The sequence below is a fragment of the Canis lupus genome, chromosome 20 (assembly GCF_048164855.1).
Source record: "Canis lupus baileyi chromosome 20, mCanLup2.hap1, whole genome shotgun sequence".
NCBI classification, from domain to species: Eukaryota; Metazoa; Chordata; class Mammalia; order Carnivora; family Canidae; genus Canis; species Canis lupus.
In genome coordinates this window covers 53,508,118-53,796,475 of record NC_132857.1, presented here as the reverse complement: position 1 = coordinate 53,796,475, position 288,358 = coordinate 53,508,118, and the positions used below count along the sequence as shown (strand labels likewise).

General features: G+C 35.2%; 1 long non-coding RNA gene and 1 pseudogene across 3 annotated transcripts; both read left to right on the top strand.

The window, feature by feature from the left end:
* The first annotated feature begins 108,949 nt into the window (after positions 1-108,949).
* Positions 108,950-228,843, top strand: LOC140612132 (uncharacterized). Of its 3 annotated transcripts, none has more exons than XR_012013444.1 (5): positions 108,950-109,187; positions 110,241-110,331; positions 221,707-221,798; positions 222,366-222,509; positions 228,620-228,843. It is a non-coding gene; the product is annotated as an uncharacterized lncRNA (long non-coding RNA). The 3 variants fall into 3 exon arrangements; XR_012013445.1 differs by lacking the exons at positions 108,950-109,187; positions 110,241-110,331 and adding exons at positions 148,816-148,927; positions 153,566-153,621; XR_012013443.1 differs by lacking the exons at positions 108,950-109,187; positions 110,241-110,331 and adding an exon at positions 115,912-116,033.
* Positions 198,175-198,273, top strand: LOC140612153 (U6 spliceosomal RNA; annotated as a pseudogene).
* Positions 228,844-288,358: the final 59,515 nt, after the last annotated feature.

The following is a 288,358-nucleotide window of genomic DNA, read 5'->3' as shown; positions in this document are numbered from 1 at the left end:
ATATAAGTTATAGAAATTGCTAATACCCCCACTTCAATTTGAGCTCTACTGGAAAGTTGATGCTTAGAAAACACAAAAGGGAAACAGTTACTATAGCAATTATTTTCAATACCTATGATATTACATGGTTATATTTTTTGAAACCAAAATTATTTGTGGATAACTTTCTAATTTTTGTAGCAAAAGCTAGATATGATCCTAAATTAGGTTGCATATGATTTACAAGTATATCCTCATTCATCTGTGTTCTCTGGTCTTTTATTGATATTCAGTAAAACATAGGATTTTGAAACTTAACACTAAAGAACAGTTCAGCCCTAAAATGAAAGGTACTTTAACATGAACTACTTTCACCTCATGAAATATTTGTTTCATGCATATTACTGCATGGCTTCTGTCCTTGAGTCTCCAATATGAATTTTAACAAAATTTAAACATTTCTTTTGCATATCATGGAATCTGAGGAGTAGAATAAGATTATGGCATGAGCAGAGACTTCTAAAGTAGGCCTTCCCTTACCAACTCAGCCCAGCCTGCTGATTGACGTTCTCTTTGGCGTCTGCCTGTCTGTCTGTCTGCCTGTCGCCGAAATACAACGTGTCAGCTTGACGTTCTCTTAAACAGACCTCAAGGCAGTATCTGGTCAGAATCCTTATTTGTAAGTAATTCATCTAATAAATAAATGTTTATTCTTACCTTTCAACTATAATGGAAGTCTGCTATCAAGTTTTACAAAGTTTGACCAGAATGCTTAAAGTGTCCAGTAGAATTTGTTTAAAGGTGTTGCCAAAGGTGCATCAAGGTGTACATGGCTCTCTCTTTTTTTTTTTTTTTTTTTGTGGGCACATACAACAGACAGTATCATGAACAGGAAAAATATGTCTACTTCTTTCTGGAGGTATGAAGGCGACTGTCCAGTATCCATGGAGTTCATAAACAAGCTCAGGAAAAACAACAACACAGAGATTTTGAGATTCCTTAAGGGATGAAGCAATATGCTTCTGTCCAAGAAGAATCAACTGCTGTTAGGATTTGTTCTGGACTCAGGTCTTCTCCAAGCAGATCTGGAATGGGAGCAATATGAATGGAGGCAATTCAGTTCAGATGGGAAAACAATGAAGCACTTTAGAGAATCTGTCTCTCAGTTGCCCTGATATATACGTGGTACATCATCTTTAGGTTTTACAAGGTTCTGTCTAGGAAGCACGTCATAAATACGCTTGGAAGGATTGGTACATGCTGTCCCACATACTCAGAAATGGAATCCAGACTCTAATTCCATTGACCATCATGGCATTCCAGTAAAATTTTATAGCTCATTTTGATGTACCTACATAGACTTAAGTGACAAGTATTTGTCTCAATTTTATGATATGCACTGAATATCAAGTTAAAAAGGACATCAACCTTGTAAATGCCTTTTGTAGCTTACTGAGAGGCCTATTTCTTTTCTTTTCTTTTTTTAAAGTTTTTATTTATTTGAGAGAGAGAGAGAAATAATGGCAGGGAGGACAAGCAGGGAGGAAGGAAGAAGCAGGCTCCCGCTGAGCAGGGAGCCCAACTCAGGGCTCGGACCCAGGACCCTGGAATCATGACCAGAACTGAAGGCAGATGCTTACCTGACTGAGCCGCCCAGGTGCTTGAGAGACCTACTTTCTTATGTAATCACAGAGAAGGAAACCTTTTATAATTTCACTAATTATAACTAATCTATCCTTTTCAGAAAATGCCTTTGTCAGATATACCTTAATATACCTGGTCCTTTCCCCGCTAATTCCTAGAACAGGTAACAGATTATAATTGGATTCTTCTTGAAAAAGAATCGGATTATATTATAATATATAAAATATATAATGTATATATTAGTTATATACATAATTTTTACATATTAGTCATTTCTTATAAAGCACAAATCCATTGTAATATTTACTGATATTTTGACAATCTTATTTGTGAAAAGAAACAATCCCAAACTCATAGGGACTTAAAACTGGAAAGATTATTTCTTGATCAGAGCAGTGGGGAAAAAATTCCCCTTTGTGTTGTCGTCACTAAAGGATAAAGGTGATGGAGCAGCCACTATTTGAACACTGTCTTTTACTCTAGTGGGAGGAGGACAGGCTACAATGAAACATGTAACACATTGTTTCTGCTAACATTTTATTGGCCAAAGTGAATCATATAGCCGTGCCTAATTGTAGTGAGGGAGGAAAGTGTAATCCAATAAGAACCACAGTTTTGGTAAAATCCCTTAATGGCTATCTCAAGGACAACTTGTCAGGATCACTCAAAATAAGCATAGCTCTGACTTAGCAATTCCATCTCTAGGAATTTATACTATGACACAAGCATGTCCGCATCTAGGCTATTTGTAATAGCAAAAAGTAAAATCCTTAGGAAAGGTTTCTGGTTAAATAAATTCATGTTAAACTCATTCAATGGGATACCTCATAGCCTTTGAAAAATTAGCAGGATGTATTTGAATTAACATGGAAATATATTTTAAGAGAATAGTGTTAATAAAGTGTATGTATGTGTGGTGGTGGTGGTGGTGTTTATGTGGGTGTCTGTGTGTGCGAGCTCATGCATGCAAAATCACTTAGAACAGTTCTTGACAAAAATAATAATAGTAGCTAACACTTATATGAAATTTATTAAATATAAGATAATCTTCTATATGTTATATATCTCTTAAGTCATTTGATAAAATAATCGTTTGAAGTGATATTATGCACAATTTTCAAATGAGGAAACTTACAGAGTATCTGCTTGAACAATTTCTAGAATGATATTTGATTTTTTTTGTTTTTTTAAAGATTTTATTTATTTATTCATGAAAGACATAGAGAAAGGCAGAGACAGGCAGAGGGAGATGCAGGCTCTTCGCAGGCAGCCCGATGTGGGACTCGATCCCCTAGGGTAGATGCTCAACCGCTGAACTACCCAAAGTCCCTAGAAGGATATTTGAGAAATTGTAATGAGTATCTTTGGGGAGTGGTTCTAAGAGAGATAATGTTTGTTTTTTAAATTCATTGTATTACTTTATATTGCTCTTAGAATTTTTTATCATGATACACATGTTACTTTCTTTTTCTTAATTTTTTTTTTTGATTTTTATTTTTTCACATGTTACTTTCACGGTAAAACTCTAGTAATCTGAATAGATGGCATGACGATGAACCAAAAGGAGCTGACTCATTCCTGCTAGAAACTATGCATACCTCTGCACCCCGAAGAAATGATTTCCATGTAGGGAAAGTACTTAAGACTGAAACTCTCAATTCCAGTTCTTCCCTTTGTCATAGTTAAGCAAAGACTGAGCTAGCTGGTCTTTCTTGATACCATGTTATGTATTTGCATGTGATGATCTGTGATAGGTTTAATTATTGTCCCGTGTATTTTCTACTCTTTCTGGATTCTGCATTCCTATACTGATGCCATCAGGCTTGGTTAAGTGACTGGCTTTGGAAGTGGTGTGTGCGGCCTTGAAGCAGAGTTCTGAAAGAGGGAAGGTGTCCTCTTGGTCTTTTCTCTCTGCAGTGGGAAGGGCAAAATCCAGACAGGGGCTGCTTTTGGATCTTGGGGTGAAGAGAGCATGAAAAACAGCTGTAGAACATATAACACGAGTGAAACATTAGAAATAAACTTTGTTGGGGGCGCCTGGATGGCTCAATGGGTTAAGCATCTAACTCTTGATTTTGGCTTAGGCCATGATCTCAGGGTTGTGAGACCAAGCCCTGCGTGTTGGGCTTCATGTTCTGGAAGAGTCTGTTTAAGATTCTCTCTCTTTCTCTCTCTCTCTCTCTCCCTCCCTCCTCCTACCCTCCCCCACCACTACTCCTGCTCTTTCTCTTTCTCTCTAAAAAGAAAGAAAGAAGAAATAAACTTTGTTGTGTTAAGCCATTGAGACTGAATCATTTGCTACCATGACGTAAACCAGTAAAAGTTAATACATGAGCCTCAGAAAAATTATTAAGAAAGCGAAATTGGAGAAAATACACTTTCTAACAATCCCCTGGGGTGGGAATTCTGGGACGTGTTAGCCTTTTGCGCTTTCCGTTATTTTTGTATAACAGTATTAGGTTTTGGAACTGCTTTATGTGAAGTTCTCTATGGCTTGTTCTCTTGGAAGAAGGAAAATGTGTATTGTTCCATTGCTTTCATCTTGGCAGGCTAGGAGTGGAAGACTTTTTACACAATTTACATTTGATCTTTATTTGTGAAAGACTCCCTTGTTCTACATGTCCTGTCAGTGGAAGGAGTACCAATATTACAGAGAGTATAAATAGTTAAGTTGTATTTCCTTTCCAACAACTCATTTCTCTAAAGTTTCTCACTTAATTGCAAAATGCTGGCCTCATTTTAATTTTCAGGTTTTTTATTATCTACACTAAAACGTGATAAAATTATAAAACTTTTCCTCTAGGTATTCTGGGTATTTCATTTGACATGAAATGCCCAAGTCTGTAATTTGGTCTTGATGCTTAAGAGTGTCTTGCGTAATTGCCAAGTAATATAAAAAATATATATATATTCTGAAGAGTTTTAAAGATACGGTCCTACTTATATTCATGTAAAGAATAAAAAAGTTTGATTTTTTTTTATAATGAAGCTAAATCGATTGTTTCTATCTTACCAAAATAAAGAGAAAATAGCATATTTTTATCTCCGTTCCAAGGCTCCAAATGTCATCAGTTTTTTAGCTAAGGAGGAGTACACTGATTCTTTCTGTGCGTTCATTTCTGTAAGTTACACTGCCCAGTTGGAGCCTGTTAGAAACCTCCCTAGGATACATGGTATTTGCAGGTTTGCCTTGGATAACCAAGGCAAACACAAGCAGCATTTCAGGACTGTTGTCCAAGATGAATGAGGCAACTCTGCCCCAGTATTAAACAATATCAAAAATATCTAGAGAAAAGACCATTCTTTGCAATCAGCAGTTAAGCTCTCCGTCTTCTCCTGCACTACAGGTGAAAGGGCTGGCCCTCTCTGTTCCATATTATGCACAGGATCGAAGCCCTTGTGTGGCATTCATTTATCCTAATCCTTTTATTGTGATTTCCAAATGTGGTCTCCGAAGGAGGACTGATGGAGAATACCTGTGACTTACGCTGTGCTCTGCAAGGTCTAGAGAGCATTCTCATCAACCTGCATTGGAGGAACTTAGGAGACTCAAGGATAACCCCACCTCCCCTCTTCTGTTCTCCAAAGCCACAAGGATAGACCAAATAACTTTTCAGACAAGCTAGAGAAACATAAGTGGCTTCCCAAAGATGATAGGGAATTATAAAGCTAGTAAGAATGGTCTTTTTTTTTTTAATGATTTATGCCCATAACCTCAATTTTATTTTAAACTGTATATATTTTAGTTCCTACTAAAAATATTCCGTAGAGGGAAAATAAGTCCTCTGGTAGTTAACGTACAAAATGAATTATTCTATCAGCATTTGAGAAGTGTTTTTCAAGAATATGGATATAAGCGAACAGAAGAGTTCCCAACATGAAAATATATGCTGATTTAACATGTTTTTTAATCCCAATGACTAGGATATTATTTGTCTTAAGGAATGGGACATTCGATTATGAATCAGGTTTGTTATTGGTAAATATGATTCTGAATGTGGTACTCCTGCATGGCTTTTTTCGTATAAGCAGATTTTTATCTTAAGAATCGATACTCTTTTTAAATCATAGAGCGCATCTGCATGAGGATTGGTCAATTACTAATAATCGTGATTGCATTTACTGGCAACATGTTTAATGCTAGACGGATTGAGGGATGGCATTCAAATCTGAGTCTTAAGGGGAAATCTGAGAAGGAATATAGTCGCTGGGAAAGAGAGCAGGAGGAATCTTTTATTCTGGGATGAATTTTCCTGTATAAAGGCAGAAAGAAGAGATGGTAATATAAGGAGTACTAATAAAATATTCAATTGGATTGTGATATTTTATTGAGTATTTTGAAGCACGTTGCCAGCAGGCTGTCTGCTGGGCCCCTGATAATATCCGACCCTGGTATTCATGCCCTTGTGTAATTAATCACCTTTTTTCGGATGTATGAGGGCCCAGTGACTTGCTTCTAACCAGCAGAATGGGGCCCAGGTAATGGGATCTCACTCCTGTGATTAACCTATAAGACACTTTCCATCTGAAAGCTCTGGCCTATCATCAATAGCTTGATAATTTATGGAGAGATTCTTCCCCTCGCTGGGTTCATAAAGCAACTTTCCCCTGTCAGGAGGTCCACGTGGCAAGGAAATGAGGCTTCTGGAACAGAGAAAGTGAGTTTTGCTAGGAGCTGAGGCATTTGGCCCAAGAGCGCTTGAGGAACTGAAACTCTGCCAACCTCTTGTAAGTGATTTTAGAAATGAATACTCCTCTAATTGAGCCTTCAGATGAACGCCCAGCCCTGCCTGTGGCTGATTGTACCTTTGGAGAGACTGAGAAGCAGAGGACCCAGTGAAGTTGTGCCCCAATTCCTGACCCATAGAAACTGTAAGACCAGTGTGTTGTTTTTTTCTGCCAAGTTTGTGGTGTTGGATTATATAACAAGAGATAGCCAATGCATATTTCTTAATCATATTTTTTGTTAATTTTGCGATTAACTTCTTTTTTTTAAATAATTTTTTTTTATTGGTGTTCAATTTGCCAACATACAGAATAACACCCAGTGCTCATCCCGTCAAGTGCCCCCCTCAGTGCCCGTCACCCATTCACCCCCACCCCCCGCCCTCCTCCCCTTCCACCACCCCTAGTTCGTTTCCCAGAGTCAGGAGTCTTTATGTTCTGTCTCCCTTTCTTCTTGAGTATGACGTGTCTTGACATTAAAATCCTTGTTGCATAATGCATGTTTAGGCCAAGCTCAGTGCAGAAGAAAAGGAATTGATACAGAGCAGTTCTTGACATTTAGTGTGTATCAGAATCACCTGGGGGGGGCTTGTTAAAACAGCTGCCCCACCACCACCACCCCGCCCCGTCCAGGTTTTTGGTTCAGCCAGTCTGGTTCCTCACAATTCACATTTCCAAGAATTTTCTAGGTATCATAGTTTCCTATTGCTGCTATGACAAATGACCACAAACTTGGTGGCTTAAGACAACACAGATATATTACCTTTCAGTTCTGGAGGGCAGTAATCAGAAATAGGTCTGTGTGGATTTACATCAAAATGTCCCTTTTCTGGGGACAACTGTAGGAGAGAATGCATTTTCTTTTTTCTATCTTCTAGAAGCTGCCTACGTTTCTTGGCTGGTGGCCCCTTACCTTCATCTTCAAAGCCATCAGCGTAGTACCTTCAAATCTTTCAGACTGACCACTGAGTCTCCTGCCTCTCCCTCTTTCACTGATAGAGACTCTTGTGATTCCATTGGGCCCAACTGGATAATCCAGGCTGACCTTCTCATCTCAAGATCTTTAACTTAATTGTGTCTGCAGATTCTTGTTTTCCTTGTAATGTAGCATTTACATGTGTAAGAGATTAAGAAACGGGCATTTCTGTGGGTGCATTATTCAGCCCATACATAGGTGATGTGGGTAGCTGGCCCGGGGCTACACTGGGAGGATAGAAGGTTGTAAGAACTGAGCTCTTCCTCCTCTGGATTCCCTCTGCCTCCATCATGCCCCCTCTTAGCCTTGCTCTTACACAGCTTTTGTTTTCTCTGTGGACTAGAAACTTTTTGCCTCAGTATTCATCCCTGGCTCACAGAAGCTTGCAGGAGTCTCACTTGAGTGCAGGGAGAGGTTTGCTGTATTGAAGACTGTTGAAATCCATATTAATCGGGTAGTTCTTTCTGATTATTAGTTTTTATCTATGTTTTTAGTGTTTATGTTTTACCACAACAAAAATCTTTACTTTGGTGATCCTGTTTTCTGATTTTTTTCTAAGGCAAATTCCAAATAGATTTTAAAGCTGTCTTTCCAGGATTAAATAAGAGAGTTTCAAAGATAACACAATACTAATTAGAAATGATAATAAGCGAGAGATATTGCCTAAAAACACTTTTTTTTTTACATTTTCATTTTTTTTTCATAAAATAGCTTTTCTTCTAATATGTAACTGTGTACATGAGTATGTGGGTATTGATTCTGGCACTTAAAAATGCATTCACTCTGAATAATTAAGGTACTTTCTTATTAATAATTCCCTCTAAGAGAAGCATAATTGTTGTCAATCAATTAAATGACTAAGATTGAAGATTTTTTTAAAAATAAATCTGCCCTCATCTGTCACCTTATATAATGTGACATAATTTTAGAATTAGATATGTGTGTCTTTGTGTCACAAAACTCTCTTAAACGACAGGGATATGTCTTCAGATTTAATGTCTGTATATTTTCGCTCCTAGCATGTTCAAGGGCTATGATGGTTTAACCCCTTTGAGGGACTGTATCTTTCTCAATTAACTCACACTGTCATTCAAAATGCCAAGGAATTTACCAGATTTGATTAGGGAGTATTAGGGACATTAGGGTCAAAAATAAAGAAGAATCTAGAATCTTTAATACATGGCACCATCGATTACTCTTTTAGGATCAGGATGGTTATATGCAGGTGGTAGTTAAAGAACCATATTTTGTTGACTGGGCCCCTAGGTAAAATTCTGCTATTCTGGATTTCTGAATATTTGGGATTCCTATGGATAAAACACTTTATTCCTCTCTTTATCCATGTAATGCTCCTATACAAATGCAACAGCAGATGTCAGGGACCTTGGTGGTCTTGCTTGCACCCCTTTACAACCACTGATAGCAGTTGCTCTCTGGAGCATAATAATAATAATGTTTTAATCCCAAACTGCAGCCCAAATGACATCAGGAATTAGAGTTTTCAGAAAATTGATGTGTTGATTCTTCATTAATGGGCATAAAAAATGGAAAGTATACCACCTTTCTGTTTTCCAAATGAAAGATAAATTCGATTTTGAAGGGCCTGCCTCGCTCGATGTTTTTATGTGCCCACAGACCAGCTAAAACTGGACAATACTTAAGTACGGAGGGGAAATAAAAGCAAATGGGCGCCTGTGGCTATTTACTTCCTCCCATACAGATAAAGTTCAAAGGTAAGGAGAATCCCAGGCTTTTGTCAACAAAACTATCATAAAATATGGTTGGAGGTTTTTAAGTTTGCCCTAAGTTAGTATTAAATGGAAAATAATTTTTGGTGACTTTTTTTTAACTGAAGTTTGTATAATAAACCTTCAAGCCCAATCATTAATAATACAATATTTATCAGAGGAGAGGGGATGTGATGCATATGAAATGTTCCTTCGGATTTTTTGAACCAAATATTTTTGCTTGATTTGGCTGTTGCTTATGTGAATTCACTAACTCTCTTGTTATTTTCCAAGTACTATATGTGATTTTAGATTTTTTTCAATATTTTATATATTTCATTCATATTGAAGATTCTTAGCTTGCGAAGTTGGAGATGTCATGAGAAACAGTTGACATTTTCAATTGGTAAAGCTAATGTTTTCAGTAAATTCATGTAGAAAAAGTCACTTTTTAATGAAACACAAGAATTAGAGATGTATTTATACATTGAAACACTAGTGAAAGAGACCAGCTAATGTACATTTATTATCTTCTCTATATAACATTAAAAGTAGATATTTTCTGAGAATTTTTTAGATTTAAAGACATTTGCTCCTCCTAAATTATTTTAGTCCATCTCCAGGGAGTTCTGTTGCTGACTTATCAGATGTGAGACAATTTACACACTATAAAAATAAGTGAAAGTAATGTGATGTGCCAGATTTCTAGTGGAGTATGAGTAATCATCCTGTTGGCATGGCAAGGAGATTCATAGAAAAACACTCTTTTGTCATTATTGCTGAAAATTAATTGTAATTGAAAATCTTTATTTATAAAAGAAGAAATATAGTAGATTTGATTCCTAACAGAAAACAAATGAAAGCTTCTTTTGCCTCTTGGCGTACTTCTAATTGAGAGATGTGTTTTCTGCCTCTACCACTCATCATTTAATAAATATTTATTAATCACTTGCTATGCTAAGATACTATGGTAGGTAATGAGAGGAACATAAGGAGTAAAAGATGCTCAAGAATATGCAGATTATAACTGATCATTGACCGAAGAGTGATGCACGTACCATGAGTGCTGAGGAGGTTGGGGGAAAAAGAGATGATTTTCAACTAGGGTGTAAAGGGAAAGCTTAAATATTCTAGCAAAGGAGCCACAAATTGAATGTAATATATAATAGGGCAAGCACAGGCAAATGACAAGAAACTGGCACAGCCGATGTTTCTCCTACTCTTGATATGGGCATTTAGCCACATTAGGAGGCTAAAAAATTATATTGCCAATTATATTGGCCATTTTCTTGCAAAACGTTGAAATTATCAAAAGGCCCACTTATAATATGATTTTATAATTAATATCACTAATAATAAATCTTGCCCTAAGTATATGTATGCCTTTTAATATGAAGACATGATAAGTAAAACATTTAAACATGTTTATTTTCATCTTTATCTCAACTTTGAAAAATACACAGTTTTGTGTGTTATAATATTTATGTATAATAAGGTTAAAGTGGTGAGCACAAGTTCTTTGAAATGAGTAAATATGCATAACTGGGTGCATGTGCTCAAAAATATTTTTCTGGTGGATGGCATGATCAAAGAAATTTGGTTCTTTTTCTAAAGCAGAGGATATCCTTCCCCATATTAGTCAACTTTCTCTTATCATTCAGCTTGCCCAGAAAGCTTTAGCTTCTTGATTCCTTTCTGGATCAGAAGTGATCAGTGATCATTGTCTGTCACCATTTTATGTGAAATCTGAGGCATCCTTTAAACTATGACCCCTGAAACCCTTCTCCTTGAAATGTTCATGCCTTACTGGCAAATCCATCTGTGTTTTATGTTTTATTATTTATTCTTGCTTTTCTATAATCTTGCAAAGATTTGTCCACAGACCTACCAATTCAGTCTCTAAAAGGTTAGGGATGAGAATCCCCAAGTCTCTGTAGCTCTGGGGGGCAGTTATAGTTAATCATAAGAATTCACAAACACGTGTATATTCTAATACAGATGGAGCTCTGCAGCGGTTTGTTTCCTGCTTCCTCTTGTACAGAAATGTGACTTTTGAATAGAAGGGAGAATTATAAGGGGCGGGGACCGTCATGTGACCAGTTTGATGGAAACGACTGTGCTACCATCTCTTAAATGTCATATTTCATTTAACAAATTGAATGATGTGAGCTAAACAATGGATACCCCCTTGGTAGTATGCAGGGGTGAATTTTAAAGCCCCATTTGCTGCGTATGTTTAGAAGGACATCTGAATGGCAGGATTTCCAGAAGATGGAAACCTTGTTAGAAATGCAAAACCTTGGGACACCTGGTGGCTCAGTGGCTGAGCGTCTGTCTTTGGCTCAGGTCACTGGGGTCCCGGGATCGAGTCCCACGTTGGGCTCCCTGCAGGGAGCCTGCTTCTCCCTCTGCCTGTGTCTCTGCCTCTCTCTGTGTGTCTCATGAATAAATAAATAAAATCTTTAAAAAAAAAAAGAAAGAAATGCAAAATATCAGGCCCCAGACCAAACCTCCTGAATCAGAACCTCAAGAAGTAGGGCCCACAAATCTACATTTAATAAGCTCTCAGATAATTCTTAAGCACACTAAAGTTTGAGAAGCACTTCTAGGAAAAAAGTACAGTGATTTAGATTGCCACTTCAGAATAGACATGAAATCTTTCAAAATTAGGAAACTATGTCAGAAGGTTCTTATGAGCTGCCATGACCCACTGATGCATTTTAAAAGCAGGAAATGAGTTTGCCACATAATATTTCATAGCAGGGAAAATTAAATTTTTATTTCTCAGATTTGTGGAGAATAAATCCAAATAAAATTGTATTTTATGGAATTGTATTTGATGAGCAAATAAACTACAAAAATGGATAAAGATAACCCAGGAAGGAAAGCAGATTAATCCAGGTACTAATTTCCATAATTATGGTGAAATGGGATGGACAGTAACACTTTAAAGCCACTCATGCTTCCCTTCTCCCCTCGGAGAAGAAAGCCACGTCTCTTACGATAAAGGTGAATCTAGATGTGATCTGTAGGAGAGACAAGAGGGCCTGAGTCAAGGGGCAGGAAAAAAAAAATTGAGTCAATAGGAATTAAATGTTTAAAAAAATATTTTTCAGTATTTTCTCTGAAATACAAGCGCAAGCTTGTTAACATGTGAGTCAGTTTTAGCTTGCTAATTGCTGCTTGCCATTCCTATGTTCGTGTAACAGTTCAGTGCCTGGATGATGCGCTATTAAAATAAATAAATAAATAAATAAAATAAACAGCAGTGCTTAACAGCTTACTCACACTGATCCTATTTACTATGTGTCAATTTGTCACCCTTGGTTGAACAAGGAAAATATGCCATATAGAAACTGATGGCCTCTTTGCCCGAATTACACATGTTTGTGTATAACCATTTATAATTTCAGCAGGGAGTGGCAGGATTTATGCCACTTATTATCCATTGTGTCTAATTTGGATCCTAGCAATTTGACGCGTGTTTATGGTTTCATTTAAATGGATGTTGCCCGACGCAGGAACTAAGGCCAGCTACCCTCCCACAGTACAGCTGCCTTGGTGGGCCACGTAGAACGGCTGAGGATCCAGGCATACCTGGTTCTGCTGTGCTTTGCTTTGTTGCACTTCACAGAGACCGTATGTTTTAGAAATTGAAGTCTTGTGGGAACTGGGTGTCGGGCAAGTCTGTGTTGTTATATTTGTTATGGTCATTTGTGGTCAGTGATTTTGACTCCCTGAAAGCTCAGATGAGGGGATCCCTGGGTGGCTCAGCGGTTGAGAGTCTGCCTTTGGCCCAGGGTTTGATCCTGGAGACCCGGGATCGAGTCCCAGGTTGGGCTCCCTGCAGGGAGCCTGCTTCTCCCTCTGCCTGTGTCTCTGCTTCTCTCTGTGTGTCTTTCCTGAATAAATAAATAAAATCTTTAAAGAAAAAAAAAAAGCTCAAATGATAATTAACATTGTTTAGCAGTAAAATATTTTTAAATTAAATTTATTTTTAAACTAATTTAAAATTTTAAAATTTAAAATTTTAAACAATGTACATTTTTTTTAGACATAATGCTATTAAACACTTAATAGTTTGCAATAAAGTATAAACATAGCTTTTATATGCACTGAGAAACCAAAAAACAAATATTAGAGTTGCTTTATTGTGATATTTGTTCGATTGTAGTGTTCTGGAACAGAACCTGCAGTATCTCAGGTATTCCTTTTTTTTTTTTTTTTTAAGATTTTATTTATTTATTCATGGGAGAGACAGGAAGAACAGAGAAAGAGGCAGAGGGAGAAGGAGGCTCCATGCAGGGAGCCCAATGCAGGCCTGGATCCCAGGACCCCGGGATCACGCCCTGAGCTAAAAGCAGACACTCAACCACTGAGCCACCCAGGCACCCCTTGGATATTCCTATATTAGGTGGAGATATGGAAACTTGGCCTACCCATAACTATACCTTTAACTTCTTGCATAACCTCTCTGGGGCTTATTTTTTCTAATATTTAAAACAAGGGAGTTGAATTCAATAATTGTAACACTTTTCGATTGGTTTGGGGAGGGGCTGGCCAGGAAGGATCTGATCTGAAATTAAGTTTGAGGGAAATTCATAATCCAAAATATACCTATCAAATGAAAATTATTCAGGAATATAATGTTAAGTTATGCCTATAAAGTTTTTTTTTTTTTTTTAAAGATTCCATTCACTTATTCATGAGAGACAAAGAGAAAGAGAGGCAGAGACACAGGCAGAAGGAGAAGCAGGCTCCATGCAGGGAGCCTGACGTGGGACTCGATCCTATTTATATAGTTATATCAATATTTAAATTAAGAAAAAGGAAAGATGTCCACACCCAAGAGTGCACAAGTCATTTCTAAGGGTCACTTTTACTGCGTCCTTACTATGTGCGTAAAAAAACAGAAAATTTTCCCTAGAATCTCTAGTGGAAAAGTTTTTTCTTTCCCCCAGTAAATCTATTGTTTTAAATCATGGATATAGAGATTTATTCCCTAGTTTGAGTCTGAGCAGCAATCTTTTCAGATGAAATTCAATATGTTTATGTTTTTGCTCTTGGGACACACCTGTTCGCGGGGAACTTGAAGATGACTGTAGTCTCTCTTACCGTTTTTTTTTTTTTTTCTCCAGAATAGGTGAGGTTTATTTTGTTTTCACCTTTCAGCTTTAGAAGCAGCATTAATAGGTTTGCCATGAATTTAAGGTCCTGGGAGTCAGGAGAGCGCAGGTGGAAATCCATTTATTGTAACTCCTTGCAGGAGAGTGATGGACATGATACTTGTTATCTTTGAAGCTCAGTTTCCTTATCTGGAATATACAGAGACTACGACTACTTACGTTAAAAGGCTAGTGTAGCATTGCGTTACATATTCTGCATAAAATTCTTTCCATAGTGTCAAGAATGTATTGAATACTAGATTATGGGAGCTAATTTTATTATAGCTAAAGTAGAGATAGAACTTAGACTGAGGAGTTTAGGTTTTTTTACAGATTGAGGAGTCGAAGTTATCGTACACTAAGGAAATGGCACTGAGAAGTCCAGGTCCAAGAGAGAGCGTGGCGTATGACAGAAAAGTAGATGCAAGAGTAAGAGCAGATTGCTCAGAAATAAGTGTGTAGAAATAACCTGGGCCAGCTCTGAAGGGCTCTCTATACCAGAATAAGAGATTTGTACTTTATCCGACGGGTAATAAAGAGTGATTGATATGTTTTAGGCAGTTGAATGACTGACTTGTTTACCTTTGGAAGGTTTATCCATTGTCTCTGATCCCCTGGATTTGTTCCTGTTACTGCCACCACTCGTCTAGTCTTGTACCCCTTTAATTTTACCTCACATACTGGCTCCACACTTACATTGCTTATATCCTTGATTTTGCTTTCCTCCTTTTGACCCTCGCTTGTCCCCAAGAACTCAGATTTTGCTCATTTCTTGGCTTTTCCTTACCCAAGTGATCAGACTTTGCCGTAGAACTCTGGTCTTTGAGTTGCCAAGCCCGTGCCATCTGCCTGCCTGCACCCTGTATGGGCACCACTCACAGATGGAAGTGGAAAAAAGCAGCAGTCCTCCTGTCTCCCTGAATTTCCTTTGGCTTTTGCCACTTAAGATCAGCTCTTTCCCCTTTGGACAGTCTTTCCTCTTGATACAATATTATGCTTTCATTTTAATCTTCTTTGTAAACTAATCTAAATCTTGCCCTTTGATGTCAGATAGATTCTAATTTAATTTTTTTTTTTTTTAGATTCTAATTTTAGTGTCAGTAATAACTCTTATGAATCGTGTTAATTTGGGCAATTTGCACAATCGCTATGAATCTCCGTTTCCTCACCTATAAAATGGGGTTGTTATGATTGTTGGGTTGCTACGGTTGTTGAATTTATGGCAAGTGATGAGTTGGTAGCAAACCTGCAGGTATTTAGCCATGGCACAGCCAGCTTTTTCTTGATAGTGGTATGTTGACCCTTGAGCATCCACAGCCCCTCCCCAGCTTATCATATAAAAGGTCCTGTGGCCTCATTTCTGAGTTGCTGAACTTCTCACTCTGCGTTGATTATATTCTCTACCAAATTCTAACCATTCACTTGGGAGAAGAAGGCGTCATTAAGGACAGGGCCCCTCACTTCATTGTTTTCTTGGGTATTTCCTTTGCACTAAATGTTTGCTAGTTTGATGGTAGATGCGCCTTAAGCTAAATCTGAATCATCATTTTTCCTGCCTTTTGAACATAGACTAGCCCTTTGTTGACTAGCTCAGTCAAATGTAATAAAATGTCTTTGATAAGGTGGATTTTTCTATTCCATTTGATGTGTATAAGAAATACTGCATGTCTTCTTCTTAACTAAAACCAAATGTGATATGACTCTGTGCTGTCATCATGCTAAGTGTACAGATAGTTCAATCATTGCAATGATTGGTCCTCACCTCCTCTGAAACAATTCCCAGGATTTGAGGTGGAATATAACACTATGATAAAGCCTCCTGATTTCCCTATCCATATACACTGGTCACTACTAATATTTCCATTTTCTGGACTTGCAGTGTCCCTGACATTAAATGATTTTGCTCTTGTATCGAGTGCATTTAAGGGAATATTTGACAGGGCCTAGGAGCACAGGCCTGCCTTAACAACACGCACGACTTATTCATGTTTCACTGAAGTCCTACCTCTCTTCAGGCATATGAAGAGATTGAGTTGCAGAGTCTTAATTCTTGTCTTCCTCTGCTCCCAGTAAGACTCCTCTTTTTCCTCTGACCCTGAGTCAGGGCATCCACCTCTTTTCCATTTCCTTTGGATATGATTTAGAGTGATCTTCTTTCTTTAGGCTTGAAAAGCAAAATCCTGGAAAAGAATATTGTTTTCAGATACCTCCGCTTTGATACTTTCCATATTCCTCCTCTGGGCAAAGATAGGAGGAAGCTTTGGTCACTACTTCACTAGAAAGGAGAACAGAAAAATGTATATATTAATTTAGAACAAAACTCAAATATCTCAATGAATTTCCTGCCATGTGCTTTGCAGGATTTGGAATATATTATAAGCTCACAAAGTTTCCTTCCTTCCTGTTTCCCTTTTTTCTTTTCCCCAAAACTTATGTATTGATTAGTTTAAAGAAAAAAAAAAAGGCCTAATTTTGCTAATGCTAATACTGACTAATTTGAAGTAATAAGGCTATGCTGAGATTGTTTCCCCCTGTCTCCATTATCACCATTCCCACTTGACTTTTAGACCTTTCTATGCGCAATGTCCCAGCGTAATGAGAAGGCGGAAGGCCCCTCTTTAGTATTTGCTAATAGCTTTTAATCCATCCCCCCTTCTCTTCCCCTTGTCAGGGCATCCAGGTTCCCACCTCCGGGCAGGCTGGTAAGAAAGCCGGGGTGCCTTGTCTCCTTACCCTGCTCTCTCAAACCATTTTGGACCTGCTTAGCACGTTTGTCTTGCGCTTGCCAGAGCCCTTAATTATGTAAGCACGAGGCCTTTGTATACATTCTTGGTGTGTGTGTGTGTGTCCACACACATGTGATGTCATCAGTTTTGACTTCAGAACCAAATTTTGGGTGAAGGTTTTATCTACCTCTGCAGGTAACCATAACACTTAGAAGATCCAACTTAAAAAAAAAAAAAGGGAGAGATAGAATGCATTTATTGAATTTAAGTTACAAAACATTCTTGAAAGCTAAAGCCCCCAATAGTTATGAATCTAAAATAAGTTTTATTTGCATGTCCGGTGCCACTTGATTGTAAGCTTCCAGTATCTTAGCAGCTTTTAGAATTTATATTTTGACCTCTAGACTATGAAAGAGCACTAGACAGTATAAACATGGGTTTTCTACCCCAACTTGAATTCCAGTCAGTAAAGGGAGTGAAGAGTTTTGCCTGGTCCTGGAGGTCGTATCCCAGGTGGTTTTGATAGACCTATTCATTGATCTAAAGGGGGGCTTATGCCACACTTTCCCAGGTGAAGCCCAAGGAGACTGCAAACCTCTTAGAGAAGCCTCATCTAGCATGACCCTGGAAAAACATGGTGCCTCACTCTGCACCACTGGTGTATGTAGTATGGAGAAACAGCTGACCACAGAAGATAGGTGAGAAGTGAGTAGGTAGAAAGTTGAAGGGCCAGAGAGATCTGGGAGGAGGCCAAGGAAGATGTAGAGTGGAGCAAACCTCACAATAGAGACCATACCTGAGGCCTTCTAAGGGGATGGTAGTGCATAGTTTTCAAAGACCAGGTACATTCCTATATCCAACTGTATAATCATATTCCCACTTGAGTGTCCAATAGACATGCTGAATTTAACAAGTGCTAATTCCTGATCTTTCTCTTATATTAATTTACTTTTGCTGCCATAATGCTCCATAATGGCATTAAGCCCTAAATTTTAGTAGTTTACAATAATATTTATTTTTCACCCATAGATCTTCAGGTCAGCTTCAGTAGCTCTGCTCCAGGTTGTGAGTCAAGTTTAGGTTTGCTCTGCATGTTTTCTCAGTGTAAAATCTAAGCTGAAGAGGGGCTCCTGGGGAACTTGACTCTTGGTTTCAGCTCAGGTTGTGATTTCAGGGTCCTGAGATGGCGCCCCATGTTGGGCTCTGCACTCAGTAAGGAGTCTTCTTTGTCCCTCTGCTCCAGCCTCCACTCTTGTGCTGGCTCTCTCTCTCTCTCGCTCTCTGTGTGTGTGTGTGTCTCTAAAATAAATAAAATGAATAAAATCCTTTAAAAACAAAACAGGTTGAAGACACAGCTCCTAATTTGAGCTTGCTATCCTCATGGGGGAGGGCAAAAGTACAAACAAGATAGAAGGAATTTGCAAAGCTTCCATGTGGAACTAACACATGGTGACTTTTGTCCATGTTCCATTGGAGAGAGGAAGAATCATAAGCTCTTAAAAAATTAATCATAAAAAAATTAAATGTTTATGTAGAAAATCTGGCACCTACAGAAAAATCTCACAGATAGTCCACTGATGATACTTTGATATATATATTTATTGTAATTGATATTATGCTACTTATGTAATTTTGCTTTTTTAAAACTTTATTGTAAAATACTATTAAAAATATATAAATTAAATACTGAATGGTATATATGAACTATAGTTTTCTTATACATACCTACTAAGGGACATTAAAACTACTTCCAATTATTTAATTATATTTTGCTGCAATAAGCATCTTTATATATCAAACTATAAATCATAAATCTGCAGTACAATTAAATTTAAAGAACCAATTTAAACAACCAAGGCATTTGAAAGCAATTTCATTAGGTTGAACCACATGATTCTTACTAATATTTGATAATATTTTATCTTAAATATAGATTTCATACCCATATAACAAATAAATCTTTCAGTAGATCTAAGATAAATGAAATCTACTTCACAATCTCCTTGTGTCTTAATCTATCCTCTGTAATTAAATCTCTTTCCTTAAGCATAAATATTGTAAGTTGAAATCAATTTATTTCTATTTTGCTTTTCTGTTTTGCTTAATTGCTTGTATTCAACCACAATTTTTTATTAATCAGGTTTTATTATATAAAACATGGCATCACCTACATCATTTTGCCAAGAGTTGACAGGTGTCACATTAAGGAAAATTGGCACTTAACATATTGACGAAATTAGGCAACTTTTGAACATTTATATGCGGGATCAATTTTTTAAAGATCCCATGACCAAAATAAATAAGGAATGCTAATGAATCTTTTAACTGTGTTTAATATCAATGTCCTAAGTTTACTAAGCTGGTTCTCCTTAGTTATCATTGTAGCATACAAAATATATACATAAAGAGATACATCATTTTATTAATGTAATCATTATTGTCGTATTTTTATTTTATTCATTTAATATATTATTCATGTGGTAGAAATATCAGAAGCATGCAGTCTATAATTTATTCATTATCCAAATGAGCTTTAACTTAAACTGAGAGGAAAATAATTTTACTTACATATTTACTTAAGAAATAGCTACATAATTATATCAATTATTAGAATATTCCTCTTGACAAAAGTAACTATATAGTGATTATTAAGGTATTATTATTTATTTATATACCATGCTTTACTTATTCCTAGAAAACAGTTTTAAAGGAAGCATATTTGCCCAACCCATATTTTACCTTGTGGATTATTACTGAGCTTGCCGATAACTGATAAATGTAGCTTACTCTTAAACTAAGAAGGATTCTAAGGTAGGAAAAAAAAACTCAAAGCCTACATTACAAATATCTATATGCAATAAAAATACCATAAATTCAAAGATACTGCCTATATTCACCTCTTTCGTGTCAACATTTGACCAGCGTGGGGGAGCATCTTTAACAAAATATAAGTATATAAGAAGGTTTTGAATCATTTTATAGGAAGACACATAATTTAAAATGATAGGCTGTCTTATTAGTACCATTACCAATATTTGTGTAGTACTTTATAGCTTTTGAGATAGCTCATCATCTGACTTTTCATATGATCCCAGAAATGCTGTGAAGCTTCCTATACATTGGTTTTAGAATAAAGGGACCTCAGCTAACCCTGTGTCCAGCAGACAGATTTCACACCTGAGTAAACTGAGTTTCAGCATACTGATACTATTTGTGCTTGTGATTGTGGGAGGATTCAACTTACTGGTAAATCTTCTCAACTGCTTTCCGTAGTTTACCTTAGTAGTGGAATCATGTTATAGAAAAGTGGAAATACTGGTAGGGTTGTAAGATAAAATACAGGACACAAATTAAATTTGAATTTCAGATAAACAATGATTCTTTTTGGAGAAATATGTCCCATATAAGATTTACTTATACTAAAAAATATTATTTGCTTATTTGAAATTCAAAATGAACTGGGTGCCTTGCATTTTTATTTGCTAAATATGGTGACCATAAGAACTGTTCTTCTTGATAAAATGTTGGAAAATAATCTATACTTGAAACAGTGAAACTGTCTGTTCTTAAAGTTCAGACAGAGGTCTGTTGAAATCTAGTAGCATCCAACCCATTGGATGGACCAACATTTAATAATAATAAAGTACATTTGTAGAAGGAATAACTTGTTAATTTTGAAGTAGCACACGTGCTGTATAAAGAAATAGTAAACACAAGTTGACACATTCAAACTGAGCAGTCAGAAATGGGATAAAAAATAAAGCACAAGAGTGCCTATTGGTAGTTCTGATGAAATTGTGATGGAAACATACAATTTATTCTGTGCTCACTATATCCCAGTCACAAAACCTCTTCGAGAAAAGCATTAGGATTCTAATTTCAGAGATGAGAAAGCAGAGGTGTCTAGAAATGAAATAGCTTGACATCTATTCCACTAAGTGGTAGATTTGAGTTTACAAACTGAATTTGTTTGGATCCCAAGGCATATGGTCTTTCTACTCCATTATACTGTTTGAGAAATGAATGTGAAAAGGTTGCCTTGTCCACATTTCTACACTCCTAACTCCACACGCCCATTCTCTCATGTCATCTTAGCTAACAGAATACTGGTTGTATTCAGTTGGCTGTCCCTCAAGAAGGGCCCTTATCCTAAACTCTAGGCTGTATGCTCAGATAGTTTAAACCAATTGTAGTCATTTTTCCTTTCCCATAATTGGTAGAGGGAAGTGGTTTGAACATTAGAGTGTGTTTCAGAATGACCTGGAAGGCTTGCTTATGCACAGATAGTTGGGCTATACCCCCAGAGTTTCTGATTCATATGTCTTAGGCGAGGCTGGAGAACTTAACTTTCTAACAAGTTCCTAGTGATGCTGACGATGCTGAGAAGAACTACACTTTGAGAATCATGGTTTTAGGCATACTCTGCAACCTGTTGTGGCCAATGAGACGAGGGAAGGCCTCTGGGAAATGTTTTCTGATTCTTAAAAGATGATGCATGTCTTTATTATTTGAAATAATTTGTACCATGTTCTTCTGTTACTTGCAACCGAAGTTCTCCTCAGTGGGACAGAAGAATTAAAAGTTATTATCTCCATTGTTTGTAAATTCGAGTTGCCCATGGTATGAAGTTACAGATTGGCAGACTAATCGATCCTGTTGTACTAGCCCTTATGTTTATGAACTTTTAACTTCTGTATACTTTGTTAAGTACCTTGTCATTGCACTGAAAGACTGTCATGAAAGTGCCTGTTAAGAGTATTAGTAGAAACAGTCATAATCAATGGAATTTATGACTTTTTTTCACGACAAACATTGTACTTTTCTTTACGGAGTGCAGTACATTGGAGACACGCACAGAGATGTGTATTTCTAGACCTCGTTTGTCTTGAGTGCTGTTAAAGGGTTTTGGCACTAGATGGCATACATACGACGTTTAGCAGCTAAGTGTATTGTCAACCATGGGTCTTCAGGCGTTCTTTGCAGGCATCTGAGAACATAAGCATTTAGTATAGTTGTCTTGAGATAATTTTAATGAAAATACTTATTATTACATGAGTTACATAACACACTCTTAAAATACATTAAATGTGGTAACGGTATTTGAGGCAGGAATCAACACAAACCTAAACACACAGGGCAACGCTAGTCATTTAACTGAATAAATACTTGGCTTCAGAAGTTAATGTCTCTGTCCTTCTGTTAGTTTCTCTGTAAGAAGTACAGATGACAAGTGCTGCTCTCTTTGACACCACTAACAGCAGAGTCAAGGTTTGCTTTGCTGTTCCCTAGAGAGCCACAATGTTTTTTCAATAACTAGTGTTTCATTTTACAAGATTCTATTTTCCTCTGCTTCCATGATACAATGGAACTTTTTTGTCTTTTATCATTCAACCTCCAAAACAAACTCTATTCAAACTAAACTCAGTGGAGAAGTACATGGCATCCTTATAGGCTACTTGTCCCATCATTATTTTCTACCCAACTGAATTTACCTCTGTTACCTTGGTAACTGAACTATAGCTCTCCACCAACAAATTTCACCTCCCCTGTATTCCTTAAGAAGTTTGCATTTTGTAGCTTCTCCATCAGATTCTCAAACCGGATTTTCATAAACTCAGGGCCTTGTCAGTGGAACTTAAGTTATGCAACCCCCACCTTCCACTTTAAAAAGAAAATGGTAAAAAAAAAAAAAAAAAAAAAAGAAAATGGTAAATCTCTTTTGAGTTATTTAATTTAAACAACTTTTTATTAAATGAATGCTATGTTATTAAAGTGGCCTTCCATTCTTTCTTTTATGCTTTTATGTTATTAAAGTGACCTTTCATTCTTCCTTTTATAAATATTTAATGATTACTATGTCCCAAGTACTATTTAAATAATTTTCAAAGAACAAACTCATTTAATCATCATAACAGGCCTGTGAAATAATACTATTATCCCCAGTTTATAAGTGAGGAAAATGAAGAACAGACACATTAAGTAACTTGTCAGAGTTCACACAGATAGCGATAGAGACAAGATTTGAACCCAAGCAGATTAATTTTAAATATCTGAGAGCTTCTCAATCTTAGAGAAATATCAACTAGAGGTCCCCAAATTGTGTTCTGAAGAAAACAATTTACTGATATATCTAGATAAAGTCTTTTGACCAGTGTTAACCACAAAAGTCAGTGTTGTTAGATCATCTGAATCTATTCTGCTCTTGGAAAAGTGTTGAGTCTTATATTTTTTAAACAGGAAAACAATTTATTCTCAGCCTATCACAAAACTTTAAGTAACTTCCCAAATGTCACTAAGATATACCAAAACACTTATATAATGTCTGCCAAGAATTTCTCAGAATATATAAAGTATGAAAAACACCAATTACCTAATTATGTGTCATTTAAAAAACTCATAAGTGGGCCTGTGTGCAGTATGCAACAATACTGTATAATATTGAATATGAATTGTTTTTCTTCTACATGAAATGAATAAAGATATAAAGTACATATGTTAAAGCTTATGTAATGAATGCAACTAATTTTTAGCAAAGTAAATAAGCAGTAATGCAATTGGGATTAGTTACTTCCTGGGTGAAGAATTGCCTGAGTGACATTTGGTACAAGGAAAAGAGACATCCTTATCCTAAGGTGATGCTACATCCAAACCCGGTGTATTTAGACGCATAAGCAAAGGACGTGAACCTGTCAGGAGAATGGCTAAGATGTGACCATTGTAAGCATTCTCTCCCCTGGTCTCTGTGGGACTTCAATGTTTCTCTGGTGCATCCATGCACATTCACTGTAATGCCTTTTCAATTATGATAAGAAATTTTCAGGATTATTTCTTTTTAATTCATCAGAATGAATATTTGCATGATGGAATTTCAGATCGTTTTAGATGCTTCTATTAACTTCACCCTGTTGGAATGTGGTTTATAAGTAACTCCTTTGACTTGAACACTAAGTGGCATAAAATTTTTGATAAATAGAGGTGCCTGGGTGGCTCAAGTCAGTTAAGCATCTGCCTTCAGCTCAGGTTACCATCCCAGGGTCCTGGAATCAAGCCCCGCATCAGGCTCCCTGTTCAGCGGGGAGTCTGCTTCTTCCTCTCCCTCTGCTGCTCCCCCTGCTTGTGCTTCTTCTCCCTCTGTGTGCATCAAATAAATAAAATCTTTAAAAAAATTTAATAAATAGAGCAAGCTGTGGGTACATGGATTTTTTTTATGTGATTCGTATACATTTTAGAATGAAGGATGCCAACTTCTTTCTTGTATTCAAGAGACAAATACGTTTGATCAAAGTTCATTTGTAAATTTGGAGATAATGCATCCTGCCAATCACTGAATTGATGTTAAGTCAAGTGGAAAAATAGGCATTCTGGGGTGGTTTGAGCTAATTGCATCAAAAGTGCAGTTTATTTTTATTTATTATTACTGGTGATGAGTAATACCTCTTAGAGAGTTTGGCTCAGTTTGGATTTGTAGATAGTTTCTCTAAATGTAATGGAAGTACAAAATAACAGAATGACCTTCACTTAAAGGAGCACTGCCCTGGTCTACCTTGGGGTTAAGGAGGGATGGATTTTGCTGTTTCTCCCAGGCTGCCTCGGTTGAACTCCCTTTCGACTATCTACAGTTTTCCCCAGGAGACAGTGAAATCATTTGGCAGGAATGGGCTCTGGCTTTCTTAATATGAACTTAGGCTCTTCAATATTATTCTTAAAATGTAGACATTATGGTGGTTTTGGAGACTAACAAGTTTAATTTACATTTGGTAATTCTCAGAAGTAGGTAGTTTATCTAGATTTTACAAATGATGAAACTGGGAGTCAAAAAGTTGTAAATCCATACGACCCAATAAGCCATATGAATCAGATGGATTCCATACGGGGACTCCAAAATAGGTAATAGCCTTAGAGGGTTGCAAGTTGTTTTTCAAATCCTGCAGGTAAGTTGGGGAAACTTCTAGGATTCTTTATGTAAGAAAATCCAGTGGGTTCCTCTAGATCAATCAAATGTCTTAGAGAAGGAAGAATTATAGCCTTAGAGGACATGCCCTCATCCACTCTTACTACATAGGTGCAACCATATTAAAGTAAATAGGGAATAAAACTAAATAATAAAACTAAAGCCTTTAAATAGCAATGAGGTGGCAAAGGAGGAAAACACGGAAGAGAGTTTACATAATACATGAAGGGTGACAATGGATTTTTGTGAAATGATAGGATGACCTTGCTTTTAAAATTCTCAGGTCTTTAATGAACATCAGTTTTGCTATGCTGCCTCCTTGACTCTCTCCTAATACTCCAGCAACACGTTATACCTACACCATGGCAGGCTGTTCTGTTAAAAGGCTTGGATTTCATGTGATTTTAAATCTTACCTGGGAGAGATCCAATGCCATCCCTCTTATTTCCCTTAGGAAGACTACCGCTCAGACCAAAGACATGACCTGGTCTAGACCATGCTTACATGTAGTTTCAGGGCAGGACCAGACTATCAGCTTTTAAAGACTCAATCCAGTCTTCCCACCCCGTGAGGAGGGGCTTTCACTGAAGATTCACCATGCCACTGTTCTTCAAAGAGCTTGTGGAAACCTTTCACAAAGCTTGCTTATCAAACTGCCTTTCCAAAACTGAACCTCGAACCTTAATCCAATAAAATCTTGCTACTGTGTGAGATGCTACATATATGACTGCCTTATCTGGGAACTATTTCAGGTGTTTTCTTTCTTTTTTTTTTTTGTCTTTTAAAAGATCGTTGTACATTTAATGATACATTTAAGATAATTCTTATCTTGTAGGCTGCCTTAGAACTCTTTCAGGGCACCTCTTTGAGTTTGATAGGCTTTTAGTACTTATTAAAATTTCTTCTATCTTCATGTTTAATATAAAGAGCAAGCTTATATTTGACCCAAAGAAGGCATGATTTCATCAGATTTGTGTGAGGATAGTCTTATGCCTGAAATAAATGTACATGCACACTTGGCTCCTTGAAGGCAGCTCCCTTTGTAGAGCCTGAGTTGACTTATGGGTACAGCTTATGAGAGCTGTGTGCCTTGTGAGGGCTGCTGCTCAGTTTGTTGATGGCATTTTATTGTATTGATAAGAAAACACAATTTAGCGGTTTCAAGTGCCCTGTGGTACTTTCCACATTGGTATAAACTCTTTATTTTTCTTCTGATTTCACTTGTCATCATCCATCATTTTTTACTTTTGAGGCAGGCACAGCACTTCCATGGTTTGATCTCATGCCCATGCTTTTTAGTTTAGACATATTACCCTAGGCTAGGAATGTTTCATCTTTTTAATGATCATCCTTATCTTCATTAGAGTGAAACCACATATTCCTAAATGCCCTGTTGTTTTTTACTGGAACAGCAGTGTATTCTAATGAAGAGGCTACTGGAGTCACTGAAAAGGGATCCTGTCTACTGGTGCCATTGATTAAAATAAGCTGATTTCATCTAATTTGTTATTGGTGATGGTAGAAATTTAATTTGCCAGCCTTCTTAGTTAGAGTGGCCCTGGAGACTTCCATACTTTTTCTTAGAATTTATCTTTAGGAGTATTTCGCCTATAAAAACATCAGAGAGTGTTTTGATTAAAAAGAGAAAAAAGCCTGTGGGGTTTATAATACATCCATTGGATAGGACCGTAACTATTAATTTAGAGCTCTTATCTGTGCCTGAAATAGTAGTTTTAAAGAATCTGATGACTTGGACTTGATTCTTTCCCTCCCTCTTTCATCAGTTTTTCCTTTCTTTAATTTTTTTTCTTTTCTTACTCATCTCCTTTTTTATTTTTACTTCCTCTCCACTTCCTCTCAGCAATGTAGTTTGAGCCTCAGCAGGTGTCAGTGAAGTTTCTTTGAAATATATATTATCTTCTGTAAATCATGATGAGCTTATATTATACACGAAAAAAAAGGTTTTTAAGAGGCAGTTTGGTGAATATTTCTAAAACAACCATTAGAGGCACCTGGGATGCCCTTTGCCTAAGGAGCTCTGGCAGGGATTTTCTGCAGACCCTTTCACTAATCTTTCCAGATGTTGGATAACTCTGAGTGTTATTCATTTGCTAAGTACCTATTGAGCACAGATTATGCCTTTTGCCTAACAGAAGTCCTCATGGGCTAATTTTAAACATAATTTTTTGTGTTTAGTTTTCAATGAAGATGGAGTACGAGATATCAATGACCCAACAATCATATTTCAAATACTTCTGAGACTTAACAAAATTTCATCAAACTTTATTCTAAATAACCTTGAATTTCTTTTATACTAGCATCAGAAGTTGGTCTCTTTTTTTATCCATTTTGTTTTCTTTTTGGCCTGTTTCTGGCTCTTCCCCTAAATTCTTTTTGCTTGATGAGATTCTGGACTTTTACACTAAAAATTGGGATAGATTGGCTGAATCAGCAATTATCTTATTTGAGAGAGAAGTTACACTTTAAGGAGGCAAGGATAACTATTTTATGATTTATGATTTTATTCAATCATACGAGTGTCTGAAAAAGGAAAGGGATTTGTTAGGAATAGCCGGATTGGGTTATGATTTATTAAGAGGTGTCAGTGTGATTTTTGGCATTTGGCTTGTTGTTCTCTCCTAAAAGATGAAATAACATCTTTCCCCAGGATCATGATTCCTTAATGCCAGTAAACACCTGTACTCAGGAGCTAATAATCAATGAACAGCCAGTGACTTCAATAGTAAAACAGTTAGCTTTTGCCTTCTCCCAAGGGGTAACTATTAAGTTTTAACCATGTTTCAGGAATAATACAGTAATTCAACAATTCTGTATACGCCATTAGTCAGTGCTTGTCATAAGTGTGCTCTCAATGTCCTTCACCTATTTTGACTATGCTCCGCATCTCCCCTCTGATATATTTTATTTTAAATGAGTACTTTGAGTTAAACTTTTTTTTTTCTCAATAAGGACATTTTTTTTACTTGAAGCCTACTTCAGAATTCCATCCAAGAAAAATAGAATACAAATTTTCTCCAAGTACACACAGAAGAATTCCCTGGTTAAATCAGAGACGAAGGAAAGAGATGGATATCTCCTCTGTAAGCTACTCTGAAAGAAAGACGTTGGCAAAATAGCATGTTGGATTCCTGAATATTTATGACTTCATCAAAACTTACTGAATTATGACATGACTATTTGCCTAAGAACATTAACCACTTTGATTTGTATGGTTTTTTCCCTAAGAGTAGAGGAAAAGCAGAAGAAATACTATAAACTTAGTAGAAATAAAAATTGTACATCTAGTCTGAGGCAAGTTATTTTGTTTTGTAGCCTAAAACTATAGAATTATTATGATTTATACCATTTATATTCAATTCCATTTATATACCATTCAATTCAACTTATATTCAACTTATACCATTTATATATACTTATTTAATTACATGAGAATATAAAATTAAGGGATATATTCATAATGTGATATAAATCTAAGAACCTCATCACAAGATGTGAATATTAAAGAAAAATTTAGGGATACCTGGGTGGCTCAGTGGTTGAGCCTTTGGCTCAGGCTATGATACTGGGGTCCTGGGATCAAGTCCTGTATCACGCTCCCTGCAGGGAGCCTGCTTCTCATCTGCCTATATCGCTGCCTCTCTCTCTCTCTCTGTGTCTCTCATGAATAAATAAATAAAATCTTTAAGAAAAATAAAAGTAAAAATTTAAAAATTAATAAAGCCAAGGGATTGCTTATAATTCCAACCTCCAATTTCCACGAAACCTAAAATTTCATGTATTTAAAAGAAAGATATTCCAAAAAGTATATTTTCTGGTCAGAACTCTGAAATAGATATTAGAAGTAGCATGTGTTATAACTCTGATATTAGAGGTAGCATGTGTTAAAAGTGGAAGTGATCAATGGGAAAGTCTGAGAGTGAATTGAAGAGAGGTGGGAAAACTATGCCAGTTTCCTCTCAATTACACCTGTGGTGATTCCCATGAATCTAGCTCACTTAAAGAGAATGAGCTTCTGTGGAAATTGCCAATGATGCATTGGAGCTAGAGAAACAGAAGGGATATTGCTGCAAGAAATTATTCTTACCCTTCAGAACTGGGAGCTCTTTACCCACTAAAACTATTGAATTCCAATTTCTTTCTAAGGTCTGCACCATGAGGATTTTGATTTGGATTAAAGAAGTCTAGGCCAGCTGTCAGTATACTAGTCAACCTAGACCAGTGGTTCTCAGTTCTTTATTCATATTTGAATCATTTGGAAAGAATTTAAAAATATGGATGCCTGGACCCTGCTCACAGATATTCTGATTTAATTAGTCTGGAGTGAGGCCCAAACATTAGTATTTTTAAAAGCTTTCCAAGTAACAGAAAGAGTACTGGTTGTTGTCATGGCAGAGAAACAGACTGAATCTCCTGCCAATAACAATTATTAAAGCCGGACAAAACATAAAAGGCAAGTATTTGAAGGCACTCAAGAACAACTAACGTAAGAAGGCATACTAGAAAGGATATGATCCTTGAAAGAAGCAAAAAAATATTAGGTACATTTAATATATACCAAGCTTTTTCCCTGAAGAAATCCCTCAGATCCTCATGATGCATGAAGAATTGGTTAGAGTACTGAGAATGGTATTGCTTCAGTCCTGGGGAAAATTAACCCAAACCTCATGCTATTCTAGGTCTACCTAAGTAAGCAGAAAAGTAGGATGCAATTTCATTAAGTTATTTCAAGGTAGTAATTTTAAATACCAGAAGCTAAAATGTAAAATAATGCTACAGATTGAGTGTTTGTGTCCCCTGAAAATTCACTGCTGAAACCTAAATCCCCAATGTGATGCTATTAGGAGGTGATTGCTTAGAATGATTGTTACTAGCAGTCTTCTAGCAGAGACCCCAGAGAGGTCCCTCATCCCTTCTACCATGTGAGAACACAGTCAGAAGATGGTCATTTATGAACTAGGAAGTAGGTCCTCACCAGACATCAAATCTCTCAGTATCTTGATCTTAGACTTCCCTGCTTTCAGAACTGTGAGAAATAAAGGTTTGTTGTTTAAACTACTACATCTATGGCATTTTTATTATGGTAGCCTGAACAGACTAAGACATATTTTCTAGCATTCAGTGAAAATTATCAGCATGGAAATAAAGAGAAAATATAATCCATCGTCGAAAACCTCCTTAAGTCAGCTGAGGCTGACTCAGAATTGACACAGATGATCACATTAGCAAATGAGGGCATTAAAAGAGTTCCATGTTTAAGAAGCTAGAGTTAAGGAGTGCCTAGGTGGTTCAGGTGGTTAAGCATCTGCCTTTGGCTCAGGTCATGATCTCAGGACCCTGGGATGGAGTCCCGCATCAGGCTCCAAACAGAGAGCCTGCTTTTCCATCTGCCCCCTCCCTCTTTCATGCTCTTTCTCACTCTCTGGCTTGCTCACTCTCTCTTGAATAAACAAATAAAAACCTTTTTAAAAAAAGAGCTAGATGAGAGACTGAATACATAGGGACATAAATAATATTTTTTAAAAGACCAAAGACTTCTACCGATGAAAACGGCAATATCTTTAGATAAGAAGTTTAATGAATAAGATTAATAGCAGATTATACATTGCAGAAGAAAAGATTAGTGAATATGGAGACATAGTAAGAAAAACTATATGTAATGAAATGCACAGAGAAGAAGACTGAAATAAAGGATTAGAGAACTTTGGGAAAACTTTAATTGGTTAACTATACTTGCAATCAAAGTTCCCAATCATAAGAATAATAAAGAATAAGTAAATTTGAGGATATAAGCTAGAATTTTTTTTTTCAGGTTTGACTGAGTACATAAATCCATACTGTTAGTTTTCTTGGATTACCACAAGCTTGATGGCTTAAAACAGAAGTCCTGAATCAAGGTGCTGGCAAGATCATGATCTCTCTGAAGTTTCTAAGGGAGGATCTTCTGAGTCCTTTCTAGCCTTTGGTGATTCCCAGTTCTTGTCTTATAGCTGCATAACTCTAGTCTCTATTATCTGCTTAACACAGGCCTCAGTGGACCCTTATCTCTCTGCTCTCTGTGCCTTTCTCTTATAAGGACACTTGTTGTTGGATTTAGCACCCACCAAAATAATTGAAAGTTATCTCATTTTGAGAACCTTAACTTAATTGCATCTTCAAATACCTTACAAGGTCACATACACAGGTCCTGGATGGTGGTTACAAGTTTTGGGGAGCCACCGTTCAACACACTATACCTGCAGTTCCAAAAAGCTCCACAAATCCCCAACACAAAGAAAACTGTACCAAGACATGTCCAAATCAGACTGTTTAAAAAACAGTGATAAAGGGAAAATATTATAAGCAGGGGAAGAGCCTGTATGATATGCACAGAAACAAAGATTGTTTCTGGCAGAAGTCTTGTCAGAAACATACAAGTTAGAAAATACTGGAGCAACATTTCTAAGTATGGAGAGAAAAAAAAACAAACAAAAACATCTGTCTACTTATAAGTACTTACCCAATGAAACTATTTTCAAAAAGAAGATGAAAAAAAGAATTTCATAGACATAAAAAACGAAGAGAATTCATCATCAGTAGACCTGAACTACAGGAAATGGTGAAGGAGGTCCTCAAGACAAGGGAAACAGTGCCTCTGGAAACTTGCATGTCCACACAGGAAGGAGGACTGGAGTTGGAAACTACATGGAGATAGATATATAAGATATGTTATAACATATATTTTTATGTAGACTTTTTATTTTTACAGAATTTTACAGAATTTATTTTACAGAAATGTTACAAAGGTAATGCAGGTATTTCCCCTAGCCTCTCGCTAATACTAACCAGTATTGGTATAATACTGTTAACTCTTTATTCCTATTTTCACTAGTTTCCCCAATGTTCGTTTTCCGTTCCAGTATCCCAGTCAGGAGCTGAATACTTAGTTGTCATGGCTCCTTAGGTGCCCCTAAACTGTGACAGTCTCTCTGAATTCCTTGTTTTTGAGGACCAGAGCACTTTTGAGAAGTATTAGATATTTTTGTATAATTCCATTTTAATTTTTTTCTGATTTTTTTTTCATGATTTAGCCTGGGCTTCTGACTTTTGGGGAGAAAGACTATAGAGGCAAGTCCCGTTTTCTTCATGTTATCAAAGACACATGGTATCAACATGATTTATTGTTGATATTAGGCTTGATTACCTGGCCAAGGTAGTGTTTGTCAGGCCTCTCCACTGCAAAGCTTCATATCCCCGCTTTCCACACTCTACTCTTTGGAAGCAGATCACTAAATGCAGCCTATAGTCAAGACAGGATGAGGGGTTACTTAAGCTCCCCTTCTGGAAGGAGAGATATCTGCATTAATCATTTAGAATTCTTCTCCAACATTATGTATTTTTAATGGAAAAAGTGTTACAGAACATTGTGTAGTGTGAGTCATTTCAGTGTGAACTCCACAAAAGCAGGGCACTCTCTCTGCCATTAAATCTCCAATTTCTAGAACAGTGTCTAATGCATAAAGTATCTATTCATTTTTTTAAGGGGAGTCTTAATTTTTTTTAATTTTTTTATTATTTATTTATGATAGGCACATAGAGAGAGGCAGAGACACAGGCAGAGGGAGAAGCAGGCTCTATTCAGTAACTATATGCTGAATATATCTTGTTGGAAAACAAAATGCAGAATAATTCTACATCCTCCTTAGATTCCTTGGTATAATAAATATATTAAAATATATATTATAATATATAAAGCTGGAATGCATTTCCTACAATTTCTAAATAAGATTCTTAAGCAAGATGTCCCAGCATATAAGCTAAAAACTGACATCATGAATGTAAATGTAGAAAAGTGCCTTAGGAAAATAAGCTTGTGCTTTTCTTTTCTCAACTCAAGTGACAGAGGTTTCACTGAGAATCTTATTTCTCACCTTTTGGAAAAGGCCTCTCCATTGAAGCATGTTTGGCATTTTTTGCTCAGGAGAAGGTAAACAACTCACTATCATTTCAAAATTCTGGGCGCTCTCTGTACTGTCTAGGAAAAAAAAAATAAAGAGATCTAAACCTGTTGTGTTCAAGGATTAAAAAAATTAGAAGTTGCCTAAACATGCAAGCTGTTGAGGAAAAAAGTTGTAATTAAGCCTTTTTGTTATTTAAATGTATGAGTTTGTTATCTGCAACCATGCTTCACAGTCCAAGAAAAATATAAGGAAGATATCTTTGGTACAGAAGATAATTAAGTAATAATAATAGAAGGTTGTTGGAAGTGAGAGAAAGAGTGGCTTTGACTGTTTGGAAAACTGAGATTTGAGCTCTTCCTTCAAGGACATGTTTGGGATACAAACATGCCTGGGAGGTTTGGGGGAATGGGTCTCGGAATGGGCCGAATGCCAGAGATCAGAGAAGTGGCCCAACCAGAGAACTTAACTGAAGAATCTGGCTCTGATGGGGATTTGGCACAGGGAACACAGTTGGTGAGAATAGGCGCCCCCCCTCCCCCCCCCCCCCGCCCCCGAACTTCTGGTCATAGCAGGGTCTTGAGATTTTACTTCTTAAGAAACAAGACTACAGCAGAGCTTGCCAGCCACTCATCCATTATGTGGGAATCATACCTCTGCAATCCTTCGGCCACTGTGTCTGTTGGCCGAGAGCCGTATCTCAGTATGTTCTTGGAAATACTTGAGATTAGCCTGTGTGGTGATGCAATGAGTTAGCATTTGAAGTATCCTAGTTAAGCACCTACGTTCTAGAAGTAGCTAAAGCCACAGCTGCAAATACTGAGTCTGCACTTGAGATATACATAGTTAACAAGAGTAATACCAGAAATAACTTTTCAGCTGTGAAGTGAATGCTGGTTAACATCTGCAGTTAGCTAGATCTAATCTACCAGCACCTGGGTCTTTGTAACTAGGTTAATCTTCTGTGAAGATTCCTTGGTGCCAAAACTCTGTTCCGTCCTGTTTTACCGCTTAATAGAGGATTCTGTTTCCTAATCTAATTTGAAGGCAATATTATTCTTCAGTATTGATTTTACATCTGCCCTTGAGCAGTTATTTCATAGGAGAAACTTTGATAGGGCACTGGAAGTAGAGATCCCATTGAGTTTATGTACAGATTATGCATGTTTTGTGCCTATAGAGTAAAATGTCTCCATGTGTGGAAAATTGGACGTGAACTTGATTTCACTGTAACACTCTACCTGCTGGTGAGGTTGTGGGGAAGAACCTCTCTCTCACTTACTTACAGCCCCTGGGACCTGCCTTCTCTCTTCGTAGAGAATCGAACTCTGAGCAAAGCTAAATTGGCACAGGTCAAGTCACTAATGGTGGATGTGAGCGCCAGATTCTGGAAAGAAACTGTGACATGTTGGTTTATCCTGAGAAGGTCAGGAAATAAGAAAGTGAACTCTATATCTGAATTTCAAAAAATCTATAAAAAAATAGTCCAAAGTGTGGTTATTCATGGCAGGTGAGGGGATGGATAAACAGGTAAGGTCTTTCACTTTAGATACTCACATGTATTTGTGTAGCAAATATATACCTTTCTTAGAACATGTGTGTCAGTGTGTGTGTTTGTGGGTGTGTTAATATGCATGCAAATCTATGAATAAATTCGGAGCATATTAATTTTAGTTTAGAGTGTGATTTTTCTTTTAGTTGAAATTAGAGTGGGTAACTGATTTACTTACTTGGAAAGATTTTGTCTGCAGGTGTGAATTGTTAAAAAAGAAAAAAAAAGTCAGCTTTCCTTTGTCAAATATATGCCAGTGAATTCTTTTTCACGTTTAAATCTATATCAAGCGTTTCTTTTACAGAAGAGGTGTTACAAAGCCATGCATTGCATTGTACAATATCTGTCTGCTTTTTTGACACTGAATACATAGGCAATATTTTAATTTTTCCCTCTTATTAGACCTGAATAAAGACATTCTGCATTAACGATTTAGAAGTTCCCTGTGCTTATGGGAAAAGTAAAACTAAAATTCTGTTGTTTAATCCAAGAAGTATATTCCGAGTGTTTGCTATATGGGTACATATTGTGTGTTGGAAACAACTTAATTTTTGGCAATAGAAGGTTAACAAATGACTCTTCCCTGTGATAACATCTGAGGATGGAACAAAAACTTATTTTTTTTCCCCAAAATGAAAAGAAACCTTTAGTTTCTTCTTGACTCTTGCTTTTGATCTTCTCATTCGGTACCTTTCTTCTGCATGCAGTGCCTCACAGCTTTCTCTTCTAGTGCTTCAGGTTATTTTGTATTCGTGTTGTATTCATAACCAGAGCATTGCAATACAGTGGTGCCACTTTTCTAACTATGTGACCTTGGTTGGGCAAGTTACCTTGCTTGAGACCCAGTTATCTCAGTGGCAAAGAGATAATATGTACCTCTTATGTTTACTGGAAATGATTTAATGAAGACGTAAGGTAAGCTATGCATATAAAGCTCTTAGTATAGAGTATCCTCTCAGTGAGTGAGTGGTGCTTTCCCTATGAAGATATATACACAGACATACATATTCTTTACCATCACCATCATCATTGTAACCACCATCATCATCATCATCACCATCATTATACTTCTTATTCTATATGGAGAAGCTTCATTTTTGTTTATTTTTTTAAAGATTTTATTTCTTTTGAGAGCATGAGCAGGAAGGAGCAAAGGGAGTGGGAGAAACAAATCTGAAGCAGACTCCATATGGAGTGCAGAGCCCAACATGGGGCTCAATTCCATGACCACCATGCGATCGTGACCTGAGCCAAAATCAAAAGAGTCAGAAACAAAACCGACTGCAGCATCCAGATGCCCCATGAAGCTTTGTTTTTTGACGCTATTTTTGTTATATCTATATCTATGTCTATATATTGCACTGAAATAATATTCAAATGAAAGGATTTTTTTATTTGCCTACACCTGCTTTAGTTTTAAAATTGGGCTGCCCCATATACAGAATAAAAAACTCTTCCAAATCAATAAGGACAAACATTCCAGTAGAAAAGCAATTACAATTCACACAAGCATGTCACAAGACACGTTACCCAAATGGCCAGTAAACATGAAAAGGGCTCAAACTAATTAGTAATTAGGGAAGTACAAAATGAAACCATAATGAGATTTCAGTGCACACCAATCGTAAGGACCAAAATAAAAATTACTGACAATTCCTAGGATTGTCAAGAATGTAGGGAGACTGAAACACTTAAACATGGGCTTTGGGTGAGCGTATTGGTGAAGCCACACTGGAAAGCTTTGAGGCATTTTGGCTCAACCTGACCATTTACCTATTTTAGAATTCCTAATTACATACCCAACAGATGTGTATGCATACACGCACTACAAGGCTTATACAGGAGTGCTTATAGCAGCACTGTTTGCAATATTTAAAACCCAGAAACTACCCAAATGTTTATCAACAGACACAATGGATAAATAATTTTTGGTGTACTCATGAAATTGAATGCTATACAGCAATGAAAACAAATTACTGCCATAAAAGCAACATCATGGATTCATCTCGAAATCGTCATCACGTTAATATAATAAGCCAGATACAAAAGAATGCATACAATGTAAATCTATTATATAAATTCAAAACCCAACAAAAAGTAACCTATGGAGATAGGAATCAGAATCTTGGTGAAGAGGACTAGGAAGTAGGCGGGAGCGTAATGGATACTCATGGGAATGTTGGTAGTCTACTTTTTGTTTTGAGTGGGAGTTACAGGAGTATGTTCAAGTTTAGAAAATCAGTAGAGCTGTATATTTTTGTATTTAATTTTACATGATTTTGTATCTACTGAAATACTTTTCTGTATTATACTTCGATTTAAAAATTTAGAAGTGATGAAGTATATGGAGCTGCCTCATAGACAGTGATGTAATTTACTGAATTTTAGGAAGGAATCAGTCTGTGGGTATTTTGTTTGTTTATGCACGTAGGACAAGGAGTCTGAGCACATGGAGGATTGGGGATATTAGTTAGCATTAACTTGGTAAAAAGTGGAAGAAATGGTAGCTATTATTACATGCGATATTTTTCAGGTTTCTAAAATTGAATTTGCATAACCTTTCTGGTGTAAACAGATCTGTTGGATGGAGCATTGCCTTTTGCTTGTTGGTATAATTTGAGGTTTTGCATAAAAAGCTTAGAGCTAGCTTCGGGATTTTAGATGATCAGAAGAGATAAACTCTTTCATGATCCTGATTTCTGTGTGTTGGCTTTTGATCTGTGAGGAGGCAGGCCCCAAAGCCTGTCTCGAGTGTTGTTTGACTAAAGAGGTCTCTTGGAGGTAGACTCCCGACCGAGGGCCTCTGATCTGTGACACTCAGGCTCTCCTCACCTCTAGCTTTGTCTGGATCGAACATTCTTATATAAAGGAGGCTTTTAGAAGGAAGCTAGTTTCTGCCAGTTGAAATATGTGATTAATAATTATAATTCCTAACATTGATTCAGCTGTTACCATATGTCAGGCCTTAAGATTATCCGGCTTCCTTTCATTGTTTCATGCATTATGTTCTTTCTCTGGTTCAAATCACTAGCGGTTATGTTGAGTGTGTCTCCAAAACATAGCCTCACAGCCAGTTATCTCATTACGGCTGCTGCCACCTTGGGGGAGGCATCCTGGTCTTTTCCCTGACCCACTCTGCACCAACTGCTGCTGACTTGTCCTGCTTCTTATCAATCCCATGTACAGAGTTCAGGTTCTTGACGCTCACAGCGCCTGGAGGTCCTCCTGTGAACTGCATGCTTGCTTGCTTGCTTGCTTGCTTGCTTGCTTGCTTCCTTCCTTCCTTCCTTCCTTCTCTTTCTAGATTTATTTACTTATTTATTTGAGAAAGAATGAGAGCACAAGAGCCTGCAAGCACCAGTAGGGGCAAAAGGAGAAAGAGAACCCTTGAGCAGACTCCCCGCGAACAAGGAGCCAGCCAGACATGGGGCTCCACCCAGGACCCTGGGACCCTGTCCTGAGCTGAAGGTAGATGCTTAACTGACTGAGCCACCCAGTTGCCCTTAGCAGGGCTTTAACTCTGACTCATTGCTCAGGTTTTGGGTACCCTCTATTTCTGACATTTTCAGGTTCCCTTTCATTATCTTAGCATGTGTGTATGTTTAAATCATATTTTGCTCCCCATTTAAAAATTTAAAGCAGGAAGAGGAATTCCTCCATCTTCTCAGTGGGACATCTTGACTGGAAGTTTCTAAATGTATTATGCTGGCAAGGGCACAAGACTAAATAACAATTTGATTATAATAATTACTGATATCATTCTAGATCACACTGCATTTTCTCATACATTTCTCATCTCTCTCAGATATTCTCATTTAATATTCATTACATTCCATCTTTTAGGAGGATATGATTCATTTTTTTACCTGTAGACAAAAAAAAATATTTTTTAGGAACTTTTACAAAATGAATCTGAACAGTTTAGCTTAAGATTAAGTTATTTTTTTAAACAGTGATTTTATTTATGTTAACACATTCTTTATAAGAAAACCACAGCAATATAGGAAGTAAAAAGGATGTCACCCTAAACCTCAGCTCTTAGAAGTAAATACTATCAATTTTAGATGGACATTTTTTTAGGCTTCAAACAAACTCCTAGGCTTTCACCTACAACTTCACACATGGATAAAAAGAAATGGATAGTCAAAAGTTTGAGATTTTGACATTTTACTCTGCATGTTCTTTTAACAAAATAGTATTAAAATTAACATTATGAAAATAATTAGATATGAAAATGTAAGAATTAATGAATTTAATACTAACACCTAAATTTTCCTCTGTGTTAAAAAGATTATAAATACAGAAATTAGTTTTTAAGGTCAATACAATTTACCTTAAATATGGTGTAATTTAACTCCCATTATTTTGTTTAGATGAGACATTTTCAACATTTATATTTTCATTTCATTTATTTATTTTTTCTTATTTTTAACTTAAGATTTATAATATTAATATACTAAAACATTCCTATATAATACTGATATTCTAAAGCTCTACTGTTTCCGTAATACCTTCTCCAATTTAAATTTTATTTTAATTCAACTCTAGGTTGTTTGGTATCATGTGAAAGAGTTTTTTATTTAAAGTATTCAGTGATTTATTAAGTAAGATAAAGAGTTTTGCATATATTACAGTGTCTGCTGGTTTATATATATTTTTAAGATTTTATTTATTTATTTGAGAGAGAGAGTGAATAAGAGGGAGAGGGAGAGAGAATCTGAAGCTGAGTCCACACTGAGCACAGCCCAACATGGGACTCAACCCACAACCATGAGATCATGACTTGACCAAAACCAAGAATCGATGCTTAACCAACTGAGCCACCCAGGTACCCCTGCTGGTTTATATTTAAAGAATAATTTAACTGGTGTGTTAATCAATATAGGCTACCTTTTGCTGCCATAGAAAAGTGTTTTCTATTTGTTTCATCTCTTCTTCATTCTTTTTTTTCTGCATGTATTGAATATCTTTCATGACTCCATATTACCTCCACTGTTGGTTTTTTAGCTAATTTTTGTTTGTGTTATTCTAGTAGTTATTTTAGGATTTATGGTACACATATTTAAATTATCACAGGCTGGGCACCTGAGTGGCTAGTGGTTGAGCCTCTGCCTTTGGCTCAGGTCTTGATTCCAGGGTGCTGGGATCAAGTCCCACATCAGGCTCCCTACATGGAGCCTGCTTCTCCCTCTGCCTCTGCACCCCCCCCCTCTCAAATAAATAATAAATAATTAAATCTTAAAAAAATTATCACAGGCTGCTTTGGATACTGTTAGGGAACTCCAAATATAATATAGAAATTTACAGCAGAATATTTATATTTCTCCCCTTTAGCTTTTATGCTATTTTTTTACACATTTTACTCTTACATGTTATAATTCCCACAATAAATACATTTCTATTGTTTGTATGAATTTTCTGTGGCTGCTATAACAAATGATTGCATAATTAATGGTTTTAAACAATACAGATTTGCTATTTTTTTGAGGTACAGAGTCCAAAATTGGTTGCCTTAAACTAAAACCCAGGTATCAGCAGGACTGTGTTTCTTCTGAAGGCTGTAGGAAGATTCTGTTTCCTTGCTTTTACCAGATTCTAGAGGTTGGTACCTTTTTCCTATCAGGGTGCCCTTGCAAAGCCAGCAACAGCTGGTCAAGGCTTTCTCGGACTGCATCATGCTGACATCCACCCTATACTGCCTTCCTCTTTCACTTAGAAGGACCGTTGCAATCCCCTTGGTCTCACCTGGATAATCCAAGTTAATCTCCCCATCTCAAGGTCAGCTGATTATCAACTTTAATTCCATCTGCAACCTTAATGCTTTCTAGTATAACCTAACATATTCATGGTTTCTGAGGATTGGAACGTACACTTTTTGGGTGGGGAGAGCACGTTATTTTGCCTAGGAAGTTATTTATTTATTTTTTAGATCGTCAATTGCCATTTAGAGATATTTAAATAGTAAGAAACATATATTTTGTCATTATTTACCCAATTTCTAGTTTTCATTCCTCCTCATTCCTTTGTTTAGATGCAGATTTGCCTCTGGTATTATTTCCCTTTCGCCTGATTAGTTTCCTTTACTTTTTCTAGTGCAGATATTCTGGTGATGAATTATTTCAGCTTTTGCGCTTCTTAGAATGCCTTTATTTCACTTTTGATTTTGAAAGATACCTTTTTGAATAGGTAATTCTAGGCTGACATTTACTTCTGTACTTTAAAGATCTTTCTCCACTATCCTCTGGATTGGATTATTTCTGGTGAGAAGTCACCTGTCATTCTCACCTCCGTTCCTTTGTACATATATATGTGTCCTTTTTTGCCTGACTGTTGTAAGGTTGTTTTTTATCTTTGGTTTTATGATATGACTTGGTGTCATTTTCTTTTTTTTTTTTTTTTTTTTGCTTGAGTTTTGTTGAGCTTTTTAGCTCACCAAATTTGACACGTATTTGAAAACTTAAAAAAAAAAAAAGTTTCATGTCTCTCTTATCTCCTTAAGGGTCTCCTATCACAATGTAGATTGAATCACTTGATGTTATCCCACAGAACCTCTTTTTATTTTTTTAGTCCTTTATCATTCTGTATTTTGTATACATTATATACATATATATATATATATATATATATATTCCTTACGGTTCTTTATTTTATATTATTATATAAAATATATATATATAAATATATATATATAATATATATATATTATTATTTGACTGAATCACCTATATGCTGTCTCTTGTTGACCACATTAAAAAATGTAGCTTCTTTAACTATATTTTATGTACCTTCTAAGCTTTTTAAATTTCAATTTTACTACCATTTTGAAAGCAATTTGACAATAATACTGGTACAATATTAAAAGCTAACCATCCATATTTTTCTATAAATACAGATCAACTTTTCAGTATCTTTATTTGTCTCCTAATGTGAGTTTTACTTAATTTGTTGCTCCCACATATATTTTAGTTTTCAAAAATTTTTTCTAGTAACTATCAGATTGTTCTCCATAGTTCAGAATCTGTTTCTTGGTTCATCTCTCTTTTTTTTCCCTTTTCTCATTTGTTTTGTTTCTTAAATTCCACATATGAGTGAGATCATATGGTATTTATCTTTCTCTGACTTATTTCACTTAGTTTATACTTTCCAGTTCCAACTATGTTGTGGAGGAAGGCAAGATTTCACTCTTTTTTATGGTTAAGTAATATTCCATTGTGAGCATATATATGTGTGTGTGTGTGTGTATGTGTGTGTATGTGTATGTATATGTGTGTGTGTGTATATGTATATACACATACACATATGCATATTACATCTTGTTTATCCATTCATCAGTTGATGGACACTTGGCTGCTTCTGCAGTTTGGCTATTATAAATAATGCTGCTATAAATGTAGGGGTGCATGCATCCCTTAGAACTGGTGTTTTTGTATTTTAGGGTAAATATCCACCTGTGAAGTTACTGGATAATAGGTAGGGTAGCTCTATTTTTAGCTTTTTGAGGAGCCTCCATACTGTTTTCCAGAGTGGTTACACTAGTTTACATTCCTACCAACTGTGTAAGAATGTTCCTTTTTTTCTACATCCTCATCAACATTTGTTGTTTCTTGTATTGATTTGGTATCCCGCAACTTTACTGAATTTATTTATCAATTCTAATAGTTTTTTAGTGGAGTCTTTCAGGTTCTCTCTATATAGTATCATGTCATCTAAATACTGAGGGTTTTACTTATTCCTTACCAATTTGGATGCCTTTTATTTCTTTTTGCTGTCTGTTTGCTGTGGCTAGGACTTCCAGTACTGTGTTAAATAAAAGTGGTGAGAATGGACACCTTTGTCTTATTTTTGACATTAGGGGAAAAGCTCTCAGTTTTTCACCATAGAGTATGATGTTTGCTATGGGTTTTTCATACAACGCCTTTATTATGTTGAAATATGTTCTCTCTGGACTGACTTTGCAGAGTTTCTTTTTTTATTATAAATGGATGTTGTACTTTGTCAAATGATCATATGGTTTTATTTTTTTTCTCTTATTGATGTGTTGTATTACATGTATTACAAAACATTGATTGTTTTGTAAATATTGTTCCACCCTTGCATCCTGGGAAGAAATCCCATTTGACTATGGTATGTGATTTTTTTTTAAATGTATTGTTGCATTCAGTTTAATATTTTGCTGAGGATTTTTGCATCTCTATTCATGAGAGATATTATACTATAGTCCCCCAATTTTTAAAATCTTTTTTTGTGTGTATGTTATGTGTGTATATGTGTATGTATATGCGTGTTTATTCATTCATGGATGGACAGTTGATGGACACTTAGCTAGTTTTGTTTTCTGGATAATAGCAGCCTCATAGAATACATTTGGAAATTTTCCTTCCTCTTCTATTTTTGGAACAGTTTGAGAAGAATAGGTATTAACTCCTCTTTAAAGTTTTGATAGAATCCACCTATGAAGCCATCTGGTCTTGGATTTTTGTTTGTTGGGAATTTTTTGATTACTCATTCAGTTTCATTGCTGGTAATTGGTCTGTTCAAATTTTCTGTATCTTCCTGATTTAGTTTCAGTTGAGCATATGTTTCTAGAAATTTACCCATTTTTTCTAAGTTGTCCAATTTGTTGGCATATAGGTTTCCATAAATTCTGTTATAATTGTTTGTATTTCTGTGGTGTTGGTTGTTATTTCAGTTTTCATTAGTGATTTTGTTTATTTGAATCCTGTGTCTTTTTCTCTTTTTTATTTTTGATGAGTCTGGCTAGAGGTTTATTAATTTTATGGATCTTTTTGAAGAATCAGGTTCTGGTTTCATTGATCTGTTCTATTGTATTTTTTAGATTCTATATCTTTTATTTCTGCTCTCGTCAATATTATTTCTTAACTATATGTTAGTATATATTTTTTAACTTTACTAATCTTCTATAACATCTAATTGGCTCTCAGTCCTATCTGCTGCATTTTTATATCTCAGGAATCATAGAGTTTTACATCTTAGAAATAATAGGCAGCTGGTGGATTTTGAGGTGTGTGTCTTTCTGTGTGATTAGTGCACTTTCATGTATCTGAGTTCCTATTTTCACTGAGTTTCTCATGGATGAAATTGCATATAAGTAATCATAAAATTTGTGCTAATGATCAAATTATTCCCTAATACACCAGTTGTACCATAACAAGCTGTTTTTAAAACAAGCATGACAGCAGAACTGACTATATAGAATTCTTTTGTGGGTACTTTGGAAGCACATATATGGCATTATACATGTGGGGAAGAAAGAAGATTCAATCTCCCTACCCCAAATGATTGCCTATATTAATAGCTCTCTCTTTAGGATTCCAGAACTTCATGAAAAAAATTTAAAAAAATCAGTTTTCACTTCTAAAAGTTTGAGATGAGGGGCACATGGGTGGCTCAGTGGTTAAGTGTCTGTCTTCAGCTCAGGTTGTGACCCTGGAGGCTGGGATCGAGTCCTCCATCAGGCTCCCAGTGGGGAGCCTGCTTCTCCCTCTGCCTGTGCCTCTGCCTCTCTGTGTCTCCATGAATGAATAAATAAAATCTTAAATAAATAAATAAATAAATAAATAAATAAATAAATAAATAAATGTTTGATATGGGTCTTTTCTTACCTTCCATGTCTATATGTAATGTGAACAGTCTGTCCTAACTTCTTAAACTTAGCAAATATGGTTATAATGACCACTGTAATGTCTTTGGGTACTAATTCTGTCGTGTGTATTATCATTTCATTATTTTGATTAATTGAATTTTCCTGTGTTATGGATTATAGATAACTGATTCTTTGGCCATCTAATAATTTTATTAGATTTTAGGTGCTATCAGTTTAACATTGAGTTTAATTTTTGCACTCCTATTAATATTTTTGAACTTTGTGCTGGAAAACAGTTAAATTACTCGGAATCAGATTGAATCTTCAGGAATTACTTTGAAGCTTTGCTAAGTGGTAGCAGAATATTGTATATGGCTAACTTTTTTCATTCTACTAAGTCAAAAATCTGAGTATTTTACCAATGCCTGGTGAGTAATGAGGTTCTCTCTTTAGGCTGGTGAGCAGCTGAAGTCTTGATTGAGGCTGTAGAATCAGCTTCCAAGTGATTGTTAGCAGGGGGCTTCAGTTTCTTTCTGGCTGTTGGCCAGAGACCTCAGTTCCTCACTGCATGGACATCTGCACAGTACTGATAGAGTGATGTCACTTCATGGCAGATAGCTTTCTTTAAATGATAGTCTGAAAGGGAGTAATATTGAAGACCTGAAGCCCAGCTCTGATCCATACCTGGAAGTCATGCTGCATCATTTTGGCCAGACTCTATTAATTAAAAATAAGTCATTATATATAGCTTATATTCAAGGGACAGGGAACTAGGCTCCAACAAAGGGAGGAAAATAAAATAGTGTATATAATTTAGAACCACCATAGCTTTTTGATCTTCAATTATTTACATTCTTTCCACATGCAAAATGCACTTACCTTCCATAAGAACCCACAGGTTTTGTCTCCGAAGTCCAGGATGGTGGCACCTAAACTAGATCGAGATGAATCCCCCTTAGATATAATAGCTTAAGTAATTTACCAAGGATAGCTTCTTTTGCTCTGAAGATCTGTAAAATAACAAGAAGAATAAAGTGTCCCCAATACACACAACAGTTAATGAGACGGGAATAAGATAACTGCTTCAAGGAGAGGGAATTAAGCTCAACAAAAGGAAGAAACCAGAGAATTTATGGACACATTTTAAAACTACCACACCTGTGAAAATAATTAATTTTTTATTTTTCTTTTTTTTTTTAAAGATTTTATTTATTTAATCATCAGAGAGACAGAGATTGAGAGAGAGAGAGGCAGAGACACAGGCAGAGGGGGAAGCAGGCTCCTGCAGGGAGCCTGACGGTGGGACTCGATCCCGGGTCTCTAGGATCAGGCCCTGGGCTGAAGGTGGTGCTAAATCGCTGAACTCCCTGGGCTGCCCTAATTTTTTATTTTTCTAGTCATTTTTTATTTGCTGCTTATTTACCTCGAATCCATAAAGATAAAAATGACAAACCTTTGGAAAGTCCCGCGTCTAATGAAATGTGTTCATTAGTAGGAGATTTAATTTTGGGATTTTTCTTTAGGCTTAAAAATTTACCTCTCCAGGTTCCTTTCTTATTCCTTTTTTTTCCTGTCAAAATTGGATTTAATAAGAATATCAAGATTTTGTCAATTTACTTCCTTTTCTGACTACTATTACTGTAAATAGCGTTGAACATAGTTGACCCTCCTTAAATACACTAGCACCTCTGTTTTTCCCTTTTGGCTACTTCAGTTCAAAGAATATGTTGTGACGTTGCACTTCCTTTTTTAGACAGTTTTGTCAGTGAATTTTGTCTGAATCTAACTTGATTTTTCTATTTTGCTATGTATTAGGCAGCAGACTCTGTGATATGATTTGACTTATCTTTGCTAAGTAAGGATCTCATGGATCTTACTGAAAGGACATGGGCCTAGATCAGGACCTACACTTTATTTTATGACCCTGTTTTGGTGTTCTCTCTCTTCTACTGACAGCATATTCCCTGGAAGATGGAATCCTTTTATTCGAGAATGTATTGATAAAATGGAAAGAAAAATACGGTTTAAAAAGCTGTAAAGTTCAGTTAAGAAAAAGGTGTTTTAACTTTATCTGGATGCTTCACTTATTTCTATTTCTATTTCAGTATATAGTATTTCAAGCCTTTTGCCCAATTTGATGTTTATTTTAGTTAATGTTGAATGACAGTGAATTGCAGTTGCCACATATACCATTCACTTCAAAATACTTCTAATTTAATGCTTGCTTAGGAAACATCAGTTATGTTTGAGCAGAAGTCAAAGACACACCTGAATTTTTCTCATATTTTCATCACTCAAAGTCATTAAGGAGAATGCTGCCTTTAGATTCTATTTTTAAAGTATATGGATGATATTCAAGCCCCTTTTTGTTCTGAATTACAACATATTTTAATTTCTTTGTTTCTAATGGCCAGATAATATTTATCGTATTCTTATTTATATTCATGATATAGAGTAGATGAAAATTAGGGCCATAATTTTGATTGCAATTAATAGCTAGCAATATTGGTATTAACTTTATATTTTTCTTTATAATTTTCATAGTTGTCTTTTAAGATTCAGTCGCTTGGGGCGCCTGGGTGGCTTGGTCAGCTAAGCATCTGCCTTTGGCTCAGGTCATGATCCCAGGTTCCTGGGATGGAGCCCCATGTTGGGATCCCTGCTTGGCAGGGTGTCTGCTTCTCCCTCTCCCTCTGCTCCCCGCCCTCTGCTTGTGTTCTGTCCCTCTCTCTCTCTCAAATAAATAAAATCTTTGAAAAAAATTAAAAATATTCAGTCTTTTATATGACCATCACAAAACAGAATTTTTCTTTTTTATAGGAAGACTTACTAAGGTTTAGAGAGGTTTTAATGCACTCAGTGCCAAACAACCTGTTCAAAGTCGTGTGTTAGGTCAGGAACTGAGATGTTGTGTCTTCTAAATCAGCTTCTCTTTCCCAGAATTTACTGCATACTTGCACATCAACCCATCTCAATATTTTTCATAATTATCCATGTTAATATTTATATATTTTCTAAGAGGCCAAGATGAACTTATATTTTTTCTTAATTATGCTGAACTTTGATTCTGAGAACCAGTGACATCAATGAAAACAAGATTTGTATCTCTTGCTAGTTACATATTTTAAAAACCTTTTTGATCAGAACTTGGCATCTCCCATGACTGATATCAGATAGGAATATGATAGAAGAAAGAAGAGGAGATATCTTTCATCCAGTGACATGTGAGTGCCTTGATGGAATAGTAACAATTACCTGATTTCAGTCAGTTGCTCCCAAACAATTGGAAAAACTTATATTTTTAGATATCACTTTTACTTACATTGTTGTCTGAAATGTAGAGAGGATAGGCATGAAAACTGAACATGAATACCAGATTTTTAAAAGAATATTTATTTATTCATGAGAGAGAGGCAGAGACACAGACAGAGGGAGAAGCAAGCTCCCTGCGGGGAGCCCAATGCGGGACTCGATCCCAGGACACCAGGATCACAACCCAATTCGAAAGCAGATGCTCAACCACTGAGACACCCAGGTGCTCCGAATACTGGACTGAAACATATAAAACTCCTCCAAATTGTACTATATTATATATAATATATTATATGTGTATATTATATATTATATATATTTTTGCATCAGGCTACCACCTGGTAATACCATGGAATCATTCTTATGGTTAACAAAGAAATGATTTTATATATATAATGTTAGATGAGAAGATGATACTTTATATACATTTGGTTTGAAAACAAATAATGTTTAAAGGATTTATTTTATTTTATTTTATTTTTTTAAAGGATTTATTTTAAACCAATCTGAAGTTGAAGCTTTGGAAGAGAGGTCAGATAGAGGAAATGTTTCTTTGAATTAGATCATATAATGGGAGTATTTGATACCTCTGCTTGTCTCAAGATGGATAAAAAGATTGAATTCATAATGGGTTTCAGGTATTGAATATTAGGCCAAATTGTGATTCCCAAGGGACATGACAGTAACAGGTTATGACTGGAGGCAGTGGGAGGGGGCTTAAACAGCAAACTGCAGTCTCAAGAATTTGATCAAGACAGAAGCAAATTTTGCAGAAGCAGAAGTTCCTTGAAAATTCAAATAAAGATATCTAATTCAGAGTTTAAAACTGTTCCATAAAAAAAACTCTAAGCCTAGATGTGAGAAAAATAAATAAAATAAAATAAATAAAATAAAATAAAAGCTGTCTTTATTTGAAGATCATAAAATTGTATAAATTTTAAGTTTATTGTCAATATATAAGTCAATTGTCTTTCTAGGAATAAACAAATGAAAATTGAAATATATAAAGCAATGCCATTTATACTAATACAAAAATAAGAAGTTGGGGCACCTGGGTGGCTCAGTTGGTTGAGTGTCTGACTTTTGGTTACTTCTCAGGTCATGATCAGGGTCCTGAGATTGAATCTGGGCTCCTGGCTGCAGGCTGTGTGCTTACTGGGGAGTCTGCTGGAGATTCCATCTCTCCCTATCCCTGTGACCCTTTCCCCAACTCTCACCAGCTTGAGTGCTCTCTCTCTCTCTCTCTCAGATAAATAATCTTTAAAAATAAATCAAATATAAAATATTCAGGAATGCATTTTACAAATATTCGGAAAACCTATAAACTAAACCCTACAATATTTTTCATTTTTGGAATTCACAAATTGATTTAAATGTGTATAAAGGCACAAAGGGATTAGCATAGCCTAAAAAGAGTGGTCTCTTCACCAAATGTGCCAGGATAATTGAATAGCTATATTCAGGAAAAAAAAAAAAAAAAAACTTCTATCTGTAACTCATAACATATGCAAAAACTAACTCAAAATGGACTGTGGACTTTAATGTTAAACCTAAAACTGCACAACTTCTAGTAAAAGAAAATAGGAGAAAAAACTTTTGTGAACTTGAGTTAGGCAAAGTTACATTAGAGATGACACAAAAAGCAAACCTGTAACAGAACAAAGTGATAAATTGTGCATTATCAGATGACTTTGCTAATATAATAAAGAGGCAAGTCACAGACTGTGAGAGAATATTTAAAAAACACACACATTTAAAAATCACTTGTATTTATAATATATAGAGAGTTTTCAACTCAATAAGAAAACAAAAAACTCAATAAAAATGGGGAAAATCCTAAAGGACCAACAAAGTAAACTTTGAAGAAAGAATTATTAGTAGAGAAAGAGGAAAATTTCCTAATGACTGAAGCATCATTCTAATGCAATGATATTACAACCATAAAATCAAAAATAGGTATACATTCAATAACATATTTTTAAGTTATTTTAGCCAAACTAATAGAATTAAAAGAAAAAAAAATACAAGGTTATAACCATAATAGGAAGCATTGACTCAGCTTTTTCAGAAGTTGATATAAACACAGACTAAAAGCCTAGTCAGAATAAGGAATATCTGAAAAACACAATAAGGAAAAGATATTATATGCAATTGACAAGAATATAATATTATATCAGCAATAGAAGAATTTATAATCTCTACAAATGTCCATAGGTTATTTAGCAAAATTGGTCATAACCTGTGCCAAAAGGAGAGTCTCAACATTTTTCAAAGATACGTATTATCTAATGAATATGCTCTGATCTGATGGACTTAAGCTAGAAGTCAATACGAAGTGGATAAATGGAGAAAATCCAGGTGCCTAGAGTATGTTTTAAAATACTCCATTGATCAAAAGTCAAAACAGAACTAGAAAAAATTAAAATTTAATTGTAATATGTGGGTTGGATTAAAAGCAGTACTAAATGGAAATACATAGCATTAATTGCCTCTGCGAGGAAAGAAGAAAGGGTGAATAATCAATGATCTAAGTGTCTATCTTAGGAACCAAAAGGACAGAAAGAAAGAACAATAACAGAAAGCACAGCCAACCTAAGGAAACTAGAATAAAAGAAATAAAGATAAAAGTACAGTTCAATGAAATGGAAAATAAAGATTTAAAAGTTTAACTTAAGCAAGAATGATTCAAGAAAAAGAGAAATCACAAATTACCAGTATCAGAAATAGCAAAGAGACATAGCTGTAGTCCTGTCAAATCAAAAAGATAGTAGGAGAGAATTATGAAAAAAAACCATAATTTGGAAGGAATGGATAAATTCCTTAGAGAGGGACTTACAAACTGACAAAATATTAAATACCTGAACAGTTGATTACCTGTTAAAGAAGTTGAGTCCCTTCTTTAATTCAATTTCACAAAGAAAATGTCAAATACTGAAGGCTTCACCAGTGTATTATTTCAGATACTTTTCTTACATTCTTTATTTGAAAATCAGGAACATTTTCTGATCCTTTATAAGGTCAGCATGAGCTGATTCGAAAATCTGTCAAAGAAATTACCAAATAAAATTGAAAATTTCAAAATAATATTTCTCATAAAGATATAAAAATTCTTAGTAATGTAATGTCAAGTTATTACATTACAGGTAGGATTTTTATCTCAGGCAAAGATAATTAAATTTTCAGTAGTCAAATGGTATTGAGTATGCATTAGGGGAAAGAAATGACTGCTTCAGTAGAAACAGAAAAACTACTTGACAGAAGTCAGCACCTCTTCATGATAAAATTTAGCAATTAGGAATGAAACGTAACTTCATTAATGCGATAAATTATAGCTATAAAAAACCTACAGCAGGCTTCGAACTCAGTGGTTAAAACTGAAAACTATTCCTTGGTGATTGAGAATGAGAAGAGAAAAGACAGGAGGATGATGAAGTTATAATTAATAGATGACATGACTGCATGTGTGGAAAAATGCAAAATAACTTATAAATGAATACCTTTAAAATGTGTGATTAGCAATTTTGCTGGATACAAGTCCATATACAAAGTTTAGTTATTTTCTTATCTGCTATCAATGAATAATTAAATTTTTAAAAATGTGATGCTATATATACAAAACATAAAATATGTATAAATCTAATGGACATAAAAGCACAAAATAATTTTGAGAGAAATTAGAACTTCAATAAATAAAAGAATATGCCATTTTATTGTTATGTACTTTTCATGGATAGGAAGACTCGGTACTATAGAGATGTCAATTCCTACAGATTTGCTACGGTATTCCTACAATATGCTAAAAAGAATTTTGGGAAGATTGTGTGAAAAATAAGCTGACTGTAAAATTTATTATGGAAATAAAAATTGCAAAAAATACTCAAGACAATATTGAAGAAGAAGACAAAATTGGTGAACTTTGTCAGACATTAAAACTTTTTATAAAGGTACATGAAATCACATAGTAGAGTACTGGCCAAGTAGACAATTAGCATTGGAATGGGAAATAAAGTTCTAGAGATAAATCTACATATATAAGATTACAATTGATGACAATTACTTTATTATACAACACTGGGGAAGAGATGATGTTTTCAATAAATAATCCTAGGCCAATTGTATGACCATATGGGAAAAAGTAAATATCCCTACATCGTATCATGTGCAGAAATAGATTCCAAATGAATTCCAGAATGGTGAAAAGGTAAAGTGATGAAACTCATTCTTTCACTAGACATTGTGTCTGTTTAAAATACAGCAAGATCTTACTTTTTGAAGCAGTCACTTTTCCTGTTTCTTTCATTCCTCTGCCTAGTACCTTAAATTAATTAATTAGCTTTTACAATATGCTAGGTACTCTGCTCAGAGCTTTACATGGATCAACTTAATTATCCCATTGATACAGATCAATAGTGATTCCTATTATACAGATGTGGAAACTGAGACAAAAATAGGTCAATTAAAATTAGCTGATTCATTCACTTATTTCAATTTGCTTGTTAAATGTTTCAAGATTGAATTTTAACCAAGGAATCAGGAATGCTGAATCCCAAGCATGAACTGCCTCCTTTTTCTGAGTGAGACCAAGTTTAGATCATATAATCTTTCTAAGCCTCAGTTTTTTTCACCTAAAAATAAATAAATAAATAAATAAATAAAATAAAGATAAAAAATGAAAAATAGAAAAAAGGATAATAATAGAACTGGTATTATCTCTAGCAGTTGTGAAGATCAAATGAGACAAACTATTTAAAAGAACTTTAGGAACTCTAAATTAAGATATATTTGCAATAGAAGATTTGCCCAAGGGAAAAAGGCAACACAATGAGGGAGGCACAAGGCCTAGGAGTAAAGAGATCAACATTTGAGTCTCATCCCCACCCCTTTCTAGTGATATGATCTTGGTAAACTACCTGAGGTCGCCAGCCCATTTCCTCATATGTATTGGGGAGACTAGCAGGCTGTCAGTATATGCCCACCATTGTTGTGTGGCAGATAGTCTTCTAAAGTGCTTTATATATATTATCTCATTTAATTCTCAGGTTAGCCCTGTGGAGTTAGGTATATGATTCTCATTTTCAGATGACATTCTTGAAGCAAGAGAGCTGGAGTAGCTTATCAAAGTTATACTGCTAATTAGTGGCAGAACCAGGATTTTTTTTTTTTAAGATTTATTTATTTATTTGAGAGAGGGGAGAGACAGAGAACGAGAACATGAGCATGGAGAGGGGCAGTGAGAGGGGGAGAGAGAGAGAACCTCAAGCAGACTCCATGCTGAGCACAGAGCCTGAGGCAGGGATCGATCTCAGAACCCATGAGATCACAACCTGAGCTGAAGTGAAGAGTCAAGAAGTTTGATCAACTGAGCCGCCTGGGGGGCCCCGAGAACCAGGATTTGACCAAGAGGGTTACACTACTGTTGGGTTCACAGGTATTGTGAAAATTAAGATGACATATGGGGAAAAATAAGTGCAGTATACAACACTGTTAACACTCCACAAACGGTAACCATTGCTATTTTTTTTTTTTTTTTTTTTTTTTTTTTATTTATGATAGTCACAGAGAGAGAGAGAGAGGCAGAGACACAGGCAGAGGGAGAAGCAGGCTCCATGCACCGGGAGCCCGACGTGGGATTCGATCCCGGGTCTCCAGGATCGTGCCCTGGGCCAAAGGCAGGCGCCAAACCGCTGCGCCACCCAGGGATCCCAATCATTGCTATTTTAATAAGCTAAGAATTTATGCCTCAGAGATGGATAGAGAGGAGAATAAATCCATTACTCCAGAGGAGTAATGCAGCACAGAATCTAGAACTAGGAAAATAAATAGAGCTGCTTAAGTGTTTGGCAAGGAAATGCAGATACTTTGGATGATGGGAGGAGAGCATAGAGATGTGAGAAACTGAATAAATAGCAGCAAGGATGATGTAACTGGCAATAGGAACTAACTGCCCTAGTGACAATGAAGGCATAGTGGGTGTCTAGTGGGTTGAGTAAATATTCATCTTTAAGGTTGTTAAGGGTTGGTAACTTGTTGCCATGGTGACTTTAAACTCTCTTAGAGTATGTCCTGGTAAAGGTCCTTAAATTAGCTTATCTTTGCAGTGCTGTGTGCCGCATAAAAGTTGTGTGACTCCAGAAAGTGCTTATAAATAAAAATCTGTACACCATCAACCAACACAATCCTAAAATCCTCACGTGTAGCTTCATAGATTGATTCTTTTGAATGAAACAGAGCAATCTGTCACTTGACTTTCTATGACATTCAAGATATTGAAGTTTATAAGAAAAGATTGATTTAGACACACGTTTAATGGAATTAAAATGTGTGATTAATGACATCTGTTTAAGCATGATAGCTGAAGTGAAATTAATTAATGCCTTATATAAATTACACATTATACTGTTTTTTGCCTAAAAAAGGCATGGTAATTTTGTTAATTTTTTCTTAATTTTTAAGAATCTTAAAACTTAGTACATCCTGGATCACATAACTGCATGCCTTTATTTTTATCTTACTATTCCCTCCTGAATTTCAGCATAGTTTGAATATTATGATTCCACTTTTCAGCACTGTGAATTATCTAAAAAGCCAGATAATATCCAACTTCACTGATACAATAAAGAGAAGCCTAATACAAGCTTCAGTTATTTTGCCTGTAAGGAGTCATACTGTGCAATGAACTGAAGTAAATGTTTTTTACTAGGTACACGTTCATTGTGATAGATTAAATAAAAAAAGGGGGGGGGGAGAGAGAGAGTTTCCTGGTAAATGCTGCTACATCATATATACAAAACATACACGCAGATACGCATGTACCCCACAGAGCATTCACAATCGTAAACAAGCTTCATTTCAAATCCATGTGAAGACGACACCAAAAAAAAAAAAAAAAAGATAAAATCTGAATCAACAGGAAATTTCAGCCTCATTTTATGACTGCAGCGCTCACTTTCCAATTCCTGTGTATACACACAGTTCTGAGTGAAGTACATTAGGATTCAGATATATTGAGAGCACCTGGAAGGTTATAGAATTAGGTCTGTCTTGAATTCAGACTGAGTAGCTTGAGTGTTAATATCCGTGGTCTTTTATATATTGAGGATTTCAATTTGGTTTTATCCCTGTGGCAACCAGCAAGGAATGTCAACAAATCCTTTGCTGTCTGTGCTGTTTACTGCGCACACTACTGTGTTTAGAGAGCCGGGGGCTATCTAGGGGAGTTTATGTCTGTAATCTGGCATGACCATTCAAAAAGGATATCTGAATTGTAGGCATGTACTTTCAATAAGATTAAAATATATCAAGTCCTTTCCTATCTCACAGTACTAGGCTTACATGTAGTGCAAACAGGGAGGCCTTTTTTTTTTTTTTTTTTTTTTTAACTGTAGCCACTATGGAATTTTCCCAGTAGTAGCCAATTTAATTGAACAAACTGCTTTTGTGTAAAATTAGTTAGAGATTAAAAAGTGTGGGCCAAGTGGTTGATTAATAGCATGCTGTGAATATTACCTTAAGCAGGAATTCCTCATCTTTATGCTACATTCTCCAATACAGTGTATTATTTATGAGTCACATAGAACAAAGCTATTGCCTTTGAGTTTTCTAATAACCAAGTCAGGTAGTTTGAATTAAACATATCCTGAGAATTGTGGTCCATGGTGGAGAGTGAAGTGAATTGAAGGAAAGATTGTTTATTTGCTTCTATTAGCTTCCAGATGGAGGGTCGAATAAATAAAAAGTAAGAGCGTGACATGGAATATCTGAAAATCTCACAGCAGAAAGATCTTGAAATTTATGAAGACCTTTAGTTCTTTTTCCCAAATACTGGACTCACCCTCCTGTTGTATCATGAAATGAAAGTATCACAAGTGGATGAAAAGATAGTGTTCTGAATTTCTTTAAAGACAGTCTTTGAGCATCTTTCAGTAACTTTAGGGTTTGCATACTCATCAGGATATTCTCTCAACTAGAAAACTCTTACTGTATGCTGTGATTGAGGGCCATTTCCTTTTTAATAAAGCCAGGCATCATTATTTTGCTCCTCAGCTCTGAGGAAAAAAAACAAAAATACGCTGGATTCATATTTGACCTCCTTTGCAAAAATGTGAATTATTTGTGAGGGAGGAAGACATCTCTGCCCAAATATCCACTAACTTCTCACTGTCAATGGATAAATTGAAATCCTTAGTTTGGCATTTGCCAGCTTCTGTTAGTTCATCTTTATTTGTTTTTCCGGTCTTTTCTCCCATTATTCCCCTGTGCACCTCATAATGCCAATCAAATTTGCCTCCTTTTAAGGATCATGTTGAGGAGTAATATGATAATGGCCTGAACAAATAACACCTCCCTGCATTCATACTCCTTCACGATATGACCTGCCTTTCCTTGTTCCAGAGGTGGGGGCTGTTTCTTCACCTCTGAAATCAGGGCTGGGTTTGTGAGTTTCCTTAATGAATAGTATGCAGCAGAAATGATCTTGTGTGACTACTGAAGCCTCTGTCTACAGAGGCCTTGCACTTTCTACCCTTGCCCTCTTGGAACCCTGGGAAGTCTCTTGTACCCCAGAAAACAAACAGGACCAACTTCTTGGTCCTTCTCGGTCAACCAGTCTTCTATTTGAAAACAGCCCCATCTGGGAACTTAGGTGAAAGCAGCAGAGGAATTCCCTAGTCAACTCACACAATCATGAGAATGAATAAACCATTGTTTTAAGCTGCTACATTTTGGGATGGTTTGCTATATAATAATAAATAAGAATATAAAATGATGAATAATTGATTCATGATCAACATTATCTTGACTTCCTTGCACGCTATATCCCTTCATATTTACATCCTCCTTACAACAATTGTGGCACTTGCATTTCACCTAATGCTGTCTTCTATTCAATTTTAAGAAACCTCTTCTGTATTCCAAGCAAAGTGTGGGTTCTTTTATTATATATTGGCATATTTTAAAGAGAGAGAGGGCCACATATCTTAAACGGTGGAGCGTCTTTGAAGAATGTTAGTCATTGTCCAGATTAAATAAACCCGTGAATTTATTTTTGCATTTCTTTATGCAGCTTATTCTTAAAAGTTTACATGCTGGAATACAGGGAAAGAGAAGTACATGAGAATATGTGTTAGTTTTATTTAAGGTACATTTTTCAGTTATATGCATGTGAGAGGCAAATGCCAGTTCTACAAGGTATACTAAAAAATAACTTCTGGATTCAAGAAATTTATAATTTAGAACAGGATTTGGTAAACAATGGGAGATTTCCTGGCTGCCTGTTTTTTGTAAATAAAGTTTTTCTGACATGTGTGGGTGCCCCCATGCATGTATTGTCTGTGCTTCTTTGCACCAACAGTGGAATTGAGTAGTTGGCTACGCTGTATGGTCTGGAAAGCCTAATAAGTTTATTATCCGTCCCTTTAAGAAAATCTTTACTGACCCATGCCATAGAATAAGTCATGTAACCAAATTCAGAGAAGAAATATGAAATGTGAATGCTGGCAGACAAAAAAAGAAATATTTTATAGACACAAAGGAAAATATGATTACTTTTGGTTGGAATATTGAGGAAAAGCTACGTAAGAAAACAACGTAAATAATCAAATGGCGTAATATTTTAAAGAGTGCTGGATTTGAAGATGAGAAGTCTGAGAGGAAAGATAGAAGACATCTTAGAGGGAAGAAGAGAACAAAGAGTGTAGTTGACAGAGAGAGGGTTTGGATGTCAAAATGACTTTGAAAACCAAGATAAAAGAGGGCTGTAAAGCAGGATGCTCCACAGTAGAGACTGATGCAGAAAAGTATTGTCTTAGTTTCCTGAGACTGTTGTAACAAAGTACCAATGACTGGGTGGCTTGAAGCAACAGAAATTATTATTATTAATTTTTTTTTCACAGATTCAGAGGCTAGAAACCCAAAACCAAGTCTTTGGCAGGGCCATATTATCTTTGCTATAGGAAGAATTGTTCCTTTTCCCTTCTAGCTTGTGATGTTTGCCAGCAGTACTTGCATTCTTTGACTTATAGATTTATCACTCCAGTCACATGCCATCTTCTCCTTGTGTATTTTCATATCCTCTTCTTTCTGTTCATGTCTTTCTGCCCAAATATCTCCTTTTTATAAAGATACCAGTCATAGTAGATTAAGGGTCATTTTAACTAGATTATCTCTGTAAAGACTTTATTTCCGAATAGAGTCAAATTTTGAGGTTCTAGAAGTTAGAACTTTCAAGCATGTGTTTGTAGGAGAAGACACAGTTTAACCTAATGTAAGTATAGACCAGAAAACTGGGATGAGCCAGGAGATGCAGAGATTAAATTGTTATTGATAAGCCTTGAGGAACTAATTTACGTTAGGTTGGTGAGTTTAGCAACCACATTGCTTGGGTATATGGTATACTCGATGGGAAACTAGGAGCTGTTAACATAGAAGAATTTGTGAAGATTTCAGAATGATGAATAGAATAGAAGGATAAAGAATAGAGTAGCTTGAGGAAATTGTAGAGCTGGCATTTATTTTAGGAGAGTCAGTATACTAACAAAGAAAAAACTGAGAAGCGCAAGAGAATAAGACAACTAATGGAGCAAGTCTTAGATTTAAGTAAGAATTAATAAGAAAACAACCAAACTGGTGGTGAAGGGAAAAGTCTTGGTCAGAAGGAAGGATATAGTTTCCCTCAAAGATTAGAAGAAAGAAAGGTTCCAAAACGTTGCAGTGATACTTCACGTTGGACTCAGAATTTCTTGGGGGAGTAGGATATGATATATGTTTACAGTGAAGCAATCAGGTGTATATAGGATTTAAGGCTAGTGAAAAAGTCTGGATTAGCTGTCCTTATAAATTTGCTGGGGTACTAACGACAGATGAAATAAGTATACACCATTCAGCAAAGAGCACCAAGTTGAGAGTAGGGAGGTTGGATTCGTACTGAATGTCATTAGAGTAATTATGTGATTTTTCCACTAATACTCAGCTGCCCCAGATATAGAAAACAGAATATACACTGTAGAGGTTGTTGAGACCTGGGGATTGGCAAGTGTTTGAAATGATAGCAATTCTTCAGTAGAAGTGAAGGATATTACACAATAATATTTTTGACATCAATGCCAGAGTTTTTTTAAAGGCAACGGAAATCATAAACGATGGGATGAGCTTGGAGACAGGAAAACAGGCAACATCTAGAATTTGTAATGAGACAATGAATTTGTAATGTGCAAGCTCAGATTTAGGAGCAATGACTGGATGAAGAGAAGAATGTTTCAGAATTTGGGGTCTTTGAGAAATGTCACATACTGCTGAGGAGAAATATGTGGCTAGGCTGGGAGGTTTTTGTAGTGAAGACATTTTTACAAAAAATAAAAAGAAAAAAGAAAAAAGAAAAGAAAAGCCAACCTTGATCTAAATGGAGAACATAACATCAGAATAGATTGAATGAACAAACACACACCTAGGAGCCTAACCCATTTTATAGTTTCGTTAATGTAAGAATTTGAATAAAGTGATGAAATCATTTTTTTTTTCAGTAAGAGATCATTTTTTATATGACTGGCAGAACTAATGGGAGAAGATTTTAAATCAGTGGAAATGTACATGCATATTAATGCAGGACTAATTTTTCCGCTTTGCGAAACCGGGTGGAGGAATTATTACAGAATGTTTAATTGTTAATGAGAAATTGTGGGGGTAGCTTGTTACAGTGCTGGGCAAACTGTAATGAACAAATGCTTCAGATTAGTGGACTTTGATATTATAGAGGGAATTAAGTTGAAGTCATCTTTTATGTCACTTTTCATATCATAAACTGTGAAGAACTGTCTAGAGAGGTTATATTATCCTTGGCCTTGCATGCATTAGTTCATAATCTTCTCTACATGGTAAGTTGCATCAGACTGAACTCAAAGCAACTGCAATATAGGAAATTCTCCCATTTTCCTCCTCCCCACATATCTTCACAAGATCTATCAAACCTCCCCCGCCTGCGCGTATATCGTGTCTCAACCAGATCCCATGACCTTCCTATCTCTTTTGACGAGAAAAATAATTTCATGTGCAGTTATTAAAATGTTGTTTAGTTTAAATTAAAATTTCAATTTCACATCCAATTAAAAAGTTTGTTCCTTCATCTGTTTAGGCATGATCTGTGTCTACTTTAAAAAAAATAAAAAAACAAAAAAACAAAACAAAACAAAACAAACAAACAAAAAAAAACCACCAGTGAGCCAGATGGTAGGGAAGGGTGGTCTATCCTTGCATCATTTTTATCTACCTCCTCTTCCTGTCCCACCTCCCTCTTCTGTCTTTCTAGGATTGGGGCAGGAGGTGTGGAGGAAAGATTAGAGAAAGAGGTACAAATGGTGTGTACCTCACTGCTGCTGTCTGTGGTTTTCCCTTGGGTGGTGTTTTCGGTCTTTAGTCATGATCATGACGGATATTTGACAACTGGAATAACTGTGCATGATTTGAGGAGACTCCTCCTGAGGTCCTCTGCACCCCTGATGGTGCACTGCCGTGCTTTCTTCTCCTGACTGTGTTTTCCCCTTGACAGAGTTTATCAAAGTGATTCCCTGCTACCTTCGGCAAGTGTGCAAGTGTATACAAGGCCCCCTGGAAACTCGCACATCTGTGTCTCACCAAACTGTGCAAGACAGTTTGCCTAACTCTGACTCCTTTCGCATCCTGCCAAGTGCAGGCAGTCCTAGTCAGCTTTCTGCTTCTAGGTTTTTCAGTATGAATAGCAGGCTCCCTTCTCTGTGTTGTTTGCTCCTGAAGTGGAGTTTTTCTCCTGGGCTGTGTCATCTTACCTCATCTGAATGACAAGAGCATGGTGGTCATCTTGCTGAAGCATGAGGGATCTTTCCTTTCTTAGAAGCACCCTAACCCTGTAAGTAGTTCTCTTGCAAGAGCTGTCACTTATTTGGCTTCAATGAAGACAGAAGAGTGTGCATCCTCTTCTCTCACAGAGAAGACGAGTTAAGACATCCTGTCTGCCCAGGAATTCCCTTCAAACTTTTTATTTTTATATGTCATGTATCACCTTATAATGACTTTTAATGAAATGATAGCAATTCTTTTAGGGGTCATGATACCCTGACTGGCTCTGATCCGTTTTGGTCAGCGTTGCATGGGTGGTTTTATTACCACTCTTCAGAACGTAGGGGCACATCGTATCTATTGCTCTGAGCTTTGGAGATTTAGCTGAAAATCTGAGACTTCAGAGGCAGTTCCAAATTTCTTTGCACGTTAATTCTAAATGCTTTTTACGTTAAGCCTAGGACTGAGCTTACATATGGAGAACTTCTAGTAACTAACACAATAAGAAGTAGGACATCTAAGCTTCCCATCACTTTCTCTGAGGATTCTTCATGAGGATGAGAGCAACTCACATCTGCATAAAGAAATAGTAATGGACTAGAGGTGAAGATTTCTGTTGGTTAATACTAACTACTTTTAATTCAAGGTCGTATGCTGTCTCACTGATATGTAATAAATATTCTTCTTTCTTTTTTTCTTTCTTTCTTTCTTTCTTTCTTTCTTTCTTTCTTTCTTTCTTTCTTTCTTTCTTTCTTTCTTTCTTTATTATTGCAGGATTTATAACCTTTCCATATTATGGGACTTTAAGAATAAAAAAAAATGTTTAAATAGTTGGCACTCAGTTCTATTTAACAAATACTTAAATAACACTATGTGTCAGGCACTGTTCTAAGTGCTTCGTAACTAATAATTGATTCGGTTTTCATAAAAACTATGTGAGGTAGGTACTCTGATCATTCCCATTTTAGCACAGATTAAACCCTGAAGCACAGAGATCTCATATTTGCCCAAAGTTACACCATACTAGCTAGTAAAGCTGGGATTTGGCCAGGGGAAGTCTGACTTCAAAACATATGATCTTGGGCAGCCCGGGTGGCTCAGCTGTTTAGTGCTGCCTTCAGCCTAGGGTGTGATCCTGGAGACCCAGGATCGAGTCCCACGTCGGGCTCCCTGCATGGGGCCTGCTTCTCCCTCTGCCTGTGTCTTTCCCTCTCTCTCTCTCTCTCTGTTTCTTTCATGAATAAATAAATACAATCTTTAAAAAAAATGTATGTTCTTACCAGTATGCAATGCAAACATTTTCCTTCTAAGGGATTTAAATAAGATTGAAGTAAGAGACATACAAAAAAAATTAACTAAAAATTGGATAATCCAAAGTCATGAAGTGAATGAAGGGGAAAATTATTATACTGAAGAGTTAAGCACTAAATTTAGCTCTGAGGTTTCTATAACAGGCAAGTCGTAAAGGAAAATTAGATGGTTTATAGTCTTATCAAAGGGAACTTAGAATTTCTTTGGATGAAGAAACTATTTCTAGTATTCAATAACAGATGTTTATATCATGAGGGTATTTTCATAAAGATGCATCCTATAAAATTTCCACAGATTATATAGAAAATCTATTTCTATTATAATAGATTAACTTATAATAAATAAGTTGAAGATAGTAATGAAAACATTAAAAATTTATGAAGGAATTCTAAAGGGAACTGTTTATTAACATACCTGTCAAATCTCTATTCCTCCTGCTTTTAATGATAGACCATAGGTAAGGGAATTATTTTCATAAATTCTGCTCACCTAATTTTTATTTAAGATTTACTTATTCAGGGATCCCTGGGTGGCGCAGCGGTTTGGCGCCTGCCTTTGGCCCAGGGCGCGATCCTGGAGACCCGGGATCGAATCCCACATCAGGCTCCCGGTGCATGGAGCCTGCTTCTCCCTCTGCCTGTGTCTCTGCCTCTCTCTCTCTCTCTCTGTGACTATCATAAATAAATAAAAACTTAAAAAAAAAAAATTTAAAAAAGATTTACTTATTCATTTTAGAGATAAAGAGCTGAAGAGGGGCAGGGAAAGGGAGAGAGAATCTCAAGCAGACTCCATGCTTAGCATAGATTCATGAACCCAAGATCACAACCCCAACTGAAACTAAGAGTCCGACATGCCTCCAACTTTGCCACCCAGGTGCCCCTGGTCACCAGATTTTCTAAAAGAAACTTAAAAATAATTTACCCTTTTATATCTCAAATTGGCATCTTATTGTTTTTTATCAAGTTTAAATACTTAGGATTAATGAAATTTCTGATATATTGTAATTATTAATATTTAAAATAAAAATGACATATTCTTTAAATGTATCCATAGAATTTAATTAGTCTAGTAATTTAGTATCTTCTAAAAATCAGTTTTAAGGTGTATGAGCAAGTTCTTAACCAGTATGTAGGAAAAACTTACTCTTCCTACTACATGTTTCTTTTACTCTTACATGATTATTACATTCGCAACACTTCTGACATAATAACACTTCCCACACTGGCAATTCTCTGTGGTAGCAGCTGGATGCCCTATAATTCAATTCAATTCTGACACTAGTTGGAGTTAGTGCAGACTCCCAGGCTAAGGGCTTAGTCCCACAAGACTGCCCCCTACTTCAGATGCCAGTTGCAAGTAGTAGGTCCCGGGTCACCTTGGTTATTCAACCTTGCCTACAGATTGGAGGTTCCCATGACATCAATTAGATTCAGTTATTTGCTAGAATAGCTCACAGAACTCAACGAAATACTTACATTTAATATTTTGCTAAATAATAGAAGATGATAAAGGATATACATGACCTGCCAGATGAAGAGATACATAGGTAAGGTCCTAAAGGTCCCAGACATAGGACCTTCTGGCCCATTGGAGTTGGGATGTACCATTCTCCTGCCATATTTAGTCCATTTTTAGAGATCCTGCAAAATATTTCTGTGAAATTAATGTAGATCCCATAATACATGGTGGGAATGAAAAAAAAATTAGAATTTCATCTAAGTAGACATGAATATAGATTTTCAGAATTCAATAAGGCATTCTATAAAAATTCATGAAAAAGTTGTCCTGTAAACCTAAATAGGTGTTTGAGAAAATATACAACACTATCTTGCTTCCAGTATGTAATCAATTTACTCCAAGATGTAATGTTGATCTGTTGGCAAGGTAGAATTTATATTAATATGTCCTCCTTGAAATCATGGTGAAAATATGTTACTGAGACAATCAGCACTAGTCAGTGAGAATCTCCTCCTCAATTTCTTTCTCATTCCTGAAAATGGTAAAATTATAGGGAAGGTATACTTCATAGCAAATTTTTCAGCATGATTTTTTAAAACTTTATACTTTCTAATTTTTAGATACATTAGTAAATAGATAAAGCATAGAGCCCTGCATGAGGGTGTCACTTCAATGAAATCAATTTCCACTAACATCACTGTTTCTTACTGACACGGTCTTTGTTTTGTTCTCATGTGTTGCTCCCTCAAAGCAATGGATTCCCTAAGGATAGTCAGTGGGTAGAACAGATGAAGTCACAAAACAATAATCATCATTTCTACCATCCCAATCCAAAATATATCTTAATTCAGAACTTCCAAATTACATTGGCAAGATTGATCGACATTGCTCTATGTCCCTATAATCTTTTTGTATTGCATTCCATTTAATGCCATATTTTATCCCTGATAAAAGTATATAAAAACTATGGGTTTATGGTGCCTAATTAAAAGAGCCTTTTCAGATATCAGTTTTTGAATTGCCTCTCTTTTTTCAGTGCCTCACAGATTTTTATATTCCAAGGCAGCGTGCACTGCTAAAGTGGTTAGGGTGTGTTACTCTCTTTGGGTGTAGTATGAGAAGTGTGGGTGTTAAAGGTGAAATGAAAGAGGAAAACTTGCACAATGTTCCTATTGCAGCTATTTTCTCAATCAACATTATTTTTTATGAAGGAGTGTATATTTTCACGGAAGATCTAGAAGTTGTATGAGCCTGTGTGCCACTCGGAAAGGTTTTCTGTACCCTCAAGGTATATTCAAATCCCTAGTTACATTTTAGACTACAGTTCAGATGTGCAGTTTTTCAGTTTGATGTTTGAAAGCTCTAAATACTGAGCCTGAATTCCTCTGGTTTAACTATAAGGATTTTGTGTCATTGGTTAGCTACCAGTCTCTTAACCACTATCTTGATTTTAATACCATATATTAGTTTTGCCTGCCTTAAAAAATTTTATACGCATAATTCAGCATGCATTTTTGTGTGGATGACTTATTTTCTTCCAGATTATTCTTAGGAAGCTCATTCATTTTTATGTCACTGTGGTTAAAGGTTTATTTTTGTATTGCTTCCCATTCTGTGAATATACCATGATCTGTGTGTCTGATTTACAGGTGATGGAAATCTCAAGGTGTTTTCCATTTGGAGTTTTTGTAAATGATGTTACTATAAACTTTCAGAAGTTTCTTGGTCCCTTGATGGCAATTATCATTACCGGCCAGTGTAGAGAACTTTGATTCCTCTTCTTCAGGGTCCTAGTGGTAGGCTTGTTGAGGAATTCTTCTTGAGATTCTAACCATTTTTATGGAGATGAATACTCATGAAGAATGCTAAGTAGAGGCCCCAGGACTAGAAAACATGAAGCTACTCTAAGAAATTACTACTAAAGAGCACGCTCACCAGGTAAAGCCGTTTCTCCACAAAAGTCACACTTCAAAAATATGGGAAAAAATTGCAGCCATTTATTTACTTATTTTAGCTACTAGAATCTAGATATTTATTGCAAATGCAAATCATTAGGAAAAGTTCCTAGAAATAGACTTGTTGGACAAAATAGATACATTTTGAGGTTTCTGATTAAGGACCAGTAACATTTTACACACCATCACAATGTGTCAGAATGCCTATCTCCCTTACTAATGCCACATAGAGATTATTGCCAATTCTGGCTGAAAATGGGATCTCTATATTGTTTTTATTTTCATTGTTTTGATTGCAGGTGGTGTTGAAACAGTAGATCTAATCATGAGACAGAGCTTGGAGTGAGAAGAGAAGGAAAGGGAAGAGATAATTAAGCTTTTATTTAAGGTTTTCATTCTGATTTCTGTTATTAAAATGTGTAAATATAATTTTGGATAAAGTTCCCCCCTTTGTCATCTACCTCTCTGTTCTGGAATCCTTTTACTTATTTAATTATCTATTTTTCAACATTTCAGATTTCTAGGTGGAGCCGGAGGCAAGAGGCATGGGGTGGAGTCTAAGAGGCTGGGAACCATTAGGATTAGATGAGACCAGACGATTCCTTTTCTTCTACACTTCTTCTACCAAAATTTAGATTATGAAGTAGCACACATATACTGTGATAATACTATTCTACCTTTTTGAAAAAGCAGAAACATCTAAACTTTAAGATTTCAAAATAAATTTTGCCTTAGCAGTAATAAAGCACAAGGACACCAGTGTTACACAATGAAAGTTAATGGCAAACCAGTTTCCTTCATGTATTAGAGCACCTTGTCTATAGTATGTATTTTTAAAAGGTTGAAAGAATGAATGAACAAGAAAGTGAATGAAAAATGTTTACTTGCAAGATATGAATGCTAGCAGAAAAAAAAATCAAGCTGGGAAATGTAAAATGGTTTTTAAATCTCTTTATGTCTTGCACCAGGGTGACTGAGTTGGTTAAACATCTGCCTTCAGCAGTTGGGTTGGGTTCCTTGTTCAGTGGGGAGCCTGCTGCTCTTTCTCACTGCTGCTCCTTCTGCTTGTGTTCTCTCTCTCTCTCTCTCTCTCTCTCTGTCAAATAAAACTTTAAAAATTAAAATAAAAAATAAATTTTATGTCTACTGTTTACTAAAAATGTTAGAGGTTTGAGTTATCAAAAAATCAATGAGCAAAATATTGCTCATTGAAAGAAATAATGATTTTTATGTCGTCCATTGTTATGTATCAGTTTATGGGCCAGTATAGTTTGTCAAAAGCAAGCTAAGTGGGAGATTGCTGTGGAATATGCTACTAGGGGTTTTTGGTAAATAAACATCCTATGGGGAGAGAAAAATAATTCCAAACATTATCAAAGAAAAATCCACTTTGATGGATATGCATTATTACTTCAGAGATTTTTTTCACTGTTGTTACAGCTAAACTGATAATTAGCCCTCATTTGTAATATTAAATATATAGATGAAATATTAGAAACACAATTAAAATAGCAATACTGTAGTATGCATTACAAAGTCTTTTCATAAAAACACCAAGCATTTGTTCCCAGGTAGGATTAAGACGTATGGAAATGGAGAGGAAATTCCAGAAGGACAGTTGGGGGCAAAGAATAAGGATCCATTCCTGTTAGCTTAGGTGATTGGAAATATTATAAGATGGATACAGAATTTAAAAAAATGAAAGTAAACTATCTTAGCAGATGCCATAAAATATTAGCACGTAATTCTTTTTAGTTTATAATCGTCCTTTTTGAGAAATGAAATGTTTAGATGCAAAGCATCTCAGGGAACTACCTTAGTAGAGACCATTCTTTGCTCCTATAATGTGTCTCCTTTATGATGGCTTCAGTTATATTCAGTTTCAACTTCTTGCCCTTGCAAACTGATTACTTTCTCACTTCCTTTCTTTTCTTTTGTCATAATATATCTTTATTTAAGACTTCTGCTTACTTATGGCTTGTGTAGGTTTTTATTGTTTCAGAGATCCTGCTTACAGGCTTCTCTTTCTGTAGATATCCAGATTTGCTCATCATATTTCCTGATTTCCACTTTGTGTGGCTTATGGTCCAAATTCAGAGAGAGATCATCTAATTAAGTGAAAGATTCACAAAATACAAGGCATTTTTTGGTGTGACTTTTATGTTAGATAAACCCAGAAGCCATTTCAGGAAAATTGCCACTAGTGTTTGTTATTAACTGCTCTGGAGTTTATTTTCAGAAAACAAATTTCAGGAAACAAATTTCTATAATGGGGTCCTATCACTAGCCAAATTGCCTTGGCAGAGTTCTTAGATCACCTGTGTAAACGACATGCTTAGAAGAAGGTTGGACATAAGAGGAGTACGTTGAAATTTTTCAGGACGTTGTGAAACTGGCAGAGGGCTTCCATGGTATGCCTTCCAACCTTGTGAAAGGTGATAGTAAATAAGAATCTTAAAGATTCAACAAAAATTTTTAAAAAGCTGAAACTACAAAACTCTTATCATTTTATGATGAAATCATTTAATACATCACAGTGCTGTCTACTGTCATTTATTTTTGCCAAGGAAATGTGCTTATAATGAATAACACATCCAGCACCTGGGTGGCTCAGTCAATTAAATGTCTGACGTTGGCTCAGGTCATGATCCCAGGGATGAAGTCCCACATTAGACTCCCTGCTCAGCAGGGAGCCTGCTTCTTTCTCCCTCTCTCTCTGCTTGCCACTCCTCCTGCTTATGCTCCTTCTCTTTCTTTTTCATAAATAAATAAATAATAAATAAATAAACAAACTCTTTATAATGAATAACACTTCAGTTAACCTAAGAGAGTATTAAAAATGTAAAAATGTTGGTATTCTAATAGTTTATACATGGTCAGTCTTTCTGATTAAAATGCAGTGCTATAATAAATGTTGACTCTACCCTCAATTTCCGTAGTAAAATCATACTCAAACCATATTGAAATAATAAATCAAGCAAAAGAGTGCAGAGATCAGAAAGGACCACCTTGTATAAAAGTTGAAGTGACTTATTCAGAGAATTCCTTTACTCTTTACGGGTAGAGACCCATGGAGAAGTCAACTTTCAGTTTAGGAGGTAAAGGGATGGTGACTTACACATTTGACAGTAGTAGTTACTTTTAAAATTAAACAAAATGGGGTTTATCTTCAAAGTAAAGCTTTAGTTACCAAAGCCATATCATTATTCTGTTTATTGAACCTGAGAGTTTCCTTTCACAGTAAACAAGAAGATGTAATAGTTTCAGAGAGGGAGAAATGGGAGCTTTTCTGGGAGCCTTATTGACTGTTCTTATGAACTTGTGAAATGTTTTCCTATTTTAGGTTAAGTATTAAGTAGAGTGACATGTGGCTGCACCATTTTTACACCCCCTTGTTAAGTGACATACACTTCCATACACTATTTGAAATAATAAGTGAGCAATTTGAATTGAGTGTAGGTGTTAGTAACATTTGCAGAATTTTCCACATTGTGCTCTTGGCTCCTGCCATTAGACTTTTAACTACTGAGAAATAAAGCTATAGACATTTCTAGTGATAACTCTGGCTAGTTTCCTTCATAATGCAAGTATGGAGCCAAATTTACCCACATGAAACACACATACAACTTGGTTTGGAGGAGAATTTCAGAATGGCAGTACCAAACCTAGGATAGTGCACTAGACATCATTTGTCCCTTGTTTTCATTTTATATAGGCTCAGAGAGGTCATTTTACACAAAAGCAAAAAAATTGCAAATAAAAATGGATATTTTACTAAAGAGAGGATATAGGCATATCTCACTTTATTGTACTTTGCAGATACTGAGACTTTTTTGTTTTGTTTTGTTTTTGTTTCTTTAACGAACTGAAGGTTTGTGGCAATCCTGTGTGGAGTAAATCTTTTGGCACCATTTTTCCAGAAGCATTTGCTCACTTTGTGTGTCTGTGTCACATTTTGATAATTCTCGTAATATTTGAGATTTTTTCGTTACATTTGTTAATATTGATCTATTATCAGTGATCTTTGATGTTACTGCTGTAGTTGTTTTGGAGAACCACCAACCGGGCCTATACAAAATGGCAAGCATAAACAATAAACGTATGTGCCCTGACTGCACTAACCAGCAATTCCTCGGTTTCTCTCCTTCTTCTCAGACCTCCATATTCCCTGAGGCACAACAATGTTGAAATTAGGCAAATTAATATCCCTACAATGGCCCTTGTTAAGTGTTCAAGTGAAAGGAAGAGTCACACATCCCTCACTTTAAATCAAAAGCTAAAATTTATTAAGCTTAGCGAGGAAGGTATATCAAAACCAAGATAGGCTGAAAGCTAGGTCTCTTGCACCAAAGAGTTAATCAAATTGTGACTGCAGAGGAAAAGTTTTTGAAGGAAATTAAAAGTGCTACTCTAGTGAACACACAAACGATGAGGAAGTAAACCAGCCTTATTGCTGATAGGCAGAAAGTTTCAGTGGGTAGATCAAACCAGCTATGACATTCCCTTAAGCCTAATAAGCCTGATCCAGAGCAAGGCCCTAACTCTCTTCAATTCTTTGAAGGATGAGAGAGGTGAGAAAACCGCAGAAGAAAAGTGTGAAGCTAGCCGAGGTTGGTTCATGAGTTTTAAGGAAAGAAGTCATGTCCATAACATTGAAGTGCAAGGTGAAGCAGCAGGTGCCAATTTAGAAGCTGCAGCAAGGAATCCAGAAGATTTAGCTAAGATAAGCAGTGAAGGGTGGCTACAATAAACAGATTTTCAATGTAGATGAAAACAACTTTGTATTTGGAAGAAATTGCCATCTAGGACTTTTATAGCTAAGGAGGAGAAGTCAGTGCCTGGCTTCAGAGTTTCAGAGGACAGACTGACTCGTTAATGGCTGATGCAACTAACTGGCGCCTCTACGTTGAAGCCAGTGCTCGTTGACCATTCTGAAAATAGGTCTCTTAAGAATTCTGCTCACTCTGCTCTGCTTGTGCTTTAGAGATAGAATAACAAAGACTGAATGACACAACGGCACATCTGTTTACAACAGGGTTTGCTGACTATTGCAAGCCCACTCTTCAGATCTCCTGCTCAGAAGAAACAATTTCTTTCAAAATATTGCTGCAAACTGACAATGCACCTGGTCACCCAAGAGCTCGGACGGACATGTACAAGAGGTTAATATTTTCACGCTTCCTAACATAACATGGTTCCAGCTCATGGATCGAGGAGTAATTTCGACTTAAAGTTTTGCTTTTTAAGAAAAAAACATTTTCATGAGGCATCGCAGCCAATAGATAGTGATTTCTCTGATGGATCTGGCCATAGTAAATTAGATACCTTCTGGAAAGAGTCACCATTCTACGTGCCATTAAGACTATTTGTGATTCGTGGGAAAATTTTGGTCAAATATCAGCAGGAGTGCAGGAGTTTGGAAGAGGTTGATTCCAAACCTAATGGATGACTTTGAAGGACCCAAGACCAGTGGGGAAATAGTGGACCAGTGGATATAGTGGAAACAGAAAGGTCTGGAATCAGAAGTGAGTCTGAAGATTTGACTAAATTGCTGCAATCTCATGAAAAAAACCTAAATATAAGTTGCTTCTTATGTTTGAGCAAAGAAAGTGGTTTTTTGAGTTGGAATCTACTCCTAGTGAAGATGCTGTGAAGATTGTTGAAATGACAACAAAGGATTTAGAATATTATATGATAAAGCAGCAGTAGAGTTTGAGAGGATTCACTCCCAATTTTCAAAGGTTCTGTTGTGGGTGAAATGCTATCAGACAGCATCAATGCTACAGAGAAATCATTTGTGAAAGGAAGAGTCAATCAATACAGCAAATTTTATTGTCTTATTTTAAGAAATTTCCACAGCCACCCCAGGCTTCAACAACCACCATTCTGATCAGTCAGCAGCCCATCAACATTGAGGCAACAATTTCTACTAGCAGGAGAGCCTGGGTGGCTCAGTAAGGGTAAGCGTATAACTCTTGATTTCAGCTCAGGTTAGGATCTCGGGGTTGTGGAATCAAGCCCCACATGCGGCTGTGGGCTCAAGGTGGAGTCTGCTTGAAGATTCTCCCTCTGTCCTTCCTCCTACTTGTGTGAGCATAGGCTTTCTCTCTCTCTCTCTCTCTCCCAAATAAATAAATCTTAAAAAAAAAAAAAGGAATTTCCACTAGCAGAACTATAACTTGCTGAAAGCTCAGATCATAGATAGCATTTTTTAGCAATAAAGTATTATTAAATTAAGGTACGTACATTGTTTTATGAAACATAATGCACTTAATAACACTTAACATAACACTTAATAGACTATAGTATAATGTAAACATAACTTTTATATGTACCGGGAAACCAAAAAATTCATTTGACTAGCTTTATTATGATATTTTCTTTATCGTAGGGGGCTGAAACCAAACCTGCAATATCCCTGACGTATGCCTGTATATGTATGGAACCATTTTAAATAGTTTACTCTGTTTTCTCCCATATTTATAAGTAAAAAGATTTTTTCATATTTTATTTAAGTTCCTTTATTTTGTAATGAGCACAGAAGTTTAGAGACTTAATTTACACTTAATTTTTGAAGGAAACTCAGCACATGTTACAACCCTAATTAACATTTTTTACTTTAACTTATCAGATACTGTAGGGGTATACACAAGTTTCTACAGTGTTCCTGTTATACGATTTAAAACATTCCCACTGTGGAATGTCATCAGTGTCTGTTGTTGGGACACATTTGAATAACATTCTGCTCATTATAAGGAAATCCCATCAATTTAATTAAATAAGAAACAAGTGAAATATACAGCCTCTTAGCTCACATGTAGTCTCTCTGCTGCATCATTTCGCTCTTGTTGACAGGCTCCTTGATGCTTTCACATGGGATTCTTTCACAACATCTTAGGCTCTTAGAGGTCAGGGACTACATTTTATTTTCTTCAACATTCCCAGTGTATGGCACAATATTGTGAACATAGTCATTTTAATAAGTAAATGATTATTTGCTAAGTAATTATGTTATACTTGAGAGCACTCATACATGAGGTCGGTCGGTTATTAAACAAGTAGTAATTAAGCAAGTGAGAAGTCATACATGCCTTTCATTTAGTTTTCACTTTTTCTCTTTCCATTTGATTTTTTTGCTGATAATGGTTCCCTAAGAATACCTAGAACAAATCCTCAGATATCTGTGCCTTGTATATTGTAAGAAGGTGCCTACTATTCAGTTGTTCTTCTGTGAGTAAACTGTCTGAAATTGAATTCTTGAAGTGATTTTGGAGATGAAAGGGTTGCAAGCATTGAACTCTCATGGCTGCTAATACTCTAAACTTCCATAGATCTTAGAGAAATTTATCAGAATTGAAGGATTTTATGAATTTTTACATTTTATCAAGTATTTTAATAGTTATTATGAAGTACAAATCAGAAAATGGTAAATAATGAAGTGGGAATTTTTGAAATGAAAGGATAAATCTATCGAGAATCCGAGATTAGCTAATCCTGTTTTAGGTGGAGTAAGAAAACCTGGAATTGGGCACATGATCAGGATGGGCACATATGCATAAATTGTCCCTGGTTGAGTACTATAAAAACGTCTTAGGCAATTTATCACAAACAGGTAACTTATAGATATGTCTTATTTGACATGTGTAATATTTTGTAAACATTTGAATATGTTGTAAACACTTAAAAGTCAAAAATTTTTACTTAAAAATTTGAATTTGTGGTTCTCTTGGACCGTCAGATCTGGCAATTCTGGTTTAACATCTTAGCCACAGCTACAGTTGACTAAATCAGCAGGCTGCTTTTGATGAAGTAGTTACTGTTATTTACAGAATGGTTATATGGTTTTTAGGTCCCCTACAGTTGTCACTAGTTTCTTTCACCTATTTACATGATCTGCCCAGCACCTTTGCTTTTTGTTTTGTAGGTAGTATCTCAAGCCCACAGATCTACGTTCTTGAATTACTAGAATTAACTCAATGGGCTCATTGAACTACATTCAAAGCTGGAATGAGATAGTATAGATCTGTATTGTTCAATATAGTGGCCACTTCACATATACAATTATTTAAATTTAAATTCACTAAAATTAAACAAAAAAAAATAGGGGGAATAGGGGAAGGGGATTAAAAGATACAAACTTCCAGAATATAGTTAACAATATGTAACAACTTTTCATGGGGCCAAATGGTAACTAGACTTAAGGTGGTGATCACTTTGTAATGTGTGTGTGTGTGTGTGTGTGTGTGTGTGTGTGTATATATATATATACATATTTTACATATATACATACATAATTTACATATATATTTTATATATGCATATATATATATATATAAATCACTGTGTTGTGCCCTGAAACTAATACAATAGTGTATGCCATCTACACTTCAATAAAAAAATTTAAAGATTCAATTGTACTAGCTGTATTTCTGCTGCATTTCAAGCTGTCCTTTCATATAGATTGAGAAAATTTTTATCATTGCAGAAAGTTTTATTAGACAATACTGATATAGAAAGTAAACTCTTTACAAGTGACAGTGACAAAAGCTAAATCAAGGGTAGTAAGCTGCAAATTGAAAATGCTGAAAAAAAAAAGAAAAGAAAATGCTGCAGCTCAAATAAGTAAGCATCCAGCACCCACTGAATTAAGGTATAGAAAGTGGGAAGTGTTTAAAAAGATAATCCAAATCTCCTTAAATCTATTTAAGCACACTGGCCCAAATGGATTGCATTCTAAGGAAATGGAAGTATTTGTACATGGAATGGGAAAACTTACTACTGACACTGAGGTTATGAACAGTTGGATTTCTAGAAGAAGAAAAAAAAAAAAACCTGGAAAAAAATCCTGGAAACTATATACAAGGGCACTTATTAATCTTTGGGTGGGCATAATTACATAATGGACCCCCAAACTGATGGCTTAGGAATACGTAAGAAAACAATTGCATAATGAGCCAGCTTATGAGAAGAACAAGTAATGGCAAAATACCTATTAACTTGGCCCACTGCATTGAAATAATTTTAATGAAAAACTTCAAGACATTTTATTGTCTTCCCTAATAGTGATTTGCCTAGCTAATCTTCAAGGTCTCTTCAAGTTCAAAAATATTATGCTTTTATTACTGAAAGAAGAATGTCTTTGAATACAAGATTTGGAATAATAGATAGATTTATAGCTGAGTCAATAACTTTACTTAAAATATAATCACTAAATAGATGGTAATTCAGGAGGGATCTCTTGTGGCATTCCATAAAATTAGAAGATTATACGTTGAGATGTGTCATGTTTTATATTTTTGTCAATGATTTGAATGAATGAATTCATACAAGGCAAGATTATTAAATTATCAGTGACACAAAGATGGGAGGAAAAGTTAATATATGCAATGTCAGAATTAAAATTTGAACAGATTTGATGTCTCAAAACTAACAAGAGTTAGATGAATTTTTTTTTAAGGTGATGCTTAATGGAGAATTTTTTTAAGGGCATAGACTGGTATTTCTTAAGAAGTTATGAATTTTAGACTCAAAATTCAGACTAACTTGACAGCCTGAAATCTGGGTTGAATTAAACAAGGTGGTTGGTGGTGATACCCTAGTATTCAACCTAAAATAAAACCAGCTATCATGATACACCTGCTCCTTGAAATACCTTCTTTGCTTGATTTCAGAAAAGCAAGCTCCTTATAGTTCTACAACTCCTCCTCCTCTGTTGTCTACACTGATTCATCTTCATCTCCTCTCTCTTTCTTTAAATTTTATCTATTTGACCGACAGAGAGTAGGAGCAGGGGAAGAGGGAGAAGCAGACTCCCCACTGAGCATGGAGTCCTATGTAGTGCTCGATCCTATAACCCCCGAGATCATGACCTGAGCCCAAGGTAGTTACTGAGCCATCCAGGTGCCCCATTTTCCTCTATTTCTTAGAGAGCATTCATGCTTGTACCATTGAATCTGTGTGGTCACTCTTCCAGTTTTAAATCTCTGAACTGTGTATTCACATATCCAGCAGCCTATTTGCATAGGCATCTCCTCTTGAATTTCCGGTAGAAATTATCTCATACTTCCATGCATATTCCCAGTAGAAATATCTCATACTTCTGTGGGCCCAGTTCCTCATTTTGTCTTCTAGACTTGCACCACCTTCAGTGTTCTCCATCCCAATTAACTTTATTCTCTAGTTCAGGACAAAAATTTGGAGTCATTCTTGACTCTTCACTTTTTCTTACCTCTAAATGTAGTCAGTCAGAAAATTTTGCCTAAATAATTCTAGATTGCCTAGGTTTTCAACATCTCCACTGGTCTAGTTTACCATCAGCTCTCACCTGGATATTTCAGTAGCCTCCTAACTCTCTTTCTGTTCTCACCCTTGCTATATCCTTTGTACTTTGAACTTTGTAGTCAGGTTAATCCAGTTAAATATTACCCTGTCACTATGAGACCCATTGTCTTCCAATCAGGACCCTTCTCACTCAAAATACATCCCTAAAGTCTCTACAATGGTCTGTAAGTCTTTCCTCTCCCATTTCATTTCTGGCCTAATGTAATTCTCTGCTACCACATTGACCTCTCTCTATTCTCTAACACAGCAGGTCCACACTTACCTCAGGGCATTGCACTCTGCCTGTAATACTTTTTCTCCAAAGTAGTTTTTGTTGCTCATTCCCTCATATCTTTCACATTTTTAGTCAGGTATTATTTTCTCATGAGACTATCCTATTTAAGCTGTCTGTGTAAATATTTTCAGTTTCTCCTAATGTCAGACTTTCTTCCATACTTAATTTTTCTCCAGAACATATATTACCTTCTAAACCACAGTATAACTGGGACACCTGGGTGGCTCAGTAAGTTACGTGTCTGCCTTTGGCTCAGGTCTTAATCTCATGGTCCTTGGGATGGAGTCTCACGTTGGGTTCCCTGCTCAGAGAGGAGTCTGTTTCTTGCCTCTCCCTCTGCCCCTCCCCACAGCTCCAGTGCTCGCTCTTTGTCTCAAATAAATAAATAAATAAATAAATAATAAAATCTTTAAAAAAAAACAACAGTATAACTTACACATTTTTGCTATCTGTCTTTGCCCGCTAAAATATAAATTCCTAATGCCAAGAAATTCTTTCTATTTTATTCACCATTTTATCCCTTACTCCTAAATTACTGTTAACTTACAGTAGGTGCACAGAAATTATTTCTGAATGAATGCATTTATTTATGTGGGAGCAAAAGAAAGAATGACTCAATAAAGCTACTGTGGAAAAGGTAAAGGATTTACCTAAGTTCGATGTTCATCATTGCTGAGGCATCTAAGAAAGACATCTTGGTTTATAGGAATGAAGTCTAGATTAAGAGGCATCAAAGCCCTCTGTGGTGCCCCAGCACAAACTATTATTTTGCCTTTATGCCTTTGAAGACGACACTTGAAAAGCATCAGTTTTAATGGAGAGTGTTAGAAACTTAAAAAAAATGATTTAGAAGTTGTTCGATGAAAAAATACATTTATTATGAGTAGATTCAGAAAGTACTAGTAGTAATGGGTGAAAATTACTGATCTAGTATCAGTGTTTAAGACAGTATCATCAATATTCTTTATAATTGCCATTTAAAATGGTGTGATCTGTAATTGTCAGTAGGAAGCTTCCTTTTTGAGGGAGTACTCAAGCAGAGGCCAGATCGTTAACTGTCTAGAAAATTATAGAATGAGATGTGTAATGGGTAGAAAGAGAGGCTTGTAGATCCCATCTGAGTCCTAATATTCTATAATTTTTACTACTAAGCAGAGATTGATGCACAGATATAGCTGTGTGAGTAGTTATGTATGTATGTATATAGATTAGGTTTATGTAGAATTTATGTACATAATTGGCATATATATACACATATATATACACACATACATATATTACAGAAATATGCCAGTTTTATTTTTACAGACATTAATTTGATCCTAGAAATTACATTATTGCATGTAAAACTCATCAACCTTTGCCTAAGCTTGGAGTTCAGACCCTACAACCTGTTTCCTTCTAGTGTTTTCTCCTTTCTGGGACATCAAATTCCATGTACAAAGTCAAGGCCGTTAGACGATAAGCATAACTTTGGGCCTTTAAAAGATCAAGAGCTGACCATATGGATAAACATTTTTACCATTTACTGCTTCAACCAAGTTTTAAATTTTATCCAATATAAATTATTTTCCCACAGAACACACAATTATAACTATGGTTCTCTATTACAAAACCCATTTCCTTATAAGTTATTTCTTAAGGTTTTTCATATTCAGGCAGTTTTCTGGAAGTGACAAGCATGAATTAAACCTAACCGGTATGAAGTTTATATGTCGACACATGAGGTTATCTTTTATTTACCGAAGTAGGTCAAAAGGAACGAGAAGGAAAAAATAAATCAATGATCTGGCAAGATGAGTGAAAGTTCATATTGTCTATTGTTTCAGAGAGCAGGTGTTGTATTTATTATTGCTGTGAAACTTGAGAGATGGTTGGGTGAGAATTTTCAGTTGTATTCCAGATAAAATTCCCTTGTGAATGAACTGCTTCCAAAAGTTGATAACACAGTTGTCAAAGAAGCATCTAGCCTATTAGATTTAAATATTCATATATATGTCACTGTTTACAATAGTAATTATTTTTAAGTGACTCCATACCAGGGTTTCTGAAACTTTAGTTACAGAAAGAAAAAAATATAAATACAGATCCCTGGGCCTTACATCCAGATAGTCTGAGTCTTCAGGATAACATAGAGACATGCTTATTTAATGAACCCTTGGCCTCCCTCTACCGCATGGTATAGATGGTCTATGGACCACGCTTTACCTAACACTCTAAACCTTTATGTACACCCGTATTTTTAAATCAAAGGTGTCCTTTTGTATGCCTGGTTTATACTACATAGATATGTAATAGAGTAAAAGTCCATTTGTGTTTAGGTCTAGACTTTTTAGTGTTTTTTTCCTCATTACACATATTTATTCTAGCAAATTCTTTCATCATGTCTTCCAAAATGTATGTGGAAGGACACACAACAAAATAATTTTCTTTCCTAGCTGAGGCCTCTCACTTTGCAGACACATATTTGGGGAGAGAGCACCCTCATGTGGTTATATGATGCTAATGTTCCAAAATTTTATTTTATGTCTTAGGCAATGAGAAGAAATTGCCGGTAACAGCACCACCAACCCATTGGATTGTTTTGTTTCCAGAGTTTTTAGAGGACCCTTTTTTTTTTCCTGGTTTGTGTGTTGGGGGGGGTGTTAGCTTGCAAAAATGGTCCCATTCCCACTTGCACTTTCAGGTTCCCATAACTGTGACATCCTTTATTGCTTCAAGAAGCCTGTCTCAGTACTAATGTTAAGTCATAATGAAATAAAATTAAGTTTCTGGGGACATGGGACTCATCAACACACAATTACAGCATTCTGGTTTTGGTGTTTGTTTTTAAGCAGGTTCCACACCCAGCATGGAGCCCAACTCAGGGCTTGAACTCAGCACCGTGAGATCAAGATCTGAGCTGATATCAAGAGATGGATGCTTATCCAAATGAGCCACCCAGACACCCAGTGTTCTGTTATTTTTTAGGGGTTTTTCTGGACCATGGGAATAATTTAACTTTGTTTCAAAATCCTAAATGAAATATCAAAAATATTCTAAGGTTTAGGGAAATTTTTGAATTGGACATTAAGTGTTTCACAAACAACAACAAAAAATAACTTTTTTATACAAACAAAACTGCCCCTGAACTTGATTACAAAATCTTTTGGATGACAAACCTTTTTGTAGAGGACCTATATCCCACTTACTTTTACTGTTGTGTTTGGGGAGTGTTAGACACTGTAAAAAAAATAAACAAAAACAAACAAACAAACAAAAAACCCCAGTAACTCCAGCCAAAAGAATGACATTAACAACAGGAAACAAAAAAGATAATTAAAATTTTCTATTTTTATTGTTTTATGGTATAAATTTGCTTTGTATTAATATTTGTCAAATATAAGCAAGAAGCACATACTTAATATGAATAATACATTAAGCATGTAAAAAAGAAATCTATGAAATTACTGAACGATTTTAAGATTGCTGATAGGTTGGCCATTGCAACCTAGAAGAATTATATTAATTTGAACTTATACTAATAAAGAATAAAATAATAGTAGTAGTAATAGTAGTGGCAGTAGTAATAATAGTAGTAGTAACAATAGTAATATTGAAGAATAGCGTGCAGCCTATGGCAGTAGGTTACAGAGAAAATATAAAAAGAGTATGGAAATAGTGTGATAGAAATAGAGAAAGAATAATTTAGATAATTTACTATAGGAAACTGAAATCAATTTGAAATTACAAAGTACGGAGTCATAATCACATCTAAAGAATATAAGCAATTAAATGAGATATAAGATGCAAGGAAATAATTTAGGAGAAAAATAATTACTTGGCAGAGCCCTAAAGCTTATTAGAATAATAAAGAGCAGAAATACTTCAGTAATCGTGATCAGTGCTGTAAATGACCAACGATGAAAATCATAAGAAAGCCTAAGAAAACTATACTAGTGAAAGTAATCCTAAAGGAGATGTACTAAGTATTTGAATTATTAGAGAAAGGATTTATTAAGGATTTGAATCCGCAGGAAAGATGATTGGCATCACCAATCATGAGAATAAAAATTGATAACGGCTCAGAAAAAGAAAGAAAATCCACAAAGTCAATAGGGGGAGAGATGGTACACCGAGAATTCTTTATCTCTGTAGCATATAAATGACATATCAAAGCAAGGGAAAGGCAATTTCTTTTTTTTTTTTTTTTAATTTTATTTATTCATGAGAGAGACACAGAGAGAGAGGAGAGGTAGAGACTCAGGCAGAGGGGAGAAGCAGGCCCCATGCGGGGAGCCCGATGTGGGACTGGATCCCAGGACCCAGGATCACACCCTGGGCTGAAGGCAGTGCTAAACCGCTGAGCCACCCAGGGATCCCATGGGAAAGGCATTGTCATACAAGACTCAGGAATTGTACAATCCAGGTATTCTTCCGGAAAAATTTCCTTGAAGACATAGATAAAGAAGAGGAGAATGGAAATAAGAAGGTACAGGTAAAGACTTTGTTAGGGGGCATTTTTTTTTTTTTTTTTTGAGAACATTTGCCCTTTAATTTGCATTTAAAATCAGTTTCTTTAAATATTTTAGTTATATGTTCTGAATAGTGAAGACAGAGTGGATGGTGCAGGCACTCAGCATCAGCTCCCAACCCCCCTCCCCCAGGCCTTGCTTCTCTGCTCAAGATCCAAAGGGGCTCCTGGTGTCAAGTGGCCACTGCCTCAGGCCCGGATGCAGCTGGATGCGAAGTGAAGAAGCCCAGCAGCTTTCGTGACAAGTATTTAAACTTGCTCCAGACAATTCCAATGATTGTACCCAGACCAAGGGGCAGCATCACCTCAGAGGTGTGTTAACATCTTGGGGCTGGTTTCCACCACCATCCGCCCTCCCCAAGACCCGCGGTTCTGCAGATGAAGCGCTTAGACCCCACTCCCCAAGGGCCCTGATGCAGAGAAGCAGAGCTTCAGTCCCAGTGCTTCCACCCAGGGCCTTTAAAAGCTCACATCAACCCAGGCCAGTCCACAGAAGCCTCCTCACCCCAACCTCACCAGGCTCTGGCCCTTGGCACCACACCCTGTCCCACTGCCATGCGCTACAATGGTTCCAGCAGCCCAGAAAGGCCATACAACACAATATTACTTGAAAATTGTGTAAAAAACCCACAAAAGATAGGCAGTATCCTACAAAATTTTAAAAAACAGTATGGGGGCAAAATGAAACATGATTTAAATCAATATAAGTAAAATCAAATATACCTATTAAAATATAATAATTATGAGCTTAGAAGTAAAAGGAAAAATACTTTCAGTGTGAGTTAAAGCATTAACTTTATGCTGTCCTAAGATATATATTCAAAATCATGCTTTGTTTATAATAATGTATGCAAATTGACACTTTGTCAATTATTTTAACTACAAGACATGTTATGACCACTGGCACGACTCAAAGTAGGTACTACTGTTTCTATTTTTAATGTATAAGAAGACTGACACTTAGAAAATATTATAGATTTGAGCAAATTCAGTATTTAAATGAATGCTGTAACCCTGACCTTCTGACTACCAAATTTGGTGTTTTTCCTGGTACATTATAACACAGAATTTTCATTTTATCAGTTTCTAACATACACCATTATATCTAGAGAATAAATTACTTTTTAAAATCATTTTACAATTACATGAATGTTGATCGTAGACCATCAGGAAAATACAGACAAAATGGAACTAGAATGAAGGAGACAAGCCCATGTGTTTAATCAAGTCAATGTCGTATGCCTGGGTTTTAGGATTTCTTTATTCTGCTGACTTTGCCAGGAGCTCGCTGTTCTTTACTTGCTTGCTTATTCATAAAATGAGTCAATATTATTAATTATACTTATCACTGTAGGATACTTGAGAGAAGAATGACGTAATACTTTTTTTGTTTTGTTGTTTAAGGTTTTTATTTGAATTCTAGTTAACATGTGCTGTAACACTGGTTTCAGGAGTAGAATGCGGTGATGCATCACTTACAGATGACAGTACTCATCACAAGTGACCTCCTTAATACCCATCACCCATTTAGCTCATCCCCCACCCACCTCCCCTTCAGCAACCCTCAGTTTGTTCCCTACAGTTAAGAGTCTCTTATCTTTTGCTTTCCTTTCCTTTGTTTCTCATCTTCTTCTATTTTCACTTTTTTTTCCTTAAATTCCACATACGAGTGAAATCATATGGCATTTGTCTTTCTCTGACTGACTTGTTTTGCTTAACATAACACACTCCAGCTCCACCCATGGCAAGATCTCATTATTTTTGATGGCTGAGTAATATTTCATTATATACTACGTCTTCTTTATCCATTCACCAGTCAGTGGACATTAAGCTACTGTTGATAATGCTGCTCTTCCCATAATTTGGCTACTGTTGATAATGCTGCTATAAACACCAGGGTGCACGTGTCCCTTTGAATCCGTATTGTAATCTAGGCATTAGCATCTACCGGGCTTCAAACCTTTCTTATAAGAATGAAAACCAAAAAAATAAAAAATAATAAAAAAAGAATGAAAACCAACATATTCTAAACATTGCTGTGATCAGTGTAGCCCAAGTTGTGTGTGGGTCCCAAGCAGGGATCTGTATCTCTTTGATTCAGTTCCTCATTGCCAACGCTCCACTTCATACTTGCTCCTTTTGCTACTGGATATACTGTTGTTGAATTAATTAATTGATCAGCTACTTAGCTGTTCAGTAAAAAGAGGCTTAAACTTTCTAAGTGGAAAGCATCTTTGCTTAGGATGTTTGAAAGAGGATTTGTTGAAGCAAACTAAAGCTACTCTTTAAAATTAATTATGTTAATATTATAAGAATATAACTTAGAAACATGCTTTAAAAATTGAAAACAGATGCAGTATGGATCTGTAGTTGTTGGCTACCCAACCTTTCTCAAAAAAAGAGACAGTCTGGCTCGCTCTTCAGTTTCCCGTCGCTCCCACAGGCAAAGGTTAATATTCTCTCCCACCGAGCACCATGGCTTATATTAGAGTGGTTATATCTGCTGAATTTATTTACAAATTTCAGAGTTTGGAGCCACTGTGGGTGCAACTACTCAAAGAGAAACATTAAAATTACCAGCTTAATCAATTGCCATTCGGTGGCTCTTGATTTCTGCTTTCGTATGTGACTTATATGAACCACGAGGAAGTGGATGACAGGCATACTGTCGGCGTTTGCAAAATATGTTTTCCAGCAGCCTGTGGGGCAATTTGATTAAAACACACACACACAAACACACACACACACACACACACACACACACACACACACACACACACGTTTGGTTGTTATCCAATTTCTTTTTCCTTAGTTCTCAGTACTAGATCCAAGTGTCAGTCTGTCTATACTGTATGCATGGGAAGTGTGGGAGACTAATGGTTTTTATAAGCTATGGCAATTTTAGAATATATGATATTTAGTCTGGATCTCGTTCTTCCTTTATACTACCAGTAACTGGAGAGAGGAGGCCTTTCATTTAGTTCGTCTGCTTTCTACCCCTGACTCACTTGCTTTCTTTTTTTTTTTTTTTTTAATTTTTTATTTACGATAGTCACACAGAGAGAGAGAGAGAGGGGCAGAGACACAGGCAGAGGGAGAAGCAGGCTCCATGCACCGGGAGCCCGACGTGGGATTCGATCCCAGGTCTCCAGGATCGCGCCCTGAGCCAAAGGCAGGCGCTAAACCGCTGCGCCACCCAGGGATCCCTCACTTGCTTTCTGACTCTGAGCAAATAATCATCTCTTTTGGTCTATAGTTTCATCATCTTTAAGAGAATTAAACAAATGGCCTCAAACGTCTGTTTCATCTCTGTAATACAAGTCTTAGAGAACTATTGGGTTGAAACATATGAAGATGACACTTTCTAGGCCAAATTGTTGGATGTTGGAGTTTCATATAATTAGTCTTCGTAATTGGATATCTTGGAGGACTGAAGATATTTTCAGGAGGTGGCCTTGCTATTAGTTACCTTGGAGGACATGTCATTCTCTTCGTTCTTTAGTAGTCTGAGATTCTGAGCTCTATTAGAGCACAGTCTCCATTTTTTAGTATTTTATGCCCTTGTGCCTAGAACAGTGTCTGGCAAATACTAGACACAGAGTAAATGTTTGCTGATTGAACTGTATTATGACTTAAAATCATTAAATTCTACAGAATTATAATGATTAATAATGATGATAATCAGACATGTTGAAATACCAGAGTAGGTAATATCAAAGGTGAAATTTCTGACAGCTCTGTTAATGGGAAGGTGACAAGTTAATCTTAGCTAAAATAATCAAAGGTGTGGCACAGCAGACAAAGATGTAAAAGCTGTGTCAGTACAGGGCTTAACATGGTTTTATGAATATTACTTTTAAAATATATTCATTCTTGTAATCATAAATATATGTCTAAAAACATTTTAAAAAGTTTAAAGAAAAATAATTTATAATTACCGCCCCCCACAGAGAAAAAATAATAAAATTGGAGCCATGTGTAATACCTTCTTATAACATTATCATTTGCCGTGTTGTCAAATATTCCTTGAAAACATTTTTTATGTTTTTTTATTTTTTTTAGGTTGTATGTGATTTTACTTAAGGTGTACAATGTGATGATTTAATATATGCACACACTGTGAAATGATTACCACAATCAGGTTAATTATACATCCATCTCCTCATTTACCTCTATGCGTATGTGCGCAAATGTGTATGTGAGTGTGTGTATGATGAACACTTAATATCTACCCTTGTAGCAAATTTCAAATATGGGGTAATTTATGGTAATTATTAGCTATCATTACTGATGTTGTACATTAGATCTCCAGAACCTTATAAATGAACGTTTGTACCCTTTGACCAGCATTTCCCCGTCTTTCCCTGGCTCCCAGCCCCCCAGCCCTTGGCAATCAATCACTGTCTACTCTCTGGTTCTATGAGTTTAACTTTTTTAAGATGCCATAGGTAGGTGAGATTATATAGTGCTTGTCTTGCTTGTTTTTCTGTGTCTGTATTTTCACAATATCCATGTTGTGAAAAGCAACAGATGTTCCTTCTTTTTTTATAACTGAATAATATTACGTTGTATGTACATTTATAGCATGTGTGTATATAATATATATATCATATACACACTTTCTCTTCACATTTCCTTTATTCATTTGTTGATGGACACGTAGGTTGTTGTCATATCTTACCTATCGTGAATAATGCTACAATGAGCATGGGAGAGCAAATATCTATTCAAGATACTGATTTCATTTTCTTTGAATATAAATCCAGAATTGCTGGATTGTATGATAGTTCTATTTTTAGTTTATCAAGGAATCTTCATATACTTTCCATAATGGCTATATCAATTTACATTCCTGTGAGCAGTGCACAATCACTTTCTTTTTACCACATCTTCACCAACACTTGCTACTCTTGGCTTTTTGGTAACAGTTGCTCTAATAGATAAGAGGCAATATGTCACGGTGTTTTATTTTTTTAACGATTTTAAAAAATTTATTCACGAGAGCCACAGAGAAAGAGGTAGAGACACAAGCAGAGGGAGAAGCAGGCTCCATGCAGGGAGCCCGATGTGGGACTCGATCCCGGGACCCTGGGGTCATGCCCTGATCTGAAGGCAGATGCTCAACCACTGAACCACCCAGGCGTCCCTCTTACTATGGTTTTAATTTGTGTTTTTCTGATAACTAGTGATGTTAAGCCCCTTTTTATCTTTTTGTTGACTGTTTATATGCCTTCTTTGAAAAAATGTCAGGTCCTATGCCCGTTTTAAATTGGATTGATTTTTTTTTTTTTTTTTTTTTTTGCTGTTAAGTTGTAGAAGTTTTTTTTTTTTTTAAGTATATTTAGGGTAATTAAAATTTAAATATATTTATTAGTTCTATGTTTTACATTTTTTCCCATTGCATAGTTTGACTTTTCATTTTGTCGCCTGTTTCCTTTATTGTGCAGAAGCTTTGCAGTTTGATGCAATCCCACTTGTTGATTTTTACCTTTGTTACCTTTGCATTTGGGTACCATATCCAGAAAATCTTTGACAAGACCACTGTCAGAGAGCTTTTCCTCTAAGATTTCTTCTAGGAGTTTTATGATTTCAGGTCTTGCATATAAGTCTTTAATCTATTTCAAGTTAACTTGAATGTCATTGAAATTTTGATAAGGATTGCAGTGAATCCGTAGATTGTTTTAGATAGTATGATCATTTTTACAATATTAAATCTTTGACTCCATGATCATGGAATATCTTTCAATTTATTCATGTCTACTTCAGTTTCTTTCATCAATGTCTTGTAATTTCCAGGGTGCAGGTCTTTCACTTCCTTGGTATTCAGTTTAGTCCTAAATATTTTATTCGTTCTGTTGCTATTGTAAATGGGATAGTTTTCTTAAGTTCTTTTTCAGATAGTTCCTTGTTGGTATATAGAAATGCAACTGATTTTTGTCTACTGATTTTATATCCTGCAACTTTACTGAATTCATTTATTCTACATTGTTGTATGTGCGTGGGGGAGGAGTCTTTGGGGTTTTCTATAAATAAGATCATGTTATTTGCAAAGAGAGACAATAAAACGTTTTTTCTTTATGATTTGGACGCCATTTATTTCTTTTTATTTGCCCATTGCTCTGACTAGGACTTCCAGTATAATGTTGAATAAGACTAATGAGACTGGGAACCCTTGTTTTGTTTCTGATCTTAAAGTAAAAAAAATCAGCTTTTCACTATTGAGTATGATGTTAGCTGTGGACTTGTCATATGTGGCCTTTATTTTTTATTTAAAATCTATTTATTTATCTTTTTTTTATAAAGGTATTTGCTATTTGAGAGAGAGAGAAAACACAAGTGGGGTAAGGGGCAGAGGGAGAAGCAGACTCCCTTCTGTAAAGGGATCCTGATTTTAGGCTCCATCCCAGGACCCTGGGATCATGACCTGAGCCAAAGGCAGATGCTCAACTGACTGAGGCACCCAGGCGCCCCTTTTTCTTTATCTTTAATTGAAGTATATTTGAAATGTATTTTTTAAATATTATTTATTTATTTACTTATTTGAGAGAGAGAGAGAGAGATCACAAGTGGGGTGGGAAGGGACAGAGGCAGAGGGAGAAGAAGACCCCCTGCTGAGCAGGGAGCCCAATATGGGGCTCCATCCAAGGACCCCGGGATCATGACCTGAATCAAAGGCAGATAGATGCTTAACCAACTGAGCCACGCAAGTGTCCTGAAATACAATATAACGTTATATTAGTTTCAGGTGCACAACATAGTTATTCAATATTTATGTACATTATGAGATGCACACTACATTAAGTCTAGTTACCATCTGTCACCATACAGAGTTATTACAATATTATTAACTGTATCTGTGTGCTTTTTTACATCTCCAAGACTTCCTTTGTAAGTGGAAGTCTGTACCTCCTAATCCTTTTCACCTATTTTACCCATTCTCCCAATCCCCACACTCTAGAAACTATCATTTTGTTCTTTGTCTTTATGAGTCTGTCTTTGTTTTGTTTGTTCATTTGTTTTGTTTTTAGATTACATATATAAGTAAAATCATAATGGTATTTGCCTTTCCATTCTGACTTATTTCAGCATTATACCTTCCAGGTCCCATCCATGTTATTGTCAATGACAAGGTTTCATTCCTTTATTTTTATGGCTGAGTAATATTCTATTATACCCCCCCCCACACACACACACACCCCACACACTCTTTTCCACACTAATTCATTGATGTACACTTAAGTTGGTTCCATGTATTGGCTATTGTAAAATATCTTGTGATAAGCATAGGGGTGCATATATCTTTTCAAGTTAGTGTTTTTGTTTTCTTCAGATATCTAGAAGTAGAATTAGTGTATGCCAACAGACACATAAAAAAGATGTTCAAATAATCATTATGGAAATGCAAATCAATATCACAATAAGATGTCACCTCACACTTGTCAGAATGGCTGGCACCACATATGGCCCTTATCATGTGGACGTATGTTCTTTCTATGCCTACTTTGTTGAGAATTTTTGTATGAAAGGTCATTGAATTTTGTCAAATGTTTTTCTATGTCTGAAACAATATTCTTAATCTTTATTATGTTACCATTTTCACAAATAAATGAAAGTAATAAGATTACTACAACTAATCCATGTTTTCATCATCCAGATTCAGCATTTATCAAGATTTTACAGTATTTACTTCATCTGTCTTTCTTTTTTATCCTTTGTTGTCATATTTTAAAACTAATCCCAGAATTAAGCCATTTTTCTGTATATGTTCAAGGGTGTTCCTGTTTGAAATAGGGGCATTTTATACAGACATAATAACAACAAAAAGAATAAGTAAAGCTTTAGGATCATCCAATAGTATAGAATTGAATTACTCTACCTATCTCAAAAATGTCTTTTGACAGTTTCCTTGAGTTACGATCCAACTAGTAACCACATATTATTTTTGGTTCTTTGGTCTCTTAAAATATCCATTAATCGGTAAAATCAGTCTTTCTTTTCTATCCTGATATTGATTGCTCCAGAAGAGTTAGTTCTTCTGTGGAATATTTTACATTTTGGATTTATCTGTTTAAATCCTTGGTATCATTCAACTTTTTTTTTTTTTTTTTGGTCTTTATATACTCTATAAATGGAAGTTAATGTCAGAGGTTTAAGCTTTGGGTTTAATTATTTAAGACTGGTTTTCTTACTAAAATTCTTTATCAGCTTTTCATCCAATAGTTTCTCTGTTTATAATCATTAACTGAAATAATTATTTTACTAGAATTGCAAAATATGGATTTTATAATTCTATAATTTCTCCCTCATTAATTAGCTAGAATTCTATGATTAAAACCTCCCATCTTCAACTAGAAGTTATCAGGTATTTTGAAACAAAGTTTGTAAAAGATAAGTTGAGTTAAATAGTTAATGATTTTATTTATTTACTTTTTTTTTTTTTTTTGCCATTTTTCCAAGTCAAGACTTCTGTTATCCTATAGTATTATAAGTTAGTTTGAAAATGCTACTGATAATAATTATAATTAGAGGATAAACTTTACAGTTTTCTTCCATAGCTCCATTTTTACTTAGGACCTATATTCATCTAAGCATGTATAGTCAAAGTGCTATGCTATAAAATCACTTGAACAATTTTTTTCTGGTATGATTACATTTATTTTCATTAAAAAATATTAGGTATTTTTTCTTTTTGTATAATTTTATTTTTGAAAATGTAAATACTTATATTTCCTATGTTTAAACTATGCAGAAGTTATATTCAGGGATGCCTGGGTGGCTCAGTGGTTGAGCGTCTGCCTTTGGCTCACATCATGATCCTGGGATCCTGGGATTGAGCCCCGCATCGGGCTCCCTGCATGGAGCCTGCTTCTCCCTTTGCCTATGTCTCTAACTCTCTCTGTATCTCTCATGAATAAATAAATAAAATATTTTTAAAAATAAATAAAAAATTATGCAGCAAGTTATATTTAGAGAAGTCTCACTTCTATCCTGGTCTCCTATAATTTGTTCCCGTTCCCTTTATAAAATAACCATTATAATTAGTTTTGGTTTATGTTTCTAGTATATTCTAGTGTGTGTGTGTGTGTGTGTGTGTACATATATATACACAAACACATACATGCATACATTTTTTCTTACAAAGAAATAAACATTCTATTCATTTTATTTTGCAGTTCATTTTTTTTTACACTTATTTATATGTCCTGATAATCTCTCTCTTTTCCAGTGTATAGCAATGGTTCTTAACCAGGGGCGGGGGGGATATTTCCCCTCTCTAGGGGTATTTGGTAATGTCTGAGAAATTTTGGGTTATCACAACCTGGATGAGAGAATTGTTACTGGTATCTGGTGGGTACAGGCCACAGATGATGCTGAACATCCTGTAATGCACAGGAAAGCCACTACAACAGAGAATTATCTGGTACAAAATGTGAGTAGTGAAAGATGGAAAAAAAAATAAAGTTTATAGTAACTTGCTTTGATGTCCTTGTCTGTTAATTTACATCTATGTCACCATGAAGTCTTTTTTAATTAAGTAATGTTTCCCTTGGTTATGGATCATGATTTCCTGCTCATTTATATTCTAGTACTTTAAAACTTGTGTTCTTTTTTTTTTTTTTTTAAGATTTTATTTACTTATTCATGAGACACACAGAGAAAGAGGCAGAGACACAGGCAGAGGGAGAAGCAGGCTCCATGCGGGGAGCCCCATGTGGGACTCAATCCCAGGACCCCAGGATAATGACCCAAGCTGAAGGCAGACAATCAACCAGTGAGCCACAGGTGCCCCAAAAGTTGTGTTCTTGACAGTGTGGCTATTTTGTTACTTTGAATCTGGAATATATTCTCTTCCTTTAATAGGCACTGAATATTTTTTTGGAAATTATGTAAATTGCTTCCTCACTTTGATCCTGTCATGATAGGTTTTAAGATTGTGTTAGAATTTGTCAGTATAATTTTGTCTTTAGTTCTGTAACACAGCCCTTGACATAGATTTTTATCTTTACTTCTGGTTTATGTACTTTTTGGATCTTAACTAAATTTTCTTGGTTTGACTTCTCCATTCTACCTGCCCCAGAACAGCAATATCTTCCAAAATTGCCCATGTTCTCATATCTCTCTTCAACTTTATATTTTCCAGTTAGGATGATCAAATTCATCCTGGTTTGTCCAGGACTGTCCCAGTTTTATAACTAAAAGCTCCATGTTTGGAGAACTTCCCCAGTCCTAGGAAAACTGTGTTCTCAGGGACTGCTCCCTGTTAGAATTCATAGAGATTGTACTATATACCTGCCCTGTCCAGCCCTCAGTCAAGGACATCTGGGGGCATTCCCCTGCAGGTTTCTGGGACCCTTCCTCCATGCAGCTCCCTCTCCTCTGTTATTCTACAATAAAAATTCTAGAAACGTCAGCAACCCAAATTCAGTAAATTATAGCTACAAATTTTCTAAAACCAGGAAAAGCCTGCAAATGAGAGTTACCACTAGGCTCAAATAGGGAAAAAAAAAAAAAGAAAAAAAAGAAAAATAAATCTTTCCCTAGATACATGGTAGATTGTTGAAAATCAGAGGGCTATTTGATTCTTTCTCTTGGAGTTTTCATTTCTCTATTTATATTGTCTACCTGTTTTTTGCACATTTTTCACTATTCCCTTAGAATCCTTATCATATTAGCCATGATTATTTTAAATTCTGGGCAACAAATTTCCAAAATCTCTCCATATCTCAGTCTTCTTCTGTTACTTGTCCTGTGTCTTCAGACTTTATCTTTTATCAGACTTTTATCTTTTATTTTTATGTTGCCTTTTAACATGCATTATATTTTTATTGAAAGCTGGACATGATGTAGTAGGTTAGTAGGGGTAGCAGTAAATAGACCTTTAGTTTTATGCATATCTGGGTAGGAAGATGGCTAGAGGTATATGGAGTTGGGTATTTTCCTTCCATTGGTTGGTTAGGCTTTGGTAAAGTACTTAACCTTGAAAGCAGGCAGAAAACAGAATGTTCTGGAAATACCTTAAAAATGGTTAATTCTCCCCCCTCCAACATTCTCCCTTCTGGAATTATGAAAAGTTTTCTCACATCTTGTCAATGAAAACAGGGAGATGTTCCTGGAAGTAAATCTCAAAAAATGTTCCTCCTCACAAAACAACAGCAAATCATCTTTCCTCTTAGGTGTTTGTACTCAATCTGTAGCAATTGGTCAGTTACAACTTCTGTTTTTCTGTCAGTTTCTGGCTCTAGCAACTGCTGTTTATGTTAAGCTATGGTTCTTTGCCTTCACTTGTCTCTCCAGTTTTCAGGGCTTGAGTTTACCCTATGACCTCAGCTGTCTGATGGATCTAAAAAAATGTTATTGATTTGCGCTTTGCTTAGCTTTCAGTTACAGGGATGAGAGTGACAACTTCTAAGCTGTTTACATGTCAGAGACTGGACCTAACTTTCATGATTTTTCAGGCTTGATTTTAGGTTGTATTAGAATAGCTTTTTTTTTTTTTTTCTTTTTTGATGGAGGAGTGTAGAAAGGCAAGTCATTTATCTTTGATGTGAAAATGGGAAATCAGGATGGAGGGAGAACAAGAGGGGAACCAGCCTGGTGTTTAGATTTTAGTCAAGTGAGAATGAGAACAGGGGCTGGCCTCACAATGGGAATCTGGGTCCCAGAAGCAGTTTATTAAAGCACCATATTCTACTAAGTCTTATTCCAAGCTAAGCAGACCTAAATTTATACTGGAAAGTACTACTGTCTGGAATATTTGAAGAGCACAAGAGTGAGTTGACGTGTAACAAGTCAACCACAGGGCAAGCAGTGTGGGCAAGGCTAACCTAGGAGCAGAGCTCAGGTCTCAGGAGGCTTCTCAATTTCCTTCCTGGACTTGACACATTGATATACAAATACTTGACGCGTTTACCTGGAAATGCACAATATTGGGTAATTATTTTAAGAGGCAGTGGGACCGATAAATATCTCTACTATTAGAATGTGCCATGATTCAAAATACTCAGTGTTTTCTTTTTGGAATTTTTTCTTTCAACTTTCCATTTTTGGACATTTATGTTAACAAGTTTTCACTTTCCTAGTTTGGACTTCTCAAAATTTAAAATTATTACAAGGATGTTCATCTTAACAATTAGTAGCTATCATTTATTGAAGGCGTGCTCTGTCAAAGATACCATTCCAAACAGTATTGTAATTCATTTATACAAACTCAGTTATATCTGTATCATGGACTGAATTTTGTGTCCCTCGAATCCAGATATTCACATCCCAACCCCCAGTACTGCAGAATGTGACTCTATTCACAGACAGGTGTTTTAAAGAGGTGAGTCAGCTAAAATGAGATCTTTAGGGTGCACCCTCCAATGACTCATGTCTTCACTGAATAGGGAATTTCAGCACAGACATGTATAGAGGGAAAATGATATGAAGATGAGGAGAAGATGGCCATCTGGAAGTCAAGGAGACAGGCGTGGAAATGATCCTTCCCTTATGATTCTCACAGGGAACTAACTGCCAAAATTTTAAACTCAGGCTTCTATCATCCTGAACTGTGAAAATAAATTTTTGATGTTTAAGCCACCCAGAGTGTGGTACTTTGTTATAGTAGCCCTAGGAAAGTAATAACACTTGCTGAGTGAAAACTAAAAGAAAAAGAGTAAAGAAAAGATAAATTTGTGTGTAATTGGAATACACTAAAATTATATTTTATATATCACTACTAGAGTTTTATACACAAAATTATGTCTGTTGTGACTTGTGAGCATTTTTGTATTTTAAAAAATTACTATATAGTTTGTCCCTAGAATCTGACTTAGGGCTATAGCTACCAATTAAAATACAGTTGTACTTTATTTCATGTCGTCCTTATAACAAACCCATGAGGTGTATAGTTCTATTCCCATTTTATAAATGAGGAAACAAATCTAGAGCACTTGACTTATTGCCCTTGGTAACAGAGTGGAAAACTGCCGAAGTTGATATTTCAACCTGAATTTTTCCTAATCCCAAGCTACATCTCTTAACTGCTACACATTACTGAGTTATGGCTCCTTTCTTATTTCTTTCACAACCACCCCACCACTGTTTTCTTTATAATCTAGAATCTAAAGTTCTATTTCTTTGTACTTTATAAAAGAAAATCATTTTTTCTAGACATTTTAAAAGACTTCTATTTCAATTTTATCACATTTTATCTTTCTTTGCTATCTGTGCTGCTAATCACAAATGCTTTCCTGAAATCTGTCATCTTTTAAATATTCCCCTTTCTCTTGCATATTCCTTAATGGTACCTTTGCTTTTCCTTCACTGCTATTTGTTCTTAAAAGTCTCAAACATTAACTTTGGAGAAAACTCAAAGCTGAGTCCTCTGTCTCTTCTGTTCTTCCTCTAAACTTATTCCCAAAGAAAGCTCTTCTAACTTCCTTACTCCTGCTATCCCTCTTTTACCCTCAAATATTAAACACCTTGTGGAACCCTCTACTTATCTCTATTCTCAATTTCTATTGGCTGAGAAGCAAAGTATCTTGGAATTCTCTTCTCTATGTCATTTTCAAGATAACACAACATTTCTCTAGGTATTTTTGTTTTTATTATCACCATTGTTATATTTTGCCACATTCTTTATATAACTAGTTACTTATACAATGTGGGCAGAGCAGTTAATGTGTATTAAACTCACTTGTGGGCCCTGAAAATGCAGTGTTGCATAAGTGACAGACAAGCACCCTCTGTGATTATCACTAGCAAATTTTATCCTCCAGAGGAGGATAAAAGAGAAAAGATACCCCCAACCCTGAGCATACGAAGTCCTACCCTGGCAAAGTCTTATTAAATGGATTTCAGCTTCTCCACTTGCCGCCTCAGATGGGTGACCTTTTTTAGAGCTCTATATTCATAGTTTACTCAGATGTCATTCTTATAGACTCGTGCACTTTATCTTTCTGGCTCAGCATCCTAATCAGTCATCTAATCTTATTTGTTCATGTCTTTTCAATTTTATTTTCCTTTTGCTTCCTGCCATGATCTTCTAGCCTTTGTTCTCTCTGGTTCGTCTTACCCAATTCTGAGAGACTATTCTAAGAAAGTGCTTCTATAAACATTTCCGGTTCCTTATCAAGACAGACTTCTCAATTTGTCTGTCTTGTCCACCCGATCTTATCTTTACTTTGGAACTCATTTTTCCTGAGTCCTTAATTCTGAACTACTTTGAGAATGATCTTCACTCCTTACTGGAGACTGTCTCCGTTTAACCCCAGTACATCTTTTTATGCTTCTCTTCCATCTAGATGCTCTGCCCAGCGTTTTCCTGGAATGCTTCCACCTGCCTTGCCCTCCAGTATTGTCAATTCAATGTACATTTCCTTCAAATGTAGAACTCTTTCTTTACAAATAAACATTTGTTTATTTGTATTTGTATTTATTATTGTTTATCTTTACAAATAAACGCTCTTTGCTCTGCAAATCTTTTCCCACTTATTTAAAGTACAGTCCTTATAAGGAATGTTATTTGTCTAGAATTACTTCCAGTGTATAGGTCTTATTTTCTAGATTCAGAGCATTGGAAGATGTAGATTATATTTTGTTCTTTGTTGTGACCTCACTACTTCAGAGCTCAGCAATTTGTAGGAGCCATAGCATGTACTAAATGACTCTGTTCTGTTTACCTTTCTCAAGTCATGCATAACACATCATAGTCTCCTCATCCAAAAATAAAGAAGTCTTAAAATCTCAAAACTTTAAGCCACCAAAATACTTAGTGCAAATCATGGCTATTAGATCTTAGTGGCTGCCCAATTCTCTTAATTGTTGTCTTGAGGGAGGGTCTTAAACCTCCATAAACAGTCAAGTGTAAATGCCTTTAATCCTCAAATAAAAGTAAAAGTTGGCTGTTAGAGGGAGAAGGTAAAAAGGTGATGGAATACCGGACCTGACTGAGAACATTATGTATGCCCTCTTTATTTCTGGCCTCATTCATGCATTTTTGTTCTGGGGCTGTCTTTCAAACCCTCCTCCATGCCCATCAAAACCACCTTCCTCCACCTGTGTTCATAGGTATAAGTGCATATCCTCAAACAGGTATGGGTGGAAAAGACCAATGAAACACTTGTGATATTGCAAGTAATGCTCACTTTTGACTAGGGAGAGTAGGAGTAGATCATCTTGAAAAGATTTTCATCTTTTTCCTATCACTATTCTACTTTGGCCTCCTAATATACATATTGGTAGGTAGAAAAATGAGGGAAGATACAGGACCACATAAACATTACACGTTCCAGTCTTCAGTTTTCTGGAACTTTGTTCCATTTTACTATTCTCAGGATGCAGATGTATACATAGGCTCTTCTCACTATAAGCAGCAAGATTCTAAGTCTATAGAATAAAGCACAGTATAGTCTGTGATTCACAGAGACTTGTAGAAATGATTCAATACCAAACCTACTTAAATTTTTATATTAGAGATTTACAAAGCTTAACAAGTAATGACAAAGTTCTTTCTAGCTAAAAACTGCCATATAGACAAATGACAAGAAGGTGGAGGTGATGATGATAATTATTAAATAATCAAGCTGTTTTTAATTTTTATTTTTTTAAAGATTTCATTTATTCATGAGAGACACAGAGAGAGAGAGGCAGAGACACAGGCAGAGGGAGAAGCAGGCTCCATGCAGGGAGCCCAACGTGGGACTTGATCCCAAGTCTCCAGGATCACGCCCTGGGCTGAAGGTGGCGCTAAACCACTGAGCCACCTGGGCTGCCCAATCAAGCTGTTTTTAAATTTAATCTAATGCTCTGAGTGCCATCTTAGAGGTAATATTATCACAACTCTTTCTGTGTAGTCTTAAACTAGCCCATTGAAAATGTAAAGTTGAATAATTTGGAAATTAGTAATAACGTTAGTGTCCTAGGGCTGCCATAACAAATTTCCATAATCAGGATGAGTTTAAAATGCTGACTCAGCTTTGGAATTAGAGTAAAATGAAATAGTAGTTTAAAGAACAATGTGACATGGGAGGAATAGACAAATAAAATAGAGCATTTTGAATTTCTTTACTTTTATTCAAATTCAGGTAATAGGAAAATAACACATTCAGATTTTTACACTTTTCTGCTTAGTGTGCATTAGTGATATGCTTGCTTATTGGTGGATAAAGAAATACTGCTTTCTTCAACTTAAAAAATAAGCACACTTTGAAATATTTAAAAAGTAAACATAATGTAGAGTCTATGTTTACATGTCATTCTTATTAACTCTGAAAGTTTTCATTTATATAGCATCTTGTTTGAAAGCCAATGTAATAATAGTTAAAATGAAACAAAGGTATTAATATAAGTATTTGTAATATATAGTGTAAATTATTTCATGTTTATCAATCTGATGTTCTCAGCAACTATGAACTTCTTGAAGAAAGGGGACTTGTAATTTATATACTTGGAAATTTTTCTATGACAAAACACAATGTTGAGAATAAAATACATGCTCAAGAAAAGTAATAGTTTGTCTTTAGTTATTTTTAATTACTGTTAAAATCTTGTTTAACTTATTTTTTTGCAAAGAAAACTAAACATTTTACTTAAATATTTACTGATACTCAACATATAATATGAGCAATAAGTTGATAACCTACTGTGGTCTCAGTCCCATATTATTTTTTCTCTTCAGCAGATGAAAGTAGAACTGAACACAAATAATTATGTTAATTTTTGCTATTTAACAATTTAACAGTGTTTCTAGGTTGGTTTTATTTGGGCTTTTAGGTTTTGAAATACATAAAATGTCTTCATCTAACCCTTTCTGAGAGGATAGTCTATCAATATTTAATTTGACCAGCCAGAAAAGCATTAACATAACATAAAACAATTTATGAGATTGGCTTAGTCTTGGATTTCCTTATTAAATGTGGTTAACATTTATCAACAAGAGCATTATGTGAACGTATTTGTTATCTTAATAATTCTAATTAACTTTTGGTAATTGCTGAGAATCTGCAATTGATGAACTATTTCTATTTTTTATTGTTATAGTTCTCAACAACCAGCAGAGAAATTAATAAAACAAGCCTGTGAAGAATGAAACAATGTAGGCCAACTAAGTTTTCCTTCTCATTAGAGAATATAAAAATCACTAACAAATATTCTATATATGAATATTTGAAAAGAAGTCAGATTACTGATAAAGTTATAAGAAAATGTGAGAAATCTTTAAAAGATTACATATACACATACATATATATATACATGTTAGTGAGTGTGATTTTTTTAGTATTTATATTTATTATTATTATTAATTACTGAGGGATATGACTCCCCTGATTAATAGGTTTCCTCTCTTTGGTGCTTAATTTACTTTTCTCAAGTCACATAAAATACATACATTATAGTTTCCTCATCTTAAAATAGTCCTAAAATCACAAAAAAATAAGGCACCAACAAGCTTAGCGAAAAAATGACTGTTGGGTCTTGCCGTAGTCTTGCTGTAATGGACATGAATGGAAAAGATGCATACACTGAACTGAGCTACATAAATGATTCAGATTAATTCCGACTTCGGTCAGTCTCACAAAACAGTATGCTCTTGCTCATTCACTGATTGTTCATGCTACAAAGCCATGATTACAATTAGTTTCTAGTAATAGCTGAACTGACAGGTTTGGAAAACAGATATTTTCCGGAGATGACATTTGTGGTCTCTTTACCACATTTAATGATATGGAATATAATAGTAAAGAAAAGAAAAGCAGCAAGAGGTTATCTATGTGATTCAACTAAAAGAAAAAAATACTTGATTGCTGTATGATTTGCCCTAGAAACATGAGTTATAGTAAATTATTAATTTAAAATAAAAACCTTACTATTTTACATGTTATGATTTTGTAGATATCAGATAATTATTCAGTTTGCTAACAACACACAACAACAAAATATATGTATGTATGTGTGTATGTGTGTGTGTGTTTATATACACACATATCTATATAAAAGCTACTGACCCTCCTTATTCTTCAATGTAGGGAAGTAGGTTAAGTTGACCAACTTTATAATTAGCTATTGTTTCAAATATCAATTCTGTCATTATTTAGTCAGCTTGATCAACATTTCTGAGACTTGATTATATCTGAAGTTTGTTTTTAATGAATTTCACCTCATAAGGTGTTTGTCACAATTAAATGGGATATACTATGGAAAGAAGCTGGGACAGGAAGTGCCTAATAAATAACGGTAGTGAGAGTTGGCTGTGGTTATTTTACTCCTATTAGGAATTGGTTGGCTTGTCATTATTTATCTTATATTTTCAAGGTTCACAGCTACTAAGATAGGTTTCTTAATGTGCAGAGGAGAGAAAATCCTGGACCTACGAAAAATAGGGAGATGGACTGTAAACTCCTGTATAAATCTGAGACATTGAAAAGAAATGATAAAATGAAAAATACCTTGGTCTCTAGGCAGAGAAAGTATTAAACTCTATCCTGAAAATGTGAAATTATACATATAATTCATGTGTGTCATTGGCCTGTATAATATATAGGTTTCAATTATTGAATGTTTACTGTATCCTTTTGATCCATGAATCAGTCACAATAAGGTAATATAAAAAATAGTCTCATGCTGGTGCTCTCTTTGGTCATTTGACATAATTAATAGAATATGAAATATGGAGATATAACCCTGCAAACACTTCTAGAGTTCCAAAAGAGAAACCACCTATATAAGTCAGATTTTTCTACCAAGATAAACAATAGATTTTCCATACTAATACATCTAACAGATTATAGAATTGGTATGTTCAGTGTGATTAAAATATAAGAAAAGTCTATAAATCATGAGAAAATAATGTAAAAAAAGAACAGACTTATTTGAAAAAGTATCTAGAATCAAGAGATGAAAATAAACAGGAAGATGTGATACGATACATTCCTTAAATATGGGATGTATTACAGTGACTTCTATCCAGAGTACAGAATGGAAAAGGAGAAAAAAAGAACCTTAACAGCAGAGAAACTTGACAAACACTATCTCAGTCAGTTGATAAATATTAACATCATCAGTGGTAACTCATGTTCATGCCATGTATTTTTGATATATGATGAGAATGTCACCCCGTGTATCATTGGGTCTTGCTTGTTATTCTGACATTTTCTGTCTTTTAAGTACAGTGTTTTGTAAATTAACATTTGCTGCAACATTAGATATTGTTCTATTTAGTCATTTAATCATTTCTATTTATTCTCTCAGTTTTATTTCTTTATTTTTCTGTTCCTCCTTTTCTGCCTTCTCCTTGGAATATTTAATTTAAAAAAAAATATTTTAGTCCATCTGTTGGCTTTTTAGTTATACTAATTTGCATATGTTTTAATGTTGCTTTGAGTTGTTTCAAAGACTGAAGGGTATATGATTTTTTTACCTACCTTGCAAGCTAAAAAATTAGCTTGTTGGAATTTCATGGATACTGGCAGAAAACATGAAACTCCTGAGTTAGAGATAAGGAACTCTTGGTTACTCATAGTAGCAGCAGCCAATGTATCAGTTAATATCTTTCATGGTTTCCAAGACTCATCATAAGGGAATATTATGAGAACCAGGTGATATCTGCATACATAGTGATTTGCATAACAGATGATGAGCTCTAAACTCAAGGAACCTGATTATTTTATAATAGGCTATAAATCTGACTGCCCTTTGCTTTGGAGGCAAAGTTATTTTGTTTAGACTACAGTTATAATGCCTTGCTAATGCTCCAGAAGGAAATACTATATATTTCAGGCTTACTTGCTCTACAAATATCCTTGCAAATATAGTCTGGAATAAAGGTAGATGGCATCTCACCTTGCAACATGTGCAGAAATGTGAGAGATTCAGAAATAATTGCTTCCCAATGATGTATGTTTTTCAATGTCTATGCATGAGGGCATTTTCCCTTGAATACACAGCACCATTGGCTACTCTGATTAATTTGACAGAGGCTGGGACAGAATTTACACAATTTGTCTCATGAGGCATTTAATTACATTTGCTATGAAACAGCAGGATGAGTCCCATTGCAATATTAACCTTGACCATGTCCACAAACAGCTGGATACATTTCTTACACCATCTGAGTCTATACTGGAAAGCTAGATGGCTTCCTTCTTAAGTTTCTGTATTGGCTTTCCCACTTAGCTGGAGGTATTAATTGACCTCGGCTAATAAAGTATAGATCTAGGGCCATTCTGGCACCCATTACAACCATGACCAGTAAGGTGAGACAGATTTGAAAGAATTTTAAGACCAAGGTATTGTCCTTGATCATTAAAGCTAAAGTCAGGGAGAAATTCTATCTCACTTTTCCTAGTTCAATTACTCTCATTATAGGGATAACTGCACTCAGACTGTACATACATGAGCAGTCATTCATCCCTCTAGAAAGCTCTCCCAGAAGGGCAGTCTTATTTTGGAGATATCTCTGCAATCCTTTGAGGGCTACATTATACACGTTTTTTTTTTTTTTTTTTTTTTTTTTTTTTTTAAAGTGAGAGAACATGAGTGGGGAGTAGAAGGTGGGAGGGTGGGAGCAGAGGGGGAGAGAGAGAGAGAGAATCTTAAGCAGGCTCAACATCCAGCCTGGAGCCCAACTCAGGGTTCATTCTCACAACCCTGAGATCATGACCTGAGCTGAAATCAAGAGTCAGATGCTTAACTGACTGAGTCTTTACAGGAGTATTTTTGTAAACACTTGAAAATATTTTATGAGCACCCCCCTAAGATACACAGTGACTATGTTTTCAGGAGGGAGGCAGTTTAATGCTTGGTTTCCACAACAGTATAATGTGAAAACTGTACATTAGGGGTACAAGCTCACAATATGGCATCCCATCCAGTTGGTAGGCAGGCCTTAAGGGTTCCAAGTTAATTTCCAGTGGTTGAGATGACTTGGTGATTGTTGTTGTTTGGAGAGAGTGGTAATATAATGTGTGCTGTTTGTCCACACAGCCAGATGACATTCACTTGTCCCATGGAATAACTGAGTGGTGGCTATGGAAATGCAGTGGGGAATACGTTCATGTTCTTTTCTTTCCTTTTCCTTTTCTTTCTTTTCTTTTCTTTTCTTTTCTTTTCTTTTCTTTTCTTTTCTTTTCTTTTCTTTTCTTTTTTCTCTTTTCTTTTCTTTTCTTTTTTTCTTTTTTCTTTTCTTTTCTTTTCTTTTTTCTTTTCTTTTTTTCTTTTCTCTTTCTTTCTTCTTTTCTTTTATATGTATGTGTTTTCCTGTGGAATATGTGGAAGCTGGAACCAACAGAAACTGCTGTTTCTCATAGACTACTAGGGGAATGACAATCATATCATGGTCAGAAACATCCAACGTGGATGGCAGACCTAGTGGCTACAGTTTGGTACACTTTGGGAGAGCTTTCTCCACCATGTGGAAATCTCCATAAGTCATTCTTTAAAGCAAAGATTATCCGTGTCTCTTTGTCCTTTTATACCTATTGTGTCCAGAAGGAATTTCCTCTGTATGTGCCAGGGTTATAGTTCTTACACGGCCACACAATCTGGGTGTTCCATACTAGTAGCTATAAATCTACCTTTTGTCCAGTCATCTCCTGCTAACCTTCAACCTTTAATCCAGAAATGTAAGTTAGGCATGGCTATTTAAGAAGAATGTCTATGAATTAAGAGTCCTATTGAACCAGCAGCTTTGCTTCCTATAACAGAGTAGAAGATAAAGCTTCCTCCAAAAAGATAGTTGCTATTTTTCTTATAAAGCCAAGATATTGTTGGGGCCAGGCTGGCTTCGCTCTTGAATACACCATTTCCCTTTGACATATAAGACTAATTAGACTCTTCTTACCTTGTTAGTTTTTCAGTCCCAGTTGGCCATCACCAAAAGGGGATATCAGGCTGGGGAACCATAGTGTTTTCACATGTCACACAGTTCCCACAGGAGCCCAGTAGGAAGCTAAGAGCTGAGCATATCAGGAAGACAGCAAGTCCAGCATCAAAATGTTGCCTCTGGGTGGAGGTTACCTCACCTCGCTAGGGTTTCCAATTGGTAAAGTCACCAGTGATGGAGGTTTAAGGCTCAAAAAAGGTAATTAGGATTGTGGGGCCCCACAGGTACTATTAGCATGAATACACATGTGGCTCTTCCCAGTAAAATGATTCCATCCATTATTATGAGTATGTACATATAAAATATCAATAGTGTTTTCGTATTTAGCAGCTGAAGCCACAACTCTAAATACATTGAATCCGCCCAGAAGGTTTCATCCATAAGGTTACATGAACTTCCTTTACCTGTTGTGAATTCTACCCAAATCCCATTACCTAATTCTGGGTATTCACAATGTGTGAGATTGGTAAGATGTTACCTTGGGAACCTGAATCCAATGGAGTTTGAGTCATTTCTCCCCCCCCGCCCCGCCCCCACCATCTCCCCAGGATACTATGACATATGGATAGCCTTTGGTCTTCTTTGAGGAAGGGAGATCTCAGTACCACTACTAAAGTTTTCCCCTCAAAGCTATCAAAGTCATACTAGAAGTGTTGGTATCAGAGGGTGTGGAGAGAGAACATAGCTCCATACCAGTAAATAAGGACCTTTTAGTTTCAGTATTAAGTACTCAGACAGCTGCTCACAGCTAAAATTGTGCCAATTTCTAATGGTTTCTATTCACCCAAATCCCTATATCCTCACTGCTGACAGCACTTATTTCTGCTCTGGGGGTTTCTTGACTCAGAAGCACGTTTGGAACTAGAATGAGGGAGTGTTGTACTTACTTTGGGCAAAAATGTTAAGGAGGTGCCAAAAGTCTAAGTAGTCAAATTAAGTAATATTTTAAAGCAATGGAAAGTTGGAAAATTAATGCAAAACTCCCTGGTGAACAAAATATCAAAACTTACAGACACTATATGATCCTGTACATGCATGATTCAGCTCTCTTGCCCCATTCTCACCAACATCTAGGATACTAGAAGATACTAGAAAATATGAGACTCCTGACTTAGAAACCAAAGCCTTGTTTACTCAAGTAGCATGAGCTTTATGTTTGTATCTGTTAACCTTGATCTCTGCTCCATGAAGGTGATGTGAAGAGGTCTGGGTAGGTGCTGAATATGTAGGAGAGGGTCTTAGGCACAGCTAAGGAAACTTCAGGTTAGAAAATCTGAATCTTTTATAGTGGGCAGGAAGCTCATCTGACTTTTGTGCCAGAGGAGACAGGACTTCTTTTGTTGTGGTGAGTAGGAAACAAATCTGCCACTTATTTCAGAGGGAGATACTATCTGTATCTTTAGAGGCTGCTGTGTACTGTACAAGCATCCTTGGCAAGATAGTCTAAGATAGAGATTCCACTTACAGGACATGTAGAAGTATAAGTGATCTGTGGAGAGTTGTCTCCTAAAATATCCAATAAAATACTAAATATAGAATGGCTAGCTTTTGAATCTGTAGGTGAAAAAAGTAGACATAAAGAAATTGATTCTATTTAGTGCAATGGAACACAAGAAGGAAGAGGAATGACACTCGAGAAAAAACATTGCTAATAGGAAGCACAAACCATAGAAAGAATTTAAATATATAATTAACCCCAAAGAGTATGGCCAGATTAAGTTTGTGAAAGTGAGATATTCTTAAATTGTTTAAATAAATCCAATATATTCTTTTTGAAAGACAAAAACCTTTTTTTTTTGTTCTTTCCTTATGGTTTCTGATGCCTATTTTTATTTAATAAACACATAACTATTTCAACACTATTACACAAACACAACACTATTTTACTGGCACAGTTCAGGGTGCTTTACAAATATGAATTAATTTAGTTCTTATAACAATCAAAACAGGTTATGCTACTACTATTACATGTTTGTCAGTCAAAGAAAATGAGATAGAAAGAGGTTAAATGAATTTCCAAGGCCACTTGATAATAGATGATGAAGACAAGGTTGGAACTCTGGCATTTTGGCTCTGGGATCTATTCTCCTCATACTCTGCAGCCTCGTCAGTTCTTTTAAACATACTGTCCCCATCCCCACCACTGCCATGGCTACCCCCAGTTTCTCTAAAGCCATTTTATTATCTCAAAGACTTTAACTATTATTAATGTTACCAGAAAGACTGAAAATTGAAGAGTTGGGAGATTTATACCTGAGAACGTTAATCACAAAGGATCTCGAGTAGCTATGTGCATACCAGATAAAATAGACTTGAGTACATATCAAAGCAAAATAAAACAATCTCTCAGGAGTAGGATAAATCAAATTAAAAATTTATCGATAGAATATAAATTTTCTGGAACTACATGCAGAGTAATAATAATCCTCAACATATATAAAGCAAAACCAATAATTTGGTTAAAATTATTTGGTGAAATAGGCAAGTTATTTGGCTAAATAGAGTATTATGGAAGGTGTTAACAAACTTAGGTTTAGAGATTGATGAATACGGGATCTTGATGTTGATGTTATCTTCCTCCATGATGCGGCACCTGGTTAAGCACTAAACTTCCCAACATAGAGAAAAAAGAAACTATATAACTTGGTGAAATACATAAGCAAGCTGTTTTCCTGTGTTCAGGAAGGAGCTAACAGGCACTCAAGCCTGCCTTCCCTGAAACAGAAAAATTGGCAAGGTAAACCTCATGATCCCTCAGTTCTCTGCAGGAAGTGAGGGTTAAGAGGAGCATCTCCCAAACTCTCAGAGAGCTATGATCCTAGTCCAGTAATGGCACTCCTGCTGAGTGAAGGAGTCAGAAATCCAGGTTCAGGGAGAAGAGAGATTGGGGTAGAAAAAAATATTTGAAAATAAATATTGCCCATAACCTTCCCAGATATGATGAAAAATAGCTACGCATGTATCTAGGCAGCACAGTGAATCTAAAGCAGTAAATTAAATATATCAATAAGCAATCAAATCAAACTTAGGAACATAATAGTCAAACTGCTAAAGACCAAAGTTAGAGATAACATCTCTTAAGTACCCAAGGGATAAAAGATGCATTGACCACATGGAAACAGGAATAAGTGAGAATCACCACAGACTGCTCAGACAGAATTGTGGCCCATAAGATATCTTAAATAAAGAAAAACAGTGTTAAAAAAAATTCTGTATCTGGTGATAATATTCCTAACCTGAGAATAAAATAATATTTTATTTTCAGATAAATGGAAATTGGCAAAACTCATTCTCAGGAATGTGTAAAGGAAATGATACAAGGTAGAGTTCAGTAAAGAAGGGCACCAAAAATGTTACAGAGTATGTATATAAAATAGAAGTACAACATTAAAATAATGCCAAATGCACAATATCGTGCACATCATGATCTCATAAAACGTAGTTAATAAAGAAATTAATAACAAAAAGTAATCCCCTTAATCCCACAATATAGAAATGAAATAAAACATTTCCAAATTATTTGTGGCTCAGCAAAGAAATTATAATTATAGTTAGAATGTGCTTCAAACTGAACAGTAAACATAGTGTATTTCAAAAACTTGAGATCTAAAGTTATAGAAATTTAAATCCAAAAAAAAAAAAAAAAAGAAATTTAAATCCTTAAATTCATATATTGAATAAAAGCATAGATTAAGAAAATAGCAGTTCAACCCAAAGGTGATCTATGAAATCAAAATAATGCTAATCAAAATTCCAGGTGTTTGCTATATCCTATTAATTAATGTTAATTAAAGAGCTATAGTACTTAAGGTAGGGGTAGTGTCACAGAAAGAGAAAACATTATTTTATGGATAAGCAATCCTACTTAAAATACTTAGGAAGCATGACATGACAGAGGCAGCCATATGAAATTAACTTTTGAGTAAATAACACATTCAAAATTGGCTGAGTATGTGAAAAATAATACAAATTTGACCCTACCTATCAGAGAGGCAATTCAAGAACCAGCACTTGGGAGGGAAATGAGAAGAAAATAATTGAGGGTGAGGGATGAAGCTTCAGTGCTTTAAATGTATCTTTATATTTTTGTTTTTGATTTTAAAAAAAAGTGAAGGCTCTGAGGCAAATAAAGCAACCATTAATATGAGTCAGATATTCATGATAGAAACATGGTAATATATATATTATATATGGTAATATATATATATGTAAACATGGTAATTTGTATATTATTTATAATATATATTATACATATTTGTATTTTTTGGTATTTAAAATTATAGATTAAAAAGTAAATGTAATAGTATGTATTGGAAAGTTTTAGTTGCACACCACAGCTTTAAAAGAGAAATTTATTGGGATGCCTGGGTGGCTCAGTTGGTTAAGCATCCAACTCCTGGTTTCAGGTCAGGTTATGATTTCAGGGTCCTGGGATCAGCCCTTGGTCAGGTTTCTTGCTCAATTTATTATCTGCCTGTCTCTCTCCCTCTGACACTCCTCTTCTCCTATGCCCTCTCTCCCTCTCAAATTAAAAAAATAATAATAATAAATAAAATCTTTAAAAAAATATTTCTAAAATTTTCATACATTTCAAGCATATAGACAAACTGAACTGTGTGGAAAGAGGATAGCAGGGTCAAGGATAGACTAAAAATGGAAGAAGAATGGGAGTTTTTAGCTGGTAGAAATGAAGATAGTAAGATAGCTTTCCTTAGATATTTGAAAAGCTCATTTGTAAGAAAGTTTAGATTCATTCAGCATAGCCATGTATAATAAATTTCAGGATAATACATCAACGCATCACTTTAATATTTTTTGAGTATACCTTAGGTCTAGATCCTAGTCTTGGCACCACTAATAAAACCTCAAACAAGGAAGATGAGTTTCCTATTCTTGTGGAACTCACGTTCGCGTGGCATGAGGAGGAAGATAAAAAAACAAGTACATGAACAAATGAGCAAAAATATTACTTAGTGACAAGTGCTTATTATGAGAAATAAAAAAAGTACTGAGACATTCAGTGAATGGAGCTCCTCTTGACTGGCCGACAAGAGGAGGTAAGTGAAACCTACCTTCATGATATGGTCAGGAGCAGGAGTTTCCCTCCCCCTGATAGGCTGGGGAAAATCTGCAAATTGTAAAGAAGCTTAATTTTTTGAGTAAGGAAAAGAGATCAGTGTGGCTGGGGAATATTTGGATATATTCTAATTTACGTATTCACTGTTTTCCTATGGGAACCCAGAACTCTTGATTTAAACTTTTAATAGATGATTATGACTGCTCTGTGTTGAAATGTGGGGAATAATGGTGACAAAAATGGGGAGGGTTGGGAAGGATGGACACTAAACCTTCACTTTCAACCTCGTGAAAGAATGGACATTATTAAATCTTACCTTTAACTGGGTGAAACAAAATGGAGGATTTTATTCACCAGAATTCCAGTATCATAACTACTAATAAAGACATGAGTAAGAAGAGGGAGGTGGTTGAGACTCAGGGCTGCCCATAGCAGGAAAACCCACATGTTAAGGATCTAGGTCTTTGAAAGGGGATTGTCACTAAGTGGTGTGCACCTTTGGTCAAGAAGGGAACAAGAAAACAATGTGCATATGAACGGAGGGAATAGTGAGGAAGAGAGGAAGAAATGTTTGTCATCTCAGGAGTGTGAGGCATAGGAGAAAAGTTCAATGTTTCACAGAGTTGTATTGCGAGATAGTTTGTATAAATTATCGCATCACCACTCAAGAAAACCTATAGTCAACTGTTGCATTGTTTTTACAAAATACTTGCCAAATTTGCATTTCGAAGTTTAAATATTTCAGTATACTGAGACAAAATTTGAGGGGATTCAGCTATCTCTGGATCAAGTGAGAAATAACTGTATATATCTGAAGTTCTCTCAAAACAAGGAAGGAGTTTGGTGGAGCTTATGATCAATACACTTAATTGGTTTGGTTTGGGCGAGATAGGTGACTATAACTAACTTTAAGGATCCTTCTGGTGAAAAATCTTGTTTTCTTTGGTATGTAATATTTCTTTGCCATTTCTCATGTCAAAGATGAATAAAAGAAACAGGATTGTAATTGATAAGCATATAAAGTATCAACAGAGAGTTGGAGACATTGACAGAAGCCTTCTAAATATTGAAGTGACATTAAAAACCTGAAAAAAAAAAACAGGAATTCTGAGAGTCTATGCAATAAATAAATTTATTAAATACGTTCCTTCCTAAAGGCTCTGTGTCCAAATATCATTACAGTAGGGGTTAGGTCTTCAAAATCATCAGCTTTGGAGGGAAGCAACCATTCAGTCCATAACAGTGTCACAACCAAATCCAACTGTAATGGGTACAAATCCTTTGCCATTCTCCATCAGAAGGACACAAAAACAAATATTTTCAGAATCTTGTTCTACTTTCCATTTACTGCCCTATCCTTCTCTTCTACTTGTTTTTCAAATGTCTTGCAACTTGAAAAGAAACACGGTCCTTACTCAGGCACCTTTCCTTTGCTCCTGGACCAGTCTGGCTTGATCTCCATCAGAGCTACCACCTAAACGATATCATCTGTACATAAATGCATACATAGAAAACCACCATCTGATTTCTTTCTTTGACTCACTTTTTTAGGTGTATCACGGGCATCTTTCCTTGAGTCATTTTCATTTCTTTAAAACCACTTTGCTAAAGGGGTGCCTGGGTGGTTCAGTTGGTTAAGAGCCTGCCTTTGGCTCAGGTCATGATCCTGGAGTCCTGGGATCTAGCGCTACATTGGACTCCCTGCTGAGTGGAGAGCTTACTTCTCCCTCTCCCTCTCCATCTGCTTGTGCCGTCTCTCTCCCAAATAAATAAATAAATAAATTCTTTAAAAAAAAAACAAAAAAACACTTTGCTGAAGTATAATTGAACATGCAAAAAGCTGCACATATTTAATGTATACAATTTAGTAGAGTTTAGTAGAGTTAAGTATAAACTCATGAAACATGGTGAGGATGGGATTAGTGCTAAGAAGCGAAAGAAAGACTAGAGCTTGCTCTCACTTTCTACTACATGAAGATAAAGCAAGAAGGCAAAAAAAAAAAGCTACATATTTAATGTATACAACTCGGTTGAGTTTGGGGTTAAGTATAAACCAGTGAAACTTGATGAGGATGGGGTTAGTGAGGATGGGGTTAAAAGCAGCGGAAGAGAGACTAGAGCTTGCTCCCTCTTTTTACCACAAAAAGATAAAGCAGGAAGGCTGCTGTCTACAAGAAGATGGCCCTCACCAGGAATTAAAGCTTCCGGCACCTTGATCTTCGCTTCTCAGCCTCCAAAACTGTGAGGAAAAAAACTTCTATTGTTTAAGCGAGAAGGTAAATAAATGAATTAGTTGAAAGTTGTGTGAGGAGTGATAGGAATTATGAAAATTAAACATTATTGTGACAAATATTTATCAGTGCCTAAAATGTGCTAGGCCATGCACATAAACAAAATAGACTTGAATATGTGATTCTTTGAAAAATACTTAACTGTCTTACTACAGAAGTTCGGAGTCACTGTTATACCGTGATGTTGACTTTTTTAAGAATAGGTGCCTATCTACCTAGGTGTATCATGTCCTCTTCTTGTCCTCACCCTCTTATAATCTGTAAGCATAACTTGTCTGAAATGTAGATGGAAGGGTAGGTAAAGTCAGGCAGCAGAGAAATGCTAAACAGCTCTCAGAGACCTGAGACTGCTTATTACGTACACACCGAGTACATCCAGATTTGTAGACTACGCACCCAGAAAAATGTACAAAATGATCCCATGTAATGTGGAAAGGAAGTATTAGGACTTCTGCCTACGTGTATTATATGCAAAAGAAATAAAGCTTTACCAATATCCAATTTACTAATTGACAAGCCTATAGGGATGAAAATATACATATATTAGAGTGCACGCACAGATATATTTTTGAAGGAGGTTAACCTTTAGACCGTTAGGAGTCCATTGCTGTAAACAACTGTAGTCATCAAGTGAAGGGGGAAATCACCCTTTTGTTTCCATTTTTAGTTTGATTTATTAGAGAAGAATCTGTTGGAGCCAAACAGAGTAGATTATTTTTTATAGTTCAAATAAGGATGATAATACCTCATATGCTGTCGTGGGGAGAATTCAGATGTGGATAGTAAATCAAACTTAGCACAAATATTGTCACAAAGGTGACACATTCTCCAAATTATTCCCATCTCTAGTATCTGTGAAGAAGGATATGTGTTAATGGCATTTTGAGTGACTTCTATTTAGTAAGCTACTCCCTTTTATTCCACTTAGAGATCAAATTTCTGATGGTTTGAAGAGTATGTTGATTTAGGCTTGGGAGTTAGGTTGAAGAATGTGAGGACCTCCATTGTTATTTGATGTTTTTTTTTTTTTTTTCTCAGCAACCTGGTTTTAAATACTCCCTTCCCTCCACTTGCAGAGAGTGAAGAGCTAATCTGAAAAGCAGAAGCTGAGTTCCTTGTTTACATGGAGGTGATGTGAAGGGACTTCATTTTCTGAAGTACTATATTGATAATATCCACATAGCAGGTCCAAAATATATGCTATACTGTATCTGTTGCTATTGTCTACATGTTCTAACATTTCTGGAAAATATAATTATTGTTTTTGTTTGTTGGCATTTTTTTCTTAATCATCTGTTTGTATACATTCGGTGGTGCATAGAATGCCTTCTTTAAGGAATGGATTTTGGAAGTAGACAGGTGTTCTTCCTAGATGCTTTAGATTTTACTTCTCTCTAAATAGATTGCATGATAAACATTGAGTAGTAGATAAAAATGCAAAATAAATTTGTTTGTTCTTAGGATCTAAATCTAATTGTTTTAACAATGTACCCATGCCAATAGATTGCAATACAAGAAGATTATAAACTGATGGTTAGATGTTAATAACAGTAACACAAAACATTAAGGCAAGTGACATTTACATAAGTATCTGGATCTTAATACATGTAATTTACATATGAAAATTTAATCATCATAGAGATAAACAGCTGCAAAGTTTAATTAAACTCTCCACACAAAATCAGCCTGCAAGAAGTAGTTTGTCACTGCTAATTCATCACAATTCTCTTAAGTATTCTTTAAAATAAAAATGCAAAATAAATGACTCTTATTGATAATTTAACTTCTGGTTACTTTGTATTTTAATTGTATCATCAAAGCCTGTTGAGAATACATAAAGATTGTAGGTTTATTTTCACTCTGTTTAGAAGGCAAAGCATAAATATATAGAGAACAAATGTATTTGTTTACAAACTTGTAAGGGTCACCAGCACAATAGCACTAGAGTCTAATTTAAGAAATTTGAATGCCAAAATAAGTTGTGGGTAATGAAGGGATATAAAAGTCTTTCTCAATGGAGCTTTAAAAACAATGAATTATACACAGAAATTAATGCCAACATTAGTCAAAAAAAGAGTAACTAACGATTGCTAATGTAGATAGATAAAACTGAAAAATCTTAATTGAGTTTTAAGACCACAGAAACAGTACACCAAAAAAGAGCATGTTTAATACATAAGTACTATAGGAAGTCACCTTTGGGAAATAGGACATAAACCAATGGCAGGTTTTTTTTTTTTTTTTCCATGTATCTTATTTTTTTAAGCAAATGCACTTATTCATTCATTTACTTAGAAAAAATAAGTATCCACTGCATGCCAAGCATAATGGTATAGACCAGCCTGAAACAGTGACCGCAGTTAGCTTTTGTTATGACATTCATATTGGTTGCAACCTTTTCTTTGTAGACAGACTCAAAATGTAGCAATAGGAGACAATGGATATATTCATGGTAAAGCAAAGGACATCTACTATTCAGGACTATGCTTCAAGCCTTTTATTTTTGCACCTAAATTCAGGTGGCTGGATAAGATTATAAATAGAATGCATGACATTCATTTAAGTGAAGATGAAATTAAATCGGACTTTGAAAAGGGGACATTGTCCATGAGTTGGTCCCTATGATATGCTTTTAATGTTGGGTTCTATCTCAACGTGTTTCTCCAAATAATTAAGTGTGTAACAATTACCTAGACGGAATAATAGATATAATTTCCAAGTATACCAATGATATAGTATTAATTACATTATTAACATCAATAATTTCAGTTTCTGTTAAACTGGTTTTTAATGTGTAAATTAATAGCATATCAGGTATTTTATAGTGTTATATGTTTAAATAAATTAAGCCAGGTCTTCCCAGATTGTAAGAATAAACCATGCCACGGAGTAAGCTGGAGGTCATAACATCTGAACAACCCATAAGAGAACTATTGTACACACTATATTTTCCTTCTTCTTTTTTTTTAAGATTTTATTTATTCATTCATGAGAGACACACAGAGAGAGGCAGAGGGAGAAGCAAGCTCCATGCAGGGAGCCCGATGTGGGACTCAATCCTGAAGCCCTGGGGTCACGCCCTGAGCCAAAGGCAGAGGCTCAATGGCTGAGCCTCCCAGGCATCCCTTTCTTCATGTTTTATATAAGGGGATTCATCTGAGGCTGGGGTAGCTCTCAGTTTCTTTTGTACAAAATGAATAGCTTGGCTTAAAAACCTAAAATTTTATGCACTGAATCTCCAAAATTCCTTGACTTTATCTGAAATGTTTAAATGTTCCAACTAATGTGGGAAAAATAATAGACTAAGACAAATATATACTGTTCTGTCCATTTAAATCATTTGAGCAAATAAGTGTATTTGATTATGAAGCCTTGAAAATAATGCTTGATTTAACACTTTATAGTTGTGTGTGTATGTATAGTGTGAGAGAAAAATCCATATTTAATTATCTACTCTCTATCTCGCTACCCATATATCTAAATAGAATCCCTCTTATTAGAACCTGAAAGTGGTTAGTTAGCTAAAAATCAGGAGGCATAAAAAATAATACCTCATACCTTAAACATTTAATTTATTTCAAAATGGGCACAACCCCTCAGCAGTCTTTTGATTTAGGGCCTAAGTCCTTTCTTGAAGATTGAGACTGCTGATTGGGACTTGAAATTAACTTTCTTGCATGAAAAAGTGCAATGTTAAATATTCAATGGTTTACAGTTTATTTCTCCTTAAGGGGGACACAAATTTAAATATAGTATAATATGAATGAAACAGTCTCTTGATTTTTTCCCCCAAACTTTTATACTTGTCTCTCTTATACTTATTAGATATTTTTACACACATAGTCTATCAGTTTTTTCATATTAAGTTTTCCATGGCAAAAACAGGCACATCTTATAGAGGCTGGTTTGTATTTGCCCATGTTTCAAATGGTGGGAACAGAGTGTGCATGAGCTTCACTGGTAATATATCAGTTCACTGGAAATTGTTATAACTTCTTTTGTTGTATTTTACTTGACCTTCAAAGCCATCCTATAGGGGTTAAGTGATTCATATAAGATTATGTTATTGTTTTGGTTTCCATAAAAATATCAGGAATATTAAATGATTCACATAAGGTTACAAAATGTAGGAGACAAACTCTGAAAGTAAATTGCAAGAACAAACTTACTGCTATTATTTTGTTATGAGGTATTTCCAAAATAAAATTAATAGCTTGGAAATCTGTTGAAGTGAAAATGAGTATAGAATGACTTTTTCACTGATCTAGAATTATTGCTTAGTTTTATCTGCTCAAAATGTGGAATCTAGTTTAAACAGTTAGACCATCAGTAATTTTGTGATACTTTAGCAGTCTAGTCTTTCCTGGCTTATTATAAAAGCGTTACCAAAAATTAAAGGTATTGATTATTCTATTAATATTAATGCATTAGTGGGTTGTGGTTATACCAGAATTCTCTCGCAACTAAAGATACAACTTAGGTGTAAAATCTTTCATGCTGTATTTTAAGAGTTGTATTTTGTTTTGTTTTAACTTTGAAATCAGGTGCTGATGTACTCATATAGGTATTGGTGGTTAGTTTATAGAATTTTTCTCCCTTATTTGCTCAAATTTTTTTTTAGATTTTACTCTTTCTCCTCACTTTGATACATTGATATTTTATCCTGAAGAATACATGATCCATTTCAGATTCTTACTTCCTGGTTTCTATCACTTAACTGTTCTGAAGATTAAGATCAAATTTTTAGGGAATGGTTTTTAAATGAGATGGATTGGATTAAATGCAGAGGTGCTTATTTTATGTTCTCATAGTATCAATTACCTTTAATGAGAGACAATAAGAGTCTCAAATGAGGAAGAATGCTTATATTACGAGGTTGTGTTGTTGTTTTTTTTTTTTTTTTTTTTGAGATCTAAAATAATATGTAGAGACCAGGAGTTGTACATTATATGTGTTTAAAACTTGAGGTATTATTTCATATTTATTTATGTATTTGGCTAGGACTGTTGAGTCAGTAATGGGTCTAAATGATTATTTTGCCAAGAGAAGCTCATTGTAAAGATAAATTTTATATATGGCATAAAATTAATAAAATTTAGATTGTAAATTCTTTCCTTTCTTAGTAAATTTTCACCTTCTGTTTCTCTTGGATTTGGTTGAACGCATTTAAACATTCTCTGTATGCATTTGAGATTGGGGTTTCTGGGGGAGTGGACAAAACATTGGATATTATATTAGAAATTTTAGCAATTGAAGTAATAGAAATACTCCTATCTTCGTTTTTCCCAGTGGGATAAATACAATTAATGGAGAAAAATTCTTTATATGAAAAGAAATATAGTTTAGCTTACCTTTTCTTTTCTGGATTAGTGAGCCAAACATTACAGCTGCCCATGTTGTCAGAATGCCATAGGAGAATTTAGAAGAGGAGTAGCCAATAATGTAGTCAGCTTCTGACGTTTAAATACATGTTTCTGCTGTTCCATCAAAATTAATGATTAACTTCAGCATTAGAAGCATGTATTTCAATAGGAGAGGGAAATTTTCCCACCATCACTTCAGAGGAGAAGTAACCCTCTGGCGTTATAAATATATATTTCAGAGTAAGAAAGAAGATTGATCCCACAGGATATCTCTCTTCTCCATCCATTGATGATGTCAGTGAGTGTCTGATTAGCTGCTGACATTTGAAATTATGGTGGGTCAGCAGGTTAATGAAAGCCTTCTTTATATAGCTGTGTCCCCATTGCCTCTGTGCCTTCCTAGGCTTTTGGCTTGTTTGCTGACCTCAAAATGCAAGGCAAAAATAAAAGTACACATCAAAAGAAGTATAGTTGGAGCACTCATCTATTGATGATTTCTAATGCTTCTATTTAACAAGAAAGAGAAAGGTTAATGAATAGCAGCGACTTAACTTATTTGGGAATGGTTGAGTACAAAGGGTCTAGTTAATAACCTCAGTGACCTTATTGAGGATAAACTCTGTGTAGATGAAAACATTTCAGTAGAATTGTCTGTACCACAATTTTTCTGCCTTTAAGTGACAGAGTTACATAAATTTCCCATTTTATAATATTGAGTCATCTTCTATTGAGGCAAGGAGAAAGTATAAAACTGAATTAGGTTTCCTGACTCATCAATCATAGTGTCTTAGAGCCAGAGAGGGCCCTTGAGACCTAGTGTGGTGTTTTTTAAAGCTGTGTTCTGTGGCACTTTCAGGTTCCTCAGAGTGACCTTGCAAGCTGCCATAGGGGGAAAACAAGTACATGGGGCCCTCGTTCCTATTCATATTTATGATGCCACCTAACATGTCATGTAATAAAAGACTCTGCTGACAAAGTTTGAAAACCACTGAGCTGCAACTAACACTCTCAATTTGCACTTAAGGAAATTGAGGTATAGGTGATAAAGTGAAGTTGCCAAAATCCTGTAGCTATTCTACATCACAATAAATGTGGGAAAAAAAAATGTACCTCTTGAAGGATAGTACTTTTCAGTATTTTTGTTTTTCAGAGAAGAGTACAAAAGCAAAAATAATGTCTTGGGACCAATCTTGTTTCAAAATGCTCTGAATCCCAATGGAGGTCAGATGAGGAATGCCAGGCTGATCTTCCCAAACCATTTCCCTGCTCATTTTGTCTGGATAGGGTGAGAGCTGGTTTCCAGTGCCATCTGTGTAAGATGTTTAATTTCCTTTACATGTCAATTTAGGGGATGGACATTGACTCTGGAACTTTAGAAGTTTCTAGTATCTCCAGAGAAGATCATCTGTTTCTGGATTTCTGCATGTCATCAGTAACAGACATTAGGACCACACTTCTGCATCTGTTGGTGAGACAAGTGCAAGTCTGATTAAACTCCAGTGTTGGGTGCTCAAAATGCTGGGGGGGTGCGCAGCCTAAAATGTAAAAAGAAACCGTTAAATATCTGTATATATTTACTTTAATCTAAAAATAGGAAAGAAATTCAGCATTTCTGGATAGCCTGACATGATGCTGAGTTGGTAGGTCAGAGTCTATCTTTAGAGCTGGAGAGTGACTAGCAGGAAGAAATCTTGATGGCGGCCTCTCTCTCTCTCTTCCTCCCACCACCCTGCTGCCACCTCATGTAGTCCCATCTTACCGCAACCAGTTGCAGTATCATGTGCCAGTCGTGATGGGTTTGAGGTTTTGCTTTTGATAAAATCTTTATAAAACTATGTGGAGAGATTGAGAGTGACCATGGAAATCTTTATTGCACACAGAAGTTCTTTGCTATTTTGTAACCAAGTGTGTAAAAGTATTTTCAAAGCTAAATTTGAGGTTTTCCACAGAAAAACTTTTCCAAATTTGCAACAATTTTCTGAGTTGATAATGTTTTTTAGTACTATGGTGTATAAAAGATATTTTTGGAACATGCACACACACTCACATCCAGTCTCTTACACTTTACTGTTCCTTCAAGTTACAGTACATGACTGAGAAAGTGACAACTTCCAAAACAAACAGACAGACAGACAAAAACTTTGATAATATGAAGAAGAATTAGAAGTCTAGAAGGTGCTGGGAAAATGTTCTGTCACTTAAAAAGCTTTTACATATGTCTTCGTCTGTATATAAAGATTAGAAATAATTTCTTTTTCATAGCATTATTATGAGGAATAAATGAAGCTATAATAGAAAAGGTTAAGAGACTGCTTGATATTGGGATGTTTTCAATTACTATTAGTTATGATGATGATCATTATTAAATACTTGGAAACTTACACCATTTAAAAACTTGCCAAATGAAGAATTTTAATGAATACCAATTTAGTTTTTATAACATAAAAATTATAATTATATAACATATATTATACTTTCCAATTAGTTTTTAAAGAAAAAAAATGACATCAAGGAGGAGAGAGGGAATTTACTAGATAAATTTAAACAAATAGTCTTTGTATAATTGGTAAGTGACTGAAAAATGGGTATAATTAATCAGAAAGTGCAAATACTAATGCATTTCTTTTATGTCTGTCTACATATTCTTGAAAGATATGCTTGTAAGCTATGAGATCCGTTAAAACCAATGATTGAAATAAATTGAATCAAGGATTGCTTGTAGTTAAAGTGTTAAAGAATATCTTTACAATATAATGAATTCAGTTACATTACTTTCACTAAAATAGGGTTAACAATATTTTTTCTGAGGACATACAGTTCTTGTATAGTGTCAGTAGAAAATTAAAGTAGAAGTCATAAAATAGTGTTTACTTTGTCATCTAATCCTTTTAAAATGTCTAGATTTGTATATATTTTATATTGTACAATATATAATTAGAATAATAATTTACAAATAAGTCATTATTATTTGATGAGAGAATGTCTGTTCCAAACCGTTTGAAGAGTATGAGATGTAAATTATTTAAGATGTGATGAAAAGAGAACTGGGTTCTGAGAGAAAAGATGAAGCTGGTTCTAAGAAATGAGGCAGTGAAAAAACATGTGGCTTTAGTCAGAATTTGTGAAAGGTTGGTAAATATCCTAAGTGAACACAGTCATCTTTCGTGCTAGGCTTGGTTGGGTTCTGAAGTAGAGATATCCTGGGTAGAGCTAAGCTCACTGTACAGCAAGGATGGAGTGGAGAAGCACTCTGATCCACATGGGACTTCTGCTAATTAAGAAGAACTTCTGGATATTTATCCAAAGAAACAAAAACATTGATTCAAAAAGATGTAAGCACCCTATGTTCATTGCAGCATTATTTATAATAGCCAACACGTGGAAACAAGTTAAGTGTCCATCAATGGATGGATGAAGAAATTGTGTGTGTGTGTGTGTATAATTAATATATAGCCATAACCAAGAATGATATCTCACTGTTTATGACAACATGGCTGGACTTTGAGGACTTTATGCTAGATGAAATAAATCAGAGAAAAATAAGTACCATATAATCTCTGTAATATGTGGAATCTGATTCTATATCTCTATGTCTATAGAGATAGATATAATCATATGCAAAGAACAACTTGGTGTTTGCCAGAAGCAGACAGTGGGGATGGGATGAATGGATGAAGTGTTTTCCTTTCTGTTTTTCAGTTTAAATTAATTGAATAAAAAAATATAAATAATGAGGGGATCCCTGGGTGGCGCAGCGGTTTGGCGCCTGCCTTTGGCCCGGGGCACGATCCTGGAGACCCGGGATCGAATCCCACGTCGGGCTCCCAGTGCATGGAGCCTGCTTCTCCCTCTGCCTGTGTCTCTGCCTCTCTCTCTCTCTCTGTGACTATCATAAATAAATAAAAATTAAAAAAAAATTAAAAAAAATATATATAAATAATGAAGTAATGAGTGAACAACATAAAGAGAGAACTCTCATATAATACTGATGGGAATAAATGGATAAATATTCCTTTAGAAAAGTTGGGCATTATGTTATTCAATGAAATTCATGATATTTAAAAAAAGAAGAGGAGGAGTAGGAAGAGGAGGGTGGAGGGAAGGGGAGGGGGAGGAAGAACAAGAAGAAGAACTAAGTAGGTTCCCCATAGAGTTCTCAAAGCCAGAACTTCCTGGATGGACTCTATTGACAAGGTACCTTCATGTCTTCTCAAGTCTATTCTATGAAGGTTGATGAATATTTTCAGTTCCAGGTTAGTGGTCATTTTCTCTTGACATCAGTACCTTTGTTCATGTTATATGGTCCTAAACTTGTGTAATTTCTCTAGAACATATTTTTCTCATGGCTCTGTTTTATCTCAGTCCTCACAGTCTAGAATTCCATATTTTGTAAGGACTCCATTTGATGAGTGAACAACTACACAGATGCCTGAAAGCTCTTTGATAGGAGTAAAAACAAACAAATAAAATGAAAGAAGTAGAAGATAAAGCAGCAAATCCACTAGAAATAAAATATATAAAATATTTCAGAGACAAAATGAGGTAATAAAAATATACTAGAATAGGAATCTGGAGTCAACCATCTATTTAATTGCATGACACTTCAGAAAGCCATCATCCTCTTTATTTCTCAGTTTTTTTAGGTTGTGAAATAAGAGGTTTGATGAGATAACCTGTCCATCTCTTTCCATTTCTAAAGTTCTTTGAATAAAGAAAGACAAAAACGTGGAGAGGAAGGCATGGCATGGAGAGCTTTCTGCCCAATTATTCAAAATTGTTATGTTGTTTGAGAATAATTATTAACAATAATAATAAATCATAATAATAAATAACAATAATACTCAGCCTAATCTCTCTTTCAATGCAGTGTCAAAGGTGGAGGAAAAGGAGATTGATGAGAGAATAAATGGAGGCTCAGTGTTACAACCACTACTTCAAGTCATTGAACTGTTCTGTAGGCTCTTCCTCTGATGGCCAGTTTTCACCAGTTTTATTGTCAGCGAGGTAGGAATATGTAGCTAGCTCCACACAGGGAGAAAAGAAGTCAGGATTCTTAATATAAAGAATGTGCATTCCATTAATTTTAAAAGACCTGTGAGAATAATGATCAGTTCTATACAGTTACTTCCTTTAAAACTAATCCAGCACCTTATTCAAGTAGCATTAATTCTTGGGAAGATGTCTGATGACACTAGGGCACAGTATCGTATAAAATAAGGGCCATTCTCAACTTTCTTTTCACTCAAAATATGTAGAACTTTCAACAGTTATGTATTGAACTTTGAGATGGTTTTCCTTCGTATCTTCTTGGGAATACTTGTTTTTGCGTTCATAAATTTATCTGTTTTATGAAACAATGGTATTGAAGATATTTAAGATTTTGTATCTCACATAGAATCTTTGAAGCACGAGCAAACTTCTTATTTTACTGCAGTTACAGGCAGACCATTTCTACAGGTCAGCTTCCTAGATTTGTTTTCCTTCTTCCTCCCTTTAAGGTACATCTCTAAAGGGAGTTTTTTTCTGGAAAAACAAAGGTGGCAGATTTATTCAAAGGGAATTAGTATACTTTTTTTTTCCCTACAAAAGGAAAAAAATTAATAAAGAAGACCTGCAAAAAATAAAATTAAATGTTGATTGATAGCTGAACATGGTAGCAAACTGAACCTAAACCATTTATCAAACCATGCAAATGAGAAATAGGGTTCCATGAGGGCTACTGCTGAGCCCTCTGCCCAGCACAATATGCCAGATAATTAATTGTGACAGATGATTTTGAAATGAGGGACAGCCAGATAAAATACATGTATCATTTTTCTTCCATATTTGGGGCTTGTATAAAAGGCCTTTGCCACTAGCAGTTAAATTGGTACAGTATTTCTATTTTCTTAGGAAATATAGGAACTATATTTCACTTTATAATCCACCTCCAGATGTTACGTGGAGAGTTTGTTAAGAATGATTTTCATACCCTTTAACAACTTGATAGGGAAAACCAATACAATCAATCAGCAGTATTTGCCATGAACATTTTTGGATAAGTGATGACATTCATTCTACATCCCTCTGTGAGACAATTTATTAATCAGAACCATTTATAACATTTGATTTTTAAAAATGCATACAAAATGTCTGTTTATAATTTCATATGCAAGTATGTCTGTGTTTTTGTGGTCGTAATGGTGGATTTTGTTTTGGTTTTGGTTGAAGAAGGTAGTTCAATGCAGGGCTGGGATGGGGATGTAAGAAACTAGGTGTTGATGATACATGAAACATACAGTATTATTGTGGCAGATTCTCTCTAAGTTCTCACACCCAGATTTTATTGTTGTTCTTTACGAATTATATTTCCATATGTGAAATGATTTTTTGGAATAATGATGCCTGAGGAATTCCCCTAGATTTAGTCATTTATCAGATTCATATCTGCAGTAGAATGAGAGAAACCAAATAGTGCCATGGTAGAGTTTCTGACTATGGAAACATTTAACCTAATGGGTAAAAATTTATCTCCTATGAACCTAATTTTCTATCTATCAAATAGAATTTGTTGACAATTCATGTACTGTTGGACATTTTGTGGACTTGGTATTCTACTGCTTAAAATATTGGAAAAGGAGGAAACAGAACATGACTATTTGAGAACTGAACAAATTAATACAAGTAAGGCATATAGATTAATCTGTCATAAAAGGTTTGGACAAAGTATGTTTTTAGTATTTTTGTATATATAGTTGGTATTTTTCCCCAGGGAAAAAGGATCTCATTCCTGAGGTTGGTGATTGAGGGAATGAGACAAAGGCCATTAAATGATTATGGAGTATCATGGGAACTTGAAGGAAGTCAGTGGTGAACATAGAGGTGTATGATGATGATGATTGAGGATCAATTAGAAAAAGTGTCATAAAAATTTGGTTGCCAATACTTTATCCTGCTTATGGTGTTCCCCATGACTTTTGAAAGGTAAAAAAAATAAAAATCTGTGTAGACTGTAAATAGAGAGTAAAGAAAGGCTGATTATATTGATCTTTCCCCCCAAGCCTCTATAGAGTATCAAGCACTCAAAAACTCTGATGCAGTAACATTGGGGCATGGAGTGCAAGCTTAAGTGTATCTTGCATTTTTAGTTTGATTTAACTTTATAATATGCAAATTTTTTGAGGCAGGAAGTATAATATACAGTTTCTTGACATTTACAGTAGATGAATTCCCTGTGGTCTTGTAGGAATAGTACACGGGGCTCTTTTAGGCTTCCAGTTTGCCAGAACTGTTATTTTAGTTATGATGATGTGGGCATTTGCTCCTTAATGGTTAAGACTCTCTTCTCACCAGATGTGGTCTTTTGGAAAAGAGTTCAAGCTGCCTGGCAGGTCAGTAAAAGGGAAGTGAGCATTGTCACTGCAAGTGCTCTGCCTATTTTGTGAATAAATGGATGACTTTACTTTCCAAGGTTGTCAGTCTTTCACAAGAGCCTCCATTTAAATCATAATAATGATGCTACTTAAACTCCAGTTCATCTGCCAGTATTTGATTAGCAAGCTGGCTGAATGCAGTGATAGAGAGGACGGCAGAGCTTCATTTCGTCTAGGGTATCATTATAGCTTAAACCGGCTCTCACATTACCATTATTGTTATTATTAATTGTTACTTGGTGGGGAGGGGGCTGATAAGATTCCTACCATTATTCTCAATGGGGAAGATGACATGGCCCCTTTCCTGGGTCACCACGATCAAAATTAAATAGACATAGATATTATCTCACCTCGGAAAGGGATGAGAAAGCTTCAATTCTATGATTTCTTGTATAAAGTTATAATTTATATAAATTACCTTTGGAAAATTAAGCTCAAATTATTGAGTGGCATTTTTGCATTTATAAGCTTGTGTATTTGAATTTATATATATTTTTGCATATGTATTATATATATATACATATATATACACATATATATATATATATTTGCGTACAGATACATCTAATCCTTATACCTATGCTGTTATACTTTTAACAGGGAGGAGTTCCAAATCAAAAACCTATGCAACATGCAATACTGAATGAATAGAGACATCATTTGCAAATTTTCTTGTCGTACGTGTGATACCTTCATTCAGTGTTCATATTGCATAAGATTTCAGTTTTTTTGTTTTTAGCTGTTGTAGATGGAACAGAGTGAAAATGAAGGCTTTTAGGAATCACTAATTTATCTTTTCATCTTTCACTCTGAGTAGCTATGTGAACATTTTATGGGCTTGTAGAATCAGAAGTTAGTGATCCTCTTTACTAATTCTATAAAAAACAAGGTTCACAGAAAGTTGAAAGGACCTTGAGCTACATATTCTCTGACATGAATATATGTTTTTAATTAATAGACTATTTTCAAACAGTTTTAGGCTTAAAGAAAAACTGAGCAGAAAATAGAGTTGCCATATATTCCCCACCCTGCCCTCACACCATTTTCTACTATAGCTAGCATCTTACATTATATGGTACATTTGTTATAGTTGATGGGCCAGTGTTGATACATTATAAATTAAAGTCCACAGGTATATTAGGGTTCACCTTTTGTGCCCCACATTGATTGTATGGATTTTGACAGATGTATTGTAACATGTATCCACCAATATTGTGTAATACAGGGTAATGTCATTACTCTAAAAATCCTGAGTTCCATCTCTTCATCTCTCCCTCTCCCCAAACATCTGTGAACCCTGATCTTTTTTTGCCATCTGCATAGTCTTACCTTTATTAGGATGTTATATAGTTGGAACTACACAGTATATAGCCTTTTCAGTTTGACATCTTTCACTTAGTATTATACATTTAGGAATACTTCATGTAAGTTAATACCCAAAACTATATGAAAAAACATATAATTCAACACCAAAAAGCCCAAATAATCCAATTTAAAAATATGGGCCGAAGAGCTAAATAAACATTTTTCCAGAGAAGACATACAGATAGGAAATAGACACATGAAAAGATGTTCAACATCACAAATCATCAGGATAATGGAAATTAAAACCACAATGAGATACCATGTTACATCTGTCAGAATAGCTAAAATTAAAAAAAAAAAAAAAACAAGTAATCGCAAGTGTTGGAAGTTGTAAAGGACCCCTCATGCACTGTTGATGGAAATGGAAACTGGTGCAGCCACTGTGGAAAACAGTTATGGTGGTTCCCCCAAAATTAAAAATAGAGCTACCATATCCTGTATTCTACTGCTGGGTATTTACCCAAAGAAAATAAAAAGACGTATGCACCCCTATGTTTCATACAGCATTGCTTAAAATAACCAATATATGGAAGCAACCCAGTGTCCACTAAAGATGAAGGGATACAGAATATACAAAAGGGAACATTATTCAGCCTTAAAAAGAATGAAATGTTGCCGGTTGCCTCAACATGGTTGGACCTAGAGTGTATAATGCTGGGTGAAATAAGTCAGCCAAAGAAAGACAGATACCATATGACTCCACTCATATCTGGAATTTAAGAAACAAAACAAATGAACATAGAAAAAATAGACACATGAATACAGAGAACAAACTGGTAGTTGCCATAGGGAAGATGGAGAGGATGTAGAAAATGGAGGGGATTAAAAGTGCTCTTATCTTGATGAGCATTACGAAATGTATAGAATTTTTGAATAATTATATGATACACCTGCAACTAATATAAATCTGTAAGTTAATTTACGCCTGAATAAAAAAGAATTTTCCACGTCTTTTTGTGGCTTGATAGTGAATTTCATTTTTTATTACTAGTTAATATTTCACTTACAGATCTACTACAGCTTTTTTTTTAATCTATGCATCTTTTGAAGGACATCTTTTTTTTTCTCCCCAAGTTGTGGCAGTTATGAATAAAGCTGTAGTAAACATGTGTGTGCAGGCTTTATGTGGATATGAGTTTTCAACTCATTTGGGTAAACACTAAGCAATTTGGATGCTGGATTATATGGTAAGAGTATGTTTATTTTTGTAAGAAACTGCCAAACTGTCTTCCAAAGTGGCTGTACCATTTGTGTTTGTAACAATAGCAAATGAAAGTTCCTGTTGTTCTACAACCTCACTAGCCTTTGATATTGTCATTTTTTAAAAATTTTAGACATTGTTAGTGGGTGTATATATATATATATATAGAGTATATATATATATATATATAGTGATAGATGGATAGGTATAGTTAGATAGATACCCCATTGTTATTTTTAAGTGGTAATTCCTTAATTACATATGATGTTAAACATCATTTATGTGCTTTTTTACACCTGTGTATTTTCTTTGTTAAGGTGTCTGTTTAGAGCCATTACTCACTGTTTTATTGGGTTGTTTTCTTCTTGTTCAGTTTTAACAATTCTTTGTATATTTTGGGTAAAAGTACTCTACCAGATAAGCATTTTGCAAAGGTTTTTATCCCGGTCTGGACTTATCTTTTCATTCTCTTAACAGTGTCTTTTACAAAATAGGAAATTTTAATTTCAGTGAATCTAACTTCTTAATTTTTTATTTTGTGGTATGTACTTTTAATGTTGTAACCAAGGTATCGCAACCAAATCCAAAATCACCTGGATTTTCTATCATTTCTCTTATAGGAGTTTTATCATTTTGTTTTTTTACATTTAGGCCTATGATTATTTTTTGAGATCCTTTTTGTGTATGGTTGCATTTTGACATGCAAAAATTCATGCATGTTCCAATTCCTCATTTACAAAAAAAGTATAGAATTATCATGGGGAAGCCTTCTTAGTCAATTGAGAGAGTGTGCGTAATGCTGCAAAGAGTAGAACAGGATTCTAGTTCCATGACTTATTCATTCTGTTAACTGGAAGCCTGTACCTCCCACTCCCCTTCACCCATCTTGCACATCCCCTCAACTGCCTCCGCTCTGGCAACCACCATTTGTTCTCTGTATTTATAGGTCTGTATCTATATTTTTGTTTGTGTTCATTTGTTTGTTTGTTTGTTTGTTTTTAGATTACACATATGAGTGAAATCCTGTGATATTTACCTTTCTCAGTCTGACTTCTTTCACTTAGCATACTACCCTCCAGGTCCATACGTGTTGTTGCAAATAGCAAGATCTCATCCTTTAAAAAACAAACAAACAACAACAACAACAACAACAACAACAAAACAAAAAAATAGGCTCTGTGCTCAGCATGGATCCCAATGTGGGGCTTGAACTCATGATCTGAGATCAAGACCTGAGCTGAGATCAAGTCAGATGCTCAATTGACTCAGATAGCCAGGTGCCCTGATCTCTCCTTTTTTAACGTTGTGTAATGATGTTCCAGTGTGTGCGTAGGTATCCCACATTTTCCTTATCCCTTTGTTTATCGAATGGAATTATATGTTGGGGGATCTGTTCTAATCTGTTTGGATACTCATGAGACTGCAGTTAGCTGTGAGTCACAACATTGTTTCCACGCATATATATGTAAGTTATATTTCCCCAGTTTTATTAAGATATAATTGATATACACAACTGTGTATGTTTAAGATGTAAATAATAATTATTTAACTCTCAGTTATTGTGAAATGATTGCCACAGTATGTTTAGTTTGTATCCACCGTCTCATATACATACAATAAAAAGAAAAAGCAAAATAAAAATTAAAAGATTCTAGCTCCAAGGGGGCCACCTAAGAGCCAAGTGACTTCCCTAGCTTCAGTTCTATCATATATAAAATAAGAAAAATAACATGTGTCCTGTTTCCCCATGGGTATTTTTGTAAGGATCAAATTATGTGAACTTTGTTGGAAGCACCTTGTAAATGTTAAAGAGCAAGCAGCAAAATCAAAAGGCTCATTAAGAGGATTCCTAAATTTCCTTTGCTCAGCTAAACACAGAAATATTAAAACTGAACTCAGAACATAGATAGCAAGATAACCAAAACAAGACGTAATATCCTAATGAAGTCCAACACACAACTGAAATACATTGATAACTAAACTTAAGATCACAAAGGCTTCAAGTCAATGGCTATTATTGAGGATAAGGATAAATTAGTATGAAGCAATTATGACTTTATCTTGAGGCCACGGTCATATCTGATTGCTGTTGAATGACAAGATTATACAGATATAACTGGAATGGAAACAGATGTAGTTGTTGAAACTTATAAAATCAATGGACTTTCATGTAATAGAGCAGATAGACAATCTCTGAAATGAACAGACATTTTTAATGTTCTTTTTGAATTTGGAAAAGTTTTCGCTGGCTCTTTTATATAATAAAGTATCTATGAAGGTCTTAGTGTTGATTATGTTGTACTGAGAAACATTAACAAAATAAAAGGAAATTTAGATTCTGTGTAGTCATTGAAAAAGGGAATTTTCAGTATTAGAAAGTTAAACTGAGGTTATTTAAAAACTCACATGGAGGGGCACCTGGGTAGCTCAGCAGTTGAGCATCTGCCTTAGGCTCAGGGCGTGATCCCAGGATCCGGGATCGAGTCCCAGGTTGGGCTCCCTGCATGAAGCCTGCTTCTCCCTCTGCCTGTATCTCTGCCTCTCTCTCTCTCTTTCTCTGTATCTCACACAAATAAATAAGTAAAATCTTAAAAAAAAACCTCACATACAGATGAAAATCACCAAAACTCATATAAACTATGAAATAAGGTAGAAAAGTCATTGTGACTATCTAAAGACAATCCTTGGCTTTAGAGTAGGTGAATCTTCAGGCTTGACTAGGTATAAATGATTCCATGGTGGGAATAAAGCCCAAATTTCCCCCTTCCCCTTCTCTTTTTCTCCTCTTCCTCTTTATTTTTTCTCCTCTTCCTAATCCAATGGTAACTCATTCTCTCTTTTCTATCTCTTTGTCTCTCTGTCTCTCGCCCACCCCACCCCTCCACCACATACACACACCAACAAAAGGAACCTCGGATTGAATAATTTTATCAGCGAGTTAAAACAAGATCTGGAACACATGACTATAAAATGCATAAATATAACCACATGAGCCAACAGTCGATCTTTTTTGGCATGTATCAATAATTCATTTCTGTTTATTGCTGGGTAGTATTCAGCGGTATGGATATACCACAGTTTGTTTAAAAGTGACCCATTGAGGGACATTAGGGTTATTTCCACTTTTTGACTATTGCAAATAAAACTTTGTGAACATTTGTGTACAGGTTTTTGTAAACCTAAATTTTCATTTCTCTGGGATAAATGTCCAGGGTTAAGATTTATGAATTGTATAGTAAGCATTTGCCTTTTTGATAATAGCCATTTTAACAGGTGTGAGGTAGTATCTCATTGGGCCTTGATTTTCATTTCCCTATGATGAATGATGTTGATCACCTTTTCATATACTTACTGAATGTTTCTGTGTCTTTTTTGGGAAAATATTTACTCAGGTCTTTTGCCCATTTTTACATAGGATTATTATCAATATTATTGCTATTGAATTGTATTGGTTTTTTATATATTTTTGTTGTTAATCTCATATCAGATATGTGGTTTGCGAATACTTTTTCCCATTCCTTAGGTTGCTTTTTAATTTTGTTGACTGTTACCTATACCGTGCAGAAGCATTTTAGCTTGATATAGTCCCACTTGTTTATTTTTGCTCTTGTTGCTTCAGCTTTTGGTGTCTCATCCAAAAACTCATTGATAAGACCAATGCCAACGAGATTTTTCCCTGTTTTCTTCTGGGAGTTTCATGGCTTCAGGTCTTATGTTAAAGTAAAGCCCTTAATCTATTTCAAGATCATTTTTGTGAGTGATATACAATAAGAGTCCAATTTCATTATTTTGCATGTGGATATCCAGTTTTTCCAACACCATTTATTGGAAAGAGACTTTCTTTTCCCCACTGAATGTTCTTTGTGCCCTTTGTCAAAGATTAGCGGACCATAAAGGTGAGGTTTTATTTTGGGGCTTTATATTCAATTTCATTGCTCTCTGTGTCTGTTTTTTTATGCTAGTATCATGTTATTCTGATTACTGTAGCTTTGTAATATAGTTTGAAATCCAGAAATGAAATGCCTCAGGCTTTGTTCTTTATTAAGGTTGGGATCTATATGACTTCTAGGATTATTTTCTTTATTTCTGTGAAAATTTCAATTAGAATTTTGATAAGGATTGCATTCAATTTGTAGATGACTTTGGATACTATAGACATTTTAACAATATCAACTCTTCAGATCCATGGAGATGGAATGTCTTTATTTGTGTCTTCTTGAATTTTTCTTTTTCATTAGTTTCTTACAGCTTTCAGTATATGGATCTTTCACTTCTTTGGTTAAATTTAATCATACATATTTTTTTGTTTTTGATGCTGTTGTAAATGTGATTGATTTCTTTGTTTCATTTCCAGAAAATTCATCATTGTATGGAAATGCAACTGATTTCTGCATATTGATTTTGTATCCTGAAACTTTACTGAATTTTTTAGTTCTAATAGTTGTTTGGTGTATTCTTTGGGACTTTCTATATGCAGGATCATATCATTAGTGAGTAAACAGATAATTTTCCTTCCTTTTCAATTTAGTTGCCTTTTAGATCTTTTTCCTACTTAATTTCTTTGACTGGGATTTTCAGTACTGCATTGAATAGGAATGGGAAAAGTGGGGTCTTATTCCTGATCTAATAAGAAAAACTTCCAATCTTATACTATTGAGTATGATGCTAAGGGCTTATCATGATTGTGCTTTATTATGCTGAGGTATGTTCCTTCTATAATGACTGTGGATTTTTTGTCATTAAAGGATGTTAAATTTTGTCAAATGCCTTTTCTGCATCTGTTGAGATGATCATATGAATTTTTATCTTTTATTCTGTTAATGTGGTATATCACTTTATTGATTTGCATATGTTGAAACTTCTATGCATCCCAGGGATAGATCCCATGGGATCCTTTTAATATGCCATCGATTTTGGTTTGCTGGTATTTTGTTGAGAGTTTTTCTTATTTGACTTTGGTATCAGCATAATGCTGGCCTCATTAAATGGGTTTGGGAGTGTTATGTCTCTTAATTTCTTGGAAGAGTTTGAGAAATACTAACTTTAGTTCTTAAAAGTTCTGTAGAATTCACCCGTGAAGCCATCTGGTGTTGGGTTATTTGTTGGGAAGTTTTTTGAGTACTGATTCACTCTTCTAATTTGTTTTTTTTGTGTATTCACATCTTTTATTTCTTCATGATTCAGTCTTGGTAGGTTGTGTGTTTGTAGGAATTTTTCCATTTATCTTGGGTTGTCGAATTGTTGGCAAGTAAGTGTTTATATAGATTCTAATGATTCTTGTGTTTCTGTGGTATCAGTTATAATGTATTTTCTTTCATTCTAATTTCACTTTTTTTTTTTTTTTTTAGTCTTTCCCCCCCTTTTCTTTCTGGGTAAATTTAACTGAAAATTCCTCAGTTTCATTTATCTTTTCAAGAAGCCAATTGTTAACTTCTATGGATCTTTTCTAATATTTTTCTATCCTCTAGTTTATTTATTTTGACTCTGATATTTGTAATCTCTTTAATTCTGCTAACTTTGGGCTTTATTTTTCTTTTCATAATTCCTTGAAGTGTGAAGTTAGGGTGTTTGAGATATATGTATGGATGTATATTTAAAGTAAGCATTTATCACCATAAACTTCCCTCTTAAAATTGCTTTTGCTGCATACTAGAAGTTTTATACATTGTGTTTCCATTTTCATTTGTTTCAAGATTAAAAAAAAAAAAACAGAACCAAGGTTCTTCTATTTTTTTTAAAGATTTTATTTGTTTATTCATGAGGGACAGAGAGAGAGAGAGGCAGAGACACAAGCAAAGGGAGAAGCAGGCTCCACGCAGGGAGCCCGATGTGGGACTCGATCCTGGGTCTCCAGGTTCTCGCCCTGGGCGGAAGGTGGCCCCAAACCGCCAAGCCACCTTGGCTGCCCTGTTTCAAGATGTTTTTTGATTTCTTCTTTGACCCATTGGTTTTTTAGGAATGTGTTATTAATTTCTACATATCTGTGTATTTTGCAGTTTTCCTCTTATTGATTTCTAGTTTCATACCATTGTGGTCAGCAAAGATAGTTGGTTCTATTCCATTCCTTTAAATTTCTTGAGGCTTGTTTTGTGACCTAAGGTATGATCTATCCTAGAGAATGTTCCATGTGCATTTGATAAGAATGTATATTCTGTTGTTTTTGGATGAAATAATCTGTTTGCATCTGTTAGGTCCATTTGATCTAAAGTATAGTTCAAGTTCAATGTTTCCTTATTGATTTTCTGTCTGGACAATCTGTTCATTGTTGAATGTGGGATAATGAAGTTCTCTACTGTTATTGTATTGTTGTCTATACACCAGTGGTGGTCTTTTCCCTTTATACATGTTAGAATTTGTTTAATATGTTTCCGTGCTCCTATATTAGGTGCATATATATTATGATTATTATATCCTCTTGAATAAATTGACCCCTTTAACATTACATAATGACATTTTTGTCTCTGTTATAGTTTTTGATTTAGTCTATTCCATCTAAGTATGCCTACCCCTTTCTGTTTGCCTGGGATATCTTTTCTCACCCCTCCACTTTGAGCCAATGTGTATCCTAAAAGTGAGTCTTTCATAGGCAGCAGATAGTTAAGTCTTGTTTTTAATCCATTCAGCCACTATGCAACTTTTGATGGGAGAATTTAATTCATTCATGTTTAAAGTAATTACTAATCAGTAAGTACTTACTAATACCATGTTATTGCTTCCGGGCTGTTTTGTAGTTCTTTTGTTTCTTTCTTTCTCTCCTGCTATCTTTCTTTGTGAATCGGTGATATTTTGTAGTATAGTGGTATACTTTGATTTCCTTCTCTTCATTGTGTGCATATCTACTATATATTTTGCTTTGTGGTTCTCTGAGGCTTACATGAAACAGCATATAGATATAAAATTCTGTCTTATAACAATTTCAATTACATACAAATACTCTACCCTTTTATTTCTATGCCATTTTATAATTTTGATTTCACAGTTTACCTCTTTTATATTGTATATTCATTAACAAATTATGGTGCTATAGCTATTTTTATACTTTTGTCCTTTAATTTTATACTGTAGTTTGGTGGGTTAACACACACCATATTACAATATGGAAATATTCTGAATTTTACTATGTATTTACCTTTCTCTTTATTGATTTTATAGGTTATTTTTTGCCACAAATAAAGGAGCAACTATCCTGTCCACAATCTTTGGAGTAATGCACTGAACATAGTGAATCATCTCAGTCTTGCTTTGGATTAATCTAATCTTTTTCAACTATATTATAGTTTTGGTTTATAAGTACCTGAGGTGACAAATTTCCAAAGTGTTCTAAACAGTTTTTTATATAATGTTGCTGATGGTAATTCACTTTAACATTGACATTTATTGGGCAATTACAACACAAAAGTGTGAAGAAGTGCAAATTGCATCCATCACACTAAAAAGAATGTACATGACAAAATATGAGTGCACTACCTAGGCTGTCCAAGAACTGCAAAGCTCTCATCCTACTGGTGTGGAGGTAGGGTGTTAGTGTCATAGTATGTAAAATGGTTGGTAAATTTGGAGGCCATAGCTGAGCCATACCTGCATGTTCCCCTAAACGGAAGCTGTCATAAGCCTGCCACTTCATTTTTGCTCTGCCTATATTCACAAGCACCACCAACCTGTATTAGCACTGGCTCAGTGCCCGCAGCAATCCACAGAGGAGAGGCAGTTCAGGGTAGAGGCTAATGAAAGAGCCACAATTGGTCTTTTGCTCTAATATAATTTAAGCAAAGTCAAGATGGGTTTCTGAAGAAGAGTTGTTTTTATTCTGTAAAGGTCCTATGCACAATCATGTTTTAACAAGATTCCCAATTTGCATTATGAAAAGCTGGCAGACTTTTCTTCATAAGGCTATTTACTACATTTGCCCTTTTGGTAACATTACTATGTGTTTGTATTGAAGCCTATTATTAAACGAATAAATAGCAGGAAATGCAGTATTAGATTAAAGAAAATGTTGGGCTTTCAAATGGCAAACAAATGTGTTAAAAATTCTCATTCTTTAAATGTGGATCCACAGGCCTCTGAAAAATGATTAAAAATGGCAGAGAAAACCTGTGAAGCTTAGATAGACATTTTCATTATAGGGCTACATTGTTCTCATAACCAATCTGTGGAAACACGGCACAAGGGTTATGCTTGTTTTTTGTTTTTGTTCTTTTTTGGTCAGGTGCAAAATTACTTACAACATTTTAATGTATTTCTTTCTGCAAAAGAAGCTGCTGTTGGGATTCAGCTTGGCACTCAAGAACTTCTAGAGACAATTCCCAATGCCTCAGTTGCCCTTTTATCTCCCTATCAGTGTAAGGTTTTCAGTTCTTTTTCCTTTCTTAATGTACCACATCTCTTTTGATAATCCACAGAAATCCTCAAACTGTAAACTTTCCTATAAAAATAACACTGTACTACTGTGTGGTTTAACAATTAAGAAAAAGAAGGATGCTAAAGACTTTCCTCCAAGTCTTGTTGGCTATTTGCCATTCCCTGAATGGTGGCTGATACAAAATCAGGGCCCAATTTTATGCCGATTTTGTGCCCCAGTTAGCAGTGCTAATTGGGGCACACAAGTAAATTGCACTCTGCCCTGTGGAAATTTTCAGTTAGTCTACTAAATCAGAAAATCATTGAGAGCACTAATCCATTACTCAGTCTCTATTTAATTAGGTGCAAAATCTATGGTCCCTCCAGGAAGGACAAAGTTCAGAAATAGGATCTCAGTGGTCAGTTGTTTGGAATTTGATCTATTTTTTATCTTTTGTTATAATCTGAGTTAAAAAAAAAAAGTATGTCTGCTTTTGAGGAGTAGAGCATAGGAGGTTTTAGTGAGAATTAACAGTCCAAGTATTATTCAAGTAGACAGGAGTAAAGGTCATTTGGTTTTCCTCACACTTGAAAGACATGGATTTTCTGAGGGAGAAAAAAACAAGATTTTTAGACATACAGAGCATAAATACACTGATAAGTTTAACAGCAAATGCTCCACATTTTATAAGGTCAAATTAGAGTTTGGGTTCAACCTCATTGTCTGAACTACCACATTTAATGAGAGAGCAGAGATTTTTTTCTGTTTCCTTTACTGATGCATCTGAAGTGCTCAATAAACATTTTTGAATGAATAAATGGAGATACGCCTACTGCCTAAGCAAAAAATAACTGAAAAATGTTATATTTACCTGATATGATGAGCTAAAAAATAGTGTTTCTGAAGAGTCAAGTATAATGTCCATAGTACTTAACTCTGGTAGAATGTATCATTCTAGGTGTGATCATGACCTTTAAAATATTTTTACTTTTCTAGAATACAATACGGAGATTTGAAAATTTTTTCTTCAGTTCTCCTGAAAACTTTTATTTTAGGTACAATATAAATTAAAATTAGTTCAAAGGCAAATATTGTTCTCCAATTAAAATTATAGCTTAAAATCAATATGCTTAAAAACTTTTTTCTCCCTTGTTAGAATATATAGATTTTTAAAATTTTAATGTGTAAATTATTTTTAGTTCTAGAATAGTTATAATCTTAAGGAAACTAATTTTGGCAAGAATCATTGCTAGAACAAAGCAACACTTCCTTTCAAAGATTATAGGTTTTTAAAAAATTAAACTGACCCATTTACTTAAATTGTTTGATGAAACATATTGATATAACATAATTGAGTTTTAGAGAAATTTAAATTCTGAGCATGAAGATCCAATTACAGTATTGCTGAAATGAATGTTGATTTATGTATTGATAGAAGGACCTCCCCACTAGTCCTGTATTGACCCTCTTCCAACCTCCTTCTACTTCCTAATCTGTTTCTTTGCTAGATCTTCTTCCTTTTCTTCTTTACCTAAATCCTTCTATTCTTTTTCCTTAAAGAAGTCACACACTGTAATCCTTCATCTCTCTCCTACATTCCAGTTCTGAAATTCCAGATGCTGATAAAATATTTCCAAATAGATGTCCAAGCTAACCTTCAAAATTAGGAAACATTATTATATCTCTATTCCTTTTCTCTTCCAAATTTGCTTTTACTTTTACCATTCCAGTTTCTTCTGTTCATTGTAATTTCCTCTCTGTCATTCACCCTTGGCTTAAGCCCTTTTGTTTCTTCTCTTCACTTCTCACTCTCTTGAAGAGTTGCCAGTCCTATTAATTTCTTATTTTTGCATCCATAGATCTCCTATTTATCCATTTATTTCCAAAGATTTACCTATTTTCAGTAGTGAACTGTTTAGGCCAGGTTTATGGTAGTTAGTCTATTCTAATAGGTTTTCTACTTCTGATGTCTTACCTTTTGCAATAATTTCATGCCAAGTTAATTTTCCACAAATTTTCCTAAAATATATTTAAGACCATGCCACATTGTTATCGAGGGACTGCCCATTACCTATAGATATATATTTTTAATTTTTCCTGGTTCCTTATATTTCGCGTTCTGGCTATATCTACATTTCTTGCTGTATGACATATATTTTGTCTATAAACAAATAAGGAAAGTCTTAATACAAGCTAATGGACATTCCCCAAAACAATGAGCTTTGTGACCTTCATATCTTTTTTTGTTTCCTCAATTTCTGTCTTAGTCCTCTTGGGCTTCTATAACACAATACCATAGACTGGGTGAATGATAAACAATTGTTTCTATCAGTTATGAAGGCTGGGAAGTCCAAGATCAAGGTGCTAGCAGATTCAGTGTCTGAGCTCCTAGCTCACGGATGACTGTTTTTCTGCTGTATTTTTATATGGTGGAAGGGGTCATTTTTATAAGGCTACTAATCTCACTCCTGAGGACTCCGTCTCATGACCTAACCACCTTCCTAATCACCTCCAAACACCATCACATTGGAGATTAGTTTTCAACATACAAATTTTGGAAGGATCTAGATATTCAGTCTATAGCACCTGGTTATCGCCTCTGCCTATGAAAATCTTTTCTTCCTTTTTTTTTTTTTAATTTTTTTTTATTTATTTATGATAGGCACACAGTGAGAGAGAGAGAGGCAGAGACACAGGCAGAGGGAGAAGCAGGCTCCATGCACCGGGAGCCCGATGTGGGATTTGATCCCGGGTCTCCAGGATCGCGCCCTGGGCCAAAGGCAGGCGCCAAACTGCTGCGCCACCCAGGGATCCCTTTTTTTTTTTTTTTTTTTTTTTAAATTTTTATTTATTTACTTATGATAGTCACAGAGAGAGAGAGAGAGGCAGAGACACAGGCAGAGGGAGTAGCAGGCTCCATGCACCGGGAGCCTGATATGGGATTTGATCCCGGGTCTCCAGGATCGCGCCCTGGGCCAAAGGCAGGCGCCAAACCGCTGCGCCACCCAGGGATCCCGAAAATCTTTTCTTCCTTGAGAATATATGGAAACATTACCTTTACTGAGCCCTTATATAATTGGATATTTTAAGGGATTTTAGTGATGAATGGTATGAAGAGAGAAACTCTTCTACTTTTCAAGCCCTCCATTATTTACCCAGCTCTTTGTAGAAGACAATAAGAAAAACAGTGTTAAGAAATAGACATTATTCAGAAGGACTTAAAAATCGCTAAGTTTTAACTCAACAATATATCTTAAGTTATAATCAGATATTGCACTATCATTTCATCCCTCTGATGGTCAAGTTATTTTTCTTTGAACAGTTTCAAAAGTTTAGGCAGAACTGGCTGACCACTGTACTCACTGTGCCTTCCAGAGGATATGACTTGTGTCTCTTCTCATATCCAAGATGATATTAGTGACTTCTTATCGCCTTTTCTTCTTCACTTGGGGCCCAGTATAGAAGCTTTCTTATAGTCAGTATCCCAGAAATGACCTAATGGCAAAACTTTCATAAATTGTACAAGGCTTGGACTATAGAACATCTTATCTTGTGCTTTTGTCTTAGCTTTCATTATATTAGATCAATCACTTCATCATATTCAGCCTAGATCTTTTTGTTTGATGCTTTTTTGGTGACAGTATGGCAAGTCTAGAAGTTTCACAGGTGAAGTCCAAATGTTTACAATTTGACACATAGAAAATGGCTAAGAAAGCCCTTTGGTGGTTTAAGCAAGACTGTTCAATGGTTTTCTGGCACATTAGCTCTATAAAAGAGAGCTACTCCCCCATGATTCTGTAATATCTATGTGAGATTTATCTTATATGGCCTTATTTTATAGATATCTGTGTACATTTTTTCCCAAGACTGTATTTTAAGTTGTTGGAGACTAGAGATCAAATATGATACATCAGAACATTTAGAACAATTATTAACATTCTGAAAAAATAATAGAAATCCTCCCATGAAATCTATATGAGCTTCTAGAGGAAAGCCTGTTGTACACCTGTTAATAAGAGAATGTATACCGGCATATATTACTGACTCTTTCATGAGTGTTTTTCAAAAGTTGTAAAATTGTGTGTTGGAGGCTGGTAGGAATAATTACTCTGGAAAGGAGCTGTAGTCATGCTTTCTTTGTATCTCCAATATGAATGAACACAGTGCTAAATAAATGAGCTGTTGATATATTGATATCACTAAATTCTGAGATTTAAAATTCTCTAGCATCATCTATATTTCCTCTGGTCTTTGCTATCTCAATTTTATTTGCTATTATAGACACGAGGTAGCCTTCAGTGAACTAACTGCACCTGGTATTCACACTGTTGAATGTGGACTGGTGCGGAAATCTTTAACAAACAGAAAACAGCACAGGTATGTCAATTTTAGGCTTAGTGGTAGAAAGTACTGGAAATTTTGATTTTTATATTCTCAGAAGCCAGCTATCAGATAAGAAGTTCTATTGCTCTGACACTACTATGCTGTGAGGAAGCATTAGCTAGGGTTTTAGAGAGGCCATGTGGAAAGAACCAAGAGATCCAGCTGACAAACAAAGTGAGGGCCACATTCTATAGACTCAGCTGAGCTCCCAGCCAGTGTCAACTTACCAGCTGTGTAACTAAACCCGATTGAAGGTGGATCTTTTAGCTGTAGGCCAGCTGATGCTATCAGAAGATAACTAAACTGGTTTCTTTGAGCCCTGCCCAAATAACAGAATTCTGAGCAAGTATTTACTGTTACTTTAAGTCAGCATTAGACAAGTAACAGGTTTCTTTTAAAAAATGCAAAATTGAGACTGAAATAGGCCACTCACATAATGGTTAAAAGTGCAGTCTCTGTGGTTACATCACCAAAATTGAAATCCTGACCCTGGCAGTTACAAGCTTGATGCCTTCGGCAAGTTCTTTTATCTTTCCTCAATTTTTTTTTTTCATTTATACATGAGGAAAATAATCTACATAATAGAATTATTTTAGGTGTTGAAAGTATTTATTTATTAGACTCTTACAGAGGTGCCTAGCATATGCTGAACATCCAGTACATGTTAACTATTGTTATTTATGTAATTATTTGTTGAGTATACATCTTTTACAGTAGGTCGTATCATAAGGAAAGGAAATACTTCTGCACGTGTGTGAGTGTGTTTATCTGACTTATGTCCAGTGCCTACAACACAGAAAGAATTCAGTAGATATTAGTTGAATGGATGGATATGGTGTAGGTGGAGCACTGTATGGTATCTCAGATTCCATGGTGATAAAAAAGGAGATGGGACACCAGGGTGACTCAATGGTTGAACATCTGCCTTCAGTCCCAGGATCAAGTCCCGCATTGGGCTCCCTGCATGGGGCCTGCTTCTCCCTCTGCCTGTGTCTCTGCCTCTCTCTCTCTCTCTCTCTCTATCTCACATGAATAAATAAATAAAATCTTAAAAAAAAGTGATGAATGCAATGGTGATGAAAACCTTTGCCTAGGTTTTAAATTTTGGTGTCAGATGCTTATACTCATCAAGTTCACCTCAGTGGAAGCATGACAGAGAGGTTGCTGATGCAGTTAGATCCTTAAGCACAGGTGAATGGGACAATACATAGAGGAGAAAGAGGAACTTTTCAAGAGATAACATCAAATTTAGGCACAAGAAGATGAGTGGATTTTATGGAAAGAGTATATAGTCTTATCTGTTCAGCATGAAATGTTCTTAAGGCAGCATTACCTTAGAATGTGGTGCTTAAATTCTAAGTGTAAATTTGATTCTAAAGAGAATAGTTAATTCTAAATATTTTCCAAGTAGCAGAAAGTACAAGTAATGCTGGAAAAGTAGATTGTTAGGGTTGGAACATGATTTTATACTTTTTATAATTTTATATAATTTTATAAGCTGACTTTGAAATGGTGGCCTAGATGGACAAATACATGTGTACTTAAGGCAATGAGAAAAACAAGGCTGGGATATTGGTGAGGAGAGAAGACCAGTAATTATGTCCATGTGTGTCACTTGTATAGCAGTGATAGTTTAAGTCCCAGTAGCAGGAAAATCAAGGGCCACAGAAACTGATTTATCTACATGAAAAGGATAGAGGATGAAACAGAGGAAGAGAAAAAAAGAGGAGATTAAGGAAAGCATATTTTCATAGAAACCAAGAAAGAAATGAATTTTTTAAATTTGGCAATTTTCAAAGTATCAAACACTTTTTTAACAGGAAGAGTGGCATCTTTTAAAAAAATGTGGGATTTAGTATTCTGGAGTTCAATGGTAATATGAAATAAAATGATTTTGTTATAATGGAGTATAGATACTTAAGTAAATTATGGTAGAAATTGAAATAGGTTTTTAAAGTCTGCATTAGACTAGTTCAATTTTTTTATGAGTTGAAAATGAAGAAACTATTTGTGGTAATCCAGATTTGAATATATCAGTTGTTATACTTGCCAAGGATTGTATGTAATGGAAGAGTAGGGTTGAATACCTATACACTATGTTCCCTCAGTTTCCATTTTATTTTAATGCCAGATAGCTTGGAAACAAAGAAAGTAAGGTGACTGCATTCCGCCCTTTGCCACGGTGAATTTTAAATCACCCAGTTGTTATTTATAATATGCCCTTTAAATTATTAACTGTTACATCATGTTCATCATTATTAAACAGCTGTGATAAAATCTTACTCTTTTGAAACAAGATGAAGGAGTTTTATGTTTTTAACATCCCACCATACTATTTTCATTAGAGTTGTTGTTTTCTGTTGTATTGCTGAATAGTCTATGGTAAGAATTATTTGTTTAAGGGAAACAGCATCATTTTAGACCTTTGCAGGTGACCTTGGTGTTTTTTCATTTTCAAAACAGTCTTAAAATACAGAAAGGTATTTTGTTTGTGGTCACTTAGTTTCTTCATTTATAAGAAGAAACAACAAATTAAGACTTTTTTCTTTTAATTGGAACACATAATCAGATGTTTCCTTCAAGGTGGATCTGTAGGTAAATTAAATGTACACTCATAAGAAAATCCTGGGAAGTTTCAAAGGTGAAGGTTCAATGGCCTAGTTTACGTTCTGCTTCTTTTGTCTCTTTAGTTTTTACTTGCTGTCACAAAAGAAGCCCACTAGATGGTGTTAAAACCACAAGCTACCTACTTTGATTTTATTAAAAAAAAAAAAAAAAAGTCTTCAAAGGAGAGTGCTTGCAAGGTTTCAGAGGTTGTACTTTCTCCATTTTTTTTTTTTTTTTTATGAAATGGAGAAGAGGCCAGAAAAAAGCAAAATAAATATTTAAAAAAATAGGTATTTTCCATGCAACTTAATTGTGTTATGAAGTAGACTACTGTTTGCCCCTGAATTATTTTCCAATGAGCTTCTTTCAAAATTAAGCTGTTTTGTCAGGATAAATATCAAGTAAAATGATTATGAATCATCGTGGCAAGTTTTAATACAAATCAGAAAGTAAATTAATCCAACTCTGTCTGACTCATCATGCCTTTTTTTTCTTGAGATACAAATGAAGAGTAAACAATGTTTTGGCAATTTTTAGGTTAATCATGTAGAACTGATTACTCAAGAAGAATGCTATTAACATTTAGTCAATTTATACCCTACAATATGACAAATTAAAATTAATGTTGCTGTTTTTAAGATACCGAATGGGTTATGATTTTAAGAAAAATGAGAACTGTTGTAGACAACTGATAATTTTGTCTCTGAGCCTAGTGAATCTAGGCTTTTTAAAAACCCACTGAAATCTCCCAAAGAAAACAGTACAAAGATTTAGGTAAAAACAACTCTGATTTAGGTAGAGTGTGTCCATAAGCAGGTCTTCTCTAAGAACTGTAATGAGGAATAATAATCAATTCTGAATAATTCCCTATGGAATAGCTATGGTTAAATCTTGCCAATAGCTTAATAACAAGAGAAAGATTTTCTTTTTAGATTGAGTGTATTCTCCTGATGAAGCTCTATTTGATAATTTTTTTCAATGTTTATAATCAGTTCCCTTTAGTATTCATTTAATTAGCTCATTTCAATATACTTCCTTGATGGCATGTGTATGTAAATATATATTTTAAATCATCTCCTTTATATCCAAAGTAATTGATATAATGAAAATATGTAACTATTAACTTTTGAATCAGATCTAAAACAATACATACTACACATTATAACATAAATTACTTTATAGGAAAGATGATTTTTTAAAAATTGCACATCAGACATGTCCATAACTGTCTACTTGGTATCTTTGTACACGTATGTATATCAAGTGCTCGGAAGCTCCCTCTGAGCTCCTTCTCTTTAAAATACATTTAATAATAATAATGGTCATCATCGAAGAGTCACAGGGTATAGCCAATGACCTTTTCTACATTGTCAGTAATATGACACGTCCTGGCTAGACAGCATTTAAAAATCTGCTTCCCTTTCATATTGGCATATGCATTTCCCATGATGTCTACTGGAGTATTATCTACATGTTGCCACATTCGGTGGTAAATTTATCTGCCTCTGATGGCATGACAGGTAATTTCATTGACTTGGGTAATTTTAAAGGCTTTTACCTATGGTTTACTCTTGAACTTAGCAGGAGGAAAACTGGGAACCCTGCTTATTTTAAGGGATGGTTAAAACTCTTTGAGCAAAGACTTTGTTGACATACAGACCTACCAATTCTGGACGTGTCTGCTCTGAAAGCTGCCTCATCCTGCCCAAGCTCTATTACTCCTAAACAGTGTAGCAACATCTCGGCCAAATCCTAGGGATTAGGCCTTTTTGGTTTCCTTAGACACTGCAGTCTGCTTTCTGTTCTGACTCAATGAGACACTAGTAGTGAGATTGTCATTGTCCAGTTTTTCAAATGCCATCCTACACCTGACCTTTCTCAGCAGCTTTGTTAAAATATAATTTAAAAAACATGCAATCTGGGCAGCCCGGGTGGCTCAGCAGTTTAGCGCTCCCTTCACCCCAGGGCGTGATCCTGGAGACCTGGGATGGAGTCCCACGTCAGGCTCCCTGCATGGAGTCTGCTTCTCCCTCTGCCTCTGTCTCTGCCTCTCTCTCTTTCTCTGTGTCTCAAATAAATAAATAAATAAATAAATAAATTAATTAATTAATTAAAAAAAAACATACAATCTGCCTTTTAAAGTATACTATTTGTTTTTAGTATATTGTTTTGCACAACAAAAGCTGTGCAACCATTGCTTCAATTTTAGGACACTTTCATCATTCCCCAAAGAAATCTTATACATATCAGCAGTCACTCTCTATTTCTCTCCAACCCCCCACCCCATAGACTTGGGCAACCTCTAATGTACTTTTTATCTCTAAAGATATGCCTCTTTTGAATATTTTACATGAATGAGGTCATACACTTTATGGTCCATTGCAACTCCCTTCTTTCACTTAGCATAATGTTTTCAAGTTCATCCATGTTGCAACTTGTATCAGTACTTCATTTTTTTATCGTTAAATACTATTCCATTGTATGGACATACCACTTCTTATTAATTTGTTCATCAGTTAATTGATATTTAGGTTGTTTATTTTTTTGGCTATTATGGTTAATGCTTCTACAGATATTTTTGTACAAGTTTTTGTGTGGAGTACACATTTTTATGTTTTTATTTTTCAGTGATATAGTAGGAGTGGAATTGCTGGATCATATGATAGATAACTCCATTTTTAACATTTTCAGGAACTGCAAAATAAGTTTTATAAGCAGCTGCAACATTTTACATTCCCATCAACAATGTAAGAGGGTTCCAATTTTTCCATATTCTTGCCAATACCTGTTGTTATGTTGTCTGTCTTACTAGCTATAGTCATCCTAATACATGTGAAGTGGTATTTTACTGTGGTTTTGATTTATATTTCGCTCATGGCTTATAATATTTAACATCTTTTTAATGTATTTGTTGACACTTGTATATCTTCTTTGGGTAAATGTCTAGTCAAATTGCTTGGTTTTCAATTGAGTTGCCTTTTTTATTCTTAGGTTTTAAGAGTTCTTTTTATATTCTTGATACAATTCCACTATAAAATATATGATTTACAAACATTTTCTCCCATTCTCTGGGTTATTTTTTTCACTTTTTGATGGTATCCTTTTGGACAAAAGTTTTTAATTTTGATGAAGTTTAATTTACCTGTTTTTTTCTTTGGTTGGTTATGCTTCTATTGTCATATCTAAGAAGACTGCCTAATCCTAAGTCACAAAGGTTTGTTCCTGTGTTTTCTTCTAAGAGTTAAATAATTTTAGCTTTTACATTTACATCTAAGATCTGTTTTGAGTAAAGTGTTTTGTGTTTACTTCGGAACCAATTTTATTCTAACTTCTTTCCATAGGAGATTTAGTTGGCCGGTGGAGATACAAATCTTAAAACTGGCAGTGTCTTAATATCTGCATTCTTTTCTTCTCCTTTTAGATAGAGTATAGTTGCCTAACATTACATATATTTTTAAATCTATGAATTGAAGAAGCCAGCAGAAATCTATCTAATATTAATTAGAAAGATTAGGGTTATGTAGTAAAATTAATAAAATATAATTTTATTGTTTTTCTTCTTCAGGGACACTGTTTAAGTGGCATGGTTGAATTTAGCTCAAGACTTCTAGGGCTAAAGAGAAGCTGCTATAGATCATAAGATGCTAAGTTTCCACGGAAAAGTAATAAAACCACCTGATAGAAACACATAAAGGCAGATAACACCATGTTATAGGAAAGACTGTGCTTAAAGATTTGTTTCTCCTATATCTCCTCGTAAACTCTCAATTCTTATAGTAGAGGGTATGGAATGAGAAATAATTTTCAAATGTAATGAAAGACATGTCCTAGCTACTGCTTTGAGCTAGATTTGCAATGCAGCACTGCCAGCTTCTCTGATATCAGCAAGCATCATTAAATCAATACTGATTTTCAAGATTATGAAAACGAAAACTAAAACTAAAACAGTCTCTAACATTTCTAAAATATACCAGAACCCCAGATGGGCTCTAGGAGCTAGGCAGAAATACTGGCCGTGATCACATATAGCTTTTTCATTCCCGGCTGCCACAACTTACTTGCCAATTATTTATTACGAAAGGACTCAGATTCACTATGAAAATCAAGCATTGCCTTTTCTCAAAAATCAATCTAAAACATTTAGTGTTTTTTTTTTCTAAGAAATACATGGTAATGCCTTTAACACACATTATATTAATATTTTAAGTTACTGAGTAAAAAAAGCCATAGCTTATTATACATTTATGTGGAAGGGTGAGAAAAATAAACATGACGGTATCATTTAATATGAGTAAGTTCACAGGCTTTATTAGAGAAATATAATTTAAGGGTTAGCTAAAGAGATGCAAGCAGTCTTTTGTTGACTTTTAATACAAAAAAAACGACAAAGTGGGATTTTGACATTGCTGGATACACAGTGGAATATCCTCCAGGAGAGGAACCCAGCTCTTCAATGTTCTTCTGGTATAAGAGTGGGAACAGCCTTGGAAATAGGATATAAAAAGATACCACTTAGGCAGCAGATACTTTTTATGAGAATTCCAGCTGTACAGGAAATTGTCTGAGGATGCTGGTGGCTAGCACCTGGTGATACTGGGATAAATTTGACTCAGGCTTTTGGGGAAAGCAGGTTTTTGCACCAATCAGGCAACTAGAATTATTGGGGTCTTTTACTGGAGAATAGTTTTTTTGTGCCCCAATATAAAAATCAATGCCAATAAAAATAGTTTATCAGTAACTGCTTGCTGAATAAAAATAAAATACATGATGTTCAAATATGTAAAATAAGACAGGATACCATATTTCATTCTATTTCCCAAAATAAGGGACTAGAACTCTTGTTGTTTTCACACTTCCTATAGAGTAGGTAATTTGATATTAAACTGAATAATAATCTATTATTTTGGTATTATTAACCCTATTCTGAGGTTCAGTTAGAGGTTAATAGATTGTCCAATGTTATCTGGATTAATTAGAAAATCTATAATTTGAACCCGAATATATTTGAATCTGAAGCCCATATTGTCTCTCATTTTTTTTGTCAAGTGATAATGTTATAAAATTTAATGTAGCCATACTCAGGTGTACCTCTTTTCATACATGAAAACTTTTTTTTTTTTTTTGAGCAGTGCAATTCTTAATTTCTGTTGTACCAGTTGTGTGTTGTCACTTGAACATAGCTTTTCTCATACTCTCTTACCAAACTCAGGATGGTGGGATTCATAGATTGGCAAATAGAGCTGAAAAATGAGGAGGGATTTTTAGATTTTCTGTTCCATTCTGTCTAAAGAAAATTTGTAATCTGAATGAGGATCGAAGTGAGGCATGGGGTACAAAATACAGTGGAAAACATTTCTTAACTTTTGAGAAGTGGTTTCAGGAAACCCCTTAAACCAGAGTACTGAGAGAGGTTCACGTGAAAGGGATTCACAGACACAGAAGGAAGAGACTCGTCTCAGTTAATGTGTATTGATCTGCGAACTGTGAATAATGAAACGGATTTACAGTATAGTGGATTTTAGACTTTGTTTAGCCAAGAAATTCTTGATTCAAGCCAAGTATTACTTAGGTACAAAATAAAACAATAAAATATAACAGTTCTGTTTTTGTATCCTGTTATTATTTGGTTGGGAAGGACATGCAATGTCCCATTTTCATATATTTTTTTCTTCCTTGGACATCTTAAAATCAGTGATGTAGTATATTCCCACTTAATGTTTAATATTTGTAATTGCTTTGAATTACATTGTAAGACCCTTGAAGCCTAAGGCCATGTTTTGACCTTCTCTATGGCTTTACTCAGAGCCCTAGAAACAGCACTGTCTATACAATAACTACTCATCGTGTTGACCAAAAACTATTGATTGACTATCTGCTGAGGAAAGAAAAATAGACAAATACCTGCATACCTTATTTCTGGATCTAACTTTGATCTCTGCCCTTATTATATATGGTTGGCTTATTTATTATTCTGTCTATAGCATCTTCTTCTTTGGTACCTGAAATCCAGCACACTCAGAATAAATATGCTGAATGAAAGGACCTTTCAAGCTTCCAACTACAGATTGGGTCCTATTGAGTTTTGAATTGATTTTTATCGCATTTGGTGAAGTTTGGCAACATCTGTACTTGACACTGAGCCTGGTAACTAGTAAGGTCTCTGTGAAGCCAGACTTCGTAGGTTGAAATTCTGACTTTGCCTCCTTGTAGAAATTTGCCTGGGGATTTTCACCTCTCTGTTCCTCAAACTTTTTCTCTATGTACCAGAGATGGTATCAATAACTGTTTCATTATGTTGTTTTGAAGATGAAATGTGCTAGAAAGACAGGAAGAAACTTTAGTACAGAGTTTAGCTAATAATGAAGTATTTTTATTAATTTAGCAAAGACATTTTATTAATATCTAAAGAGGCTGGAAATTCCTCCTGGCAGATAATATGTAAATTAATCTTTTGAAAGCAAAGGTGTTTAGATCGCTTCTGAGAAAAAAAAAAAAGTACACTTGAGATGCAGAATTGTCCAAGAAACAGGAAAAGACATGTCGGTCATAGGTAAGTAAGTCAATTAAGACTAGAGAATATTTCAGCATCAAGGAAGGACTTATAGAAGAATACACGCTTTTTTATTCATTTTCCCCATATACCCAGATGATGCAATGTGCTACATAAATACATGTGACCACTTAAACCTGGGCCTGATCTTCTGCAATGGTGAAAAAAGTGAAGTTTGAACCATTGTGTTTATCCATGTATCAATCATAATAGCTTTATTGAGCACTTACCACATAGCAGGTACCTAAGTGCCTTCAGTTTTTAACTTACCTAATCATCACAACACCCCTATGAAGGAGGCATAGTTAATGTCCTACTCTACAAATAAGGAAACTGAGACAAAGACAGGAGCACAGGGTCATGCAGTCAGTAAATGGCTCAGGGTCAGACCTGAAGAGGTCTGGCTCCAGGTATTCTCTGAACAAAATATGTCCTGCAGAGTAAATTTTATGTTCTTTGACCCATCAGACTAGGCTAATCTCTACCCTAACATTTCTTACTTGGTCAAACATCTTCTCAGTTTCAAACTCTCTGAGGTTTCTTGAAGCTTTGCCATTGACTGACTTGCTTATTTGTCTGGGTTACTGATAGGCTATTTGACCTGGACCTATGGAGCAGGTATATTTCTTAATTCTCTTTACATATCTGGACCTCTTGAGGATAGATGCTTTTCATTTTCAAGTTATCCATCACCATTTTACGTAATTATAGACTACCTAAATACTCTTTGTCTATTAATACCTTTTCCAGCCATCCATCCGTTGTAGAATAGCTGCCACCCTTTCCCAGACTCCGTATAATATTTACAGGCTCAGTAGTCAAACCAAAGTGTTAGGACTCCTGGTCAGTATCTGTAGGAGTTATTTATGTATATTTTAGACTAATGCCTTTTATCCTCTAGTAGCTAAATGACAAGCAGAGACTCAAGAAAAAATATATTACATTTCTTATAAGGAAAGCCATGTTACAATATACAGGCAAAAATATGTTTTTTAATATTTATGATTGATTGATTGATTGATTGATTGATTTATTTATTTATTTATTTCAAAGAGAGTGAAAGAGAGCATGAGTGGGAGAGGGAGAAGCTGGCTTCCCCACTGAGCAGGGAGCCTGACACAGGGCTCAATCCCAGAATCCTGGGATCATGACCTGAGCTGAAGGCGGACAGTTAACCAAATGAACCACCCAGTCTCCCTCAAAATATATTTTAAAGTAATATTTTTGACTGCTATATCAGTAGTAAAGTTGCACGTTTGAAGAGTTTTCACAAAATTTTCAAATTTATTTCTGGCAACAAGACCAGTTAGTTAGTGTAATTATTGTTATCAGTAATTAGGAATAATGGGAGAGGGTCTATGAAGAACCTGGGAATAAAGGAAATATTCTTTTTTTCTTCAAGTATTTTGAAAATCAGCACTTATTAAATAAGGGAAGAGAGGAGCAGAGTCACTCATAAGATACAACTCAAACTTGACAGAGTATGTCCCTGTACTTAAAGAAATAGTGTCAAAATGGATATAGATCAGCCATGAAGATAAAAATAATTATTCATAGAGGACAATATTGGAAATAAGTATTATTCTAAGCTGTGTCCAGGAGAGAGCCTTAAAAAATAGACTTGGATATTGCAATTTTATTGGCAAGCTCAAGCCTTGTTATTATGACATTAAAACATAAGGCTATGTGAGTCTGATATTATTAACACTTCAGTTTAGCTACTCCTTTTTGTGCTGCATCCACATCACCAAACGAGCTAATTATGATTTGGCTTCCTCTGTAGATCTGCCTATAGGAGAAAAGGGACTGATGGTCAAGCTTCAAGTATCCTGGGGGATGGAGTTGTTATTATATTGTTGAATACTTTGGGTGGCAAGGAACAGAAGCCTACTTGTGCTAGCTTCAACAACAAAAATCAAATAAATGCAAATACATGAATCGGTAATGAACATGCTACAGGAAATAGAGTATGTCTTGGAGTTTGTGGCAATGCATGCAGACAGGTCTCAGAAGTGGACTAAAATGAGAAACTGGAAGGCACAGAGAACCCGTAAAACCTCTCTCCAGCTTTCATTTGTCTTCGCCATATGGATGCTTCCTTTTTCATTTTCTATAAACAATTACTTCTGTTTCTGTAGACTACATGGGAATTGCAACATTACTACTTTGTATTTCCCTAGCATGCGTGTTTTTACGTGTAGGCATACGGATAGAAACTTCGATTTCCTTTCTTCTGTATTATTGAGGTGTAATTGACTTATGCTTATTACTCATAGGTCTTTGGGCCCAAGGCCTTCTTTTTTTGTATGTTTTAGATGAAATTTCCACAGAACTTACCAAAACCTCTTTTTTTTTTTTTTTGGCTTGAATAGACCAATCCAGCTTTAGCCTCGAAATTCTAAGTGCTCTACCCAGGCAGGGATCCTAAGAAATGTGTATGCTCCAGGTCTTGCCACTTTATCTGCCTTCATCCTGCTTGACCTTCCCATTGTGGCCTTTTGAGGTATGTATCTGTGAGTCTGTGAAATACTTTCCTGTTTTAGTTTTCTTTCAGTCATTTGTTGAACCCACAGCTCACCATTAGATCTTGGGACTCTTCTTGAATGTTAATTTCACAAAGTCACAACATGTATGAATTTTAGAATCAGCCCATCAATTTCTACAAAGAAAGCCTTCTTGAATGTTGGAATTATATTGAAACTATTCATCAGTTTGGGGAGGGAACTTGGCATACTAAAAACTCTGAGGCTTCTAACTATTGAGTAAGATCTCTCTCTCTCTGTTTTTCTGGGTCTTCTAAAAACTTTCTTTTACAGTTTTCTAAAAACTGTAGTTTTTAGTGTATATAACTTACACACTTACAGCCACATTTATCCCTGCATATGCTATACTTTTGGATCTACTGTAAATGGTTATTTTCTACTCCAATTTTCAATTATTTGTTGCTAGTACATAAAAATTCAGTTGTTTTTGCATGTTGACCGTATATCCTTTCATTCTTACTAAAGTCATTTAGTAGTTTTGAAGTATATCCTCCCACATTTTCATCATAAAGAATAATGTTATTTATCAATAAAGACAATTTCAATTGTCTTTTCCAACTGGGTGCCTCTTACTCTTCTTACTTGCATTATTAGATTGGCTAGAAATTCCACTTAAGTTTTGAAAAGAAATGCTGAGAGTGGACATTCTTTTCTTCTTCCTGATTGCATTCAGTCTTCCAATATTAAGTATGATATTAGCTATAAGGTTTTGGGATTCTTTGTTTTTTTGGTTTAATTGTCACTCCTTATCAGGATTAGGACATTCAGGTATATTCTTACTTTCTTCAGAAGTTGTATCAAGAACAAATACTGGATTTTTGTCAAACGCTTGTTCTAATGAGATGATCACATGTTTTTGTTAGTGTTCATAGTGTTTTTAGTTTGGCATTACATTGAATGATAATTTGTTTTCTAATGTTAAACTAGCCTTGGATTCCAGAGATATACTCCCACTTGAATGTTATATATTATCCTTTTTATATATTATTAGGTCTGAATTCAAGTATTTTAAAAGACATTTGTACATATCTGGTTATGAGGCATATTAGTCTGTGGTTTTCTTTCTTGTAAAATCCCTTTGGTTTCCATTCCAGGATAGTGCCTCTGGAATGATTTGGGAAGAATTGAATTTTTGTATGCTATTGTAATGGAATTGTTTTCTTAATTTCCTTTTCAGCTTGTTTATTGCTAGTGATTTTTGCATTTGATCTTGTGCCCTGGATCCATTTACTAGTGCTAATAGCTAATATAGAATCATATCGTCTGTAAAGAGATAGCTTTACTTTTTCTGTTCCAATTTGAATGCCTTCTATTACTTTTAATTGCATAATTTTTGTTGCTGGAATTTCCAGTACAAAGTTCAATAATAGAGCATGGGAAACATCTTTTTGTTATTCCTCATCTTAGGGGGAAAGCTTTTAGTTTTTCACTACTAAATATATTGTTTGCTGTGGGTTTTTATAGATGTAATCTATCATTTTGAAAATTGTCCTTCTATTCCTAGTATTCTAAGTGTTTTTCATCATTAAAGAGTTTGTTTTTGTCAAATGTTTTTACTGCTTTAATTGAAATGATCTTATTTTTTTTCTTCATTCTAATTTGGTATATTACCGTGATTGATTTTCTTATGTTCAACCACACTTGCATTTGGGGATAAATTCCACTTTTTCATGGTCTATACCCTTTCAATGTGCTGTTGGATCCAGTTTGTTATATTTTGTTGAGGATTTTTTTCCATCTCTATTCATAAAGGATGTTGGTCTCTATGTAGTTTTCTTTTCATGTGACTTTGGTAACAAGATAATGCTAGTCTCATAGAATAAATTAGAAAACCTTCCCTTTTCTCATATTTTTTGGCACAGTTTGAGAAGAATTGGTCTTAAGTCCTCTTTTCATGTTTGGTAAAATTCACAATTGTAGCCATCTGGTTCTGGGCTTTGCTTTGTTAGAGGCCTTTTTTTTTTTTTTTTTTAACACTAATTCAGTCTGTCTCATTGTTATAGGTCTGTTCAGATTTCCTATTTCTTTAGCCCAGTTTGGTGGTTGGTATATTTCTAGGAATTTTTCTATTTCATACTGTTTATCTCATTTGTTGACATAAAATTATTACATTACAATCTTTTTAACTCCTGTAAGGTCAGTAGTAGTGTACCCCCTTTCATTTCTAATTTTAGTTACTTGCACTTTTTCTAGTTTTTGTTAACCATCCAGTTGAAGGTTTGTTAATCTTGTTGATCTTTTAAAAGAATAAACGTTTGATTTCATTTTTCTTTCTACTGTTTTCCTATCATCTTTTTTTGTTTATATCTGTTCTAATCTTTATTCTATCCTTCCCTTTGTTAGTTCTGTATTTAGTTTGCTCCTCTTTCTCTAGATAATTTAGGTGTAAAATTTTGCTATTGATTTAGGTACAAAATTTTGCTATTTATTTGAGATCTTGTTTTTATATATTGTCATTCATCCTTACAAGTTTTCCTCTAAGCACTATTTTCTTTGCATTCCATGTATTTTGGCATGCTGTATTTTTATTGGTCTTTTTTTTTTTTCTTAATTTTTATTTATGATAGTCACACACACACACAGAGAGAGAGAGAGAGAGAGAGAGGCAGAGACACAGGCAGAGGGAGAAGCAGGCTCCATGCACTGGGAGCCCGACGTGGGATTCGATCCTAGGTCTCCAGGATCGTGCCCTGGACCAAAGGCAGGCGCCAAACCACTGCGCCACCCAGGGATCCCTTTATTGGTCTTAAAGTAATTTCTAATCTCCCTTGAAATTTCTCTGTTTTGTTGGTTGTTCACAAATGTGTTGTTGAATTTCCATATATTTGTTAATAGTCCAATTTACTGTCTGTTATTGATTTATAGTTTCATTTCATTATGATTGGAGGCCATTTATGATTTCAATCTTTTTATATTAATACTTGTTTTGTGGCAAAGCATATGGTTTGTCCTGAAGAATGTCACTTGTGTGCTTGAGAAAAATGTATATTCTGTACATATATTACTGTTGCCTCTGTTTTTGCTTTATGCAGTAAGTTTTTTGAGCATTTTTAAAAATAACTTTATATATTTACTTTCACTTATGGTAGTTCTTGAACTTTCCATTTTTTATGTGTAAATCCAAATTTCTGCCTTATAACATACTTGTTCCTGAGTAACTGCTTTTAACATTTCTTGTAATGCAAGAGTTCTGGCATTGAATACACTTTTTAATTCCTTTTTTACCTGAGAAGATTTTTATACCTCTTTCATTTTTTAAAGCTTATTTATTTGTAGAGAGAGAGAGAGAGAGAGAGAGCACATACTTGGGTAGGGGCAGGGCAGAGGAAGATGAGAAAGGAGAGAATCCCCAGCAGACCCTGTACCTAGCATAGATACAAGGCTCAGTCTCAGTTCCCTGAAATTATGACCTGAGGAGAAACCAAAAGGCAGACCCTTAAGAGACTGAGCCACCCAGGTGCCACTCTCATTTTTTGTAAGGATAATTTTTCTGGGTATAAATTTTTGGTTTATTTATTTATTTATTTATTTATTTATTTATTTTTAGCACTTTGAAGATGTTACTCCATTGTCTTTTGGCTTGTGTGGTTTTGGCAATGAGTAATAAATCAGTTTGTTTCTTGTAATAATAACAAATAGTAACAAAAATAATGTAGTGCTTACTACATTTAGGCACAATTGTAGTACCTTTCAAATATTTACTTTTTTATTTACATGTTTAAAAATTTGTTTAAGAAAGTGAATTTAACTGCTTTGTAAATTTCCTAAAGGAGTAAACATAAATCTATACATATTTGCCTGTATATAAATATACGTTAAGAAAAAAAGTGATAAATGACTAGTGTCAGAAATAGCAAAGAGATCTACCCTAAAGACTAAATATTGTTTATTTAATTTAGAAAATGAGAGGTTGTTAATATTCTTAGTAAAACTATTTTTTGTAAAATATTTATAGGGCTAAAATCAGATTATATTGGGTTGCACATATAAAGGCTATTGAAAGGGAGATAGGGCAATTAAGTTATTAGTCTTTTGAAAAATTTGCATGGGAAAATGGAAAAGTGTGAAAAAGGACAATGGGAGTAATTATAAAATTTATTATGATAAAATTATAAGCATAGAACACTAAGTTTAAACATTTACTATGTGCTTACTATGCTGAGGGCTTTATATACATCATTATGTATACATTAATTATTTTAGTTAATTCACATCAGTCTGATAATAGTATTTTGAGGGAGATTAAATTATCTCAGTTGTACAAATAAGGAAACTGAGGCATAAAAAGATTGTGTTACCTATCTGTATCCTGAGAGTTTTGTTTAAAAAGAAAAACCGGAGTCTCTCCCTGGCTTTCTCCCTCCCCTCTATCTCTGTCTCTCTCTTTTCCTTCTCCCTGCAATAGGACTTAATGCTTGTCTTGGTTGAAATACTTCAGGTGTGACATATTTTGTTTATATTTTTAACATATAGAAATCAAATGCGAATTAAAGTTTATCTTGTTTTAAGTGCCACATGAAATATTAATAGTGAAGCCAATTTGGAGAATGGTTTGGCAGTATCTACTGAAATTTAAATCTCATTTCCTTTCATTGTAGAGGGATTTTTCCAAAATATAGCTGTCCCAATGTGATGATGATGTCTTCCATCAAAAGTAAGGTTATGTTTACTTTCTTTGAAACTAGACAGATCTGTGTGAATATCACAACCTTTACAATGTAATGAAAATGATGATGCATGGCTTTTGAAACTCTCTTGTGATAAACAATACAGATTTCTTCTGATCTTTTCCCTGTCTTGAGAAGCTTGCTCTGTAAACCCTGCTACCACACTGTGAAGAAGTCCAAGTCACACTGAGAAGACTTGAGTAGGTATTCCAATGACAATCAGCCTCAACCATCAGATATATTCTAGTTCTTGATTTTAGAACTTGGAGCTGAGGCCTTAGACATAATAGTGCAGACACAAGTCATCCCCCTTGTACTCTGTTTAAATATTTGACCCAGAGAAACCATGAGAAATAATAAATAATTACTGTGTATATTGTGTATAGCCACAGGCTTTTGAAATAATTTGTTACCCAACAATAGATAACTGAGTTGTGTTGGTTCCAATAATGGATATTTGGTTTCTACTCAGAAACTTTTATACAACAAGGTATATGAAAAATATTTGTTGGGTCATACATAATTGGTAAGGGCAAGAAACTTGAAAAATCTAGAAATAAATGTCTAAAAATTAGAGACTGGCTACATAATCCTAGAAAATATAAACTATGGGGCAGCCCCGGTGGCACAGGGGTTTAGCACCGCTTGCATCCCGGGGTATGATACTAGAGACCTGGGATCAAGTCCCACGTCGGGCTTCCTGCATGGAGCCTGCTTCTCCCTCTGCCTCTCTCTCTTTCTCTCTCTCTCTCTCTCTCTCTCTGAAAAAAAAAAAAAAAATCATTAAAAAATAAAATATTTAAAAGAAAAAAAAAGAAAATATAAACTGAAACACAATTCCATAGTTAAAAATATCAAATTTACTCATGAGGAAAGTTTTTTTTTTTACTAGATACAGTTGGATAAGATCAGCAAAGTACAAAAGGTATTAACATTTTATCTAAAACAGATACATTCCCCCCAAAATAATATTACATATTTTCTACTGAAATATAAAAGTCAGTGAACACAGGTGTGATAAAATGCACCTAATCTAATGCCTTAATGAGGGTAAGGATAGTGTAAATTCAACCTAACATGAGTTAAACAGAAAGAGGAAGAAGTTATCTGGGGTTCTGTTCTCTGCAAGTTATTAAACTATGAGTCTCTTTGATATTATTTTATATATATCTCATAATAATCTTGTGAAGTATATATTATTGCCATGTTTTTTTAAGAGAAGATAAATGAGGGCAGCCCAGATGGCTCAGCGGTTTAGCACCACCGTCAGCCCAGGGTGTGATCCCGGAGACCCAGGATCGAGTCCTGCATCAGGCTCCCTGCATGGAGCCTGCTTCTCCCTCTGCCTGTGTCTCTGCCTCTCTCTCTCTGTCTCTCATTAATAAATAAATAAAATCTTAAAAAAAAAAAGAGAAGATAAATGAGTGTAAGGGTATTTAATACATGGTATAGAAGCTAACTGTGCTTAGTCTACTCCATAATTGATTCTAGAGAGCCTAATTTTTGACTGCTTAGTACATGTGGGCCTCTTTCAACATACATATGGCTTTTGAAATTATCTTTAATCAAATAGTTTCTTAAACCCACTAAGCCTTATTTTCCTCATGTACAGTGGTAAGGGGTTAACCAGATGAATTACATGATTTTTTTAACTCGGAAATTCTGAAAGTACATTGTAGTTTGAATCAAACCAAATGGATATAAGTTAGTGGTCTCTCAGGTCATGTTTTTTGCTTCCTTTATTTCAGTAGACATTTGTATTACACCAATCATTGAACACATTCAAATCAAGGACATTCAGAGTTCTTTGGTGTTCTCCTTGAGGATTATGGAGAATAAAGCAGAAAGTTTCCATGCCTGTTCCAAAAACAGGCGCCAAATGCTATTTGTATGAAGCTTGTTATTCATTGAGACTAATTTCACAGGTGTATGCAACAGATCATCTAGCTGAATGCAAGCAGACTTTAGTGGGAAAGACTTGATTCAAATCAAATTACCATGTGTGAAGGAACTGGACTTTCCTCTGTGATTGCCTTATAAAATCCTTTCCCAGTCACGTGACTATGTTTCAGTTCTGTAAGAAATGGCCTTATCATGTGTGGCATCCACATTTTGGCTCAAGTTAGTTCTATTTTGGTGTCTTTTTCATTGCAAAGCCGATGTTTCTGCAAGAGCCAGTGGTCAAGTTGACTGGTTCAATTATGTTCTCATGTGTGTATAGATATTATGTGTGTTGCATGCATACAGACAGATATGAAGCAAGAGAATATGTCGGGCAATGGGCAGAGGAACAAGCAGCAAGTAATAACATTATTTCTTAGAACAGGAACCAGGTAATATTGGCCTAAGGCATTAAGAATTTGTTATATTCAGATTCTTGGTAATGTGTGGGTTCACCTTAATTCCTAACTCCACTTCTCTTAAATTGATTTTAATCACCGTGAACGTTCAGGTACTTTAGTTTATCATCTTATGTCAATGCTATTCATCTTGTGTGTATAGTGCTGTGCTTTGTCACTTGGCCATTATACTACCCATTACTTTCCTTGAATATATTCTTTTCTAAAATAATGAGTCAGTGTCAAGAAATCTTGTGGCAAGATCTTGATATATTTTTAACTGGAGGACTCCTTTAAAAAATGAGTCAATGATGAAGGATTGTCTTGTAGTGAAGGGAAAAAGAAGTAGAAAGGTAATGAATCTGGACTTTGACATGTCATATATCTTATGCAGGGACACCCAAGAATTGTTGGAGAATGTTGGAAATATTCCAGGATTTGTCATGGCAGGATGGTAGCCAGGTTGATGATGATGCATTGTCATTTTACTTTTGGAAAATCCTATGAGGCTCGCTATGGAGTCTGGCAATAGCAATTACAATTACTGTACTTCATTTTATTCACTTGGGCAAAATAATGTCATTCCACTTAAAACATACAAAATTACAAACTAATAATAAAGCTCTCTTAATGGCCCTTAGAGCGAGGAGTTAACCTTGATGATAAAGTGATGTAAGGCTTAATAAACCTTGTTTCTGGCCAACTCTCAGGGAGAATGAATTCTGTGTGGAATCAATAATAACTGACTGCTGCCTGGCACTAGTTGAATGTGAGGATGGAGCACAGCGCTCACCACAACTAAGGCATTTGCCCAGGCTTTCTCCACCTGCCCTCACAGTGCTTCCCTTTTGCTTTTCTTATCATCAGATGACTCTCTTCTGTGATGTGATACTCAAGTGCTTTGGCGTGCATTTGACTGTGGCTCCCCAACAAGGAATAGTCTTACTAATGGAATCAAATTAAGCACAATTAGATGTTTCAGGCATTTATGTGCTGAATAACAATAAACCTTGGATAAATATTTTAAACAGCCAATAGCAAACTTTGTAGTGAACCAGGTAAATACACTGGAGTGGAATTCAAAGATCTTTTATAAAACAAAGTTGTTGAACGACTCCACTTAGAGTTGTCCCTTAAAAAATTCACAAAGCCCGGATGTTAGTAGAATGCTATATAGACCAGGAAATTCATATTGCAGAATTTTGAAGAAAGGGTATCAGGACAAAGTTCCTGTGTAAGAAGACACTTGCCCGACTAAATTCACTACTTTCTCAGTCTTGTGGTCTCAAGAAAGAAAACTTTTGTAAGAGCCCTGGGATACACTAGAACTGAGGTCTTGGAATTAAGTAAAAGCCTTGAGAGTATCATTCACAAAATATGAAGCTGTATTCATATGCAATAAAATGTATAGGTATCTACCAGTTTATTCTCTGTACCATTCAGAAAGTAGCTCTTTAGAAAGTTATTTAAGTGAGTATAAATTAACACAGGGGTAATTAGCTGCATGTTACAAATGAATAATTGCTGGAACGCATGGATAGCACAGTGGTTAAGCGTCTGCCTTCACCCCGGGGCATGATCCTTGAGACCTGGGATTGAGTCCCACATCGGACTCCCTGCATGGAGCCTGCTTCTCCCTCTGCCTGTGTCTCTGCTTCTCTCTCTCTCTCTCTCTCTCTCTCTGTATGTCTCTCGTGAATAACTAAATAAAACCTTTAAAAAAATGAATAATTGCCTCCTACTGTAGTATTTGAGGCAGATGACATTCTTAAAGTAGTTTAACAGGGATGCATTCCCAGGGCCAGTGCTGGCTAGCATCTCCCCTTTGCAAGCTGATGCATGGACACTATCATTGCTTGTCTGGTTTGACCAGTTTGATACATATTTCATTTTCATATTAGTTTTTATATAAATAGTAACAGAAGTACATTTCTTATATAAATAATGGCCCTGGTTAGAATGCAATGAAACCTAAAAGCCAGTTTGTATGCTGAGAATTTAAAGGTATTTCTAGGACTTGCAGGCATAGATTGAGGGTCTCTGGAGAGGGGCTTTATGCTTAGAGTTCCAGGCTGAATTCCAGGGATATGAATAAACCCCAAGGTAGTTTTGTGGATTGTGGGAATAGAAGGGCCATGTTATCCATTTCCTATATAGAACATTGGGACAGTAGGGAAGGGAATTTTTTCCATTACCTGTTAGATGCAGAAGAATACAACATTTTCAGGATGTCATAAAGAGTATGAGTAAGCTGGCGAGGGCCCTAGAAGATATTGGAATGGACCATGTAATTAGACGCCACTTGAAACTGTGTCCCTGACAGCAACCAGTGTGGAAAGGCTGGGAAGCTGAGAGAAGTTTATAACTCAGCGAGGCTATCATGGACAGAAACCAACCTCTTACTGAGTTTTACTCTCAAGGTCATGGTCAATTTCAGCCTGCATAGCTAAGTCATCCAGCCCATGAAAAAGGAAGGGGAAAGGGAGACATCTTAATTGGCTGAGTTTAAAATTGAAATGGCTGAAAAATATACTAGCATGATCAGGCTTATCTAATGTTAACTAGATTGATTTTTTTTTGCCACTAGTCAGAAGAGAGTCTCAAAGTAAAGATGAAGTTAATTTAAAAAAAAAAAAAATCAAGCTAAATTTTGCCAATCAGAATTTGCGGTTTGAAAATACACATCTGCTTTTTGTTTGCATGTATGTATAAATGGTTGTGGGGTTTATACTGGGATTTAAGGCATTTAGAACATTATAAAAAAGATGGGTTGTTGAGGTTTTTTGAGAGATAGAGAATTTGTGTAGCTATAATTCAAATTTATAAAACAACTGTTCACAAATATTTCAATATTATTGGTTTAATGACAACAGATACTCTGTCTTGATACAATTTTATGATGAGATTTGTAATCTAGAATTAATGTTATTGACTTTGCTGTTAGGTTTCTTTAAAAATTCTGTTTATTAAGTGTGTAATGTTTTAATGATAGCATGTGGAGAAGAGGAATTGGGACATTCCTGACCAAATTTTGAGCTATAGTGGCCTCAAGATAGCTTTAACTTCTTTATTTCTCTTATACAGCAATTTATACTAATTACAACAATTCATTTTAGCTAACACATGTGGAAACATAAAAATGTGGAACCATACATAATGAAATTGAAAGTGATCATAAAATTTTAAAATAAATTTTAATATGAGTGGTTCCATGCAGCTGCATATTTAGACTTTTCTTTTTCCTATTTAGTTCCCCAAATATTTCATTAGTGTTTGTTATTTCATGATCAGTATAAATGCCATAGCCCAAACAATTTTGAGCAATAAGTAAAACAGGAGAAATTCATTATCATATAAACTTCTTAGAAATAATATTGAGTTTCAAATCATTGGAAAGAGTAATAACCAAATTAGATGCTATCAAACTTTACTAATACAGTCTATATGTTTCTCCATTCTATTACTTGAATACTTGAGCAATTAGATGCCACCAGCAATGTTAGATTTGATTAGGGGTTTTGGCTTACTGCTTAATAAGCTTAGCTATGAATATCAGCTTACTATCTTTTAGATCTAGAATAAAAATCAGAGTATTACAAATGAGTTGGATTCCCTTTTTTTCCAAAAAAAAATGTCAGCAGTCACAGGACAGTTAAAGTAGTAATAGTAGCGGAAATTAACAAATTTGCATATAGAAGAGGTGGGGGTGGGATGAATGGAGCAAATAGAGTAGAAAATACATGACTGAAGGTATAGGAATCTGAAAAAAAAATGTTTGTATAGCGTATTTCCTATCATTCATTATGCCTAGCATATCTACTGTGAAGAGGAAAAAGCTTTAGATGGCTGGAGACTAAGTATACAAGACCATATTATGGAGAACCTTCCATTTCCATGCATTGACTCAGGACGTTAACTGGTCATTTCTAAAGGACATTTCACAGAGCCATGGCATTACCTTAATCATTGTGACTGCCATTTTCTTAAGGAAGAAAGATAAAGAAAGGAAATTCGGTTCGATTATGAGGCTTGAAGGGGATATTAATCATTAATAATAGCCAATGAGGAAAATGGGAAAGTGTAACCAATAATCAGGACAAGTATTTTAGGGTGGCACTGATGTTTAAGATCATGTGTTAGAACTTTGTTATGTTGCCCATAGACAGTTTTATTCCACTGTGCTAAGCAGCCATGGTAGGGAAACAGAAATATGAAAAAGGAAAAGTGATTAGAGGTGTTATGATATAGAATTATAGGATAAAGTTAAGAACAGAAGATATCTTGTTATAGTCAAATAAACAAACAAACAAAAAACAACTCCTCATATCTCAATATGTTAGACCAATAGTGATGGATTTCTTGCTCTCATGACTAATGCAGTTTGAGTGATGTTACAGGTTGAATTGTGTCCCCCAAAAGGTATGTTGAAGATCTGACCCCTAGGACCTAAGAATGTAGCCTTATTTTGAAATAAGTTCTTCACAGATGTAGTCAAATTAAGATGAAGACACTAGAGTGGGCCCTAATGTAGTTTAACCAGTCTCCTTATAAAATGGTGAAATGTGGGCTCGAATCCAGACACATGCAGAGAAGCAAAGATAATATGAAGAGACACAGAGAGAATAAGCTATTTCCAAGCCAACCCTGGAGCTACCAGAAGCTAGGAGAAAGATGTGGAACAGATCCTTCCATAGAGCCTTCAGAGAGAGCACAGACCTATTGACACCTTGATTACAGAATTCTGGCCTCCAGAACCGTCAGACAATATATTTCTACTGTTAAAGTCGCTTAGTTTAAAGTACTTTGTAATGGCAGCCGTAGGACACTAATATAGGTGGATTTCCACTTTTTTTTTTGTAATTTTACCATCAGAAAGATGCCTCCAAACTAGCCTTAACAGAGAGAAGCATGGACGTTGCACACTGTTTCTTATCTGCTTTGGTGAGAAGTGGCATAAATAACTTTCATTCATAGTCCAATGCCTAGAAATAGATGGATGGTCTCAAATTTAGTTTACAAACAGCCTCTTCTTTGCAACTGCTGTTGAAGTAGATGTATCTGGCCCATGTTTTTAAGAGAGAGTGAGTGAGAGCAGGGTGGGGAGGGGCAAAGGGAGAGGGAGAGAATCTTAAGCAGACTTTTCCTTTGGCACAGAGCCCAATGTGGGGCTCAGTCTCACGACCCTGAGATCATAACCTGAGCTCAAACCAGGAGTTGGACACTTCACTGCCTGAGTCACCCAGGCACCCCAATGTATCTGGCCTTACTCTTATTTCAGTGTCTGCCTCTTAATAGTGGGAAAATTGTTCCTATCTTAATCATTAATTTTTAGATAAGAGTAATTCTGCTGTTAAATAAGAGGAATCTTATCTAGTTGATATGAAGCACCTGACATAGAGATTATTTTCAATAAGCCATTGTTATTAAGAATTAAAGGATTTTTGTAGAATGAGTTCTGCCGGAGGATACAAGGACTGAGACTGTTAGCATCCTAGTGATACTACTTTCTAAAAGTTTGAAGATATTTTGAATTATTTTAGGTATTACTTATTATCAAAACTATGGTGGACTTGGATAAGAATTCAGCAGTTTGAGGAACACCACCCTATTCAGTCTATCCCTTTATTCTCACTCATTTTACTATTAATACATGAATTGGTGTATATTATATATGATAACTTGTTAAGAATTAGACTTTTCACTTTACATTTTTATCACTCACTAAGGAAAACTAGAAAAAAATTAAGTATATAGGAGACCATGTAGGCAAATAACCAATATTTTGTCCTGGATAAAAGTCATTTTATTTGACATCCTTTTTATATTTGTCTTCTTAAATTAAAGCAAAATTAAATATAAATGCTGATCAGGAATATTTTGTTATATTGGAAATAAAAGATAAAGAAATTCTGAGATTCTATATATTTATCCTTAAAGGAAATTTTAGAAATTTATGTTTCTAGTTAACTTTGTATTTGAAACAAAACCATTATATAATTTTATATGGTAACAAAAAGCAGAAAATGTTTCACAGTCTCTGTCCATTTACCTTACAAACATAAAATTCATGTATTTAAATAATTTGACGTAAATGGATGGTGCCAGCAAGTAGCTACGATGAGCAACATTTGGTCTTTTTTATTTTTATCTTATTCTTGATGATTCCTGTCTTTTTTTTTTAATTTTATTTTATTTCAATTTGCCAACATATAGTATAACACCCAGGGCTCACCTCACTATGTGCGCTCATAAAGAAGATGTATATATACACAATGGAATATTACTCAGCCATCAGAAAAGATGAACACGCACCATTTGCTTCGACATGGATGGAACTGGAGGGTATTATGCTGAAGGAAATAAGTCAGTTGGAGAAAGACAATGATCATATGGTTTCACTCATATGTGGAGTATAGGAAATAGTGAAAGAGTCTATAAGGGAAAGGAGGGAAACTGAGTGGGGAAGAATTAGAGAGGAAGACAAATCGATGATTCCTGTCTTAATAAAACTTCCACATAATAAGTTGAGTAGTGTGGCTTATACTGATGAACTCAGATAGATAGTGGCATTATTAGTAAGGAAAGCACAGGAAAAAAGGATTCCATTTGCAAAGTATTTTAATCTTGCAAAGGATTCTAAGACTAAGGGAAAACAGTGCAAATGCAAAAGAGAGCTGAGAAGACAGAAAATCATATGAAAATGTGCATGATTTTGCTGTCAAAAAGTACAGTCAAAACAATAACGTGAATAATTACAATTATCTGTTAGGACTACAGAAGTGTGATTTTTGTTGATGTCATTAAATCAAGGGATAATTCCAACTTCTGTACAGAAAGTTCATAGGAAATACATTTTTGCCACCCAGAAAGTATGAAAATTATAGAGAATAATAATGGCAATGACAATGATTAAAGTCAAAGACCTATTAAAGAATAAAGCAAATGAATATTTGATATTACAGAGTGATGAATATAACTTCAGAAAGTCATTGATTCTGTGCCAACACTATACATTTATCATGGGGTGGCAAAAGAAGAACAGGGTCAGGTATGACAAACTATGGCCGAAGTCCTCTGTAGATTGTTCTTTAATACATGCTGACTATCGTGGAGTTTTCCCTGTCATGAGAGTCCTCGGGAATCTCCTACTAATGCAATAAACAGTCTGTTTTTGCAGATTTGATGGTTTGGGGGTCTCTACCCCCTGTGATAACATTCTGTCTTGCTGCTCACTCCTCCTCTCCGTATCAGACACACACCTGGAGTACAAGACAAGCGAATTCATTATTCATGAGGTTGCAGTTTGACTATTTCCTACACGCCTGGGATTTTGCCCCAAAAGTAGATTAATAGCAAGCCACTATACACACTACTTCTTAAAACCCTTATCATGATACTCCAACACAGGCAAGCATTTCAGACTGAGCAGATGTATCAGAGAAAGGTAAAGCAGGTCAGTATGACCAGGTGAAGACTGGAATATTGTACCGTTAAGTGATCTGGGAAAGCAGCACGTAGTAGTGATCAGAATCCTGAAATGTCATGCTAGTTTTGTTTTGTTTGTGAAAACTAGAAATTTGACAAGCCTAATTAGAGAATGGTAATTATTTTCTTTTTCTTTTTCATGTATTTTCAACTCTATGACAGAAAGAAAACATTATTTTCTAATTGGCCTGTCAAAGATTTAAAGCATTATTTAATACTCAACGTTGGACCGACTGCCCACTTCCTTTCACATCACTGTCTTCTCCCTGGCGTTTCCAGTTTCTCTTAACGTGTACAAACATTGGTGAAAGAGTAACATTAATAGCTATTATTTAGGGACGCCTGGGTGGCTCAGTGGTTGAGCATCTGCGTTGGACTCAGGGCATGATCTTTGGTCTGGGGATCGAGTCCCACATAAGGCTCCCTGCATGGGGCCTACTTCTCCCTCTGCCCATGTCTCTGCCTGTCTGTGTTTCTCTCATGAATAAATAAGTAAAATATTAAAAAAAAAGCTGTTATTTAATTGAGTAATATTGTATGCTAGACATTGACCTAAGTCCTCTATGTCTGTTAAATTATTGGTCTTCTCAACAACCTTATGGGGGTAGGCACTGTTCCTAACTGAGGCAGAGAAACTGAGGCAGAGAAAGGGTAGGTGACTTTCCCTGGACGACATGCATTTAGAGCACTTTATGCCGTGATGCGGACTTAGACAGCGTGGCTTCAGAGTTGTCCTCTCGACGTCTGCCTTCTACTGGTCTGCAGTAGAATTCCCTCCTGCTGTGTCTGTCTTGGGCTCCTTCACAGCTAACAAGTAACACAGAGAGAAGAAACCTTACTGAGTCGGTACCTCCCCCATTTTACATTCATCAGAATCACCTAGAGACTTGTTAAAACATCTTCCCGAGCCCCCCTCCTCTGTGCTGGGGCCTTCAGGGTTGCATTCTAACAAGTGTCCAGGCGGTGCTGGTGCTGCTGGGCTATAGGCTACCCTTGGAGTTTCGCTACGTTAGATGACATTTCATTAAGCCGTAAGCTCTTCCCTATTTACATCCCAGCTGTGTATCTTTGAGACCCTCAGAACGTGGCTCTTTTTCTAACCTGTTCCTAAGCTAATAAGGACATAAAAGCTGCACCCCATATTGGAATCAGAAGTTTGTTCACTTCGACGCAGCATTGATACTTATAGTTTTCTTAGCCGTGGAGAAGTTGTTCCTGTGAATAGATGGCAGCAAGAGAGATTTAGGTTAGTGTTTAGCAGGAATTCTCAAAGATATTTTCTCATCTCATAAGAACAAAATATTAGAGGGATTAAATTATTTCAGTTTTGATCCAAGGTGTTGACCCTTCTAATTAGTTATGAACATTTTTTTAGGTCAAGAAGAAACTTTATCTTGAATCAATTGTGGCTGAAATCATCTCTTTTCTTTCTGATCTGTGTATTTCATCACATAAAAACTTCCAGCCATTAGCTAGTAACAGAAGCCTAAATGAGAAGATAGCAGAATAGCGCTTTCAGAGGAATTAAACCTGTGTTAACATTGTCATTTTTCCTCTGTAGCATTTTTGCTCATGGCATTGACTTTGCTAAAATATTTCCTGAAGGAATAAAGTTAGTAATGCATCCAAGAAAAGTCTTTTTTTTTTTTCTTTCTTTCTGTCTCACTCCACTCAGGACTAAATAATTTTCCCCCCTTTGGAAAAAGACATTTTCATATGTCACGTTTCAGTTCCAGCTCAATAAACAACCATTTATTTACAATTTTAAAACAATCTTCAGCCTAGTCAGGTAAGAATTATTTCAAAAGAATAAAAACATTTTCATTTCCCATCACTGCCAAAAAAGAAAAGAACATGAGTTATGAGTCTTGCTATGTTGTCTTAAGTTGATTACTATGGAATGATTAAAAAACTAGCTGTGCTGTCAGTGCAGAGGAGTACATTATAAGTGTAATAACAGCTTAGGGATACAATCCATCAATGCCGCACTTGGAAGAAGAAAAAAAGTTGATCTATTTCTTTGGTCATCATTTTCAGCATATTAGATGACAAATAATTGTACATTCATCAATAACAATAGATTAAAGTTGAAATGATTTATTGCTATTACACTGCTGTTATGATGGAGCACCGGGTCAGTCAAGCATCAGCGGGGTCTGTATTTAATTTTCATGGGTCTCTTAGCAGAAATAATAGACAGAGAGTAAACCACCTGAAACAAGGTAGATCAAAGTTGTTGACAAGTGATTTGTAGGTTGGTTCTTCATGAGTGGTGGAAGAGAGGCGGTAGGACCTCCTCGGCGGGCTTGTTGAACCACTAAATCAAGCGAACCTTACGGAGCTCAGGCTAATGTTCAGCCAGGCAGCACATGGGAATATGAAGGCTACACAAGTATAAACTTCATTCAATGTTACCCAACGGTGATGGAATGCAGTACGTGTTACTGGGACGAAGCCAGGCAATTTAAATAATCTGCAAATCTCAGGTAGGCTAATGAGAATCTGCCTCTTAGGAAGTAGTCTAATTGTCTTTACATCCACTGACTGTCAAGAAGTTGGTGTGATCATGGAGAATTACATAACATGTTCACCTTAACGTATTTATTATGTTTTCTTAAGCAAGGTGAGAGTTGCTTCTATTCAGTGTATTCAGACATTTAAATTCCAATTCAACAAGAATTTACGAAGCAGCACATTGGCTAGGTTTAATCAAAGTGTCTGTATCAGAATCACCTGGGATTCTTGCAGAAACAAGTTACTGGACTCTATCCAGCCACACCTAAGGAGAATTTCTGGGATAAAGGCTAAAAATGCGCATTTATATAAAGTTTCCTGGGTGATTCTGTTGGAATCTAAACGTTTAGAATGAATGTGTTAGGGGGGCACCTGGGTGGCTCAGTCGATTAAGTGCCTGCCTTCATCTCAGGTCATGATCCCAGGGTCCTGGGATCGAGCCCCTTGTGGGGCTCTCTGCTCAGCGGGGAGTCTGCTTCTCCCTCTGCCCCTCCCTCTCCCCAGCTCGTCCTCTCTCTCTCTCTCTCTCTCTCTCTCCTCTTAAATAAATAAAATATTAAAAAAAGAATGAATGTATTAGGACCACATATTGTGAACAAGCAATAATTAACTATATTGTCTCAGTGGGTTTCAGGAAAGCCTACCCATTGTGGGGTTTGGGCATACCCAGAGACAAGTAAATATAGCTCATAAGAATTCAACTATGCATGGATCTTCATTATCCTTACCTTAGGTTTTTAAATGCTTTTTTTTTTTTTTTTTTTTTTTACATTTTAAAGGCCTTATTTGGATTTGTCATGTGAAACATTGTGACAAAATCCCTTATTTGCTAGTTTATGAAATAATTTTGTGCATCACGTCATCCAATATGCATCTTTATTGATTTATTTTATGTTTACTAATCTGTGTTTTTTAATTTATTGTCCATTTTCTGCTTTTGCATAATCTTCAGTACAATTCTTAGTGGCTATAATAGGTTTAGCAAAAGCTGTTACACAGCATAATTAATTAAAATAAAATGTTTGATGATGTTGAATTTTGAACTGTCTGTGCTTAAGTAGTTTCTCCTATTATTTAAAAAAATAGACATCAGTTTGGGAATTCAAGAATAAGTGATTTTTTTCCTATCCAAAAGTGATAGAAAAATTGTCATTCTGAGAACTTACATTCTGAGATGTGTATTCAGTAGAGATTTGTTAATAAAAGTTAGGAGGAAGACATATTTATAAGGTACCTTTCATCTAATTCATAAGTAAAAGATCTTGGATTGTGCCAAACCAAACGAAAAGTGTCAAAATAATCTTTTATAATTAATCATAGAGAAATGACCAGTTCAGAATGGAAGGAAATAAACTAATAAATCAATGCTTAGTTTATTGCTGCTGAAGTAGACATCAGGATACAGTGTTACCAACACCCACTACTAGATTGGCAGAGAATTTCCATTTTATGGGCAACAGTGGTGATTGGCGATATCTACCCAGAGCCCCATGTTTAGAAGTTGCCCCAAGCATAGACCAGAGAGTAGTAGCTTATTTGCCAAATGAAGTAAAAAGGGAAGGGGAGAAAGTTAATAGTGGTTAAGTTAATGTGAAGTTATTGCTGAGCAGTTGGGGCTCACTCCCGCTGGAGACCCCTTAAAACATCGTGTAGAATATGACCCAGGGGCAATGAGTCTCGATATTAACACCAACTTTCATTACACGATGAGTGAGGGTTGCTCCTGACGTGCCCCTGGGACTTTAAACACTTGGCTCTTCTGGCCCACCCCGTACTCTGGCCAGACAAGCTCCATAGAGAGAAATAGGTACTTGAGGTCAGAAAGCCTTAGGTAAGTACTGGGCCTGCCAGAGAAGTGCAAACTGACCTCTGAGGTGGGCCAGGGAGATTTGGGCTGGGCACTGAGAGTATCTGCTTAAAAAACATTCTCAGGTTAAATCTGGACTGAACAGATGAGAATATATTCACAGATGTCCTAGATGTCTCTGCTGGCATTTGCCATCCTTTAACTTATTATAACCCCCTCCCCCATGATTGCATTTCATGGAAACTGAAGCTGATCATATTTTTCTGTGGTATATATATGTTCCCTCTGTATGGATGATTGACATGGAAATAACTGTAGGAGTGCCACATACATACCCATAGTGTCCATAGTTAGCAGTAGCCTTAGGGACATAGAAATGACTTTCATATTAGAAGAATTAAGACCAACAACGTTCCTATTGTTTATGATGCTGTTTGGGTGGTGAAGGCTGAGTTCTCAGATTTAATTTGGTAAACATAGTTTTGTGTGGGGTGGTTGTCACCATACTGCAAATATTTGAAAGCATGTCATTACATTTCCTAATTTAAGGCTTTAAAAAAAAAGACATATTTAGTAGTCGTAGCTGTGAAGGCAACAATGTCTAACATGAAATCTGTCTACTGATGTTTGTAATTTGTAAAGGTATCCCTGTACAGAGCAGTGTGCTAACAATCACTGATAGTATTAATTATTCCTTTCAGTTTAAGAAGAAAATGAGAAGTGCTTAATAATCAATTTCAAGTTTATTAGGAGCTAGCTTCCATTGGATGTGAGAGGCAGTTTGCAGTAAGAATGCCGGAGGAGCACATCCAGTGGCCTGGAGCCCCGCTGAAATTAAAATCATTAGGAAACAATTAACATATGTGGATTTAGCAAACCAGATGACTAGCTAAATTCAGCTTTGAAAAATCCCACACCTGTCAATAGTTATCATCAGCAAAGTAGTATGTGTAGTTAAAAAAAAAGAAAAAAGAAAAAAGCTTTAATTTTCTGTCCAGTCAAATCTAAGTGTATCACACTCAATTTTCCTTCCTTAGTAATCTAAATAATTTCCCACCTTGCTCATGATGAATGTCTTGCCAGTTCCTACTCAGTTCCTCCACTTTACACGACCTAATTAAAGAAAACATTCCATGATTGCCTATTTTTTCTCATGCATGACAACCTATTATTTTTTCTACCACCTGATTAGGGCTTTATTACCCTTGGATTTAGATTGATTTGCTGAGCACTTTAATAAAACACTACTTAGTTTGATTTAAAGGGCTACAGGTTTCCTTCATTCATACAATTATTCTTATAACCATCTCACATTCTAAGTACACTACAGTCCCCCCCCAAAAAAGCAGCTTTAGATTGCCACTGAACAAGGTTATAAAATAAGGATCACAGGTGACATTCCTGTTGAATATGGGCAATGCGGTTTCCATTGTGGGCAGTCATGAGGGGACATTTTGCAATATAATTTGTCAAGAGTGATAAATCTATTTCATCATATCTGTCAGGAATAGCTCCTGTGTATTAAAGCCACTATAAAGTTTGCTCAAGATAAACCAAAACTTTCATATGATTAAATAATAATACGTTTATGATGACAAATTACATTTACTGTGTTATCTACAATGTGAGCCAAAATTAGATAGTTAGAGTTCAAATGGATGATGATGCATTTTGATTTCATATCTAGTGAATTTTTATTAAATGAATGTGCAACATTTATAAAACTGTCTTTTATTTTGGACCTTTTAGTAGAGAGTTGTATCCTACTTGTAAAAAATAAATAAAGGGACACACATACCCACATTGAATAACCTACTAATTGAATACATTGCTAATAGAGAAAGTATTTAAATATGAACTGGAGTATATACACTGAGCTTTTTGGAAGCTAAGCAGTTACAGATGGAAAGCAATTCCAGTCCTAGGAGCAAGTCATAATTCCTGCTCCATAGTGGTGGAAGAAAGGTGTTGTTCAGCAGTAGGCGAGAAAAGATAGCCTAGTGAAACCCCACTGGAGTCCAGGGACTTAAGAAATATTGACAGAAGGTTCAGTTGCACATAATCTAATAAGAGATTCAATCATTTATTTATTTACTAAGTACATGCTCCGTGAAAGATTCAGAACATAATGTTTTCCACAATTTTAAAGAATCCCAAGGGGCTTGCAATCTCATTGGAGTAACTAGGTTTATTTGTCAAAGGGAGTTTAAGGAGGGCAGGCTTGGAATATGCCCTATAGGTGTTAAGGAGCTGTATAAATCCCAACTATCTTACTTTAGGATTTTCTCCTGAGGGGACTGAAAGAATGCAGATGGAAAGTGGTTTTTGGCCAAATGGGAATTTCTGTGACTTCTAATACCACAGGCGTATACACGTGTACACGCACTTATTTTATGCATGGGATAGAATTAAAAGTTTTCCAAACTTAGTAGCATTCATGAATCATATCAAGCTATTTTTGTACCTATTCCAGGTCGGGTGAATTGGGATTTTTTTCCCCAAGGATTTCTGTGCAGCAGCCAACCTCAACCAGTCAGCCTGTGGGAGTCGCCGGGTAGTCACTTCCTAATATGGTCAGTGAGATAATTCAGTATAAAAATCACCTGTCTGAAAAGCCAGGATCAAGGCCTATGAGTGTTGTGAAGAGTTCTGATTTCTGTAGAGTGTGAGGTGAAGATAAATCTAGATAGGTATTTTAGGGTATGTCTAACAGAAGGATTGCAAATATGGTGAGTGTAGAGTGATCGCAAAATACATTGTCCGAATTGGGACACTATTGAAAGTAATAGCGGAAGCTGGTAGTAGTTATACTGTTGTAACAGTCCCAGGCTAACAAGATGCGTGTCTGCCGTGGGTGTGTACCTCCACGCTTCCCACTGCCCTCCCCTCCTAATTCCTCTTCAAACTCCACGAGACATGGAACAGAACATCAGTATTACTGGTGCTCGTATTATCATCTCTATCATCCAGGTCCTTTGTAGTTACCATGTTTTCCTCTTTATGTTAATCTCTCTTATTATTGAAACTCCGCTGCCGTGTCAGTTCATTTTTTCCATCTCTACTCTTTGTCATCTATCTCAGTAGCAACCATGTGTGAGCCACAGTCAACTAACTGCCTGGCAACTCTCAGTTCCTGAATTTACTTGTCTGTAAAGATCTCTCAAATGCACTGGTTGTTTCAAATACACTCAGCTGCTCATTGCCAGGTAGCCACATTCTAAACATTGGCATCCCCAATAACTGCAGTTCTCTCAAAATCTTGGGGTCAAGCATTTTATTTTCTGACCACCGAATTTCATCTCTTGACTTCCTTACTCTAATACTTTGCAGCAACTTAAGAACTCCTAATCATTCACCCACATCAGTATTTCATTTTCAACATATGTCCTCTTCCATAGTTATTGCCTCACCTGCACTGAAAATGCCCTAAAAATTTTACTCCACTCTTTCTCCTCTGTACTCCTTGACTAACCCAAATTTAAGCTTAGTTATCTATATTTCCACATCTACAGCAGAATAACTGAAATTTTTGAGGGGGGAAAAATCACTCTACAAAGAAATTGCTTTCTTCTCTCTCATAGCAACCACAAACGCAGCCACAAACCAATCACAGTGTCATAGTGCACACCCGAAGTTGACCAATGGCTTATTTTATTAAACCTTAAATGGGCACTCTGTACTTAATCCTCTTATATTTCAGAGATAAGATCACTTTCTTCTTAAAAAGACTACACTCCTCTTTCTTGCCATTTTTCCCCACTTTTGCCTTTACCTAATTACACCTGATTGAGAATATAGAAGTAATCAGGAACAAATTATCTCATCATCTCACTAGAAGCCTATCTCCGTAATCTCTATGTTCTTAGTACTACTCTGGATTACATGCCTTCTCTGCTTTCAGTAGCCCCCTCTTCCTTCCTTCATCAATTTCTCTCCCTTTCCCCCTCTTTCTTTCTCTCTCTTCCCCTCGCTTCCTTTCCCTCCCTCTCTCCTTCCTTCCCCAGCCCCCACCTCCTACCCCCTTGTACCTCACCAGTCAAGATCATTTAAAAAATTTTTTAAAGATATATTTATTTACTTGAGAGACAGAAAGAGAGAGAGCACGCAGTAGAGGGAGGAGCAGAGGGAGAGGGGAAGCAGTCTCCCCCCCACTGAGCATGGAACCCAGGACCCTGAGATCATGACCTCATGGAACCCAGAACCAAGAGTTGGACGCTCAATCAGCTGAGCCACCCGGACACCCCCAGGATCATTTTTTGAGTATATAAAAAATGTACTCTAGCATCATCTATCCTAAAAAAAAATAATAATAATAATAATTCTTGAACCTTGCATCCTTCCAAAGCTACTACCTCCTTTCTCCATTTCTTTCACAGTAAAACCTGTTGAAATAATTGTTCACCCTCCACCTTAATTTCCTTGCTTCCCATTCACTATCCAGCTCTCTTCAATCTTGTTTTACACCCATAATTACATGGAAATTATTTCTAACAAATTCATCAGCAGCCTTCATGTGATGGAACCATTCATTAACAACTTTATTTCCTATACTTATTTGACCTCTTATAAGCATTCCATACAGTTGGATCCATGACTTCTCATTATAGTGATCTGCCACCCATTGTGGCTATACCCTTGTAAGTCCCATATGCTGGTTGTCATTCTCTACCAATCTCTGATTTTAGAATTTCCTTGTCTCTCTTCTCTATCTATATTATCAGCCTTAGGAACCTAATCCATTTCTGTGGTCTTAAATGACATCTCTATACTATTTAAATACACATTTCTCTATCTTAAAACTATTTTTCAAACTCCAGATTTTTATTTTCAACTGCCTATTTAATATTGTTTTGACTTTTATCCTACATTCAGAACAAAAATTTTGATCCTGGCTCTTCAACCAAAACTGGTCCCTTTTCTCATCTTGTCTAAGTAAGTAACACTGTCATCCAACCAGGATTCATCAGATTGTCAGATGAAAACCATGGGTTCCAGACATACAGCTTCTCATTACCATTGTATAATTGCTATTAGATCCTCTTGATCATCAGATTACTGACCCCAGGTAGTATAATAGCCTTTTTGTTTGCTTCCTTGTCAATCATATGAAAAGCCCCGTGTACAGTTACAGCTTCCAGTTCGGATGAAATCTTTTGACATTGCTCAACAGAAATGTTCATCAACTGAAACTGGACCCACTAATCCTATAGAGTTTAAGGTGGTCATAACAGTATAAAGTCCACAAATGTGTCCTTGTGCATGGTGATGAAAGGAGCCGTTCCTATTACCAAGTCTTTGCTCCTACATGTTCTAGCTATCATTTATTGGCTCCTGGTTAAGTGCATAGACCTCCTCATAGTGGACCACTACTCGGTCTTGCAAGGCATTGTTCTTGAGATGACACTTAAGCTGAGCCTTCAACATAAAATCCCATTATTATATCAGAGCAGCTACGTACATGGTCAGAGCAGAGAATTTCACAATTATTATCTCATTTTATGCTTTTGTAGTAGTGAGAGTTCATAGCCTATAAAAACACTATATATGAAATTATGACAATGGGTCGAGCCCTTAGATGGTGCCTCAAGAGGCATTTGAGCAGGGAAACTGAACTTTAAGCACATCATTCTGTATTCTGTTACTCTCATTTCTGTCAGGCAGCTGCTTCCGAATGAGGGAATATATACTCAAGGAACCAAGAAAATCACTACAGGTTGGGTCTGAGTACCCACTGAACTCAGTAAGAGATGGACTCAGTCCAGCACTCATGTGGCTCCTGCTCAAAGGAGGACCTTGACAGTATTGCAGATCCTCCTGTACTACACCAACTCCGATCCTGTATCTTAACAGTCCTTGAAAAGTCTGGGTATTCCCTTTTCTGTAATGAATGGTTACCCTGGTAAATAAACCCACATTCCTTTGGGGAAACATTAAAGTGCTGAATCTACTCTATCCTGCATTTGCATTGCCGAATCTTCTCAAGGGGAATCCTATCTTTCCTTTAATTAGTGGGCTTAGGATATGAAAACTGGATTAGGTCTGGAAACTGGATGAAGATCCTGATTTTCCTTTGACCATCTCTTCTATTATAATAAGTTTATCCTTATGATTACTCAGAGAGAACACATTCTAGTTGGCTATTCATCTTTATTGCCCTTCACACCACCACAATATGTTGTCATTGTCATGGGTCTCCATAGGTCAAAATATTCTGTTTGCTTCTACTTATTAAGATGACTATGTGAGGACTTGCTATTCCTTAAGCCAGTTTCATCTACCTCTCCCTCTTTTCTTACATACTTCGACTGGTCTCTGCCCCTCTGAAGTTCTATATTCAAATTCCATGGTGGCATCTCCTATGATCACACATAGATTGGAGGTGGATAATAGCCATTATCAGATTTCTCAAAGATGTCACTGCTCCTCCTCAGAGATACATTCCTTATTGACCTAGCAAAGACAGGTACCTGGAGAAAACAGTCAGGTTTTATGTGACCAGGCCTTGTGTAATAAATGGCTTCACATCGTTCATCTCGTAGCTAACAAATCACATATTACTGCCCAAGAGCAATCTTCTCTGACAACCCTGTGTAAAGAAGTCTTTTCTGCTGCTGCTTTATTATATCACTGTATTTATTTCCTTCAGCACACTTCAGGAGAATTGGGAAGTTGTCTTTTTGAGGTAGGTGTTTATTTGATTATTATCTAGTTCCCCAGTAGAACGTGAACATCTCCGTGACAACAATGTTGCTTGTCCGACCATATGTTTAGCTCTTAGGAACTAAAAAAATATATTTTCAGGAAAAGTGAAATTTTTGGTTTCTAGAAAGCTCTTACGCCTTCTTATGTGCAGAAAGTGCTTTGATGCATAGAAGATAGAAAGTATCTTCCAGGGGCTTACGCTTAGTAGATGACACTGATTCTTCTGGTTCATAGATGATTACTCAACAGAGCAAACATCTGTATGTTAATAAGATTTAATTTTATTTTTTGTATGTATTTGAAATATTATCATTATATTGTGCCCTTTTACATTACATATATATAAAAGCAGAGGGCTGTATTTTATATCGAATAATACTTTTATGGTAGATACTATGGTATATAAGTGAAGATAATCTATCAAATAGCAGTATTTGGAGAGTTCTGATATTTTATATTGCGGCCTGAGGTAGTGATAAAAATGTGCTTCCTTTAAAATATCTTGTATTTTGGGGATCCCTGGGTGGCTCAGTGGTTTAGCATCTGCCTTTGGCCCAGAGCGTGATCCTGGAGTCCCAGGATCGAGTCCTGTGTCAGGCTCCCTGCATGGAGCCTGCTTCTCCCTCTGCCTCTCTCAGTCTGTCTCTATCTCTGTGTCTCTCATGAATAAATAAGTAAAATCTTTCATGAATAAATAAGTAAAATCTTAAAAAATATATATCTTGTATATTGTAGATTGTTTTTCTTTTAACTGCTAATACTCTTTCCCAAATTCCAACTTACAAAAATTAATGCATATGAATTGGGAGTGGGGAAAAGAGAGAGAAAGATCATAATCCAATAAAAATTCTAGGGTAGGAATTCTGAAATTTTACTGTAGTCAGAGACTCATTTATGTATTTAATATGTTCATTATAGGAGTAAATTCAGTTCTTATGTAGGAAAACTCACTTGTCAAGGAAACATCTTATTAGAATAAGAACTTTTAATAAAAATGTATGACCATGCTTTCTCTTTTCTACAGGAAAAATAGTCAGGGATAATGCTCTTAGAAAGAATAAACAAGCTATTATTTAGGATATATTATTCACTTTCCATTGAAAAGACCAAATTACTGACTTTCAATAATTTTTTTTTTTTTTGCAGTCTTTTCTAGTCAACATTTTCCCTCTTAAACATATGGAGCCATGCTTTGTCAAGAGTATATGAATTAAAACCTTCAGTTTATCTAAGCCTACTGAAGTTTATTTAAATTAGCTCCAAAATACTGAATCTGGGAATTCAAATGTAGTTTAAACTGGGAACCCATGAGATCTTTATAATTGTATACTTAGTTAAATTTATCAGAAATTTGTGTAATTTATTAAATTCCAGAAACAATAAATGGCTACATAAATAAGTTCTACAAAAGGCTAGTTTTATAGTTTTGAGCAAAATAGGGAAATACAGGGACACCTGAGTGGCTCAGCAGTTGAGTGTCTGCCTTTGGCTCAGGGCATGATCCTGGAGTCCCCGGATCAAGTCCTGCATTGGGCTCCCTTCATGGAGCCTGCTTCTCCCTCTGCCTGTGTCTCTGCCTCTCTGTCCATTTCTCTCATGAATAAATAAATAAATTTCTTTAAAAAAGATAGGGAGATACAGTATTAATAGAATGAGAGTACACAAATTCTTAGTATGGAACAAACTTTTTAAAAAATTTCAGATAGTTTGCTTATTAATACTGGAAATAGACTAGAGCAAAAGCTTTGAAAGGATCAATTTACAGGAACATTTTTTACAGACTCAGTGTCATTTTTTAATTCTTGGGGATGTTGGTTTAGTACATCAGCAGAATCTTTTAAATTTATGTAATTGTGAGAAAGATGTATATTATTTTTACTATTGATATTCATGAACCAAAGTAGAGGAAGATTTCATCTATTTATTTTACTTCCAAGATGTTACATAGGTGTATTATGTTAGATGAGGAAGAGAACACCGATCAATAGGCATCAATTGAAGAGTATATTAGATTGGCCATAGAGTATGTTCATTGGTTTTGTAGCTCAGTGACATGTATTTGGGCTTTTATTTTTGTTCAGGTGTCTCAGTTTGTAAGTTTAATTTTCATATTCCGGAAACCAGTTTTTGAGAATGGAAGATGCCTGTCATGAAATTCTAGAACTCAAGGAAGAGAATATCCTTAAATGGGGATGGGGGGCGGGGGTAGGGGAGGTGGGATGTACCAGATAAAGAATGCTAATTTACCAAGATAAAAATCTGAAAACCAGACAAGGGAAACATACAAAGAAATGATAGATTCAGTGGTACAGAAAGCAAACAGAGTTTCTCCTGGTGTTGATAACTCTTTTCTAACAAGGTTATTCTCTATGGCCCTGTGGTACAGATAATGTAGTCTTTAGAAAGGGAGCAGAGACATTTTCATATATATATTCCAATGCTCAAGTACAACATAGAAGTAGGTGGATATTGCTATTTATTACAGTATTGTTTCAATAGTAGTCATTCTTACTTTATGAAATAAACAATTCCATAAGCAATAAAGAAAAGTTGAGTATCTCTGTGAACTATAAAGTGTAAAAATTTCTCTAATTGACTTTTCTTTTGTGCCTCCATTTCCTCTATTTTGGATAAATGGCAATAAAGAAGGTTTTTGGCTCATGCATGTTTATTTCTAACATAATATTTGAAAAGTTTGTAGTCTTGACAGCAAAGGGAACTTGGAAGGAAGAGCTTCTGGATAGTGAGATTGTAGGTTTGCATGATTCTGTTGATTTATGACTTAGGGGGTTGCTTACTTACCATCCCAGTTTGTTCTGTATTCATTAAGGAGAATGAAGAAACTGACATATGGGAAATATACAATTTCAGTTCCAGACACTCTAACATATTTTAAAGCTTAATAGATGGAGTTATTCAAATGCAAAACAACTACATTCAAGTCAGTACGCAAAAGCATGTTGAAATTTTCCTCTTATCAAAATATGAGGCAAGGCCTGCCCAGGTTCAAAACAATTACTTTTTTTGGTAGATAAACATCAAAAATAATTTTCTGCATTTGTTGGTGTTAAGATAAGGTGCTTTATCAGTGTAATAGTTGAGAATGATATGCTCTAGTAATATTTTGATGAATTACATGATTATAGTTAAAATGAACAATTTCATCATGCTTGAATTAATAATGGTACTATGATTTGGCAAGCACTCTTGCAACATTCTCTAACTCATTACTTCAGAAGATAGACCTGTACAGTCCGTCCATTGTTTTAGAAAATGTAAGTTGATATAGTTTCAAAAAAAGAAGGAGCTGAGGAATCATGTAAGCTACAGAAACTAATGCATGCACAGATTTTCATAACATCATTGTTTGATTACCTTACTTCTTACTGCTTATTTTAATATCTTGAATAACTAATAGTCAGAAAATAAAGAGGCATTTTTAAATATTTTATTATTTACCAAATTTAATTGAAAATGATTCACACCTCAGGGTACTCCTGGTACACAGACATTTTATGTGTATGTATGTTATTTTACACTTAGATTTAAGAGATTAGGAAGGATAATATATAATCAATGCAACATTCAGTTGGGTATCAATCAAGTGAAACACACACATAGAGCTGAACATTACATAATTTCAGGCATAAAAGTACAAATTGCGAATTGATTTAATATATTCATAACTAAGTGTTCTCCTTTAGTGTAACTTGTAATTTATTTCATAAAATTATTCTGTTCATTTTCGTTAAAACCTTACATGCCTGGATACGTCTTCTTAAAAGATACATATAGGGGATCCCTGGGTGGTGCAGCGGTTTGGCGCCTAACTTTGGCCCAGGGCGCGATCCTGGAGACCTGGGATCAAATCCCACGTCGGGCTTCTGGTGCATGGAGCCTGCTTCTCCCTCTGCCTGCGTCTTTGCCTCTCTCTCTCTCCTCTCTGTGCATTCTCATGAATAAATAAATAAAATCTTTAAAAAACAAAAACAAAAACAAAACCAAACAAACAAACAAAAAGATACATATAAAGGCACTCTTTTAAGAATTTATACTTATATGTTGCATTGTAGATCAGAGGTAGTAAAAATTAACATTTCAACATCCCTTTTTAACAGATATATGTGAATGTAAAGGTAAATTACAAATAGATTATTATTCTTTCTTGAAATAATGTGGAGATATTTTAATAAATATTACTTTAATATTACAATGAATATTCAAAACAAAGCAATGCTCATCATTTATGTGCAGTTTTTTAGCACATTTTAAATGAATTTCTTATATGACATGTGGCATTTATTTCATTTTTCTTAAGAGAAGTATCTGGAAATTGTGCATCTATTTTTGATGCTTTTTTTTTTTTTTTTTAGCAATCTCAAAGTGCATCTGTATTCTGAAATGTTTATCTACAGTTATTTAGGTGATATCAATAGGACAAAGCCTCATACATTGCAGAGTAGAATATTTCAAAATTGTCATGTCATTAAAATTGATGTTATATTTTTATCTTGATGGCTTTTAATATATGTGTTGTTTTGGATTTGAATTGTAAAGTTGAACTAAAAAATCTTTATGTTTAAAAGACATTTACAAAGAAGGTTGTGTTTTTATCTCATTCGATACAAAAGTAGGCAATTATTCTCATCTCCATCCTTAGAAAGCTTTCCAGACAGAGTAGAAAAGGAAGATCTGATATCGTTTGGTTAATTTGATTACCTTACACATATTGGATGCTTCAAACCTTGGAAGTACATGCAGCATCTTAGAATGCAATAGTTGAAAAGGCAAAACGGTGCCATATTTTCCAGGATCATCTGTTTTAATTAAAAGAAATAGGTTTGTGTTCTTAAAAGTTGTATTTATGTACATCCATAGGCAAATGACATCAACTAGATTCCACTTTTTTATGAAAGTCAACCTCATGTCATTCATGAGATTAGGGAGAAGTCATATTTGAGGTCAACGGATGATTGAAAACCATGTGTGTATCTTGAGAGCTTCATGCTATAAGAAGATTAGAAATGTTGGTATAAGTAAGATTAGAGAATATTACTCTGGAAGAAGAAATGGTGTTTATATTAGTGTCCCGTAGACCAGGGGCTAATCATAAGTCTTTGGAAGTCTGCAGATGATTAAAACTTAAAACAAAATTAATATTTTTTGTTTTTTAATATGTTTGCTTTTTATATTCCATCACTAAAACCCAAATATTTTTCACAGATTACTTCAAATTCTTGTGGACTGTTTTTATAAACCTTTGATTACTCTTAGTTGCATTTTCTGCTGCTTTGAACTACTAAAGCATATGTCCTTAAAATGACCTATGTGAAACTTTCCTTTCTCAAAGTGACATAATTCATAACAACTGAGGAACCTTCTCACTGAGGAAACTAGAACTGGGTGGACTGGTGCAAATGGTGGCATGTCTACCACAAGCATTTGTTTGAAGGCATCAGAGAGCGAAAAGGTTGTGAAGTATTTCTGGTTTAAGATATAGGACAATAAGGATATCCATGGAAGTGGGGTGCTTTTCCCAGAGGGACCTTTGCAAATTACGAAATAGTGACTGGAAGGCTGAGCAAGTAGTTCTGTTAATTCTTTCATGGTTTGGAACCACAATTTAGAATAGCAGGCTCATGGTCTTGGTCACCCTTGTATATCTTCTTATCTTCTAATTGGCACACAAAATGAATCTACCTAGAAGTAAAGGTGAACTAGAAGCAGATGACCTCATACAGAGTTTAGCCCATCTACTAGCCATTTAAGTGGCCCAGAAAATTATTGCTCAAATTAGATTAAGGTATTCTGGATGTCAGTTTCCCCACAGTGTTTAAACAGAGGAAAACAATATCCTAGACCTCAAAATATATCTAAGATAAGTTACCAAATACAGCATCAAACAGATCAAAGATATCCAAGGAGAGAAAGAAATATAAATGATAACCTATAGCAAAAAAGAGAAAATTGAAAGAGAACTATAAGAGTTTCTCATATTGAAACTATCAAGTATAGACTTAGAAAACAATGCTTACTTTACTAGAAGCCATTTTAAAAACATACAAGATTAATAATATTGACAAATAATTTTAAATTATAAGAAATTAGAAAGCTTAAATAAATTCAAATTTTAGAACTGTAAATTGTAAGAAACAAGATGAAGTCTATGGATAATTTAAGCAGTAGAGAGATGTGAATAAAAGAGAACTAGAAATGTCTAAAAGAGATCAAAAGAAAATACCAAAGGTGGATGGAGAGATAAAAAGAAAATATAGAAAACTAGATAAGAAACTGTGAAGTTATGATGAGTAGACCTAGCATTCTTTTATTTGAAGTCCACATTTCAAGTGATAATTGTTGAGAATTTTCCAAAACTTACTAAAAAAATCTTTCAAGATACAAGAGACCATGCAAATCCTAAGCAAGAACCTAAACAGAAACTCATACTTAAATAACTCATAGAAAAACTTCAGAAGACTACTGATAAGAAGGAAAAAAAAAAAAAAGAAGATAAGTGGAATAAGAAAAAGGAATTGTAGATGACGTCTAAATAGAATCAATGAAGGCAAGAGTAAACTTTCTAATATGATGAATAAAATAATAGATAATCCAAAATTTGTAAGGCCACTGCAGATTTACATCTACAGTAAAAATGAAATAAAGATTTTTTTGACAAAAAAAAGAAAAAAAAAGACTTGAGGAAAAAGAGGGAAATTAACAACCTGAATATTTGGTTCCCCTTATCAACCAAGTCTTTAAAAAGTATAAATAGTATTATATTTATATACATGGTTTTATATATATGTTTTAAATATATAGCTTAAGCATAAATAGTACTAAAGAAATTATAGATTGTTTTGAGTCAAGCATAAGGCTCTACTGGATTTCTAATATGTATGCTTATCTTATGTAATTCAGTTATTGTCACATAATGTATATTAGAGTATGACAAGAAATATAATTTAGAGTCAGATGTGAGAAAATCTATATAAAAATATATTTTGTTGGACTCCTAACTTATACCATTCACAAAAATGAACTTGGAATGGAACAAGGAATTAAATATAAGACCCGAAACCATAAAAGTTCTAGAAGAAACCATAGGGAAAAATTTCCCAACATTGGTTATGGCGAGGATTTATGGGATATGACTCAAAAGCACAAGTAACAAAAGCAAAAAAAAAAAAAAGGGCTGTATCAAACTAAAAAAAATTCTGCATAGCAGAAGAAACAACAAAATGAAAAGGCAATTTACTGAATGGGAGACAATATTTATAAGCCACACATTTGATAAGGGATTAATATCCAGAATGTATGAGGAACTACTGCAATTCAACAGCAAAACAAAAACAGAACCCCCAAATAATCCAAATAAAAACAGGCAAAAGATCTGAATACACATTTTTTTCAAAGAGGACATGCACATAACCAACAGACACATGAAAGGTGCTCAACATCCCCAGTCCTTGGGGAAATGTAAATCAACACCACAATGAAATATCGCCTCACACCTATTAGAGGGCAATTATCAAAAAGAAAAGAAATAACATTACAGGCATGATGGAATATTATTCAGCCATAAAGAGGAAGAAAATCCTTCCATTTGCAACATGTATGGACTTTGAGGGCATTATGCCCTGTGCAGTAAACCAGACACAGAAAGACAAATACTATATGATCTCACTTACGTGTGGCATCCAAAAAAGCTAAATTCATACCAGAGTAGATTGGTAGTTCCTATAGGGAGGGGAGGGAGAGAGATGTGGAGTTGTTGGTCAAAGGGTGCAAACTTGTGGGTTTTTGTTTTTGTTTTTGTTCTTGTTTTTCAAACTTGAGGTTTTAAGACGAATAAGTTCTGGGGATCTACTGCACAGCATGATGACCTACTGTTAACCATACTGTATTGCAAACTTAATGCAGTAACAGTTGAAGTTACTATGAAAGTAAATTTTAAATGTTTTCACCATAACATCATCAACAACAACAACAACAACAAAACAGTAATTATGTGAAGTGAAGAATATGTCAACTAATCTTATCGTGGTAAACATTTCACAATATATGTGTCTCAAATCATTACGTTGTACACCTTAAATGTTCACGATGTTATATGTTAACATATATATCTCAATAAGGCCCAAAGAATAAAATAATCTCATATATAGGTATGTATTTCAGCTGAAATTTGAAAGATGAGCAAAGTGAGTGAGTGACATGAAATAGAACTTTAATGTTTTCATATTAAGTGGCATGACCAATATACTGGGTTTATGAGTCCTGATCTGGCATATTCTTATATAATACAAAACAAGGATCCTAAATCCTCCACAGAATCTATTATTATTTATTTAATATCCACTATCAGCAAAGTCACCTGCTGGACATTACCAAGGGGAATTGAGAAGGGAGCAAAGATGATCATGACATGTCTTTATCCTGGCAGTTTTGCATCTAGTGGAAGTGAATTTGTGGGGTGGCCATGCATCAAAAAGACATCCGAAGTGAACCAGGGTGAGTGGAGTACGTGCTGACTATGGCCCAAGGATGGAAGTCTCAAACTTTTCATGCTTCTGTCTCTCAGTGTAGCCTTTTATTTATTTATTTTTTTAGAGATGCTGCCTCTCAGTTTTAAATCATTTATGACCTAGCATGTAAGTCTACACCCTCTCTGAAACTTTGAATCCATTTGTTATTTTTAGAACCTCAGAGTATTTTGAGGCTACTCTTGATGAAATCTTACCTCCTGAAGATTCCCTTGAATCGCCCATCTCAAACTTCGGTGATAGATACTACTTTCTAACTGTATATTGTCTTCATACTATAATCATTTAAAATCCATGGGTTTATTTATTTATTCATTATTTGTTTATTCATTATTCATATAAAATATAAAAATGAATAAATAAACCCATGGATTAAAAAAAATTAAAGATTTTATTCATTTATTCATGAGACACAGAGGGAGAGGCAGAGACACAGGCAGAGGGAGAAGCAGGCTCCATACAGGGAGCCCGACGTGGGACTCGATCCCAGGACTCCAGGATCATGCCCTGGGCTGAAGGCAGACGCTCAACCACTGAGCCTCCAAGGCATCCCTACTTATTTATTCATTAAGTCATTCAAAAATGTTTGATTTTCAAGGATATTACTAGTATTTGGGATTGAGAGAAGATGAATGATATAGATCTTATATAAAGGTTTGGCTTATCTTGCTTACTAGTCTCTGCTCCTTTTTGATTCATATTACATTGAGCTATTTAAATAAAGTCTGCTGTCTATAGTGAGTAGAAAATTGATGTCTTTTGTTGCTGTTTTCAGATGTGATGTATGTCCTGTAGTTCCAACCATGGTTCCACTGAATGAACCATCTGTGGGCACCCTATGCCAGTGTACATACATTAAAAGATCAGATTATGAGACCTTAATTAATCCCTTGAAAATAATGTTTGTGTAGGTTTCAGATTCAAAGTAATTGGAAAAAATTTACTCTTGCTAATGGTAGAGGTATGATGATAAGCCAGATATTCTTCTATGCCAATTCTTTTTACAGATGAATCAAAACAATCTGAAAATTGCATTAACTACTGTGTTATAAAGTATGCTTAGGCTTAGGATCTTCATGCATATGTCTTAACTTTATAAGTTAATTTGTCCACTGTCCCAGGTAAATAATTATGATTAGAGTAAAAATTTAAAACTTCTAAATGCTTAATTAATATTTAATTTTTTAGTTTTTTTGTTTGTTTTTTAGAATACTAATATAAGTTCATTGTGGAAAGAAACAGAAACTACTCTGAAGCAAATAGAGGTTAATTTAAAAATACTGATTATCCCACCCATCAGACATAAATTTAATATATTTTTCCTACCAACATATGTGTGAGTATATTTATGAAAATGAGATTATGCTGTAATGGAGATAATACCTCAGAGGGCTGCCAGTAGGATTAGATGAGAGCATATAGCAGAGTGCCTGGTATAACAGAAGTGCTCAATAATGTAGCTCTATATGGTAGTATTTACAGTTTTTAAGACTGTACAAAATGAACATTTGTTGTGAACAGATATTCTTTTACAACTCCTGTTTCTTCAAATTGATTGGACTATATTCAGTGGTATGGATAAGTCTATTTTCCCTATTACTAGAAATGTTTCTAATTTTTTATTATAATAGATAACAGTGGAGCGCAACTCTTTGTGTCTGTTGAACTTGTTCGTTTTGTTTTGCTTGTTCATCTTTTTAAAACAAATTCTTTAGGATACCTACTTTAATTTTTATAACCTGACAACACAAAGCTCTGATATGTTGTAGTCCACTTTAATTTAAACATTTACCGTTCCCCAATAAAACAAATACCTCACATAGATTTAGTTACGACTTCGCGTCCTCCGTCTTATGTGCCATGATAGTCATATAGTTTATATCATACAAAATATTGTTATGTTCATATGCCAGTTTTAAACTTGTTACCTCTCAGCTCCAAATCGATGTGTTGCCCTGCTTGGTGATACAGAAGCTGGACTTGAAAACGTTTCTCCTTTGCCAGTTGGCTCAATATTACATATTTATCATTTCTGATCATTTTATTCTAAGCTAAAGTTTGGTTTTCCAGCAAGAGCACGTTTCTTCATTGTGATGAAATCTGGTTAGTATTTTGTGGCGTGCAAGTGTGAGTGGTACAGAGTTTTGTTTGAGTCTGAAAACTTCTTTATTTCACCATCATCTTCAAAGCAAATTTCCAGTAGCTATACACTTCTAGATTAACAGCTGTCTTTTTCCCCTTTAGTACTTTAAATATTTCAATCTATTGCCTTCTGGCTTCCATTTTGGTTGATATTCAGCCATTAGTATGGGGCTTGACATTTTGTTTCTGGCTTCCTGTAGAACTTTGAGTATGATTCTTAGCAATTTGGCTCTGAGTAGTTTTCTTTGTGTTTTTCCTACAGGACTTACTGAGATTCTTGAATCTATGGGTTGATGCATAAACTATTCAATTTTTTTCAATGCCATTCTCCTCCTCTTATTCTAGGAGCCTAATTAAGGCTTGTCTGATCTTTTAGTTGAGTCTCACCTACTCTTCTCCTCTGTTCTGACTTCCCTTTTCCTTTTAATTTTTTCTCTGTACTTCACTTTGAATATTTTCTATTGACATCCTTCTCAGTTCACTAATCCTGCTTTCTGCTGTGTGCAGTCTCTTGTTAAATCTATTAGATGAGATTACCTTCAAACTTGAAAGAAAGTTCTTAGTATTTTCTTATCGAGGCAATTGGTGTACAATACAATGATTATTAGTGCAAGTGTACACCTTGATACAGAAACAGGTAAGATATAGCTAATTTTCAACATCTCAGAAATTCCCTTCACATCCACTGTCAGTAAGTTTTCACATCTCCTAAGTAAGGTTTCTTCTCATTTCTGTAATCAGATTTATTATCTCTGTTCTTGAACTTCGTATAAATGGAGTCACACAGTGTGTACTCTTCTATGTCTACCTGCTTTCATTCAACGTGTTTTTGAGATGTACCCATGTAGTTTCAGGTGGTAGGTTATTAGTTCTCCTCCTCCTTCACTGCCTCCTACTGTGGGGTAATATTCCAGTGTATGAATATATCAAAATTTGATTATACATTATCTTGTTGATGGACATCTAGGTTGCTTCCAGCTCATAGATAGCGTGAACAAAACTGCCACTCAAATATTCTTATACAAGTTGTTTTTCTTGTGTATATATAAATTATCATTTATCTTGGAAAAATACTTAGGAATGAAATAACTAGACCACATGGTAAGTTTATAATTAAATTTATAATAAAATTCCAGCTTTCTAATTGGTTGAACCACTTAATACTCACCCAGTAATTAAAGAAAGTCCCAGTAGCTCCACATCTTCACCAACATTTGGTGTTATCATTTTATTATTAGCCAGTCATTTATCTTCCTTTTAGAAGTTTCTAAAGGATTTTGCCCATTTTGGTTGGGTTATTTTTTTGTTACTTATCATAGCCTAAATACAAGTTCTTTTTGATACATACATATCAAAAATATTTTCTTACAATGTGTGACTTGCCTTTAATTTTTTAATGATGTCTATTCATGGGTAGAAGTTTTTAACTTTGATAAAGTCAAGTTTATCCATACTTTTACTCTTATGGAATCTATATTACTGTTTTCTCCCAAAAGTTTATGGTTTTGCTTTTAGACTTGTGTCAATAATTTATTTAAAATGAAGGTTTTTTTGGTATGGTATGAGGTGTCAGTGAAAGTTTTTCTGTTTTGTTTTTGTTTTCTGATACATGTATTTAGATTTTCTGGGACTTTTTTTTTTTTTATCTATTTCCTTGGCCCTTTTATGAAAATCAGTGGTATTCCTGATTCTATTCCAAATCACTAAGGGAAAACCAACATCTTAACAAAATGAATCTTCTGATTCGTAAATGTATATCTACTTTTAAGATTTGACTGGTGTTACCTTATCTAGAAAAATTCTTAGACTCTTGTATATGGTTTCCTGCTAGCTAAGGTGATCTTCATTTGTGCCATCATATGTGGAAATCCTGTATTTATTCAACTTACTGGTTTATGCACATTATCAATAATCATAAACCATGTCTTATTTATTTGATATTTTTCGTCTCAGCTGAAAGAAGCTGATCCAAATAAAGCATTATTTATGTAGTTAATGGACTTAAGCTTTTTTTGTTAAGGTGATGTTTTGATTTTATTTATTTATTTAGAGCATGTGAACAGGGTAGAGGGTGCAGAGGAAGAGAGAGAGAGAGAGAATATTAAGTAGGCTCCATACTCAGCATGAAGCTTGATCTCATAACCCCCAGATCATGACATGAACCAAAATCAAGCATCAGACATTTAACCAATGGAGCCACCCAGGAACCAGTTAGAGTGAATTTTTAAAGTATGCAACTAGGCGACCTTAGTTTCTACAAACTTAGCATAAACAAAAATGGAGTTTATTCTTTAATAATGATAACAGTTTATTTATTATACTGTTTTAGGAGGAAGTTTATATAATTATGCATTTAAATGTTAAGAGCTAGGTATTACTTTTTGGGCTGAAAATATAAAGTGCAACATAATCCATAACCTTATAAACATGTCAGTAGTATGATTATTAATTGTTTAAGCAATGTCCTTTCACATCTCTAAACATATTGAAATGCAAGAATATATTACTCTGTATATTTGCTTCTAGTTTTCATTGGTTTCCTTGAACCTTATAAATAACTTATAACTTTTTATGGGGATATCTATCTGAATATATATCATTAATCCGTTAAATACTTTCTATTGTATCTCTTTTTTACTCTTTTTGTGTTTTTAGAATATTCAACTTAACCCTTTCACTTCTATCCCCATTCTTTTATTATCACTCTCCCTTTTGAATCCCTCTGAATGAGCATCTTATTTTCCGTTTCGCTGACTAGTTCTTCAGTTTTATCTATTTGAACCATATATCAAGTTTTCTATTTTAACTGTGATATTTTCACACGCAGAATTCCCAGTTGTTATATTTTATTATTTTTGGTTCCCTTTTCAAGTTTACAATATCCTCCTTTGAGTATCTGAGAACATTTAGCATGTTCACTTAAATGTTAGATCAGTATTGACGTATACGTTTGCAGTTTGTTGTCTTTCTCTTTTATTTGTTGAGCTCGCAAGGTGTCTTTTTACTTTTCCTTGTGAGTCTCTGTTACCTTTGGGAATTAGGCATCCTTACTAGGTTGTATACTTGGGGATGGGCAAAAAAATAGGGGGCAAAAAAATATCCACGTTCTGGTCTTTGTCCCTCTTGGTGACTTTTGGAGGTAGGGGACATGCCAGAGAACAAAGAACCATTGTGGTATAATTTGTACATTTACCCAGACACTGATCTTTTTAAAGAGGTATTTCCTCCTTCTTCCTTACCTAGCCAGCACTACTCCTGCAAAGGGCAAAGTGAGGGAAAAGGAAATGCCTCTACCAAAACTTATGGCTATTTTAATTAAATCAGTGCTAGCTAATCTACTTCTCTTCTAGGTTTTTCTGCTTTTTATTCTTTCCACCTCTCTCTCCACTTCTCCACCACTTCCCCACCTGTACACAGCCTTACCCATCATCTTTTGCCTCCACAGACCCACAAACCCTTCTGTGACTTTTGCTGGATGGCAGATCTATTAATCTTTCTTTCTGGAAATTCTTTATTGAGAAGGAGCCAGACTATATTATTTCACCATCTTCTCAGAAACTACAACTTGGAACAGTCCCTCAAAGGGACTATGTGGAGTGATGGAGGCAGAGAAATTAAGAGCTTAAATTATTTTTACCACTATAGCTTCTCAGAAAAATAGTATGCTAAAATTATTATTATTTTTTTTTTAATTTTTATTTATTCATGATAGGCACACAGTGAGAGAGAGAGAGGCAGACACACAGGCAGAGGGAGAAGCAGGCTCCATGCACCGGGAGCCCGACGTGGGATTCGATCCCGGGTCTCCAGGATCGCGCCCTGGGCCAAAGGCAGGCGCCAAACCGCTGCGCCACCCAGGGATCCCAGTATGCTAAAATTAAATGATCAACCTTTTTCCTAGAGTTCTTTGAGGACAGATAGTACAATATATTTTTTTCTTTGTATTTCCCCATATCAGGATTTTGTTCCAAGTAGGAGATCCGTAAATATTGTTAATATATCTTCATATAATCATGTTATTAAATGTGAGAGGTCTGGGATCAAATAGATTGGACTACCTAGGAAACCGAAAGAGAATATAATACACTTTTTTGAGGGTTCCATAATAACAAGTAATTGAAAATTCGTTAATAAACAACCACCTGGTGACTATGATCCTTCGTTCTTAATTATAGCATGCAGCCAAGACTTCAGCATGTGGCACGACACAAATAAAAACTGATGTTTTAATGGTTTCTTAAACAACAAATTTTGTACTTATTAATCTGATATGATTCTGCAGATCTCTGTAAGTTAATACCCAACAAATAAGTAAGAAGTACGAGATGTGAGGATTTCTATGAACTTGGTCAACACTTTTAAAAAGAAATGCAATCTGATAATAATTCTATTGGATTTTCTCCAGTTCTAGATGGTTAAAAAAGGAGGGGGGAATTCAGTGAGAAGAGATCGCATTCACCCATCCATTTAAAATCAGTGCTTTATTTCCACAGGCTAAAAGAGTTACAGTTGCACTGTTCATTACTTTGGAAGTGTCACATTTCCTAGTATGACAAGATGTATTATGGATGGGGGGTTTTACAGATGTGGAGAAATCACTTTCCAAGTTTTTTATTTGACTTTCTCCCCTTATGCTTCTTTGTACTTTAGCGGCCAACCTTGGGATAATGGGATTACTTTATGCTTTCCACATCAGGCTCTGGATGAGTGCACAGAGGCCAGTGGCAAGAGAAATAAGATGGCTGTAAAAATGCAAACATTGGAAGTTAAAAAAGGTGCACCCAATAACTTGCCCCTAAATTTAAAGGGAACTAAATGAGGAACTTCTGGACAATTTATCTTGCTGTTTACTGATAACAAGTCACTTTGTTTTTATGTGCTCAGTCTAGTATTCCATAATTTATTTGAAAGAAGATGAGAAATAATGTAGATAAATGATGAAGTGTCAGGGTCTGACGCTCTTAAATGAAGCTATTATGGTCAAAGAGAAAACGTAAAACCTGCGGCTCATTATGAGAGTGTTCTACTTGTCAGTTAAGTGAAAAGGCCTGGAATGATTTCCAGTTTATTTGTCATTGCAGTTATTAAAGCTGTCTTTTTGGTGCCATGAAAATGAATTGAAGACTTTATTCGAAGTAAATTTGTACTAAAGCTTTCAGATGTATCTTATGTGAGCTCAGTGAGGCAGGGAAGCAGCTTAAAAGCTGAAATATTACAAAGAGACAACTACCAAAGTCTTTGAAACATACCAGGATATATAAATGGCAATAAATAAAGTGTTTGCTTGACTAAGTAACAAACTTTTTGAGGACACAATAGAATAAGGTTGGCAATGGGATATAGCACGTGCTAATTGTTGGGATATATTTTATTCCAAAAAAAAAAAGGAAACTACCTACTTTTTTGTGTAACACTTCTATCAAACTGTCTTTCCTAAGATTGATTTCCAAGAAAAGCAAAAGGATGTATGTTTTTAAATAATATCTACTTATAAAAAGGTAATGAGGATTAATGGAACAGATATATCAAAGAAACGGAAAGGTCTAGATTTCCTTTTTTTTTTAATAACAGGAAGTGTTGAGCTATAACAACAACCTCTTACAAAGTTTACAAGGTAAGAAGCTCAGAAAATCTGACTCGCATAATCTGTTTTCCTCATTGAACTATTGGACTGCAAAGGCTGCACCTCAGTATAAGGAATGAATATAATTACTGACATTTTTATCTCACACGGCTGTTCTTAAAATACTTGACATCCTCGCCAAGGTGTGAGAATAGCTTACATTTTATCTCAGAAGGAGATCAAATCAGATGGACTGTTGATATGGTTGAGGTGGAATTTTTTTTTTTTTTTTTAAGCACACACAAAAATAAACTCTTTTGTGTTTTCTACCCCATGACCTAGAAGGAGGCTTTTGGTGTTCATTGTACTAGTCTGGCAATTAAAAATACTTTTTGTATAGTTTAGCTGTGCTTTTTGATGAGTGGCAATTAATAGATATAGGTAAAGGACAATTGAAAGACTTTTTCTGCATCAGTTTCCATCCCCCTGCATGAAACTAGACTCACTAAACTGAATGTTTTATTCCAAGCCTAAGAAATCTCCCAGTCTTGCCTTTGAACTCTTTATTGTGAATATTACAAATGTGTGACACATCTTCAGGGTCAGTTTAAAGACAAAATGGGTTCTACATCCCTCTCAGAGGTAATCCGTCTCGGAGGTAATCTGTCAGTGTTTCCGTCAGATTTTATAGCCATTTTCTGTGATATTGTCAGAGAAAAGATCTACCAGGCTCTTTATTATATGCCTTATTTTCAGGCATTTAAATGTGCAACAAAACCTTCCTTTGAAATGGAATCCAGTGTTATATTTGGGATATTTCAAATATTTCTGTAACTTTTATATGCTAATAACTATAAATCCCAATGATTTAAAAATAAATGTTATACAAACTCATAGCTGTGATGAGACGATGGAGAAGGCTACATCATAGCAATTGCCAGTTAAAGGTGTAGAGTTTAGATTAGATTCAGACTGATTCAGATTCAGACCGTGTTTAAATGCCCGAGAAGACTTGTAAACAAACAAAATGGTTGAATTCTTTGGTTAAGCAGTTATTTGGGGAGAATTTTTTTTTTTTTTGATGATTCATGTTTTAATGTTTTTACATATAGACCTACCTTTTGTGTGTAGATAGACTAATATGGAGATATACAAGGTCCTTATGTTTTTGAACATATTCAAGTTTTTATTTCAGATTAATTGATTTACTTTGGGTGGTCAAATATATTTTAATCCATTTTAATTATTTAATAAACAGCACTAAGTTGTCAAGCACTAAATTAGTTGACTAAAATGTCAAGCACTAAATTAGTTGGATTATAAAATGAACAGTTTTTATTTTTCTTGAGATCATGGAATTGAGAAGGATGCAGAGGGATGCCTGGGTGGCCCAGTTGGTTAAGCACTGGCCTTGGCTCAGGTCATGATCCCAAATCCTAGGATGAGCCCCACATCTGGATCTTTGCTCAGCAGGAAGCCTGCTTCTCCCTCTTCCTCTGCCTGCTGCTCCCTCTGCTTATGCTCTCTCTCTCTCTCTTTCTGTCAAATAAATATATAAAATCTTAAAAAAAAATAAAAAAAAAAAAACAGAGAGAAAGAAGGAGGCATATGTATAATTAAGGACAGTTAAATGGATTTAGAGACATCTATTTCAGCCTAGCATCATAGGTAAGCAAGGACTCATAGTGGGGAAGATTCCTGACCTTGAATATAGAGGAGACAGGAAAATCAACCCATGAGGAATAGGTAAAAAGTATCTTATGTTCATCGTTATATGACCAGCAGTCTACCTGGCTGATTTCTTTCCTCCCATGACACTAGGCCATATTTCTTTGTTTAAAAAAGCACTGGGCTTTTTCTTCCCTGAAAAAATACCTAGAATCAATGTGTCATTAAAATTGTACTCATTTTCTTACTTTATTTTTATAAATATGTATTTATAATTCCACATAGAGGTTTAATCAACATGTGTTTATTAAATATTAACAATGGAAAACAATAAAGAAATTTGGGGATATGCATAATCTTTTCCTACATAAATTTATAGTCAACAAACTTAAAAATGAAAGAATATCTTTTTTTAATGTTCCAGTTGCTTTTCTGAAATTTCCAATTTTCCACTTTTCTATAAAAGCATGAGAAGTAATTTGTGAATTAAAGTACAAGTCATTTGGTATTATAGTTCTTATTAAGGATTCCATTTTCAGATTAGTTTCCTTTTTGTAATATATCATTATAAGATATTAATCAATTAATAAATGCTTATTGGCTATGTTAAGTATCATTCTCAAGAAGGTAAATTTATGCTTCTCAGACAAATATTAAATGAATATTTGTCAAAGATTCTGTTTAACCCATTAATTGATGACTGAGACAGTAAGTTTAAATCAGTTCAAAGATCATTTGATGATGTGGGTGTAGAGGTAATTTTTTTTTTTTTTTAAGATTTTATTTGAGAGAGAGAGAAAGAGAGAGAGAGCATGAGCAGGGAAGAGGGGCAGAGGGAGCGGGAGAAGCAGACTCCCCACTGAGCAGGGAGCCCAATGAGGGGCTTGATCCCAGGACCCTGGTATCATGACCTGAGCCAAAGGCAGACACTTAACCAACTGAGCCACCCAGGTGCCCCAAGGCAATTTTAAAAAGAAATATGATGATAAGTTTCTTGGGTTACATGTAAAGCTGGTTAATGTCTTATAAGGCAATAAATTATAACTTTGGGGGTTATCTCTTCCATTGGACAGGAGTTATTTTCATCTGTACCTGACAAAAATTTATAAATGAACTGCTTTTCTTACAGATCATAAAATAGTTAAGTAAATACGAAATCAAACAATAGAAGAATACCCAGTTATCTATTTGTTGTTTCCAAACTTCCAAACTTCAGGTAATTTTTCTGATAGTTGTATGTAGTCACTGTGATCCTTTTCTTCAAAAATATTACTCTAAAGTTGCCACCGTAGCTTATCAGTGTGCCATGGTTAGCCTGGTGAAGCATTTCCATAGTGGACCAAAATAGATACTGTTCTTGGCTTTCATATTTGGTCAGCTACTTAAAATTATTGGTTGGGTCAGCATCTTACTTGACATTTGAATATTTTTCTAATACACTTTCTGAAAATGGCCTGATAAATGTAGTTACATTAATCCCATTAAAAAGAAAGTTAAAACTTAAATCTTAGTGATGCTTATCTTAAAACAATAGGTGAATTTAGGAACAAGGAATTCCCTCACAACAGGGTATACATAAAAAGTTCCTTATGGGGTGTTTGGGTGACTTGATTAAACATCAGTCTCTTGATATTGGCCCAGGTCATGCATGATCTCAGGGCCCTGGGATGGAGCCCCTGGTCCCCTCCACACTGCTTTTCCCTCACCCTATCCCTCTGCTCCTCCCCCTACTCCCTCCCTTTCTTTCTCCCTAAAAGAAATAAATAAAATCTTTAATAAAAAAGTTTCCTTACAGTTACCACATGTGTGTTATGTATTGAATTGTGGCCCCACAGCATTCATATGGTGAAGCCTAACCCCCAATATAAGTATATTTTGAGATAGGATCTTTAAATAGATAATTAGACAAATAAAGTCCTAAGTGTGGAGCCCTAATCTGAAAGGACTGGTGTCCTTTTAAGGAAAGGCAAAAAATATCAGGGATGTGTATGCATAGAAGAATGATCATGTGTAGACACAGCAACAAGGCACGCAGTACACACCAAGGAGAGAGGCTTCTAGAGAAGCCAACCCTGCCAGTGACTTGATCTTGAAGTTCCAGCCTCCAGAATTATCAGAAAATATATTTTTAATCCATCTGGTCTGTAGTATTTTGTTATGGCAAGCCCAGTAGACTAAGATGATGCTTTTATTCACTAGAATATGTGTGGCATTAAGCAAACCTATTTTCTGTAAGAACTAAAGGTAGTGTCTTATAATTTAGATAAATTCAAATCCAGTCAGTCATAATTCCTTCAATATGCAGATAGGAGGCATCCCTGGATGTCTCAGTGGTTGAGGGTCTGCCTTCAGCTCAGGGCATGATCCTGGAGACCTGGGATCGAGTCCCACGTCGGGCTCCCTGCATGGAGCCTGCTTCTGCCTCTGCCTGTGTCTCTGCCTCTCTCTCTCTCTCTCTCTGTGTGTGTCTCTCATGAATAAATAAATAAATAATTAAAAAAAAAAAAAACAATGCAGATAGGTTAGGAGAAACTGGAAAAAATAGCCAAATAAAACTATGTATAAAATAGCACCAAAATATTTACTGTAAACTGTTGTAAATTCTTAGCTCATTCCTTTGTCCTTACCAGAGTGTCTCTTCTATTTTTTAAAAACAATTCACCCTCCTTTCTCACTTCTCAATATGAATTTTCTCCATTCCCTGAACTGAAGCAAGGATAAATTTCTTGTTTATTTCAATTACTTCTCAGAGAAAATACTGCTAGTTTTCAAGAGACTGACTCCATCGGACAGCTGGTCTTGTTTCTTAATCCCAGTTTGCATTGCTTCTGGCTAGATCTACTCACCAGAAGGTGTTGAATTAAAAGGATGATTTGAATCACAGTCTTATCTTACTAAGGTTTTGTGCAGCAATGTTTGTTTGTATTTCTGCATCAAGCTTAGAAATAGACTAAATATGACAAGCATGCAACCACTCTCTAGGCTTGAATACGTTGAGGAAGCCAGACCCTGGCTTTTGGTCAGCGGTATTTTGTTTGTTTTTCCTTTGGGGATGGGGGACTAATATTGAGGAAAAGAACATAAGTAAATATGACCAAAAAAGGCATTCATTTTATCCTGTTGATACTCTCAAGAAAATCGATTAAAAAATTCTGACTGGATTCCTAATATTTCTAACAAGCTGTGTATTACTGTGTATTATTACCTGTTACTTTTCCTTGTCTCTGCTTTCCTTCTCTCTATTCTTTCTTATTTCCCTTTCTAATTTGCCTCACACTTTTTTTTTTTTTTTTTTTTTAATAATACCATTTAGGTTCATCCCACTCATTTACAGTTTATGATTTCAAAGCTCTTCGGGCAACTTTTCCATATGATAAAAACGTAATGCCTGGTTGTGGAAGTGTCTTCTGGAAGCAGTATCAACTGTTTTCTATGGCCCAGGAAAGGAGACTCAGCCACCACCATCGCTAATGCTCGTTACATGAAATAAAACATGGGCATATGCTTGTTTGCTTAGCTCATTTCTTAGAGCCTCCCCGCTACTTCTAAGTTATCAAGATTAAGCCACATGTAAATTGATGGGAATAGCAATTTTTTCATATGTTTATCTTTGCTTTGAATAGTTAAAATCAACTCTCAATCTTAATTGCACTGATCTTATTGAGCTGGTGAGAATGTAGTTTTCATGGCTCCATACGCTGGATGCATAGAGTGAGCCTAGGGGAATTCAAATGACTTCTTCAAGATAACCCAAGTGCCTTTGGAGGAGTCTAGCTCCCAGAACAGTGATTTTTCCATTTTGCTACATGGCTGTAGAAAACCCATACCTGATCTCAAGTATATTTTTCTAAATAAAGGGTAATCAACAGTCAGACACATGGTAAATATATTTGGCTGCTGCTGTTACTCTGGTGTGCTATTATTTGGGGCTTATGAATAGAAAATGTAAAGTAATCTCACAAGGAATTTTATTCTAATGTTTTTTCAAAGAATGAAAGCTTTTCTTTCAAAGGAGTTAGGATGACAAAAACCTAAGATTATTAGAAACCTGGTAGTAGATCTTTCCTTGGTAAGATTAGGGTGAGTTATTACCAGTAAGGGGTAAACAGGGTTCATTCATTTTCCTTTGGTAAGTTGAACTTCAGAGGAGCAGTTGCCAAAGGCTTTGTAGCATATCATTCAGTCACAATGCATTGGATTAAAGAAATATGGTACCTTCCTAGCCTTTCTATCTAGTCCCTCTACTCGGACTAAACCTTAAAACCTTAGTTTTTTTTGATAAAATTCTTCAAATAGATGTTTTGATTGTTAAAATTCTACAAGTAGCCACATGTTGGTGGAAAAATTTAAAACTTGTTGTTTTTCATCGATGTGCTAGGCTGTTTTATCCAAGAAACTATAGGCATTAAAATGCCTCTTCTTACATAATGTCAAAATTCTTAATATATTCTGCAATTTATACATAGCCATGTCAAACATTTTCTTCCCTGGAGTGATAACCTTATTGACTGTGTGTGAAACCTTATTATTATTATTATTCTAGATACCTTATTATTATTATTATTAATTATTATTATTATTTCTAGATACCAATTTTAGTAATTTGGTTTAAGAAACCACAATAATAAATGTTCAAGAAGTAGACCCACAGGAGTGCCGGGGTGGCTCAGTTGGTTAAGCATCTGACTCTCTTGATTTCCACTCGGGTCATGACCTCAGGGTCCTGGGAACAAGCTCTGTGTAGGGCTCCACACTCAGCTGGGAGTCTGTGTTAGGACTCTCTTCTTCTCTCTGTGCCCCTCCTCTCTCTTTTTCTTTCAAATAAATCTTTGGAAAAAAAAAAAAAAAGACAAGTAAATGCTTTCTACTCTCTCTTGCCTCCTTGTGAATAAAGGACTTTCCTACTGTATAGATTCTGTGTGCTTCTTACAGAAAGAAATTGTCTCTCTCATGACAGATGTTCTCCCTTAAAGTATCTGTGTGGACCAAATCCCAAAGGTATCATTTGACTTCCTTATGAATGCACTATTTTTTCCTGTTCATTAATGGGATAATGTAATCTTTACTTCTTAAGATATGGGACATTGACTTTTCACAATCAAAATATGTTTCATAATGTATCATTGAAAATGAAATGAAGAATTTAGGGATGATGAATTCACTTCTTAAAGACAGCTCTATTTTGGTGTTGGTGTGAGAAGTCTAACAAGAAAAAGAAAACTTTCATACCCTAAATTTAAGATGAGCAGAAGAATGAAGCAAGCATATATGGGATTCTTCAAATTTTTAAGAGAGTGAATATTTTGATTAAGTTTATGTAATCAAACTTCATGCACCTCATACTAAAAGACATTTCCCATCTTTTATTGACATGATTTTGGTCCTAGGATATCTATATATAGCAAAGTGGGTATGTTTATTCATTTATAGAAAGGAATTTTATAAGAAATTACTATTTGTTTTCTGTTAAAATTTGTTATAAAGACCATATTCCTTATTTTGAAGCCTCAGTTCTAACTTCAAGGTTTTCTTTTATGATGCTGACTCCAGGGAATACAGTGCTATATATATGTTAGGTTTCTTAGAATTATAAGTAACTGGATATGTAACTAAAAACAAACAAAAATCCTGCACAATGGTAACCAACTTGTAGAATGCAGTAAGTATGTGAAAAACCAAGAATCCAGATAAGGAACCTCAGCTAGAAGCTTTCACAGACATTCTGTTTAAAACACTGTAGTAAAACTGACACAGTTTTAAAGATTTTCTAGAAATTTGTCCCCTCAGTTACAAATGTCCAATTTCTAATGACACAGAGATTAGCCTGGCTCCTGCACAAAGATGACCTGCCAATTCATGAAATGTTCCATATTTTTCTGACGTGATTGGCTTTCTACTGCCACTGGCGAGGAGAGGGGCTCTGAGGTCATGACAAGGAGCAGAAAAATACAAATGAGAAGAAGGAGGAAGCCAAGTAGCTTTGTGGCTTTCCGTCTAACCTTTTTGTCCTCAGCCTGTGTCACACCGTACTGGCATGTCCTCCTTTAGCAGTCACAGGTTCTACTACCAATGGCCTCCCTTTTTCCTGAGTCTCAGTGCTTCCTTCCCCTCAGAAAGCCTCTCTCCTCTGGGTCCCTCCTGGGAGTGTTTTGTAGTCCTGTGGGACTCACCCCAAAGTATTAATAGTAGCTTTGTAATAACCAAACAAAACACACACATTTTAAATTTCTGAGGGGGGAAAAAGTCTGATTTTCTTGTTGACTATGGTGCCTACTTAAGCACGAGAAACAAATTTCTGTATTACAGTTGTGCTTATGTGCTAGTGAGAGTAGGGCAGCTTTTAGTGAGAGAAATTTCCAGAAAAGGAGGTTGGTCATTGTGAGCTTTGAAGCCCTTCCAAATGCTGAATAAGTCAAATCCAAACAAGTGACAGTAAGGATTATGATGGATATTCAGAAGTATGAGATCATATGAGTATGAGACCCTGTCTCTGAAGAAATTATAACCTAATTTATTATGGCAGCATAATAGTAGGACTGATGGAAAATAGAACAAATTATTTAAATAATCACTTAAAATAGAATAAAATAAAATAAAATAATAAAATAAAATAAAATAAAAAAATAAAATAAAATACCCCAAAGTGAAGCATATAGTTTGTTGGGTATATATTGTACAGAGGGTAAGAGGGAACAAGTCAGAAAGATTACTTTCTGTAGGATAGCTAATAGAAGTTGTGCCATTGATATAAGATATACATTGTTCTTTTAAAGCTGAGTCCTTCAAAAGGCAAAAATCTGTTCAGAAAGCATTTTATTTATTTATTTTGTTTTTGATTGAAGTAGAGTTGATAATATTAGTTTTAGATGTACAACATAGTGATTCCGCAATTATATACATTGCTAAATGTCATCGTAAGTGTAGTTACCATCTGTCACCATACAAAGCTATTTCAATATTATTGACTATATCCCCCCCACACTGTTCTTTTTATCCCTCTGACTTACTTATTTTGTTACTAAAATTTGATACCTCTTAAACCCCTTCACCTTTTTCACCGATCTCATCACCTCCCTCCCTTCTGGCAATCCCTAGTTTGTTCTCTATATTTATTAGTCTATTTCTCTTTTTTATTGTCATTTATTTTGTTTTTTAGAGACCACATATAAGTGAAGTCATATGGTATTTGTCTTTCTCTGTCTGACTTATTTCATTTAGCATAATACCCTTTAGGCTCATCCATGGCATGCGTGGCAAGATTTCTTTCTTTTTTATGGCTGAGTAATCATCCATTGTGTATATATACTATATTTTGTTTATTATTCTGTCGATGGTTGCTTCTACATCATGGCTATTAAAAATAACATTGTGATAAACATTGGGATACATAGATCTTTTCAAATTAGTATTTTTGTTTTCTTTAGGTAAATACCCAGAAGTAGAATTACTGGATAGATGCTACTTCTACTTTGAGTTTTTTAAAGAACCTAGCTAGTGTTTTCCAATTTACATTTCCACCAACGGTGCACAAAGGTTCTCCTTTCTCCACATCTTTGGAAACACATGTTATTTCTTGTTTGTTTGTTTGTTTGTTTGTTTTGATACTAGTCATTCTAATTACTGCAAGATGGTATTTCATTATAGCTTTGATTTGCATTTTAGGTGGAAGAAATGCACTAGGTATCATTCCTTTTCTTTGATAGGAACAATGAAGTTTTGTGTGGAAGTCATTAGGCCAGGAGACTGTATACTATGCCTGTTTGTGAATAGCGTCTATTAGGGAGGAATATTTTTAATCTACCTATCTTCATTCTTTGGCTAATCTAATAATCAAATTAACATAGGGCAGATTAATAGAATAAAAACAAATTTAATTACATTTTAATTGGGCCTCACAGACATAATAAGACACAAAGGCATATTGGGCAGTTGAGGTTTATATGCCATCCCGAACTAATAAATAGAATCAGAGCCTAGAGCTTTAAAGAGGAGGAAGGAAATTGAAAGGACAATAGAAAGAATGAATGTTGGTAGTTAGATGTTTGCCCTGCCATACAAATAGGGCATTCAGAGCTCTCTGAGCAAGGCCTCCTATCTAAATCCCTTTAAATAGTTAAGGGAATGGTAAAAGGTCTCCTTGCATCAACTGAGTCCTGATTGCCTTCAACTCAAATAATCCACATGCCAGAGTGGCATATTTTGGGGTCATGTATTGACCCCTCTTGCTACTCCTCACCTTAGAGATTTTATTGTATATGATCTTCCAAGTTGAGTAAAGCTGTGTATGTGTATTTGATTTATAAAACTATGATATAAAAAATATGTTCAGGAAAATTGTCCTACTGCCTTAAGATTTTTGTGACAAAAATCTTCTTAGTTTTATATATGAACTATTTCTTCATTGGGCATTAAAAATAAAATGGGTATTGGATACTAATGATAGGAATTTACCATTTAAAAAAGTACCTGTTTTGTGTATTTTAATTACATTTATTTTGTTAAAGAGATATTTTCTCTCAATTTTTGTCACTTTACCCAAAAGAAATAAAATGTCAACGTGGTACTTGGTTTCTTTGTATAAATATGTGTATTTTTCTGGAAATAGGGGTCTCTTCATATTGGGTTGTTGTTGCATGTGATATGTGCTATTTCTTGAAATATTTATTTACAAATAAGGTGATAATAGAGATAGCTAACTTTTTTTTTTTCAGGCAATATCATTAGTTTAGAAAAGGACCAATAATTCTGTCCTGATAAAATGACAAATTTAAATCAGGCACTGTGCTAACCTGGCACCTACAAAGCAGAAACCAATAGAGCCTACATAGTTCTGAAATTATGTATATGTGTAGAAACATATTACCAACTGAAAAATATTTTGTGCCTTCTGACAAAAACAGTTTTAACTACTCTAAAAAGTACCTGAAATCAACTATGAATGTTAGATTTAGATACATCTTATCATCAAACAAAACTGAAATCAGTGAAGTATTTTAAAAATATACATTTGAGTCTAGAAATTAGAAAATAGCATACATTTTGACAGTTTAAGAAGTATACAACTAAAGGGCTTATAAAAACTACTTTGTAGGGGAAAAAAAAAGCCTATTGAATCTCCAAAGAAGTATTTTATAACGTTTACATTTTTCAAGAATTTTGATATGAGACATGAATCCTGATAAGCAACAAAGATTGTGGACTGGGCATATTTCTAAGCCTAAAGTAGTAAACTGAGTAAATAGTCGAGGGAAGTCATGTTGGGCAGTACGAATGAGCATCCTACAGTAGTATTCTAGGGGTGTTGCATGGATTTTTTCAGTCAAGTAGAGAATGCCTTGACATGTTGCCCTCTCCATTCTAACACAAAAAACTTTCATTCTATCATTTGGCCATTTAAATCTAAAAATATATTATCTAACATAACTGAAATTGTTATTTTTGTAGATAGAAACTATCCTCTTAGGGAAAAGTATTTCAAAATTTTTTATTGTGATAGAGCAAGCAAATGACTAAGTTCTACTTCACCCCCTGAAAAATGTCTTCTAACGCCATATTTAAAGGTATTCACCAGGTTTCATCAGTGTTGTCACTGAGACATTCTCTGTAAAATCAAATCTATAGTCTCTTTAGTGCAATAAGTCCTCAGCTACTTAAACTATTATTGTGTGACTCCCCCCCACCGGATAAATTATTTAATGTTCTTTGACATTCTTTTTTTTTTTTTTTAAAGTTTTATTTATTTATTCATGAGAGAGAGATAGAGAGGCAGAGGCACAGGCAGAGGGAGAAGCAGGCCCCATGCAGGGAGCCCAACATGGGACTCGATCCTGGGAGTCTGGGATCACTCCCTGGGCCAAAGGCAGATGCTCAACCACTGAGCCACCCGGGCTGCCCTAGAATTTTCCTATTTATTTAAATCTTAAAACTCCTTTGACTTACCCATAATCTCTCATGCAGTACTCCAGGATGGCTGCTACATTCCTAGAAGCTGCTAAGTGATCCAAATGAGAATGCTATAAAACAATTACCTTTCAGCTTTAAGATACTGTGTCCTTTTTAAGTACAAAATAATTAAATGAAATAAGTGTTTGCATTTATTCTGGAAGCTAAGTAAATTTCATTTTTAAATTTTTTTTAAGCAGAAAAAATAAAATTTCTCCATATACGCGCGTGCGTGTGTGTATATATATATATACACACACACATATATATGTGTGTTATTGTATAGCATACACATACACATATGTATACACATACACATATATATACACACATATATATATGTAGTTGTATAGCATACATTACCAATATTTGTGAATTCTGTGTTGAAAAGGGCATGTTCTCTTTATTGCTAAGAATGAGCTACATAAAAGTTTTAAGATTTTCCTAAGATGTTTCTATGTATGGATAAAACTGAAGGTCCAGAGTTTGCTAGCATTGAATTTTCACTTCTTAGTCACATTGCATCAGGAATGACTTCAGTATTTTTACTAATATGTCAACAGTAAGATTTTCCTAAGATGTTTCTATGTATAATTAATAATACTATTATGTAAAAACTATCCTATAGGGAACTCATAGTCCTAAGGTTATACACGAATTAAAGATAAAATCTGTGATATTGTACTATTCTTTTTTTTCCATTCTCATCTATCTATATGATTCAGATTGCCTAACTAAACTTAAATACAATTATGAGAGTTAGAGTATTTGTAAAGTACTAAGCTGACAAATACAGAGTGCTGGCTATTATTTCTGTTTAGAAGTCAGAGATTTGAGCTATTCATTTTGTAGTCTGACAGTCATCACTACAATTCCTTGAATTCCCAAAGCTTTTCACACAGCTTCCTCAAGGACGGCTATCATGTCTTAGCTACTGCAATGACAGATGGGATATAATGTGTCATGTGATGGATAACTCTGGAGCCATAGTACTTAATCCTTCTAATACTAATAGCTGCATTATCATAGAGATTTATGGGAATGTCAGTTTCAAGTTCCCAGTTCCATTCATGGGTTTTTAAAACTTCAGCTGCAAAAAACATGCATCCATCCCATTAATTCTAATTATCATGGTTCATCTTCTCAGCAGTTTTGCACTCCGGAACCTTTCAGTGCAAATTAACGTACCAAAAAAGTGTATTAATTAATATTTGTAGCTTTTAATTTCTGCAAGAGTGTTGTCTGGAAGCAGCTGGCAGTACAGGGCCGCTGCTATTGAATCTTTGCCAAACAAGTGCAGATGTAATTTTGTTATCTCTTGCTTAGTCATTTACGCAAATTAATTTGAACAATTAGCCTTTTACTGGTCCTTCATGAATCATGCAAAAGGGATCTGCCAAAAATTGCTAGTTGACAGAAAAGAATTGGTTAATGCTGTGCATTTTGTGGGAAGGTAATGCAGAGTGAAGCTCAACACTATTTTAAACTATAGACAATTGCTTAAATATTCTATTGTAAGATTTACTTAGCACTCTGAAACTTGAGAATCCCCTTAGTGAAGAGTAAACCTGCATACTAGTGAAGGTTTATTTGATAGGGTTCAAATTTTTCAAGAAATATCCAACTTGAATATGTCTTAATCGAGTACATATGCAAAATAAGAAATGAATTTTCATTAGGAAACAGAAATCGGTTAGCCAATTTTTACTACTTCTCAGGTCACAGATACTCACTTTTATTTACTCAATACTTGTGTATATCTTTGTGTAATTAGTTGACATACAATACAGATATAAAACACATTTGTGGCTTCATTTGGTACCTTCTAATAATCCTCTACCCCTCTTAGAAGTTAGAGATGGAGACTATTTTAAAATGTTAAATATGTAGTCATTAAAATTTAAAGGTCAGGTTAAAAAAGACTTAAGTGAAAGATACATAATTCAATCACCTCTGAATGAGTAGAGATCTATTTTGTGGTCTTAATATGAAGTTACCAGTATCTTAAAGAAAAAAACAAACAAAACTGGGAAATAGCAATTATAAAATTTGTGATTCTTTTCCTTAGAAGTGGTCCAAACTACCTGTGATTTTATGTTTTTAGTTTAATTTGAATCCATTTGTTTTCTTGGGATTTTTAATCACTGGCATTTTAATCACTGAGGATTTTTTATCTAATGTATGCAGGTGGTTGGATGCTGTTATAATGTCAAATAAAAGCTCACCAAAAAATAAGTATTTCTTCACTTTGTATAGCATTAGTTTAGAAAAGGCCCAGGAAGTATTTCATGACATGCATTCACATATATTCAAAGTTATGCATGTATAGGTTTTAAATATGTTCACATGAACAGCATATTTATATTTGGTTAAAATATGTCACTCCATCTTATTATCATTATTTAAGTATAAAAGGAAATTGTTACTCTCAGACCATAGCTTTTAGAAAAGAGAATTTAAAAAAATAAAATTCATTTAGATAACCTGTCTCAGCATAGATATTAAAAGTGAGTCTATGCGAGATAGGGCTGATGAATTTCTCCTGCAGAATATTTTTAAAATTCAAAGTTACTGATCACCATGGGTAATCATTGTAATCATAAAGATTAAAATCACGGATGTCTAAAACTGCAATAGGATTATTTCTCAATGACTTTTTTTACTCCATAATGGAATTAAAATTTCCCCAAATATAATTTCCACAAATCTAACATTAATGGCAAAAACAAAGTATTTGAAATATTTTAAATTGTCATTTGTAAAAAATGTTACTTATCTCTATGTTGGTCTCAGTCATCTTTAAAGTAAAATGCTTTGGAGGATTTCAATTGAATAAATAGTGATAAGTCAAGCTCAAGGTAAGATAAATCCAGTGGATATTTAGGCGACATTCAAAGTTTTAAAACGCAATTAGTTACATTTTCTCCTGTTTAAAGAAGCAATATTTACTCACTGATAAGAATCTAAAAACTATAATAAAGAATATTTAAAAATCACTGTTAATACCCCTTTTACAAAATAACTATAGTTAACATTTTGATTTATTTTATTCCTATCTTCTATATTTTTTAAATGTCACCATATTATAAGTAGTAATATAATGTGAAAATCTTTCTTGCAATTAAAAATAATTGTTAATATAATTTTAATAGATTTAGTGTTGAAATTTCATTGCCTATTTTTGCTATTGCTGCACATTAAATTGTATCTTTTAGTTATAAATAATAAAGCAATGGACATCTTTACTCATAAACTTTTCCTTTATTTCAGTCAAATTCTTTAGGCTTCAATCTCAGAAGTGAGACTGTTCAAGTGATGTGAATACTTTGACATTTGGTACACATTTCTTAATTTCTTTCCAGAATAGTTGTACTTTTCCCTAGAAATTTGAGAAATCTTAGATTACCACATCTCCAACAGTGTCCTATGTTATCATCAAAATAATAAAATAATTGTTTAATATTATAGATTTAAAAAGATAATCTGCTTATTTGCTTATTTCTCATTATTAGTAAAGTTGAACATTTTCTCATTTAGCATTTGATGCACAATTTTCTCATTTGTAAAATATTTATTAATATGAAGTTCAATTATTATTTTTTGAGATTTAGTTGCATTTAATTGTTTAAAAGAGCTTTATAAAATCCCATACAAATATAAGCTATTATCGGTAACATATTGGTGAATAACTTTTTCCTATAAAAACCTGATTTTGTAACTGAATAACAATAATACTGTTATTTCAACTTAGCATACAAACAGTAGTAAGACCCTGTGCCTCCAGAATTAGGAGTTGCTCATTTCTTTGAATGAAATTCTTTACAGAAAATGTATTTTTCTTCTGTATTACTGTGTGGATCATTAGTAGATATAAGTAATTAAAACTTAATTTACATTAAACCATAAATAAGATAGTATGTAACTATATTTTTTCTAGCTCAAGCTATGAAAATTCAATTTTTAATTTCATCTTTTCTTATTTTCACCAGCAAATACTGCCATATAGTTACTTATTGTTTGAAGTCATCCTATAGTTTGTATTAAATATAATACAATTCCTTGGCTTTAGGTAAATGAAAAATAACTTTCCCAGAAAGAAAATAAAAAATTATACAGGAAGGTAAAATAATAATAATCTTATTATTTTGACTAATTGACCAAGGTAATTTAGTAATCATCTTAATCATTCCCCAAGCTGCATGTACACTGTCTACATTTTTGTCACAAACGTACAATGTAATACAAATGCTATCCATATTTTTTTCTACAGAATTATAAGATTTGGTGTAATAATTGTTTATGGTACTATATAAATACTGAAGAAAAAAAGAGGACAAATATTTTCCATTATTCCTTGGCTATATAGATGAATTCTTATGTATGGAATGAGATGAATTAATGTCATTTAAATAGTCACAAAAGAATGTGTATTTGAATGTATATTTGAAAATGCAGAATTAAGAAAATAAATTGGACTCATAATCACCAAAACGTAAGTACTGGTCATCTGTAGATGAGTATATGGACAGGTTTTTTGTGCATTTGCATGAATTTTAACAAACTGGCTTTTTCTCCTACTTAATATAGGACACATATTTCCCATATTAAAAAAAAAAAGTTGTATAAAGCTACTGTTATATTATTCAGTTATTTGGAAGAATGATCCATAATTTGTATAATCAATTTTCTATTTTGAATATTTACATTGCTCTAAATATTCGGCATTATGAGCAACCCTGAAACAAACATAGATAAATCTTTGCATATCTTCATTTTTTTTTGAAATAAATTTCTTAGTTGATTTTTATATTTTTAAAGTATGTGTCTGCATGGGTCTTAATGAACACATGAGTGTTTTATAATAGTAATAGCTCTCTGTTATGAGTGAACACCAAGGAATTCAGACTTGTAATCATTCTCAAAAACAATTAATAGTTTAAAATAGTTTAGAGTATTTTGGTTTGTTGTTATCAAAACTATAACTAATGCCTTAGTAATATGTGTCTAAACCAGGTTTGTGGTTTCTTTCATTGCTGGGTAACTGACTAATCAGAAAAAAAAATTCCCCTCAATATACACACTGAGAGAGATGAAGCTAGTCTCTCTGTAATTGAAAGTATCAGTGGTAAACTTGGCTGGAGCTTGATTAATAGTATATTAAAATCAGAGTCTTCTTGGTGAGTGCTAGATAAGGAGTTTTGGGCAAATTACTTGGTTACTGGGAAGCCTTTAAATTTTAATCATGGAAGTACTTCAGTGTCATTAGAAACTGAAAGGACAATGGGGTCTGCTGGCAAGTTCTCTGAATTGTTGTGCTTTTCAGGCTCTCCTTCTGCCCTGCTATTGAGAGCCAAGCATGGGCTGCAATCGAAAATCCTTTAGCTCCCCATGACTTTGATTGCTATTATTGTAATTTAATATTACACAGAATCTTGGAATAAAATAGTCCATGGAAATGAGAAGAGATAATGCAGGAGGTGGGGGTGGGGGTGGGGAAAACTGAAATAGAACTCAAAATTAGTTGTGAAAAGAGTTTAAAGCCAGCGAATCTTGCCTCAACCCACTGAAGCTGCAGAGTGTAAAGCAGGATATTACAACGTTTAAGTTAAAAATTAGCAACAGGCACAAAATAAAGACAGGAAACTTGGTTCAATCTTGAAAATATCAAACCGTGTTTAGTTGCAAAGAGAAACATGCGATAGGAAGCAAAGGTGGGGTTACCCTGGCCTCTGGATGCTTTGACATTTCGCATATAGTGTTAAGAAAAAACACGTTACAGAGATAGTTTTATCCAAATAACCCAACGTACATTTGGCTCTTATTAAATTGTTTATGTTAAAGTCATGCCATGGGATTATTTGATGTTCAAGAGGCAAGTGGGCATTTTCCCTGTGTACATGAATTCTAGTCAGTGTGAGCCCTGGCTGCCTCAGTTTTGAACAGGATAAACAAGGAATAGGATCGTAAACAGTAAAGTAGGAATCTTAGCAGTCACCTGTTTCAATAACGTTTATTTTACCCCTTAGCCAAAGGACAAACAGAGTGGGGACATGATCTGACGGGTATGACCCAACTGAAACAAGCTTCCCTTTAGAGAATTCTCAGTATGGTTTACAAGCTGAGGGATTCTTTTATTATGTTTGACTCCTTTTCAAGAAACCGTTTTCAGGGATACACGCAGCTATTTTCTTGAAGACTTGTGAGATTTGGAAAGAATTTTCTGAATAATTCTAAGAAAGCAATGTGTTACTCTTTGCATTGGTGGCTTGCATATGTGTTGTGCTCTGCACTGAAAGTTGTTTCAAGTTTTTGCAACTTCTTTAATAGATATATGAACTTTCCTCTTTTGTGGAAAAAAAATGAAGGCAAACCAAGGTAGGTTATTTAAAATCCAATTATCTATTCAAGCATGGGTATGAACCATTTTAAGCAGTGAGGCTATAAATATATATCCTAGAGTAGATTGCAGGAGAGTAGTCCTTACACAAATATGTTCCTTGTGATGTGGTAAGTGGATCTGTAGAGGCACAAACAAGATTGAGTGGTGCTATCAAACTGGCATACCATATAATTATTTCTTGATTATCTTGTTTTCATTTCTCTCCTCACCTTTGAATTATTTAGTTTCTTTGGTGTAGAAACAATCACAAATTTACAGAAAAGTTACAAGTATGAGGACGCCTGGGTAGCTCAGCAGTTAAACGTCTGCCTTTGGCTCAGGGCGTGATCCTGGAGTCCTGGGATCGAATCCCATGTTGGTCTCCCTGTATGGAGCCTGCTTCTCCCTCTGTCTGTGTCTCTGCTTCTCTCTCTCTCTGTGTCTCTCGTGAATAAATAGCTAAAATCTTAAAAAAAAATTACAAGTATGGTACAAATAACTTCATTTTCGTTTCCTGTGCCAATTGAGTGTGTATGTTGCTGCCCTCATATCCCTTCATCCCTAAATGTTTTAGGGTTTGCTTCCTACATGACAATGATGCAACTATCCAAAATCAAGAATTTAACACAGATGTATCGCTTTCATTTAATTCTCAGAGGATCCAGGTCAGAGTCAAGTAGTGTTTTTAGTTATTATATTTCCTTAGCCTCCTTCAACCTAAAACAGTTCCCCAATCTTTGACCTTCACAACCTTTTGAGGATTACAAGCTAGTTATTTTGCAGAATGTCCTTCAATTCGGATTGGCTCTCATAATTAGGTCTCGATGATATATCATTGGAAGTAAAATCAAAGTCTTAATGCTTTGTTTTTCTCATTACATTCTATCGAATGGCTTAGGAGTTTTTGTTTGCCCCACTACTTATGGTTTCATTTTACTGCTTGATCAAAGTGTGTTTACCAAGATTCCTGAAATAGGCATATTATATATGTTTCACCAGTGATTTTACACAGTTATTCAGAGGATCCTTTATAGATCTTTTTTTTTTCCATAGGAATTATTAAGTGTTTTGTGGGAAGTACCTTCAGACCATGTAATAAGCTCATAGAGCCAAGCATGAGCTGCTTTATTTATCCATTTATTTTTTTTATTCATTTATTTATTTATTTTTATCTGTTTAGGTTCCTGATTCCCTATTTTATTCAGTGGCTTCTAATTCATCACTATCACTTATTTAGACTTGACCGGTTGGGAACCCATTAAGAAGCAGATTATTGTATCCTGTCATTCTTTGAGTATTTTTTTGGGGGAGGGGGGGCAGATGAAGATTTCTTGGCTTATCTTGTATTTTGCTTGAAAACAATGATTTCTCCAAGGATCCCTGTTTCTTTTTAGTAGTGTGTTTCTTTTTAGTAGTGTGTGATGATTAGAAGATCCAATTTCTTTATAATTCCTTATTGTATCATTGTTCTCCAGCCCTATTAGTGGGGGAAAGTAGAGAATGTGTGTGTGCGTGTACACATATGCATGCAGATAGTACACATATGGTCTGTTGATATCTCTTATCGAAATGTATAAAACATGTTTATTAGATTTATATTTTATATTTTTCTACATATAACTACATACATGTATGCATGTATGACTGTGTATATGCACATGTGTATTTCCACCAGTAATTCCAACCCAAACTCATTACCATAGGGTTCACTATAGGTTTTATTTGTTTTCCATATTTGTAAAAATGGCCTTTTCTACAATTAGAGCCTGCCTCCCATCATCCTCAATATATTAATTTGATTTAATCTCTATATGTATACAAACTAGTATCTCCATTGCACTTTTTCCCTGGCATAGACTCCCTGTTGACACAGCTTGGGCTTCAGTATTGAGTGACGGCTTTTTCTTAGGTAAGCATATCCCCCTTTTCCCACTCGGTATCTGACATCTTCCCTGGGGCTGGCCTTCCACTCAGATGCCTTCTGAGTTATGCTTAGGCACCAACGACTTGCTCTGGACCACTGCCACTCCATTCCATACACCCCATCTCCATTTACTAACCCATAAATATTTGTGCTGCAGGTAAAGGCTTTAGGATTAATTTAAGAAGGGAAAGGATTCTATTTAAGAATAGAAAGGAAGAGGAAAAGCTCTATATGTTCATCAACTCATCTAGTTATTGTGCTGATTGGTATCATTTTAGCACACTATTCATTATTGTTTGTTCACACTAAGAGCTGTTAGAAGAATTTGGCTGACTGTGAGAGAGTGCTAAGTCTGTCCATGCCCTACAGAAATATGGGGTGTAATTTTTTTTTTTGGGGGGGGGGTGTAATGTTTTTAAAGGAAATAAAATCCAATAGATTAGGGGAAGTCACGGGAAGGCAAGAGAGCAGGTAAAGTCACAAGTACATCAGATATTGTCACCCTGGGGAATAGCAAGTGAAAATGTCTACAGTTGAGAAAGAACATTGTTTTAGATGAACAGAAATGGTGGTCTGTATTTTGTTTAATAGTAACTGAGGAAGGTAGTCATCTAAATAATAGCAGCCAATAATTTGAGTTTCAGTTGGAGACCTTCAATTGCCTATGACAGTAGTTCATAATGTTCCCCCAACTGCCCAATTAGAGAGTCTCTTCAACTCTAGATATCTTAAGTATCCATTAGCTGATTTAGGGTATTTAAATCCTAAATGTTTAGGATGTTTACAATTTATTATTTTTATTTTTTTATTTAATTTAAAGTTTGTATTTTAATTCTAGATAGTTAACATATAATATTATATTAGTGGACAGAATTTATTGACACCACCACCCCCCCGCCCCAGTTGCCTAGCCAGTGAACTGTCAACATTGTCCTCTGTGACTGTATAGCTAGAGCAGAGAACTAAGAAATCCTTAGAATATAAAAAGTTAATATTGACGTGGAGAGAATCCTTCTCCAGTTCTTGCTTCCACAAACTCAAAATTCCAGTTACATTCCATTCCATGATCAGATTGAAGTTGGCATTCTTAGGTAAGCACAGTTGAGAGAGAAATAGCCATCTTCAACCATGATTTTAAATTTCTCATGTAAGTAAGGAAATAGTTTTATCATTAAACAATCAATAACATAGGCAACTTGATTAAAGATGTCAATGCAGATTATAACAGTCTTAATCCACAAGCTAACACAGAACATTATTAGATTGCGATAATAAACAGGCATATTGAATGAGTGTTTGATTTGGAAAGGTATCTCTAGAGAAATGGCTCATGGAGGAGCAATGATCTCAGTCCAAACTTCCTCTGAGTTATACTTTGCCTGAATTGGTGATATTGCTGGCATTCTCATATAATACAATTACAATCAATTATATAATTGATCCCAGGGCCCTCAGATCCTGACTTGAGCTGAAATCACCACTTAACTGACTGAGCCACCCAGGGCCCTGAATTTTCATTTCTTATAAGCTCTTGAAGTATAACTGAAATAACTGAGCCAACCATTTGATTTCATTTTTTTCTTTTTTCTTTTTTTTCCTTCTGGAATAGATGCATTGGTATAAAAGTACTTGGTGGGTATGTTTCTGTATGATTTCCTTTGAGGAGGTTTGATTATTTGTTTTGCAAACATTGTTCCGTTTCCCCAAGTTACCCATACTTGATTCCTGTTAGTGCTGCCCTCGGAATCCTCACTCTTTCCTCTTTTCTTATTATGTGAGGCTGCACATGACTCAGCAGAACCTTAGGAAAAAGTGTCAAAAGATGCTGCCTTGTAACTTGATTACCAGATGTGTGTGTGCTCTTGTGCATGCCGTTTGAGTGTGATAGCCAAAGAAAAAAATGAATTTCAGGATAACACTCAAGTTTTCAAATTGAGAAATGCAGTTGGGGGCGGGGTGTATAGGAAGGCTAGCAAAGTTCAGATAGAACTGGAGGAGTTGTGTTTATTTTCAGATGATTACGGGACATGTTTGTGTAAATGCCCAGCATGCTGATGTTGGACTGAGATAAAAATGAGAAAGCACTCATTTTAACCCATTTCACACTTAATAATGCATAACACATGGAGTTTTTGCATGTTGGGGAAAAAATGCAGCATCTTATTTGGTACCTGTATGCTTCTAGATGAATTTAGAGTTAGGCCTCCTTGAAATATTAATTTTGCTTATGGGTTTCATTGGGCAATGTGAAAATGACTATTAGTTCTTTTGAAGTTGATAAAGTTATACTTGGAAATTTGAAAGTTTTCAGACTTAATTGGCCACAGATAGTTGCAAACTTATTCCAATTATTTCAGTTAAGGAATGAAGTATAGACCATATTAAAAACAAAATCAGGAAACGATTCTGATTAAGATGAAAGATCCATCACAAATTAAGAAATAAAAGTGTAATGCTGGTACTTCATGTTAGAGCAGGCCATTTAAAAAATCATGAAGCGAAACATAAGAAGGCTAGAAAAGTTTGGAGTAGGCAAGATAAATTATTTGGAAGACTCTGTGTTAATCTGCCATAAGGGTAAGAATCAATTTGGCTGATAGGCAACGAGTGACTTGTGTTTGATATCTGAATTTTTCAATCAGCATTTTCTGAACATGGTTTCTCATTATGATAATGACTAAAGGATTAATTATCACCATGAGAACAGTGATAATGGCACTTTGAACTGTACTTGTCACCATATGACACAGACTATTACTTGTTTTGTTTTGTTTTTTTTGTATTTTAAGAAAGATATGTGCATTTGGAAGCATTTGATTCACTTGGTGAAAGTAATACTATTAAGTTGTTGGAGTTAAATGATGGGGAGACAGCATTTTAAAAACACTACTTTCACACTGGCCATCCTTTTTACAGTTTTAATTGACCAGTTAAAACAGAGAATAATTAGCAGAATCAGTGTGAATGCTTGTGTCAAATGCAGAGTTCAATTAGAATATTTGCTGGTTTCTTCTAAAACTCCCTACTGTAGCAGATAGAATGTTGTAAGAAATAATATTGCTAATTACCTTTCCAAAACAATATCCTTCACTAGCTCAAGTGCAACAGATTAGATGTAAGCCATTTAATGAGAATGGCATAGCATACTGGATTTTAATTTTAGATTATTGGATACATGCATGGTAGGCAATGATATAATTGAGAAATGACTATGTTACTAATTGATACTAATGGAGGCAAAGTATGGATTTTTTGGTATCATCATTTTTATGGGGACTAGAAACAATGTTTATTAAAATAATCAAATTAATTACATAAATGATTATATTTTCTTTGTTCTAGAGTGCTTCATATTTGCCATATTAAGGAAGGCTGCTGAGTTAAAAGGATAAAAAGTTTTGAAGTGCTGGGCACCTTTATTGTAGCTCACTGCCCTCTTTGATGTAACCTATGGCAACACAGTTAAGATGACCACTTAAGTGTGCTTTCATTTCTTCATCTATTTTTAGATAGGTTGTTTTAGAGCTAAAGTTAGTCAAACTCTTCTTAGCTAGTCTCATAGCAAGAAATGTATTTTACCATAAATACCAATGTGTTTTCTTTTTTTTTTTAAGATTTTGTTTATTTATTCATGAGAGTCACAGAGAGAGAGAGAGAGAGAGAGAGAGAGAGGCAGAGACACAGGCAGAGGGAGAAGCAGGATCCATGCAGGGAGCCCGAGGTGGGACTCGATCCCAAGACCCTGGGGTCACACCCTGGGCTGAAGGCAGACGCTCAACCTCTGAGCCACCCAAGTGTTCCATTAATGTGTTTTCATATATGTAACATAGAAAAAAGTTTCACTAAAAGCATTTTCTTTTTTTAGAGATTATATTTATTTATTTATTTATTTATTTACTTACTTACTTCTTTATTTGATGGACAGACAGAGAAAGAGAGCAGAGAGAGAAGGACAAGCAGACTCCGTGCTGAGTGCAGAGACTGATGTGGGGCTTGATCCTGAGATCATGACCTGAGCCAAAAACAAGAGTTGGATGCTTAATCTGAGCCTCCCAGGAACCCCCACTAAAAGTATTTTCTTACCACACAGTGCACACTGATATTTTCCTTTTTGTCCCTTATGTATTTTATATTAAAAAAAAATACTGCTTATGACCACTAAGCTGATGAATCACAGCCTGCAGTTAGAAAATCCTAGTTGCAAGACCTTGGTATTAGGCCAGCATGGCAAAGGGCAGATCTGAAGGAAGAGTTAAGCCAGGAATGCAACTACAGAACTCCACATATAGTGCATAGCAAATGATGTAAGTAAATGAGAACTAGTTACTAGGTTTTGAGAATAGTATTTTAGGGACACAAATATATTTCATACTCAATTAAAAAATATTTTAAAATAGTAAAGGACCAAGGTGGGGGGAAAAAACAGTAGATAATTCTGACACAAAAATATAATAGTTATTGGGACGCCTGGGTGTCTCAGCGGTTGAGCATCTGCCTTCGGCCCAGTGCATGATCCTGGAGTCCCAGTACTGAGTCCCATGTCGGGCTCCCTGCATGGAGCCTGCTTCTCCCTCTGCCTGTGTCTCTGCCTCTCTCTCTCTCTCTCTCTCTCTGTGTGTGTCTCTCATGAATAAATAAATAAAATCTTTTTTAAAAAGATAATAGTTATTAATGTTTTGCATATGAGTTTTTGATAACTCTTCGTGTGTGTGCACAGCTTCTTAATAAAAATATGCTATTTAAAAAATATGCTATTTTATAGTCTACTTTTTTCTTAAATGTTATTTTACTTTATGATTTTTAATAGCTACAAATCACTATTGGGTAAAATTTCAATTTTAATCCTGGAATAAAAGTGTCAATGACATAGTAAGTTTGATTGTTTAGCTGCCCTACCAGAGGCGGGCTGCTCCTTGGTTATACCAGAAGTTTACAGCTTCCTTTTCCAAATCATAAATGAGTTAATTCTTAAGCACTAGGATTTGCTTTTCTCTTTTAAAGGTAGTAGATGGAAGTCTTTGAAAGTACATGAAATACTTGGATATAAAATAAATACAAATTATTCGACATATTACAAAGATAATAGAGGCTGGGGAAAGAGAGGAGGTTCACAAACATAAAGTGGAGCCCTTGACTTACTGAGGGAACAGGAAGATTAAGTGATCTCAGATCATAACTCCTTCTCTGCATTGGAAACTTCCATAAACAGTTGTCACTGCAAATGGCCTTGGCCTCAGGATGCATTAATAATACCTGCTACAAGCCAATAGTGAATCCATTAATGTGTGTCCTCGATATAATTATTTTAAGTGACATATAATTAACTCATATCTTGTATATACCTAACAGTTCTCTTCAATGAACATGTGATGACTATATTAGTAAATCAAAGTTAAATGCTTATTGAGGACACTAAGTTTAGCGTGTTACTCTCCTTCGTGATTTATACGTTTGTGTCTCCCTAGTGATAAGTGTATATGTCCTTGGAGTGTGACAAACCTTGACATTAAAAAACAACAGCTGAGGTCTAAAAAGGCAAGGAATGATAGATTTAGTTTATTTGGTGGACTTAAGTATTCATTTTAAGCTCAGGAATTTTGCTGTACCAGGTGCAGTCCCAGTTGGCTCTGTTGGTTGGGCAGGATAGCTTCCAAGCTGTAGTCTTCCTCTGTTTAATTTTTGAGAACAGTTTTGTCCTCCTGAGTTAGAAATTTAGATGCTTTTTTCCATATTCAAATTTTTTACTGCTGGAAATAGTTTTCAAGTTCTCAAGGAATCCGTGGGCCATCTGTATACTATATCCATCATTCTCTAATTCAGTTTTGTTTATGCTGCTCTGAAATTGTTCACTTCCTATCTCCAATAGGTATAAATCCATTTATATCCCCAGATAGAGCCCTGAAACTTGGTTTTAAATTTGAAGGTAGGGAGGTGCCTGGGTAGCACAGTGATTGAGCGCCTGCCTTTGGCCCAGGGTATGACCGGGGTCCTGGGATGGAGTCCCACGTCGGGCTCCCTGCATGGAGCCTGCTTCTCCCTCTGCCTGTGTCTCTGCCTCTTTTTCTCTGTGTCTCTCATGAATGCATGAATAAAATCTTTAAAAAAAAATTTTTGGAAGGTAGGAAGCCACTTTTATTTGCATTTAAGGGTCAGCAATATGTAGCTGCTAACAGTATAGACTTTGGAGTTTAGATCCCAGCTCTATCACATACTGCCCAGGTGGCATAGCCTAGGCATTTCACCATTTTGTGCCTTCCTAATCTGCAAAAAATGGAATATAAGACTCTACCTGTCTCATAGGGTAAAGAACTTGGTGAGAAAATTTATGTAACACACATTTATACTAACAGTTAGTAGATGTTATCTATCTCTATTTTTTCCTTAGTGTCTGGGATGGTCATAACCAAATACATGTTATTGGATGAATGAATACATATTATAGAAAAATAGCTCAGAGGCATCTTGTTTACCCAATTACTTTATGTAAAATTCAAAAATAAAAGCAAATTACTTTATATTCTCTAAAACACCTAGTGTTTTATATTTCAAGTGATATTTAATGAGTGGGATGTGGAGAATGAAATTAGCAGTAAATATCAGAAAACAAAGTGTACTCTGTCCTAGAGTAAAAGTCATTTGTAATCAGGTTGCAGGAAAAGTGTATCCTGTAACGATCAAGGTCATCTCTCTTTCAGAAGTCATTTTAAATGTATATTAAATTATATATTTACATGTGTATATTTGCACACATGTATATGAACCATATATGAATTTTACACTGTATTCTTGAAAAGTAAATCAGAAGTATGTGGCTGCTATGGACTTCAGGATTGTTCACATAAATGCAGTGCTATTCGAATATCTCCAAGATTTGTTCTCAAAATAAATTTATTCTGGCAGTGGATTAGAATCCAGAATGAAGACCTTTATATTCAAAGTAATTAGCAGTACTTAGTAGTATTAGCAGCTTGACCCTGAATTCTGTGGTCTCTTCCCTAGACTATGTATAGATGTTTGTGTCAAGCAGTGTCTAACCAGTGTACAAAAGATATTAAATTATAGGGAACACATAATAGAGGCTGTGGAGCGGCTTTGGCAGTAGAATGTGCATCTGGAAGTTGATGAGGGTGGGTGGAAGCTAAGAGGATACTGAACTTGACTCATGTACTTATCATAATGTGGCAAGTTGTAACTTGTTTCCGACTTCCTTAGGAATTCTTAGAAAATAAAATATATCCCACATTGACTTTTAAATTTACATAATATGAAACATTCTACAGAGTAGAATTAAAAAAAAAAAACTGTGGAAAATTGAAGTCCACATCTGTAGGTTCAACTTGGGTTGTTTTTCTCTAACCACTGATCCATTTCATCTTAAGAGAAAAGAATCACATTTCTATCCCAGAACTCAAGGACAACTACTTTAGTGAAAAGCTGAAATTCATAGTTAAAACTTAGGATAAAATCTTTCCTTAAATAAAAAGTTTTTTTAAAAAATATGTAACTGGGGGAGACAGCTAGATCTCTAGACATAAATGTTATCTAATGATAGGTTCAGGAGAAACTAAGCCTTGGAAAAAAGAATCTGAGGAGGCTAAGGTATGGAAACACGACGTGATCTTTCATGTTTCTATTGCATTCATCAGTTTTTCAGAAAAGAAATATAGTGAATTTTAAATGATATATGTGAATTAGAACTATATTGTTTTTGAATACTGTAAGCGTAATGTTGCTTGCGTAGATGCTGCCTTTGGAAGTAATATTATGTCTAAAATGTGTGTCAAACTTTATTAAACCTCTTTTTACCTCATTCTCTTAGTTAAATTACTGTGAATTTGACAAATTTGGAGCTAAAAGACAATGGAAGACTATTCATTGAAACGCACTTAATTGAACTTCTGATTCAACAGCTATATTTCATTTCCCCACACTTCCCTCTCTTCATTTTCTTATCTTCCTCATGGCTATATTTTATCATTGTCTTTCTAGCCATAATTTATTCATTCCATTATTCCTTTCTACCCCTTCCTTTTTTACTCTGGCTTTCCCCTTCTTCCTCTCTCCTCTCTCTTCAACAAGCCTGAATCTTCATGACCTGATGTTCTGCATCTCAGGTGTTTCCTATGCACAAGAATGCAAATAGGGTCTTAGAAAAAGAGAGGTGAACAAAAATCACATAGTTCTATTATTGGTTGCTCTGTGCATAGTCTATTAATTAGGTGTTCAAATTAGCTGTAACCTGGTGTTCATCTGGATGACTGGAGCCTGATTTATCCAAATTTGCTTGGAGTTGACATGCAGGCTAAGGAGATCAGGGGTGGGCTGTTTCCAGGGCCGAACATCTCCATCCTTTCTCAGGCGTTTCCACAAAGGAGAAAGATGCTGGTTATCAATTTGAATTTTTTGAATTTTATAAATTTTGAATTATTTGTGACCCCCCCAAAAATATATATATATATATTTAATGCCATTATAAGTGGTTTTATTTTATTTATTTATTGATGATACACACACACACACACACACACACACACACACAGAGGCAGAGACATAGGTAGAGGGAGAAGCAGGCTCCCTGCCGGGAGCCTGATGTGGGACTGGATCCTGAGACTCTAGGATCACGCCCTGAGCCCAAGGCAGATGCTTAACTGCTGAGACACCTAGGTGTCCCCATTATAAATGTTTTAAAGACAATATTGCTAGAATAACTTTACTTGCAAGATTAGCAAATGCTTTTAGGATCACTAGTCTTATATATTTTTTCCATTTTCTTAAAAAAGTATATTCTATCTAGAAAAGATCAAAATACTGAATCAAAAAATGACTCGTCAAGCATATTAAATGTGATAGATACAGTAAAATTTATGGCTATAAAATTTTTGTTTGCTGTTTCAAAGATATATACATGGAAAATTATTAATCAAATGATATTTCAATGGAAAAGCAACCATGTCTTTCAGAAAAGCATCCTTTCCATTTTTAAATGGAGTATCTTTTATGAGTTTTAGGGTCTCTCACGTTAATGAGGCATTCTGTATTGGTGAGACCCTTTGATGATTGCTACTTTTCTGTTATATTTTTGAAAGCCTTCCCTTTCAAGCAATTTTTGCAAACTTAATATTATTGTATTTATGAACTTTTAAAGAAACTATCAACTACTCTGAAATTCGTAAAGAAATTGAGAGAATTAAATGCTTATGGGAAGTGTACTTAAGAAAAACAATTTCTTTTAATCAAATTTAGTTGCCTGAGTTTCAGTCTTATTTATGTAGTGGCCAATAGTTGCTTGGAGTTTTAATTTTACAGTGACTCTTCTTGTTTAAAGATCTCTATCTTATAATTCTCTGACTTTCCTATTTCTTCTACTGCCTCCATTAAAAAAAAAAAAAGATTTATTTATTTGAGAGAGTGAAAGCGCAGGAGAAGGGGCAGAGGGAGAGAGAGAATGAGACAGTCTTAAGCAGTACTGCTTTCATTTTTAATGAAATCATTTTAAAAGTTCAAGTGAAGGATTTTAAGTTCATTGTTATGAGTTCTCTATAAAGAATCTATTAACAGAATTTTCTCAGTCAAGATAGAGATGCATATTGGAAAACTATTCTCACCCACTTATGTCCCATCAACCTTGCACAGGATAAGTCAAGGATGTGGAAATGCAGAGATGTCCTGATATATCTGAATTCTTGGTTCTTATTTGTCACGCTGCAAAAGTAGAAGGCAGCTAGGATGCCACGATCATTGTTGTCTTGCTGCATCCATCCCTCATCATTAATAGCAGTAATAGAGACTCTCTGGGAGGTAGTACAGCTTCATTTCTCTTGGATAAATCTTCTTCCCTCTTTGTACTCAAACCATATTGCCTTCCTCAGTTTCTTCATGTCCTTTCTAACCTCAGGGCCTTTGTACATGCTGTTCTTTCTAGCTGGAATAATTCAATAATTCCTGATATATATATATATATATATATGTGTATATATATATATATATAAAGAATTGATATATAATATAAATATATATAATATATATTCCTGTGATATATATTAATTACATTAAATGCCTTCAATTCTATAAATCTTAGTTTAAATGTGAGAGAGCATCTTTTGAAGGACTCTTCTGACTACCCAGATTTGATAAGTTTTCCAAGTAAACCTTCCCATAACAGAATGTATTTCTTCCTACCACTTACCACAATTGCAATGAATGTAAATGTTAATTCTTTCTGTAAATCTTTCTCTCACATCTGCTTTTGCTGCTGGTCTAAGCAGTCCATCATGGTAAGGAGTGTCTTTGCCTTGCTGATAGCACTCCCTGGTGCTTAGAAGAATTCCTGGAATATAGAAGTTACACAATAATTATTGGTTGAGAAAAGAAGGAAAAAAGGTAGATTTATGAAGACATTGATTATTTTCCAGTTCCTTTGGTCTAACCTTTTACAAAATGAGTGTGTAGGAAATATTTTGAAAATGTCCATGAGCTAATAACTTTTCAAAGTCATAATTAGAATATTTGAAGGAAGTGACAGGGCCATAAAGTTATGGTGTAGCATCACAGACACCACACTGGTGTTGAGCAATGCAGAAGAAAGTAACCCCTGGATTCAAGGATTTAGACACATGGAGTATCACAGAGGCGGTTAGAAACACACAATATTGGAAATAGTATTTTGAGTTTGATCAACAACTGGTCTTTTTTTCATTCAACAATGAGAGCACACTCTATGCAAAATGCTCTAGAAAATCCTTGTGAGATAGAAAACTGAAGAAAAAGTATCTTAATAGCCTTCAGTATAAAGGGCAAAGCAGAATAAGGAGGGCAAAACTGGCAACATGAACTAAATGCAGTATTAGAAGTATAGGCAGAGTTTTATGAGATTCCAGGCATATCAGGAGCAGAGAGCAGATGCAGGAGGTAGGAAAATGCATGGCACATAATAGAAAATGGCAAAGAGGCCAACTGAGGACTATTCTGAGCAATGTTGGGTGCCATCCATAGTAAGAAATTTTGAGGGCAAGAAATACATAATTCATGCTTGCTTAATTTTTATTTTTGCTTCTTTTTCCACAGGTAGCTTTGAAGTCAAGGTGGGGAATAAATGAAACAAGTGAGGAAATGAGACAGACAGTGGTAACAGCTAAGAGCCTTTTGAAACAATTCAGGTAAGAGATGATCAAATTATGCCTTGTGTTATTAATGGATCAGACATACAAAAAATTTGGATAAATGAAATGAACACTTTCTTTTTTTTTAGTTTTTTTTAACTTTTTATTGTAAATCATATCAAACCTATGGAAAAGTAGCAAGAATAAAAGTAGCACACTTGTATACCTTTTACCTGGATTCACCTGCTAACAGCTAACATTTTTATCCCATTTGCTTTGCCATTTATTCTCTCTCCATATACATACAAACATCCCATTTTTTTCAGTTGTTTTGAGAATAAGTTACCTTACATAATGACCCTTTACTCTTAAATATGAAATGAACATTTTCATTTTTCATGTTTGTTGAGTAATATGAGCCATTTATCGTGAATAATATTTAAGAGATTTTTAAAAATTAAAATTATTAAACAGAAAGTAAAATAATTGGTAGCCTTGAAGTTTTATTATATTTCTAAAATAAAATAAGAACGCTGCTCCATCATTCATTTCGTCAAAGAAACAAATTTGCAGAGGAACTGTCTTAGCACAAACCTATTTCTTTATTTTTCTTTTCTCTCCCAGGTTAGTATATGTTGTGCCCAAGATTACGTATCCGAGAAACTACCAAGGAGCCGGTTTGTGTTTTGCACAGAGCCTTCCCTATGATGATTACACATCATTCAACTAGTATTTAATTGAGACTTTAAGGACCGATCTACTCATGAGGTGAAAAAGGCAAAGTTACAGTTATAGTAAAAGTTACTGCTTTGAATTCCCTGAATTTTTATTCTAAAATATCAGTTACCAATCACTTGGCATGAATTCTTACTCTAAAACTCCGGTTAGTAGCCGTTAGGCCTGAATTCAATATATGTATTCTGTTGTGTGTGGTGAAAAGCCACAGATATGATTGATTACTTTTAGTAATAGAGTCATATAAAAAATACACAGTCATTTATATTATAAAACCTCTTTATTAATGGTAGGTTAGGGGAATGTTGTTTTGACAGTCCACAGAAGGTACCTTATTGTGCATTTGTGTTATTCACTTGGCCAAAATTTGCTCATTTGGGCTTTTTAAGTGAAGACAATAACATTTAAAATTTTTTTTTTTTCTTAAGTTTTTATTTATTTATGATAGTCACAAAGAGAGAGAGAGAGAGAGGCAGAGACACAGGCAGAGGGAGAAGCAGGCTCCAAGCACCGGGAGCCCGACGTGAGATTCGATCCCGGATCTCCAGGATCGCGCCCTGGGCCAAAGGCAGGCGCCAAACCACTGCGCCACCCAGGGATCCCGACAATAACATTTTAAAAGTTAATGAGTTTTATAATTACTCAAGAGACTGGGTGGTATAGAAAGTATAAAGAATAAAATAGTATCACTTATACTTCTTCCACACAGAGGTATCCTCCTCTATTGATGTCTATATTTTTTCAGTCATATATACATTAATGTTTAATATACTTGCAATAATACTGAGGTACATCATACAATCATACAGCGTGGTCAATTTTGTTTCCATTATCACTTTGTGAGAAGTTTCCCAAAACACAAGAATCCATTTGAATATCTCATCTTAATTGTCAAATAATATGCAGAATTTTTTTTAATACGTTATTTATTTATTCATGAGAGACATACAGATTGAGAGAGGCAGAGACACAGGCAGAGGGAGAAGCAGGCTCCATGCAGGGAGCCTGACTTGGGACTCGATCCCGAGTCTCCAGGATCACGCCCTGGACCGAAGGCAGTGCTAAACTGCTGAGCCACCCGGGCTGCCCTACAGAATTGTTTTTACATGAGAATTTAATTTATCATTTTTGTAGCTGGTCACTGAAATATTTCTAGATACTTTTGGTAATATAGAATAATCTTTGATGTGCATTTTTATGTATAAATATTTTCTCAATTCTCTATTTCTTTAAAATAAATTTCTTTTTAAAAAAATATTTTATTTATTTATTTGTGAGAGACAGAGAGAGAGCAGGAGCTGAGGGTAGGTGGGAAGAGACAGGGGGCGAGGCACGCTCCCCACTGAGCAGGGGGCCTGATGTAGGGCTCAATTCCAGGCCCCTGAGATTGTGACCTAAGCTGAAAGCAGACATTTAACTGACTGAGCCACCAAAGCACCCCTAAAATAAATTTCTGTAAATTGAATTCTCATATTAAATTAAATAAACATAAAAAAATCTGACTACATATTGCCCAAGAGTATTCTAAAAGGCCTATACTAACATGTAGTCCAAAACCAGAAGCTTACTTAATTGAAATGTTTGTATTTTCCATTTATATTTATTTAACTCTTAAGTGTGTTGAATATTGTTTTTGTGCTTATTGTCTGGTTCAGTTTATTTTATGAATTGTTAGTTGATGCCTTCTCCTCTATCATTCTCTTGGTATACTAGTGTTTTTATTGACCTATTAAAGCCCATTTTATATTAAAATTATTATTTCCTTTTTATACATGAGCTTAGTAAATGTTTTAACTTAAAGAATTTAAAGGAGTGCCTGGGTGTCTAAGTCAGTCAAGCATCTGACTTTGACTTAGGTCATGATATTAGGGTCCTAAGATGGAGCCCTGGGTCGGGCTCCCCACGCACTGGGGAGTCGATTTGTCTCTCTGCCAAACCCCAACTTGTGTGCCCATGTGCTCTCTCTCTTTCTCTCAAATAAATAAATAAAATCTTAAGAAAATATATTAAAATATATTTTTTCGAAATTCTTGGTTAGAATGATAAAACCAATTGTGTCATAGAGAATTTTGTGATTTCTATAGTAAACCTTTTAAAAATTCAGTCAATTTTGATAGGTTTATCTATCAAAATCTCTCATCCTGAGTATAAGATGTAGAGACAAGTAACTCTAGATTAAATTCAAACACTATTTAAAAATGCAGTGTAGGGATGTCTGGGTGGCTCAGTGGTTTAGTGCCTGCCTTTGGCCCAGAGTGTGATCCTGGAGTCCCGGGATCAAGTCCCACGTCAGGCTCCCTACATGGAGCCTGCTTCTCCCTCTGTCTGTGTCCCTGCCTCTCTCTCTCTCTCTCTCTCTCTCTCTCTGTGTGTCTCTCATGAATAAATAAATAAAATTAAAAAAAAAAACATGCAGAAGAGTTTTAATTATCTACAAGTCATGGCTGTGGAGACGTTGCAATTTTGAGTTCAGAGAATCCAATGTCTTCACATTTGGCTTTGGCAATCAGTATGGTCATGAGAAGTGATGTTGATCTTGACCTCAGTGAGTTTAAGCAGTAAGGCTTTCTGCTGCTGACCCCTGGGCAAAGATCCTCCATGCAGTTGGTAATTTAATTTTACCTTTTGTTCAAGTCCCTCCCTCCAGTGAATCCAGTCCTGACCCATGCCTGTCAAATCTTGCATTTCCAACTAAATAACCACATAACAATCATTTATTGCTGAGTAGGAACTTTCCTTTTTTAGAAGAGGCACCCCTGAGCTGATTTATTTGCCAGATTGTGCCAGATATTTTATATTTGCCCTCATCCTTCCAATCACTTTCTATCCTTTTCTGCCTAGGGGAGTTATCTGTATGGATACCATCAGCAGGGTTTCCCTTCCCCAGTTTCCACTTATTTTTGGCCAGTGGGGAAAAATGGGAAAGAAAGAAGAGGGAGAGGTTAGGGTATTTATTCTCCTGGCTAAAATCCATGTTACATTACCTGTTTTAACTAAAGGTTGCACCTCCTTGAGTAATGGCCTGTTGTATGTGATTCTTGCTCCCCACTGGTTTCAGGAAGTTCCGGCCCCCAATCATCTCTTCCATTTCAGTGTAGTAACAACGCCATTGCTGCTAGTCCTAGAGTCCCTGAATACTCCTTAGCAATTAGTTATTACTTCATATTTACTACTTTCTAATTAGCTTTTTTTTGTAATAAATTATATTTATTATCTAATACTGCATAACAAATTACCTCTAAACTTCTGAGCTTAAAACGGTAATAAATGATTATTATGTCACTGTTTCTGTGGGTCAGGAATTTAGGAGTGGTTGACTGGATAGGCTTGAGAAACAATTTTCTGTGGATCCTCACATATCTGCATTTATTGAGAGAAAAGACATTGGTTGCCTTAATTCTGTGCTACTTTTTCAAGTACATTTGCAGATCGACTTGCCTTGGAAGATAGATAATTCTTTCTCTTACTTGAACAAAGTATAGCGTCCTTAGTGATAAAAGATTTGGGTTTCTTAAACTCAGGATTTCTCTCATGTAATACAGCTCACCGTGTATACAGGTGTCACCTGACCCAGGAATCTTGTGTCTGCTGCAAGTATCCATGAAAACAAGGCCAGGTAATATATTAGTCGGCAAGTAGGGCAATATCTTAAACCTTTGACAATTCTTGACAGGTAGTTTTGGGTTAGGGTTTCTCATGGGGCTGCAGTCATGGTGTTGGCATGGACTGTAGTCATGGGAAGGTCTAACTGGAGATGGATGATTGACTTCCAAAACGGCTGACTCACATGACTGGCAAGTTGATTCTGGCTTTTGTCAAGAGGCCTTGGTTCCTTGCCATGTGAAATATTCCATAGGCCAGTCTATTTTCCCAACACAGTAGCTGATTTCTCCAGTCATCGATCCAAGGTAGAAGGCCTAATGTCGTATGACCTGACCTCAGAAATCACATTGCTATTTCCATAATATCCTATTGGCCTCACTGGATAACACATCTACTCAGTGTGAGAAGTGACTATACAAGGACATGAGTACTGTGAGGCAAAGATCATTGTAGGTCATTTTGGAGGCTACCGTATAAGTTGTTCTCAGGATATCCCAGTTTGTGTCTAATGTCTCTTTCCTGACTGAAACTTATTTACATGTGCTCTTAGCTCCTGTGGGCATGTTTGTATTTAAATGTGTTCTCTTTATTCTCTCTCTCTCTCTGTTTTATTTTTTTAAATATTTTATGTATGTATTTGAGGGAGAAAGAGAGATAGCGAGAGAGAGCATGAGTGGGGAGGAGAAGGAGAAGCAGACTCCTCGCTGAGCAGGGAGCCTGATACGGGGCTCAATCCCAGGACCCAAGGATCATGACCTGAGCCAAAGGCAGATGCTTAACCAACTTGGCCACCCAGGAGCCCCTCTCTTTACTCTTTTAGTGCAAACACTCCTAGGATCATGAATTTCATTTACAAGGATATATCAAGTTACAATCTTTGAGTAATTTGGCCAAAAATTGCAATCAGTATGAGACTAAAGATACCCCAAATTTAATACTCCTTCCAATATTCAAAACAGTTGTTTTTGAATAAGAAATAGAAAAATGAATTGAGAGCAATAATTTTGAAATCTTCTTATGTAAATTGGATTAAGTTGTAGGCAAATACTTACTTAAGTGGGATAATTGAAAGAATGTGTCTATCAAAATATTTTTCCCAGTCTCTTAACAGAATATCTCTATCTATTATCAAAGTTAGTATTGGAGAGTCATCCAAAAAAGTCTGTATTTTGTCTTAATGCATTGCATTTTATTTAGAGGGGCAATGCATCACTTGGTCTTTTGTCAATAGTTTTAAATTTTATTTATTTATTTATTTATTTATTTATTTATTTATTTATTTATAATTAGGTTCAATCCCTAAGTACATATCGTCACCTAACAGAAAGCACACACATTAAGGGTTGATTTTATTGGACATAAAGGCTTGAAAAAGTCCAGAGACCCATGTGGTTTTGTGCAGTGAGGTTTTAGACAATCTGGTACTATATTTGAAGGTGCCTGAAGGAATGATAGCGTTTGTTAGAAATTCTGTACTCCTCACAAATTCAACTTCAGTTGACCCTAATAGCAGAAATACACTAGTAATTCAGTTTTTAATGAAAGAAAGATGAACAGTTGTGTAAACAAGTTTGAAGAGCTGTGAATTACTTCTTTTACAGAAAATAAAGTATTAGGTGACTGCAATAGTGATGATGTACTTAGGCGTATTCTGAGGTTAGAAATCTTACAGAAAGGGCACCCCCCCGCCCCCAGTTTTCAGTGAAAGTATAATTTAGTTTTTGTCTGTGTTTTGAGCTGAAATATTAGTTTACATTTAAACTTTTTTCATTCTTTCCTTTTAATTCATTCCTTTAACAGTTCTCTTTTCTGCAGCTTCCTTGACAGAAAAAGCTATGGAGTTTTTCAAATCCAATAAGCAAGATTAGAAGCGAGACATCCCTCAACCAAACCTCCACCAAAAGACCTCAGGTCTTTAGTGTATGGGAGGTCTTCGGAGCTATTAATCTGGTAAAGCCTCTGACAGCTCGGAGTGCTTTTATAGATGCCTGGGATGGGCGCTGTGTTTTTAGTGTAAAACAACTCTACGTTCTGAAGATACCTCAGCTCTTTACTGTGAGGGTCAGAGCATGAGTACACTCGTTCGAGGCATCTAAGGAGAGAGAGAAATGAACACAACTGTACACTGCATGCTTGAATCCCCCGGGTGTGACACTGAAACCCACTTTTGAATGATGCTCAGCATACTCCCATAAAGCCCCCTAGCTGAGACAGAGACAAAATAGCTCTGTTAATCTAGTGCCTGCTGCCAGAGCTGCTGTTCAGGTTCAGTGTTCAACCTCTTTGATACTGACTTTGCAACTGAGTGTGGATTATTCTATTAGATCTCCAGATGTGGGATTGTAGGACAGACTTCAATAAACAGTAGAATCACAGGTGCTCTCACCAAGTGCCCCTCTTGCCCTTCAGCCAACCGAGGCTAAGTCTCCCTTCGCCAGTTGTTAACTGTTCTGAGATTGAGCCATTGAGACTAATAAACTTATTTTCCACAGTTATGACTCTCTCCTTCTTCACTCTTCTCCCTCCTTCTCCCCTTTCAGCCCTCTTTCTCTCCTTCTTCTTCTTACCCTCCTTCCCACACCATCCTTGCTAGAGATGAACAATAGAAGCTTCAGTTACTTCTGGAAGCCACCTTAACACACGAGAAGAAACAGCCACAGGATAATGGACCTGAGATGAGAAAAGTAAGCCCCATGACAATATCCTTAGGCCATTTGAAATGGGGTTTCTTTTAGTTGCATCTGAAATCATCCACTTTGACACATGGAACATATGGAAAAAAGAGAGGCAAGCAGAGGCCTGGCATGAGTGGCTCTGCTTGTTGGTCATCCTCCAGAATTGGGGTAGAGTTTGGAAAGGTGGGAAGTATTAAAATATTTTATGTTACTATATGTTTTAGAGAGATCAGTTTGTTGGTAGTGACCAAATAGAATAATACTGGGGGAAAAGTGTGCCTGTTCCATGGTTTGGCAAACCTTCAATGGCAAACTAAGTATTGTCTTCTAGGAGGTCACGTCAGGGCCATCCATTAGGCCCCTGCTTACTCAGGGAGTTCTTCTTTTAGCTTAATATGTTTCTGCATGAGATTTTGCTTGAAAAAAAGGTTTATAATCAGAGACTGAAAACTACTGCTTAGTAATACATACCCATTCTGTCATTGATCTGTGATAAGCATGATGAGTGCCCCAGAAATTGTGTGTCATATGTCATCCATTTGCATCTTTACCTGACTTCTTCTGTCTATACTTGACTTCTGGCAAGGCCATCGTTATTCAGTGTTTTCATTTAGCCTGTCATCACTCCCCTTTCCATGTGAGGATGAGGTAGAGGTACAGCCGTTCCATCTTCCTGTCTTTCATTCTCCTCTCCAATACCGCTTAACAGGGAGTATACAATTTTGTTGACATTCAGTACAGATCCTCAACTCACATGCGTAGTCAGGCTAATTTTTTTCTTCCAGGGATGAATTTGGCCTAAGATCTTGGTTTGCATCATACTGTTAGGAAAAAAAAATGCATTTTGCATTTTTATGATTACCGGATATTTGTCTTTTTTCCCTCCCATTTTGAGTCCGATAAGTGTATTTGTTGTTTACATATTTTGTGAGAGTAGGTGAATGGCAGGTGTTCATTGGATCCAATCAGAATGTACCGATTTCCCTGTTTAAGTCAGCAAACTTTCTGCATAAATAGGAAACAGTAGTCATAGCAGAAGCATCAACAGCCACCTTCAGAAAGAGAAAACAAAATGTCCTAATGCAGGATTTTTTATGTATAATTCAATTGCTTTGGTAAAATATCTACTGGCAAAGCTGAACCTAAACAGCATTTCACATGCATCCTAAACAGCTTGCCTGAAGACTGAAGCATACTCTGCTTATATACTTTCTGAAATCTATCTATATTTTATTTTGTCTTGGAAAAAGATTAAAGAATAGAATTATATTAGAACTGGTGGAGGCATGATCCATGCCCCCTTGATTATATTGAAACATTAAAATGTCATCAGCATGTTAATTTTGTCATCTCAACTGCACGAGATTTATTCAGCACTTCTATCTATTACATTACTGTGGAAACACAATTTATTCTGATTGTGGAAATGTCATAGGCAGCAACTAAAAACATCTGGAATTCTTGGTTTAGAAAGAATGCCTGGTTTCAATAATGCTATTTCTAAATTAACTTTATCTATGAAGAAGGCAGGAATCACGCATTTTTAAATTATTCAATTTGAAATATTCATTTGGCTCACCAGTTTTAACTGAGGAGGTTAAAAACTAAAAACTAAAAAAAAAAAAAAAAGATAAAATTTGTGGGTAAGGAACTATTGTTTTTCAAAGGTTGGGAAAAATAAAATGGTCCTCAGTGAAAGTGTAATTTCAGGAAAATATAGTAACTTGATTTTTTTGTTTGTTTTTCCTCTTCATTATGGCAAGAAAAGCTTGACTAAGTCTGTGACACATCTAGAAAGTAGAAGCAAAGGAGAGAGATGGGTAATGAATTCCATGAAGACAAAAGAATTGTCAGAATGGCACAAAGAAATATAAATTTTGCTTTTACGCTTTACTTTCTCCTTTATAAAATCTGAACATAGAGTACATTTCTTTGCTACCGCTGAGATGAAAGCCCTTCCCTTGCTAAGGACTTGTATACAAGGTGGCGAGGGAGGAAAGAAGCAAAAGTTGGTTGATAATAATTTAGGGATTTTCTCAGTATTCATATCTGTAATTTGTTATCTGAGGTATCTAAATCCTGAAGCTCTGAAAACTGAAATAAATACCCACTGAGTGGCAAAAATTGAAGCTGACCTAATGTGAAGTTATATTCTGCATTTCGTTTGACTATTCATAATTTCACCGAAGAATTACTAATTCTAATTACTAATACTAATGCAATTATACGGTGCTGCCCCATACCTCATGTAGAATAATTCTTTCCTAGAACTTGAAAAACTCTAAGTCACAAAACTCATCTTGTTGGAAAAGTTTCAGATAAGTGGGTTATGGATCTGTAGTAAATTCTAGAGTCCACCTCCCTGACTCTCCCCGCATCAAAGCAGATTGTTTCCAACTTGTGTGGGCTTGACTTTTTTTTTTTTTTAACAGATTTTATGTATTTATTCATGAGAGGCACAGAGAGAGAGAGAGAGGGGCAGAGACACAGGCAGAGGGAGGAGCAGGCTCCGTGCAGGAGCCCGATGTGGGACTCATCCTGGTTCCTGGATCACGCCCTGGGCCCTGTGTGGGCCTGACATAAAAATCTTCTGCCGTGAGGCATTATTTGAAGCACCTGTGCTCATGTCTTAGCTAAAATCCACCTTCAGGTTTCGCATCTAGTATTAACATTATTTTGGCAAACACTATGGAAAATAAATATTATTATGCTTATTAGATACATGGCAGCTGCTGCATTCCTGCTTTTGATTTTTAACACTCTTCTGATTTGGGAATATATTTTGATTTACAGAAAAGTTGCAAAGATAGTACAGAGGACTCCCGTGTACCATCACCATGTCCCTATCTCTTTCCTGCTATTTTAAAGAAGCTGATATTACCAAAGTTCAGTGCTCAGATGTCTGCTGATTGGCTAATCAAATTGCCTCCCCCCTTTTTTTAAGGTGCCCTTATTGGGCTCTGCACATGGCTTCTATTTATGATCCTTCATTCTTACAACAAGTAAGTTAAGTGAAGATTACTTTTGCACAGCTTAGAAGGGGAAAATGAAGGTCAAGGAGAGGCACTGGCCAACGTAGGGCAGCAGTTCTTCAATAACAGAACTAAGTGTCTAACTCAGGACCTCAGGGGCTCCAAAGCACAAAATATCTTCAAAGCCCACCACTATCATCAGCCCCTGCCTTGATGAGGGCCCCTGGTCAGCAGAATTTGTCTTCCTTCTTCAAGCTCCTATTTGGTCTCCTGGCTGAAGCTACAGCCTCTCTTACCTCGCTCAGGGATGCTCCCCCGGAGCCTGTGGGAGATTGGGAGGCCAGCCCATGGAGTTTAGCAGAGGGAAAAACTTATTTTTGCCACTTTTGAGGTTCAGGAATAAGGCCTTTCATGGCTTCTTCCTTTGTTTATGCAAAGGCACTCCATTAGCATTGGCATGTGTTCTTTGTCTTCTAAGAGAAAAAGAGAAAGGATGGAGCTTTAGAGGCTGCTTCTTTTTTTTTTTTTTTTTTTTTTTTTATGTTGCCTCCTTTTATCTGGAGGAACAAGCTGTAAAATACCCTTAGAAAACCACTTAAGAGGCTAAGGGGAAGAATGGTTATGAGACCCTCAGTTTTTTTTTTTTTTTTTTTTTTTTTTAAACACAGTAGCTTTGTTTATGTCACTCAAAGGCGTGGTGAAAACAGAAAAGGAGAAACTACCCGGAAGCTGCTCGAATAGAATGGAGGTAAAGAAGCCTCTCCTCAGAGCTTCTCCCTCTTTGAATCTTATACAGTCACAACTAGGCACCCACACTAGTTTAGAGGGATGCCTGGAGGGCAACAAGGACTGCTGCGTTAGGAAGATACTCTTGAACACTTAGAGTTAAAAACTTTTCAATAAGTATGTCATTATACTTGGCTGAACCTTTCGTAGTCATCATGAAATAACCCTCTTTTGAACCCCCAAGAGATCTTATATGAAAATGTCACACAGCAGTTCCCAGGTGGGCTGGGTATAATCATGATAGCACTAGAGTCCTTATGAAATCAGCTTATTTACTATTTATTTTATAGAAATTGAAAAGTATGCTCCTAATATTTACAGAACGTAATCCACCTGAAAAATCAAATATACCTGCATTTCTTCCTGTATCAAGAATTAAAGCAACACTGATGAAAACAGCTCCTCCTGTGGCTCTGAGGCTCCTTCCGTCTTGTGGCTCTGTGTCTTCAAGACATGGTCTCCGGGTTCACCACGCAAGAGCAAAGATGTGGGAATCCCATTAGGGAGGTCTTTATAGGCCATTCTTGGCTGTGGCCTGTATCAATTCTTCCTATGCTGTGTTGGCAACATGGGAAGTGTGCTTTTATATGGGTATCCGTGAAGGAAAAGAAACTGGTGTAGTGAAGAGCTCACCAGTCTCTGCCATGCTTCCCAGGTTAAGATAAACTCTCTTTTATTCAAAAATTTTCCTTGACTTTTAATTCTGTTAAAGAAAATCTCTTATGTTTTCCTTTACCTTTCATCCCAATTTCTCCCTTTCTCCTCCCTCCCCCTGCAATTTCTCTCCTGCCTTTCTCTTCCTTGGCTTCAGTTTTCTTCTGTATAAGCCCCAGGTCGTTGAGTTAGCCTGGCAGCGCGTTTTCCATTACCCACGGTAACCTTGCTACCTGGTTCTCCGCAGCTGTCCCCTCAGTCCTCCATGACTGTGTAACCAAACAGAAGTTTGTTTCTTGGTAACCCCAAGATAGAAACTACACCCGGTGGAGCTGCCTCACAAAGCAAATCTTATTTGCAGCAAATAAGGAGATCACAGGGAATAGCTTTGAAAGCTGTGACTCCCTGAGCAAGGGTGAATGGGCTCCTTTTATTTAGGGTGAGGATATTTAGATAGGGAAGCTTGTCATCCTATGTGGGCAGGGATAGATTCCACATGTGCCTCCAGGAAACATCCATATACAGACGTTGTATGTTATGTAAATGAGTATTATAGTATTATAATGAGGTAAAACTTTGAGGTCCACCCGTACAGGTGAGTTTGGGGGGTTAGCTCATACTGATTTGGGTGGTCAGGGCCTTCAGGCAGTGATTCTTGCCTAAAGGGTGGTTTTAGTTTCCTTCATAGGGTTTTACATCCATAGGGTCTTTTATCTATGTTAAGAGAGAAGCTGGAAAGAAAAGCTTAAGAAAAAAAAATGTGTAACAAATATCAGTGGGTACGAGGAGGTGAACGGTAAAGATCAAGTCTTGGGGTTTAGCTGGTGACACTTAAGCGATCTAATCTTTCTCCACTTTTATTCCACATGGAAAATACCACCACCGCTACCAGGAGCAACAGAAACTCGGTAGTTCTTGGTCCTTATGAAGTCCTTGGTCCTTATATTCCACCGTTTTGGAATATAGGTGAGGTCCGGCGTTGGCGACCAAGAAAGAATTTTTGAGCTGTCTTTGGTGCAAAATGGTGGTTTTATTAAAGCTGGGGGGGGGCGGGGAACAGGACCCATGGGCAGGAAGAGAAGCTGCCCGGGGCTTGTGAAAAGTGGCTGATTATAAACCTGGGAGAGGGGGAGGTAAGGAAAAGGGAGATTTCAAAAGGATTTTCATATGCTAAGGAGGACCTGCAAGATCTTGGAGGCCTTGCCCTTGTCAAGTTAAAGATTGCTTTTCCCTCTAGCAAGGTATTAACATTAAGATAATTGGAAACTTCCTGAAGAATATCACACACATCCCGCCCTGGGGTGGGGGGTTCTTTGTGGGATATCGGCTGTGCTTTGTCCTCAGCTAGCCCTGCTCCCCCATCACTTATAAACCTGTTTCTAACTTCTGCCAAATGCTAGTAATAATGCTGTTTGGCTGTTAGTGATTTGTGATCAATGTACTTTTTTTTCTTTTCATTTTGTTTTTCTTTTTTTATATATATTTTTTCATTTTCTTTACAACTTTTTTTTTTAAGCTCAAGTGAGGTTTGAACTCATGACCCTGAGATCAAGAGTCACATACATGCTCTACCTATTGAACTAGCCAAGTGCCCCTACTTTTCCATTTTCCATAGCAAATATTTCAAACTTTTATAATATACTTCATCTGTTTATTACTATCTGCTGTAACATCAGAAACTTAAAAACTTAGAAAAAAAATTACACGCAAGTTCCCCACATTCTACTTCTAACCAAGTATGTTTGTATGTTATGGCCTGTTTGTTTTCCAGGACACTTCTACACAGACTGCTCCTGGCCCTTACTTCCTTACTCTTTCTTCATCTCTTCTCCGTTCTCCATCTGTTTCTCCTCCCCATCTGTATCTTGTTCCTACTGTGGAATAAAAACTAATTCATCCTTCAAAATGCACCTGTAGTATCAGTGTTTTAGTCTGTTCTGGCTCCTATAACAAACGACCACAGACTAGGTGGCTTAAGCAACAGAAATTCACCTTCTCACAGTCTGGAGGCTGAGAAGTCCGAGATCAAGGTGCCATCAAGGTAGGTTTTATTCTGAGGCGTCTTCTATTGAATTGTAGGCAGCTACCATTGACTGTGTGCTCACATGATTTCTTCTTGTGTGAGCCTGTTGGGGGAGAGAGAGAGAAGAGAGGGGAGAGGGGAGAGAAACAAGCTCTCTGGTGTCTCTTCTTCAAAGGATCAGAACCCCACTTTTGTCATCTCATTTAACCTTAATTACTTCCTGAGAAATTCCATCTCTAAATACAGCCATATTAGGGGACTCCCTTACCATAGCTTACAATTTTAGCATGATAACCATTTGACTCTAGCTACACAAATGTGACCCTTGAAAACCATCTGTGTCGTATTTTAGACTATCTCCCTATTTTCAACTTCATTATATGAGTTTTAGAGGGACACATTCATTCATAACAATCACCTCCCAGTGATACATCTTTTGAAATGACACAGGAAGAGTCTGTGCCTGAATCAATGTGAATAGTGTGTTGCACTGTCATCATACTTTTAAAGTGTATTTCTTATCTATCCTCTATGGACCATATGCTAGATAGAGCTGGAACTCATGTCTTAGTCTCCTAGTTCAATAGCTAACCCTGGGTCTATGGCAGACTATGCTTTCTCTAACTATTTTTGATTGATCGATTGATCCACAAGATCTTGAAATGATCAAAGACAGATTATATATAGCTTAATGGAAAGAATGGTGCATTTAATTTCAGATATTTTGAAATTGATTCCCTATATATGGCATGCATTAATTCTTCAATGGAACGTTTAATTCAGCTCAGTTCTATGATCATTTGGAGGAAATACCATTTACAAGTACCAGCTTGTGTACATGTATAAATTCCTCAAGCACTGGAATGGAAAAATTTGAGTGTGTTCGTTCCATTGAGCTTGTATATCTCAAAAGGATGCTAGCATAAAACTGCTGTGAGAATTAGAAGCTTATTGTGAATTGGGAACAGTATCTAGAGTTATAGCTATTTCTTTCAAGAGTTCAAGCATATGCGTTAAGGCCTTAAAACTCTATTACTTTTTTGCCATCTTTTTAATCCTGACCTGATTCAATTTTTTGTATTGTTTTGGTTTTGTGTGTGTGTGTGTGTGTGTGTGTGTGCGTGTGTGTGTGTTTTAACCAATTACATCTTGGAATTATAGATTAGATTTTTTTTTTTTTTAGCTTGCTGTTTGTGATTATTCTTACTAGTTCATCAACTCTATAGTTGTCAGAAAGGCATTTTTGCATGAAATTTAATTTCTGCAATGAAGGTTGAAAAATTATCTTGTCTCATCAATAAAGGAAAACTCTACCACATTCCCCCCCTCCGCCCGTTCTCTGTCAGAGCAAAATAATCTCTTGAATTATCTGTATAAAATATTTTGCATTGTTCTGGCAATGATTTGGCTCCATCCCTGGATAGGAAATTGGGCATGTGTGGCTAGGCATCCAGAGGAATATGTTTACCAATGAATTATCTTCCAAGGTTTTGACACCACCATCAGTTATGCCAGATGCAAATCATTTACTCTCTGTCAGTTCAAATACACAGTCTTGTTTGGATGGCTTAAATCTATGCTGGCACCAAAATACAGCAAGCAATATTGCTCAACTTTTGAGTTGAAAGCATAGACAAATGTATACGGCGCCAAAACATGGAAATAATACAATGTAGGCTGAATTTTGCTAAGTGTTACTTAATGTTAGCATAGCATGAGATTGTCAAAGGAATAGTGACATTTCCTACTGAGAAAAGGAAATGTTCCTCTACAATGGTAGACAGAAATGTTTGACATGGAGTTTTCAGAAGACTGTCATGTTCTATATGGCCCACCATCCTGCCAGATCTCATAAAGTGAAAAATGAAGCCCCTGGTAAATACCTCAGGGAAATGCCAAATTAAATTCTGGAATTTGGGGATGTAATAATAATAATGACTTCAGTGCTGCAATATTTCATAGAGTTTAGCATCTGTCTATAGACCATGAACTGGTGGATTAATGACCTCAAGAGTAAAAGAGATTTGACCAATTTTTCTTTATTCTTTCCTACTTCTGAATCAAGGCAGGTCATGGTACAAAAATTTAGATTGTTAAATCATTAATTTTTTGACTTTTGTCATGAAGATAGCTGAGTACATAAGTTGACCAATATTTTGACTTACTGAATAGGCACAATTTCTGTGTATATGAAATAATGAGAGAATTTAATAAAATATACTAGTTGAGGACAGTGGTTAAGTTCACACACAGATCACTGAGTTAGAAAACCCAGATTTAAATACTAGTTCCACTATTTCATTGCAGTATTGACTTTTTTTTTTTTTAAGATTTTATTTATTCATGAGAGACACAGAGGGAGAGGCAGAGACACAGGCAGAGGGAGAAGCAGGTTCCTTGTGGGAAGCCCGATGTGGGACTCCATCCCAGGACCCTTAGATCATGATCTGAGCCATCCAGGTGCCCCAGTATTGACTTTGCTTAGCCTCAGTTTTCTTATCTATAAAACTCAAAACAAGAGTTTTATAGATAAGAAAACTGAATATCTATGTTCTAGTCCTGAAAGTCTACTGAATTAACGGTTTCCTCTTTCAACCTCTCAGAATACCCGGATTTCCCTTTCCCTTCAAACTACTGCTTTTTATTGCCTCAGCCTTTTTGTCTCTCACTAAAGAAACAGGGCACGCCTGGGTGGCTCAGTGGTTGAGCATCTGCCTTCAGCCCAGGGCGTGATCCCAGGTTCCAGGATCGAGTCCCACGTCGGGCTCCCTGCATGGAGCCTGCTTCTCCCTCTGCCTGTGTCTCTGCCTCTCTCTCTCTCTCTGGCTCTCATGAATAAATAAATAAAATCTTTAAAAAAGAAGAAGAAGAAAGAAAATAAAAAGGCTAATTCCTAAATTATAAAAGTAAAGTATTGATTTAAAATGTGAAGTATGTTTATATGCATACTTATGACAACTGGCAATTGTTAAAACATACATCAAGTCATAAGGACTTTAAATGAGCTGAATAATCGAGATAATCTAATGTTAAAACAAAACAAAACAGAAAAAAAACAAAAACAAAAACCTTCCTTTTCTTGGATAGAACAACTCTTACCCAATGTTTTCCTGGCTTCTTTGACTTTGGCCTTTTCCTCTCTGTTAGATTTAAATTGGGTAAGTAATCACATTTCTAGTTAAATTGTTTCTCAGAGTCAGGACCTAAAGAGTGTCCCCAGATCCAGCAATAGAGAAAAACACATTTATGCCAGAAAATATTGGTGCTTTTTAGTTTTTTTTAAACATGTTTTTGTATAAAGCGGTTATACAAAATAAATAAGTGGCCATGAAATTATTTTAAAATCCACATAGTTATGATCTGAGGACATTTTGCACTAGTTGCTCATCAACCAAGACAGTGATTCTCAATGAAAGAGTTTGCTCTGTGGGGGACACTGGTAATGTCTAGAGACATTTTTAACTTTTATGACTATGGTGGGTAGAGGGGAATCACCAGCATGTGGTGGGTACAGACCAACAATTCCACTAAACATCCTACCATATATAAGATAATCCCCATAATAAAGAATTATCTGGTCCTGTCAATGGTACTGCTCTGGAGAAACCGTTTCTATCACGTATGTATCATACAGAGGTGAATTTTTGCATTTCAGAACTAGTAGAAGACTGATTTAGAGATGCTAGAATGTATTTGAACATATTTTCAGCATCATGCACAGGTAACACATTTCCGGAGGAAATCACACACAAATGATCACTTTCTAGAGACAATGAATAAGCAGCATAAGAGGTTTAAGCATTCCGATTTGAGTACACAGAGTATAATATTTTGTAACTTTATTGTTCCTGGTATGGGAGGAACTTCATATACCTGTTGATAGATTATTTTCTGCAATCAAAACAGTTCTCTTGGGACGCCTGGGTGGCTCAGGGCATGATCCTGGAGTCCTGGGATTGAGTCTCACGTCAGGCTCCTTGTGAAGAGGCTCACAAGCAGCCTGCTTCTCCCTCTGCCTATGCCTCTGCCTCTCTCTCTCTCTCTCTCTGTGTCTCTCATGATTAAATAAATAAAATCTTAGAAAAAAACAAACAGTTCCCTTGGGTTACCCATAAATACGTTTCACTTTTTTTTTTCGTTTCACTTTTTAATACATATTTTTATTTGAACTAACAGAGAAAATGTTTTCTAAATTGAGCCTTGACTCTCAACATTATTATAAGTTAAAACTAGAAAGAATTAAAAAATCTATGTACTTCTTCATTTTACAACTGAGAAAGTTGGGAGACAAAGAGACTGAGTAGCTTTCCCAAGGTTATAGTTTGTTGTGTGTAGTGTCAGGGCCATATTTCTAGCCCAATTATTATTATCAATATTTTCCTTTTAATGCTGTCATTCATTTTAAATACATTCAACTTCACTGCCCATTTTTCAAAGAACTTTCTTGTCCCTCCCCCCATCACCCTTCCCACCACAACTCCCACTTACATTTCCTTTTGTATGATTTTTTTTTTCTTCCTCTGATTTCTTTCAGGTCAGTGAAGCCAATAGTAGGAGACCTTTAATTTGATACCTTGCCCAAAAGCCTTTCCATGGACTTTTATACCAAATCAGACCCCCCTAGATTTAAGAGGTATGGAAAAGCTAGATTCAGCTGTCTGAGGCTGGCTAATCTTCCATTTGGTCAGAGTGTGAAGTGGTCTATGTTGCACAGTTCCTCCATCACCAGAGGAAAAGCTCTTCTCATTTATGCTGGTTTAACTTACAGGGATTTTAGTGATCCACAAAACAAGTGAAATTTAAGATACACATCTTAAGCTCAGTTTGTAAAGGCCTGTGCTTTCAATAACAAAACTCACAGTGACAGTGATGTATGGTTTTCTTTATGAGACCTGAAAACTGATGGATATGTGATCTTATAAATGCTTAGACAAACTAATGCACATAATTATATTTTCCATTTGAAGTCTATTGCTAGGCATTCTAATACAATATCATTAGTTGAAATGGCCACGATGATACAGCTTGGGCAGTTTGTCACGGTAATTACAGGGTGATTATTTTTGACTGGAATAAAGATTTCAGTTTTAGTATGGTGGAAAGCATCATCACAAATTACAGTCTTGGAAAATAATAATAAAAACTTTAAGATTTTAATGCATTCTGCAGCATTATTCCAAAATAATTTCTCATTAAGGAAAATGTCCATAAATTGGATAAATAAATTATTTTTAAAGTGATTAAAATATGGCTTTGCCAAAAGGATCCCACTTATCTCATTAATGGTTCCTATGTATAAAAATGTCGACATTAGATAAAATTTGAGTGTGGTAAATAAGGCTTATGTCATAATTAACAACCTTTGAAGAAAGGTTTTTTTTTTTTTTTTTTTTTAAGCAGACACAAAAGTACGGCATTTATCTTCACTATTTTCAGAATGGTTGATTAAAGTAGACAGTGTCCTAACATCTGTATTGAAAACTATATTAATCAATTGATTAATCATGCAACATTAATCAAAAGCCTCCCTAAGTGTTTTAGTATCTGAGCAGCTCTTAGTATTTTCTATCAGATCCCTTTTAAGGTGTCCATTAAAAAGATTAAATTTGGGTGGTAAATACTGAGGGGTTGTGGAACTTGCGGCTTCTCACTGGAAGGTCACAGACACCGCTCATTAGTGCTACTTTTAATGGGATAAGAAGCAAAAGTTTTGAATATGTGACTAAATCAATTAATCAGTCGTGCATTTGACTCATTCCAGTAAGCAGTTTCGTATTTGCCGAATTGGCACCGTGGCCATCTGGGTGATTTGTCCTCCCTGGGTTCACTTAAACCAAAGAACACTTTTTACATAAGAGTTTAAATGGCGAAAGAGTTAGAATGGCAAAAGACTGATGCAGCAACTGCTATTCAATATGTTGGTTTGTAGAAACCAGTTAAAAGTCAGCCTTTATTATTAAGAATGTATTTAAATGATCTAGGTTGCCCTGTACAATGAGTGTAAAACTTCCTATTACTGGAGTGGATGGTTCACAATCAAATGAATTATTTCAGTGTTTAGTGAGATTCAATTGAACTTCATAGTACACTCTCCAGCTTACTAATCAGCTGTAAATTTCAACATTGGTGATTTATAATTGGTTAGTTCTTAGATTTCCAAACTCTTTGACATGTAAGATTAGTCAGGCAAATTTGTGCAATAAATATGGAGAATGTCAGTATCAAAAACAAACAGAAAATTAATATAGTTAAGGACAATTATAATAATCAACTATCAGGCAGTAAATGAAATGATTTGCCATAATCTCATAGGGTACTGCTCTATTATCTTTTGCGGCTCATAGCTTTCCAATTTTTAAAAAGCAACAGTTTTCAATATATCTGTTTATTTTGATCATTTTACAATACACAAAATGGTAGGCTCTGCAAACTCTTTTGGTCCTACAGTCCTTTTTGTTTACTTGTTGGAGATTTTCTTGCTACTATTGAAGAAATGATCATAAGGACATTCAATGAAATTAAATCTTGTCAATTTTGGGGGGATAATTTTGCCAGCTTTTCAAACAGAATCCAAACCTATAGACATTTAAAAGCATGGTATGGCCCATCTGTTCATCCCTGCTGTTGCTTGAGGAAAGATTCTGTAGACAAGACAGTTCCCAGAGTTTCTGCAAAGGACTTTATGATTTGGGCAATCTCTAGCTATTGCTGTTTTTCAACAAAATGATTAGGTGGTAGTTTTAAAATTCGCAAATATGTCCTGGAGCTTCAGCAATAGAAACACATATCTAGATAACTAAATTTAATATATGCTGAATATCTTCAGTTTCAAAAGATGCTTCTTTTTTTCTCTGCCAGTTGCTCAGAGTGAAAACAGCCAGTTTATTATATATGCTGCAGTGATGCTCATCTGCAAAAGGATGATGATTAAGAGATAAAGGAATGCTTCATCTCTGCATTCCTCTTTTGGGGAAAGTTTTCCACCGAAGAAAGGCATCTACTAAAAGAACAGTTACCTTTATGATGAATTAGGCAATCACACAAATTCTTAGGAAATAACTTTACATTTTGAGTTAGCACTTAGTAGTACAGAAAGAGAATTTAGAAATCCATCTGACTTCCCAAAGTTGATCGACCAAGTGCATTACTTTCTTACTCTTCTCAGTTCTTTGTTATCAGCAGAATAGTGCTTAAAAGAAAGTTACAGAATAAATCTAATTATGATAAGGCATTATATAAAATTGGTTTCTGTTAGCATGCACAATCTACATTCTAATTCTGCATGTGCATTTTGGTATGAAGTATCTGAATAATATTCTTAGTTGATTAATACTTAGAGCTATTCAGGTACACACCAAATGCTCTAAACCTTTATTTCAGTTCTTTGTTACCAAATAATTACATGAAAAAGAAACATGTCTAAAATAATCAGAAATAGATTTGGTTATGTCTCTGTGTATATATTGTTTCATATTTGAGTTATATTTTCATTTTGCTATTGACGTGAAGCTTGGTTGCCTTCAGCGGGAAAGGAAATATAATCTGCATAATTCCCATTAGTTCTTCATTGGGTAAATGCATTTTGATATTCTATAGTAGGTTGGTTTGTGGCTAATCATTTTTGTACTTAGCAGCAGGTGTTACTACTATATTGAAAAAATAGTACACACTGTAGGAATTATGAGTATAATTTAGCCATAAAACACCTAAGCTTCAGTATCCATCAACTCATAAGTTCGGAAATGAGAAACAGAATTAGTTGCTAATAAGGTCATTGCCTCATTACCTGGGTTAACTTTTGTACTATTCTAAGATGTTTTAGAGAGATACTTATTTTTTGGTGTTGCTCTTATGGTGTGATAGCTCTACCTGGTATCATATATTCTGAAGGAATGTTATCTCCCATGTGTTGCTTTGGGACAGCTTTTTAGGGAGGGCACTATTATGAGCACGCGAAAGCATTATATGTTGGAACCATTTTCCTTTATAAGTTTTGACTAAAATTTAAATGTTAAATGTTCTTACATGAATGTCCAATTAAAAGTAGATTTCTATAGTTTTCAAAGCGACAACCCCTTAATAGAATTCAGAATTGCGTAATTCTGTGGTTGCAGGCATAAACTACTGGTGATTATGAGTGAAAACTTTTGTTCCTTATCCTACTCCTCAGACCTTTAGGAGGAGGATCTTGGAAAATCATAGAATCGCTTCTGTGACCTCATTTTTAAGAGAAATGATGGGACAGATGTATCTGGCTCATCATTTTGTGAGGTTCACTTGAGATAAAGGAATTAATATCACTTTGAAAAACTGTCAGTTATCAAAGAAAAGTAAATTTATATTATCTTAGAGATTACTGTTTATTGTGTTATTATGGTCTTGATTAGGGCCCTTAGGTCCTGTTTAGGATGCTATTCACTCAGCTAAAGTCTGTTTCTGGAGTCCTGTTGCCTTACTTTGTCACAACTTTTATCTTTGACTTACTAAATTGTGTGGATTTGATACATCTCATTTTACTCATTTGTAAAACAGAAAGTAATACCTAGATTACAGGGTTTTTGGAAGGACTAAATGAGTTAATACAAAGAAAGCTCTGAGAGCATGAGACAAAAAAGCTCTTTCACTGCTTTTGTTGTTGCTGTTACCAGTATCTTGTGGTCTAGCCAAGTGGAGTGATACATTCACTTTCTATTCAAGTTTCTTGTGATGTAAGCTTGAGCCATGACAGGAGGAAAATGTGGAAATGAGCTTCCCAAATGTTGTTGTTGTTGTTGTTTTTAAAAAACATAGTTCTTATTTTTCTCCAAAGTAATTAACTTTTTTTTTCCAGTAATAGAGGCCTCAAAAGACAAATGGAAGTGTGAAGTGAAATTTATCCTGACCGAGAGATTATAGTTTTCCCTCTACACATTCAGCCAGTAGATTCGTTTCCTGGGCAATAACTTACTGAATAATTAGGACAATTCTAAACATGTGGTTCATATCTATAAATGAAAGTGACATGAACTTGTTCTATGAAAGTTTTGTGCTCATTAGAGTTAAAACTGAACTGATATGGACGAGGTGGTGGGACGAAAAAACTGTAATTTGGTTAAGGGGTAATTCTGATTAAATGTAGTCTCCTCATTAGCTGTTGATCTTTAGTCCATCCATAGATAGACCAGGCTTACATGATCTTCTGCTGAGATAGAAACCTAGTTTACTATAATACCCATGGAATTTATTGTTCCACTACTTAAATCTGTTAACCTGCTAACATTTTCTTACCAGATACATGTTTTTTTTTTAATTAATTAATTAATTAATTAATTTATTTTTAACAGGCTCCACACCCAGTCTGGAGCCCAATGTGGGGCTTGAATTTATAACCTTGAGATCAAGACCTGAGATGAAATCGAGTTAGACACTTAATCAACTGAGCCATCCAGGTGCCCCAAAATACATGCCTTTTCTTTTCACTGTGGTTCTTTGTTATCTCTTCATATGAATATCCTAGTGATCTGAACTTTCTTAAAGTTGAAAATTGGAAATAATGGAACAATAGTTTATGTTAAGGGTGTATTTTCTCCAAACCGATTTTCTTTTCCTAAGAATTTGTACATTGCAAGTACTTGGGCCTGAAGAGGGTTGACAATTCTCCTTCAAGAGTTATTTAAATTTCCTAGGAGTATGATGAATCACATTCAGGGGTTCCTGTCAGTAGAGCATATGACTCTTGATCTCAGAGAGGGTTTCTGGAGTCCTGTTGCCTTACTTCTTATACCCATGTTGGGTGTAGAGCTTACTTGAAAAAAATAAAAATTTAATTAAATAAATAATTTTCCTTTGATTCACTGTAGGATTTTTTTTTTTAATCAGATTTCAACTTTCTCCTGGGAAATAAGCCTAACTTGTATTTCCAGTTCTAAATAAGGGAATATCTTTTCTTTAAATTTTATTTAGTTTTATGAAGCACCTGGCAGGCTCAGTTGGTAGAGCATGTGACTCCTGATCTTGTAGTTGTGAGTTGGAGCCCCACATTGACTATAGAGATTCTGAAAAATAAAATCTTTGGGGTGCCTGGGTGGCTCAGTTGGTTAAGCATCCAACTCTTGATTTTGGCTTAGTACATGATCTCAGGGTTGTAGGATTGAGACCTGTGTCAGGTTCCACTCCCAGTGAGGAGTCTGCTTAAGATTCTCTCTCTTCCTCTCCCTCTGCCCCTCCCCCTATTCTCTCTTAAAAAAAAAAAAAAGAAAATCTTAAAAAAAAAGTTTTTAAAATTTATTTTTATTGTTGATGATTCCCCAAATCTATCCAGTTAAAGAGAAAGGGAACACTTAAAACAGTGAACAACAGTAAGTGATTAAGAGAGTTATGGCTACAGGTAAATAAGACAAGAAAGCAACTAAGTAACTATAGGCTACCTCTATATTTTTCAATAATTAAGGAGAAAAACCTCATCTTTCTAGTGATTTGTGTTTGTTTCATTGAATCAAGGATGAAGAGGAAAGACATAATTGTAAAATATTATTTATGTAATTAGATTATAATATTTAGTTATTAGTCTTTATTAAGATTTAAAAACAATAGCACAGATTTACCTATTTATTCTAAATTCTGGAACATTTAAAAATATTTCTAAAATGTTCTTCATTGAGTTTGTTAATTAGCCACAAATTTCAGATACTTATAAACATTCTTTTTAAGATCTCTGTGCCATCTCTTACCCTCAGCTTGGAGAAAAGACCACTTATGTTAATTGCACAGAACACAAAAATGTTTATTGAAACAAAAAAAAAGATATTTTTTAAATGCTAATTCTTAGAAATTTCTAAGCAGTAATAAAATTTATGTTCTCAATGACCACAAGTATAATTCAATTATAAATTATTTTTATTCTGTGAACATTTTTTTTATTACCAGCATATTAGAAAAAAGTTATTAGTTATCATTCAGTTATGTTTCACACATAAAGTATCTTAATTTTCATAACAACACTATTGATAGGAAGCAATACCTGTGTTTTACAGAGACTTACAGTTAGCAGTTAGTTTTATTAACCACGTACATATCATCTGATTCCAAAATCCTTGTTCTCTTCTCACTCAGCCCTTGTGCTATATTACAAAATAAAATAAGCAAATGAGGGATGCCTGGGTGGCTCGGCAGTTGAGCATCTGCCTTCTGTTCAGGGCCTGATCCCAGGGTTCCAGGATCAAATCCAGCATCCAGCTCCCTACAAGGAGCCTGTTTCTCCCTCTGCCTATTGTTTCTGCTTTTCTCTGTGTGTCTCTCATGAATAAATAATTAAATCTTTAAAAAACAAATAAACAAGCCAATAAATACACAAAGTACTGTGAAAATTTTGGTTTCCTAGAATACTCATTAGCTTTATTGCAGCTTTTTACTCAATAGATTCTATTTGAGACTGTTTCCTCTTTTTCTACAAATTGTGTCACCTTGCCTTTAAATGCATTCAATACATTCATATCTACCTATTAAAGTCATATTTATATTACTCTTAGTTAAAAATAAAATTCATATGTATGCTTCAGTCTAAGAGAAATTCTAAGGAAATATATGGTCATTAAGTTAGATATTTTGGTTATTGGGATTTTTAAAAATCCATATACTTTGCTCTCTTTTTATGTACACTTGCAAATTAATTTTTATTCCAGTGTACTTTGATAGATACATTAAAGTGTCATTCTTCTTGGATCTTTAAATTTGTTTGTTTGAATTCTGATGAATACAAACCACAAATTAAATGAGATTATAGCTAAATTAGGTGTACAAAGATATTCAGTGGTAAACCTTAATTTCTCTTATCAGTATTCTTTTGCTATAAACTTGGTGAATTTGTTTTTAATTGGACCATATCAAATGACTCTTGTGAAGAAATACCATTATTTTAACTGGAGCCATGAGCCTACCTAGGGCAGTGTCATCAGTTGAATCCTGTCCAGTTCCAATCCAAACTCAATCTGCTAAACCCTTGAAAGTTTGCTTGTTAATTACCGCCAAGTATAATTTTCATTTGCTCCAAAATTGCATGGAGAATATAGTTATTACGATTAAGTTTATTTTAGAAATTGGCACTAGAGGGAGCTAAGTAATTGTATCATTTATGTGTTTAGGGGGAAATTGAACATTCATTTAAAAACTTGTGTTTTTTTTTTTCAGAACCTGCTGATTTTACAAATATGGCAGCTATGCCTCAGCAAATTATAAGCAATAATGAATTAGTTAATTTTCTTTAGTGAAAACTGCTATGGTAAGATTATTAAATTACTGTATTTCTACTTAGTGAAAGTAGCTACCAGTCAGTAAATTAGGATTTCTAGGACTCTTTGGGGAAAGGGATTATTACTATTATCCATGTTTATCATTATTTTGGCCCTAACAGAATTAAAATGCTCACAGTACCATGTTTAGATACAATATTTTGTTTCCAAATTTATAGTTTGATAAGAAAATGGCTTTATTGAATAGGATCTCAGTGTAGAGTAGAAAACAATTTTACTCTTATGGTATATTCTAGGAATTTAGTTGGCTTGATTACTTTGAAGGGCTGATTCAGATTAACAATAGTATCCTCCCCCAACAAATAGCACCTACCATGAATTTTTTAAATTGCACTATCTCCTACTTATATGCTTATCTCCAAAGTGAACAAAAATCTGCTTAGGCAGACTTTTAAAAGCTAAAAGCTGCAGGATGTTTTTATTTACATGAACTAAAGAGCTAAAAAATATTTAATTCCATATATTTTGCATGTTGAAGCCCTGGAAACACATTTGAAAACAGCTTGTATTTAGTCAATATTGTGGGGGGAAAATGGGACATTTTATCCTCCCCATCATAGTACTTAGGTAGACATGGCCAAAAAGGCACATATTTTACGTGTCCTTATGTGAGCTTATCCTCTTATAGACAATGCACATGGGAATTTGTTCTTTTTTTTCACATGTCTCATGAAGGAAAAATATGGTTTGGATATTAAAATAAAATAAGGTTTCATTTACATGCCATCCTACTTTGAACATACAATGATGTTGAAAATATTGATGTAAAACTCATGATTTTTTATGGTGAAGTCCTTTTCGCTAATCTTTCATTATAGATTTGAATTGATATGCCAGTGTCCAAAGGGACGTTTCTTGCTTTTTCTCTAGTGGGCCATATGAGGACACTCTCTGCCTTTAATTATCTCTGCATAGGTTTAGTTTTAATATAAAAGTGAATTTCAGAGAAAATTAATGTACAAAATAGAAAAAAATTATATCCAGGAACTACATTATGTGATAAACCGCAGACTTGATTTCTTTCTGTTTGCTTCATTTATTTCTTTTTTTTTGCTTCATTTATTTCTTTTATGAAATGAAACTTTGCTTAAATTTTATTTTTTATTTTTATAATTTGAATAGTTAGCATATTTTTATGATTTGAATAATTAGCATATTATCTATCTCAAAGAACTCATAATCGAGGTTAGCTTTTACAAAAGAGGTTAGCAAGTGGTACTTTATCTTGTTTTTTTTTTTAAAGATTTATTTATTTACTTGAGAGAAGAGAGAGAGCACACACACTTACACACAAGCAGAGGGGGAGGGACAGAGGGAAAGAATCTCAAAGCCAAAATCAAGAGTAGGGAGTTTAACCAACTGAGCCACCTCTGTGCCCCTAACAAGTGGTATTTTAAAGACAGGATTTAGGGAGAGAAAGAAGCCTGTATACTGAGTATCTAGGCCATCTTTCAGATCTCTAAATTAGCGTTTGAGAGCTTTAATGTACATACTGATCACCTGAGGATTTCTTAAAATGAAGGTTCCATTTCAAAAGATCTAGATTCTTAATTTTTAACAAGTTCTGTGTTACTTATATGTGGGGCACACCTTGAATAGCAATAGTCTTCACTTTCTTTAATCCTGATACATGTTGCTCTGGCTTGGATAAGAATTTACAGCAAAAGAGAAGTTGGAGTCTAGAACAAAGTGATGGCCTTGGTACAGTAAAACTGAGTGTCAGTTATAGTTGTTCCTGTCTCTCATGAGCCATGGTAGATGCCCAACATTGACCATGTACAAGAACAGGGCCATCTGCAACCACTTACATTGTATAGCTACAAGCCTCCTTTGATTCTACAATATGTAACAGATCTCATAATGTTATCTTTTTCTAAGAATTTCAATTGCTTTAAAATCTTTCTTATGAATAGATAAATCCATTTCATAGGAGGTGTGTGAGATCTAGGGAAACAGCATGTTTACTTGGAAACAGAGTCATCTGGATTCATATTCTAGCTCTGCCACTCTTCAGTTATGTGGTTTTAAGAATTTTATTTAACATTATTTCTTATTGGTAAAATGAGCTATCAGACCTAATTCCTAGGTTTGATTTTATAATTTCTGATTTCTTGGCTTTAATCACTAAGCATTTAGAGTATTGATATATTTTATTTAGCATCAGGATTTTATCATCAGGTAATACTTTGCTGAGTAAGGACCGTCATTAGTGCAACTATTATCAGCAAAATCAGATATCGGGCCACCAGTAGTGGAATATAGATGGAATGAAGAGTTTGGGAGATGGAAAGATGAGAGAGGAAGTTAGAAAGGAAGATTGGGTCAGATAATGCAACACCTTAGAACCTTAGAACTGTGCTGGGGATTTGGAATTTATTCTTTAAGGAATAACAAACCAATAGAGGATTGTGAGCTAAGGAGTAGTGGGAACAAAATAGTATTTTTTTTTTTCTTTTTTAAATTAGAGAATGGTTTAGATGGGGATCAAGAAAAGGCATTTCTTCTGTAATCCAGGTTAAGAGATTATAGGAATGTGAGCCAAAATAGTGGAAATAGAAAGAGATATATTTATTTAGTAATTATTTGGAAGTCAGATGAGTAAGGAATACTAGCCTTGAGTTAGGTTGTTTAACTCATCAAAAACCCTAACTCAACAGACTTCAGGAAATCTATTTCACAAAATAAGAAGTGCAACATAAAATGATGTTAGCTTTACTGTGACTCTTTTGGATTGGTTTAAAGATTGCTGCACATCCAGACAATCTCTAGAGACAGAATAAGGACTATCTCTTCCATGTATCGCTTTTCTAAAGTAAAAGAACTTTTCCTAGAAGTTCCCCAATTTTCCTAGGTCCTGCTTCAAGTTGCATCCCAAGCATGGTCATAAACCAATCTGGCAAGGGAAAAGAGAGCACTAAGAATAACTGAGACTATGAGGACTCTTCCTGGTGTGGGGAATAGAGGTGGCCTTTCCTGCAGTATAGGACTATTTGCAAAACAGTGGATTGCTCTGTTAGGAAGTCCTGGGGTGGAGGAGAGGATTGTATGTGTCTGCTTTTGAAAGAGGAAAGTTACACTTACACAGTAAAAATTGTCTGATTATTTACAAATAAATATTTACTGTCTACTCTCTAGAGAGTATACTATAAACATCATGAGACCTGGGACTTCATCATCTTCTATATATTTTTAATTCATTATTTTATCCCTATCAGCCTGAACAGTGTGTGACACACTGGTGATTTTCAGGAAGACGTTTTTATAATGAAATGCTTTTGAAACTCATATGACATTCATATATATTACCTAATAAATTTCTTTACTCTCCTAGTATCATTTCTGTAACCCACTCAACACTAGCCACACCAAGCTTTATATGCTCCTTTACTCAAGCTCATGTTTCTTCAGAACTGAGCAAATGGGTATGTTTCTCCTTTAGTTTTCTGTTCATGTGTCACCTCCTCAGAGAGGCCTTTTCTTTCTTTCTTTTTTTTTTTTTAAGATTTTATTTATTTATTTGAGAAACTAACAAGGAGTGGTAGAAAGGGAGGTGGGTGGGGGGTGGGAGTGACTGGGTGACGGGCACTGACGGGGACACTGGATGGGATGAGCACTGGGTGTTACTCTATATGTTGGCAAATCGAACACCAATAAAAAATAAATAAATAAATAAATAAATAAATAAATAAATAAATAAATAGAGAGAAACAGAGATAGCGAGAGTGAGCTCCAGCAAGGGGGAGAGGGAGAAGCAGGCTCATCGCTGACCAGGGAGCCTGACTAGATGCAAGGCTACATCCCAGGATCCTGGGATCATGACCTGAGTCAAAGGCAGATGCTTAACAGACTGAGCCACACAGGTGCCCCAGAGATATCTTTTCTGATTATCTTATCTGAGATATTTTCCCACCATGAGTTACTTATTTTATTTTAGCATCTTGAATATTCTCCTCAAATACTAATTTCAATAATTTTTAAATAGAAATAGCATATATGGATCTAGATATATGCAGTCCTTCAATATCTATGTTTTATTTTTTTGTACCAACATACCTAAGGCACTGGATGTGTTTATACTCTAAATATATGCTCCTTGAGAAAACATAGGTGAGGTCCTTGTTTCCGGATTGGGTAACTTGGAGAATGTTCTTAGTTAATTCAGAAATTTGAGAAAAGGTGTTTTTTTCCCCTTAGTGGCAAATAATTAACATGGATAGTTGTACATTGAGATACCAGAGGAGAATTAAAGATGACTCCTTTTAAAAATTTGAGTCTGTAGCACAGGAGAGAGAAAATGGGTATGGAAGTAGCAATCTGGATAACAGAATCTTTGCCTTTATAGAAGCATCTGCTTTTATTGTATTTTAGATTATCTGAGTAAAACAAGTTGATGTGCTTTTCCACCCAGAGTATCTTTTCAGTCTTACAGTATATTTAGTTTTATCTATCTATCTATCTATCTATCTATCTATCTATCTATTTGACTACTTGAGTTTCTCAAAATTTTAATTCTGTGAGTTTCATGAGGAGTTGCCATGACATAGTATTTAGGTTATGTTGAAAAGGAGCAGAGAAGCTTAGATCTTGAATTTGGTAGCATTGTAATAAGAATGTACAGGTGTTAAAGAATGATCTTCAAGAGGTTAAAAAGCATGAGTTGTGCAAATATAGAAATAGCATGCAGAAATACTTTATTCAAGCTATTAATTCAGGAAGTAACCAGCAAAAGGCTGAAACCAGTTCAAAAACCAGATAAAGTAATGTTATGATAAACTTGCAAATTATATATAAAAGTGACTAATATCTTTAAGGGAATTATACTTTGGGGTTTTCTGTTCCATAGATAGCAGTTATTTACAGCTCTTCTGAATAACAATCTACAAATTACTTCTGCCCCTGAAGAATTATAAAATAGGCAATCAATAGAAAATCAAGCTCAGCATTGCATCAAAACAGGACATCATAGGGTTTATTGGGTGTGTGTATGTGCATTGTTTATTTTCAAGGTTTGGGATAATTTTTCTTATAGGGTAAGGGGAAAAGTAGACTTCAATAAAGAAAATAATTCTATGAATATGTGTGTCTGTGAGAAAGATATTAGTGATGATTATTTGCTGCTAACACTACCAACAAAGATCTATAGTGTCCCTCAGTTTAGATATTTGAAAGTTAATATATTTCTGTAACTTAAGAAAAATAAACAAATCAGATATAATTGACCAAAGCAACTTTTTAAAGCTTTTGGTGCCAAATGATATGTGTCTATAGATTTAAACTATGGGTAGCATACATGATGTAAATTTTTCCAAAATAAATCTAATATTGAGTGTTTATGATGAAATGTGGTCAAATTTATCTAGAGGCTCCTGGACCATATCCTGACTTAATTTTCCTTTGGGATGAAAAAAAAATTCGAAAGAGGAGTCACCTACCTTAAAACGGCAACGATGTCCCAGTGCCCATTTTGTCATTTCATTCACTGTCCTTTATGCAGCTGAACTAAATTGTATCCTTAGTGAGAGATTGGTGACACTCTAACAGGGTGACACAGCATCTATATCACGTAACATAGTGTGTCAAGAATGATAGGTGACATTTAGGGAGTTTTTAATCAGCAGAGTGACATAATTCGGATACAACATATATCATTTAATCCATACAATGGGAACTTTGAAGTAGATAATATTTTACAGATAAACACCAAAGTTTATAGAGATTGAATCTTTGGCAGAAGCCTCCATGACCATTAAATGAGGGGCAGTTGTCTATCCCAATCTAATTGAAGCTGTGGTCCAGTCTTTAACCATGACTTTTATCCTTAAAATAATGGTTTTCTATGGATACTTTTTCTTCAGGGACCTCTAAGCATCAATAGGTTATTTTTTTCAGCAGCTATATGATTTTTTTTTCTGTAGGAATTTGGTTAAAGTAATAATAGTATTAATAGTTACTACTTATTAAGCATTGTTTGTCATCATAATAGTTTTATCTTATGTAATTTTTAATGGGAGGTCTCTGTGGTAAGCATTATTATTCCAACTTTGGGAATCCAGAAATGCCCACAAAATGGCCGGATCAGTCTGACTCCCCTGCCCACATTCACCTCTATCATGAGCGTTGCTCTTGCTTAACTTTTAAGAACATCAGTTTCAAAGGTAAACCTCTAGGATGAATTTCAAAAGACTCCTTTTCCCTAGATCCTAGAAGCATGCTTCGGTTTTTGTCCCTGTCCTTGGGATGGGATTTACAGGAGAGTTGCTGACTTCTTGATAATATTCCTGCTCCCCTCATTGGGGTCATCTCCATGGCTGCTCCCCCAGCCAAACCATATTTGTAGACATGGATGGTACCCTTGATACAAGACCGGAACCGATATCCTTTCTCACTTTTCTGTATTAGTCTTCTTGTGCTGTTGTTTATAGTTACTCTATGCCACCAATTTAAACTGTCATTACTCTCATATCTCCTCCTAATAAGATCATTTATTTAATGCTGGGTCAGAAAACATTTTAATGGTGCACCAAAATGTGGTGTTCAAAAAGTCTATCTTCGGGGGTCCCTAGGTGGCTCAGTGGTTTAGCACCTGCCTTTGACCCAGGGCGTTATCCTGGAGTCCCAGGATTGGATCCAACATTGGGCTCCCTGCTGGGAGCCTGCTTCTCCCTCTTCCTGTGTCTCTGCCTCTCTCTCTCTCTGTGTCTCATGAATAAATAAATAAAATATTTTAAAAAACAAAACAGTCTATCTTCAGAAGGATAGGTACCTGGATATACATGTGGTAAAACAAATACCACAAAGTGTTAAAAAATTTTATAGTAAAGAATCTATATGAGTGCACATGTAAAAATATTTCAACTTTTCTCTTTGGAGACTTTCATAATAAAAATCTTGAGAAAAAATCCCCACCGGCTATGAATTTGCAGCTAATTTATTTTGTGTTGCCATTGTCATTCTGATAGAATAGGATGCTCCATGAGGGCAGGAATCTTTGTTTCTTCTGTTCAGAGACGTGTCCCAAATGTCTAAAACAGAGCCTGGCACTTAGTAGTCCCTTAATATATATTTCCTTAGTGGAAGAGTTTTCTGAGAAAAACTGGAGTGAAAACTTTTTTTTTTTTTTTTTTTTGGAGTGAAAACTTAATGATTGCTTGTGTAAGATGATTTCTTTAAGCTTTTGTGTGAGACCCTGCATAATGTACTAAATGCTTTGGGATGGGGTTGAGAAAATAAGTAGCATCCAGAATGTCAAGATCTTTCAAGTAGATCTCCTCTCTGCAGGTGGATCAAATAGGAATCTGAGGCTCAATTTTAAAATTCTTTTTTCCTCTTCTGGGGTTTTCCATGGAAAGAGTGTATAAAACAGAACCAAGTGAAGACCTACTCATTCATAGGTAACCAGTGAGTTCAGAAAACTTCAGCACTCCCCAACCATGTAGGAGAAATCCTCCACACCAGGAGGACGTACAAGAACATTTAGATTTCCAATGGTAATGTAAATCTAAGAAAGATAGCTGGTAAAAGCAGTTCACTTTTTTTCCTCCAAGAAATTATCCCATCCTCAGAAGAAATAATGTTCCAACCTTAGGAAGACACAGATTGTTAATTGGGCATTACTTCTAGAGAATGTACGAGGGAGCTCTTCTGACAACCACAAGGAGAGAGACATAAGCTGACGTAAGCCACTTTGAGTTCTGTTATTTCTCTAACAGGAAAGTTTCTTCCATTCCACCTCCAAACAGCCCCAAAATTCAGCTTGACTTCCATCTAGCCCAAGAGGTGCTCCTAATCAGAGCTGTCCCCACTCTGAATCCCCAGCACTTGTCTCTACTGAACACGATGGTATGTCATACTACAGCTTATAGTCATTCCAGTGTTGTTGTTAGATTTTATTCATTCGTTCATTCATTCATTCATTTGAGAGCATGAGAGAGAGAGAGAGAGCTAGAGAGAGAGCATGCACCAGACATGGGGAGAGGGAACAGGAGAAGCAGAGTCCCCACTGAGCAGGGAGCCTGATGAGGGTTCCATCCCAGGACCCTGAGATCATGACTTGAGCTGAAGGCAGATACTTAGTTGACTGAGCCACCCAGGGGGCCTCTGTTCCAGTATTTTGATATATGATCATTTTGTGTTTTTTTTTAATTATTATTATTATTTGGTGATTTTTGTAGGAGTATCAAGTCAGTGAAGTCAGGACACATGTCTCCTGAAGCTCCTGCATCTGGGTGTCCCTAATTGTGGTAGCCCGTCAGACTCACATGAGATCTTTATACAAAAAAACAAAACAAAACAAAAAGAAACACACACATACACACACACACACACACACAGATCCATATATGCTATGTCAGATATATTCAAGATAGAGCCTGAGAATTATATTTTATAGTCTTCCAGGTGATTCATTTGTTTCTGTTCTAGTGTTGATCCATGGACCAACATTTGGGATCTCCTCTTGTAGAGATTAATGGTCAGACTGAACATATTAAAAAAAAAAACTAATCCAGATATATTAATTTGCTAATTCATAGGATTTGTGGTCAAGCATTAGACATCTTTATAAGATTACCTGAAAGTGCATTGAAGAATTAAAAAATCAGTGCACAACATTGAAAATTCATCTATAGTTACATAATAATATTGATATTAATAATAATGTCTTTGATGGTACTCTGAAATAAGTCAACTATGATATAGTTCTTTTAAATCCTTCTTCTATTTAATGTATCTTGTTAAGTGCAAATCCATGGATGATACTGTCATTAATTCACCACATAGATTTTAAACATCATCTCTAAGTTTGCTCTAAAACTGAATATGTGTATTATAGTTTTATTCTGCTGGCTATAATGTTTCTATCTAGGAGAATGGTAGTTAAAGCATTCCTATACATAAATTTGTATCTTTAAAGCAGGAAGAGAATGAAAGATGGTTCTGTCCCTTTGCTCATGCCAGTCCCAAGAGGAGAGTGACATTACAAGATTATTGGGTCACAATATCCAGTGAGTAGGGTAAATGTATGCCAAAGGGCCATACAGTTCTATGTTGCCCTATTCTTTTTCTTTCTTCCTTCATGCAATTGGTTAAGTGAATTGAGCAAGGGACTCCTCTTTGGGTTGTGGAACAGTAAATAATCTTGATCATCAGACCTTGACAGCCTAATAATAAAATGAAAAATCTCTATCATTTTGCTATGTTTTTTTTTTTTTTTTTTTTGAGTATATAGTCTTGGAAGCAGCTTCTCTTCAGGAGAATTGATTGATAAAACAGAATTTAAGCCTTCTTACATCATCCATCCAAATACTGTAAAATGCCATCTTTACCTTATTATGTTCCTTCCCAACTTCTTGGATTCAGTAGGAGTTACTATCTGTCCAATATACCCATTCAGAACACCAGAATCTCAGAATCTTAACTATAATAATCAGGAAGTTCTGTCCTGGTGAACCTATAAAGTCATCACGGTAGTTGTAACATGGAACTTTATCAGGTTGACAAAATGATATATTTTAAGAAAAGTGGATCCTAAACTCCTCTCTCTCTCTCTCTACCTGTCTATTCAATTTTATTGTTATAAATCTCTACCTCCTATCACTAAAGATCTGTTGATAATTCATCTTAGGAAAAAGAGTATGTCAAGGTACAATTTAAATGATCTTTTGTTTCATGCCATTCTATGGCATCTGGGCTGCAGTGCCTGCTTCTTGTTTTAAGGACCTTATTAATAATTGCAGCAACTGTCTTAGACTTTGCTTATTCACTTGCTCAAAGAGTGATCTTTCATTACTAGGTCTTTAATAGATTGATTTCTATGCTACGTTTGCTTTCTTTTAATATTCTCTGTAAAACTGTGGCTTCCTCCATTACTAATGAAAGAAAATTGAGGAGAGCTGTTTTGGCTCTCTGTCTCTTTTTCTCCCAGGACATATCACTGTTCTATTTGCTACTCTATTCTCTTTGCCATTTATCAGAATTCTCCTCTGAGCTGTGGCAAAGGGAGGACCATTTAAAAATCATTCTTTGGGAAGAATGTACTGCTGTTTGGGCACTGTCAGGACATTCTCCCTGTAAAACATTACAAATCTCCTGGGCAGGAACTTAAGAGAGCTCATGGATATTATCACACCCAATGTTGTGAAAGGTAACAGTACTCAGCAAATGCTTATTAAATGAATCAATGAATAGATGAATGTAATTCCTAGATATGACTCTGAGAATTTTGTTTGCATATCTAGTATAATATGTGATTCAGTAAGAAAATATCGATGTTCAAAAAATGTTATACATTTAAAACAGTGCCTTAATGAAAAAAAAGACCATAAAATTCCACATATAGACCTGTTTAGCTGTTTTAGAATAGTCCTTTGTGTTGCTAGAATTTTAATGTCTGTTTCATCCCTTTTTAAGAAACTTGACCCCAGAATACCATAGGAAAAAGACTGTTCAAAGTTGGTTTTTATATTACCATTGTATATTAAATCAAGAAAATATAGAATAATAATATGACTTTTAAGAAATACAGCTTATTTTATATTTACATTTTATTTTATTTGTATTATTATAATGCAAATCATAATATCAATAACATTAAGTGCTCCCCAGACTTGAGACTAATTTTGGTAGATAAAGCTATATCATTTTTTAATTGATATTTAAAGCTCAGAGGGGAAAAAAAAAAACTATTATCTACCTTCACCCACTGATAATCTCTGATAACATTTGGTGCATTTTTTCTAGAAATTTCCTTTTTCTGATTTAAGCTGCATTTAATATTTCTACTTTTCATTTCATAACAAGAAATATTCTAACATTTACATTATATGAAGATGCAATTGAATGAGGGGTCAAGTTCTTGTAGCTTATCAATGCATTAGCCTTCCTTAATTTTATATTGTTGCAATCTCTAATAATTTTTGGGCTTCGTTCAGTGATTAATTTTGGCCTATGTTAAAGAATCATAAAATGTGAGAATCAGAATAAACTTTTCTGAAGGTACTCTAGTCACTTCCACTAATACCTCATTTTATATAGAGGATAACTGAGGGTCAGAGAAGTGAATTGATTTGCGAAATGTGACAACTAGTTGGTTACAGAGTTGAGCATAGGCTATATCATAAATGATTTTGATCTTATGATTATCATATGATACTTAGAATTGGATTATAAATAACTGTTAAAAAATCACTCGTTTAATTTTTATTTGGTAGAAAACTGTCATTTACTGCAACATCAATGAAACTTCTGTGAATATACAGAGTCAAAAGAGAAATAAATCTAATGCATTTTTTCATATGAAGTACAATTGAATGTTATATTAAAGAAAGATTACTGGTGTTAGCTAATTTTGCAACTATATAGGCCAAAGAAATCTATAACAACACAACTTTGAAGCATGAGTGATGTAGAAGAGTTATGGATATTAATTCAGTCTTTCCATGTGGTATTCAGTGAAATATTAAGCTTTAGAGTCTGTGTGGGAGTGTATCTAAATATAGTTGCTATTTTGCATTTTTATTCTACAGTTTCTCAGACATATTCATGGCAGGGAGGGAAAAAAAAATGTCTGCCATAAAGGCATGATTCCTGATAGGATGCTGAGAGGTCATTTCTTCACCGCCAAAGCACAGTATAACTAGAATCAAGAATTCTGCTGGTTCTCTTCTGATTTTGTCTTTCTGACTCTCTCTTTTCTTGCTCTGGACTTTTCTGGGTAGCCTCAAAAGTATATTTTTCCAGAGATGCCGACTTCTGTGAAAAATTCTTGCACAGACTGTAACTAATTAGTTTAACTTAAAATTACAATTGATCCATTTTCCGGCAGGCCTGTCAACAACCTGGGGTGCTGATGGGGTAATGGAGATCAGAAGTTCTAGATTAGATATTGGGAACCCTTGAGCCAAGTATTGAGACTTGAGCCAAGTATTGAGACTTGATCCGAGAGTATGTTTTTTTTGGACAGGTACACCCTTAAAGTTTTACATTTTTTAATGTTTTTTAGGGAGATCTATATATTCTTTAGTTTATCATTCCCCATTATCTTTCATAACACAGCTTCACAGTTTGATTTTATTTGCCTGCTATAACCCCTGCTTAAATAACTATATCCACTCAATGTTATATATCATAGAATCATAGAATTTCAGATATGGGAAGAACTTGAGATCATCCAGATTAAGCTCTTGCTTTTTTTTTAGGTAAGAAATAGATTCAGAGAGATGAAGTGACTTAAGAAGATGAAACATGATTAAGAAAAAAAGAAGAAACTAACATTAATAGTGAACCTGAAATACCAGGGAGTAGGCTGGACACTTAACTCACCTCATCACATTTATTTCTGTTACTTATAGATGAAAAAAAAGGGATAGTTACATTATATTCACATAGTTAAGGAAAAATTTAGGCAGACTTGAGAGTCAAATACTGGTCAGCTTGTCCCAAAGCAACAGAACCAAGCTTCTAAACAGAATCAAGCTTCCCTTCCTCTCTCAGTGAACTTTCAACTATATCATATTGCCAATCACTTAGGCAAATGAAGGATAAATAATTATGCTTGTCATTTTAAAAATACACCAATCTGATAAACTTACCACATGTTTGCCTTGGGCATTTTTGCTTAAAATGTAGGAACATTCCAGAAGGAATCCCAAACTGAGATGTATTCGAATCCCTGTGTTCTTATCCTGTCTCTTAATCCTGTCTCTTAATATGTCATCTAAAAGTTTGTAAAATATAAAAATAAAAAGGCAGATAAGTCATTTCTGTGTAATTTATTAGTTTGTGGATTCAGTATGAAATCACAGGGCTCCATTGTTTGAAGGCTACATGCTATATTTCTCATTTCCACATCTTCCTAACCATCTTAACATATCTTGCTTCCTAGCATACTTAAGTACTTGTTAACCTAAGCTAAGTCATTGCTAACTCACACCAGCAAGTTTATACACTGGAGTTTTTCTTAACATTCATACAGGACTATAACAATCCCTGAGGTTTGTTGTTTTTTGTTTTGTTTTGTTTTGTTTTGTTTACCTATGCTTTATACCTTTTGATGTCATACAGCTTAACACAGAAAAAGGAAGGCATGTTTTAAAGACCTCTGTCTTGGGACACCTGAGTGGCTCAGTGGTTGAGTGTCTCCCTGTGGGGAGCCTGTTTCTCCCTCTGCCTGTGTCTCTGCTGCTCTCTCTGTGTCTCTCATGAATAAATAAATAAAACTCTTAAAAAATAAAAAAAATAAAGACCTCTGTCTTTGTGGGTGTATGTACATCAGGAAGTTGTCAGAATGCATAGCAAATGATTTATTAAATATAAGACAAAAATGAAAGTCTACAAGACCAACCATACTGGTCACCTTCTGAAATATTGAAATTTCCCTAGAAGATATGTCTAGAAGGTTCATCAGAATCACTTATGAGTCATATTTATTATTTAATACAACGGAGGAAAGACTAATTAGCTATTGGATTTTGGAATGTATCCAGACAAAAGTGATGCTAGTTGGCCTAGGCTTGTGAAAGATCTATTAATGGGAGATGAATTGGTCATAGAACCACACACAGGAGGTGTGTATTATGAGGGTCTCAGGAGATGGATCAACCTGGATCATGATACTCAATATGCAAAGGGAAAACAGATAAATCTGGATCACAATACATACATAGACAAACTGATTTTTTAAAATAAAAACCATGGAAAGCTTGTTAGCTTAAATATAAAATTAAAACTCTTGCCTGAAATGACTGAACATTCATACGTGCTTTTGGCAATGGTAGCCTCACCTCTTTCAGCTACATTGACACTCTGAGAAGAGGGATAGTTGGTTCACAAATGTGCATATTTTGACATGTCACTGATATTTACTTCATATACAGAAATTCCCCCTTGTCCATGTGGAATATGTTCCAAGATGCCCAATACATGTCTGAAACTGCGACAGTACCTATATATACTATGTTTTTTCCTATACATACACACCTATGAGAAAGTTTATTTTATAACTTTGGCACAGTAAGAGATTAACAATAATTAATAACAGAATAAAATAGTTTATAACAATATACTGTAATAACAGTTATGTGAAGTGGTCTTTCTCAAAATATGTTATTGTAGTATTATCTTCATAACAATATAAGTAATAAGTAATATATAAATATAAGTAATATATAAAAACAATGCTATATTGTGATATGGTGTTATCTTATATTCAATCTTCTTTTTATCATCATGTGAGATGGCGAAATGCCTATGCAATGAGATGAAGTGAGGTGCATGACATAGGCATTGTAATGTAAGGTTAGATCACTACTGACCTTCTGACAGTGTGAATGGAAGATCACCTAATTCCAGACCGTGGTTAACCACAGGTAACTGAAACCACAGAAAGTGAAATTATGGATGAGGGGAACTACTGTGGTGAATATACATTTAAAAATTATGCCTACATAAAACTTTTGTATAAATTGAATTGGGATTTAGGTGCAAGGAGTTCTAGAGTATATATTTTTGTAATAGAAATGACCATGTGTACATGTGTGGGTGTATGTGCATCCCGAACTGATGTAATCTGCTTTATAAATTAAGACTTTCAATGAGAGGTATTGCTGTCAGCCTCATTAGAAAGTGAGTATGGTTATGAATGTGGTGCCCCTTGGGCCCATACCCTTTGTCTTATCCTGGAGTTCACCTGCCCTCTCCTAATCGCATGCATTAACAATTGGGCTGTTGTTTCCCCCTCTAGTCTTTTTTCAGGCTTGATGGAAGGCTGCCACTTGCCTATATTCTGCAGAGTAAGAATTTAAAAGAGAAATCCAAGAGGCAGGCTTGAGGAAGAGTCAAATTTACATTTGATTAGACTATCCAGGTTATTTCTCCTTCTTATGGAATCATCAAGAAAAGGCAATCTGGATAAAGCCCAGTTGGTTAGAAAACTGTGATACTGGTAAGTGGAGGTGATCGGAAGTGAAAGGTAGAAGAGAACCTGGTAAAAAAATGTGGATTCATAAAGGGGTAGCATTGCAGCTTTTACAGGAATATCTTCATTCTCAGAGTAGCATGGAAGTAGCTGTTAAAGCCAGTGGCCTAGGATAATTTAGGCACAGTAGGGCATGTCATTAGAAAGGTGAAGCATGCCACTATATTGAGGATGGCAGATAGGTTTCATCCTGGCTGTCAAGTCTACTTGATTTGTAGTGGCTGCCTAGAGAGATGTGGACCAAAGGACTCTAAGACCTTATCTGAACCCAACAATTTAGTGTCCTGTGATTGATTAGTGATGTCTACATGGGCACAGAAAAGTGAGTTATTGACATCATGTAATGTTTCTTTCATCCTGTTACCAGATATCTCTCAATAATTGGATAGTTAAAAGAGTCCACATCTAACTAACTAAAATGAGTTTATCATTTGAGCATCTTGATCAGGGTTTAACCAAACTCCAGAATCTTTACAGCTCTGGCATTTGTTTGTTTGGTTATATATATATATATATATATATATATATATATATAGTTTATCCAAACAACCCAAGTAAAAAAATGAGGCCCTGGAATTCAGGGTCAGAATTCAGATCAAAACAAGGAATACTAGCATGATGCAGACTTCAACTTTTAGTCTTTAAATAGAATGTATCAGTTATGACTGTACTCAGAGTACCAGTTCTCTGAACTGATCTTGGGCACAGATAGCTCCTTCTCAGAATTCCAAAAGACAAATAAATGAGTGCGATTTGTGAATGGTCAATTTAGGACACTACTAGGGCAGTGGATGTTTGCAAAGGAGCATCACAATAGGGGTGAGCCTAAGAGGAAGAAAGATGAAAACAATAAGCCTTACTATATTGGGGTTAAGCCCAAGGAAAGGACTTTGAGACTACCTTAAAGAGTAGTGCCAAAGCCTGGATCACACTGATGACTGGGATATAAGTGAGGCACTAACTAGGGAAATTAGGAGGCCTCACTGTGGGAATACTTGATAAAACTAGGAGAGGGAAGAGTGTGCATGGCCCCCTTGATTTTCTTATATGTGAGATTATGTAAGTGGAGTTTCAGTGTTTATCTATAAATTAGATTTTCCCTCTTAAAATTTAAAGTTTTATGGAGATAGTATTAGATGAAGTATCAGCAGACATTTATATCACACTCTGAATGAGTCTATGAGATGCTTGCCAAATATACATTTTACAAATAGCAAGAAAGCTGCTCAGAGAAGTTGGGAAGGATACCAGTGTAAGTTGGGCAAAATGAAAACTGGAAGTCAGAGGATCCATGAAGGCACGAGATAGATTTTAGATTAATGATTTCTTGAACAAGGAACTTATTACTGGATTCAGAGAACAGCTAAAGACCCTCAAAAATAAGAAATAGTGGTTGATGAAAATCATTGTCATGATTCTTAATGGGCCTTGTTAGATCTCCCAGAGGCTGCTCTTGGGCAGAGTATACAAGTAGGATTACCAGATAGTTCTAGTTTGCCTAGGACTTTTCTGATTTTAGCAATAAAGTTCCCTGTTCCAGGAATTCCCTTATTCCCAGGCAAACAGAGATAGGTGGTCATTCTCAGAGGTGTAAAATGTAGCCTTTTTTTGGAGAGGGGGAATGTAGTAATTTCAGAAAATGTTTTAACACCTGAAGATGATCTTTGCTTGAAAAGCATGGCCAACAGTAATGTGGTCACGCTTTCAGGCATCAGTGTAAGAATGTGAGAAAGACCCTCTGTCCCACTTATTCCCATCTATTAGAAGGGATGTGTGTGTTCATTCAGATAGAGGGGAATTTGTTTCCAGTTTTCAAGCTCTAAATGGAGAAGCTTTTGTTTTTGGTGAGCCACAACCAAAGTTAGCATTCACAAAATCAGTGCACCTTCCTCTCTCAAGGAGCATCATGACTGGATTTGATTAGGAGCCCAGTGATTTAAAATGCACATCTGATGCATATTAATATACATGTGTTAGGGCTACTGTTTTTTTATTGGAGAGAGAGGGATCATTATTCTTCATTAAACTTATTCTTTTATAAATCTTGAACTGGATTTTTGGATTTCATTACAATTGCAGTTTTCCATTTTGTATAATTAAAACTGTTTTTCATTATAAAAGAAGAGTCCAACTGGCCACCCCATATCTGACTCTACCATTTTGTATTTGGTAAATTTATCTTCTGTATATTGGCTTTGAAATTCAAGTGGTAACTTCACTACCCTTCCTAGAGAAAATCCCTACTAATTGTTATGTGGTAGAAGAAAATAAATAATAGTGCTTAGAATTGGAATACATAAGGAATAAAAGAATAATATCAGAAATCACTTTTAGTCTTTCAGAAAAGTCATAATAACCATTTTGCTTTCAAAATAGTTGAAATGAATAATTTAGGAAATGAAGTTCTCTAGTATTTGGCATTGTGAGTTTAATTAGTATCCGTGAATACATATATTACTTTCAAGATGCTGAAAAATTGGGGATTACATCAGTAAATAAAAATAGATCAAGAATGTGGGAACTAACCGTAGGCATCATCAATTTACTTGGAGATTTCCCAAGTACTTTCAATGATCAGTTTTTATCTTCTTTGAAATTATTTTAGTTATGGCTAGTTATGGCTAGTTAGTACATTTAAATGACCAGAAAAAAAGTTCCATTGTAATGTAGATGTGTGTGTTTAGGACTTCTCTTGTTTTAACTTAATTGGGAAGGGCAGATACAGCACTGGGCAAGGTTTAATTATGTATTTTGATGTGAATGTCATGTGTTGTGTTGATTGATATTTAAGCACTAACACACACAGTAGTACAATCGTTTGTTGAAATATGGATAAAGGACTAACATTAATACCTGTAATCTGAAAACTATAAAACACTGGTTAAAGAAATTGAGGTGACACAACCAGATAGAAAGGTATCCTATGTTCATGAATTAGAAGAATTAATATTGTTAAAATGTCTATACTGCACAAAGCCGTCTACAGATTCAGTGCAATCCCTATCAAAATATCAACAGCATTTTTCACAGAACTAAAACAAATAATACCAAAATTTGTTTGGAGCCACAGAAGATATCAATAGCCAAAGGAAACTTGATGAAGAACAAAGCCAGAGGTATCATAATGACAGATGTCATACTATACTACAAAGCTGAAGTAATCAAAACAGTATGATAATAGTACAAAGATAGACACAGAGATCAATATAACAGGGTAGAGAACTCAGAAGTAAACTAATGCATATATGGTCAACTAATCTATGACAAAGGAAGCAAGAATACACAATAGGGAAAAGGCAGTCTTCAATAAATGGTGGTGGGAAAACTGGACAGCTACATGCAAAAGAATGAAACTGGACCACTTCCTAACACCATACACAAAAATAAACTCAAAATGGATTAAAGATCTAAATATGAGATGTGAAACTATAAAAATCCTAGAAGAATAAACAAGTGGAACTTTCCCTGACATTGGCTATAGCAACATTTTTCTAGATATTCTCTTGGGGCAAAGGAAACAAATGTGAAAATAAACTATGAGGACTACATCAAAATAAGAAGCTTTCACATGGCAAAGGGAATGATCAACAAAGCCAAAAGTCAACTTACTGGATGGAAGAAGGTTTTTACAAATGACATACCCAGTAAGGGTTTAACATCCAAAATTGTTAAGAGCTTACACAACCGAACAACAACAAATCCAATTTAAAAATGGGCAGATGACCTGAACAGACATTTTCCCAAAGAAGGCATGCAGATGGCCAGCAGACACATGAGAAGATGCTCAGCAGCATTCATCACTGGCGAAATGCAAATCAAAACCACAATGAGACATCACCTTATACTTATCAGAGTGGCTAAAAATTGAAAAGACAAGATATAACAAATGTATAGAAAACAGAACCCTCCTACACCATTAGTCTACCCCGAGACCAAAAAACGATGTGGGGAGTAAAGGTTAAGGGGTTGAGGAGAAGACTCTGTGTGTATCTGTCTAATTCCCCTATTGCTAAAACATTATTTTTTAAATTACTAGTAGTCTATCTAGCACAAAGTTGCATAGTTAAAAAAGAGAAAATAAAATTAATTTAAAAAATTTTGGTTTACAGTAACAGGCTTTTGAGCACAGACTGTGGGTTCTAATCTCAAATGGACTTTCTACTGTAGTGGTAGCTAAGACCTGTTTCTCTCATCTTTAAAGATATAAATAAATAAAAGGTGTGTGTGTGTATGTGTGTGTGTGTGTGTATAGGTGTATATATTTATCATATTATGTGAAAAAATTATTTCCAAATTTATTGAAAACAGCTTAAACTGTTCCTTCAGTTTACCTACATTGCCTTAACTGTGTTTCCAAACCTTTTCTCTACTTTCTTACCACTCTTTAGTCAACTAGACACCCTGCCATTGCCAATATTTTCCAAAATTCCCTGCTTATGAAATTTCTCTCATGTACATATCTTTTAGAGAGGTCTGGAATTATATCTTTCTTCCTTCATATGCATCTTTCAAAATCTTGCACACCTAAGATGGGACTTCAGTATCATTTTTTCTCTGAAGCTTCCTTGATCACCCTATATGTGGTATTTTTCTCCTCTGAATATCATATGGCACTTTGTAGGTCTCTTGTGGCATGTTTTCTCTTTGTTTTATATTGTTTAAATGTGTGTTATTCACTTATCTAACCCACAAAATTGTAAACTGCTTAATGACTTTAAGGTAAGGATTTTAAACAAGGGTTAATTTTCATAAAAGAGATATTTTTACTCTGTCTTCTCTGTAAAATTGTCAAGATTTGTGAAAGGTTTGCAAATTAACTATTGAGACTGTGACAACTTCATGGACACTAGCAACACATGAGCCACCTGATTCAGAGGCAAGGGACAGTTTGGTACTCAAAGTAGTGACAGAAGCTAGACCATCAGAATTTTCTTGTGCACGTCTCCCAATTTCCAGTTTCTACACTGGAAACTGGGCCAGTATAAGATGCACACGTAGTTGGCTGCAAGATAGGAGAGGAACCATGAGTTAGGGAAATTCATCTTATCTATTGAACAGTAAAGCTGGCAGTCCCTTGTCCCTAAGAGAGCCACTATCTCTGTCTTCCAGGGCTGTTTGCTATACAAATAGTAGGGAGCAAAGATGATGCGTCTGCTCACAAGATATGCTAAGTTATGAGAGGTCCGAGGAGAATTGTCTCACTATGAAATATCCATTCAACAAGTATTTTGTGAGCACCTCATATATGTCCTAGTTCTAGAAATGGGTACAAAGCAAGCTGTAGACCTTGGTTCTCATGATCTAACTGGAAAAATTATGAAATGGATGAGAGCTTTGGCATATCACATTAGCAGTACAGTTCACCCTTCCACATGTAGGAAAGATTTATTTTTCCTGTTAAGTTTGTATTATATTTTATGTATTTAATGTACTATTTAATTCTGTATTATATGTTCCTTTTTTTTGGTATCAGCTGTCCTATAATGTAATACAATGAGCAAATCACAGTTTTCCCTTAGCTATTAAAAAGAACACATCATTAGAAAGTGTCATGCTAAACTGTAGTAACCATTTTTAGCAAGTAATTAGTACACATATTATTATACATTCCTTTTTAAGTATGTAGATTTGTACCTGGGATATTTGATAAATATTTGATGAATATATTTCACTTTATGTATGAAAAAAATGGATCCTTATTATGGAATGAACTAATTAGTGACAAAAATCTAAGGAATCAACTCTACATTTTAGAGGAGCTGCTACTACCATGACTACTACTCCTAATCTAAAAATTAAGTATTAGATATAAGTTCTTTAAAAAGGCGCTGTTAATTGCTGTTTTACGTTTTCAGATAATATAAAATATTTTATTTTTTTACTCTAAATTGTGAACGTAATAGTTCTATGTTAGAAACAAAGCATCACAAAGCGTAATTTTATCAGAAACTTTGTAAAGATCTCATTTCCTCATTCACATCTTTCATTTGTGATGGTGAGACATGGGGCTTGACTCTAATCTGACCGTTTCTGATACTTTATTTCATAGATCCTTTCAGTCTTGTTTATTGTTAAGGGAAGTATGATTGCATTTTAGGAAAACAATGATACTTCCCTGATAGAAGTAGGACATTGTTGGGGTCTCCAGAGGTAAAAAGCTGTTATTTTGTTCAGCTTCTACATAGGCTGTTCTCTGCTCTTTAAAAGTTTTGCAAGGAAGTGAATTAATGTAATAGTTTTACAGTCTGTATAGTATAAAATAGACTCAGATTAAGCTAGCAGACTTGTTATTTGACAGTTTATAAAATATTTTAGTATCTTTTTGGCAGTAGCAGTTTGAATGTTGGCAAATGTACACATTGCTTGCAGTTTCAAAACCTTATAATGAGTATTTTCCACTGTAATAGCAGAGAGCTGAAATTTGGATAAACCACTTAGACTTGTGAACTCTGACATGCATGGTAACAATGTCTTTGTAAAAGAATTTTGTCAAGTATTGGAGCTCCTACTAATAGCACATCCATCTTTCTGCACACCATAAATCTTAAGAAAATTTCTATTACTCTGCAATTTGTCTGGCTTATGCTATTTATTAGCCATTTTATTCTGCTGCTTTAAGAAGTAATGTGATGTTCATTTTATTGCTGGTTCAATAAATTGTTAATTATAATGCAGTGATTGCAGCTGACGTGATTTAAAAGCCACATTAGCACTATAGCATTAAGTTTTAACTATTTTACCCTTCAATTCCCTGTTTATACAACAGTAAAAGGAAAATAGCCTTAGACTAATTTAAAAAATGAAGGTACTTATATCTATTGATCACATGACACATTAGAAACTTTTTTTTTTTCATAAAGGTTACACTTTTGTCTTGAAAAGAAGGGGGAAATGAATGAACGATACACACAGAACCCTTAAGAGAATAGCATATGATTCCGAGACAGAGGGAATACAGGTGAAGTTAGGTATATTATACTTATGTATGTTAGTATTATAGGCCTTGTATACACTATTAAATAGAATAGCGGGTGGGTTGTGCTAATTTTGAAAACATTTTCCTTCTGAAATTAAAAAAAAAACAAGTTGCCAAAAATATGATAGGAGTGACTTTTGAAGAATAAGTAGGTTTCGACCCTAAATGGTCAAACATGGAGCATCAATGACAGCCCTGTTCTATTTCTTTTCAGGTTCAACCTCACTTAGAACCTTCTTGCTTGCCTGAAACACATGAATCCCAGCCCCATATTGTATATCCATAGAAATGTGGTAACTCACACTATCCTAGACATGGAAACTGTGCCATTTCCTATACAGTACATGTTAGCTGTTAATTATGTACTGCCCAATATAATTTCAGAGTGTAAATTCTATCTTTTTATCCAATGTATGGAGTTTACTAACTGGCTTCAGTTCACTGAAGTCAAGGATTTTGTTCATTGCTTGCTTACCCCTCATCCCCAACTCCCTCAAGTATCCTGCAAAATCCCAGGCATTAATATAAACTGTTCAAATAATTATATTGGCTCCGGAATCTTTCTGTAAGACTGTATCTGTACACTTTGAATGATGGATAATCTATGAGGTGCCATTTCTGTTACCCTGGTGAGTGAGGGCTATTGAACATACCCATTAATGCCAGTAAAGATCGACTTTCTTTTAATTTTGTGATTCAGTTTGCAAAACATGGAAAGGGACAAGACGTTGGGTGTCTTTGTACCTTTCTCCTAACCCCCCCTCCTCTCACACGGTATGAATTTGGGCAAATCAATGGAATTGTTCTATGATTTAGTTTTGAGAGTGTTTGCAAGTAGAGAAACTACCATGTGCCAGGGACTCAACTACATAGTCGGAGTCCATTTGTAGATACCCTTTAAAATTTTCCATTCTAATGAATATGGGCATGTAGATACCTAGATGCCTTTGATTTCCCCTCTGCATTAAAGCATCGATCCAACGATTTGTAAATCATTATCTTGTGCTTCCTGTAGCATCAGGGTTTCTTCCTTTTTAGTGCTTTGTCTTATTAAAAAAATTGTATAAAGTGGGTGGAATCTATATGTGATTATTTAAATGGAGAATTAGATAAATAATTATTATAGTACTGTAAAATTATTAGAGACCAAAAGGGAAACTTAAAGCTATTTATTTTTTAATTCTATTACTTCAGGATAAATTGAGATTTCCAATCATATGGCTCTTTAGCTCCACTTCCAAAAGTCTGATTCAGTAGCTTGGGGTGAGACCCTGGGATTTGTATTTTCCTAACTCTCCTTAATAAAAGCATTGATGTAGCTCACATCTTCCATTTTACTACACAGATAAATTGAGGCCCAAATAAGGATTTTCTTGTTCAGTATGTGACAAACCTCCCCCCGCACCCGCCCCCCACCCCCGCTTGCTGCCCTCTCTACTTAGAATGCCCTTTCCCTAATTGTCCGATGGCTGGCTCTTTCTTTTCCCTCATGTTACCTCTTCAGAGAGACTTCCTTCAAAGTGCTCCCTTTTATTTGCTGCCTTTTGAAAAATTAAAAAAAAATCCAAATTGATAATGTTCTCATTTTTTTATTTTTTAATTTTTTTAATTTTTTTAATTTATTTTATTTATTTATTTTTTTTTAGATAATGTTCTCATTTAACTATTTTCTACTCTCTCTTATATGACAGTGTAAATTCTATACAGCAGGGTTCTTGGCCCCATTTTTCCTTATTATATCCCAGTGCCTAACATACTGTTCAGGCATAGCAGGTAGCTGAACATAGTGTGTGGAATGAATGAATGAATGAATGAATGAATGTTTTACTCAAAGTCAGAAATTATAGCAGTAGAGACTGTAGGCTTAGTATCCATACCACCAGGGCCATGATGCCTCCCTTTTGCAATCTCCTTTGTGTATTTTTTTTAATAGTTGGATAAGATTTTAAAAGTTGTCTGGTTCAAAGAGTTTATTTTTTAGTTGAGAAAATTGTGCCCCAGGCTACAGAGTTCAAAGGTTTTGCCTAGGGTCATATATAATTAGTTGCTTAATTAGGAACAGGAACTCAGGCACTATATCTGGTGATCCAGTGGTCTCTATAACAGCCTGTATTTTAAATAAATATGTTGTTTTGGCTGAATTATTCAGATTTATCTAATCTCTCTTTACTTTGGAAAATAAGGAATTGCTTTTATCCATAGAGAGGGTATGTCTAGTAACAGTCTAAGCATTTCTGTGTGTATGTAACAGTTGGAAAAAAATGGTTATGATCATACACATGTATCCTGCATATGCATAAGCCATGAGTGTCCTTTTCTGTCTTTTTTTTTTTTTTTCCTTTTCTGTCTTTAGCTAAAAGGGGAAACCTCCATGCAGCTCTGGATTGACAAAATAAAGTTGTGTTTATTTCTCAGCAGCGTATTACTGTTTGTAAAGAATTAGTGTCTCTTAATAGCTGCAATTTCTATATTATATCAATGTAGGTTCAGTCTTTTCTTTTTTCAGTAATCCACTTTGAGAAGTCAACAACCCATCTATAATCTGAATCTTTACATTGATTTAGGAAGCCCTCCTTTTTAGGCAGTCTTTTAGTAGTATCTTCAGTGTAAAATCAATCTTTGTGTGTGTTTTTGCGCCTCTACTCAGACTTTCCTCTTCATATTGGCCAAGTTATAATATTTCCAACTTCTTGTCTATGTAGCATTGATAGCTCAAATCTGAGGTTTTTTTTTTTTTTTAAGATTTTATTTATTTATTCATGAGAGACACAGAGAGAGAGGCAGAGACACAGGCAGAGGGAGAAGCAGGCTCCATGCAGGAAACCTGATGTGAGACTCGATCCCGGGACTCCAGCATCACACCCTGGGCTGAAGGCAGGTGCTCAGCCACTGAGCCACCCACATGTCCCCAAATCTGAGTTTTAAAGTCTGTTTACTCACTTATGATCCCATTTAACCTTACCTAGTATAGTCCAGATCAGGTGGCTGCCAGTAAGACAAGCTCCAGAGTTAACGTGTTAAGATTTTAATTCTAAAATTGGAAATAGTACACAAATGCAGGCAAGCAGGAAACACTTCAAAATTCTTTCTTGGACAATTATTTCTTATAAAGTGTCTGACTTTAATATTGAGACAAAACATCTTAAGTAAACCTGCATAGATTCTTCTTTTATTTCATTAGTCCATTTCAAGATTTTTTTAGCCCTAGTGGCATATCTCACATTGATTTATTCAGATTCTGTATGGGTGGAACCTAAGTATTCATGTTTTTTAAAAGCTCCGTAATTGATTCGAGCAGCCTATAAAAATGGAAAAACCACTAATCTCATTCTTTAAGGACATCATCCTACAGCTTTGCCAGATTAGAACCTATGTTTTCTCTTACATGTAAAAGTTATGTTATAGAGAATGTTAGAGAAATTATGACTTATGGGGGTTCAAAGTATTTTAAAATGTTAGAGGAACCATTAGCTAAGGAATTATAAAGAATCTTTATCTCCACAAAAAATAGTTCTATATGTTACATAAACCTAGATCAAAATATATCCCTTTGAGTTGAGCTTAAGGAACACAATGGGTATTATTCAGTTAATAAATATTCCCAAATTACTATGAACAGGGTTTGCATGGTTTTTTCTAGCTTCCCTTAGCCTCACAAATGGCCATGACTGCTGGGGAGGAGGGCAGGTATGTCTCAAAGCTATAATGGCTGATGTCCTACAGCGGTTCATTTGATCTGATTTTTTTTTTTTTTCTGAAGTCTAACTTCATTTTTCTGTTTATGATTTAATCTCCTCTCCTAAGTGTGACGTGTGTTATTATTTCACTCATTCTGATCTCCAGATTCCCTCCTAAGTGTAACACTTAAGCCTTCTTCAAAATCACTTGCACTATGTCCAGCTACTGAAGATAAACAACTCATTTGTTATTATCTAGGCCTCAGAATCCTATCCTTGGTAGAAACTTCTTGATATTGTTAGCGTTGTCATGTCCTAACAGGAACTGTGACCATATCTGGGGCACATCACAAAATATTGATACTGGATACTTGTAGGCCTACATGTTACCCAGTTGTTTTTTAGAATGATCATTTTTCTTGCCTTTTAGTTGACTGTGTCAGTTACACTTGCTAAATTGCTACCTTAAAAATATTTCCATGCGTTAATTTCCATTCTTTAATTGGAAGGAATATTTTCTCTCTCTTTTTTTTAAATTATATATTTTAGAGAGAGAGAGAGAACATGAATAGGGGGAAAGGGCAGAGGGAGAGAGAGAGAAAGAATCCTCAAGCAGACTCTAGTGAGCATGGAGCCAGACACTGGGCTCAAGCCGAGGATCTGAGCAGAAATCAAGAGTAGGCCGCTTAACGTACTGAGCCACCCAGGTGCCCCGGAAGGAATGTTTTCTAAGAGAGGCAATCTGAGCTTCAAAGTTTGGTTATGTCGGTAATTACTATTACCTTGATAACTATCCCCTCAACATTGTCACTCCTACACATGCTCAGAATCTAACCAGAACATTTCTTAGTTCTTTTGTTTATCTAGTAATAAGATTACACCAGGATGCTATAGAATTAGAGGAAGGCTTATTTATTTTCACTTTAATGACATTTCAGCTGAATGTCAACTTCAGTGTGTCCACCCCTGAAACTTTGATTTATAATGTCTTCTCTTTGAAATCTTTTCCTCGATCTCTATTTCCATAAATGTCACCAATGTTCTGCTGGTTGCTCAAGCCAGGACTGTGGTCACCATTCTTTATTTTTCTTTTGCACCTCATATTCAGTCAATCACAGAATCCTGTTTAATCTCCAAAATATGTCTAAGTTTCAGGTATTTTTCTTGATTTCAACATCCATAACTTTTTCTTTGATATCATCAATTCTTACTTGCTAACTAACTCTACTTAATTTCTTGCTCTCTCCTTATGCACAATACATTTCCTTTTTATTTTTATTAATTAATTAAGTTTTAGAAGGGGGGTGCAGAGGGAGAGAGAGAACCTTAAGCAGGCCCTATGCCCAGTGTGGAGCTCATTGTGGGGCTTGATCTCACAATCCTGACATGGTGACCTGTGCTGAAACTAAGAGTTAGAAGCTTAACTGACTGAGCTATCCAGGCACCTGTCCATTCCCTTTTGAGTAACAAAAGTGATGTTTAAAATACTAATAAGGTTCTATTACTATAATGCTATATACAGACTAATGCCTCATCTCATTGCTCTTTCTACCTTGAGTCATTCTCCGCACTTCTCATTGTACAACAGCATTTTCCCTACTTCTGTTCAGCAAACATATTGAAATCATTGCCAGCTTAGTTTCCTAACAAGTGCTGCTTCTTCTGCTGCTTTTAACTCTTTCTCCAGGAAACCATATTCAATTCTTCAAGATGATTTTGACTAATGTGTAAAGAATGGATTGGAAGGGTGGGGGGCAAATCTAGGAGGAGAAATGATGGTGTTCTGATTAAGGGTGGTATTAGCAGGGATGAAAATAACTGAACAGATTCAGAATCTATTCTAAAGCTAGAGTTGATAGGATTTTGTAAGAATTATATATATGGAAAAGAAAGGATAAGAATGATTCATTTATTATTTATTTATTATTATTATTATTATTATTTATTTATTTATTTTGCAAAAGTAGGTGATAACATTCACTAAGAAAGGAAAACCTGAAGGAAAAGATTTAAGTCTTGGGAAAGGATGGGCAGCAAGCATTTGCAAACTGTTTGTGAGTAAAATCAGCATTCAATTTGATTTCCTGAATGTGGGAAATGTGTGTGATAGAGAATTTCTAGGATGACTCCAGTGTCTGCCTTTCAGGAAGATGCTGTATCATGGGGGAAACACTGACCTAAGGGACCTTAGAAGAAGAACAGCTCTGAGAGTAAATGATAAATCCACCAGCTATAGAAACCTGGAACTGAAAAAGGGTAAGGTCAGGACCATAGTTTTAAGAGTTACTAGCTTATAGATAATAACTGAAAACTAGGTAATAAGCAGTACTATCTAGAATACAAAGAAGCTGAGGATTAAACCTGAAGGGTTAAGTTGAGAACAATCTATCAAACAATGCCTAAAATTACAACCCAAGAAATGCTAGAATAGTGTGCTGAGGATGTGACATAAAGGGGCAGACAAAAGAAAATGACTTGAGAAGGATAGGTTACTAGTGGAGTGAAGTGTCTTCCCTAAAGCATTTCTGTCCTAGATAGGTTTTGAGAATTAGCAGTACAAAAAATTCGATGAAAAGGATTGTTTTCTTACAATATTGACAGACATCGTTATTTACAGACCACAGTGTTGTCAAGCTTTGTTTCCTTTAAGTGGAAATGTGCTACAAATTCTGAGTGACATCTATATGGAAACAAGATATTCTGACTCTTAATAGCTAATAAAAATGTTCATTAAAAAAATATTGGCTGTTTATGGGGCATCAGAGTGGCTCAGTTGGTTAAGCGTCTATTCGGGTCAGGTCATGATATGATCTCAGGGTCCTGGGATCCAGTCCCACATCCGGCTCCCTGCTCAGCAGGGAGTCTGCCTCTCACTCTGCTCATTCTCTCTCTCTCTCAAATCAATAAATAAAAAATCTTAAAAAAATATTGGTTGTTTAAATTAAATACCTTAATTTATAAAAAGACAGTTTTGGAGATCAGCCCCAAGCTAGATCCTGGACTTAGGTAATAAATAAATGGCCTGTTCTTCAAGAGTCCAATCTAATGAGGAAGAGGTTAACAGATAGCAGATAGCTAAATATAAATTGTGATAACTTTTTATGATAGTTATAGACAAATAGCTATGCACAAAATAGGGGGAAAAGATGCTTAAATCTGCCTATGGTAGGGGAAATCAAGTTTGATTATTGGAGATAATATTCTAGCTGATATTTGATGCATTGGCATATCCTCTACTTTTGTTTTTGTTTTTCTATTTTTAATATTTAGTTTAACTTCCACAGATATTTCATAATCTTTTGTAGTAACAGTCTCCTTTAGAATCCGTTAAATCATATGCCCTCTCTCCATAGGAAATAGACTTTTCAACCATTCACAAAATTTAAAATATTTAAGGACTTCCTGGACCAATATGATATTACAGAAATAAATGAAGACCTTCAGTGTGTAGTTCTAATTTTTTATTAACTCTAGACCAGAAAGTCTAGAACATTGTATAAGAAAGCTATATAAAGTCCTATAATTTGCAATATTCTTTTATCTTCGTATAGAATCTTATCCCTATTGTTCTAATTTATACATCACTTCAGACTAATATTCTAAAAGGACCACTTTGATTATATCATGACATTCTCTTGTTTTATCCCTATTAATACATGGAGTCTAAAATTCTACATCTTGCTTTCATAGCTCACCATAATTTCTTCTTTTCCTATAACTCAAAGATTATTAAGTTTTGCTTGTCCCTATTCATTATCACTTTCATAGTAATTCGTCAAATGGTTATTAAGCCTGGCATTCTATGCCAGGCATTGTGCTGCTATTGGAAATGAAGTTAGAAATAAGCCAGAAATTGTACCTGGGTTTAGAGAATATATTTTCTAATGAATGGTACGGAGTATATGTTCTTGAGATAACCCTGACAACTTGTTACTCATCAAATTCCTTGATTCCACTGTACTACTATATGCCTGAAATGAATTCTAACAAGGACTTTTTCCAGGCCCTTCTTCCCATGATTTCAAATTCTGAGTCTTTTTAAGTTTCCTCTCAGCGTGTTGGGAAGCCTTCTTTGATTATCCCTGGTTGATCAAGGGCTCTTCCTTACCTCTTAGAGTTTTTACTATATTAGTTGTTATTTATACTAAAAACTATAGGGCACATCAATATTTTATAATTTCCAATGCTTGCAATATTATAATCTATAATTATAAAATTTTGAAGAGTAAGAGTAGCATTTTATCCTCGTGCACATGAAAATGTCGTTGGGCGTTAAACCAAAAGATGAATGAATGAATTTGTGAAAGCGGGCCAGTCACAGGTATACCACATCCAAAATTGTGATCTATAAAAATTTCCACTGAAAAATGAGTTTTCTGAGTGGAGACAGCATGGCACCCACTTCCATATTATCCACATAACCTGGAAACAAATGCTAAGTAAATAGTGAGTGAATAAATGAATACATTAATGAATGAGTAAATGAATACTTAACTCCAAAAGTTTTCTCTTGACAGCTTCTGCTTAACTAGATTTTACTTGGTGCTTTCATGAGAAAAGGTATTTTTCTTTTTGGAACTTCTTTTTCCATTCATGACAACATTTTGGCATTTTTAAAATGATCCTTCCAAATATATTTCTTCTTTCTTTCCATTTTGGTTTATGAAGAGCAGAGAAGTAGAATGGGTTGAAGCTGTTTCTTTCCCAGCTTTAGTTTAAGCCTGAGGCAAAAAACCTCTTGGTCCAGCTGCAATCCAATCTGGTATCTCTAATATTTGTAATAAAACATTTAGCAGGAAGTAGTCAATTTTATGGAAAAGTTCATCATGTGTCTACTTCCCTAGATCTTTATATGCCCCCCTCTCTTGTTCTCTATATTATATAGGATGAGACATGGAGTGGGAAGAAAGAATCCAGCTATTTCATTAGAGTGCTAATATGCTTTCTGTAGAAAACATCTATCATGATCATTTAGGAAGGGGTTGCTTTGTTGCCTTGGTGTATCCTTCTTGGTCAGAGAGATTGTGTGTTTTTCTTTCCCCGTCTTCTCCTGCCTCCCATTGCAGTCAATAAATTGGGCAGCTTGTTTTTTTTTTTTTTTTTTTTTCCTTTTTTTAAATGGGAAATTGGTTTGGAGAAATGTGGGATTTTAGATGGTTATCAGAATTGCTTCAGTTTGTAAAATGTGGAAGTGGAGTTTTCAAGAATGGACTGTTATAAGATTCCTGATTCTGCACTTTTGTGTGCTAAAAGGGAAAAGCGTAAAACACAAACATCTTGAAGAGGTACAGCCCTGCCAGTGATGTCATTGTTCTGTTAGGATAAACTAACATATCCAAAAATGGGAAATAAAACTGGTATTAACTCTGAAAAACCTGTGAAGTTATACTCCAGGCCCTGGTTAAGGAACCTGTTCCTGATAGAATTAAGCAAAGCTGTTTTTCATATATTCCTCTCTCCAAAGGTAGGAACTAGGCACAGATAGAGTATTGAGAGGGAAATGAGACACACATGAGATTGGTTGAATATAGGTAAAGACAGTAGTATAGGCTTCAGGATGGTGGGAAGTGAGACTAGCATCTGTTTACACCTGAAAACGTGGTAGGAAGTCAGTAGAAACTTGGGTAGAAACTAAGAGTGAAGGTTGTAGAGTCAGAGTACCAGGGTTCACATTCTGCTTCTATGGTTATGGATTATCATGGACAATTGACTTGTCTGTACCTCAGTTTCTTCTTCAGTGAAACGCAATACTACCATCTAACTCATGAGTTTTTACTGAGAATTAAATGAGAAACCACAATAAGTTCATCAAGGTCAATGTGTTGGAAGACTCCAAAGGTCAAAATTAATATTTTAAGTAGAATATGGAGTACATAGGATGAAATGTGAGTAGTGTTTCCTGGAACTGTGAATCACGGAGGTCCTAGAGGAACTTAGCACAATGCCTACATACAGGTTTGAGAAACAAAAGCATAACTTAAAAGCTAGCAATAGCAATAGATACTTCGCAGCTACATACTGTGTGCCAGCAATGCACTAAATGTGAGAGATACAGTGATTAATATGATAGATACGGTTCCTACTTTCATAGAGCTTATAGTTTTTCTGGGAAGACACATAATTTAAAAAGTAACAGCATAAAATAAACATTCTCCAGTAGGAGCTAGGAGAGCAATTAAGATAAGTAGGGCATGATACACCTGCTGATAAAATAATGTTACTTCTAATTCTGTATTGCTCTATTCTTTAGATACAATCAAGGCTATAATGAGCAACATTCAACAATTTTAGAGCCATAAAAATATTTTAGTTCAACCTATTTATTTTACAAAATTAAGGAGATAAAGACCAGAAGTGACTTACCAATACTGCACAGTTGGCAGAGGCATAACATTGTTCTTTCTACAGTACCGTATAGCAGAAGTAAAACAATTAGTTATCTTTTATAATCTATATTTATAAGCATTTATAACTGGAACTTTCATATGCCTTACACTTCACTGTATTAAAGGCAAAAAGTTTAAAAAAGATTTCCCAACTTTTTAGAAACTAATGAGTAAACAAAAGCAGAATCAAGCCTATAAATACAGAGAACAAACTGGGGGTTGCCAGAGAGGAGAAAGTTGAGGGCATGGGCATTATGGGTAAAAGAAAATGAATGAGAGATACAGGCTTCTAGTTATAGATTGAATAAGTCCTGGGAATTATAGGCACAGCATAGGGAATATAGACAGTAATGATGGTGACAGATGTAGCTACACGTGGGGTGAGCATCGCATAACATATAGAGAAGTCGAATTACCGCGTTGGACACCTTAAACTATTGTAATATTGTGTCTCAACTATACAATTAAAAAAATTGTAAAATAAGATTGTCACGTGTTACAAGAAAATGTCAAGCATTGAAATATTCTCATTTGAAAATAAGATAAGCTATGAAGTAAATTTTAAACATATTATAAATGATTTTTCTTCTTTTAAAGCCAGGAAAGTAAAATTGTAATGGATTCTGATTTTGACGTACTTAAAATATTGAAACTTAAAAAGAAAACTATGGGTGAGTTAAATTAGTCATGGAATAGACACACGCATAATTGGATTTCTAGGAATTAAAAGTTATACCCTAAAATATTACATCCTTATAAAATTGCCTTGAGGATAAGGTAGATAGACTTGACATATTACTCATAAGTAAAACATTAACAGGGACAGCAATTAACATCCTATCTTACTTTGCTGTGAGAAGGCAGGTAGAGAAAGAGACAGACAGAAGGAGGAGGTCAAGGATGAAGATGGTGACTCTATGGAGAAAACTTTTATCTCAAGTAGGTTAGACATGGTGTTCTATTCTTTCTCTGCATTCAGTGCATTTTCCAGTAAGGATGCTGTGATTTTATCTAATGCACAACCCTCTTCCACTCCCTTCTGTGCTCTGGGAAGACTCCTCTGGCAGAATGATTGGGGCCACCTCCAGCAAAATATCAGGCCCCTCCGCCATAGTGATTGGTGTTGGGGGGGGGGAACAAAACAAATGCAAATCCAATTTGATGCTCCCAGCAGTTCTTCAATGGACATGTAATGTACTTATAGAGAAATGCACAGGTTTGAGTTTACAGTTCAACGAGTTTTGACAGTTGCACATACCACTTAATTCACACCTTACCTAAATATAGAATTTTTTTTTTCTTATCATCTGGAAAAATACCCTTTGTGCTTTCCAGTCAATCCATTCCAAGCCCACAAAAGAGAGAACCAGTTTTCTCATTCCATCTACTATCAAATGTTTTTGCCTTTTTCTAGATCAGTTCTGATCATCTAGATTATCACATAATAGGATCTATTTTTGGATCATTATGTAAATGAAAACATACTATATGTATTCTTATGTCTGCCTTCTTTTATTTAGCATAAGCTTTTTGAGTTTTATCTCTGTTTTCTATGGTTTTATCAGATCACTCCTGTTTTTATTTCTGAATATATATTACAAATAGTTTATTTCTTCTGTTGAGAGATATTTTATGTTGTTTCTTGTTTGGGACTTTTATAAATAAAGCTACTAATGTGTGTATTCTTTACAGTCTTTTTGTGAACATATGTTTTCCTTAATGTTGGGCAGATACAGAGTAATAGGATCTCTAGGACAGGTATTTGATTTACTTTGTAAGAAAATGACAAATTGTCAAAGGGTTGGTATCATTTTATGCTCCCCATCTTCATCAACATGTGTGGTTGTCACTTTTTAAAAATTTTAGTTATTCTAGTGTAAATGCAATAAACTGTTATTATGGTTTTAATGTGCATAACCCTGATGGCTAATGATGTTCAGCACTATTTCATGTGCTTATTGACCAATTTTATATATATGCAATTATATATATACATATGTATATATAACATGTATAATATATAACATATTCCTTTGTTAAGTGCTTGTTCAAGGTTTGCCTTTATAACAACTCCTCCATTTCCCCCTTCCCATCCTTTGTTCTGTCATTTTACATCTTCCTTCTAGATAGTTATAAAGCTCAGAGGGCAGTGTTATATATTTGCTTTCAACAGTCAATTAGCTTTGAAATAATTCAAGAAACTAGAGGAAAAAATACTTGTCTTTCAACCTAGCCATATACTTGTGCTTTTTACTTCCTTATGTTATACTTCAACATAGTATCATTTATCTTCTGTCTGAATTCCTACTTTTAGCATTTCTTACTGGGCTCATCTGATGGTGACATATCATTTCCATTTTTATTTGAAACTTTTATTTTATTTGTCTAGATAAATAGTCTTATTAGAAGTGCTTTCTTTTTTTGTTAAACTTAAATATTTAGAATAATACCTTTTTTCTTTTAGCATTTTAAAGTTGTCATTCTCTTATCATCTAGCTTGTATTGTGTCTGATGAAAAATTGTTAATTTTTTATTGTTCTTTCCCTGTAAGTGATGTCTTTTATTTCCTGTTTACTTTTAAGATTTGTTGTCTTTTTTATTGATTTTCGGAATTCCAGTATGGTATTGTTTGATGTATTATTCCTTTTGATGATCCCTGTTACATTAATTAAGATTTTTTGGTCTCTGGGTTTATAGTTTTTATCAAATTAAAAACATTTTAACTATTATGTCTTTAAATATTTTTCCTACTTCTCTGTTTTTTTTGATATTTCAATTACATGGATTTTTAATCTATTTCATATTGCTAATTTTGTATCAGCTTTTTTATTTGGTCTTTTTAAAATTTGGCTCCCTTCTTTTTTTCTTGTACTGAAAGATACCTATTTTTATTCTATAGTCAAATTTGATGTTAAGCTGATCCACTGGCATTTTATAAATATTAGAGTGTGAAGTTTTAGAATTTCCATTTTATTTATTATAATTTATGTGTCTCTACTGATATTTGCAATTTTTTATTATGCTAGTATTTAACTTTAAACCATTACACAGGTTTATAATAACCATTTAAATTCCTTATACTCTAATTCCATCATCTCTCAACACTTTCTTTTACTTCTTCCTTCCTTTGTCCCCCCTTCCTTCCTTCTTTCCTTCTTCTCTTTGCTTGGTTTGAACCTGGGATAGCATAGACCTAGAGGTGCTATTATCTATCTTGTTGCCATATCAAGCTTGAGAATGACACAACATGGAGAAAACAGAGTCGAAACATGAAAGGGGTCTATGACCTGATGATTTCATTAAACTCAAATCTACTTGATTTAGATTTGTGGTCTAATAAATGACTGCATGTCTCAAGCAGATTTTAGTCAGTATTTTTTGGTTTACTTGCAACCCAAAGAATCTTGAAACAGCTTACAAAGGACAGTGTTTTCTACCAGTGACCTAAATAGGGTTTACACTTTAATTACTATTAATTGAATATGTACCAGTTGTTGTGACAGTACTTAGGTACAGTTATGTATAATACTAGGCTACATGATCATTGGATTTGATCCAGTGTGGTAATTTGTATGATATTAGGCTTTATAATGATAAAAATGTCATTTGACTATCAATAAATGAACTTTATTTTCTAAAATTGATGATTATAATTCAAGAAGCAAAGAAGTTGCAATGTAAGTTTACATTTCCATTTGGGACAATATATAATATACTTCCCCAATAAAATTTTAGAATGTCATGTATCATTTTACATTAGATTACTAACATCTGCAAAGGAAATGAACTCTTATACTGAGATACAGAAATTAACACTTGTACCATCTATTACTTCGTTCATTATGGATAGCTTTAGGTTGATATGTATGTGTGTATGTGTATATATATATGTATGTGTATAACATATATAACATACAATATATAATATAATGCCTTTATATATGTGAGTATGCACATTATTTTTAGATATAATTTCCACATCAGTTTCCAGAAGTATCTTGTTTGTGGATAGATAAGAGTCATAAAACAGATATTTCAAATAGAAAACAATGAGAGCCTAAGAAATCTTTGGTACAATGTGTCTTTCTACTTGTTTAAATGCAATTTGGAAGGTTACACTTAAAATTCTATTTAATATTTAGAATTAACCTACCTATGACATGAATCTGGAGTAGAAATTCAAGTAAGTGATGAAATTGCCATGGTAAATTATGATATTAGGGGAAAATGTAGGCATGTACTGGTTTAAGAATCGTAGGTGGCCTAGAGGTTTCAAAAGAAAGAAAAAAAAGAAAAACACAGATAAGTAAAGACCAGGCTTCGCTAGAAATGAAAAATAACTTATTCACTAGAAACATATTCAATACATCTTCTGTGTAAGGCATAAGGAGCATAAATAGGTTATTGAAATACATATGAATATAAATTGTATATTAGTTAGAAAGCCACCAAAAAGTGTTTATGTGGTGAATACTTTGTTACCCTTCGATTTTCTATTGCCTGTTTAGTTATTTACTTCTAATAGTTCTTATCTAAGGTGCTTTCTTAGGCACCCACAAGGTGACATATGCCAATATCTCACACTACAGTTTAAAATTGACTTAGTCCTTTCCTCTCCTTTATTAAAGGAATCTAGAAGATAACTTTTGGGTTTTGTCCTTCTATGGAGTCAGTAATTAATTGCTCTTTTCCTCTGAAATTACAAAGACGGCAACCCTCACAACAGATATGTAGATTTCCACTGCTAAAAATCACAAAGGCATAGGAAATAATAAAGGATTTATTTTCAAATCAGCCACCTGAGAAGTTTGGCATGGGAAATAGTTGAGAAAGCTTATTACTATAGCATGTTCATTACAGAAAACTGGTAAGATATGTTGAAATGTAAACACCTTGCATGTTCTATGCCTACTAGAGAGAGAAGAGGGATAAAAAGTTTGGAGGGATAATTAGGCATCAAAGAGTATGTAATTTATGCAGTGGGTTTCTTTAGCAGTTGTGAATTCAACTTGTGTTTCTTTCCTTTAAAACTAGCAGTCTTTGATTTATCCAGCCAGTAAAGCCAAAATCTTTTCACATGCTTACATGTGAAAGATGCTGGTTTCACCTTTATGAACAAAGCAGCATAGTGTTTTCCTTCATGGAAATTTAATCTAATAAGAGAAATATGAACTGACAAAAAATAATTAAAACCTATAGAAAGAGCCATGCTAAAAAACAAATAGAATTGACTAATGTTTCTTTGTATGTATATACCACATTTTTTTTATCCATTCATCCATTATTGGACATTTAGGTGCTTTCTACGAATCTTGGCTATTGTGAATAATGCTGCAGTGAATGTGGGAGTGCTAAAATCTCTTCAAGATTCTAATTTTCACACTTTTGGGTATCCAGGAGTGGTATTGCTGGGTTATATGGAAGTTCTCTTTTTAATTTTTTGAGGGACATCCATACTATTTAAAAATAAGGAAATCCTTATGTGCAGCAACATGGATGAAACTTGAGGACATCATGCTAAGTGAAATAAGCCAATCACAGAGGGACAAATACCGCAGTGTTCTACTTACATGAGCTCCCTGACCTGACCTACTCAAACAAAAAGAAACAGAGAATAGAATGGTGGTCGCCAAGGACTGGAGAAGGGGGAAGTGGGGAATTGCAAATCAATGAGTATGAGGTTTTATTTATGCAAGATGAATAAGTTCTAGAGATCTTCTGTACAACATTAGGCCCACAGGTGACAGGACAATGCTGTGTCATATGCTTAACTGTCCTTTAAGAGGAAAGATCTCATGGTAACTGTTCTTATCACAATAAAATAAGTATTTAATTTTTAAAAATCCCTATTGTCTGACAATACAGTGGTCAGAGAAGGCCTGAAGATGAAGTAATGTTAAATGAGCCTTAAAACATAAGAAATTACCTAGAAGGCAAAGTTTAGGTTGGAGGAGAGTGTTCTGACAGAGAAAATTCCATCTGCAAAGGCCTAAGGTAGAAATAACTTAGTTAGCATGTTAATTTTTGTTCCTAAGAAGCTGACCTTGAAGGAGGGTGCATGTGCAAGTGATTTATTAAAGAAATGCTAAGAGGACCCATTATGGGAATGGCAAGGGCAGGAAAGGGAAAGGGGAGAGCCAAACATGGGTGGGAGTTAAGCCTTGGCCCCAGTCTCAGCCTGATCTTGCTGCACAGACCTGTAGTATATATAGTTCAGAGTGATTCCTACATGAGGTCATGGAGCTGGTTCCCATTCTCCTGTACCTGTCAGTCATTGGTTAGGAACTTATCCAGGCGGATACAAACTCCCAGACATTTCCAGTGCTTTGCACATGCAGGAAACAAAACAAAACAAAACAAAACCTCAGTAAGTAGCCAAAAGCAGTCTTCTAAAAGGAGCCACAGGTATAAGAAGTTAGAAGCAACAATCTCACAGCCTCTGCGTACTCAGAAGCCAGAGGAAGTGTGTACAGAAATGCTAAATGAGATTCAAGGCATCTGTATGGAACCCGGCAGTAACTTGCAGAATACAATGTAGTCATGGGGACCACATTGAGTGAATAAGTGAGAGGGTAATCACAGGATGTGCTGCATTATGAGAGTACTTAACCTTTGAGAATACTGGTGATATGGGGTGTGTGGGTGAATTTGAAGCAGGGAGGCTACTTGGTTGAGGTAGTACCTTTCTTAAGCCTAAAGGATAAAAAAAAAAGAGAGAGAGAGAGTTTGATCGAAATTAATTTCCTAACTTCTATCCTCTTCTTTATTGGACTAAAAGAAGAGGATTGCAGTATTTCAGGTGTCAGAAAGCATAGCACCTTCATTAGAATTAAAGATAGATTACCCAGGATCGCGGTGGGCATGATGGATAAGCTGGAGCTATGCAGCAAGGGTATATACATCAAGCTAGGTACATATATGGTAAAGAGTTTGGATTTCATTGAGGAATGGAGACACTGAAGAATTTTTAAGTAGGGGTGTGGAATATCCCCTTATATTTAAGAACAATTACTCTGACTGACAAGGTAAAAATTTAGGAGCCTTGAGGACAGTTAAGTAACTTCTGCAGTAATCAGTGATAGGAAATTAATAAGACTTGGCCAAAGTCAGTAGCCGAGCAAGTATAGAATCAGAGATACATCTGGGAGACATTTAGGAGGTAGTCTATGAAGTATTATAGTTCTTACATATGAGAAGTAAAGGAGATTGGAGACTGAAGAGGTCTCATTTTCAGAATGAAATAACTGTTCTCATTCATCAAAATTGAGAAGTCACTGAATAGACTTCTAGAATTTGTAGGCAAAGCAAGTGCCCTGTTTTCAATGTATTGATTTTTCAAGTCAGTTGTGAGAAAGAACGTAGAAACACCCTATAGTTTATTGAGTACACCGAGCTGGTCTCAGAAAAGAAGGGGTTGGGGAAAGATTAGTGAATCATCAGTGTATCTGCTGTAAGTGAAATTACGGGCCCAAGTAAGGCCACCCAGAGAAGGTAGGTAAAGAGAACAAAAGAAGAGGGCTGTGAGAAAGAAGACCAGCGTGTAAAGAAATGAGAACAAGGAAGCTATGCAAAGTTTGAATAGAAGGCAGAGAGACAAAGAGAAAAGCAAAAATATGATGTAGTCATAGGGACCATATTGAGGAAAAGTATCCAGAAGGAGAGTGTGGTCAATCAGGATTAAATATTGCAGGCAGGTTAGCTAAGATAAAAAGTAAAGGCATGTGCTCCATCCTGCCCCTCCCACACACAGTATGTAGCGACAGATTATTGAAAAACATGTTGAGAAATTTTTCAAGAAAATGGTTAGAGAAATTTGAATTGCAGTGTGTTTGAAAATGCTGTATAGATAGATGACTCATTTGTTTGGCTCTGAAATACAGAAGGTAAAGTGTGACTAGAGTATAGCATGATATCAAGAGAGGTTTCGTTTTTTAATATTTTTAAACAAGTTAGAGATATGTACTTTTAAAAAATATATATTGAAGGGAAAGAGTTACAGAAGAACAGACTCAGGTAATAGAAGTGGGAGGGGTTAGTTACTATGTTGAGTTAGTGGAGGAAGCAGCAGTATATTATCTGGAACATAGGTGGGGAGCTTACTCGGAGACTATGAGATGAAATGTCTATTCACTGAAATGGGAAAAAGAGAGAGTAAGATGAGATTTTCTGTAGAGACATATTTTTAGAACTGAAGGGAAGCAATTTAAAAAAGATTCTCACCTAATGGCCTCTAAATTATCTGTCCAGAGTTGGATAGCAATGGTCCTTAGAAAGGGAGCTTGAGGGGTGCCTGGGTGGCTCAGTTGGTCAAGCATCTGCCTTCAGCTCAGGTCATGATCCTGGTGGCCTGAGATCCAGCCCCATGTTGGGCTCTCTGCTCAACAGAGAGCCTGTTTCTCCCTCTGCCTCTTGCTCCCCCTGCTTGTGCTCTCAATCTCTCTCTCTCTCTCTCTCATTCTCTGTCCAAAAAAACTATATATATATCATATATAAATAATATATGTTAATTAATTAAATATATATTATTTATATACTATAAATATATAAATATAGAAATATAAATATATAAATAATGTATATCAACTAAATATATATTACTTATATATTATTTATATATTATAAATATATTTATATTATATATTTAATAATATAAATATATTTATATATTAATAAATTATATATATTTATAATATATTATAAATATATAAATAATATATAATAAATAAATATATATTTTAAAGAAAGGGAGCTTGAAAAGAGCTAAAGTTCTGAATATACACCTACAAAAAAAAAAAAGGGAAAAGAAGCTAAGCAAAGAAAAATTGAAGGATTCACAGGCAAGTCTGGGGGTCTTCCAGCAGAGTCTGAGATT